Below are 288,358 nucleotides of genomic sequence, written 5' to 3'. Positions count from 1 at the left end.
TTGTGCTGCCCCCTTTGGGCCTGGTGTCCTAAGCACGTGTTTAGTCTGCTTAATGGTTAATACACCACTGGGCCTTCTGCAATCAAAACATCATCCCTCCAGAGATTAGGCTGGCCCCAGCCTTGCTGGCTTCCTGTAGGGTCCTGAAGACCTGGTTCTGTGCTAGATCCTATGCTCCAGATGTGCAATGGGGTATGTTTCCTGGCTTAAGGGCTTTTTAATGATTTGTGGGCCTTATTCCTTGCTTGTTTTGTATCAAATGGGTGGCTATGTAAATAGATTTAATAAATAAATAATAAATGCAGTGTTTACTTCTGCTATTGTCATGGAAAGCACTCTAAATACTTTCAGAAAGTTTCCTCCAACACAAAAGGCTAAAAAAAAATCCCACTCAAATGAGCCAAGAACTTACGGCATCAAAAACAAATTATGGTAGCTTTGTTCAAGTGTTCTCCTTGTCAGAAATGCACCTATGATTCACACATATTTTATATGTCCAACGTTTCTGTTGTTTTCACTTTGGTGGTACTTACTAAGAAAATCTACTCGTGTTATGATTTCATCCCGGCAGTGTTTTTGGCAGGTTTGGTTATCAGCCAACCTTCCTGAGTTGAACAGGATACACTCAATGCAGTCCCTGGGAAGGAAGAATCGTTAATAAATATATCTTCAAGTCACATTTAAAACATGATAATGAGGCTTCTCTGGAAAATAAAATCTTTTTTGGTATAGACTACATTTTAGTGCATTCGCAGATTAACTTACCCCTGTGACTGTTACAACATGCAAAGAGAAGAATGAACTTCAAATATTCCAAACCAAAATAGGTTTTTCTTACAATTGTATCAATATTACATATTCGGGTGAACATTCCCTTCAATTCAACATCTAACAAAGGGGTCTCCAACTTGGCAATTTTAAGACTTGTGGACTTCAACTCCCAGAATTCCTCAGCCATCCATGGAGGCTGGGGAATTCTGAGGGTTGAAGTCTATATTAAAGCTGCCATGTTTAGAAAGATGTAATCTAACACATGATGGTCATAAAAGGAGAAATGAGTCTTGATATTCTAACTATAGCACCAGAACTCTGAATGACTCCCTTCTTTAAAGCGGCAATGGCCCTGACATAATACAAACTATTGCTCTAGAACAGGGGTGGAGAACTATGGTCCTTTTATGACTTGTGGACTTAAACTCCCAGAATTCCTGAGCCAGCAAATCAGGAATTTGGGGAGTTGAAATCCACAAGTCATAAGGGGCCACAGCTCCCCATTGCTGCTCTAGAATTGGTTCAAATTTGGATTCAGCTTTTTGACAGGACTCTGTTTCCACAGAAGACCTACCAGATTGTAACATTTGTGTTCTTTTGAACATCTTCCATTGGATAAAACAGACCAAGTGCTGATGTGTGAGTCAAGGACCTTCTTAACATATAATAAAATGTGTACCACAATATTATCTCAAACAAAGCTGTTTTGATGTTTTTATTCCTATTTAATCTACATAAATTATGCATCATTTGACTGTTAAATCTTTCCAGGAAATGATTTCAGCTTGGTTAGCCTCCCTATAAGAATATTCATAAAGGCACTTCAAAGAGAAATCATTCAAGAGAGGACTTGCTTTAGGGAACAATTCCTTGAACTAGTCCCAAAGGGTTGTTGTTTGTTGCTGGGTTTTTTTTTTAAATAATTTGAGGCTGAATTAAATTGGAACTAAGGACAGAAATACAGAGTGGGGGTTGCATTAAGAAAAACAGAACATAGTATACTAGTGACTTATCATATCTTCATACATCATTTGGTTTTCTCAACTATCCAGAGCTAAACAAACTGGGATTTCTGACAAGCTTCAATGTATGAACACTATGCTGTTTCCAACTTGGGTAAAGGGTCACAGATCTGAAGCAAGGTTAGTAAAATGGCTACACTTATGTCAATTTTCGGGCTTGAAAGTCAATCAGATTCCATTACATGGATCTTGAACTATTGGAGCAGAATAAGAGAAGATAAGCAAATCACTAACATATGAGTCCCAGGGAAAGTTCTATTCCATGTTCCATTATTAAGAGTTTTTTTAATTCAAAAGCCAAGCCCCAATTTTCACGCTACGAAGCACTTTAGAAACAATCTCCTTTACAGCAACCTCTGTCAAACTTTAATAATCACCACATTTTTTTTTTGTATTTGCAGAAGGTAGTCCTCACCTTATGACTACAATTGAGCACAACATTTCCATTGCTAAGTAAAACATTTGTTAAGTGAGTTTTGGTCCATTTTACGACCTATCCTGCCACATTTGTTAGTGAATCGCTGCAGTTGTTAAGTGAATTTGTCTTCCCTATTGATTTTGCTCGTCAGAAGGTCACAAAAGGTGATCCCATGACCCCGGGACACTGCAACAGTCACAAATGAGCCAGGTGCCAACTTCCAAATTCTAATCACGTGACCATGGTCATAAGTGTGCAATGGTCATAAGTGTGAAAATGGTCATAAGTCAGGTTTTTTAGCGTCTTTGTAACTTCAAACAAATAATTGTAAATTGAGGATTACCTGTGTTCAGGTTTGCAAGGACAACAACGCAGCCAAGAAATCGAAAAGAAAACCATGTGATGAGCTTGCTCTTTGAGGGGTTTTGGACCACAATATTGGCACATACCTCTTAGTACTGCAGACACCCGGGCAGGTGGGACACTTCTCGCAAGTCTCCCCAAAAGCTCCAGGTTCAGTGCACTGGCATTTCCCACAGATGCAGTTGCCTCGGCCACTGCACATTTGGCCATCCTTAGAAAGACACCGGCCTGTGTCCGTTGAGCAGTTGCAGTTGTCCCCAATATAGCCATCATGGCACTTACATTCCCCACAGTGGCATTCTCCATGGCCTAAATACAAGTTACACAAAGGAAAAACAAATCATTTGCGTTGCCAATGCCATGGATGGTAGTTCCAGATGCTCTCTTAAAATCTGATTCAGAAACAGAACGAGACATATTCAATCATCACCATAACCCCTCATCCAATGATCTTGTATCTGTATTGGCTTAAAGTTCATTTAATTGTTACGAAATTATTCGGTGGTTTCAGGCACACCTTACTACTTCATCTATACTTTCTTCTAAGATCATTAGTGGCCTAACTTCTAAGATAAAAAAAGACATAATATACTTTATAAATTCACGTTGTTTAAATAGTAGTAGTAGTAGCAGCAGCACTGAGAGCCAATTTGGTTTAGTAGTTAAGACACCTGGCTAAAAATCAGGAGATTGTGAGTTCTAGTTGTGCCTGAGGCCCAAAGTCAACTGGTTGACTTTGGACCAGTCTCTCTCTTTCTCACTGTCTCAGCTTTAGAACAGAGGTAAGGGGAAAGTACTTCTGAAAATGTTGCCAAGAAAACTGCATAGAGTTATCCAGTTGGTTACTAGGAGACAAGACTGACTCAAAGATACACACAAAAAGAAAAAAAGAAAGAAAAGAAAAATAGTGGTGGCAGCAGAAGACATTAACTGGGTTAGAAACAGAGTTGACTAAGCCCAAAACTGAGCATGAAAACAAACTGAAAGCAACTAAAGAAGAACGGTGTTTACATTTCACGACAGACAGACCTGTTTCTCCACTATTGCTTCAGGTTGCAGAGGATGGTCAATTATTTTATTAAATCTTTCCCTCAGAAACAAGAAAATAACATGCCCCCAGAAGGATCCAGGTAGAGCATTTTTAAATCATATGTAGTATCTCCAGTGTTTTAAAAAGTTGATGGTAGTTTTTAGGTTTCCAAACCAAGAAATTACTTGAATAATCAGAATGTGGTTGTAGACTGTAGAAAGAAAGTCTACAGTGCAATGGTCTTCTGTTTCAAATAATACAATTCTATCTAAATCTACCCAGAACTCCCACTGAATTCAGTGTGAATGCACTCCAAAACTATAGGCCTAGAACAATGTAAAAGAACTTACCCAACATAAACCTTTGGAAGAAGACAATGGGCCAACTCATCGTGTTTTCAGCCCTGAGGAAAAGGCTTATCTACTAAAAGTGTATAGAACATCTTTTCTTTCAGGATTGGTGTGTAGAGAGAGACATTCCATTTAAGCTGGAAGGATATAAATTGCTCAAAGACCACCCAGTGAATGTTTAGGCCAAGCTGCTTTTAACCAAAGCTTTACTGGTTCAAATCCAAATCCAGTTTCATATGGGTCATTGGAGAAGTCTCTTTGGCATCCTAGGCTAGGGTTGATATTAGGACTGCCTTTTCCGATATCCCTTTGATGAAAAAGGGAGAAATCTTTTCAAATGGTTAACATCTTACACATAAAGCTCATATGGAAAGCGTAAGCGCTACTTTTGCAAGAACAAGGAATTATAACGGAGTTAAATGCAATATCAAAACAGAACATAAGTTTCTTAGTTGTTCTGGTCTTGACAGAAAAAAAATAACCAAATGTTTTCTTTTCGGTTCTGGAGTGTTTTCTGATGCTGCCAAAGTCTGTTTATAGTCAAATCAGAGCAGTACCAATGTCTTGTACGATGCCTTCTTTCTTGCATTAACAAATACTTCATGCTAAATCTTTTCATCTCTAGTATCTTTTTGTTGGTTGGAAAGAAATTTTGCTTTCTGCCAAAAAGAACAGAAAGTAAATAGCTACTGCAAAAATTGCAGGGTTGCCACTAACAACATTTTGCAACAATTTATCCCCAGAGGAATTACTTCCTAGAGCTTTGTAATACAAGCCATGCGCTGAAGGCTGTAGCTTGATATCTAGGGCACTTGGAAGCAACAGAGTCTTTAAAATGGTGCGACCAAATAGTTCTTGTCAAACTACTTGATGTGATGGAACATGTTTTCAGAGTAAAGGTCATCTATTCCCTTTACTTATATTTGCAGAAAAAGCTGCAGTCAACTCTACATGGTTAGTCAGCAAGGCTCCATCTAAAACGAACAGTAGAAAATATAAAGGATTTAATCGAATTAATTTCTTCCTAACCTTTCCCTAAGACACAGATTTTTTTTAATAAACTACTTATACCATATTTTATTCTCAAAACAAGTTTTATCAGGAGTTTTAAGCCAAAATGAGCCACCCATAATTGGCGAAAGCCAAGTCTTGCATCCTGTTTCTCCTGTACAAACCTCCTGTAGCTATTACCTGTCTTCCTAAGGTTGCACACCAAGCTTGGTCTTTTGGGTGTGGTGAGGTATTGCCTTGGATTCAGTTTTGATTCCTGGACAAGTTCCCGAAGTTTTCCTGGCAAGATTTCCGAAGTAATTTGCCCTTGCCTTCTTTGTAGAGCTGAGAGCGTGTGACTTGATGCAAAGTCACCCAGCTGACTTCATGTCTAAAGTAGGACTAGAAACCAGGGGTGGGATTCTACCGGTTTGGACCGGTTCTATAGAACCAGTTGTTATGATTCTGCGCAAATTGTGCCCCTGGCTGGCCCCACCCCTCTCCACCCTCCCCTCCCAATCAGTCCTTATCAGGCATGCGCAACTTTGCGCACATGCCTGACAATGCTGACTGTGTTCTTTCCTGCCCAGTCACTCCTTAAGGCAGGGGTGTCCAACCTTGGCAACTTTAAGACTTGTGGACTTCAACTCCCCCCCCCCCGGGAGGCTTCCCTGAGGCCCAGAAAGCCCCAAAACAGAGCACAGGGGGGTTCTGCGCGCCCCCCATGCTCAGTTTTTTTCTTTCCTGAGCCCCAGAGAAGCCTTCTGGGACCAAAAAAATGCCCCCTCAGGAGGCTCCCCTGAGCCACAGGAGGCCCAAAAAATGGGAGGGGGTGCTGCAAAAAAAATAAGAAACCACACCCACCCAGTCACATGGCTATGCCCACCTAGCCCCACCCACAGAACCGGTTGTTACAAAATATGAATCCCACCCCTGACTAGAACTCACTGTTTCCCACTTTCTAGCCTGGTGCTTTCACCACTATGCCAGACCGACTCCCTGGCTTTCTTTAATGCAGTCTAATTTCAAAAATTATCATGGGTGTGATTTCCTATTCATTAAATGTATTTATTTGTATCATCACCATCCCACTATCTCACACAAGTGACTGGCAACTCACTAGGATTTCTATTTTCCTCAATTCTCTATTGTTCGGATATGTTTCAGACCAGGGGTGGGTTTCTACTGGTTCTGTCCACCTCTGTAGAACCGGTAGCTCTGAAGAGCAGCAGACACAGAACCGGTTCTATGTCTGCTGATGTTTTGGTTCACCCGCCCACCCGGGCTCTTACCTGATCTTTATTTCCTGATTTTTCAACTTCAGCTGCCAAACGAGGCACAGCTGCAGTTAAAAAAGCAGGAAAAGAGGGCTGTTTCAAAGGCTGCTTCTCTGCACGCAGCATGCTGATGACGATTTTCAGGCGTGTGCTCGGAGCGTGCAGGGAAGCTCATAAATCCCGAACCAGTAGTTAACCCTGTCGTATCCCACCCCTGTTTGAGACCAAAGTTATCAAGTCATAAGAGCACAAATCCAACATATCTGGAACATAGGAATAAATGAACAAAAATCTGCTGTGATAATTAATAACTAATGAACTGATCAATCCAAATTAAATTATCTTTAAAAAGCTTAAAGTTTAATCAATAATGGCAAAATCTGCTTGAAAAGGTTGGGGAAGTATACCATGGTGATTTCCACTCAGATTCTTTTTATTTTCATTATATGCAAGCACAAAACTTTTTCACATAAGTTTAGGCTAGAATTGCTATGCTTCGTATGAAATAATTATACTCACTTTATGCATGCCGCAAGATCTGTGTTCATTAGAGTCTAATATAGGCTAAAGCTCCTATTATCTTCTGATATGTTACTAATATGAACAACTTTTAGAATTCAAGGAAGGCAGGAATTCCCAAACCTAGGTAATATTGCTAGGTAATATTCTTAAGAATCAATAGGCCTTTTGCATTTATATGATGCTTTCAAGCACTCAAAAGTAAATTATGTTAGCATTATTCAGTTGGAACAGGAAATAAAGCACACTGTAGACTCTCCCCTCCCCCTCCCCCCCCCCCAATATTAAATGAAGGTTTTCAAAATGAGGATCAGTTAGCATGGATTCTAGTTCTATAACATAACAACACGTTTCAAAAATTTGGATTTATCACAAAAGCAGCTCCTTTCTATTCTTAATTAAAGCAACCCCAAACCCGTTTTTTCTCATTATGAATATGAAAAAGGTGCATCACTTTAAGAGCTAAATTAACTTTAATTAGCAGATCTGGATCATATATAAGAATAACTTCTTTCTGCCAGCTTCACATAGAAAGCTGAAAAAGACCAGGCTGTTTAATGAACACCAGAGAAATATCACCCTCACACCAAATACAAAACAGTTCTCTCCAATCATTTAAGTGCATGCAGCCCTATTACTAATGATATCCCAAACAGTTTCCAAAACTGCTATTTGGGTTTTGGATCATATTTACTAAATGATGTTTGGTGGAGATTTCATTCACTTTCCAACATCATTACAAAATTGCTTCTTCTATTTGTTGGAATAGATATTTGGAATATTCCAACAAAACAGTAATTATTTCTAGCTGTTTGACTACAAAGAGACAACCTCATCATTTGCTTAAAAGCAACCATTTATTTTATTACATTCTTATTTAAATTCAAGTTGTTACATGTTCTACACCCAGACAGTATTTCCAGAAGCCCTTTGATAGATGAGCTTTATGCTTTATTGATGGCTGGCAGGTATCAAAGAAATCCCAACAAGTAATTTCTAATTGCTCTGATTTAGAAAGGGCTAAGCAGATAGAGAAATAGGCAATTATTTATATTACAGAATGCAGACTAACAAACTTGGAAGGGACCTTGGAGGTCATCTAGTCCAAGCCCTTGCTCAAGCAGGAACCCCCTATACAAATCTCAACAAATGGCTGTCCAATCTCTTCTTAAAAACCTCCAGTGATAGAGCGCCCCTAAAACTTCTGGAGGCATGCTGGTTCTCACTGTCAGGAAATTTCTATTTATAAAGGAGAATATATGTAGCTCAGGGTTGACATGAAAGGTCCTTGATGCTCTCTGAGCTTCCTTATTTTCTTGCAGATGTTTCACTACCCAAACATCAGTGCTAGTAAGGAGTGCAAACTGAGATATATGAACTATGAGAAATGTGCTTGGCTTAAGGAAGCACAGACTACAATCCAGGGGTGGGATTCTACCAGTTCGCACCTATTCACTAGAACCAGTTGTTAACATTCTAAGCAGTTCGGAGAACCGGTTGTTAGAAGAAATTACTGGCCTAATCCTGTAAGGAAGGCAGGAAAGAAACATTCTGGTGTTGCTGACAGAAACTGCCTCTCCATTAACCCTTATTACGTTCTTGGAAGGACTAGACTTCCTGTCTCAGGAACGTCTCTGGAGTTTTTCCCCCCTCCTTTGCTGGTACTTTGTTTGTGTGGAGTGACCATTCAAAGTTACAATGGCACTGAAAAAAGTGACTTATGACCATTTTTCACACTTACGACTGTTGCAGCATTCCCACAGGCGAGGAGATGCGTGTCTCGATGTGAGTGATATTGAGTTGGCCATGCCCAGCCAATAACATGACCACCAAGCCATGTCCACCCAGTCACATGACCACCAAGCCATGCCCACCACCCAAGCCACACCCACAGAACCGGTTGATAAAAATTTGAATCCCACCCCTGCCGCAATCATTACACCGAACAGCTCAGCAGCACAGCCATTTGTCTGACATGGTATAGGGTTTCCTTCTTGAACAGGGGTTGGACTAGAAGACCTCCAAGGTCTTTTCAACTCTCTATGAAGTCTTTTACTGTCGGCTTTATTCAAGAGTGACACTGTCACTCTTATTATTCAAGACAGACAGACAGACAGACAGACATCCCAATTTATATTTGCAATGAATTATTTAGGAGGGAAGGGACGCGGTGGGTCAGTGGCTAAAATACTGAGCTTGTCAATCAGAAAGGTCAGCAGTTTGGTGGTTCGAATCCCTAGCACCACGTAACCGAGTGAGCTCCTGTTACTTGTCTCAGCTTCTGCCAACCTAGCAGTTTGAAAGCACGTAAAAATGCAAGTAGAAAAATAGGGACCACTTTGGTGGGAAGGTAACAGTGTTCTATGTGCCTTCGACATTTAGTCATGCCGGCCACATGACCACGGAGACGTCTTCAAACAGCGCTGGCTCTTCGGCTTTGTAACCGAGATGAGCACGGCCCCCTAGAGCGAGAAATGACTGGCACGTATGTGTGAGGGGAACCTTTACCTTTATTTAGGAAGGAATTCAATTATTAGATGGTGCTTGCTGAATCTGTCATACTACACACAACAGGAAAGAACAGTAACCAATTAGGCAAGCTCACAAGAACCTAAGCAAGACTTAGCAAAAATCTACGGGCACCTGTTAACTAATTCTTTTTTTTTTTTTGAAAAGTTAAAAAGCCTTAATTAGGAATTGGTGACTATTGTGCATCAAGAATAAAACAATGTTCACATTCTTTTCTAACTTTTTCTCATTCTGACACTATGTAATGGAGGAGCAGCTATGGGGAGCTGAGCATAAAATGGTTGGATGGACCATCTTTCTAACAAAGATGCTGCAAGCACAAGTACAAAAAATTACAGTGGGGAAAAAGGTGGAGGACTCAGAAGCTGTCAAGTAGAAAAAGCTTAGAGAAGATCAGAAGGAAATAAAGTTCAGATATCTTAGGGGGAAAAAGTCTTGCATTTATCAAAATTACACCCTGCCTCTGCTAAACTAAATCAGACATCCAAATTCTCAGCTTTGATGCCGGCAGTCTGCTACTGTGAACGCCAGCAAAGAGCAAACAGAAACTGGAAATATATTATCCTGCCTTGTTGTCCTTCAAGAGCCTGGCAGGATATTGTCTTGGCCTCCTGTGCCCCTTTTATGCACTCATGCTTATTAAAATGCACAAAGCACCACAAAAAGGCCCACTCCCTTCATCTCCTCCAACTCTGGCTAAGTCCCAACAACGTCAAATGTACAATTCAAATTAAGAGATTTGGCACAGAGCTAAGATGGCAACCTTCATGCTGCGGTTTTCTGCAATTTGTTCACACGGGCACACACTGTTGGCATCTTAATTTAAATTTTGTTTAAACTATCAGATAGTAAATATTTTTCTTACATATTGCACAGAGCAACAACTACAAAAGTAACCCATTCTGTTTGTATACAGATTTAATATTCTCACCTCGCTCTATGACTAGTTTACTAATTGACGTAAATATGCTCATTAGCCATTCAATTATATAACATATATCAATGACTGTAGAACATCAACAATACATAAGTGTTATAAAGTGAACCCTAATACATATATATGTACAGTCACCCTTTTGTTAAAAAAAAATGTGATATGGATAGATAACAGATCATTTGTTATATGATCATTGAATAGTTATACTCAATATACTCTTAAACATTAAAATTGTAATAAGGGAAGGTTGCTTTCATTATTGGTACCATCATATAGGAAATCAAGAATGAGAACACATGGCAACTTCTGATGAAAAGTCAAAACTTTGGCTCAAAATACTACAGGTAGTCCGCGACTTACGACCACATTTGAGTCCAGCATTTCTGTTGCTAAGTGAGACATTTGTTAAGTGACATTTTGTCCCATTTTATGACCTTTCTTGCAACAACCGTTAAGTGAATCACTGCAGTTATTAAGTTAGTAACATCATTGTTAAGTGAATCAGGTTTCCCCACTAACTTTGCTTGTCAGAAGGTAGCAAAAGGGGAATCACATGACCCTGGTACCCTCATAAATGTGAACCAACTGCCAGGCATCCAAATTTTGATCACATGACCCCAGGGATGCTGCAATGGTCGTAAGTGTGAAAAATGGTCATAAGTCACTTTTTTCTGTGCTGTTCTGACTTCAAACTGTCACTAAATGACCTGTTGTTAAGTCAAGGACTACCTGTAGAATTTAATTCATAGAAAGATGGTCAGACTTTTTTTTAACCGTACATTCAAGCACTATTGAAGGCCTAAATAATCTTCATGCAAATTAACCTTTGTCCAGCCTGGTGCTTTAAATGTAATCGGGTATTTGGCATTCAAACACAAAAATAATTTTAAAAAGAAAATTTTAAGTTTTCTTAAATTTTGAAGGTAAGAAAAAAGCTTGGCCTTGAATGGTGGGGTTTCTATTCTTCAGATGAAACATGGATATGTCCCTAATCCTAACCCTGGCAAAGATTCAGCACGAAGGCTTTCAGGGGTAGGGTAAATCAGTTTTTTTCTGCAAGGACAAATAATCAATGTTCTCAAATATTTGGTCAAAAGTTAAAAAATATTCTGACATTTCTATTTCTCAGTTTCTATTTTGGCCTTACTTCACAATAGAAGTGCTATTTAAGAATTACTTATTATATTTATGTTTAAACATCAGGTTATCTGGAGGCAAGGATGACATTTCACTTCTCATTTCACCATGTCAATTGAATTCAACAAGGCGTGCTTCTGTCTCAATCCAGCATATAAACTCATCTTTTTCCACTTCATCTCATATTAAAGGATCATTGATTTCAAATATTGCTATACTTGCATTAACAATACATTTAAACTGTTATAAAAAAGCACAAAAGCATCAATGTATTTGCCTTCTTCTTTCATTACCTCTGGAGTGAGTTCAAAGGTTCCAGAATAAGCATACTGGAGAACGATTAAAAAAATTATCATTAACTGGAAAAAGAAACTCACATTTTCCTCAGTTCTCTCCCTCGCATCTACACCTACACACTCTTCCACTTCATTATTTTCCATCTCCAGCACAAACAATACAATGGAAAAATACAAAAACAGAAACATAGGGCCCCTTCGTTATATAGATTTGACCCAGAAGAAATAGTGAAAAGTTGATTCACCCATTTCTTTGTTCAATTACAACTTGATCACAGAATTATCCATACTTTGCACGCGTTGTGCTATGAGGCTGACTGCGCCTTGTCAGAACTGGAACACATGAGCATGCCAATATTGCATCAGGATTGCAGAAATCCTTATATGCTGAGAACGCCAAAGAAATAGGTGGACATTTATTTATTAAGAGCACTTTTTTTTTTCTTTGTAAAGAAAACAAGCCTGCCGGGTCCTCTAGAACAGACTGCTCGAATCCCCTCAAAGGTTCAGAGCATGGTAGCCATTGCATAAACAGATAAAAATGGCCGATCCTGTGGTAATTTTAAGTACTAAAATCTATCGTCTAGTCCAGGGGTCTCCAACCTTGGCAACTTTAAGACTTGTAGACTTCAACTCCCAGAATTCCTCAGCCAGCAAAGGAATTTTGGGAGTTGAAGTCCAAAAGTCTTAAAGTTGCCAAGGTTGGAGATCCCTGGTCTAATCTGCTTATGCAAAACAGGGTTGAAAAAGAAGTTGGAATAAAGAAGATAGTCATCAGCCCTTGCAAATTCCAGGGCCTTAAGAATGTCCTTTTCCCACCTCGCACATTCTTGGATCTGAAATTGGATAAGCCAACAACAGCCATGTTGTCTGCCCAGGAAGATAAGAGTTTAGTACCCCTTGCAATAACACTGAGACTTATTAAACAATCAGAGGTGAAGGTAGAAGGCATAGCTAAGAGACTCAGAATATCAGCTTTTGACACTTGGCTAAGTAATGTAGTCACAGGGAAGGGTCATTTACTTCAAATGTAGTATAACTGTACATGATCCTCAGTGATGAAGAATTTATCCATGTCACTTTGCCTGCAAAATTAAGTGAAAGGATGCTACGATGTCTAGCAGAAAATTTCACTTTGTCATACTTACTGCTCAACCATCATCAATATTCCAGTTGCTTTTTTCCCCTGTTCCAGGAGAAATCAGCAAAGAGGAGGGACCCGGTAGCTTTCCAAAGATTGCTGGGCTCACCCATCAGTCTTGGCTAGTCTAGCCAATGCTCAGGGACAATAGCCAACAAACATCTGGAGGCCATATGTTGCTCACTTTTCTTTGGAGAGCTGTACAACCTTGGCCCAGAGTTCCAAATTCTTGTGCCTTGGCCTTACCAGTAGAAGTCATGCCCAAAACTAAGGAGAAATCAGCCAACAAAGCGCAGAGAATCATCTTGGGTTATCTTTCTGCTTAACCTGAATGCTCATCATATATCCCATGCTTCTTAATTTCATAAATTTGCACATGAGAATGGGGATTAAGAGTGATGCTGATATTCTTGTGAGAAATCAGCATATCTGTGGGAAGGCAAAAATGATGGGCGGTGAATCTTGGTGAATTTTTGTTGCCTTATATAACTCAAGAATTAACTCAATTGCCTGGCAAGCTGCATGCCGTGTATTGGCTGACTGGGTTTAAATAAGCCAAAGTAGATGAATAAATTGGAAGTATCACATAATGAGTTGAGATAATAACCTTGGAAGACAAGAAGCCACAGCTGAGACAACAGTCTAATAAATAAAATCTGAATCCAAAGGAGAGAGGGATGGGGGTCAAGGAAACAGTCTCAAAAGAGACCCTCCCTAGTTCCCACAAAGTAAAGGCAGGGGAGGCTTGCAGGGCTCCATTACTGCAACCTTACAATAACGGTTGTGTTAGTACTCGTGGTTTTGTATTCTGACTGAACTACCTTGAAAAGCTGACACATCATGAACTGAAGCAGAAGGTGCCTTTGTAATTGCCATCTCCTTCTGGAGCCTCGTCTGAGAAGCAGCTGCAGGATCAATTGTGTCATGATTTTCCCAGGAAGGATTTTTTCTCTCTCTTGGGATTGGATCCAGAGGTGGGTATTCAGCAGGTTCTGACCAGTTCTGGAGAACCCTTTGAGTAGTTCGGAGAACCAGCAAATACCACCTCTGACTGGAGATTTTACTGCATCCAAGCTTCACATGTACAAAACTCATACCACTTCTTGGAAATGATCAAAGTTCTACACGTAGAACAAGAAGATCTGCTTGTAAGTTTCGATGTGGCTTCACTATTCACTCAAGTCCCGATAAAAAGAAACTCTTGAAATCATCAAAAATAAATACCAACCAGCTAAACACCTCATGGAACTAGCAGAACACTGCTTAACCAACACATATTTCATATACAAAGGACAAAGATACAAGCAAATTGAAGGAGCCCCTATGGGATCACCACTGTCACCCATCATTGCAAACCTGTTCATGGAAGAATTCGAATCCAGAGCCCTAGCTAATGCCACCCACAAACCCAAACTATGGTTAAGATACATCGATGACACATTTGTGATTTGGCCCCATGGAAAAGAAAACCTAAACAATTTCCTAACACACCTAAACAGCACACACCCCAAAATCAAGTTTACTATGGAAACGGAAATGAACAAACAACTACCATTCTTAGATGTACTAATCTACAAAAAAAGAGATGGCACACTAGGACACACCATATACCAGAAGCAAACACACACCAACCGCTACCTCAACGCCTAATCCCACCACCACCCAGCACAGATAAATTCCGTGGCCAAAACACTAATCACCGGAACCAAACGCCTGGCAGACAAGACACACATAAAGACTGAACTATGCACCCTGACTAAAGTACTGACAGCTAACGGCTTCCACAAAAGCAAAATCACCGGCTTGATCCACAAAAACACACTGAGACATAATGGAGACCTAGAAGATGAACAGACCTATGGAACAGCTGTCCTGCCCTACATAAGAGGTACTACAGACAAAATCAGTAAGTTACTACACAGGCATCACATCAAGACTGCCTTCAAAACAGACAGAAAAATAGCAGCCATCCTAAGAAACCCCAAAGATAAAATTGACCTGGAAAACCAAGGCATATATGAAGTCCCCTGTGCATCATGCCCTGCCACATACATTGGACAGACCAATAAGTACCCGCCTGGATGAACACAAAAATGCAGTAAAAAAGCTGGAACACACTTCCTCACTAGTCCAACACATGAAAGCCACAGGTCATAGAATCGACTTCAGTGGCACCAAAACCCTAGCCACTATAGAAAACCCCAGCCACAGAATTATCAGAGAAGCCATAGAGATTGAAAAAAGACCTGAAAGCATGAATAGAAGAGATGATTCCACCAGACTGTTAATTATTTGGAAGCCTGCACTCACAAACAAAAAAATCTCCACACAACAAGCCAGGCAAACACCTGGGCACAAACAGATCCCCCCTGATACCTCCAGCTCAAACACACCCCAACCAGGCACCCAGATGAAGCTTCCTAATAAATGATAGCCGTCCATTTACTTGGAGCCAAGCTGCACTAAAAGCCTCCAATACAGGAAACACAATGTTGCCAGCCAATCGAGACAAAAAAAAGCTACAAAACAGACAGAAGATTTTAGAAACATCAATCAAGCAGAACACAGCAAATTCCAAGACCAATAAACACAGACCAAGACTCCCAACCAATCAGGATGAAGAAAAAAACATTCTGGTACAGCAGTAGGCTAGCACCAATATTTTTTAACTGAAACGGCTGTGAAAGTCTGACTCACAGACAAACACAATACAGAAGCCTGATGATGGCAGATGAGATTCTGACGAAACGTTGCTACAACTTTAAAAGCACAACTATAATGACGTGGGAAAATACCCGAACAAAACTGAATACCATACATGTAAGTACCCGCGAAAACTTAAGAAAACAAATACACACACACACACACACACACACAACTCATGCGTGATGTTGACAGATTCATCCAGATGCTATACAGTTGCTTCCCCTTTGAAAATGAGCCCTTGGTTTCCTGGATGCTGCTTTGGTACCTTTTTCATTTAAAAATAAAATAACATTAAAAAAATTAAATCTTTCAAAGATTTAATTCTTCCTGGTATATTCATGCTAGCTTCAATTAGATTCCTTCCCATACAACAAATGGGGAAATACTTCTCTGCTATTTTTATCACTCTTTACAAACAGACCTACGATGAAGAGTAAACATTATTGTATTTAGCTTAGAACGCATCCAGCATATTTTTAACACATTTTTTAAAACAGTGAATTTAAAGAAAAGGTTTCTGAAAAGTTATGGTAACACTACAGAAAATGTTAATTTGATGGTTTTTATTTTTTATTTTGCAGCAAAACAGAATAAATCTATTGAGAACCCTTTGGCCAGTGAAGCTTGTGTAAAATGCAGTATTAATAAGGAAAAGATTTATCAGCTTCAACCATGACAATATCACAAAACACGCCTTAAATTCATAGGTATGCAAGTGTCAAAGCTCTTTATTATACTGTATATGTCAAGTTTGACAGGTATAGAAATACAAGTTGCATTTCTGATTGATACAAATACAGTGTTTGTTTTAAGGGGAAATATTCCCAAGTTTCCACAAAGTGGAAAATTCTGAATTTTGCATAACCCAGATCTGATGAAATCAGACATGCCCTCAGTGTTCCTGGAGTTTTGTGGGCATGATATCCATCAACATGATGACTTTCTGGGCAGGAAAATATGAGAAGGGTTTACAAAGCAGGAGGTTTCTGCACTGAGGGAAGAAGGAGAATCCCAAAGGGCTGCATAGTAACTTATTTTTTTTATTATTAAGCAAGGGGCAAGAAAGATAGGCAAAAGAAAAGAGACAAGAAAAACAAAAATAAAACTTGAAATCAAGAGACAGGGAATTTATCAGCATCATAGAATTAGGGTTTTTTTCCAGCGTTTTATTAATTGGTTTTAAAGAGAGCTTTAACAGGCTACTTTAGGGCAGAGATAAATCCAGACAGTTCTCTTCTCTGTTCTTCATCCTGAAGATTACAGGGAGAAGTAGTGAGATATGAGAGTCAGCAACCTCATATCTCAAGAGAGATTTGCCGGACTGGGATGCTAACAAATTGTTTGCAAGAGACAAATCACACTGACAACTTCAAAATACACACACAGAGAGAGAACATTATATTTTTTAAAAAGCCATAACCCAACAATATTGAGACTCCAAGCATGGTAGCATCCCTTCAATCTAATGCATACTATAATAGCCTTCTCGCTAGAAGTAAAAACCAAAAAGAGGACGCCACTTCCTGCTGCTTATGTCAATGCTCATTATAACTCAGGGGTCTAAACCTTCTCCTCATATTTCACGATGTTAACCCCCTTCACAATATGAATAGAAGTACAGCACACCATGCCTAACCCTTTTTCAGGACCCCGTGAAGTGGAGTTATGTTAAAACAGACTAACATACCCCACTTTTCTCACAGTTTTTACATAGGTCCACAGAAATCATAGTTTACCGGAAGTGTCATGAGTTAGAAACATCCCCAAACAATAAGAGAGAATTCGTAATTTGTTAGCTCTATAAATATTTACAAAGAGATTGTTTTTCTAATAAGCCAATAAAAATAGTTATATATTTCCCTGTATTTCCTTCTTATAACATTGCTGGAATACTTGAAATGAAGCTATTCACAGATCAAGACAGGGACTTAAAACTATTACCTGGTTTCATTGATTCAGAAATGCAAAAACTAAAATCAGTATGGACCTATGCAAGAACAAATTTACAAATTTATTTAGTTATTATCAAACCGCAGAATCAATTCAGCAGATAATTTAACTAAGTTATATTCAACTCTGTAATCCCTATTCAGGGTAGGGTCGGGGTAACTGTATGGAGCTGAGCATTTTATTGGGCAAATATCCTTCCTGACGCCTACACGGAGTTCACAGCAGGTATTTTTCTCTTTGCGTCCTGGGAGAGAAACATCTGCCACTACATAGGATAGAACTCAAGAGCTTCTGAGTGAGAGGCGAGTGTCTTCATCACCAGGCCACCATGACATTCAATTTAACTGATTTCTATCGTTGAATAAAATGTTCAGAATCGGAATTTTTAATTGCCACTGATGGCTGCATGGCTGCATGGCTGCATGGACAAATAGAGGTGCTTGCTGTCTCAATGTGCTTTAGTGACTATCTATCTGTAGCTCTTCCAGGGACATTCATGAAATCTCTCTGGTTCCATTCAACCAATTTATCCATTATCTTCCTCCCCTACTTGCCACACAGAGTCATTTGTAATAATCTATCACCCACTGGCATTGCATACCCAAAGTAGGGGAATTTCTGCTTGCTCACCATCCCTTTCAAAGTAGGAGTCAGTGCTTATTTGGTCCATGATTATTGGGTTCCTTTTGCAATCCACAGCATTCTTTGTAACCAACTCCAGATCTATACTTTGAAGGAATCTTGTCAGTCTTTCTCAGTGTCCAGTATTCCCCACCATACATCATGATTAAACACTCTAATCCTTGTTGTCATTGAAATTGCACGATGGTACCTAAATCTGTCATTGCTTTCCTTCCTACAATGAATCTCGCTGTAATTAATATCTTCTTTAGTTCTCCTTCTTTACTCATTTTGAATCTCAGAAAACAAAGCTTACTACCTTGTATTCTTCACTGTTAACCATAGGACAACAAGGATATTGCCTTTAACCTTGTTAATATTTAACACTTACAAGGATTTTTCATTTTCTATTTTACTTTCTGAATATGTTCTTGTAGATTTCTTTATTGCTGGCTACAGTAAGTACATAATCCTGGCTATGTATGTCCAACTGTTGTCACTTCAACATTGTATTTTGATTCCATCTATCATCACTTCCAATTCTGCTGTTGTTATGGTTGTTGTCCAGGAAAAAAACCTGCACCCTTATTTTCACTCCTTTTCCTATTCTGAATCATTCTGTATCAATTCGATTTTCATTATAGATTCTTGTTCATTGTGCTGGTTCTTCCGAAGAGTAATCAGGTGTTTTTGTGTGCTTATGAACTTTAATATATTCCACATTCCATGATAACCAACATGATCAAAGGCCACAATACAGTATAAATAACAATAATAAAGCAAAGCTAACTCTCCTGTTTACATTCTCCATAGCTATCTGGTTTTGCATTTAGCTGAGGCTATGTGGGGGGGGGGGAGGGGGCAGAGAGAAAGAGAGAAAAAGAGAGAGGGAGGGAGAGAGAAATGATTGAAATAGGATGGTAAATTGCACATTCCCTGACATCTCTATAGACTGATCTTTTTTTTTTTCAGTCTCTAGACTGTACTGCTTTGTTCACTATATGTTGACGCTTTATCGTCTCTCCAACAACTTTATACAGTTTAATGTTTACTTCATTTGCACCTGATGCTTTCCTATCTGATAGCTGGCCTACTGCTGTCATGCCTCCTCATTTGTGTTTATTGTGTCTCTTCTGGGATTATTCCTGAGTATTCCAAGCTTAAGACCCAGCCTGGTATAGTTAGTTAAGTATCTGGTTAGAAAGCAGGTGAATGTGAGTTCTAGTCCCACCTTAGACACAAAGCCAGGAGGGTAACCTTGGGCCAGTCATTCTTTCTCAGCCCTAGGAAGGAGGCAAGCCAAACGACTTCTGAAAAACCTTGCCAAGAAAACTTCAGTGACTTGTCCAGGCAATCTCCAAATTGGACATGATTGAATGGCCAAAAACAAAATCCAAGTTTAACTGTAATATTTTTTCACCCCTGTGGTTTCTTTGAACCTCTTAAAAAGGCCTCTCATTTTTATTGTCTTGTTATTTATCTCTGTGGATCTCCTTGATTAAGCCATCTTTCCTAGAGCCCTCTTGTTTCAAATTAAAAACTGGTGTTCATTGTGCATTTTTTGTTGCACAGTGCTTTCATTTTCTGCCTTTATTTATGATATTATTTTGTGCAAACCACTGGATCTTCTCCTCCATGAATTTATGAAACTATTCTTTCTTGCTCTCTTTTCTAAATATCCCTAATCTCTTCTTACAATTTCTCAGTTTCTCTTCTGAATAATTTAATCCATTCCTTATAAAGGCCTATACTTTAATTGTATGTCTTCCAGGTCAATTCTTGCTGACACAGGTACTTCTTAATTTAACTAAGTTTAATCTGTCTATTTCGCACCTGTAATTTATGGTCTATTTTATAGGTAGATTTAATTTATGTTGACATAATACCTACAGAATTCCCTGGAGTATAAAATATGGGTAAAATTTGTTGTGGATATTATTATTATTATTATTATTATTATTATCTTGTAATGGCACTGGTAGTAGAGTTCAATAGCATCTAGTACTCCCTTCAAATGCTAACATTTGCAATGCGTAAAATGCTTCAACTTCTCCCATTTTTGTTGCTTCCCCCAATGATCTTCACTTTTTCTACTCAGTGTATGAATATTCTTACTTTATTCGCATGACTAAATATGCCATGTGTTGCAGGATTTATTCTACCCATGTAGACTGGTTTCTTCTATAAACCACAAGGTCTCATGTTGTCTTGCATGGCATTTGAAGTTCCACTGAATCACTCTGGGAATGTTTCCAGACAGCCAAGTCATCAAACTATAAAACATATTTTTCCCCAAAGCAAAAAGCAAAAAAACAAACAAACCCACCCTTAAACAATACTGTACAATGTACAGTCCAAATCTCCTGACAAGAACCTACAAGCTTCTACCATCAAGTACTGAGGGAGACTTTTTTATTGTTTTTTAAATTATTATTGTTGTTGTTGTTTGCAGAACAATGAACTCATTACCATGTTCTCTTCATTGTGTCTAATTATTTCTACTGCTTCACTGTTACTGATTGCTTTTACAAACCCTCTGTCTGCATTTTCCTCAGGGAATTCTTGTTTTTCCTGTGTTTGAATGCCACCAAATGTAATCAGAGCCAGATTTGATGCTTTTAAAACTAAGAGGATTTGATCAACTTCATCTGCCATTTGTAAAATAAATAAATAAATAAATAAAAGGAGAAGCACAGGAAAAGGAAGGATTCTTAACATGTAGCTCTCTAGATGTCCTATGATGGCGAGGTATAGTGAAACCTTCTTATCCAACTAATTTGGAGAAGCTTAGTTGAATAAGTTGGCTTTAAATTACAGTCTAATCAGTGTAGAACTGTTGCTTCATTCCTTTCCCTACTTTGACAATTTACTTCTCTTATTCCCCATTCTAGTTTAAAGTATGCTATTATTTCCATGTTTATTTGAGAACAGAGTGTGGTGACAGCAAGCCAAGCTTTCAAGAAACGAAACAAACCAACAAACCAACAAATGGTGATCCTTCCTATCAAACAAGGCTTTGTTGTCTTAAGAACATCTATTCCTGTACAGTCTATCTCACATTCAACAGGACACTTTTTATGGGGTTTAAGAGATATGTCTGATACGAGTAAGTGTTTCTTATGCTAGAGTTACTGGAACTGAAACAAGTTTTTTTCTTTTCTACTTGTTAGAAAGAGGCTCACCACATAATTATTTAAGAAGCCTTTAAAGCAGAGGTTTCTAACCTTGGCAACTATAAGACTTCAACTCCCAGAATTCCCCAGCCAGCTATGTCTTAAAGTTGCCAATATTGGACACCCATGCTTAAGGACTACTGACTGTTTGAACTTTTGTGTTCTCTCTCTCTCTCCTTCTTTCCCAACCTCCTCAGTAGGAATTCTTGAAAATACATCTAAGCTTTCACTGTAAACAAAGGTTATCATTCCATATGATCATCTGAATGAGGATGGTGGGGGGGAGGGGGGAGAGGAAGCCGAGTCATGAAAGAATGATTTTTGCATTTCCTCTCAATTTTTTCTGCCGCCATTGATGCAATTTTCAAATCTTTTTTTTTTTTTCATTTAAACTTTGGACAGTGTTTTTACAGGAATCATGTGTTTCCAACATGACTCAGGGTCAGCTGATGATAGAAATCTATTTTTGTTCAGTTCATTAAAAAAAAAGTGTCTCGTTTTGCAAGTCCACTTTCCTGTATGATATTTTGTTCTTTGACCTTAATAGTCAGCAAGATTAAATAAAGCCCCAACAGCCCTACAGTCAGGGTGGAATCAGGCCACTACATCTTACTGAAATTCAAAGAAGCCATTCCAAACCTGTCCCTTTTCATGTGCATCGTTCCTGGGAATTTTCATGTCCCAGGACTGTAGACACAACATCCTCTGTAGAATATTTCCATGCATTTCACACAAACAAGTGTCTTTGCCAAAGGAAAGCTAATTCATAAAATCTGCAGCTAGCATTCCCTTCTTGCGTATAAAGCCAATCTAAGACTATAACCTCAGGCAAGCGAAGCACTTGTATACAGCATTCTCCCTCATATTATTTTGTGGGCTCCCCTTTCACTTTTATTTACTTCTTAATCTCATTACCTACCGGTATTAATTATTACCAGGGAAGGAAAAACTATCTAATTTCTCCTTGATTAATGATAATTTTCTCTCTAGCTGGAAAATATTACACTTATTTGATGTAGTGAACACTGAATTTAAGTAAGATTCTACCTGATGACAATATACTGTATGTGCCAATGTAGTAATGTAAAATTACATTAAACTTATAGCTTTAGGAAACAATTCCATGTTGTGTGGCTCCCAAATGAATATACATTTAATATAGCTATTAAGAGAAAGGATAAGAGAAAAGTAAAGTCTTAATCTTTTATTCTTATGCCAAACTAGCAACTTTCATAAGATTTATTGAATGGTGGTGAGTAAATCGACTAAATTAGTACAATGAATTTTAAGGGGGGTGGGGCTGCCCTTGAAGACCATTCAGAAACAGTCCAAAATGCAATGGCTCAAAAACTAATGGAATCACCTTCATTTGTAACACTTCGATTAAGATAATACCTCCATTGAGAGAAGTAGGCTTCCAATACAATTCAAGGTGATCTTATTAGGCCTTTTACAGCTTAGGATCTAGGCATCTTTGAGACTGCCAAATGGGAATGGTACCATTATGGACCTTGAGGATTACTCTTCTCTATAGCTGACTCCCATACTCTAGAACAGCCTACTTAGTCCTATATATAAGAATATCTCTATCCCTTTCTAGTGTCTTTCTAGAGGGGCTTTGGAAAGAACTTGTACAGCTGGATGACACATCCCCTAGTGATTCCTAATAATTGCATGTGCTTATTATGATTGATTGTTGTTATGGTATCTATTGTAATCCTGTTGCCATGCCATGCCATGCCATGCTATACTACACTACACTATGAAGTATAAGATGCTCAAAGTCATTCTGAATTGCAGCAGCATTAGCAAGCAAGCAAGCAAATAAAAAAAAAATTGAGGTGCCGTCCCCCGCTTACTCAAATGAACTCTGAGATAATTTAACACATACCTGAGCACAGAATGCCTTTATATCTTGGACAGGAGAAGTCATCACACTCACAAAAGAGCCCGTAGATCCTCCCAAATTCACTTTTATAGCACACACATCGGTGACAGGAGCACTCCCCACGGCCACTGCAGATACGTTTCCCTTCAGCTTCTCGGCACATGTTGTGGTACATGGCCCCACTTTCTCCTTCCTCGCATTCACACTTGGCTCCTACATGGCCTGGGTTACAGTCACATAATCCGCACACGTGGGTGCCATTTCCACTACATTTACTGCTGTTCTGCTCTATCTGTTTGGTACATCCACATGTGCAGTTGTAAGAAACGGTGACCTCTACAGTGTCCCGAAACCAATCTGGTTTGATAGTGAAGGTGTGTGAGATGCTCTCAGCTGGGCACGTCTGAGCCTCTACTGATATCTCAAAGGAAACCTAAATAAGAATAGTAAGAAGTAAGAGTGAAAAGGCATCAGAAACCTGAAAAGTTACTTATATATAGATAGCGTCAAAGAATAGAATAGAATAGAATTCTTTATTGGCCAAGTGTGGTTGGACACACAAGGAATTTGTCTTGGTGTAAATGCTCTCGGTGTACATAAAAGAAAAGATACATTCATCAAGAGTCAAGAATCATAAGGTACAACACTTAATAGTCATAGGGTACTATAAGCAATCAAATCATACTAGGAAACAGTCAATATAAATTGTAAGGATACAAGCGACAAAATTACAATCATACAGTCACAAGTGGGAGGGGATGGGTGATAAGGAGTGATGAGAAGATTAATAGTAATAGTCGTGCAGACTTTGTAATAGTTGAACAGTGTTGAGGGAATTATTTGTTTTCCAGAGTGATGGCTTTCGGGGAAAAACTGTTCCTGTGTCTAGTTGTTCTGGTGTGCAGTGCTCTATAGCATTATTGGCACAATTGTAAGCACCCATAATTCTGGTTAATAGTGCAAAGTAAATGTTTGTATACAATACACACACATACACACACTAATCTAGAAGCCAGCATGCTAAGGAATATGTTGAACTTAAAAGTGTTTTTTTATTTCCATATTATATAAAGAATTATTTAGAATGTTGCTCTTTAAAACAAAAATTAAAGACACAATCCTATATATTCAGTGCCATCCTCAGACTTTTAAAATATTTTATTAACTGAGAAAAATACATATGGTCTTTTATAAGTGCGTAGCTGCTTAGTTTTGTAATTGTTAAATGGATTGTTCTACCAACAATATTTAGCTCAATACTGTTTAGAGAAGTAAAGACCCCTGGCTTAGACTACAAATAAGTGCTGCCTTTTCTCTTTTTTTCCTACATGGATACAAATTTGCAAGCTGCCTAGAGAATGCAGAACAGATGTTAGAAAAAAATAAGTGAGAAGCTTGGTGAAAAAAAACACACACCATCTACTGTCATTGTCCAATAGAATGAAGGAACAGGTTCTAGCAACTGAAAAGAAAGTGCTTTATGCATGTGGGTATAAGCACTGCCCCAAAAACCTGTTTCTGTGCTTTATGCATGTGGGTATAAGCACTGTTAAAAAAAACTGTTTCTGTGGCATCTCAAAATGGTCTTTGTTTGAAAAAGATGGGGGCAAGGGAGATATCACTGTTCTTTTGGAGCCCTTGTGATTCGGTGCTTTTCTGGACGGTAGCCTGCTCTATTTCCCTGTGCCAAATGGCAACATACAGATGGCACTTGCAGCATATTCTGCTACAAATAATACCAACCACGCCATTCCCTGATTTAAAAAAAGAATACAGAATCAGCCCCCATAACTAGAGAGTAGAAGGGATTCCTCCAAATAATTTAATACTCATTATTAAATATTTGCAATACTATTAACAATGCTAAACAATGTGGCCCAGGCTGGCTCGAATCGGTAACCCCCACCCACAATTCCTTGAGATCTTGAGACAACCTTAGAAGACATCAGAGGAGTAATTTCCCACTTGAACAGAGGGAAAAAAATATGTATCAAAAAGTCATAGAGAAAAAGACCGTCAAAAAAATTACAACTGACAAGAGATTCCCTATCACCACCATCATTGAATTACAATAAAATAATGTTACAATGACCAGCTGTGCTGCTTCTTTAAAGGAAAGATCATTGAAAATACCCAACTTTCCCCAAACTGACAAATGGAGGTAGAGCAAACTCACCGTGTCTCCTATCTGAAGATCTCCACACTTCCTCACTCCAGGATATGATGAACCATCTTGACATGTGGCTGTGAAAGCCAGGTTAATGTCATCAGGACTATCCCAGACAGTTAACTCTACTTTTGATCTAATACTCTAAATAAATAAAAAAAGATTAATTCATTGAATTGATTTTTAAAGCACATCTATCTTTTTATAAACATAACGCTGTTTCTATTACTTATTCATGATTAAGTAAAAACATATGAACATTGTAAATGAACAAAGAAGCTTTTCTCTTTCTAATTAAAACAGATGAGCTGTTTTCTGAGAATTTATTTTGGGAAGAGAATATAGATTCCAGCTATTCAGAAGCTTCCTCAGTATGAAAATATTAGCCACTTTTTTTCTTCATGAAGGCACCACATCCACATACCAGGGAAAGTTGCAATGTTTAACGTAATTTTCATAAAATGTAAAGCAAGTTCTATTTTCAATATTATGCAGCTTCTATGAAGCATCTCCTCCACATAACTTCCACACAAACTTAATCAAAATAAATTGAATACATCTACTATGATAAAGATCTCCTAAAATTGCCTTCTGGATTCCTTTCATCCTTCTGAGGTGGGTAAAATGAGGACCTAAATTGTTGGAGGCGATATGCTGACTCTGTAAACTGCTTATAGAGGCCTGTAAAGCACTATAAAGTGGTATATAAGTCTAAGTGCTGTTGCTATTTGGCTAATAACAGCTGCCAGAATGGATTGGCTAATTAATACAAATTAAATTAATTCTTATTAATGGTAGGGCCATATGTTTGTCATTTACAGGAAGCTATTTAAGGGGAAAAGTAATAAACCAATCAATTAATTTATTCACTCTCCCTTTTTGCCAGTGCTCCTTTCCTGAGTAAAGTCCCAAAACGTACATCAGCAAATCAATTCAAGGTTTCTTGCATAATGTAGTTATTTGAATCTACTACATATAGATATGATTCTGTAGCAGAAATCATTGAAGAAAGGCATCTTGATAGAAGCTGTATAAGTATGATCCAATTTTTTTTTTTCTGGACTCTCTTCTGACCTTTCATAGCATTACCCATGTATCAGATAACCAGATCCACACATGAAAAGTTCGAGTTGACTATTTTACTGTATTGTACCTATAGTATAAGAATCACCTCTGACTGCTTGCCTTTTCTTGGAAAGAGATAAAGTTCCATGGAACTGGGGGGAGGGATAGCTGCCAGGGATTCGTTTATGCGTTTGTTTGTTTCCCATTTCTGAACTGCCCATCTCCCTTAAAGAGGGACTCTGAGCAATGTACAATAAAGTATGACTAAAGCAGCTATGCAAGGATTCAAGGCTAGTTCCCTGCTTGACCCCGCTTCCCTGCCTAGCGTGGAACTTTCCAACACCATGGAATTATTCTGGGACATTCGCTTTTTAGATCTGAGAGCCATATTCTAATCCTATTGGACTGAAAATGTTACTCTCTTTATTGGTCAATTGTCAACTCATAAACATTTCTATGCCTGCTTTAGTAGTTGCCATAAAAAAGGGGGGAAAGCGAAAGTACATTCCAACTTTTATCTTTAAAAGATTGTAACTAAAATACCAGAGTTTTTGCCCGCGAATATATTTAATTGGAGAACGTGAATAATAATAGCCAGCCTGTGAACGTGCTCAATTGGAGAATCTGGCTTATGAGACACCCAGGGGGGAGGGGGAAACAGGGTCACAGATGATTGTAAATTATGTATGCCAGAGTTGGCTTCATACAGGGCAGTACCAGTATGTTGCCTCTAATGAATCCTTTGAAGTTTTTTGAAGCTTGGCTCGAGAATCATGATTTAATTAGAGTGATTGCTGGAATCCTGACATCATTTTCTACAATACATATATTGGTCTTATTGCTATTGCTGCTGTTGCTCTATCAAGATGAGATAACTTTGGCTTCCCAAGCCATAGCAGCTGCAGAGCTTTAGATTTTAACTGTATGAAAACTCAGTACTGCTATTCTGGCATTCATGAATGGAAAGGAAGTAATAAACTTTCTGGCATAACACTTATCTGTTTTAAAACAATATAGAGAAAGCATTCCAAAACAAGTCAAGCAATGAGCAAACAGTAAAAATTCAAACCTAACCATACAATCACCCCTGCTACTGTAGTAGGTTATTCCAATATATATTCAGCACTCTAATGTCATAAAATAGTACTCCTATCATCAAATTAAAAAAAAAAGAATTCAAAGCATCATGACTATGATAGATACAATTAATGCAACAGGTACAAGCTATTACGACCACAAATGGTATAATAGTGTTATTTGTCATCCCTGTTTTCTGATCTGAGTCCTTCCAAAATAAAGCATTCAAATAGTTGATTTAGCAGCACCACACAATGTTTGAGAACACACAAGGTTTGTATCTCTTACACAAGTGAAATGTTGGATGAAATCATAAAAACTTTGAATTATTGAATGAAGCGGGAATTGTTTTGTTGAATAGCAGAGAGATACACTCATCTTTTCTTAGGAAAACTGAATGGGGGTGCAGCCAAGAACGAGCAGCTCCAAGTTAATGAAGAATGTGTGAAGTATGAAGAAACAAATGGTGTGTCCAGAGGAATTGCATACAAAATAGAGAGAATCAGTAGTAGCAGGAATTATAAGTGTTTTTTCCCCACCCATAGTCTCTCATTGTCTAGTTTCTTACCATCTGGATGACATTCTCAAATTGTTTAGTCTTTTTTCATTATTAGAACCTTAGCTGCTAATTCAAAAATTGTCATAATAATTGTTTCACACTAATTTCTACCTAGTTGAAAACTGCTGTTTGTGGTTATGATTGCCACCCAAACCAGTTTATGCAAAATTGGACTTTTAAAATAAATATAATTAAACTAATCTAGCATCAACACAGAATTGTGGGAACCTTCCTGTAACTGTTGCATACACATATACTTAAAGGAAGGCAAAAACAGAGGTAACTTGTTTGGTACCTTTTAACAAGTTGAGAATGAAAAAGCCCAATTTGGTGCCAACAACTGCCTCACAGTATGTTGTTATGTATCATGGAAGTTTACTAAAAACATAGATTGCTTTGTGATGTACATATGGTAATTACAGTCTTTGAATGAATACTAGTAAAATTCTCATGTCTGTTTGTAACCTCTTTAGTTGGGCAAAATTGGGAGGTATATAGGGTCACAATTATTGAACTAAGGTAACTTACAAAAATGTCAAGCAATGAAAGCCATTTCAAAAGGTCTAGACTGTGGACAATGATACAAAATGATACTAGAACACATTTAGTCAGTATTATAAGCAAGCACCAGGTAAAAAAAACCAAAGAAAAAATAGAGCTCAATTATTTATTTATCTCTAAATTCTTTAATATTTCACTTGGGATGTTTATGATTCTATATTTTAAATAATGTAAACATCTCACTTGGATCTTTGGGATCTGGGTAGCCATAAATGACTTTATATGCTAATAGTGGGCAACTATACAATCTGAGAATTTAAGAGAAAAGATACACAAGAGAAAATGCGTAAGAGGTTTCTAGAAAAATTTTGTTCAGAAAAAAAATCTGCCACTGGCTATATTCCAATACTAATGACTTGGTTATGATGAGAAAATACTATCAGGTTTGAAAGACTGAATTTTTAAAAAGTAGCAGATTAAAAGAATCCCTTCAAAAGTGTAATGGACAAGAACAAATAAAAGAAATATAACATACCCCATGCAGAAAGCTGATTAACTTCACTCTCTCTCAAAAGTAATAGGTGATGTCACACTCATACACTCAAATTAATCCCACAAATCAAGTTTGAAAAAGAAATGCAAATGAAGAATATACAAATGGTAAAAAATGAAATATAATCTTGCTAAGTATGCGTCACATTGATCATTCACAGTTGAATTGAAAAGTATGAAACTTACATTGTAGGCTTTGACTATAAGCTGGATGATATTTCGGGAATCTTGATACAAAATCTCTACTGTTGTTCCAGGAATTAGGGCCGTGAGATTCTTTTTAAAACAGAGCATACAAGAAAATTGAAATCTGAACCAAAAAAACCCTCCAAGTGCTCAAACATCCATTTTAATAGTTATTTCAGTCCTTTTCATGTTAATTGTGATGAGAATAATGGGTAATAAAAGGGAATAATGCCACTAAGAAATTACTTTGCAGACATTATCTTTCATGTAATATAATTAAGTAATAGATTGAGTTATACAGATACAGATTGAGTTATACAGAGTCCAGAAGGATTAAACACACCACTATTTTTGGTGCTATTGTGATCAATATTTTTCCATTTGCTTTAGAAAACTTAAGTTCTTTGAAGGAAAGCTTCAGCCTGAAATTAATTAAAGAATCAAATAGAAATGAAGGGGCTATACGAGCACTTAAATTTCACCCAGTTAGTTCTGGTTGTAAAATCCAATCATAAACTATATTCTCAAATACTTTTTTAATTCAAAGCTGCCATTTCTCTCAAAAACTAGCCTTTTCACACTTTCAGAAAAAAAATTCTGGCACCTTGACAAATGTAAACAAGATATTGATTTATCTTTTTTTCCCCCCTAGCATTTACCTTATACAGCATATAGTGGGTTTTGGTCACTGCAAAAATTACATGAATGTTGTTCTCAGCTAATTTTTCTCCAAGAAGTGCAAGTGAAGGATAATCCTAAAAGGGAAAAGGAAAGCAAAGTGATAATGTAAAATTATTTATTATGCAGTTTTTAGCCCACAAATCTGTAGATTATCTTTATTACATTGAACTGAATGAGATTTACTTATGAATAGACTTTAAAAGCCTTCCACTGTATGCAATTATTCATTTGCCAAATGCCTGAACTCAACTATGAATATGAACCAAAATATGTTCTCTTCTATCAGCAAAGGATCTATCATCATCTGTGAAATTATGGCACTTCATAGGACTGTTGGAATAGGTGACAAATATACTTCTATTTATTATCTGTCAAAGTAGCTAGGTTATTTTATCTACATTAATTTGTGCTTACAATATTGGGCCAGTCACTGCATCTCAGCCCACCTCACCTCACGGGGTTGTTGTTGTGGAGAAAATAGGAGGATGAAGGAGCATTAGATACGTTCACCACCTTGAGTTGTTTATAATAATAATAATAATAAATCAGGGATATAAATAAACAAACGTACTGCAATATTGCAAGAGTTTGGCTGGAATATTTTGGAACAGACATTCCAAGCATTGTAGTGCTAAATGATGAAAGGGTTTATATACTGCAGTAACACCATATTTTGAACTGCATTTGGCAATGAACAGTGACATGGTAATAATGCCCAGCTGCAATCTTGCTGCCTATTTTTTTCTGAACTAAAATTCCCAAGCTAGATTTTCTTCTAAAAGCAGATTCATATAGAATTGTAGCAACCTTATAGGAACCTATAAAACAAACATGGTATTCGGGCATAGATAATTAAAGCTAGGCCATCTTTATTCAGGTGGGGACATATAAACCCAAGTCGGTAGAAAGGTGTTCTACATTGTGGAGGACAAAAGCATTTCAGTGTACGTAAGAATGTATCTCTTTAGGGAGAAACCAACTGCTAAATAACTATCATTCTCTACATGCTAACATTTCTCTAGCAATTTTTCAGAGAAGTTTATTCGTATCTTTCTTTGGAAAGCAAACTTTGGAAAGCAAACTTAAGTTTTGCCTGCCATGCTCTCAGGCACCAGCTTTTCACTGCATTTCCAGGCTAGTATATTAATTCCGCAATGGTCAACCAAGATGTATATTTGTTTTGTTTACTTGGGAAACAAAAGATGGTTCTGTTCAAGGGCTCCAGGCGGCTGTCATAGGACAACCACTCAGGAAAGCTTTTCAGCAGGGGAGGAGGGGCACACCACAGGCTCATTAAAGGGCCAAAAAATAAGTTTGAGTTGGCATTTTGTTTGGCTTGTAGAAAGAAGGCCGCAGTTATGGAAAACAAAGCAGAGCTTCATTCTGAAAGCTGAAGCACTCTCTGTTGATGGTTCTTTTAGGTTAAGCATCAGGAGCTATTTTTTCCTTTGATATTATTATTACTAATTTTTCAATGAGAATATTTATATTGTCAGGACCTGAGATAACTGAGGCTGATATTAAGCTATGCGTAATTAAACCAGGTTAATTTAGAAATCAAAATTCCTCTCAGTCAAGCTTGATTTTGGGTAACTAGCCAGAACTACCCACATTGCTGGCTAGGGAATTTTGGGAATTAAAGTCCATGCATCCTAATGTTGCTGAGATTGAGAAACGTTGGTCTAATTATAACCATGGATCTCCTAGTAAGTCTTTCATCCAAGCACTGCTGAGAGGCCTCAACTTCACTTAGCTTTTCTGAGATCAGTCCAGATTGGAAATGTGATTTTGCATCTAAAGCAGACATATTAACTTGCATTAATCATGAAGTAATAAGCACTGTTCAGAGTGTCATAATATCCTTTCCAACACCCCTCCTCCCCAAAAAAAGTATTGCAGGAAATACAGGAATCCAGTATGCACCATGGATTTATTTTACGTCCATAAGGACCGAAGCGTTTTTGTAAAATTCAGATATTTAAAATATCAATGCAAGACAATTTTCTTACCCCCCCCTTTTTTTTAAAGCACTACATTTTAGAGAGTATATAACTAGGTAGACAGAAACATATTTTGGGTCTTGAATATGTGTCCAAGGTCTGCAATGGACAAATGCATACAGAAGTAAACTGCAATTCTGAAACATCTTAGTAGAAGGGGAAAAGAAAGAATATTCAGCTGTGCAATCTCACCAGCTGATTGGATGCTGTGTATTCGTTGGCCTCATTCAAGTGACACAGCCCATCATGTGGCTGCACCAAACCACCCAGCTTTCCATCCAGCGCAATGTGTGGGACATCATCAGTAGTGAAGACCAGCAAGTGCGAAGCCTCCTTCCGCCACCCAATCTCTTTCTGCATGAAAGTCAAGGTAAGAAACAGAAGTTCTGTCACACTCTTTAAAAGCCTGTGCAGAAAAGGAAACGTAAGTAGACAAACCCCTCCTCCTCCACAGCAAGAATAAAATAGGTTATTTTTCTGACCCACGCCCTTTTCCAACAAATCAAACACAATACAAAAGGAACAGACACCTTGTAATGCTTTTACAAAATAATTAGCTGTGATAAGCACAAGTCTTGCCAAACTGTGCAAGACTTGCCAAAAGATGAGACAAGAAATAATTTGCAAAATAAGAATCTTCAAATATAAACTCAGGATACTGGAATGTCCATGAGGCTGGAGTTTCAAAACGTCTTTGCCTTCTGCAAAGTACGTTCATTTCACAGCGGGCTTTTATCTTCTTGAAGGAGGGGCCATTACTTTGCAGCCTTACTCCCGAGTTGCCCGTGCTGTTGTAACTGCTCTTTCCTCCGAGCAATCCTGCGCGTACGCGCACTTAGCACAGGCTCCTCGGGAACCTCCTCATCACTGCTACCACCGCCCACAGTCCACTCCCTAATGGTCCTGGCCCCTCATCTGAGTCCTCGGTCTCCTCAACTGCCCGAACCTGCTGCTGGCTAACCACAACAGTTATATACCCAAGTCTTTAAATTCTGCAACCAGATAATCTACACCAAAATAAAAAGGGACATTACAAAACAAGTAAATTCATTGGCGGGACATAATTTTGAAACACCTTTGAAAGGACCAATACCTCAATCTAATGATACCCAGCGTACCATTGCTACAAAAGAGGTCAACTATATTCCAAGAATTCAATTCAGTGAAACCATGAATGGTCTTCTTTTTTTTCTTAGACCAGGGGGTCTCCCAACTTGGAAACTTTAAGACTTGTGGACTTCAACTCCCAGAATTCCCCATCCCAGCATGAGGAATTCTGGGAGTTGAAGTCCACAAGTCTTAAAGCTGCCAAGTTTGGAGACCCCTGTCTTAGACATTATCAGAGCAGCATGCCCAATGTCTGCACAGTGGGAATAATCCATGGTGAGATTTTTATCCTATATTAGCAGAGCAGAGCAATTCTTTTTAACAGCCAAATGTCTCTTCTAAATAAATGTTCATCAAACAAAATGTCATCAATGGACTGAAACTGACAGAAAAAAAGTGGAGCATGGTACGTAAGAATTAGCCAACAGTATTGTGTTGACACAGGATAGAGAATAATGCCTGTCCCAATGTTGTTAAACGACACCTCTCAGCACTTCATCTAAGATGGGAAGAAATAAAGAATGCTGGGAACTGTAGTTTAGCAATAATTGGTGAACCAAAGTTCCTACCCTGGAATAGAACAAAACAGTCTGAGATAACCACTGGCCAGCATTTTTCAAGGGGACTGTTGATTCAGAGCCAAAATGTTTATTTTGAAGTTAATATGGGCTGAACATACGGGAAATAAATGCTCAGTCTATATTTTCATTGGCTACTTGCAAACTGAAACCGCGGTAGATGTTAAACTATTACCGATCCCACCCAGCTCTGGAACGAAAACCAAGTATTTTATAATCTACACTTGGCAATTTTCTGGAGTGCGATATAAATGTGAAGAGAGTATCAAAAAGAGACATGAAAAACATTATTAGTAGAAAGTGCCAAAACAGAGTTTAGTCTTCAGTTTCTCCTAAAAAAAATCATGCACTTTCTAAGAAAGTGATAGATAGATATTATCATTTGATTTCACAAGCAGCAGTTTAAACCTTAAGGGTCATTTTGCCAGCCAAGAAATCTCTGCCGAGCCAGCTAACAAGAGACAACTGTTCCTGAGCATTTCAGAAGCAGACCGTTTTGGTCAGCGCAGAGGGTTTTAAAAAACAAGAAGGGACAGCAGGCAATAGAAACAAAAGCACAGTCAGAGGCATCCAACATTACAACAGGTCCCTCACAGTTAAGTCCTAATGCTACACAGCTCAGCAAAATGCAAAGGCAAAAAGAATGCACATTTTATCAAAGCCCTTGTGTAAATTGCAACCACTGTTTGAAGAAAGAAGCACGAAGAGTAACTGGTACCCTGTGCATTTTGCTTTCCTTTCATTTATTCATTTGATTAATTGATTGGTGTAGATGCACAACTCACATAAATGACTCTAGGCAGCATACAGTGAAATAGATAAAAACAACAGAATTCGTAATATGAGATAAAGAATTAAAAACGTAGGAGCAGAGCTTCATAAATGACATGGTCTGTATCACACTTCTGGTGCCCCAAGCCCCAAACCAAATTTTTAGGGCCTTACAAAAGGCCAATAGAGTTGGGTCTACCCTAATCCCAGATGGAATTATCTTCCATATGGTGGGTGATGTGGCAGAAAAATTCCTTCTCCCGGGCCCTGCCAGCCATCACTCCTTAGCTGACAGCACTTGGAGCATGTCCCTCCTGCAAGATGGGATGGGTAAAAACAATTGTATTTCAAATAGCGATAGATATTTATGTAGAAGGGAAACCAGCAATACAGAGGGAAAAAGATATTTCCTCATACTGTACAACCAAAATGACATGGAAAGCAACCTAGTGCATCTATCCCTTATTAAGATGTACTTATACCGTAACACAAATATAATAAGAATTCTTGCACCAATTTCTAAAACAAAACCATCTCCATGTATCATTTTCCATTGCTAATAGTGCTGGCAATCAGCATGCCATGCAAAATTGCATTCAATTATTATTCCCACAGAGGCCTAAACTACTTACTTCGCACACAGCAGCTTGCAAGATTGCATCTAAGCCACCCTCTGGAGCATCTCTGTTGCGGGAAACCTTCTGTTTCTGAACTTCTTCATTGAATCTATCTATTTCATCCGTGAGGGATAAAAGATGGCGGAACCCAAAGGATGGTACACAATTTGGGAATAACTTATATCTAAAAAGGAAAGAAAGCATACACATTGTTTTTGATGTTAGTACAAAAACATCATCACATCTAATACATCCCTCATCAAAGCTGCTGAAAAACAGAAAAATTAAATACACTGCTCAAAAAAATAAAGGGAACACTTAAACAACACAATGTAACTCTAAGTCAATCACATTTATGTGAAATCAAACTGTCTACTTAGGTAGCAACACTGATTGACAATCAATTTCACATGCTGTTGTGCAAATGGAATAGACAACAGGTGGAAAGCATAGGCAAGACATCCCCAATAAAGGAGTGGTTCTGCAGGTGGTGACCACAGACCACTTCTCAATTCCTATGCTTTCTGGCTGATGGTTTGGTCACTTTTGAATGCTGGCGGTGCTTTCACTCTAGTGGTAGCATGAGACGGAGTCTACAACCCACACAAGTGGCTCAGGTAGTGCAGCTCATCCAGGATGGCACATCAATGTGAGCTGTGGCAAGAAGGTTTGCTGTGTCTTTCAGCATAGTGTCTAGAGCATGGAGGCACTACCAGGAGACAGGCCAGTACATCAGGAGATGTGGAGGAGGCTGTAGGAGGGCAACAACCCAGCATCAGGACCACTACCTCCGCCTTTGTGCAAGGACGGACAGGAGGAGCACTGCCAGAGCCCTGCAAAATGACCTCCAGTGGGCCACAAATGTGCATGTGCCTGCTCAAACGGTCAGAAACAGACTCCATGAGGGTGGTATGAGGGCCCGAGGTCCACAGGTGGGGGTTGTGCTTACAGCCCAGCACTGTGCAGGACGTTTGGCATTTGCCAGAGAACACCAAGATTGGCAAATTCGCCACTGGCACCCTGTGCTCTTCACAGATGAAAGCAGGTTCACACTGAACACATGTGACAGACATGACAGGGTCTGGAGACGCCATGGAGAACGTTCTGCTGCCTGCAACATCCTCCAGCATGACCGGTTTGGCAGTGGGTCAGTAATGGTGCGGGGTGGCATTTCTTTAGGGGGCTGCACAGCCCTCCATGTGCTCGCCAGAGGTAGCCTGACTGCCATTAGGTACCAAGATGAGATCCTCAGACCCCTTGTGAGACCATATGCTGGTGCGGTTGGCCCTGGGTTCCTCCTAATGCAAGACAATGCTAGACCTCATGTGGCTGGAGTGTGTCAGCAGTTCCTGCAAGACGAAGGCATTGATGCTGTGGACTGGCCCGCCCGTTCCCCAGACCTGAATCCAATTGAGCACATCTGAGACATCATGTCTCGCTCCATCCACCAATGCCACGTTGCACCACAGACTGTCCAGGAGTTGGGGGATCCTTTAGTCCAGGTGTGGGAGGAGATCCCTCAGGAGACCATCCGCCACCTCATCAGGAGCATGCCCAGGCATTGTAGGGAGGTCATACAGGCACGTGGAGGCCACACACACTACTGAGCCTCATTTTGACTTGTTTTAAGGACATTACATCAGAGTTGGATCAGCCTGTAGTGTTTTTTTTCCACTTTAATTTTGAGTGTAACTCCAAATCCAGACCTCCATGAGTTGCTAAATTTGATTTCTATTGATAAATTTTGTGTGATTTTGTTGACAGCACATTCAACTATGTAATGAACAAAGTATTTCATAAGAATATTTCATTCATTCAGATCTAGGATGTCTTATTTTTGTGTTCCCTTTATTTTTTTGAGCAGTGTATATCTTAGTCTTTTAAACAATACAGATTCTGACTCATGGGGAGCAGAATCATTTTGAGAATTGTTCAACATTACGGATGGATGAGAACTTCAGTACATGAGGACGTTTCTAAAGATAAAATAACTCATGCAAAGAGAACCCCTAAAATGAAACAATATTCTCCAAAACTAAAAAAGCAATCAGACAGAGCTAGCAACACCTAGAAAAAAAGAAAGAAATTTTAACACCATTTTATGGCTAGACCGGTTACCCATTCCTACCAAAATAGTAATTTCACAAAAGAAAAGTTCCTCTATTTTGTTAATCTCAACTTCCTGCAGCTTTTTGCAGAAGTCTACTTTAGTTAGAGGCAGCCGCAGAGAATGAGAACACCGTCCTTTATTTTTAAAAGAACCACATTGTTCCTGTCTCCATCAGAGGATGGAGCTGTGGTCATCCGATTGTGTATGTTCCCAAACGTCCTGCCTCACTTGTGGATATAGACGGATTCTGACAGAGTTCAGGGATGAAATATCTTAGATCATCCCAGCTGGCAAAGGAACCATATTAACAACAACAACAGATATTAAAAATCTAGCTTAGGAATTTAACAGTTTCTAATGCTATATGAGGAATAGTGTGATTGACTATTGAATTAAATAATTACTCGGAACAAAAACTTCAACCTAAATAGGCCCAGAAGATTGATGCAGCATTTCAGTGAATAAAATTAAATGAACTTGTCTTTTGAAATCTTATATGAATTACTGTCCCCAGCCTCTATATGAATGCAATATATCCAATGAAAATAGCTTGCTTTTTATGTATGCTCACAATGTATTTGCTAACAAGATTCCAACCTTCCTTCTTTGTGATGATCAGAATAATATAAATGTTGTGAATAGATTACAAGGTTCAGGATCATTAGCCGGATCATTACAGAAAGCAATGTTTGAGTCATCTTCTTTTACATAAAGCTTTACAATTTGAAATGCTGAGGTCTACTAATAGTAGTATGAGTGAACCTAGTTTTCCATTTGGAAAACAAAACCAAAAAATAATGATGGTTTAAAAAAAATGAAAAATGAAAAAAATATTTTTTTGCATTAATCTTCCTTTCTCTTACAAGTAGGCACAGGAGTCCTCAGACATTCCAGAAGACTGTAATTCTGAATCTTAGCACAGAATCTGCATAAGAAAAGCTGGCAACTCTAAGCAATACAGAACCCGTTTGAGTGCTGAACTAATAATATAATATGAAGGTGCTGATTCAGCCAGTTAAGCAAGATTTCACCATAAGGAAACAGTGACTTGCTTTTCAAAGCATGCTAGATGCCAGTCCCCACCCACCCAAGCATATAGAGTCACATCAGAGTCACATGGACCCCTCAGTCTTTTAAAACATTTGTTCGAGCATTACTTCTCATGATGCATTGTAGGAGATAACACAAAACATTGATTTTTTTTCTTCCAGCTAATCTAACCCAGGGATGTAAAATTCGATTTCATTGAATCAGGGTTGCATCAGGGTTGTGTCTGACCTTGGGGGGAGGCATGGCCAGCTCGACATCTCTCATGTTGGGGTCACCTGTGGTGGCCAAGTGCTAAGGTAAGACTTCCCTCAGACCCGCCCACACTCTCGTTATAATCTCCTTCCTTCCCTCCCTCCCTTCTTTTTCCTTCCTTCTTCGTCCTCCTTTCTTCTTCCTTCCCCTCTTTTTCCTTACTTTTCCTTCCTTGCTTTCTTCCCATCTTCCCTTCTTTGTCTTTGTCTTTTCTCTTTCCCTTTTTCCTTTCCTGTCCATTCTTGAATGCTCAAATGCAAAGGGGGAAACATTTCTTCTTTTGTTTTGTTTTTAGTTTGTTTTGCTAGCCCTCCGCCAATGAAACGGAGCTTGGGGGGTCCAACGCAGCTCCCCGAGATCCATTTTCACTGACAGAGGGCTGCAGGAGGCCATCACAGCCAAAACGGAGCCCTGAGGGCTGTGTGTGCCCTTCCTGAGCTTTGCGTTCACTGGCAGCGGCTGTTTCCAAGGTGGCCCCATGGGCCAGATCTAAGTACCCCACAGGCCGTATTCGGCCTGCAGGCCATGAGTTTGACACTGATTTAACCCAAGACATTTAAAGCTCCAGGTAAAGCAAGAAATCTTTCTTTGCACCTATCAAAAACAGAGGTAGAAAGTGATACATGAAATCATGGAAGACATTTCAGAACAAGAGACAGAATACTTCCCAGGCAACTAAACACTAGAACAAGGAGGAATAATTTCACCACGCTCAATACCTGTTACTTAAGGCAAGGGTCATCCATGGGTAGGGCCAGTCATGCCTTGAATTATGACAGAGGGCTCCAGTCAAAACACCAGGATTAATTGTGATCTCCTACAGACTGCTAAGGGTGCTATTGTTATTAAAGTACACCAAAACACATTGTTCAAAGAAATACATTGCATGTTGTTTTGATGAGTTCATGGCTTTCTGACTTTTTTCTTTTTTTAAGAGCTGGCTAGCCACTGTAGAAACAGATCCCAGGTAGGCTTTTATTGAACTTTCAATTTGCAAACTAAAGTATTAGGTTGTTCCATCTGGCACAGGAGGAGAGAATATCATAAGACAGTGTTTCGCAACCTTGGCAACATGGGAGATGTGTGGACTTCAACTCCCAGAATTTCCCACCCAGTTGGCTGGGGAATTCTGGGATTTGAAGTCCATACATCTTCAAGTTGCCACGGCTGAGAAACATTCTCATAAGGGAAGGTTGGAATCTGGGAGATACATACTATAGTTTCACATGTTTTCTATTTATTATTTTGGTGTTGTCAATTCTGTTTATTGGGTGGAATTGTTATTTGACTTTAAAATGCAAAGGTTTTTAATCTCAGAGCAGATCATCTTAGAAATTTATTTCAGCCCCTAAAATTCTATGGTGTTCTGCTACTGTTTCAGATTATTTTAGATTTGACAGAAGATTCCCTAAGAGCAAGGAAAACAAACAGGCATACTGTATTGCTCTTCAATGATGCTGACTCAAAGAAATTGTATCATCTGGTTTCCCCTATAGCTGTGTGCATCAGAGTTCAAAGAGGATGAGCAGTACTTAATAACTACTGATTTGAGTGACACAAAGCAATCTTCCGTGTGAAAAGCTTTATTTCTAGAGCCAAGTATTCATTTGTTGCCCATTTAATGTCAGCAATGAGGCAGTGTCCCTTATGCCCAACCTTATTTAAAAGTGGATAAAACCTCTTTGTTATAAATAGTAAGAGTCCCTGGCAAGTGAATGCTTCAAAAATGCAGCAGAACTGATTCATGGGCCTACAACTAATGTTGAAGTCTTAAACATGCTTTCTTAAGTATAAATCTTTTCGAATATACTAAGCTTACATTGCAGGACTGAGAAATTATTTCTTAACTGGCTGCAGATTCTGAAAGCAACTATTTCCTGCCGATGATATAAGAATCTTTAAAGAGACATATAATGAATCTTTAAAGAGAGAGAGCTACAATTTTAAAGATTACATTAAAAAGACATACAGACATCTTAGTGAACCATTTCTGTTTAAGTTGATGAATTCAGGGTTATTTTTCTTTTTCTTCTCAAACATTTCCTTCTTCAGAACCAACACTGCTGTAGAAATTCAGTTTTGAATGTGGAGTAGATAAATGATAGGTTTGCAAAATAAATGAATAGACATTAAGTAATTAACAGCAAAAGTAAGGTATTGTGGACATATCTATAAGAAGGTATCCTTCCACCAATGGGTTTGGCCAATGTCTTCATCGAAGACAATAATGGAGTACATAAGGTACTGGTAGAGACATGAGGCATAATTCTGTTATACAAAAGCAAGATGAGTGACAGCAGTTTGGAGGATGTGACCAATTTTGCATGTCCTTATAGTAATCTTCCTTTAATATCAACAGCTTTGCCTGTTGTCCCACTAATATTAGAATACTAGTGTTCACGGATCAAAGGACCTAGGAGATATGTGACATAGTCTTCAACTTACAACCAAAATTGAATTCAAAATTTCCATTGCTAAACAAGACAGTTGTTCAGTAAGTTTTGCCCCATTTTATGACCTTTCATAATCACTGCAGTTGTTAAGTTAGTTAAGTTAGTAACACAGTTGTCAAGTGAATCTGGCTTCTCCACTGACTTTGTCAGCAAGTTGCAAAATGTGATCACATGACCCCAGGATACTACAACTGTCACAAATACATATCAATGGCCAAACATCTGGATTGTGATCATGTGACCATAGGAACGCTGCAATGGTCATGTGAAAAATGATCATAAGTCACTTTTTTCAGTGCTGTTGTACCTTTGAATGATTGTAAGTCAAGTATCTATATATTTTTTTAAAAACCCCACATGATTTCCAAAAAAGATTTGTTCCATAATTAGAAATCAATTCATATAGAAATTGAGATTCAAATAGAATCTATGCATACATAATTCATACAGAAATATAGATCCCTGTTAGTATCCCATACAGTTTTTAAGAGTTATTTTCTCTTCCAGGTTTCAAGCAAATGATCTCATTAGAAATATTTAACTGGCCAGGTTCCAAAGATCCATCCTTTCCTTCCCATGGATCTATATAAGAGCACAGCAAAATAACATTTTTAAGAACACTATGGATCTGATTTCCACTCCCCGACATTTATTTACATTAATGTAATTTTAAAAAGTGAGCTCAGTCCGGGAAAGAAAAAAAATATTAATGCCAATATCAATATTCTGAATGGAAAAAAAAAAATCCTAGAATTACCACAAATATTTATGTGTTATGCTTACTTGGAAACAATTTTGAATACCGATGAACAAAGTTGACCAGCTGTTGCTCAATGGGATACATATATTTGGCATTTCTTGTGAAAACAACCCCAAGGCTGTTGCTTACCCAGTGCAGGGGTTATTCTGGTATCTTGGGGCCGTGTAGGAGAAGGGAGAAATGTTCTTGTCTACAAAAGACCCAAAACCAAGCCGGAAATTGCTGGTGAGCTTTCCCATTTCTTCAGCTAGCTTAGTTCCCAAGTTCCGAATGGTGTCCAGATCATCCTTCATGGAGAGGGAAAGATCCATCAGATAGTACAGATCTACGGGATAATCCTCTACCTGTCGAACCTGCACGTGGAAAGAGGCTGGGTCACCTGTGGAGGCAGCAGATCATTGGCAAGTTAATAAGCAAAAGGAACAGGTTTTATTTGGGATTCGGTTTGGGCGCAGCCCTTAAAACATCCTCTTAGCTTCCCCATGGCCAGAAATAGCCACAGTGCCCTGGCTAAAATATGAACACTTCTGCACAAAGTTTCCTGTTGCAGCAGGGACATGGCTAAAGTCTCGACCACATTCTTTCTTTTATATGAATCTCATGTAAGTCATTCCTCCAGTTAAGGCTGCCAAAAGGGCAACTTTCAAATGGTGGGAAAATCAGAATAAAGAATGAAAGACAGAAGACATTCCTCATGCATTGTTGCTGAGCACTTCTGCAGCTGTGCTGTGGTAGACCTAGGCAGCAATTCTTTATCTAAGGTTCACACAGATAAGGAAGCGGTGACAATCCTCTGGAATGATAGCATGTTAAAATGCAGCCAGTCTCCTACACATTTATATGCAGAGAGCACCAACCTCTCCGGGAAGATGTTCACAGAGAAGCCTCTACTCCTTTGCTATCACTGATTGAATAAAGATACACACAAAGGCCTCTTTCTGACAAATGTTCAGACTCTCTATATGGAGGCTGAGGGCAGAGATTATATATAAATACATTAGGGCTGCTCCAACTGATGGGTGTGTTATGGACCAGGAAGGGAAATAACTGAGGATAACTGAAGTTTGCTTTGCAATGGCCTTGTCCAAAGGTTCAAACCGGTGGATGGGGAATTATATCAACATAACAATATGTATTAGTCATGTTAAAGACCATACTTGAGTAAAACTTTAATGCAACAATACAGCCTGGGATTTAAGACAGCAGACAACTCCCTAAGACATGAATTTTGCTGCTGAATTGCAATTTTTAGTATAATCAAATGAAAAAAATTACAGAGACACTGACCACTAAACTTACTTTAAAACTGAATTCATATCCATCCCTGATAATATTTTCTATCCCAGGATGCCACTGAAAGGCCAAAATTACCCCTTGCCCCAAATAAGACTATGAACTCCTCCTAAATCAAAAGCATTTTCAAAAGCAAACAATTCCCATCCACACCCACAGCCTAATTAGTCATCTATTTCGGGGGTGGGAGTGTTATTCAGAATAGTAAGGCGTAAGTCAACATCCTTACACTGTAATGCATATTCTGCTGGCTTTGTAAAATATGACTTATATTAAGAGCTGTTTCTTAACGGGAACTTGGCCTGGAAACTTCAGTTCCATCCTATTGCAGCTTGTATTATAAAGCCCAGGAATAAAGATGTAACAGTAAAAAATAATTTTGTCTAAGTAACAGCTGCACAACCAAGCATGTAACTCTGAGATTATGGTGTTTACAACTGTAATCCTCCTTCTGTTCAGAAACCAGGACAAAGAGCTTTCATGTATATGGGATGACATTTTTTCAGAATTTTCCATTAATCAATAGTTATGGAGTTTCAAGGCCCTCCCAGACAAAACAAAATAAAACAAACAAAACAGGAAAAGCAATTCCATAACTAAAGCCATCTCTGATAGCTCTAGCAGAACTGTTCTCTCCTTAAAGTATGCAAAGCTTTTGTAAATAAGATTCAAAACGACGGAAATATTTCAGTTATACCATGCACAGTTAAGACAGCAGGATACAAAGTGTTTCTTCCATGCATACATATTTCCAGTTAATGATGACACTGGAAGAAAGGTGAGGATGGGAGAGAAAGAGAAAAAGACCACAAAATGTTTAATTTTAAAATAATTGTGGAATTGTTAGTCCAGTAACTAGGGCCAACTAAGGTTCTACGGACAGGGTTTGAAAGGGAAGGAGAAAACAGAAGGAATGGGACTAAAGAAAAGATATGGGTGAAGCATTCATAGAAGGAACGGATAAAGAAGGTCAAGGAAAGGAAGGAGAGAACCGCAAAGAAGAAGGTTATAAGGTCAGGGGAAATAGGGGTTACTTTAGGGTTGAAGTGATGTTTCCTTATGAATGCACTTAGTTTTCCATAAGCCAGTGTAAGGTTTGATCACGGTTTCTCATTAGCACAAGCAGCAAATTAGTCACTGCAAGATTTAGGTGGGCGCAGAACGTGAAGTGTTTCTGTAGCTATACTTTCCCTAAATTCCACATTTTGCGACTTCTGCTTTTAAAGCTATTTTGATTCCACTGGGTTCTCTGCTAGGAACGTAATCCTCTAATTCTGCCCGTATAAGAATTTCACTTGCTGCCTAAAGAATCAGGGAGCTGAAATGATTGATGTGACAGGGAGTTCAGCTGAACAAAAAAGCTGTTTTCTCCCATTTGGCTCCGTGAATTTGTTCCCGTTGGACAATTATTTTGTCTTTGCAAATGCATTCTCCAGGAAAATCAGCATGCGTCACGCAGAGGCTGATTCCAATTGGGCCAATTCACTGTGAATCAAATGTGAATCCCTATTAATTAATAGAGAGCTATAAAATATGGTTTTAAATCTAGCTTGACTATTTTACGTGTATATTATGAACCCTTTTGTTGTCACATCTTCTTTAGAAGCATCCTTATTCAGATGATGAACAGGGAAAAATAACTGATCATAACAACTTATAATTTTTGAAAAACATGTAACCATAATTCAGAAGTATAGTTCTGGAATGTACAAATTTAGACAAATGAGATGACATAAACTAGTCACCTCTAATGTAATAGGTTTTTTTACTAAATGGCTGCAAAAGAACTCAGCTAAAATCTTGGGGAAGTTCCTGCCATTCGATGGGTTTCTGAGATTCAGTTTGGTATAAATGCATAAGGATGTTACATGTGAAAAAGCAGTTTACAGATAATCCTTGATGTATGACCGCAATTGAGCCCAAAATTCCTGTTGCCAAGCAAGACAGTTGTTAAGTGAGTTTTCCCTCAGTTTACGACCTTTCTTGCCACAGCTGTTAAGCTGAATCACTGCAGTTGTTAGTAAAACGGCTGTTGAGTTGAGTTTGCTTGTCAGAAGGTTGCAGGAAGTGATCACATTCACATAAACTGGCATAAATACATGCCAGTTGCCAAGCGTCCAAATTTTGACCACATGACCATGAAGATGTTGCAATAGTCTTATGCAGGGGTGGGATTCAAATTTTTAACAATCGGTTCTGTGGGCGTGGCTTAGGTGGTGGGCATGGCTTGGTGGTCATGTGATTGAGTGGACATGGCTTGGTGGTCACGTTATTGGCTGGACGTGGCCAACTCAATATCACTCACATCGAGGCACGCATCTCCTCGCCTGGCCTCTCATGACTGTGGGGATGCCGCAACAGTCGTAATTGTGAAAAATGGTCATAAGTCACTTTTTTCATTGCCATTGTAACTTTGAATGGTCACTCCACACAAGCAAAGTACCAGCAAAGGAGGGGAAAAAAACTCCAGAGACGTTCCTGAAGTCTAGTCCTGCCAAGAATGTAATAAGGGTTGACGGAGAGGCAGTTTCTGTAAGCAACACCAGAATGTTTCCTTCCTGCCTTCCTTACAGGATTAGGCCAGTAATTTCTTCTAACAACTGGTTCTCCGAACTGCTTAGAATGTTAACAACTGGTTCTAGCGAATAGGTGCAAACTGGTAGAATCCCACCCCTGGTCTTATGTGTGAAAAGCAATCATGAGTTACTTTATTCAGTGCAGTTGTAATTTCAAACAGTCGTTAAATTGTAAATTGATGACTACCTGTATTTTTTTTTTCATCTATTGCAAAGGTGGGCAAAGGATGTCCTTCCAGATTTAATGGAAAGATAAGCTCCCCTTGACTCTGAACTGTTTGGCTACTAGTGAAGGCTGATGGGGGTTGCAATCCAGCAATATCCGGAGGCCTTCACATTGCCCACCCTTGATAGAGTTGGAGCTGAAAGAGTTAAAACGCTATCTTTATTAATAGAGCTATGAATAAATGCATGAAAGATAAAATTGCCTACCACTGCCCAGAAAGCTTTTTAAAGCCTGATATAAAATTATTGTATTGATGTGAAAATCCAAGGCATTTATACTTGTAGTGCGAAAGAGAAAAAAAAAACCTCAAAGGGCTTTGTGAGTTTATGCTAGGTTTAACCCTGTTAAAGTTCTTGATAGATACGCACAGAGGGGCATCTTATGAACTTGAACTAGAAAAGTAACAAATGGCTCATCCCTTAACACATGCTTAGTTGCAAAAAGAGAGGAATGTAAGGCAGGAAAAAAAAAACCTATTCTGTCTCTCATTTGATTGAATTGTTCTGCAACAAGCATTCCGTACAAAACTGTTCAATGAATTCAAATTTTATTTTGACCTTTCACTACATTACAAAGTGCTTTTGAGAAAGTATGAAAATGGAAGGGCAAATATCTTTAGGCCAGTGTTGAAAAATCAACCCAAGGGGTCTCTTTTCTGCAAATTAATTCCACAGTAAAATCTCCAACTTTTGTATTCTAATTTCCACCTTGGCAGACAACTAATAACAGGGAGGTCTCTAGTTTCTAGATCAGAACTTCACGGTTCATTATCGCAAAACAATCAAAACACTTTTGTTCTTTGGAGCAGTACAGGGAAGGGGGAGATATTTCTCATGATTGGAGGGTGGGAATCCACAATTTCTGGAAGTGAATGAGTTTATGAACTGTAGGTTTCTTCAAATTTTGATCTCACGTATTCAAAGTTCAAAAAGCAAGTTTAATAACACTATAAAACAGTTGTCTCACCATAGTCTCTATTCATTTATTTAGTTATTTATGACAGAGATTTGTATGCTGTCTACTGGTGGTCTGCCAGAAAATAAGCTTGGAGTGAGGAAATTTGTCAAGACAACTCTGTCTTTACAGTGGCTTACAAGAAATTTAAATTAATTGGCCTAACTTGGATTGGATCTTTTTAGCTATGCAAATATTATCAATTTGCTCCACAATGGTTGGAAAGCCAATACAGGTATTCAACTTATGACTGGTCATTTAGCAACCATTCAAAGTTACAATAGACCCATCTTGGGACTACTTGGGACCCAGATTTGAAGTTCTGACGGTCACACAGCACCCCACAGTCACATGATGAAACATGGGGCGCTCAGCAACATGGCTGTATTTATGGCCATTTTGCAGCATCTCCCGTTTTGGGGCACCAACTGGATCCTAACTGAGAATCCTTCACTGGAAGCTTCAGAATTAAAACACAAACTGGGCTTGCCGAATACCAGCACTAGACTATGTCACTAGAACAAGAATGAGGAGCACATGCAAGGCAGAATTTGCTCACTTAATGCCAAACTGCCTGACATTCTTCCCTCATCTCAAAAGAGTGGAGAACCTGGGCTTCCAGATGTTGCTAAACTTTAACTCCTAGTCTAAACTTAAACTAAAGGATGAGAAACACCCAGTAACACTCACCGGGCCGCAGATTCAGGGAGATCTTTTGAGGCATTATTTGGATCACATCAGGATTAGTCCCAGTAGAGCTCTTGCTGCTCAGTGGAAGGTTTTTTACTATATTAACACTGCTTTTTGTACTCTCAAAATGCCCTGCACAACCATTGGCGATGAGATTCTCAATGAAGTCACACCTTGAAGTGATGGATTTTTTGTTGCCAAATTCCTGTAAGAGAAGAGAAGAATGGAGAAAATGTACATCCGTTTGCCCAAGGACTATCTTAATGCAAAGGAGAGTTAGCAAGGAAGTTGTTTCTTTCTTGCATATTTCAGTGTGATTGTTTTACAAGGGGATCATATCAGGAATCTTTTCAACATATTCCCTATTCACCTTACAGATCAGAGCGAAATACAGTGACTAGCTTGGTTGGGGATTGCAATAGCAATAGCTCTTAGACTTATATATTGCTTCATATTGCTTTACAGCACTCTCTCGGCAGTTTACAAAGTCAGCATATTGCCCCCAACAATCTGGCTCCTCATTTTACTGACCTCAGAAGGATGGAAGGCTGAGTCAACCATGAGCCAGTCAGAATCAAACTGCTGGCAGTTGGCAGAATTAGTCTGCAATACTGCATTTTAACCACTGTGCCACCACAGCTCATTGGGACAGGGTGGGATTAAAGAGCAACTAGGAAGAAAAACAGTTCAGAATATAAATAAAAGACTCATGAAAGAATACAGTGAAAAATGAATTGAGTTGTTTTTAATCCTTTTTAATCCTTTCGCGTGTCCTTGTCCTTACTATCTCTTGGTATCTTCCCCCATCACCTACTTCATCTGGAACAACAACAAAAAAGAACTATGCACTTTCCTCAACAGTATTTTATGCATATAAATCATTAGGTAAGTTTCTGGCACAAAAACAGGAGAACCCAAATCGCAATCCACAAATGTGAGATTGCTTTTTGGGAGAGAAAGGCCAAGAGAAGCCAACAAGACCCTACTAGTAAGAGAAAAAAGACACTTTGGATGGAAGGCTGAGTCAATCTTGAGCCCTGTCAGGGTAGAAATCCAGACTGTGGGCAGAGTTTGCCTGCAACACCACACTTTAAACACTGTACCACCAGGACTCCAAATACAAATAAATCTCTCAAGATAATGGTCTTTATACTCTATAGTTATCAAATCCCTGGATTCAAGGATGGCTTGGGAAGGCACTCCACTGAGTTCTTCAGAGCCAGAGAAAAGTGAGCCAGAGAATGCTTCCCAGTGAAGCATTGACTATTGTCTAGTTTCAGTTTCTCACATTCATCATAGAAACTTGAAGGAGCTAAGAGAGGCATGGTTCAAACCTGCAGGTGGACAGCAACCATACTAGGGAACACTGTCCTTCATTAGAATCTGAAGTATTATGCATCATTGGCTCATTCTTTAATAAGTAGGACCAACCGATGGGGAGAAGGGGATGATCTGCTGTATTCTAACTTACAAGGCCAATAGGATTCATTTCTATGTAAATGCCCTGGAAGATGATGTCCATTAGTTAAGGTGATATCATCAGTATTCTAAAAATGCTCAGCTGTACATTCCACCCTAATGTCTATGGAGATTTTAAGTCATCCAGGTCATGGTTGTCCCAAAGGTGCTTTTTCAAGAGGCAACTGGACTTCCTTTGTTTTTCTTTGAAGACCTTTCGTTTCTCAATCAAGAAGCTTCTCCAGTCCAGTCCAGTTGAGACTGAGAATCTCCATAGGCATATTGGAGTTCTACAGCACTTTGGATTCCATCCCAAACAGGTGGTTTAAAGTAAGCAGGAGTGCAACAGAAGCATCTCTCTGCAGCTCTTTAAACCAGCTGTGATTTTGGCGGAGGTCATGCTAAACTCTGGAATCAGTTCTGAAGTGCTGCAAAGCTCTAGTTGTTATCTGATCATATTTAGCATGACATATAATCCTCACACACCTAATAATCACCTTGTTAAAATAGCAGATGAAGCAAAACAGTCCCAGTTGCCCTTTGAAAAAGCACCTTTGGGAATTCTACCCTGAGTTCAGACAATGACGCTGTAGACATCTTGGTTTGGTGTTTTGCTGAGGCATGGATAGGATGAACCATCTGAAAATGAACCTCAGCAAGATGAAATGCCATTTTCTGCAGAATGGCTCTCTTTCTGCTCTGGTGCTACCTATTGGATGAAGTGCCATTTCCTCTGAAAGAGCGGGGATTGGGGGTTTCCTAGATCAGAGGTATCAAACTCAATTTCATTGAGAAATTTCATCAGGGTTGTGTTTGACCTTGGGTGACCGGGGTGGGCATGGCCAGCATGACATCACTGGTGTTGGGGTGGGCACCTGTGATGACCCAAGCACTCTGCCAGTGAAAACGGGTTCCCAAGCTCCATTTTCAGCTGGGATGGCCTCCTGTAACTCCCTGCCAGAGAAAACGGAGCTTGCGAGGGCTGCCCACGACCCTCACGAGCTCCGTTTTTGCTGGCAGAGGCACTGCGGGCTGGTCCTTCGCTATTTCCAGGACAGCCCCGTGGACTAGATCCAAGCACCCCGTGGGCCAGTTCCGGCCCCCAGGCCTTGAATTTGACGTCCCTGTCCTAGATTCATGACATCTCTGTCCTAGATGGATCATAAGCAGCAGGTAGAATTTGTGACTGATGGTCACTCTTGCTTAGTTCTGGCTGCTTATTGCTTTTTGTGCTAGCTGTATTTTCTTTAGCTATCTTATTTTGATTTTATTGTCCTTGGGTATTGTTTTATGTTTTCTGTATAATGCACTGCCCGGGATCATTTGAAGTCTGGTAGTCTAAAAATACAGTTAGATGGGTAACTGAGTCATTGTGCAACACACCTTCATGCGATGCCTTCTCCAGAGCCCAGTTCAGCCTTGAAAAAGTGCAAACTACTGTATGTTTTAATTAAGAATATATAAATATCAGGCTGCCTGAAAATTTCCCACTGTAATTTTGACGTATATCTATTTTGCCAGCTTAGGAAAGGGTAGTTAAGAGAACCATCCACAGACACAATTCCTCATCTTTATTTTCCTGCTGACCCTGGAGGTACAGATTTGGTGGAGTTTTGAAGGTCACTGCACGTCGCCTTTTGATTTTAAACTTTCTGAGGCTCAATAACAAAGTGTTTTTAATTTCATTCGTATCAGAAGAGGCAGAATATTTTGCAATCTGAAGAACCATGAAAATAAAATAGCTCTACCAAATTTAGCTAATCCATAATATGAGCTAGAAGTGTACATTCTCTATTGATTTTTCCATCTATCTATAAATTACAAAGAGAGACAGGGCACCCATCAAACACTGAGTACTCCTTTCCATCTCTTCCAGTATAAAAAAAAATTAACACAATAAGCACTGCTTATAATCTCTACTCTTGAATTTTCTGATTTAGACTTTTGGGAAGTCTTATAATAAAAATAATCAGCTCTAAAATTACTTATTTACTTTAATTATTTTTCTTAGAATGTCATTCCTTTTTTCACATCTTAGCCTCAAGGGATACATATCCCAAAAGCATGTCATTGCCATATACCACATCTGTTTTTTGTCTGAAATCAGAAATATAAAGGAAGCTTTCATCTCTTAAAAAAAAAAAGGAAAAAAGGCCTCCAGAATCAAGGATCTCAGATGAAGCATGTTTTTCATCAAAATACCATCTAATTATTTCATGAAATACTGGTATAACCTGTTAGTGCCTAAGCTTCATAAGCTGATTAGCCTTTGTTGGAACTGGTTTGTTTTTTTAAATAGTCATATCATTAGATCAAAATTATATTGGTATAATTATATTGATAACTGGTAAATTGGTAAAATCATGTAAGAGAATTATATAATTATATTGGCAACCGTTCTTGAATAGCAACACCTAAAATTTCTTCTCTCTTTTTTCCTTTCTTCACAAAAAGTGTCCCTTCTGAATTGCAGATTAAAGAGCATAAAGAAATCTCTGCATGTGCAGTACAGGTAGTCCTCAACTTATGAGCACAATTGAGCCCAACATTTATGTTGCTAAGTGAGAAATTTGTTAAGTGAATTGTGCCCCATTTTGCAATCCTTCTTTGCCACATTTCTTAAGCGAATCACTGCAGTTGTTAAATCAGTCACGCAGTCATGAAGTGAATCTGGCTTCCCCATTGGCTTTGCTCGAAAGAAGGTTGCAAAAGGTGATCACATGGAGGTCTCAAGACACTGTGACTGTCATAAATGTGAATCAGTTGTCAAGAATCCAAATGTAAATCATGTGACCGTGGGGATGCTACAATGGTCGTTAAGTGTGAAAAATGGTCAGAAGTCATTTTTTTTCAGTGCCGTTGTAACTTCGGATGGTCACTAAATGAACTGTTGTAAGTCAAGAACTACCTGTATTATTAAACACCTAGCTTTTGAAACATATTCAGAAAATCATAAGCATGCCAAAAGGAGATTAGACTATGAGCCTCTTACAACTTCATAAATAGAATAGAATAGAATAGAATAGAATAGAATAGAATAGAATAGAATAGAACAAAATAATGATAGGGATAGGGACAGGGATAGGGTTAGGGTTAGCCGAATAGAATAGAATAGAATAGAATAGAATAGAATAGAATAGAATAGAATAGAACAGAACAGAACAGAACAGAATAGAATAGAATAGAATAGAATAATGATAGGGATAGGGACAGGGATAGGGTTAGGGTTAGCCGAATAGAATAGAATAGAATAGAATAGAATAGAATAGAATAGAATAGAATAGAATAGAATAGAATAGAATAGAATAGAATAGGTCATATATTCTGAAGTCATATATTCTGATGCCATCATTTCAAATGAAACTTTTTGGATAACAGGAGAAATGAAAATCCATTGCCCATTTCTCTCCTACAAATGAAAGGAAGATTAATTGATGCAGAATTTTGCCCCTGGGTGAGATATTTGCATTCAGTAACTTGGGGAAATTGTATCCAGAAACCTGGATGCTAGATGCAAATTTTAAAACCCAAACTTTATTCCACAGAAATCCAAACTTCGTGAGACATTTTTATGAATAAATGTATATAATTTTGTGGGATACAGTATTTTTCCCCCTCCATAATGAGTACTTGAGTTAAAATGAGGTGAAGAACATTTAGAATGTCTCCAACTGTTCATAGTATATAAGATAGTCAACTTTTCCAGCCTAGCTTAAAAGCCTTGTTATTATTGGCAGTGGCATCATTCAAAGAGGATGTTTAAATGAAAAATTACTGTAGGCTTCAGGAATTATTTCATATAAAACAGCCCTTTAACCTCTAGTCAGGTTTGAAAAATCTTCACAATTGATTTGACTATGCTTCATCATGAACTACTGATGACTGTCCCAAAAGAGCAGCCACAACAATCTCTGTATAAACATTTGTATTGGCACAGCTATTAAAAACACTTGTATTTTCGGTGCCAGGAAAATAACATAAATTCATTTTAATATGACTGCATCCTCACCAATATTTTCTGCCTTTTAGATGTCCCCACACCAGTGGCACACTTGTCTTAAACATTAGTTGCTTACAAGGAGGCTCCAAACCAAAGGTTTGGAGGAAGCCAATCTTCTCATAGGGCTAGGCTCTTGCTTTTGATAAAAAGCCCTGCAGATATCAACTCACTGTACATGCCCTTTAGTCTCAAATGTCTCGTTCTATATCTAAAGCAGAGGTCTCCAAACTTGGCAATTTTAAGACTTGTGGACTTCAACTCCCAGAATTCTTCAGCCAGCATAGAATTCTGGGAATTGAAGTCCACAAGTCTTAAAGTTGCCAAATTTGGGGACCCCTGATCTAAAGCCACAGCATATGAGGAATGTTCTAGCAGTTATTATGGCAAGTGTTCAGCTGAATTAAACATGTCCTTAAGAACCAATTTCATAATGGGGTGGTAGTTTTTGAGTTGCATAATAATCTTCTCCTAGCCAGAGCCAACATCTAAAAAGTCAGGCATCTTGAGGGTTCTCCAGATCCTCAGCAGCTTTGGGTGAGGAATCTGGGATGAGTCCACAGTTAAAGTGGGGGGAAAACCCTGATAAAAAGAGGTCTTAGCTTAAGGAACAAGATGTATCCACCCTAGAGTGTTTTTCTTTAAGGGTGAAAACTTGGCAAGGGAAAAAAACTAAGGTTAGAAATACCCAGGATGCTATTTGCTTTGTTAGGGAGAAAAAAAGGGGAACTTACCTCTTTAAAGCACCAAGCACACTTGGGATGAATGAGCAAGCATTCTTCACAGGAGGTAGCATTGCCACTTGAACAAACACTGAGACCTTTAAAGAAAACAAAGAAAAACTGAAAGAAAGCCCAAGGGAAAAAAATTGGAGATTTTAAATGTTCCTTCCCTAGAACAAACGTTATCGGTCCATATCAACGTCACATAAAAGTTTTGCTTCACCACGGAGAAGATAAATTTATCTTCTCCAAGGTTCAAGGTGGCTAATAACAGTAATAATAAGAAAAATAAAATAAAAGATATGTGGATGAAAACAGAATGGAAACGTTAAGAACATTACAGATAGTGCTTGACTTACAAGCACAAATGAGCCCAAAATTTGTGTTGCTAAGTGAAACCTTTGTTAAGTGAGTTTTGCCCCATTTTACAACCTTTCTTGCCACAGTCGTTAAGCAAAAACACTGCAGTTGTCAGTTAAGGGTTAGTTATCAGGGTTGTGAAGTGGATCTGGCTTCTCCATTGCTTGTGAGCAGGTCATAAAGGGGCTCACAGCAATCGTCGTAAATATGAGTCAGTTGCTAGATGTCTGAATTTTGATCATGTGACCATGGGGATGCTGCAACGGTCATAAGTGCGAAAAATGGTCATCGGTTACTTTTTTCAGTACTGTTGAAACTTCGGTCACTAAATTGTTAGTTGTAAGTCAAGGACTACCTGTATTTTACAAAATAAATAACATACAATGGCCTTTTCTATCCTCCAAGAATCTACCTGAATAAAAATGCCTATAAAATAAAGATCACGGAGAAAGATAAGCTTGAACTCATTAGGCAGGACATATCAAAGTCTAAGGACTAATTTCATTACATCCTTCAAGCAGGGATGGACAAAAGGAATATGAAGTCACTCAAATCTTCTTAGAGAGCTAACTCTTTTAGTGTCCACCAAGTTCTCTGTCCCATATGATTTAAGACATACTTTTTAACACCAGATGCAAAATAGAAAGCTGTATGTACCAAATTCTATTTATTCGTTTATCTATAGCAATTTCTTTGAGCTCTTTAAATATTCCATTGTGTTCATAGAGAACATGCTGGTTCACCTTCCGACAAATTGAATTTTTAATTAATTATGTCCAGCAAGACAGTCAATTTGTGCAAAGATTTGGTCAGCCTGCCCATCAAATCCTTAATATTCCAAATATATTCCTAAACCCTACAAGGAAGTCTATCTCTGGGTTGAAGCCTTGGCAGACTGATACAGGAGAAGTAGCCTTTCAAACATCTTGGGTTCAATGTAGCCATTCCAAGTCATTGTGCAATTTTTTGATACTTACAATAAATCCATCATATTCACAGTGTTGTTTCTATATTGTGGGCAACATACTAGATTCTAGCAAAAAACATTGTAATATATATAAAGTGTGTGTGTGTGTGTGTGTGTGTGTGTGTGTGTGTGTGTGTGTGTGTGTCAAAGACATACTCCGTTTAGAGCATTTCCTGATTTTGAGATTACTGGCCAATGATGCCTTATACATTTTTGTTATATTGTCTCCTTGATTATCCTTCCTTCTGAGCTGGAGGCTCCTACATTAGTCCTTTGACATGCAACACATGGATTTAAACTAGTAGCTTTAGCCATGTTGCAGCTAAAACCAAGGAAAATTCATATCCACCAATAGCTAAAACTTGTGAAATTTTATTATTTCCATTTTGGTTATGGAATACATGGTTCTGACAGAACAGCACATCGACAACTGAGATGCAAGATTTTTTTTCTCTCTCTTTCAGCAGTGAACTATTAGCATTACAGATCTTGGCAATTCCTAGCTAGACTCTGGATATATGCAAATATATATACATATTTGATGTCTTTTGAGTCAGTGTTGACTTCTTGTACCTGCCTGGACAAGCCCCCGCACAGCTTTTTTGCAAGATTTTGGAAGTGGTTTGCCCTTGTCTGCTTCCACCACCTGTGGGAAGCCCCCCTCTCCCAGAAGAATGAAATATTTTGGGAAATATTTAAAAAGGCAGAATATTATATTTCCCTAAAGGAGAAATGGAGAAACATGCTCTTAAAGACAGAAAGCATCCCCCAGTCTTTCTTAATAGCCCACAGCAGATGCCAGCACTTAAGGAGATAAAGAGCTTATTGAAAGAGGAAGCCAGCTATCTAGATGGCTCTATTCATAAGCAAAGCAAATACTACAGGCAGAAATCCCTTCAAGACAGGATATTTCGAAACTCCTTGAGCAAAACTAACAAAGGCAGAATGATAGGATTAGAAAGCAGCCCCTCACCCAAGATCCAACACAGGACGAAAGCCAGTAGCCACAATAGGAATTGCCCAACACAGGACCTCACAGGAAAGTAAACAGAGAAATAAAAAAGGGATTGACTTGTTTTCAACTGCATATAACGATGATTGCAGAAAAGGAAAAAAGCATTATGGGAAGGGAGCTACAGTTCTCACTGAATTCTCATTACTGTAAAGGAATCCAATGAATGACTCTGCATTCATGCTATGCAGTCTAAAGAGAAAATGACCTGAGGCTAGATTATAAACTGATTTCTTTTCTCTCATACCAAAGTGTCAGTGTAATAACTGCCTACACTAGAGGCGATTCCATTAAATCCTTCTTAAAAGATCAACAGAAGCATTAATTGGTTTGGCTCCAAAATTTCTCATCAGCAACCATAACCATAGCCATAAAAGAAATGGCAACACTGAATGGCAGGTTAGATGTAGCTCAAGCAGGTTTGCAATTTCATCTGGGTAGGAATTTCAATTTCCCTTCATAACACTTTTGTGTTGCTGTTCTTGTGCAGCATATGCTGATCTTTGAAAATGCAAAAAATGGGTGTTGTCTGCATGAGTCATTCACTTTGAGAATTGAAAATTCCACACCCCACAAACCACTTTGTTGAAAAAATAACAACCTGCTCCAGCAGCAGCAGCAGTTTTGTATCAAATGGTTTACAAAATTGTCAACTCTAATACATGTGGCCTTCAGCTACCAAAATTCTGGAAATTGAAGGTCCACACAATTTAAAATTGGCAAGGTTGGAAAACACCACTTAAAGGCAATTGGACTTTGTTTTTTGTTTTTATTTGAAGACGTTTCACTTCTCATCCAAGAAGCTTCATTGATTCTGGCAGGATAGTGGGGAACATGGAAGTCTCCTATCATCCTCCATCCTCCTGCCAGAATCGATGAAGCTTCTTGGATGAGAAGCAAAATGTCTTCAAATAAAAATAAAGGAAGTAAGTCAGGTTGCCTTTTGAAAAAGCACCTTTGAGATAATCATGACCTGGATGATTAAAGGCATGTTCAACCTGTTGAACGCTGTTCAACCTGTTAAACGCTGAATTCTCTAAACCAGGGGTCCCCAACCACCGGTCCACGGACCGGTACCGGTCCGCGGAAAAACTCCTACCGGGCCGCGGCTTGCTGGGCGCCGCCATCTTTTTTCATGAAAAAGTGCTTCCGGTGAGCTTTTCCGGGTAGAAAGCTCACCGGAAGCACGTTTTCATCAAAAAGATGGCGGCGCCAGCGCTTCGTGAGCTTTTCCGGTAGAAAGCCATTTCTACCCGGAAAAGCTCATCGAGCGCTGCCGCTATCTTTTGATGAAAACGCGCTTCCGTGAGGTCACCGAAGCACTTTTTCATCAAAAAAAGATGGCGGCGCCCAGCTGATGCCGGTACCGGGCCGTGGCGTCAAAAAGGTTGGGGATCACTGCTCTAAACCATTTGGGGTGTGGAATTTAAGATGTGTGGACTTCAACTCGCAGAATTTTGGTACTTGAAATCCATGTGTCTTAAAGTTAACAAGGTTGGGAAACACTACTCTAAAGGATGGTTTTTTAAAACTATGCATTGACTTGATCATAGAGATGAGTTTACAGAGGTTTTTGGGAAATAAAAGAATGAGAGAAAGGTGTGATATAAAAAGAAATCTCATATGCCTACTTTTCTCTCGATAGGGTTTTGATGGCAGCTATGGGGAGGAAGAAACAAGCAGATCTGCTTTCTTTTTGTAAATCTAGACAAGTGATATAGCTACAAGAAAAAAATAAATCACCTGCTGACTTTAAAATTTAGGAGAAGTGATGAAGAATATATGAAACTTCAGAGAAAGCAGAATTGATTTTCAGAAGAGAAAATTCCAGACACCAATTAAAAAAACATTTTAGGCAGTCAACCAACTTGGGCCAAATATTTCAAGTAGCAGCTTTCAAGCTATCTTAGCCTGCACGGATTCTTCATTCTTCAGCCTTCTTCATGCCATTTCTATTTTGCTCAATACTGACTCTTTGTTTCTTCTGTTCTGTCTCAGAGTTCCCCCAGAGAATGTTCTTCCATCTTGTTGGACCAAGTTATGGGAATGTCTTTCCCTACCCTAAGTTGGGCTACTGTCATAAGCAAATGAGGCCACTGTTCAACAAATCAGTTTTCAAAATCCAAGCTAAATGTTACATAGCAATGAAGTCTGCATTATTCTCCACAATTTCAAGCCATCCAATATGATCAAGAAGGGCAGATGAACTCTGGGCACCATCAATTCAAGAAAGTCAAGAAGAATCCAGAAAATGCACTTACTTTAATGCAGCATCTGATCTCTGGAACAATATTACCCCCTTTCCCTGAGATGTTTATAGCTCCTATCGTTATATAATTCAGGAAATAGTTGAACACTTGAGTATCTTCCCAAGTGCTGAGGATAGGGTGATGTGAGTATTTTTTTGGTTATGGTTGGTTCAAAAGGGCTCTTTGGTTCTTATAGACAGTTGTGTCCTTTTCGATCTGTAAGCTAACTAGAGTTGTCAAGGTGGCCTCAAAATTTGAAAATAAATAAAATCAATAAACAAATGTCATCTGGTTTGTGAAACATGATGGGAAACTCTATAAGGGAGAATTTGTGCCATGTCAACATTAGCAGTAAAAGGTTAAAACAAAATGTGAAATATTGATTACCTGCCATCACATTGGTGTCGATTCTTAAGAGGTGACATACACTTAAATGCAAAACGTACTTTATTTTCTATGCTGTATACAAAACAGCTCAAACATCTGTCTGCCTAAATCCATCTTTCTCTCATTTTATCATTTTTATTTTATGTGCAATGCTAGCATGTGAATTATTTCCGCAAATAATAATATTGACAAAATAAGATTGTGCTATGTAAGGACAATAAAGTATTTTTTTCAAAATAAAGATTATGAAAAAAGCATTCCACATATTTCCCATTCTTGTCCTGCATTTAAAGGCAGATAATTATATTCTTTATCTATATCACCATGACTATCATAACGTAAAGTCTCAGAATTTAATTCATTTATTTTTGTTACACAAAGCACACCTACACAATCCCTAGAAGGCCTTTTGACAGAATTCTTAATTCCATCATCTCATATTTAAGATGAACTATGTTGTGGGGGCAAATCCAGTATCAATTCTTATATTAACAGTTATGGAGGATGATTAGAACATGGTAGATCTGAAAGCTAGAAGGTGAAGTAGATGAAGGACAAGAAATAGAAAGCCACATTCATCAATTAGTTTGTTTTCATTAAGAATGAACAATTACATGGGTGGTTATTTGGATAGATTTTTGATCAAGTAATGGCATATGTCAAATGTTCAGCTTCTGTGTCAAATTTCAGACAGTGAGTTGTGAACTAATACTTAATGTGTTAATAGAGTGCACAGTATCATTCCGTTAATAGCATTCTGGAGAATACAATTGAAATATTAAGTTTACAACAGCATGCCAGTTTCTATCCTGACTTGATTTCATCACTCAGAAATGAATTAAATTTTGCCCAAATTTTGCTTGCATTTTACTTCCAGATGTCTTGGATTCAGTGCTTGTTATAACAATGTCTGGGAGGTTTTCACCGGGTTCTACAGTTTTTCAGTTCTTTGTCATAGGCTGCTTAATTTAGCAGATAGTTCGGTAACTGTGCTTCTTAAATTGTAACTATAAAGAAGGAAATCAATAAAACAGCTAAGAGCCCTCAGATCTACTTCTGCTTTTAAAAATGCAGTTATCACAATAAGAATATTTGGGGTTTGCATTTTCCAAAGTAGGGCTATGGTAACTCAAGTTTCTATCATAAGGGCATCTTATGTTTTTCACAGCAGTTTCTCCAGTATTTTTTTATTGCAGTAGTAAACATCTCAATTGCAGCAGCCTATGCTAGCTAGAATCATTTACCAGTTCACAGAATCCCACTGCATTATTATTTACCATAGTTATGAGAGGAGCATTTTCCCGGTTGTCCGTTGAACTTATTTTTTTTCATAAACATGCCTAGAACAGGGCTGGCAGGCTTAATTCAGCCAGAATTCTATTTGAGCCTTGAGTGAGCATTTGTCCACACACGTTCAAGAATTTCATCACCACCGCAAGGAATCATGTTTTCCTTTGTAAGTAAGACAAGGAATTAAAAGGCATGATATGCCCCCAAGAAAGATGGATAATATGCTTTTCCAATCTTAGTCTTCTAGCCTCAGACCATCCTCCAGTTCTGCTTCCACACAAAGTTAGAAAACAACTTCAAACCAAACTACATTCTTCATCCCATGCTACATTCCAGAGTTGGACATTTTTCAATTTCACGGTGCTTCAAGAAAAGATGTATGAAGCTTAAAAGTGCAGGAATGCTGAATTATGGCAGCAGCTGTTATCAACTAAAGTACCGAAGGATTTTTTCCTACAAGAAAAATAACCAAATCAAATCCCCTTGTAAAGAAGGAAAAGGATATTAAGATTTACCACCTCAGCCATTAACCTCCAATTATGGGTATTTTTAAAAAATAGGTTCCACAATGTGAGAATTGGTATATTCTGTCTTTGGATAACTATGGAGAGGAAATCACTGAGCTGCTTTTCTGAAATATAGATCAGTCTACTCGAGGGGAAAAAACATCTGAGTGTACATACACACAAATGATGTGAGAAGTGGGTTTTAATTTAATAGTAAAATAGAAGGGTGCAAAGGCATTTTGAATGCAAATGTGCAAAGCTTCCAGGTTTTGAGTTTGACTTATTTTGCATCTTCTGGAAGAATTTCATGCTGAAAATGGGAAGCTTTAAAATGTTTTGAACTCAAAAGAGTTCAAATCAGGGGTGGGATTCTACCAGTTTGCACCTATTCGCTAGAACCGGTTGTTAACATTCTAAGCAGTTCGGAGAACCGGTTGTTAGAAGAAATTACGGCCTAATCCTGTAAGGAAGGCAGGAAGGAAACATTCTGGTGTTGCTGATAGAAACTGCCTCTCCGTTAACCCTTATTACATTCTTGGCAGGACTAGACTTCCTGTCTCAGGAACTTCTCTGGAGTTTTTTCCCCCTCCTTTGCTGGTATTTTGCTTGTGTGGAGTGACCATTCAAAGTTACAATGGCACTGAAAAAAGTGACTTATGACCATTTTTCACACTTATGACTGCAGCATCTCCACAGTCATGAGAGGCCAGGTGAGGAGATGCGTGCCTCGATGTGAGTGATATTGAGTTGGCCACACCCTGCCAATAACATGACCATCAAGCCATGTCTACCAAGTCACATGACCACTAAGCCATGCCCACCACCTAAGCCACGCCCACAGAACCGGTTGTTAAAAATTTGAATCCCACCCCTGGTTCAAATGGAAACATTTTGCACAGCTCTTGTAAAACAGAAACGAGAATCTACAATACTGATAAGTTAGATCTTTTGTCTACTTAGCTTAATATTACATAGACTGATTTATGACAGTTTTGCATAATTTGAGGCAGGAATCGTCTTCACTTTCCTGGGAAGTGCTGTGGCTCGAACACAAGAGTTTCTGAGGCAAAGCAGATGTCCCACCGTTAAGCTACAGTTTTGATATGATTTGCCCATAAGGGATTTTCCAATACCAAGGAGATGTCCACATGATTGGGAAGACATTAAATAATGCCAGAGTCAGCAAGGATAAATGTGGTCTTCTTTGCAATTTTTTTAAACTAAATTGCATTGTGTCAAATGGCAAATAGCCGAACCATCAGCAGTGTTTTAGGACAGAAGTCCCCAACATTTCCGGGTTTGTGGACCGGATAGAAGAGATGGTTCTGCACAAGTGGAACTTAAATGGAATGTGTGTGCGCTCACCAGCTGCTCACACAAGCAAGGATGCACGTTAATTGCACACACACTAGACACACTGTTTCTGTGGCCCAGTTGCAAACCCCTCACAGCCTACTAGTGGGCCACAGCCCACAGCCCACAGGTTGGGATCTCCTGTTTTAGGACATAGATGATCGATAACTATAGTTCTGGGTAGAAGTAAAAAGGGCTGCCATCTGGCATGGACCAAACAGAGATTCTGAGAACTTTAAAAATATGATCTCTTGAAGAAGCAATATTTATTAGTAGAAAAGGATGTCATGATCCAGGTTAGGATCAAGCAATGTAACAACAAGAAAGCAGCCTTGCATCTTTGTAGTTTTCGTGGATACCCGAAGTCTTGGCAAAATAGGAATCTGCTAGCCTTGTTAAAAAATCAACTTGGCGCTACCTCAAGTTTTAAAGAAAAGTTGCTCCAAGAGGAGGTTATTTTAATGCTAAAAAATGCTATGTATAGGCAGAGATCCGATCCTTTTAAAGGAGTGCAAAGATATGACCGGTCTATGTGAGGATTTACTGCTTCTATAAATGGAAGCCAGCTAGATCATTCAAGGAACTTGCCCAAGGAAAGCATGATAGCCTATTTCCTGTTGCAAAACCTCTTCATGGAATAGTCGGAGAACTATTCCAGTGAAATATGCAATGTGTTTTTCTACCAAGCAGCCCTTCTCTCTGTGTCTATTTTATTTATTCCCAGTTCTAATCTTCAATAAAATATTCAAGGCCAATCCTGACCAACACAAATTTAGCACTAGATATAACTGCACCTTTTATCTTGAGAAGGAGGACTTCATTCCTTCATCTCCCCCACCCCCATCATTAGATCTCTTCCTCAGACATTTCCTTGTAAAATTAAGTTTGTAGATCTTGAAACCTTAAAAATATTGAAACCAGCAGGGTGATTTTGAGCCAATCTCTCTCTGTCTCAGCCCTAGAAGAGAAGCCGACCACTTTCAAATGTTGCAAAAGCACGTGTATAGATGAACCGATCCATGTAGAGGCCCATAAGATGGGCATACAAGTAATAATAAGGAAAGATTTTGGAATTTTTCTTACCGCTAACCCAACTGCCTTTTACTTGTTGTAGACTTCCAGTTTGCATTTCTCCACATATTGAAATCTTCAGAGTGACAGAGTATAGTGGTACATCATGTGTCACAATGCGAGTTGTGCTCATATTTTAAGAAAGGTGGAAGGAAGGCAATTCAAAACAACACGTGCAAACATGACAATAACACACCTCCCCTCTTTGCTGCTATGTAGCTTTGCTTCTTCCTAATCATTTTCTCCTGAAACTTTCACTCCTTTTGAAGCATGCCCTGGAACAGCAATAAAGCTTCACCCAAAAGGACAAAAAAAAAAGAAAAAAGAAATATCTTTGGGATCAACTGCCATGTACAAGGGATGAGCAATCCCTTCTAAGTTACAATGCACTCAGGGATGCTATTCAGCAGGTTCTGACCAGCTCTGGAGAACCGGTAGCAGAAATTTTGAGTACTTCGGAGAACCATCAAATACCACCTCTGACTGGCTCCACCCCCATCTATTCTCTGCCTCCCAAGTCCCAGCTGATCAACTGGGTCTTCTTTTGTTGTCCTGAACAGGAGAACGGAGCTGGAAAGCAGGTTAGTGGGGTGGTGAGGGAATGGGGATTTTGCAGTATCCCTCCCCTGCCATGCCCACCAAGCCACGCTCACAGAACTGGTAGTAAAAAATGCTGAATCCCACCACTGAATGCATTCCATGTGAAAATGATTTATAGCTTGCTCTAAGATACATTATAGGGAATACAATACTTTCTACTGTTTAGTTAGCTGTTAACTTAGATCCCTGTTGCATTTGTTAAATGGGCAAAGCCGGCAAATTCAGTGTGATTTATTTACTCTCAGGTAAGTGCAAATAGAAATACAATGTTCCAGAAACATAACAGTCCCATGGTGCAAATGTCCGGTTTGTTGTCCCTCATATCCTGAAAACCTGCCTCGTAGAGTGTCAGAAGGGCTCCCCCAGTGGCTCAGTTGTGGCCTGGGTGGATAGAAACCTATACAGGGAGTCCTCGACTTACAACAGTTCATTTAGGGACTGTTTGAAGTTAACAACGCCCTGAAAAAAAGGTTACTTAAAAGGTGATTTTTTTTCCACGCTTACAACTGTTATAGCATGTAGGCATGTGATCAAAATTCTGCAACCTTGTGACAACCAAACCAGATTCACTTAACAACCATGGCAAGTAAGGGTGTAAAATGGAGCAAAACTCGGGTAACTAATGTTTCACTTAGCAACAGAAATTTTGGGCTCAATTGTGGTTGTTAAGTCAAGGACTATCTGTACTGGTCTTAAAACCTCGGTCCCCACTGCCAATTCCTACCCTGCCTTTTTTTTTAACCTGAGGCCAGATGGCTGTGTCCTAATTTCAGGGATGCCATCGGTTAAGCAAAGCCATAATTTAAAGACTCCAGCACCACTGCCTTCTCTCTGTGTTCACATCATCAGTCAGCAAGGAACCATCTGCCAGTCACAACACTGCTGTGTTTGGTGGATGGTTTTAACAACAGGCTCGTGCAGGCATGATGTTTTGAATGAATGCTGGGCCTATGGGGTGAGTTAAGTCCTGACGCTTCCTGAGCCTGTTGGACACATACAACAAAAGAGGTTGGTTTGAAAGAGATAGATAGATTTATAGAATTCTTTATTGGCCAAGTGTGATTGGACACACAAGGAATTTGTCTTGGTGCAAATGCTCTCAGTTTACATAAAAGAAAAGATACATTAGTCAAGAGTCAAGAATCATAAGGTACAACACTTAATAATAGTCATAGGGTACAATAAGCAATCAAATCCTCGGTTTTCCACTCCCAAAGAGAGTGGCCTTGCAGGAAAATGCCAAGAGATTAAAGAGGAAGATGCATGTCTGAATATGCCTGAAGTGGCCAGTCAGGCTTGCCTGATCCCAAATCTTTTGGCCACCTCACTGTCCCATCAAACAGATTTTGAGTCCCTTGAAAAACAATGCAGACATCTAATGGGCTATATGGGGTGGAAAAGACCACTTTGACTCAGGAACAGCAAAGGATGACCTCTATTATGGATTAGGAATGGGCTGAAGGGAGCATCACCAACATGCATTTATCCCAGGGCTTGGACCAAATGGGAACCTAGCGAATTGAACAAGGAGAGATTCAACCTGGAAATACGGAGAAACTTTCTGACAGTGAGAACAATCAACCAACGGAACAGCTTGCCCTCGGAAGTTGTTGGAGCGCCATCACTTGAGACTTTCAAGGAGAGACTGGACTGCCATCTGTCAGAAATGGTATAAGATCTCCTGCTTGGGTCGGGGTTGGACTAGATGACCTACAAGGTCCTGTTATCTGAGTAAAAAGTGGCTTTTGTCAGAAGTGAAAGCTGGGTATAACTTCAACAGGGGTGCAAACTGCTGTTTTAAAACATCCCAAGATACACGAATTGTTTTAAAAAAAAACTAATTATGGAATTGAAGCTTATTTTTCAAATTGAAAGGTGAAAAAGATCCTTGGCCTCAAATATACAAGGAGAGGCATCATTGCAGTCTCTCTTACATCTTCTGCTATTCAATACTGCTGATGGAAGTGATACAGGGCAACCATACTCTGTATAGTGTTGTTGTTTTTTCTCTGCTGAGTAATCTACTTCTGCAACAAGCGTTAGGAATGGAACTAGCATTTAAAGACTACCCTATTTCCAATCTAAGGTAAAGAGAGGGCAAGCAAAGAATAAGGAGCTAGTAACAAGCGTATTTCCAAAGATACAGAAGAGCTAATAAGCACATTTGGGGAGTTGATATGAAAGAGAAGTCTTCTTCACTTTGGATTGCCCGCATGTTATTAGCAGCCTAGACATCTATGGAAATGTTGCCCAACCTGGCACAATGTTGCACATCTTGCAAGCTGCATTCTCAAGGAGCCACACTGGGAAGGCTGAGCTACAGCTATTTCAAAATCACTAACTGCCTTATAAACACTTTTAAAAATGCTATATCAGCAAACCAAGACCATAAACACTCCTATGACACCCACGTCTGCTTGTCTCAGTTGTGGGTGGGGGGGGACACTAGACATCCTTCTCTCATATTGCAGAAGTAAGTTGGTGATGCACAGCTTTTCTGGAAGAATAAGAAGTGGGATATAAACCGCACAGAAGTCACACTTTGCTATAATGAAAGGCTTCATGAATGCATATAGATCGATCATATTTTCATGTTTGGTTTTCTGCAAAGAAGTTTAGGAAAATTGTGCACCATTTACAGTTTCAGGGTACTGTAAAATGTGGGTATCGCTAATGAAAAGAAGGACTAAGGGTGACATGATAGCAGTGTTCCAATATCTCAGGGACTGTCACAATGAAGAGGGAGTCAAGCTATTCTCCAAAGCACCTGAGGGAAGGGCAAGAAGCAATGGGTGGAAACTAATAAAGGAGAGAAGCAACTTAGAACTAAAGAGACATTTCCTGACAGTTAGAACAATTAATCAGTGGAACAATTTGCCTCCAGAAGTTGTGAATGCTCCAACACTGGAAGTTTTTAAGAAGAGATTGGACAACCATTTGTCTGAAATAATATAGGGCTTCCTGCCCAAGCAGGGGGTTGGACTAGAAGACCTCCAAGGTCCCTTTTCCAACTCTTGTCATTCTGTTCTGTTAAAAGCTTGGCATGTTTATTCTCCAGGCACCGCTACCAATTCAGGTTCTATTTCTTCAGCTTTTATTTCCCGCGGCATCAATCCGAAAGACTTTGGCAAACTTTAATCAATCCATTTAGCCACTTCTTCATTGCAGCCCTCACTAGAGCCAAAGCAAGCGGGCTTCCTCCAAAATCTCTTGGCCGCCGGTTCCATCCTGTGCAAGTGCAGTTGAAGGAACCCAGACCATACAGCTGGAGGGAAAGGGGTGTGTATTGAATAATCGTCCATCTATTTACTGACTTTCTGGGCTGCTGCTGCTGCTATCGAAACCCTGGTATGTTTACAGGGAGTTCTTACACGTGCTACGTTTACTGTTTTCCATTAACCCCTTCTCTTCCCCTCTCCCCAAACCCTGCCTGCCGCGAAAAGCAGCATCAAGATTCCCAAAAATAAATAAAAAATAAAAAAAAGTTATCCTTTACCTCGGACTGTAAATTGGGCGGCCGTTTGACACATCTGCCCCCACGCAAGATTTACACAACTATGACACCTTGTCACCACCACCACCCATCATCCCCGGAGAGAAATAAAATATATTCCCAAAGTCCCCTTTGATTTCCACTCACCTGTCACGCCGGGGCAAAAGGAGGAGAGGACCCAAAGGCAGGCGGCGGCGGCGTACGGCGGGAACCCCCTCCCCAGGGCCATGGCGACGATCGCCGCCGGCAGACGCGGAGGCTAAAAAAGCTTTCGGGAAAAGCCCGGCGTTTAACAAAGGCCACCGCTGCCACGGCAGGAGGCACGGATCGGGTGGGCGGCTGGATCGGGCGCGATCCTAAGCATTACTGTCTCTACGGCCGCCGAGTCCAAGCCAGCCAACCAGCCAGCCAGCCAGCCAGGAGGAAACTAAGGCAAAAGAAGATCGGCGCTGGCTGCTTCTTCACATCGTCCGGCTGTTTCCGTCCTGGGCGAATCTGTCCGGTCGCTCTCCAGGGAATCCAAAGTTGCGGGACGGCCTGAAAACAGGCAGATCTCCCAGGCCCTTGAAAGCAGCAACTGCCTCCTTCTCTGCCGCCTGGATCGTTTTGGGATGGCGTTTTTGTCTTTGGGCTGCGTTTGTTTCTCCTCAACCTGCCTCCCCTCCCCCTCCCCCTCCTTTCCTAGAGGACTCTCTGGCTGGGACTCTCTTCCCAAACTCCTGAACTTTCTTGCTGCCCGGGCTCTGAATGGTAAAATCTCCGCCCAGCCCGCCCAATCGGCGTCCAGCAGCGATTAACTCTCTGCAGCCCTGACGCGAGGCCTCTCCCCGCCTTTTTTTTTTTGTTTGTTTTTAAAGTGGGGTCAGAATGGATGGGAATTGCATGGCGGCCGCAGGAAAGGCAGTGCTGAATGTAGAACTAACGGAGTCGGAAGGGACCTGGGAGGTCTTGTAGTCCAACCCCCTCCCCCGCGCCTCCCCCACCCTCAAGCAGGAGGCCTTATATACCATTTGGGGCAAATGCCTGTCCAATCTCTTTTTAAAAACCTCCAGTGTTGGAGGAGCCACAATGTCTGGAGCACGGATTGTCCTCGACTTACAACCATTTGTTTAGTGACCATGAGCCGTGGTGGCGCAGTGGTTAGAATGCAGTATTGCAGGCTACTTCTGCTGCCTGCAGTTTGGCAGTTCGAGTCTCCCCAGGCTCAAGGTTGACTCAGCTTTCCATCCTTCTGAGGTGGGTAAAATGAGGAGCCAGATTGTTGGGGGAAGTAGGCTGACTCTGTAAAATGCTTAGAGAGGGGCTGTGAAAGCCCTGTGAAGTGCTATTGCTGCTCAAAGTTAAAACGGCACTGGAAAAAAGTGATTTATAACTGTTTTTCACATGACCATCCCTGTAGTCATGTGATCCAAGAGTGGGATTCTATCGGTTCTGTCCTCCAACTCCGGTTGGTAGTTCTGAAGAGCAGCAGACAGAGAGCATACATAGAACCGGTTCTATGTCTGCTGCTGTTTTGGCCCGCCCGCCTGCCCGGGCTCTCACCTGACCTTTATTTCCTGCTTTTTCAACCACAGCTGCTTTGCGCGACACAGCTGCGGTTGAAAAAGCAGGAAAAAAAGGGTTTTTCCAACGGTTGCGCACTTGCACGCAGCGCTGCTCAGCTGTCCGGGCAGCTCAGCAGGTTGTAAATTGGACTCACGCGACTCACGCATGCACGCACGACACAGAGCGACAGAACTGGTAGTTATACCGGTCGGATCCTATCCCTGATGTGATCCAAATTCAAACGCTGGGCAACTGGTTCGTATTTACCACGGTTGCCATATCCCAGAGTCATGTGATCGTTTTTTGTGACCTCCTGGCCAGCAAAGTCAATGGGGAATCCAGATTCACTTCCACTGTGGCAAGTAAAGGCCGTAAAATGGGGCAAAATTTAATTAATAGCTGTCTTGCTTAGCAATGGAAATGTTGGGCTCAATTGTGGTTGTAAGTCGAGGACTATGTGTACTGTAACTACATTAAGAAATGGTGTTTTCTTATCTGAGGCTCAGAATTTCTGCCTATGGAGCAGTGGTGGGATTTAATTTTTTTTACTACTGGTTCTGTGGGCGTGGCTTGGTGGGCGTGGTAGGGGAAGGATACTATAAAATCTCCAGTCAGAGGTGGTATTTGCCGGTTCTCCGAACTACTCAAAATTTCCGCTACCGGTTCTCCAGAACTGGTCAGAACCTGCTGAATACCACCCCTGACTTCCCCCCATGTCCACATAAACAGCAAAAATGGCTGCCAAGGAGCCAGGAGGGCTTTTGTGTGTGGGTGTACACCATATGCATAAGCTCAACCAATAAAATGGTAGCCCTGAATTACAGACATTCTAGCTTTCTTCGAAGGCTCACCTGGAAAACTGTACACACCAAAAGCCTCTGCTCTCTGGACATTTATTACATATGCCTGGGCAGTGGTGGGATTCAAAATTTTTTACTACTGGTTCTGTGGGCGTGGCTTGGTGGGTGTAGCAGGGGGAGGATACTGTAAAATATCCAGTATTTGCCGGTTCTCCGAACTACTCAAAATTTCCACTACCGGTTCTCCAGAACTGCTCAGAACCTGCTGAATACCACCTCTGCTGTGGAGCCAATTTGTAGCTTTGTTTGAACTGTAAAAATACTTAAAGCATGACATTAGAATATTCTGAAACACTGGAGTAATTCTAATATTCTGCAATAGAGGAAAGCAACCTACTATATATCTGTAGGTGGGGTTTATTGATAGAACATCCCTAGAAGAAGTATTAAAAATTACTAATAAACTTTTTTAATCATTCAAAACTCTTGCCAGCTTCGGGTACAGTTTTGGGGCAGCAGCCATCTAGACAACAATTTCAGAAGCATTCCTGATGATGGTGGGTGGCTTTGTGCGTAACAAGTAGTTAACATTTATTTTCTCATCATGCAAGCTGTAAAACGCTTGTATCAGTGCTGGAATCGATGCTTCTTCCTACACTGGTAGGCCCTTCTTGGGGAACCTCAGGCTCAAATCACCTCCTGATTAAACCATTGCAATACTCTGTTTATGGAGCTGCCCTTCGAGAACATTTGGAAGCTACAGATAATTTGGGACAAATAATTTGGTATATCAGATAACACCTCTGCTTCACAAAGCTGTGTTGGTCCCAATAAGCTGTCAGTCTCCTATGAAGACCTTATTGGCAGAGGACCATGTTATGTATGGGGCTGCCTTCTATCTGCTCATTCCACCAGATGTGGCAAAGTGTGTATGCTTTGGGTCTCTTCTCTGAAACACAGCCATCTAGTGGCATTGTGGAAGTGTGCCTCCTGATGCTGCCCTTTAGAAGGACATCTTGCTTGAGGTCCAGATGGCCCAAACCCCTGCTTAGCAATGAAGGCGTTGTGGTCTTTCCTCCAAGCACTGGGTCAGATTATTAGCAGATCATGCTGTATGTGTGGTGCAACTGGGTTAAAATTTTCAGGGGCCTCAGCTTTTCTGTAATATGATTTTTATTATATATATTTTTTATTTTTTATTTATTTGATTTGCCAATTGTTTACAAGATAATAAGTATAAGTGTATACATAGTTGTGAATACATGAAATGGGTACATATAAGAAAAATAAAAGAAGAATAAGAAACAATAGGACAGGGACGGTAGGCACGTTGGTGCGCTTATGCACGCCCCTTACAGACCTCTTAGGAAAGGGGTGAGGTCAGGGTTTTCTTTTTACGTATTGCATTGTGAACTACCTTACGTCTTAAGACTGACATGGGCAGCTCTCTAGATTCTATAAATAATGCAAGGGAAGTTTGCAGATGATGTCTCCATATATCCATTAGGTTTGTATAAAGAGAGCACAGTTGACTTTCGTGCATCATGTTTAGAGCATTGGAGGCAACGCTTGGGAATCAAAGAGGGTATCACCGTCATAAGCATCAACTCTATGAGGCTGGGCTGAACTATGTCAACCAGCTGCTTTGCATTGTGCTAGCCATATTCACAAGACAACTGAAGGAAAATTTTGCTCAGTTCTAATATACATTGTATTTATTTTGCTTATATGAATAAGAATATTGGATAGGTGGGTAAATGGATGGATGGGTGGGGTGGACAGATTGTGATTTATAATATGATGTAGAAAACTACTGTTTGTGTTTAGTTTGTTGAATCACACTCTCTGTAAAGCATGAGATATGCTAGATGTACAATATAGTCATATAATATAGATATAGAAACTCTGTCTAAAACGTAAGATATCTAATTGTTTCCAATAGTTATTTAAATCACACTCATGACATTTTACCCCATACTAGGAACCTTATTTATTTTTTTTCTCTGTTCCTTTTCTCCCAGTAATCTGTTTCCTGGTTTAACCATTTTTTTTTTTTTTCTAATAATCTTCTAATCTTTCTTAAGCATTGGAATGCATTTAAACTGCAATCAATCCTGTATTAAAATATAAATTATACTGTACTGATTTTTATGTGTTTAAATGCTTTAGGCCATCTGTAGGAGGGGAATGTAGGTGACCCATAATTGTTCCACCCCAGACCTTTCTCTGTTTAGCTGCATCGATCCCCTCCCCTTCCCTCACCCAGCCTTGTAAAGAGATTAACTTGGTCTCACCAGCACAACACAATGGAACGAAAACCGTTGGGCCTCCCTCTTCAACCAAGCGAGCTAGAAAGTTGCCTGTTTCCATAGGAATGATGTAGTTCTGAAGACCCACCTGAGGCTCCATTTATTACCCCAAGGACTCACAGTTTCATGAGTTGCTGGTCATTAAAGTCAAATATCAAAACTCTGTGAGGCATCTAGGTATTGTTGAATGTGTATAGATTCCTGGCTTTAAGCCAGGCTGTTGACTTAACATAATCAGGAACAGTTTAATAACTCTGCTTGCCAAGAAAAATACAGACTAATATCATCACTTGCTTGTCATGCTGGCTTCCTTACCTGGTGTTTCAAATTTATGAGTCATTGCCAAGTGTCTGAATTTTGATCATGTGACCATGGGGATGCTGCCAGTGTTGTAAGTGTGAAAAACTGTCATAAGTCACTTTTTTAAGTGTCTTTGTAAGTTTGAAAGGTCACTAAATGAACTGTTGTAAGTCGAGGGCTCTCTCATAGTATGTAGATGATAGATACTGTAGATCAGGGGTTCCCAACCTGGGGTGCGAGATGATATTCCAGGGGGTGCGAGAAAAGTCCAGGTAAATAATAGGATATTGGCTATATGTTGGCATTTTTATTTATTTATTTCAGGAGGTGCGAGGTTCGAGTGAAATTTCTTTAGGGGTGCGGGGCGAAAAAAAGGTTGGGAACCACTGCCAGATAGATAGATAGATAGATAGATAGATAGATAGATAGATAGATAGATAGAGATGATAGAAAGATAGAGAGATAGAGAGATAGATATTAATAAATATGAGATAGATGATAGATAGATAGATAGATAGATAGATAGATAGATAGATAGATAGATAGATAGATAGACAGATAGATAGATATGCAGGGATAGATAGATATTGATAGAGAGAGAGGGGGATAGATAGATAGATAGATAGATAGATAGATAGATAGATAGATAGATAGATAGATAGATAGATAGATAGATAGAGATAGATGATAGATAGATAGATAGATAGATAGATAGATATTGATAGAGATTGATAGATGATAGATAGATAGATAGATAGATAGATAGATAGATGATAGATAGATAGATATTGATAGAGATAGATAGATAGATAGATAGATAGATAGACAGATAGATAGATAGATGATAGATAGATATTGATAGAGATAGATAGATAGATAGATAGATAGATAGATAGATTGATTAGATAGATTAGATAGATAGATAGATAGATAGATAGATAGATAGATAGATATTGATAAATATGAGATAGATGATAGATAGATAGATAGATAGATAGATAGATATTGATAGAGATTGATAGATGATAGATAGATAGATAGATAGATGATAGATAGATAGATATTGATAGAGATAGATAGATAGATAGATAGATAGATAGATAGATATTGATAGAGATAGATAGATTAGATAGATTAGATAGATAGATAGATAGATAGATAGATAGATAGATAGATAGGAGATATTAGATAGGTAGGTAGGTAGGTAGGTAGATGATAGAAACATAGAGATGAAATATAGAGAAATATAGAGATGAAATAGAGAAATATAGAGAAATGTATAGATATTACTCTTTGCAGGAGGAGGCGTGGGAGTCAGGGTCAGCATCAAAGAGCTCCCAGGTGGAAGAGGGAATGTAGCTGTCGGGGGCAGAGACTGCGCCATCCGTCAGCCCTCAGTTGGAAAGTCAACAACCCCCAGGTCTGGAGGTGGCTGATGAGGAAGAGGAGGAACAGCTGGGTCCAGTGCCTGATGAGTGGATCTGCAGAAGAGAGGAGAGCAGTGGAAATCTGTGGGCCGATCCTTGGGACGGAAGAGCCACAGCTGCTAGCAAGGCCCCACCCTAGCTCTGGGGATAAAAGGCAGGGGGCGGAGATGAATGGATGTGGCAGACAACTATTCATCTCCCAGCCAGGCTGAAAACAGACTCTTGAGAGTCCCTTGGACTGTTAGATCAAATCAGTCAATGCCAGATCAATCCTGATTGTCCTTTTAGAAGGACAGATACTGAAGCTGAAGCTGAAATACTGTGGCCACCCAAAGGACAAGAGAAAAGAGCCAGATATTGGGAAATAACTATAAAAAAGATCTAGAAAAAGTACAGGGAAGACCAACCAGGATGATTAGGGGACTGGAGACTAAAACATATGAAGAATGGTTATAGGAACTGGGCTTGGCTAGTCTAGTGAAGAGAAGGACCAGGGGAGACATGATAGCAGTCTTCTAATATTTGAGGGGCTGCCACAGAGAGGAAGGGGTCAAGCTATTTTCTAAAGCACCCGAAGGCCAGACAAGGAATAATGAATGGAAACTGAACAAGGAGAGATTTAACCTGGAAATAAGGAGAAACTTTCTGACAGTGAGAACAATCAACCAATGGAACACCTTAGCCTTGGAAGTTGTGGGAGCGCCATCACTTGAGACCTTCAAGAAGAGATTGGACTGCCATTTGTCAGAAATGGTGTAGGGTCTCCTGCTTGGGCAGGGGATTGGACTAGATGACCTACAAGGTCCCTTCCAACTCTGATTATCTGTTATCTGTTAAGATGGAAAGCAAAAGGAGAAGGGGATGGCAGAGGATGAGATGGTTAGATAGTGTCATTGATGGAATGAACATGAATTGGGGCAAACTCTGGGAGATAGTGGATCGGGGTGCCTGCTGTGCTCTGGTCCACGGGGTCACAAAGAGACAGACACAACTTAGCGACTGAACAACAAAATGCAATACATAGTTGATGGTTGGAAGGGGTGTGCATGGGTGAATGTTTCAGTATTATATACATCAATGGTCAAATATGAATTAGTCTGACGTGATTGGTTTATTATCTGCATTTTCTAGCTTCACGTCCTTTTCTGTCTTAGTAAAGAAAGGCAGTTTATCAAGTGACTGAATTAAATTAGAAAAAGAAGGTGAGCTTTTTCCCCCAAATTGATCAGGTCTCTTGTTCATGTGAAATATGGATGGGGACGAGCGGGAGATTTTCCGTTCCCCAGGAAGAGGTTGTTCAATGTCTGGCTCCAGTTTTCTTCTTCTAAAGGGGGCTACTAAGCCTAAGTAGCCTTGAAGAACATGATGTTAGTCCAAGTCCCCACATATATTTTTATTTTAATCAATGAAAGCCATGCTAGGGCTTAAGGAGTAATAAGACAGCACCTAATCAGAGGAGGCCTGCCTATCAACACGAATAATCATTAACCTGCTAGCAGATAAACTGAAGGAAGAGGCATAAAACTGGAACAAAGATAAAGGCCTGCAATTTAGCAAAGCAGCATGGAAAAAAATAAAATAAAAGGCCTCTGAAACACTGGGTGATGTTGTTTTCCAGTTTTATCCTACGTTTTACTTTTCTGTGGCTTTGGGGCACAAGGTCCGAGTTTCAGGTCCAATCAGGAAACTCTGCCTTTGCTGTTTTCAGGAACTGCTTCTTTCTCCAGCTTGCAGGGGGCCGAGAAGGGAATGAAACTGCTCCAAACTTGATTGCAGAAAATACGACTTCAGCAACAGAGTGGTCAACGCCTGGAATGCGCTACCTGACTCTGTTGTTACATCCTCAAACCCCCACTCCTTTAACCTCAAACTATCCACTATTGACCTCACCCCATTCCTAAGAGGTCTGTAAGGGGTGTGCATAATGCACCATTGTGCCTCCCATCCCTGTCCAAATGTCTCCTTTTATTCGTACCTATTTCCTGTATTCTTACTCATGTTTATACTTATACCTATTATCCTGTAAGTGATTGACAAATCAAATCAATCGATCAATAAAAATAAAATAAATAATAAATAAAATAAACCCAGGGGTATCCCTCTGAGTCTGGGTCCCATCATTCTCCCCCCCCCCCCCAAAAGAGGACAATCTCTCGATCCACTGCAGCTAGACCAGTGGTCGCCAACCGGGGACCACTGTTGGTCCACGAGAAAATTTTGGTGGTCTGCAGAGAAATGTCACCCCCAAAGCACCCCCCAAAGCAATCAATCCAGGCTGCACGGGAACACAAGGCTGTGCCACCCACATGGCCCACGGGAACACAAGTCTTGCATCGCATTGCGAACAACACGAGGTAGTGAGGGGAGCGGGGGAAGGGGGGAGGGGGAAAACTTGTCCCACATGCCTCATGTACTTGGCCTGGCCACCGGGCTGCTTCTTTCTGCTTCTTTCTTCTGCTTTTGGCTGCATACAAGGAAAGCAGCAAAGTCTTTCTCTCCCCCCAATTCCTCCAGAAATTAGTCTTTGGGACCCTGCAAGGCATCCTGGTCCAAGAGGTTGCACTGGTGCAACAAAGACTCATTTCTGGAGGAGTTTGGGGGAGAGAAAGAAAGACTTCTGCTGCTTCTGCTGCTTTCCTTGCATGAAGCCAAAAGTTTCTCTCTCCCCCCCACCCCCCTTGAGAACAGAGCTGGAGAAGGTATCGTGCGATCCCAAATAAAGAATGATCGATCGGTAGGAAAACAGGGCGGGGAATTTTCCTGCAGACTTTTTGGGGGATTTTCCCAGGGTCTCTGGTCTGCGGGATTTAAAATTATGAGTTAGGTGGTCCCTGAGGTCCAAACGGTTGGCAACCCCTGAGCTAGAGCACAATCTTCCCAATTAGTCATAGGGTAAATGGATATTTGGGCCCAAACTGAACCTATGAGGCAGTTGCTTTATGAATAAGCAGGCGTATCTCAGGTCTAGGATAACTCACCGTGGCCAACTTGCTGTAGTCATCTTGCCACAGTCAACTCGGCACCGCCATCTTACCATGGCCATCTCGTTGTGCCAGCTTGCCACGAGTCAACTTGCTTTGGGACAATTGCACATGGCATAACCCAATACAATTCAAATTTTGGAAATAACGTTGAAGAAATAGTAGTAGATAATATTTATTGCAGGTTGGCCACAGCAAAGTGACCACAGTGAGTTGTGCCATTTTGTGCCTCTCTGCGATGGCCATTTTGTGAGGATGCATGTGGCCAACCATGCTCATTGACCTAAAAGTTTGTCTTATTCCTGAGACAGAGCATATGGACTTTTCAAAAAAAACTGGAATGTTATTGTACAAAGCACTTCTTCCTGAAAGACAGTTTTAAAATATTCCTCCTATTCATTTTCCCCTTAAAATGATGCTTGTCCTGCCCTGCAAAGTATTAGAAATAGACAGCAGACTCTGACAGCACAAGTAGATGGGCACCTCATAGAGTAGGATTCCAGAATCAGGTAGAAAGTAATATGAAAAGAGGTCATGGTGATGTTTTGTAATGACACAAGCAATCAAAGACCATAGGCCAATTAATCTGAAGTGGTATAATGAATCAGAAATAAAACCAGCACAAACACCTTGATATATTCCATATAAATATCAACCAGCCCTAAATAAAGCAAGCTAATTCTTTAAATTGAATCACAAACTTAGATTGTAGAAATTGCAAGATCTTTTTAGATATTTGTATCTTAGGAATTATTTTGTTTCATACAAAACAGAACACTGCTGTGTAAGGGATTTTATAAATCAGGGAAGCAGAGTTTAGTCTGTAGGCTAAAATTGTAGCCAAACGTTGGGGCACCATCTTGTGGATATAACTTACCTAGCAGCTTTTTCAAAGCCACGCTGATTTTCCGTGCATTTTAACCACAATGATGTTTTCTTCTAGGGCTATAGGGCAAATAGTTTGAAAGAGGAACACACACACACACCAGTGAATTAAAGGGGCTGTCCATGAACACACACACAGAGGCAGCAGGGAACAGTTCCCAAAGCAGCCACATATTCCTGGGAGAAAAAAACAAGGTTGCCTTAATAGTCTGAAAAAAGGCACTTCATACATGCTTTTCTAAAGGATTTCTTTTGAAGAATTTGCACAACTGTAATAGCTGAGGTTACCAGAAGAGGAACTGTTGAACAAGTGAGAAGACTGAATGTCTTCCACACAAAAGAGTTGTGACATAGAGTGGTTAATTTGATGGGTAGAAGAGGGGAAGAAAACAGGTCATTTTTTTTCTTTTCTCACTCAGAAATTGTTTTATGAGATAGCCTCTAGAATTCTAAGAAGGCTGTAATACCAGTTATATCTATTTCCATTCACCAGCTCTATAATGAAACAAAGTGTAAGAACAGTCTATTTTTAAAGATGTATTTCTCTCTCTGACACTCCATGTGCATTTCATTCAAAAAATGGGACTGAAATGCCAAATTCTGACAAAAAAAGATGCCTAAGTCCTGGGAAAATAGGTAACCTGCAAGAAAAATTGTAAGAAAGTAGGAAAATTGGGAAACTAACTGCACAGCTAGATGGTGGTTCCCTGGTGGTTCACAAAATTAAAAGTCCACAGTACAGAAATTCACAAACCTCTGCAAACAATTCATTGTTGACTAGAATACCATACCAATAAGCAGTGCCAGCATACCATACCAGCAGGTTTAACAGGGTGCAAACAAGCAGTGATTTCCAACCATCTACATGACATTTAAACCCCCAGTACACACATACACACAGAGCATGTACTTCAAAAGTGTTTGAAAGTGGAAATTGGGATGGACAAGGGACTTTGATTGAATGCAACATGGGCCTTGAAAGTGAGAAAAATGAAAGTGCGTGTTTTATGCAGGGGAGTAGGTGAAGAAAAAGAAACTAGCAAAACTAGCAAAACATTTCAAAAAATGAAAAACAATCAAACTCCAGTTAAGAAACTCTCTGGGTTAAAGGGAGCTATTCTTCTTTCCCCTCTTCCCGACTGCCTCTTCTTTTGTGATGACACATAGGTGATAGAAGATATGCTAAAGCCATGACAGCTTGTAGGGTTGCAGCACATTCCATATCTTTCTTCCTGCCCCCCCCGCCCCCCCACTCATTTAAGGAAGACAGCAAGTAGAGCTGAAGTTCCATTAACCGGCAGGTCTAGAGTACTTTACAAAAGGTAGCTGTAAAGTCCTTCTGAGATATTAGCTCTCTTAGTGCAAAAGTGATTGGAGAATTCAGAAGCATTGCATTTTGATTCCATGGCAGCGCCCATGTTGACCAGATGTTCTTATTTTTCCTTGCTCTTCAGCTGGACTCAGTATCTGGAGGGCATGTCTAGCCACTGGTTGTTTAGAAATGAACAATAAAACAAGGGAAATATAATTTAGCCAAGGGGACATGTGCTGAACTTTTTAATTATTATTACTACTACAAATTCTTGACTCCCCCCCCCAAAAAAAATCATATATCTTAATCCTTTGAAAATAATTCACTAAACTGAACTATCACTCTTCAAAGAAATTTTAGACAGAATTATGCAAAGTTGTACTGCAGCATTATTTAAAAACTAATATCATCTGCATTTCATGATCCAGTGCTGCTGGTTCTCTAAATTTCAGGGATAAATATTCCTTGTTAAGACTAGCCATAGCTCATGAGGAAGTATTCTAATAGGGCTGCCTATTTTTGAAGAGAAAAAGGAAAACTGACTTTAGACTTTGAGTGCCATGCTAGGACTCACATTGAACAAGTAAACAGCCCTGGACAAAAATTTACACTGTAATTTAATTTAGTTGGGTCAAAATTAAAAGAATGCAGCAGTAGTTAATTTAAAATAAAACTACTATGGTGGTCATGGGTTCCTGTGATAGACAAGGAATTTAGATTAGAACAGTGCTTCACAACCATGATGATTTTAATATGTGTGGACTTCAACTCCCAAAATTCCCCAGCCAAATAGTTGTGATAGGATCTCCATGTTTTTTCCCCAAGTTATACATTCAATGATGCTATCAATAGAATAAATAGTCCCCCGTTATTTAATTACAATTCCTATTTGTAGATTTGTGGGATGGGAACTAAATCCTCCTGCAAACCAAAGGTCTCAAGCTGTGCATCTCTGCAATACAAAAAGGCAGGGGTCAGTAACCTTAAACACTCAAAGAGCCACAAAGATCCCCCCCATTCAATTCTGGAGCAGACCTGACTCTATGGCGGTTCCCCCACCATAGTCTCCTCCTAGCGCAGTGTCCATTTTCCTCTACCCATCCTAACTAAAAGCCCTATCCATTGTGGAGCCAACCAGCAACAGGGAGACTCAGCAGAGAGATGAAAGAGCCACATGCGGCTCCAGAGCCACAGGTTGCTGACCCCTGCAATAAGCCAACCAGAGAATTTGGTTGCAGCAAGGAAACCAGACATTTAACATCTAGGATGTTGATTTCCAAATACAGATGCTGTCCCTGTTCCAGGCATTCAGAGAAGAAGTTTCATGATGCTTTCTAGCTACTGAACACAACATAAATCCAAATGAGGGTTTTTAGTTACTGTTCAGAGCCCTGGGACTGCCCTGTCAGTGGTAGCTCAACAGATCAAGGATACAGGAATGTGTGACAAACAGAAAGTGCAGGGAGACTGGCCAAAGTGGCTATCTTCTAAAATAAACATACTTTCCATTTACTGGAAAGGTTGGAATCTGCTTTATCTCACCATGCAGATTTTCATGCCACTGCAAAGATAGGAACCTAAACGGCCACTCACGTTATCGTTGCTATAATCTTGCTCAGGAACGTAGCCTCTATTTGCAGCTCCTTCTTTGTAGAAATTGGTTGGGTTCTCAGCAGTGGCTTTGCTCAATGGTGCGTCATTCGTAGCTCGGATTCTGGGGAACATTCTCCCACTTTCAGCAAAGTTTGTGGCAGGAGGAACGCCATAAGGATTGCCCGAGGTTGAATACTCATGGCTTACCAATTGTTGCTCTTCCGTTTTAGGCTTCCGTTTTCTTTTATACAAAAAGAAAGGGCGATCATAATGACATTCAAAATCTGTCTTTTTGTGCTCATCTTGGCTTTTTCTTCTTAACAAAGCTCCCTAGGAGTTGTGCAAAGTTTTGTGACAGAGGTGACGATGAAGCTAACTATTCATATCAATTCAATTTACAAATACGTGTAAAAGGGAATTTAGGATCTCAATCATTTTAGTAAAGGAAATTTCATAAACCCAAGTAATCATGACCACTTTTGATTGCCATTTTTAAACTCTTTTTCCAACTCTGCAATATTCTTTTTGAGTCAAGTTTATCAGATTCCTAGGTTCATCAAGATACTAGTTGTTACAATGGTATTATTGATTATTTCATTATTTGTCTTCATATCAGCCTTGAAGTGCACAAGACAGCTAAATTTCTACAATAAAATGAAAACACACTTAAGTTCTTTTTACTCTAAATAATAATGAGGGGGACCTTTCCTAATGATCCCCAGTTTAAAATTCACTTTTTCACAACCGCTCTGCCCTCTCTTACAATGCCTTGCCTGCCATAGTCTAATTTCTGTTCTATCACCAGAAGTTTTAGTGTATCTGTGGTTACAAATGTTTGTGCCAATCTAGTTCAGTGTATGCTGTTGAACTTAACTTGCCATTTTAATGCTCATTCTCTTTCAATTTGGACAATCCTTTTGTTTCTCTTTGTTATCCTTTTTTTGTCTGTAGACACTCATGCGTTGGCAAATCTGGCAACTTTACTGCTCAGCTCTAACCCCCTTTGTGAACAATTGAGAAGGATTAGTTCCAATTAAGAGCCCCGGAAGAGCCCTCTGTTTTCCTCCTTTCCATGGAAGAAGTGATTGTTTCTAATCTACTTTTTTTTATTTTTCATCGGTAACTGTTCAATAGAATAACGTCTTTTCTTATCCCACGATTAGTGTACTGTACAACTGGGAGTGTTGGAAAGAGTAACTCGACAACTAGTGGAAACTCGGGGAAAATGTAGGCCTTTTTAAAATGCTAGCTATAACTAATTTTTGCATGTTTTCAATATTTTATGTCAGGGGTCTCCAAACTTGGCAACTTTAAGACTTGTGGACTCCAATTCCCAGAATTCATGGCTGGTTGAAGAATTCTGGGAGTTGAAGTCCTACAGGTCTTAAAGTCACCAAATTTGGAGAGCCTTGTTTTATGTGACAGTTTCTTTGTGTTGTGCTTTAATCCAGGTGGACAATGAACACCTCTCCCATTTTTGTGACTTATGAACCCGTCCCTGAAAGTGCACCACTAAAAAGTGTATTGAAATTGTTATTTTGTGTGTCACAATATTTTGTTCCTTTTCACAGTGAGGCTTAAAAATTGGTGAGTTAAGGTTAGTTTGATCTTAATACTGACCTTTGCTTAATTTGTTTGAAAGGACCTGGGTGTCTCCCATGCATATGTAGTAAGAGTAAGTTACAGGTAGTCCTTAACATACAACACAATTGAGCCCCAAATTTCCACTGCTAAGTGACCTAGTTAAATGAATTTTGTCCCATTTTACCACTATTTTGCCACAGTTGTTAAAACGAATCACTGCAGTTGTTAAGTGAATCATATGGTCATTAAATGAAACTGGCTTCCTCCATTGACTTTGCTTGTCAGAAGCCGGCTGGGAAGATTACAAATGATGATCATGTGACCCCAGGACAGTGCAACTGTCATAAATACATGCCAGTTGCCAAGCACCCAAATTTTGATCACCTGATCATGGGGTGCTGCAACGGTCATAAATGTGAAAAACAGTCATACTTCACTTTTTAAAAATAACTTTGAACGGTCACTAAATGAATGGCTGTAAGTCAAGGACTACCTGTATTTATACAGAAGCTGAATCTGTGACAAGATTGACATACACATTTAATCAGCCAGTCCATTCATGCATCACCTAATGGCTTTGAATTCCAAACTAAACTATGAAATTCAGAATCGCCTCATGTCACAAACTTTTTAATAGCGTATATTCATATGCCCCCAAAAGCAGGGGTGGTATTCAGCTGATTTGGACTGGTTCAGGCGAACTGAATGTTAAATTTACATCTGGTTTGCCAAACCAGTAGTTGAACTGACTGGCTGGCCCCGTTTACCCCACTCCATCCCTCCAAGGAGTCTCCACACAGCCTGTTTTGGATGCAGATAAGTTCTGGGTCTGCACAGAGGCTCGGGGGAAACAGGCCTCCTGGCAGTTCCAGAAGTCCAGAAATGGGCCTGTTTCTGGCTTCTGGAGGGCCTCCGGAGCCAGGGAGGTGTTTTCGCCCTCCCAGCGGCCTGAGGAAAGCCTCCAGAGCCTGGGGAGAGCAAAAAACGGGCCTCCCAGAAGTTCTGGTAGGCCACACCCGCAATGGCCATGCCCACCCAGCAACTGGGCAGAGAACCGGTTGCTGGGATTTTGAATGCCATCCCTTCCCAAAAATCATTTGTACCTGACCAAGACGTTTGAAACCCAAGCACCGTATAATGGAGCTCCCATTACTTGTCCCAGCTTCTGCCAACCTAGCAGTTCGAAAGCATGTACAAATGCAAGTAGAAAAATAGGGACCACTTTGGTGGGAAGGTAACAGTGTTCCGTGCGCCATCGGAGTTTAGTCATGCCAGCCACATGACCATGGAGACGTCTTTGGACAGCGCTGGCTCTTCGGCTTTGTAATAGAGATGAGCACCGTCCCCTAGAGCTGGAAACGATTAGCACGTATGTGCGAGGGGAAACTTTACCTTAAGATGCAAATGGTTACGCCAATTAAAGCCACCAGAAGAACGCCGCACAAGGTAGATATTCCTATGATGATGGCCATGTAACCTGAGAAGAGATTTCAAAATTACCATGGCTACCATATCTTTTATGAGATCTTCTAATACCTTTATTTTTGCATTGTTACATATAAAGGAAAATAGAATTTAATTTTTTCTGTCACCTATGGGTCTATTATTTCTTGTTCTGTTTTTTCTAACCTCTCCCCACCTTTTTTAAAAAAAGTTATTCTTCTTTTCCATTCTAGATTGTCTCTGCATAGAGAGATCTCTCACTTTGGATGGAATAGGGAGAAAGTAACAGAGATTCCCCTATGTTTATCAAATCACATCTTGACAGGAAGACAATTAAAGGTCACTGATTGCTTGATTTTATCCGAGTTGATTTAATTGTTCCTCATCCCTAGGAATTTTTGATTCTTCTTTTTCCTTTGGAAAAAGTGAATGGGAAGGAAATGAAGAAATAAATCATTTCTGAGATACAATATAAGTGAAAAAAATATCAATTTGAAGATGAATGGAAGGAGAAGGAAATTCAAATATTTTATCATGCTGATAGGCATAATCACCTAGGTAACTTTGTTAGGAATATAAGTCACCTAACAGGTATTTGGGTTAGAAATATATAAGCCAGGATAGACATTTTAGTATTATATCTTTAAGAAAATGCAAAACTGTAGCTGGGTGTGGTTTTTCAAACGGCCATAAGATGGAGCCAGAAACCTGGGTTGTTTTAGTCTTAGTCTCAGAAGAGAGTGTGTCTGAGTGAGTCTCTCTGTTTCCTTCTGTTGGAAAGTATTGCCGGTCCTCCATTTTTCCTAATTGACTGATATTTCTGGATTTAATGTAAGTCTGATACTGAACTGTTTTTGACACTGGAATTTGTTATTGAATTATCCCTGGATTGAAAACTGACCTATTTACCTGTGAATGATTTTGGATTGCTCGTTTGGACTTTGCTTAACGTTTCTGGAAGTAAAAACCTACATTTACTGTACAGTGTATCTGTGTGCTCTGTGTGCATTATTCCAACACTACTCCCTATACGTCTCCCTGTATGCGCTCATTCTCCTAACGGGAAATTACCTCAACAAACTTCATAGAAAGATTTCTTTGAGGCTTTCTTTCATTGGCAAGCAGTAGCCTCTTGGGGTTCAGAGGGTTTTTGGGGAGAAAGAAAGAGGGGGGAATTTAATTGAAAGTGAACCAAATGTAAAGTGCCAACAAAAGTGGGGGAAAGCAGAGCCTTGTGTTAAAGTCTAAAGTGTGAGTGACAAATTATGCGACTGAACCCGACCACATAAAATTGGCTGCGTTCTATGATATGACTTTTATAACATACATTCACGATGCTGAAGTGAAATAATACCCTGTTTATAACACTTCATATCCCCAACTCTGTGAGGAAAACAAATTTTAAAACAAAGTTAAAGCAAGAAATGAACAAAACCTTTTGGTTTTGTGGAAAGAGTTTCCACAGGACAACATTGTGTTATGATCATCTTAGGCAACATAAGTCACGTTATTACATTTTGGTAGCAGGATTCTTTTTCGGAAGGCTTAGAATATCCGAGTCCCTTGGTTTTGACATTGCTAAACTTCAGCTGCGGCAACTGGGTATGCTTCAAGAATTTATTTGGTCCTGAGCAAATCATAACTAGCGACTATCTCTTTGAAGTTCTTCATAATATATATTTATGAGATATTGCAACAGAGATGTTCTACAAAGGTACTTGAAATGGTACAGTGCAACAGAGGGGTGTCCACAGAAGTTTGCTGCTTTCATTAGAAAGATGAGAAGCAGTGATATTGTACTGCAAGGTGTGTGGCTCTTTTGTACATCAACATGGCATCAGAAGGCTCGTACAAATGTACTCCCCTACGGTCACATCCACCTCAAATTATGCTTATGGAAAATATAACCTTAAAAATAGCAGTTTTCAGTGAGGGTGTGGTCCAGAAATGGTTCTAAATGTATGTCTGTATGTGGTATTTCTCCTTATGTTTTCTCAATGAATAGAAGTTTCATTTTGGGGCTTTTCTGATATAATTTATATTATAGATGGTCTACCGTATTTCCCCCCCTAGAAATAGTTTTCAGTTTTAAATAAAATATTCTCCTTGTAATACATACTATCTTGGCAGCCTTCTCCAGAAAATCCAATGCTGCACCTAAAAGCAAACACAAAATATCATCGTGTGAGTGATTGAATAAAATATACCAATGATGTATCAAGATTTCTCCCATGTGGGTAGTCCTTGACTTACAACCGGTTGTTTTGTGACCACTCAAAGTGTGATGACCTGGGGCGTGGATATTTTTAATCTAATGATTGATATTTAGGGCAGCTTTTTGCAAGCAAAGAAGCCTTTTGTATTTTTGTACAGATAATCCTTGACTTACAACAGTTCATTTAGTGACCATTCAAAGTTACAATGGTACTGAAAAAAGTGACTTATGACCATTTTTCACACTTATGACCGTTGCAGCATCCCCAATGTCATGAGAGGCCAGGCGAGGAGAAGCACCCCTTGCATGAGTGATGTCGAGTTGGCCACGCCTACCCAGTCACATGACCACCAAGCCACACCCACCAACTAAGTCACACCCACAGAACTGGTTGTTAAAAAAACTGAATCCCACCCCTGGAAATAGTGTTGTAAAATTAGATCAATCGTGTGGGTGCTTTGAGTTACGAGTATCAGGACATACATTCCTGGCTCCGTTATGGTTGTAAGTCGAGGACTACCTGTAGAAGGATTGTTTTATTTATAGTGGGAGAACATATTGTGTGTAACTTAGGAGCATATGTTTTTCTATGTCTTAGATGAGCTTCTTTTTTTTCTTATGATGCATATTATCATGATATGACTAAACTGGCTCCCACATCTCTCTCTGCAGTTAATGTCTGCTTAGAAAAGACTAGCAGACTGCAAATCATCCTATGAAATCATATCATTTTGGCGCAGCAGTCAAACTCTGGTCAGCACAAGAGGCTAGGCATCCTTGGTCATTCTTGGAAAACAAAGAAGCCTAAATCGCTCTCTCAGGAGGCCAAAAGAGGAATGCCAGTCTACAAAGGAAGTCAGGGGAAAAAGGTAACGACAAACTGCTTCCATTTTGTTTTTCACAAAAACAACATGGGCAGGTCCACCCATTCACAAGGGATGAAGATACATTGGAGGAGGACGGCTTTCTTAATCACATACTTACGCTTCACATTCTGCATCCTTTTTCTCGAAATTTGGCAGACATCGGCATTCGGGGACGAGATTTGCTTTCAGGAAACAGAATTCATTTTTTTCTGCAGAACAGCCTTGACAAGCTGCACTCAGGAGGGGAGGAACAGATAATAATTTAGGATTAGCAAAGCATTGACTGAAAATATGAGAACCAAAGCAAGGCAATGGCAGTCCTGTGGTTCCTTTAAACCTTTAGATCCAGCTCCCAGAGGCTCCCTTTTGGCCTGCAACAGGCCGAGGAGGCCCCCAGGTGCTCCATTTCAGCCAGCAATAGGGCAGGGGAGGCCCACGGAGAGATGAACAGAGTGTCAGAGGGATTCGTCCCTCAGAATCTTCATTTTGGCCAGCAACCTGTGGGCGAGGCCCGCGGAGGCTCAAACAAAGGGGTGCATGCAGAGGCTGGAGAGGAGAGTGCTTGCTAGATCTTCACAAGGTAAGTGACCTGGCTCGGCAGATTGGGGGAAACAATTGTGGGGAGCATGAAGTATTTCAGTGGGTCAGTGAGGCCTTGGATAGTCTTAAGTAGGTTACCTTTTCCATCACTTGGCCCCCCCATGGCCTTCCCCACCCTGAAATACCTCATGTGCACTTAACGAGCGAATGCGTGGGCAAAAGGAAGGAATGATCCCACTCAAGGTACGAGATTCACTCCCACAAATCCTTGGGTTACGAATGGAATGTGCAGGCTCCATTACATTCATAACTTGAGGACTACTTGTATGCAACCTTTGAGGATATATTGCATAAATAAACTGAGCAGAGATTCGCTGATTATATTCTTACTTCAAATCATTTCTTAAATTAGTACTTTCTTCTGCTAGATGTATTCCTTAGAACCTAATTTTAAATGCACTTTCTCAAAAAGTACTTTTTCAGAAATAAGAAGTATGGGAACTATATGTATGTAGACAATTCCCAGTCTCCCAGAGTTACAGTGGGAACAGGGGTGGGATTCAAATTTTTTAACAACCAGTTCTGTAGGCGTGGCCTAATTTGTGGGTGTGGCTCGGTGGTCATGTGACTGGCTGGGTGTGGCTTGTATATAAATATTATAAATATTTATATAAGTATTTAATTTTTTATAATTAAAAAAGCAACTTTTACCCAAAATCAGTCAAAGCAGGCAGGCATATTGAGTTGCTTGCAGAAGCACAGATTCACTCAGAGATCTATCTTTCTGCAATCTGCTAGCTGAGTCTGTCACATAAAATTTGCTTGCAAGCAAACTCATAAAATTTGCTAGCAAGCAAAGTCACAAAGTTAACTCACAACACACCATGTATATAAATATTGAATTTTTTTATTTAAAAAAGAGCAACTTTTACCCAAAATCAGGCAAAGCAGGCAGGCAGATTGAGTTGCTCACAGAATCACAGATTCATTCAAAGGTCTATCTTTCTGGAATCTGCTACCTGAGTCTGCACTGAAAAATAGAAGCTTCAGTCCTAAGGAAGGTTCAGCTCTGTTTTTAGATTAGCTAGAAAGCAAGAAATCCAACGATTTCCTGCTTTCTAGCTAATCTAAATCTCCCTGCACAGCAGAACAGCTGATGGTCAGGGGGAAAAAAAGGAAAAATAGCAACTTAGCAGCAAGTTTGATGGCGCGCATACCAGGTAAGAAGTGAGTGGGCGGGGCAGGGCCAGCCAGTGGTGCAATTTGCCGGGTCCCTGAACTGTGCAGGATTGTAACAACTGGTTCTATAGAACTGGTCCGACTAGGTAGAATCCCACCCCTGAGTGGGAAGCTCCAAAATTTAGGATTCCATTTGTGGCTCTCATTATTTTATTAATGCCTATTTCTAGAATAATGTTTCTAACATGTAACACACATGCATATATGTGTGCACATGCACACATAGATTGATTCAGTGAGTGGTATCATTTCACTTTTTTAAAAAAAATAGATATATCTTCTGCCATAAAAGGTTATGGATTCGCAAAACCATATTTAATAAGAAACTCTGGTTTATGCTAAACAGCTAACCACATTTATCTCAGAAAATTGCCTTCAAAGTCTTACCTCGACAAGCTTTGTCTTCTAAGTAATTCTTAGCCATGCCTGGTTTACATTCACATGTTGGAATACTGCCCTCAACATCCTTGCAGTCTGTAGTGTCGTTATCACAGAGGACAATATCACAACCTGATATACCTAATAAAATGTAGAACAGCATGGATAAGTAGCTGGAGAGGAAACAATATCTCCCTCAATAGTAGACATTCAAGGACTTCTACTCAGTGGTGGAGTCCATGATTTTGCGTGCAAAAGGCCCCAGGTTCTGCTCCTGACATTTCCAGATAGAGCTGAAAAAATAATAAAATCCTAGGGAATTGGTGCCGGTGAGTGTGACTGGATTGTAACTGAATTTCACTTCAGTTTCTAATGGCACAAGCGGAGGTTTTTGGAAGGAATGTGTTTTTTCGCTCTATGTCTTTTGAAATCAACTAAATACCTGAACTGGACATGTCAAAATCTGGTACAGTGGTTAAATATTTAAATATATAAATTCCTATTGAGTTACGATCCTTAGACAACTAATGCTGCTGGTTGATTAAGTTATACAGTGGTATTTATTTTATTTAAATACTAAGTTAAAGGCCTCACAAATACAGAATTTAAGTCATACATTTCCAGGACTTTGAATTGTAATTCTTCCAAACCTCCAAATACCTATGCAAGGGTCCTCTTTGTAGATTTCAGTTCAGCATTCAATACCATCATTCCAGATATTCTTCTAAGTAAATTAAACCAACTAGTGGTACCTGAACACACTTGTAAGTGGATCATAAGCTACCTAACAGACAGGAAGCAGCAGGTGAAGCTAGGCAGAATCACATCTGATACCTGTACAATCAGCACAGGGTCCCCCCAAGACTGTGTGCTTTCTCCACTTCTCTTCTCCTTAAATACCAATGACTGCATCTCAAACAATTCATCTGTTAAAATACTGAAGTTTGCTGATGACACAACAGTGATTGGTCTCATTCGAGACAACAACGAATCCCCATACAGACAGGAGGTTATACAACTGTTACCGGAACAATCTGGAACTGAACACAAACCATAGAAATGGTGATAGACTTTAGAAGAAACCCTCCCATACTACCACCTCTTACAATACTAGACAACACAGTATCTAGAGATCTTCAAATTTCTAGGTTCTACTATATCACATGACCTAAAATGGACACCTAACATCAAAAACATCATCAAAAAAGCACAACAAAGAATATTCTTTCTGCGCCAACTCAGAAAGCTCAAACTGCCCAAGGAGCTGCTGATACAGTTCTACAGAGGAATTATTGAGTCTGTCATCTGCACCTCTATAACTGTCTGGTTTGGTTCTGCAACCCAACAGGACAGACACAGACTTCAGAGGATAATTAGGATTGCAGAAAAAACAATTACTACCAACCTGCCTTCAACCGAGGACCTGTATACTGCACTAATCAAAAAGAGGGCTGTGAAAATATTTACAGACCTCTCACATCCTGGACATAAACTGTTTCAACTCCTTCCCTCAAAACAACGCTATAGAGCTCTGCACACCAGAACAACTAGACATAAGAACGCCATCACTCTGCTAAACAAATAATTCCCTCAACACTGTTCAACTATTACAAAGTCTGCACTACTATTACTGTTAATCTTCTCATCACTCCTTATCACCCATCCCCTCCCGCTTGTGACTGTATGATTGTAACTTTGTCGTTTGTATCCTTACGATTTATATTGACTATTTCCTAGTATGATTTGATTGCTTATTGTACCCTATGACTATCATTGTGGTTGATTCTCGACTCTTGACGAATGTATCTTTTCTTTTATGTATACTGAGAGTATTTACACCAAGACAAATTCCTTGTATGTCCAATCAAACTTTGCTAATAAAGTCTTCTCTTCTCTTCTCTTCTCTTCTCTTCTCTTCTCTTCTCTTCTCTTCTCTTCTCTTCTATTCTCTTCTATTCTATTCTATTCTATTCTATTCTATTCTAACCTGTAGCTGTGGAAATCCCAAAGATGCTTTTTTCAAGAGGCAACTGGGCTTTCTTGTTTTCCTTTGAAGATGTTTCGCTTCTCATCCAAGAAGCTTCTCCAACTCTGATTGGACGGTGGGGAATGGACGGATTTGGCAGACATATCCTTCAGTGGTGGGATTCAAAAAATTTTACTACTGGTTCTGTGGGTGTGGCTTGGTGGGCGTGGAGTGGCAGGGAAAGAATACTGTAAAATCTTCATTCCCACCTCACTCCGGGGGAAGGATACTATAAAATCCCCCTTCTCTCCCCACCCCATTAACCTGCTTTCCAGCTCCATTCTCCCATGCAGGGCAACAAAAGAAGACCCAGCTGATCAGCTGGGACTTGGGAGGCAGAGAATAGATGGGGGCAGGGCCAGTCAGAGGTGGTATTCTGAACTACTCAAAATTTTCGGTACTGGTTCTCCAGAACTGGTCAGAACCTGATGAATACCACTTCTGCTTCCATTCCCCACCAGGTCAGAACTGAAGAAGCTTATTGGATGAAACTGGAATGTCTACAATAAAGTCTATTTGCCTCTTGAAAAAAGCATCTTTGGGACAACCATGATCTGGATGACTGAGAATTGCTATAGACATGTAGCTGTGGAAGTTTATTGCCTCCTTTCTAGACACGATATCTACCTAATCTGGTGACTGATTTCATATTTCATTAATAATTATACCAATTGACCTCTGACTCTTGCCTGCCTGCACTTGAACAACAATTCAGTTACATCTGCTACCTGTTTTAAGCAAGAATCAGGAAATGCAGCAATGTGCAACATTTAAAAAACCTAATCTGCATCACTCTCACTCAATAGGATATATGTGATGATATATGGGATGATATATGTGATGACCCAAGGTGGGATACAAAAGCAACAAAGTCACAAAAACCAGCAAAGTCCCTTTAATTCCTTCAACTTGGCTTGAAAAGTCCAATTATCATTGACTGGAGAAAAAAACTCCCCCACAAACAGTTGCGCAAAAGGAAGAACCTCCGTTCAAACTCAAAATACATATAAATTATAAATAGAAAAAACAACACAAACTACACTGAAGCAATTAAGGAGACAAGGCAGGATAAGGGCTTGAAGATGTCCACAGATATCAAAATACACACACTGGGAAGGACGCCAGAACTCAGATAAGAACGGACAGACTACAAATATTTTCACGCTTTGCTTCCAGCACTGGCCCATGCGCAGTTTGTCCTTTTAAACAGCTGCAGCCCATGAAGAGGATCAAGGCCCTTTCCTCCCCCGTAGACCACGCCATTCACGTTTCTCCCTGATCCGTTCCACCCTGCGTGCCCTAGGATGAAGAAGGGGTGGCCTGGGTCTTCTTCTGAATGCCCAGCCAACCTGTGCCCTTCCCCAGTTTCGTCCACAACCTCTGGAACCACACACCCCACCCACTCCCTGTCGGTTGTTCTTCCTCTCCCTCGGAGTCAGATTCTAACAGGGGCATGACAATATGCATCACATTAAGATGTCATTGTTTAGTTAATGTTTTGTTGAGCATAGCTTGGTATATATGTTGCCCCAAGCCATAATTTACTGACCACAATGACCTGGATTCACACTTCACGCAAAACCAAAAATATATAAGTCATGTTGTGGCTTAGCTTGATGTGTGATACAACCTTTGAATCTGAAAAAAGAGTAAAGGAGCTGTGTCAGCTGACTACTGCTTTTCATTGCCCTACCTAGTAGATAAAAGAATTGAACTTAGATGATTCCAAGCTAAGTTGTACTAAGTCATCTGAAGATGTATAGGTGCAGTCCATTGATTGTGTATGTGATATAGTTGTTAAAATCATGGCCTAATCCAGTGTATAATAGAATAACAAAATTGGAAAGGAAGGAGGTCTTCTAATCCAACCCCTTGCTAAACCAGAACTTCTAAAGGCCAACCATTCCACTGATTAATAGTTGTCAGGAAATTTCTCCTTAGTTCTAGGTTGGTTCTCTGATTAATTGCTTCTTGTCCTGCCTTTGGATGCTTTGGAGAATAGGTTGACTCCCCTCTTCCTTGGGGCATATGAACCAAGCGACAGTCCAATTGATCAGAACAACTCTCTTCAAAGTAAAGTATCTGTGACTGGTTGGTTGACATGTCAGCCATGTGACATGTGTAATCCCACACATTTGGAGTCAGCACTTTGCGGAATCTATAGTAGTTTTAAAAAGACAGGATTGAATCAACCTTTTTAATATATACATACATGCAAATGATACGTTATTGAAGTCATCCTTAAAAGAAGAATTATTTACAGCCTCTTCCAATTTCTGAATTGTCATATTTGCGTTTTCATCAAATGCAGTGATGAGTGTAACTGTAGTCGTAGTTTTGTTTCCTGCCTTATTCACCCTTTGAGAAATTCCTCGAGGTAATCTGAAAGAGTAATTTCACAAATGTTAAGAAAGGTATGTTAAGAAAGGTGGCTATTAATTCCAGTATTTTAAGTTCACTAAAACTTTTAAGTTTATTATGGTTAAAACCAAAGCAGCCATTACAAAGAAAATCTGCAAACTTTGATACAACCAACCAGATGTCAGCTGACTACTGCTTTTCATTGCCCTACCTAGTAGATAAAAGAATTGAACTTAGATGATTCCAAGCTAAGTTGTACTAAGTCATCTGAAGATGTATAGGTGCAGTCCATTGATTGTGTATGTGATATGTGATTTACACTATAAACTCACTCGCCAAAACCAACACCAACCACAAAAACCTCCGTTGCCGCCCTGACTTAACCATACAGCAACGTGCCCGCTCCCGTGCACTCCGCATCGAACTCAAAACCCGTCTAGACAATGGAGAGAAGGACCTGTACATTGACTACCATGCTGACTGCATCAAAAGTAAGACACGCAACCCAATACCCAACTTTTACCCTCAACCACTACCCTACCTCAACCACCTACCACCACCCACCATCACCCAAAACTACCCACCACCCACCACCACCCAAGACTAGGCACGCACGCCCCCAACTACCTCAATCCCAACTGCTGCCGGACTTAAATGCAAACTACTCAATGCAAGAAGCCTCGTGAATAAAATACCTGAATTTCTCATCCTCTTAAATATGGCTAACTTGACATTATATTTGTCTGTGAAACATGGCTCAATGCATCTCTCCCGACTCCATTACCACAGTAAGAGACTATCATGTTTACCGATCAGATCGTGAAAATCGTCGAGGAGGTGGTGTTGCTATATTCTACAAAAAATCCTTACATCTAAAAAATATCCAAGTTACCCAGGAGCTTGTCCTTCCTGAAACCATCATCTGTGAACTATCCTTAAATATCACAATTCGATTCTTACTATGTTACAGAGCACCTGATTATGACATCGAACATATAAACAAGCTAAATACACTACTAACATGGGCTACATCCTGCCCATACCCTTTTATCTTCCTTGGAGATTTCAATCTACCTCATATTGACTGGACCCTAAATAATTGTACAACTGAAATCATACACACAACCTTCTTCAATGCTATTACAAATCTAGGTCTTGAACAACTAGTAACCAACAACACTAGACTGAACAACTGCCTCGATCTCATCTTCTGCAATAGTTTGAATTTAATTTACCGAATACAAACCAAAGAACCCTTTTCCAGTAGTGATCACAATATGATTGACTTTTGTCTCAACATACGTCCACGCAAAAATCACCACAACGATGTCATCCCTAGTTGTAACTTCAAAAAAGGCAATTATGATCTTATAGATAACGATCTCTCATCCCTCGATTGGCAATCTCTATTCACTGGATGCAATACTGTTGAAGATCATTACAACATATTTTTACTTGAAGTCAAAAGAGTCATCAAACTATATGTTCCAACAACAACTCCAAAAACAAAACAAAAAAGCAGATTACCCATATCAATAAGGAAACTTCAATCCAAAAAGAGATCACTCTGGCGGAAAAACAAATCTGGTCACGTTGCTAATTTCAAAAACCGATATAAAAATTTATGCCACCAGATAAAGACCGAATGCACCAATTACCACATTAAACAAGAGGAAAACCTTCTAAGCACCAATTCCACCCGTGCTTTTTACAATTTTGTAAACAACAAACTAAAAGACTCAAGGTCCATCCCACCCTTGATAGGACCTGATGGTAAAGACTGCAGCGACGACACCATTAAAGCCAACATCTTTAACACATTCTTTGGCTCAGTGTTTGTAAACAGTAATGGATCATGCCCAATGTTTCCTAGCCGTACCACAGACAACAATAATGATCTAATACATATCGATTTTACAGTAGACAACGTTGAAAAAGCACTACGCAACCTAAAACCATCTCTATCTATTGGACCGGATGGAATATGTGCCTACTTCTTAAGAAAACTATCCGCTGCCATAGCCAAACCTCTAAGCATAATCTTTGAAAAATCTTTCAGAACCAGCTCCTTGCCCAACCTATGGTTACAAGCCACAGTCATTCCCATCTTCAAAAAGGAGACCCAAGCCTAGTTGAAAATTACAGACCAATCTCCTTATGCTGCGTCACCTGTAAAGTCATGGAATCAATTATTAACCAATCCATCATCCTCCATTTAGAGACAAACAACCTACTCTCCAATAAACAATTTGGTTTCAGAAAAAAACTATCCTGTAATCTGCAACTCTTACACTGCAAAAACATATGGACTACTCAACTCGACCAGGGCAAAGCAATAGACGCAATCTACATAGACTTCTGCAAAGCCTTTGATTCAGTGGTACACGACAAACTACTCCTAAAAATAAAATCTTATGGTATCTCTGGACAACTGAATAACTGGATAGAAGCATTCCTGTCAAACAGACAACAAATGGTCAAAATTGGGAACGCCCTATCAAATCCAGTACCTGTCAATAGTGGTGTTCCCCAAGGCAGTGTTCTAGGACCAACTCTCTTCATAATCTACATAAACGACCTTTGTGATCATATCAAGAGCAATTGCGTTCTCTTCGCTGATGATGTAAAGCTGTTCAATACCACAGACAATACTACTACCCTTCAAAAAGATCTAGACTATGTATCTGAATGGTCTAACATATGGCAACTCCAAATCTCAACAAATAAATGCTCTGTCTTACATATTGGTAAAAAAATCAGAAAATAAAATACAAGCTGAATAGTCAAGATCTTGTTGATGACCCAAGCTCTGTAAAGGACCTGGGAATACTCACCTCTAATGATCTAAGTGCTAGAGCTCACTGCAACTACATAGCCAAAAAGGCATTAAGAGTTGTTAACCTAATCCTACGTTGCTTTTCTCTGGTAATATCTCACTACTAACCAGAGCATACAAAACATTTGCTAGACCAATACTCGAATACAGTTCATCAGTCTGGAATCCTTATCACGTATGTGATATTAACACAATTGAGAAAGTCCAGAAGTATTTCACAAGAAGAGTTCTCCACTCTTCTACCCGTTATAGAATACCTTACGCCACCAGACTCGAAATTCTAAAACTAGAAAACCTCGAATTACGCCGTCTTCGGTCCGACTTAAGCATGGTATATAAAATCATACATTGCAATGTCCTACCTGTCAATGAATACTTCAGCTTTAACCATAACAACACAAGAGCACACAACAGATACAAACTCAAAGTAAACCGCACCAAACTTGATTGCAGGAAATACGACTTCAGCAATAGAGTGGTCAATGTCTGGAATACTCTACCCGACTCTGTAGTCTCTTCCCCAAACCCCAAAAACTTTAACCTTAGACTGTCTACTATTGACCTCACCCCTTTCCTAAGAGGTCTGTAGGGGGCGTGCATAAAGCGCACCAACGTGCCTACACGTCCCTGTCCTATTGTTTCTCTTATTCTTTTATTTTTCTTATATGTACCCATTTCATATATTCACAACTATGTATACACTTGTACTTATTATCTTGTAAACAATTGACAAATCAAATAAATAAAATAAATAAATAAATAAATATAGTTGTTAAAATCATGGCCTAATCCAGTGTATAATAGAATAACAAAATTGGAAAGGAAGGAGGTCTTCTAATCCAACCCCTTGCTAAACCAGAACTTCTAAAGGCCAACCATTCCACTGATTAATAGTTGTCAGGAAATTTCTCCTTAGTTCTAGGTTGGTTCTCTGATTAATTGCTTCTTGTCCTGCCTTTGGATGCTTTGGAGAATAGGTTGACTCCCCTCTTCCTTGGGGCATATGAACCAAGCGATAGTCCAATTGATCAGAACAACTCTCTTCAAAGTAAAGTATCTGTGACTGGTTGGTTGACATGTCAGCCATGTGACACGTGTAATCCCACACATTTGGAGTCAGCACTTTGCGGAATCTATAGTAGTTTTAAAAAGACAGGATTGAATCAACCTTTTTAATATATACATACGTGCAAATGATATGATATTGAAGTCATGCTTAAAAGAAGAATTATTTACAGCCTCTTCCAATTTCTGAATTGTCATATTTGCGTTTTCATCAAATGCAGTGATGAGTGTAACTGTAGTCGTAGTTTTGTTTCCTGTCTTATTCACCCTTTGAGAAATTCCTCGAGGTAATCTGAAAGAGTAATTTCACAAATGTTAAGAAAGGTATGTTAAGAAAGGTGGCTATTAATTCCAGTATTTTAAGTTCACTAAAACTTTTAAGTTTATTATGGTTAAAACCAAAGCAGCCATTACAAAGAAAATCTGCAAACTTTGATACCCAACCAGAAAGAGCTGAGTTGCAAAGGGATATAAAGATGGAACAGATACAGAATAACAGAGTTGGAAGGGACCTTGGAGGTCTTTTAGTCCAGGGGTAGGGAAACTTGGCTCTTTTAACAACTCCCAGACTTCAACTCCCAGAATTCCTGAGTGAGCCATAAAAGCTTCCCCAACCCTGGCCTACTGGTTTTTCAGTTGTGGGGGAAATCAATTTTTGACTTGAATGGGAGTGTTTAATATACAAATGTAGGACATATGTCCTGTTCTAGTCCAACCCGCTGCTCAAGCTGGAGATCCTATATCAGTGGTGGCTAATCTTTTTGGGATCCTATGCCAAAAATTGTGTGCATGCTTGCACGCTTGCACTTGTGTGCCGGGACCCAGAAGGCAATGCGCCTCCCCCCCACATCCCCTACGTATTCGCGCACAATCCTACCCACCCACCCTCGCAGCCCCCTTACCTGTATTGCACCTCACAACTGATTTTCGGCCTGTTTGAGGCCCTTTTCGGCCTCCCAAAGGCTTAGGAAGGTTTCTTCAGGCTTCTACAAGCTTTGTAGGCCGAAATCTAGCTCTGTTTTGTCACTAGATTTCGGCCTACAAAGCTTGTAGAAACCTACAGAAGCCTTCCTCAAGCCTTTGGGCGGCTGAAAAAGGCCTCAAACGGGCTGAAAATCAGCTGTGAGGCGTGCACATGCGCAGTGAGGTAAGTTTGCCTGCATCTCGCATGCCAGCACAAATGGCTCTGTGTGCCACCTTGGCACGCGTGCCATAGGTTCGCCATCATGGCCCTATACCATTTCAGACAAGTGGCTGTCCACAGTCCCTTCTTCAAAGCCTCCAATGATGGAACACCCAAGCCTGAGCTTTCTGAGTAGAAAAAAATGGTGCTTTATGCAAATAGCCAAGGCAACACAGATATACATTTAAAAAACAAACAAACATATTTATAAAATATAACTGAAGGGAGGCTTCCAAATCAAGACTCATAAGGACTTGGGATGCTCGCTCAGAACACAAACTGGTTGGAGCTTTGGAAGCAGTAATAAGGATTGGAAGGACCATCCTGAAAAATGGCAGGCTGCAACTCTTCACAGAGATCTTTTACAGGTAATCCTCGCTTACCGACCACTTGTTCAGTGACCATTCAAGTTCTCATAGCTTTGAATAATGAGACTGATGGCCAGCCCTCAGAGTTGTGGCTGTCACAGTACCCCTGCGATAACGTGATTGTGATTCAAGCCCTTGGCAACTGATGCACAGTTCCAGTGGCATAGCAGCATCCTGTGGTCACGTGATCGCCACTTGCAACCTTCCCAGCCAGCTCCTGGCAAGCAAAGTCAATGGGGAAACTGGCAGAAAGTCTTCAGTCACAGTCACATGATTTGCTTAGCAATGGCAATTGAAGCTGACAGGCACAGTCATGTGGTATTTCACTTTACAACTCCTTCTCTTACCGATGGAGATGACAGTCCTAATTCAGGTGGGTAAGTGAGAATATATATATGTTTGTGTGTGTGTTTGTGTGTGTGTGTGTGTGTGTATGTACGTATGTACACAGGGGTGGGATTCAAATTTCTTAACAGCCGGTTCTGTAGGCGTGGCCTAATTTGTGGGTGTGGCTTGGTGGTCATGTGACTGGGTAGGCGTGGTTTGCTGACTGGGCATGGTTTGTTAGTCATGTGACTGGGTGGGTGTGGCTAGGTGGTCATGTGACTGGGTGGGCGTGTCTTGGCCATGTGACTGGGTGGGCATGGCTTGTTGGTCATGTGACTGGGGTAGGCATGGCTAGGTGCCCATGTGACTAGCAAACCAAATATAAGTGGTCCTCGCTTAATGGTCAGTTGCTTTGCAAGTGTTCTAATTTATGACTGACCTCCCTAGAGCTACTTCACCTGTTTTTGGTGTTTTGACAGCCATGTGCACACACACGCGCGCACACACACACACACTTATGATCAGTTACAACATCCCACACAGTCTTGTGACTGAGGTTTTCTATGTTTTTTGCCAGTTTCCAACAATTTCTTCTGGTTTCTGGTTAAAAATGCCCATTGGGGAAAATGGACTTGTTTAACAACCACCGTGTTTGCTTAATGATCACAAGGTTCACTTAATGACCATGTTGTTTGCCTAACCCGGGGTCTGAAACATGAAACACTCAAAGAGCCATTTTTCTATTTTCTTTTAAACATCTCTCTCTCTCTCTCTCCCTTTTTCTCATCTCTTTTTCTTTCTCCCTTTTTCTTTCTTTCTCTCTCTCATCTCTCTGTCTCTTGTCTCTCTCTCTCTTTCCCTCCCTCCCTGTCTCTCTCTCTGTGTCTTCTCTCTCTCTGTCTTCTCTCTCTTTTTCCCTCCCTCCCTCTCTTTCTTTCTCTCTATCTGTATGTGTCTCTTTTCTCTCGTTCCCCCCTCTCTTTCTGTCTCTTGTCTCTCTTCCCCTCTCTCTCTTTCTGTCTCTCTCTCTCTGTGTTGTCTCTCTCTCTCTCCCCCCTTTCTCTCTGTCTCTTGTCTCTCTCTTTCCCTCCCCGCCTCTCTCTGTGTGTCTCTCTAGGTCTCTCTCTTTCCCTTCCTTCCTCTGACTCTCTCTCTCTCTCTCTGTTCATGGGGGGCGGGGGGGAATATAGTCATTTTTTTCATTGCTGTTGTAACTTTAAATGGAGGCTAAACAAATAGTTGTAAGTCAAAGAGTATCTGTATCTGCGGGTTTAACCTTCCAATTAGCATCTAACTAAATTTCAGCTGCATCTCTGCACCAGGCACATAGGATAATTTCCTTATTCCCAAAATGCAGGAAAATAACCCAGGCTCACAAGAAGTTGTATTTCTGATGTTTTTCAAGCTTAGCAACTTGAAGACATGCGGACTTCAATTCCCAGAATTCCCCAGGCAGCACGAGACCTGACCATTTGATTACTCCCAAGTCAGTAACATGAAAGAATTACCAACTTTAAAGATACTGAGCATTGTATCTCTGTATGAATTGATTTAGTAAGATCTCATACTTACCACGCTCCTGTCTCTGCTTGGACAGAATCATCAAGGCACTTCTACTGGATAGCCCCTGTACCGAGGCTCTGATTTAATATTGCTTCTGCCGCCTCCTCCTCCTCCTCACTAAATGCATGGATTGACCTCAAATGGATCATGTTACCTATTTTCTACTGGTGGATTAATCTATAAAATGTAATATAAACTGCCCCTTCATCACAAGGACACAGCTTTCAAGATATTAAAGGGAGACTTACTGCAGGCTACTTTAAAATGCTTTAAAGCCCAGTTCAGCTCCAACAACACTTTCTGGAACTTCTCCTTGTAGCACTGAGCTCCTTGGCTTTTATTTTGAAATCCAGCACTCTTGGGCTTCAGCGCTGGATTTTAAAAGGCAAACAGCTACTCTGTGCTACAAGAATTGGTGGGAAGCCAATGGATTAGTCAATTAAATAATACTTTTAAATTACTTTCTCTCCCAGCAATCTGGGCTGAAGTAGAATTAAACAATATCTGCTCCTTTGTTTTCTGAATGGATTTTATAGGAAGGAGGCTTAAATTCACACGCACGCACACACCAGCCACTTCCCACTCGATCTATCTCATTTGGGAAGCATGGAGGACGTCGTCAGCAACACAAAACTCAATGTCTTTCCAATAGGATAGGGGTGTGGGGGGGGGGAGAGAAAGGGATTCTTGCTCCAGGCTTAAAGCCCGGCAGCTCCAGCAACTTATCTTCAGCCTCATCAGAGACAAGCGGCCGGGAGGGGAAGGGGTGGGGCCAGCCAGGGGCATGATTTGCCGGTTCTCCAAACTGAGCAGAATCATAACATCCGGTTCCATAGAACCAGAGGGAACCGGTAGAATCCCACTCCTGTATGTACGTATATACGTATATATGTGTGTCAGTGGTGGGATTCAATTTTTTTTACTACCGGTTCTGTGGGTGTGGTTTGGTGGGCATGGCAGGGGAAGGATACTGTAAAATCTCCAGTCAGAGGTGGCCTTTGCTGGTTCTCCGAACTACTCAAAATTTCTGCTACCGGTTCTCTAGAACTGGTCCAAACCTGCTGAATATCACTTCTAATGTGTGTGTGTATATATATGTGTGTGTATGTACACACACACACACACACACCGTGTTTCCCCGACCAACTCAGAAAGTAAGTCCTAGCTTGATTTTTACATGTATGCCCAAAATAAGCCCTACCCCCCCCAAATAAGCCCTAATTAAGACCCCGCCCACTCCAGGGTGCATGAATAAAAATTAAGCTAGGGTGGGGATGGAGTGGTGGTGGAGCTGCCCTGCTGCTTAACTTCGCATAGCTGCAACCAGGCCTCGCACACCTCAGCCCATTTCTTCTGCAGCCAGCAAGGCTTTCATGAAGGCCTCAAGCTGATAATTGGCTACAGAGGCCTTCAGAAAAGCCTTGCTGGCTGCAGAAGAAATGGGCTGTGGTGTGCGAGACTTGGCTGCAGCTATCTGAAGCTGGAGAAGTTCCTGATGCACGCAACTGAGGTGAGTCAGTGGATGACATTCCCCCATCCTGAAAATAAGACCTGGTGCTCTTTTCGTGTATACACACACATACACATATAATCATATCATATATCAAAATGTATACGGTATACATGTCAACAAAGCCATCACACTTACTTCACGCTAAGAATGTTTATGCTCCGAAAACCCCGTGGATCTGGAAATGTCTTGTCAAACTGCAAAAGTTTAATACAACGCAAGTAAGAATCGAGCTGAGAATTGGGAATTTTTTTAAAAAAAATGAATGGGGACGGGAATACCTCAACAGATAGAGATCCAAAGGTGAATTACAGTAGTTTAACAAAGGAGATGTGTATAAACATGGGTATGAGTTTGGATTCATCTCTTAAACTAAAACATGGTTTAACATTAAGAGGAAACGTTTCACTCTAGAGAGGAGTTTTGCTCTGTTGTAGTCCAGCCACACCTTCTCATGATGTCCAAATCTAGCCAAACTAGGATTAGTGGACCTAACTTCAAACTATGACTTGGGCAACTGGTTTCGTTCCACTATCCATATTTAAGAGTAATCATAGTCTAAGATTTGGACATAAGATTCTTCAGATTGCCTTTGCAATTCTTCCAAAGAAGGAGAGGAGAGAGAAATCATAGAGGCCAAAGCTAATAAAAGCAGTTCTCAGCTTACAACAGTTACAAAGTTACAACAGTACTGAAAAATGTGACTTATGGCCGTTTTTCACACTTACAGCATCCCCTTGGTCACCTGATCAAAATTCAGAAGTTGGGCAACTGACTCATATTTATGACAGTTGTAGTGTCCCATGGTCATGAGATCATCTTTTACAAACTTCTGACCAACAAAATCAATGGGGAAGCCAGATTCAGTTAACAACTATGGCAAGAAAGGTCATAAAATGGGGCAAAACTCAATTAACATGTTTCACTTAGCAACTTAAATTTTTGGCTCAATTGTGGTCATAAATCAAGGACTACCTGTAAGAGGTTGTCTGCATAACACTAGAATTTAGTCTGGGCAAAACTGGATTATTCCAAGATATTAAACCATTGATCTAAAAGAATAATCCATTTTAAAACAATTCCAACTAAATATGTGAATAGATATAGATGGATATTGAGAGAGAAAGAGAGCAGATAGATAGATAGATAGATAGATAGATAGATAGATAGATAATAGATAGATAGATGCATACATACATAGATGATAGATAGATATAAAGATAAGGGACAGACAGACAGACAGACATGGAGGCATTTTCATAAAGCTCTGAATTGGTCCTCTTTTGAATAATTTTTATACCAGGTTTAGATTATCTGGCATTCTGCAAGAAGTAATATTTCTGCAGGTTTTCTTTTCCACTTAGATCAATCCATTTCTTGTTCTAGATAATTGCTTGCTTTAACTGCATACTAAAATGTTTGAAAATTATTTATATTGCACAGAAATGTATTATTACTTTACAAATTTAATACATGTATTATTTTTAATATTATAGTAATTTTTATATTAGTTTTTTGAATGTTGTATGCATTAAATAAACTGATGATATGGGATCTCAAATATTTAATATCATTGGAAAGTTAAATTTCAATCAATGAAGATATTAAAATAGAAATTCTGGGTGTAATGAGTATGACGAACACCATAATCAGAACATTTTTTTCTCTGTATTATTTGGAGGTAGTTATAAATGGGTACAAGAGAGAGAGAGAGAGAGAGAGAGAGAGAGGGAAATGTATGTATACACACACACATACACTGTATCTGCATCTATTTTGAGAGTAAAAAAGAAGTCAGAAAAAAGTAAACTTACAAAAGTTGTGAGATTATCATATAATTGTTCATAACTTTCGCTTGCTTGGTTTTTCATAGACTCATTATACGGGATACCCAGAATCATCTCTCCTGGGAATACTTTCCCTGAAATTACAATAGGAATCACAGATAGTTATACAATATCAGGACAATCAGATGTTAAAAGTAAAAAAAAAATCATTATATAACCATATGCTTTGTTTTTCCCAGCAGTAGACAAGAAATGGAAAACAGCAAAATGTACACATTCAGATCTTCCAGGATTCCCTAGAAAGAGCATTGTGTTCGAATTAGGATTTACAAATAAAACCACAATAGGTCAAACCTGAATTAAAGACATATTTTCAGGTTTTTTTTTAAAATGAAGTTATTCTATGGTTCACAGTAGATGTCATCAAAAAGACACAACTGACATTCCTTGTCCATCAGGCAGAGTGATTCCTTCTTTGCAGCAAGACCTACCCCAATCCAAGCTTTCTTACTGTTTAAAATGACCAGTTGAATCACTCTCAGATTCAACAGTCTGAAAACAAGGCTGTTAACTATGGGGTGTGGCACTTTATGCCAGATGTGATAGTCTAGTGGTCCCCAACCTTTCCACCTCTGTGGACTGGTCGCGGCAGTGATGGGGCAAAGGGGGGCAGGAGGTGGGAAGAGGGGATGTGTTGTAGCCCGCCAACTGCCAGGGGAGCTGGTGGCAGACTCGGACGATGAGGAGGTTGGGGAAGAACTTGAGCCAGTTCTGGAGCCTGGGGAAGGCTCTGATTGATGCTCAGCATTGGACACAGAGATAGAGCCAGGGTCGTCGGGCATTCCCCAGCCAGAGAGGCAGCTGCCTTTGGAGTCAAGAGATGAGTGAGGAGGAGGAGGAACAGCTGGGGCCTATTCCAGATGCGCGTATGTGCAGAGCAGATAGGAGAGGTGAACAACGTAAGACAGTGAGCTGGCTCTGGAAGCAAAACAAATGTGGATGCTGAATGGCTCCTCCCTGGCTGGGGAGGAAAGGAAAGCGGAGTGGTTTGGTTGTCGCAGACAACCATTCACATTTCTGGAAAATTTGTTCCTTGTGTGTTTCATGCGACAAAGATTGCCTTGCCAGAACTGAGGTTTGTCTATTTCTCTGTTTGAACTGACTTAATTTGCAGCCTCCTGACTGGGACCTAATGGCCTTGCATTTATCATAATGAGCTGATAAGGACTACAGTTTCAGTTAACTTCTTGCAGGACTCTTGCCTGGACTTTCTGTTGGTGAATGATGGTTTTGAGTGAATACTACTTGCATAGATGCAGTTTTGCCTGCTGCTTGTGTGGCCGGTTCCCAGCAGGTCGTGGCCCAGGTTGTGGCCCAGTACAGGCTCATGGACAGGATTTGGGGACCCCTGTGATAGTCAATGCATTTTGAATGACTCAGTTATATGGAATCTTAATGAAGAATTCAGCTTTGATGGTAATATGAAGGACTATTTTGTCATGGGTTCACATACATAATCAAAGAAATCTGTCTCTTAGAGTCGGCCTGTGTTCTTACAGCCCTTGTTGCTGTCTTATTCGGGTTAGGAACTAGTGTGGGGGTTAGAGTTTATTGCTGAAAGATTAGGGTTAGGAGTTAGGGTTGGGGTTTATTGTTGACTGATTAGGGCTAGGTATCTCCTCCACCAAAAAGGCTTCCATTGGCCTTGACTCAAGTTGAATTTTATCCCAAAGTATAAACGAGACCTCTGGAGCTAGGAAAGAAATAGGAAACATTTGAAAATATTATTAATGATGGGCAGATGGATATTCCAGGTCACCTTTCCCTGAAAATAAGACCGGATTTTATTTTCTTTTGGACTGGAAAATAAGCACTAGGGCTTATTTTCAGGGGGTGTCATATTTTTTTCCATGTCCACTTCTTCTGTTTGCTCGTGGCAGGGCAGGAGGCAGCATGGTGTGTCTGTGCTGCCACCAAGAGGTGGGGAGGTGGACCTGCCCCATGTGCCCTGCACTGGCTTACCTCAGGGCCCCCACAGCCAGGCCATCCACACCCTGACTCCTGCCTCGCTTTGTGGCTGCAGCAACAACACACCACTTGGCCTCCTACTCCATTGAAGCCACAAGCAAGCAGAAGAAATGGGCCAGCAGCTATGTGGGCTCCTGCTGCACATGACTGTTGGTGTTGCCGCCATGAGACACATGTCAGGGCATTGGTGGCCTGGCTGCGGGAGTCCTGAGGTAAGTCAGTGCGGGCGTATGGGACAGCTGCACCATCACCTTGCTTCGCCTCAAAGCCATGGCACCATGAACAACCAGACTAGGGCTAGATCTTATTTTCAGGGAAACAGGGTAGTATTTCATTCTTGGCCTACCATTCTGAAAGCAAGCTTCCTGATATTCCTAATGATTTTACTAATAAAGATTATAATTTTGGCTTATTAACTTTCTAGGATTTTATATGCTAATCCTACATCAGTAATCCTTGACTTACAACATTTTGTTTAGTGACCGTTCGAAATTATAATGGCGCTGAAAAAAAGTGACTTATGACTGTTTTTTACATTTAAAATCAAACTTATGACCACTGCTCACCTAGCATACAAGTGAAATTATTATAGTAGAACCCATAAGGACACTGGTAGATAACCTGGCTGTAGAGCTGGAGACACGTAGCACCATAAGTAGTCTTCTTATCAAGACAGGATTCTAAAGGAAAAACAAAATTAAAATAAATGTATTAATAAGGTTCATCATTATCTGCCTGATCAAGTTGGTTCGCTCAGGCCTTGTACTGACTCTGCTGAACAGGAGAACCAGTAGAACTTCTCCTGGATAGCAAGAACTAAAAGTTTCAGTTTAGCTTTGCTTAAGCAACCATCATGTCTGCATGCTGGCTTTTGCTACTTATTTTACTTCTTTCATTGTATTTCCTCTTTATTCCTGCCTCCTACTTTCACTCCGCCTCTCTCTCTATTAACCCCAGAGATATGCTCTGTGACTTCATTTTATATTTTTGTCCTCTAAAGAACTTGGCAAACTAGCAACCAAAGTGGTGTGCAATGATTTTATTCTTTTAAAGTTGCAGTCAAGTTTTGGAAAATAAAGAAAGATGCTGGGGGCTTTTAAAAAATCCTTTCCTGTTCTCTCACATAAAACCTGCACATTTTGTTCATACTAAGTCTAGTTCTAACTTCAAATAACATATCCAAACTTTGAGCTATACTTCTTCAGTTGTCAGAAGAAGAATTCACATGCCTTGACTAAAAACATGGCAGTCTTTGTTAAAGGCTCTTAAACATTATAATAAAAAAGTCAATTCTCAGAAGGGAGAGCAAGTGCACTTACACATTTTTCGGAATCCCCCCTGAATTATGCAAATCTATTTGAAAATGAATGTTTTTGGGGAAGGAGGGGTAAAGCAATTTTATAGCTAGTAGATTCATTCAGTAGGCAACAAAATTATGCAGGCCCCAGACAATTAAATCTTACTTACCAGCACCAGCTAAATAGTCAATCATGGTTTGGGAGGATGGCCTTACATACCCTGATAAGAAAAGATAAGGTATAGATATACTTCTGAGTGTTGAAAACAAAGAAATGAATAAGAAGTACTGTTGTTGTTCAGTCGCTAAGTCATATCCAACCCTTTGTGACCCCGTCCTGGACATGCCCAAATTCATGTTCATTGCATTGATGACACTATCTAACCATCTCATTCTCTGCTGTCCCTTTTTTCTTTCACTTTCCATCTTTCCCAACATCAGGGTCTTTTCCAAGGAGTCCTCTCCACTCATTAAGTTGGCCAAAGTATTTCAGCTTCAGCTTCGGTATATCTGTCCTTACAAAGAGCAATCAGGGCAGGGGTGGGATTCTACCAGTTCGCACCTATTCGCTAGAACCGGTTGTTAACATTCTAAGCAGTTCGGAGAACCAGTTGTTAGAAGAAATTACTGGCCTAATCCTGTAAGGAAGGCAGGAAGGAAACATTCTGGTGTTGCTGACAGAAACTGCCTCTCCGTTAACCCTTATTACATTCTTGGCAGGACTAGACTTCCTGTCTCAGGAACTTCTCTGGAGTTTTTTTCCCCTCCTTTGCTGGTACTTTGCTTGTGTGGAGTGACCATTCAAAGTTAGAATGGCACTGAAAAAAGTGACTTATGACCATTTTTCACACTTATGACTGTTGCAGCATCCCCACAGTCATGAGAGGCCAGGCAAAGAGTTGCGTGTCTCAATGTGAGTGATATTGAGTTGGCCATGCCCAGCCAATAACATGACCACCAAGCCACATCCACCCAGTCACATGACCACCAAGCCACGCCTACCAACAAAGCCACACCCACAGAACCGGTTGTTAAAAAATTTGAATCCCACCCCTGAATCAGGGTTGACTTCCTTTAGGATTTACTATTTTGATCTCCTTGCAAATGGCGGCAAAAAGAGTGTGTTTTTGAAATTTAAGCTAAAAATTAGCTGTTGCTTAAGAAGGGGGCCAGTGAATTTAACTCTTTTATAGCACCAAAACATAATTGTCTTTCTTTGTTCAGTTATCTCTGTTTGCTGTCTCATCTCCTCTGGATTTTGCTTCTTCTTTGCTTCTCTTTCTTTCCCTTCTCTGAGTAGCTCTTTCATTTCCTGTAGGTTCCATCTCGGTTAATTTCCTGCCTTAGCCGAAAAGTAGGATGAAAACATGTATAGTAGGATGTGCCCATATGTGACTGAAATCTTGTTTGTGGAAAAGAGAATGATAGCTACATGTGGATAGGAATAGATTAATTTTGAAAACGGAGGGTGTAATTTCACGGGCGATTGTTTTAATTAATTATAATCAATATAAATTTGTTTTTTGTCTGGCCCCTGCCTCTTTTTTCTGGCTAGAATATACATTGGATATACATATGTAAAGCTATATCACATATTTATTGGAGTGGGAACTTATTGACATTGATTTCAGCTAAAGTTGGCCATCTAAATTTTAATGTGAAAGCTGAATATTGTAGCTGCATCTGTGTTTATTGATTTATTTCCGACTACAATAGTCTTTTATTAAGGGGATAATTTAAAAACAAGATTGTCTTCTTTCAAATAAACATAATAGTCCAAAACTTAACCAAATCGCTGAAAATTCACTGAGAATTCACTGCTGAGAATTCTGGAAATTGTCAGGGAAACAGATTTAGGCTGCAGTATCTATACTACCTAAATGTATTAAAATCAACATGAGCAATTTCAGCCTATGATATGGCTGCTTTTGTGTATAGCTAGTTCTTGATTTACAACCATTTATTTATGACAATGCAAAGTTGCAATGGCCTTGAAAAAAATGACTTATGACCAACCTTCACACCTATAACAATTACAGTGCCCACGGCCATGTGATTGTGATTCAAGTGCTTAGCAATTGAGATATATTTATGACAGTTGCAGCATCCCAGGTCCCTTGATAAATTTTTATGACTTTCCTAGCTGGCTTCCCGTAAGCAAACTCAATGGGGCAAGCCAGATTCACTGAACAACTCTGGTTTTTTTAAAGGCCTTGGGGAAAAAAGTCATAAAATTGGGTGTGACCCACTTAACAACCATGTTGCTTAGTGCCAATTAAGAATAATTAGCTTTGCCCCATTTTACGACCTTTTTTGCCACAGTTGTTAAGTGAACTGTTGTATTTGTTAAGTGAATAATATGGTTGTTAAGTGAATCTGGCTTTCCCAAGAAAGAAAAAGAAGAAATACATAAAGCACTGACTTCAAACCTTTATAACAATAGATAAAATAAATAAATTCAGTGACTCTTCACCACCTTAAAGTTTATAAACATCTGTTTATCCCATATTCCATCTCTTATCTATGAACAAATCCATAAAACCTCATCTTTTTCATCTTTATGTCAACAGAAAATCCAAAATGGGTAGCCAGAAGCAACAACATACTTATTTTAACACTGATCAAATAACCCAATTTTATAAACCTTCCTTTTACTTCTAACGTTCTTAATCTTTAGATCATTCAAATATTGCTGTAAGACTTGATTTCTTTTCATTTCTTCTCTATTCAATCACACGGGGTTCTTTGAGGTTTTAATAAGCCTCATTTGTAAATCCAGTAGGAAAAAAATATTCTCAGAAAAATTTCTTCAGGTTGCCATACTTACCCCAGGAGCCCCATTATTGGCATATTACTTGATTTCATTTTATGAATTTTAATGTTATATTATGTATTTCTAGCATATTTTTATTGTCATTGTATTGTATGGCTATGGTTTACTAGCAGACAGCTGCAAATGGCGACAGATATAAATTTGAATACGTAAAGAACTAAAACCAATTTGTAATTTAAATATATTTTATGGATAACTAACTCTTGGTAATACTCATATATTTTGTAGTTGCTATTTAACAGAATAGAGCCATTAAAATCACTTAATCCAAACTCATGTTTATGTTTATTTTCTGCCATATTTATTAATGTCTTGGTGGAAAATTATTGTATTGAAAATGGCCAGGATAAGAGTGTTGGTATACAAAGTGTTGATATAACATTGTACACATTATCAAATTATGAATTACAACATCTAATAAAGTATTACTAGACAACCAATGATATCACTTGCAAAGTGGCTTATTATGAGATATCTTAGTTGTACTTTGAATATTTTCAAGTTGTATCCTCCTTTCCTTCGAGATTATTACATTTTAAAAATCAATCATTATTAAAAACTTCAGCATTTTAATTTCTTATTAAATCTTAAACCATTCTAATTTACTATTTCAAATATAAATGTTACAATACCATCTTCTGTACCTTAGCAGAATCTTTCTTACAGAAATTTATATTTCATCCTTTGTCTCTAAAAAAATCCCTCTTCTCCCATCCAATTTTAAAGCTTGAGGCTTTTTCTCCGCCTTTCCCCTTTCTTTCTTCCCCACCAAATCTTCCTACCCCCTTCTTCTTCTAACCTCTGCCTTGCTGGGATCCCTTCTCTGTTGTGTTCCCTTTTTCTCTTGTTTGTTATCATTATATTTACTTTGCATCATATTTTTCTCTTTCTCAAATGTTTTTAAATCTTAAGTCCTTCATTTTCCTTGCTCTCTTCCTTCCTTCTTCCTTAGATAAGTTTTGGGATTCAATGAAGATGGCGTCTTCGTCTCTTCCTTGTTGTTCTTCTTCCGTTTCCATCTGTTCCATTGTCTGTTGGTAATTGACCAGCGCCATTTCTAGAAATAGAAAAGCTTTTTCCATGCCATCTTTGCAGGCTGCTTTTGTTTGCTCATATTCATCCCTCAGGTCTTCAAAAGGAAAGCCATTATAAATAAATCTTTTCTTTTCTTAATTCCTCTTTCTTCTTACACCAACCAAATATTCCGAGAGAAAGGCAAAACAATCCCAAAATCCACAATCCTCAATAAATCCAAGCAAGCCAAAATTCCCCCTTCCTCTTCCAGGGGTGGTATCAAACAAATAAAAAAAAGAATCCAAATCTATATTTTAAAGCCTTATTAAGATTATATTTCTGTCCTCAAGTCTTCAAGGCATCTCCTCCAACAAGATCCAAATTTATATATTTTCTTTATCCTCTCCCTTCCGGCTTAATTCCGTCGGGAGGAGAGTAAACTTTCCCTTCAGCACCTCAAAATAGCCGCTTTTTTTTTTTTCTCTTGTGGAAGAAATCATCAGAAAACCATCTTTTCCAGGAATTAAATTAGATAAATCTCAAAGCCCTGGGTCGACCAAGAAGAACTTTCACTTTCAATAACTTTCTTCTTCCTCCTGCGCATACTTGCCCGGCTGTCAACTTCTTTGTGGCGGCCATTGCGGACCGCCGCTGCACCGTCCTGGTAACAGGGGTTCTGCCGGCCAGGGAGGGGTCTGCAACACCCCCAAACCCTTCCTCCGGATCCCCTTACCTTCAGCTACCCCTGCAGGGCAGCCTTGCTCCGCACCCGTCCGGTCGGAGCCCCAAAACGGCTAGCGGCAGGGATCGCGCAGCTCGCGAATCCCTACCGCTCGCGAAGCCGACAAACCGAAACCCTCTATTTCTAGCATATTTTTATTGTCATTGTATTGTATGGCTATGGTTTACTAGCAGACAGCTGCAAATGGCGACAGATATAAATTTGAATACGTAAAGAACTAAAACCAATTTGTAATTTAAATATATTTTATGGATAACTAACTCTTGGTAATACTCATATATTTTGTAGTTGCTATTTAACAGAATAGAGCCATTAAAATCACTTAATCCAGACTCATGTTTATGTTTATTTTCTGCCATATTTATTAATGTCTTGGTGGAAAATTATTGTATTGAAAATGGCCAGGATAAGAGTGTTGGTATACAAAGTGTTGATATAACATTGTACAGATTATCAAATTATGAATTACAACATCTAATAAAGTATTACTAGACAACCAATGATATCACTTGCAAAGTGGCTTATTATGAGATATCTTAGTTGTACTTTGAATATTTTCAAGAGATTTAATACGTCTTAGGAAAGGGGACATTAGCTATGGTATTATTTAGTTAGAAATTTTGATATTCTCAAGAAAGCTGTATATGCAACACTGGAATTACATATATGATTAAAACAACAGATTTTTTTGCAGGACTGGGCAAATTCATATAAAAGTTTGAAAAATATCCCCCCAATGTTGAACTATGGAAAAGCAATTACCAGTAGCAGAATAGATTTCAATTACTTCAAAATCATCCATCATTATCTTACTCAGACAAGTCATGAAAATCTTCTAAGCTAAAACCTTTTGCTTTGCTTTCTTACAGCTTTTGCTGTTGTGAAAAATGTTTTTAAAATGGAGCTATACCCCACCCCAACCCCAACACCATCAAATGTAAGAAAGCATTTGGTCCATCAGCTATTGTGGGATTAAAACATATTGTGACTTAGATAAATTGTTGAGCGAGCAAAGATATTTGGGCAAAAATTAGAATTTTAACAATGCTAAGCTGGAAAAGATCTACGTTTACACTTGACCTTAGTCAAAAAGCTAAGTTTAGTTCAGGTTGGATCGAAAGATGCCCTTTCCATTGTTTTGGATTCTTTTAATGAGGAAAAGGATGTTTTTCTTGTTCTGGAAAGTATTTTCCTAAGGGAAAGATAGGTTTGGATTAAGGCCTTTCTTTGAAAAACAAGAGAATCATTTTTAAAGTAACACTAAGCCAAACTAAAGACAGTTGGTTTGTCATGTTCAAGAAGCTATATTCAATTAGTTGTTATTCCCATAGTTATTCCCACTACTGTGAGTACAGAAAACAGGGGTGGGCCATGCGCTTCCTGGAGCCTCCTTTTTCAGAATTCCTGAAGATTGTGCCATCAAAATTCAGGAATAAACTTCCAAATAGCACAGAGACAATTTTCCCCTTTCCCTCCTACATAGATTTAGGCTCTGCTTGTGAAAAACAGTTTACAAGAAATCTCCGACATCATGAAACTGTTGTATTTGTTAAGTGAATAATATGGTTGTTAAGTGAATCTGGCTTTCCCAAGAAAGAAAAAGAAGAAATACATAAAGCACTGACTTCAAACCTTTATAACAATAGATAAAATAAATAAATTCAGTGACTCTTCACTACCTTAAAGTTTATAAACATCTGTTTATCCCATATTCCATCTCTTATCTATGAACAAATCCATAAAACCTCATCTTTTTCATCTTTATGTCAACAGAAAATCCAAAATGGGTAGCCAGAAGCAACAACATATTTATTTTAACACTGATCAAATAACCCAATTTTATAAACCTTCCTTTTACTTCTAACGTTCTTAATCTTTAGATCATTCAAATATTGCTGTAAGACTTGATTTCTTTTCATTTCTTCTCTATTCAATCACACGGGGTTCTTTGAGGTTTTAATAAGCCTCATTTGTAAATCCAGTAGGAAAAAAATATTCTCAGAAAAATTTCTTCAGGTTGCCATACTTACCCCAGGAGCCCCATTATTGGCATATTACTTGATTTCATTTTATGAATTTTAATGTCATATTATGTATTTCTAGCATATTTTTATTGTCATTGTATTGTATGGCTATGGTTTACTAGCAGACAGCTGCAAATGGCGACAGATATAAATTTGAATACGTAAAGAACTAAAACCAATTTGTAATTTAAATATATTTTATGGATAACTAACTCTTGGTAATACTCATATATTTTGTAGTTGCTATTTAACAGAATAGAGCCATTAAAATCACTTAATCCAGACTCATGTTTATGTTTATTTTCTGCCATATTTATTAATGTCTTGGTGGAAAATTATTGTATTGAAAATGGCCAGGATAAGAGTGTTGGTATACAAAGTGTTGATATAACATTGTACACATTATCAAATTATGAATTACAACATCTAATAAAGTATTACTAGACAACCAATGATATCACTTGCAAAGTGGCTTATTATGAGATATCTTAGTTGTACTTTGAATATTTTCAAGAGATTTAATACGTCTTAGGAAAGGGGACATTAGCTATGGTATTATTTAGTTAGTAATTTTGATATTCTCAAGAAAGCTGTATATGCAACACTGGAATTACATATATGATATAAACAGCAATGGATCATGCCCAGTATTTCCTAGCCGTACCACAGATAACAACAATGATCTAATACATATCGATTTCACAGAAGACAATGTTAAAAAATCACTACGCAATCTAAAACCATCTCTATCTATTGGACCGGATGGAATATGTGCCTACTTCTTAAGAAAGCTATCCACTGCCATAGCCAAACCTCTAAGCATAATCTTTGAAAAATCTTTCAGGACCAGCTCCTTGCCTAACCTATGGTCACAAGCCACAGTCATCCCCATCTTCAAAAAGGAGACCCAAGCCTAGTTGAAAATTACAGGCCAATCTCCTTATGCTCGTCACCTGTAAAGTCATGGAATCAATTATTAACCAATCCATCATCCTCCACTTAGAGACAAACAACCTACTCTCCAATAAACAATTTGGTTTCAGAAAAAAACTATCCTGTAATCTGCAACTCTTACACTGCAAAAACATATGGACGACACAACTCGACCAAGGCAAAGCAATAGACGCAATCTACATAGACTTCTGTAAAGCCTTTGATTCAGTGGTACACGACAAACTACTCCTAAAAATAAAATCCTATGGTATCTCTGGACAACTGAATAACTGGATAGAAGCATTCCTGTCAAACAGACAACAAATGGTCAAAATCGGGAGCGTCCTATCAAATCCAGTACCTGTCAATAGTGGTGTCCCCCCAGGGCAGTGTTCTAGGACCAACTCTCTTCATACTCTACATAAACGACCTCTGTGATCATATTAAGAGCAATTGCGTTCTCTTCGCTGATGATGTAAAGCTGTTCAATACCACAGACAATACTGCTACCCTACAAAAAGATCTTGACTATGTATCTGAATGGTCAAACAAATGGCAACTTCAAATCTCAACAAATAAATGCTCTGTCCTACATATTGGCAAAAAAAAATCAGAAAATAAAATACAAGCTGAATAGCCAAGATCTTGTTGATGACCCAAGCTCTGTAAAGGACCTTGGAATACTCACCTCTAATGATCTAAGTGCTAGAGCCCACTGCAACTACATAGCCAAAAAGGCATTAAGAGTTGTTAACCTAATCCTACGTAGCTTTTTCTCTGGTAATATCACACTACTAACCAGAGCATACAAAACATTTGCTAGACCAATACTCGAATACAGTTCATCAGTCTGGAACCCTCATTACGTATCTGATATTAACACAATTGAGAAAGTCCAGAAATATTTCACAAGAAGAGTTCTCCACTCTTCTACTCGTTGTAGAATACCTTATGCCACCAGACTTGAAATTCTAGAACTAGAAAACCTTGAATTACCGCCGTCTTCGGTCTGACTTAAACATGGTATATAAAATCATACATTGCAATGTCCTACCTGTCAATGAATACTTCAGCTTCAACCATAACAACACAAGAGCACACAATAGATACAAACTCAAAGTAAACCGCACCAAACTTGATTGCAGGAAATACGACTTCAGCAATAGAGTGGTCAATGTCTGGAATACTCTACCCGACTCTGTAGTCTCTTCCCCAAACCCCAAAAACTTTAACCTTAGACTGTCTACTATTGACCTCACCCCTTTCCTAAGAGGTCTGTAGGGGGCGTGCATAAAGCGCACCAACGTGCCTACCGTCCCTGTCCTATTGTTTCTCTTATTCTTTTATTTTTCTTATATGTACCCATTTCATGTATTCACAACTATGTATACACTTATACTTATTATCTTGTAAACAATTGGCAAATCAAATAAATAAATAAATAAATAAATAAATAAATAAATAAATAAATAAATGATTAAAACAACAGATTTTTTTGCAGGACTGGGCAAATTCATATAAAAGTTTGAAAAATATCCCCCCCCCCCAATGTTGAACTATGGAAAGGCAATTACCAGTAGCAGAATAGATTTCAATTACTTCAAAATCATCCATCATTATCTTACTCAGACAAGTCATAAAAATCTTCTAAGCTAAAACCTTTTGCTTTGCTTTCTTACAGCTTTTGCTGTTGTGAAAACTGTTTTTAAAATGGAGCTATACCCCACCCCAACCCCAATACCATCAAATGTAAGAAAGCATTTGGTCCATCAGCTATTGTGGGATTAAAACATATTGTGACTTAGATAAATTGTTGAGCGAGCAAAGATATTTGGGCAAAAATTAGAATTTTAACAATGCTAAGCTGGAAAAGATCTACGTTTACACTTGACCTTAGTCAAAAAGCTAAGTTTAGTTCAGGTTGTATTGAAAGATGCCCTTTCCATTGTTTTGGATTCTTTTAATGAGGAAAAGGATGTTTTTCTTGTTCTGGAAAGTATTTTCCTAAGGGAAAGATTGGTTTGGATTGAAGCCTTTCTTTGAAAAACAAGAGAATCAGTTTTTTAAAGTAACACTAAGCCAAACTAAAGACAGTTGGTTTGTCATGTTCAAGAAGCTATATTCAATTAGTTGTTATTCCCATAGTTATTCCCACTACTGTGAGTACAGAAAACAGGGGTGGGCCATGCGCTTCCTGGAGCCTCCTTTTTCAGAATTCCTGAAGATTGTGCCATCAAAATTCAGGAATAAACTTCCAAATAGCACAGAGACAATTTTCCCCTTTCCCTCCTACATAGATTTAGGCTCTGCTTGTGAAAAACAGTTTACAAGAAATCTCCGACATCATGAAATCCCAGAAAGAAAATCCAAAAAATCTAATCATAGGCAGTTAGATGACTTCTCAATCAGTCTCCATAGGCTCTGGCTTCCGAGAAAATAACTTTAAACTTCTGAACTGTCAAAAACTCGATACATCCATGGTTTAAACTATCTAGAAAGCCCTGTCTATGTCTGTTTGCCACTGGCTGTGCCTACCAAGATCTTTGTTTTGCCACTCCCAAATCAGAAACCAAGCACAAGCCTTGACTTCTATTTTCCATTGTTATCCGACAAGTGATCCTGGTTCAGCCATAATGCTGATGAAAGAAGCAAGATGAAACAGGAGCAGTTCAACATTATTGGCAATTAGAGATCATGATGTCTGCCCAATGTAGATCAATGGCTAGTCGGAGATGGATCGCTCTATATTGAATCATTGGGCTAATAATACAGTTTTAATTTAGCTTTTATAAATGAAGTAGGGGATATTAAACAGGATTTCCAGAAAAGGTTGCTACTTACCAAGGGCGAGCCATAGAACACCGACAAATACAAAGCTTTTCATAGCTGCAGTGTCTCCTTGCTAATCCTACAAGGAAATGCTTCGCCCCTTAAATTAGCGTCCTTTAGATCACTAGGCTGAGGACAGAGTTCACGTTTTAATTGACGTCAGAGTTACAGGTGGATCATACCAGTTAATATATGGCCAAAGAAGCCAATGTAAACCTTGCAGTACAGTAGATAATATATTTCTCGATTTGATCCAAGCATCTGCTTCAATAGATAATTCAAATTTAATTGACCTCACCCCATTCCTAAGAGGTCTGTAAGGGGCGTGCATAAGTGCACCATTGTGCCTCCTGTCCCTCTCCTATGGTCCCCATTTAATCGTACCTATCTTCTGTATTCTTACTCATGTTTATACTTATACCTATTATTTTGTAAGTGATTGACAAATCAAATAAATCAAATAAATAAATAAATAGATTCTAAACACAAGAATGTCAGTTAAGGAGTAGACTATGCTAATCCTGTTGTTTGTTGCTAACAAATTGATTGCTGACCAGAAGAAACACAAGGCTGTTTCTTGGGTCCCGGTTCTACTTCTGTACTTAGACCCTCCTCTCCTAATATGCTCACAAATGCTGTGGGATGCATTTAAGGTCACCAGAAGTTCAATGGCCCAGTTACCTCACTCGTATGGATGTTCAAATGCCCCTTGGCATTAATAAAGGGGCAAGCTTTAGGTTTCCCCTTCCTCTGGAAAGAATTAATGGAAAGGGGAATTGTTTCTAGTCCAACTTTTGCTTCAAAGGGGCTGAGGTGGTTCCAGAAGTGCAAAAGTTACAAAACTTCACTTATCCTAGATGTGGAAGTCTGGATTTTGAAAGGGTAGGAATCGAAACAAATCTAACCAAAGAGTCTTTTTCTCTACTCTAAGTAACTGCAACCACCAAACATTCAGTTAAGTAGTGATTAAGTCTCCATGAATTGAGGAAAACACCACAGGAGTTACTTTTGATTAATTTTTTCAAATACAATGTGGAGACTCTGAATGCCATCTAAAAGACGACACAACCTACTTTTATTATTCCCAGGAGGCATAGGAGTTTTGTTTTTTTGCAAGTTCTCCTTTCTTCAGGTGAAAAGGAAAATCGATCCTTGAAAAAAGATGTTCTCTTCTAGAAGTCTTCTTCCAGATGCTGCTGAAAAGTTCATCCAACAACTTGGACCTTCATAATAAAATCCTCTCTGGAAATGGTGAAGGTTGTCATTTCAGTAACAGAGTAGAAGGGTCCCAATGCCCTCCAGTGTTTTATTGTTTCACTGCTGTGCTAAATGTACCATCCTATTTTCTTCCTTTCACCCAATATGAACAGTCTCTGGACTCAAGTCTTTTTCTATCTTTACTGCTTCCTCTTGATGTCCTCCTTGGATTGCTCTCTTAGGATGGTTTAGATGTTGCTAATATTACTTAGGCTACCTGTTTCTCTTTCTTTCTCTCCCCATTATTTATAGAAAATAGTATGTGAAAAGAGGAACGGATTAATTTTCTTTATTCCTACACCTATTTGAGGAAAGGAAAAATAGTGGTGACTGAATGCATCAGTGGGTGTCCTCCGTTAATTACTGAAGTAGATTTTAAGTGTTATTTTAAAGGGTAGTACTTATTTTCTGTTTTATAGGATAGCTAATGTTAGAGATACTATTAGGTTTTGGAAATTGCAAATTAAAATTCTTATTACATTATAAAAAAAATCAACATAAAACGTTGTACCTAACCTCTTGGCTGCATTTTTTAAAAGAAAAATGGAAGAGAATTTGGATCAGCACTAATAATTGTCTAATATTTTTCTTGTATTGTAGGCATAAAAGATTAATACACCCTGATTTCCATGACATCCTACACCCCACCACTCCTATTCTCAGTTCTCCCTTATCTCTCCATATTCAAGTTCTGATGTTCAAAAGGGAAAAACAGAGAAGTATTCCTAGGTACAGAGAGGGGAAATTCAGTGTTAGATTGACATGTTCAGAACTCAAAAGCTTTTTCTTCAGTTCCAAAAAGAGAACTGTGAAACTTCCCATATCCCTAGGATTTCCTCCCAAGGACAATTAGATCGAAGTCTAATGGGATGCTTTTAATTCTCTTGTTATATGATCTTATTTGCTTTTATGCAGTGATTTCATTTGATGGATACCATGAACAGTTATTTTAAAATATATATTACCCACATCAACATAATTATGAAGTGTTTATGCATCTCAATGCCTTTTTAGCTGAGGGATGAACTTATGAATATAAATGGAAGGTGATTTTATTCTTTTTATGCTTTGATCACACCAATTTTCCCATCGTTTCTCCTTGGCCTTTAAGCAAGTAACATAAGAGGTTTAGTCTTCCAAGCATTCGGACATGTGCTGGGAGGCATCTTCAGGGAACTTCTCTCTAGTACTCTAATTTCTCATTACAATAGAGAGAATTCCCTGAGGATGGGTTCCAGCACGAGTTCAAAGCTTGGGAGACAAAGCCTCTGATTCTGGTAACTGACCCAGATTGGATCCTATACAATTACTTGTGATATAAGTTTGTTCATCTAAGTTCATGATCCCAGTATAAATCATTATCAGAAGTGAAATGATCAAGTGGGAACCAAAGGTGAAGAAAGAGCAGAAACCAATAAATCCTTCAACCTCCTTCAACTAAATTCACAGTTTGAATTAAAAAGCAACGTTTTTACCAAGAATCTAGATGATTGATAAGTAGCTAAACAGAAACGTGTGACACATTAATTCAGAGAAAGTGAGATCCTGAAGATTCGATCATTAATTCTCTACATAAAAGTTGCATTTGTGGGAAATGATGATCAATTACGTAACAGATCTGGTCTATAAGAGAAGCAGGTTTTTCAACCTTTCTGCCTTGCTGTAAGACAAATTCCTTAGTTCGTTGCTCATTAATTGCACATAGTCTACCATGAATTTCAGTATATATATATGTATATATATCACATCTGTATATGAAGTTCTTTAAAATAGATGAAATAATAGATGCATGCACACAGTCCACCTGTTCAGTTGGGTGGACTCAAGCTGAAGCCATATGTTGAAAAAAGCCAGAAGATGATTGAAAATGCATAAAAATAACCAGACTCCAAAGAAATGCTGTGTAAATCTGAAACATATTTAATAAGAGGGAACCCATATTTAAGAGGGAACCCAGTTCCATATGTAAGTATACCTTAAGAAGTATATCTAAGGTATACCTAAAATACACTTGGTACTGAGTTTATATATATTATAGAAATTATTTCCTTGCCTTAACATTCAATATATTTATTTCCGGGACTGTATTTCACAATCTGGTGCAACTTTTATTACCCCGAGCAGTACTATTTTAAGCCACTAATGGATGATTAATTGATGCCTATTTTAGTTAGGACCTTGAACTTTATGGATTGTTGTAAACAGGTGTTCCAGTTCACTGATTATTGTCATATATGTTTTAGACCTGCGCTTATACTCTTATATTTTATATTATAGAGCTTTGGGTAGTAAGATTTAGATAGATGATAGAGATAGATAGATAGATAGATAGATGATGATAGATAGATAGATAGATAGATAGATAGATGATAGATAGATAGATAGATAGATAGATAGATAGATAGACAGACAGACAGACAGACAGACAGACTCATTGATAGATGATAAATAATGACAGATTTATAGAGATATATTAGAGGGGAGGGAGGGAGGGAGGGAGGGAGGGAGGGAGAGAGAGAGAGAGAGAGAGAGAGAGAGAGAGAGAGAGAGAGAGAGAATATGAATCTGCTATTGCTTCCCCACTGGAGAGCTAAGTAATTTTAAGTGAGTGTTGGATTGTCTTTTGAAGTAAATATCTATGGAATATTTTTAATACAAATTTTATCTTATTAGTACAGGTCAAATTATCATAATAAGCTTGTTATCCGCTTCCTTAACATAGAGTTGTTTGGATTTTCCCTTTAGGATTGGGGGAAGTGTTTCAACCTTGGGGAAAAATGCATAACAGATTCTTTTTCTTCCTTTCTTCCTTCTCAGCATTCACAGCCTCTTCTTCTTTTTCTGATGTTACAAAGAAAGGTTTGCTGTGTGGAGCAAGCGCAGGGTACGAGTTTTTGGATCCAAAGCCTTTAAAGGGTCTGGTGGTAGTTAATCAACTGAGATAAGACTCCAGCTCCACCCCAGGTACATTTTGCTCCCTTCCTTCCCAACTTCGATAATTTGTAGTTAATTTTAATGTTAATATTATTTTAATATTTTAAAGTTTTATCTTGTTTTTACTTCATTGTAAGCTACCTAGAGCCTCTTCTTGGTGAGATGGGCAGCGTACAAATTTAATGAATAAATAATAGAAAGTTCTTCTTGCCTGAAGGGAAATTTAAACCAAGTTAACTTAGGACCTCAAAGCCTATTTTTGCTTCTGCTGTACAAAAGTAGAATTAAGAACAGCCTCTCTGCTTGACCTCTGTGCAATGGTGGGATTCAAAAAATTTTTTACTAACGGTTCTGTGGGTGTGGCTTGGTGGGCATGGCAGGGGAAGGCTACTGCAAAATCTCCAGTCAGAGGTGGGATTTGCCGGTTCTCTGAACTACTCAAAATTTCCGCTACCGGTTCTCCAGAACTGCTCAGAACCTGCTGAATACCACCTCTGCCTCTGTGCATTTGTCCATTACCAGTTCCCATGGATTCAAAATAATAAACTTATATTTAGAACATAATCACATGCAACCATTTTTTTTAAAGTCAGAAGTTTACTGGTTATGAACAAATTATATACAGTGTGGAATCAGGTTCTGGCCTTAATAGGTATCCTGTATGGAATGAAGTCTTCTACAGATGTACCAAGTTGACCAGGATTCTCTGGACAACTCCTCAAATTCAGCACTTTGGTGCAAAAATGAACTTATGGAATCAAGCAAACCGAACCTTAGTTCGAAGTCTCTAGACAAGATAAAGTTAATGTTGATCTATGATAGGTCTATTCTGCTAAATGATTTCCAGCTTGTTCTAGACAAGGGATAAATTAAAGAATTGTATAGTAAGTATTTATGTTAAATACTGAGATGGCATTACAGGTAGTCGACTTACGATCACAATTGAGCCCAAGATTTCTGTTGCTGAGACATCTGTTAAGTGAGTTTTGCCCCATTTTGTAAACTTTCTCGCCACAGTTGTTAAGTGAATCACTGCAGTTGATAAGTTAGTAACATGGTTGTTAAATGAATCTGGCTTCCCCATTCACTTTGCTTGTCAGGTCGTAAAAGGGGATCACATGATCTTGGGACACTGCAATGGTGATAAGTGTCAGCCATTTTAGTTAGTCTTAGTATATATTATTTTTCATACTTTCTCTGTGGTAGTCATGTGAGGAAGGTTTTCGGGCTTGACACATTCCTAAGTGGGGAGGAGTGGAGATAAAGAGAGATGTTTTGGCTAGGTGATCTTTCTTCCCGTGGGAAATGAGCTATCCTTGCTGGGGCCCCTTGAGGTTGAGATTTATGACATCAAGTAACGTTGAATTACTTCTATTAGAGAATGTGACTTTTGGGGGTTGTTTCTAACTTGTAATATTGTGGGGTAATTCAGGGTTGTGTCAGATCCGGAATTACCATGGACTTTGCCAATTTGATGCTTTCCTAAATAAATCTTTTTAGAAGATGGACTTTGTACTTTTCTTCTTAAATGGATTTCATCACTTGGAAACCTGACAATAAGTATGAACCAGGTGCCAAGCCTCTGAATTTTGATCATGGGGATGCTGCAAAGGTCATAACTGTGAAAAATTGTCATATTTTTTTTCAGTGCCGTTGTAACTTTGAACAGTGGCTAAATGAACTGTTGTAAGTTGAGTACTACCTGTATTTTCACTTTTCTCAAACTAAAGCATTGAGACTACAGTTGACTCACAGGATGAGAAAGGAGACTTTGTCCCTTAAAACCTTTTATTTTTTACAATTGATGGTGGCAATTATATCAACTTAAAAAGGGACAACTTGCCATGGCCAACTTGTTTTGGCCAACTCACCATGGCCAACTCAATGTGAGACAACTTGCCATGGTCAATTCACTGTGAGACAACTCACCATAGGACAATTCAACAAATATAAAAGTTAAATTAATTTCAGTGGAACCGTGGCCAATATTAATAAAATAAAGTCAATCCAGATATACAAGAATTACACTGTCAACAAAAGTCTGGTCAGGAATAATAAAAGTAATTGATTGAAACAATTAATACATTTAATTGTCCCACAGCGAGTTGGCTGTGTTGAGTAATCCATGTTGAGTTGGTCACAGCGTGTTGTCCTAGATCCATATCAACTACACCTTACCCAGACAGATGTAGCTTGACTGCAACTACCCATCCTCTGGTAATCTCCTACTTAGCTATTGCAATGCAGAGTAGAAAGGACTGTCTTTAAAAATGGTTCTAAAATATGACTGACCCTAACTAGGCACTGCAGGTAACAGTACCTCACTGATCTTGGATGGTCTGAAAAGTTAAGCAGGGTCAGCTTGGTTAGCACGTAGATGAGAGATATCTAAGAAATATTAGCTAGACTGGGATGTCCAAAGTCAAGCTCAGTTTGAAGAAGCCTTTATCATATACTACATATAATATAGTAAACATATATTATATAGATGTAAATGCACACTCCCAAAGCCCATACATATACATAAAAAAATGTTATTCATTCATGGGTGTTTATTAAACCTAGGTTTAACTAACTGCAATTACATTTGGTTTATTACCAGACACAATTTTGCACTAGTTTTAACCTTAAATAAGAAATGAATGATCTGCAGCCCTAGTCCTATCTTGCTTTGCCCATACCATTGAATATTGGCAGTGTTGGTGCACTTTTCCCTTCTCTTCCCTTTGTATTGGGAAAGCGTAAAATATAGCATGAACTTTAAATTTTACTTAATTATATATACAGAAAGGGAGAGACAAAGTCCTGGCCTCATCTACATGTTTATCCTTGGTAAACTGGTTTGCATAATTGGCTTGCCAGCCCACTCCTTCTTTTAAATATTAAACAACTTGGGACAAGGTTACATCATAAGCTACCTTCTTCCATATACACATTCTATATATTCTTGAGAAGAGCCTCCAATACTTTGCTTTGCCCCCATCAGTAAGGTTACTGCTTAGGAGAAAATCTTTATGGTAATGATATTCCAGTTATTGTCCCAAAGGTGCTTTTTCAAGAGGCAACTGGACTTTCTGGTTTTTCTTTGAAGACCAGAGCTGAAGAAGTTTCTTGGATGAGAAATGAAACGTCTTCAAAGAAAAACCAGAAACTCCGGTTGCCTCTTGAAAAAGCATCTTTGGGACAATTGAGAATCTCCATAGATATTCCAGCTATTGAACAACTCCCAGGAAAGTCTGCTTCATGCTGCCTTTATACTCTTTTTCAAAATCAAATGAAGGCCATTGTGTACAAATTCAATAAATGCACACATCTCAATGTATCTGCTAAGATTTCTCAACTGTCCCAGGATTCTAGAATTAATGTTACTTTTATACACGATGATCCATGGCCATAATTATATGTCTACAGGAAGAATTAAGTAATTCTTCTATATGGAAGCATAGCTTTGATTAACACCAATTGTTCCAATAAAAATGCATGTTGAGAATATTATTAATACTTTTATTGTAGCCTTTTTTTTTTAACATACTGACTAGAACGCCAGAGTTCAGATAAGTTGGATGCTGGTATAAAAATAATCCAATTTTTAGAAATTATACTTTAGAAACTACATTACTGTATAATTAGTGAAGATTGCAAATAAGATACGTTTTTAAATAACAGTGTGGGGAAATTAAAATAACCAAAACAAGTCAGAAGATATGTTCACAAATATGCAAAGTTGAACAATGTACAATACAATAATTACAACTCATTGATGGTCAGTAATTCAGAGTCATCATGGAGAAAAACACAAGGCATGATTTATCTTTGACGGCATCATATGCAGCTTTGAGCATGGCCTAATAAAAATGACAAATGTAAATTTTATAACAAAACAAAAAGACATAGAAGATTTCATGTAAAATTAACATTAGGTTCAAACTTTTCACATACTCGCGAGTTAAAATTTTAACAAGTGATATAAGATATTACACGCTTCTCTGGAGAACTTTCTGTGAAGCAAACTAATTTCATAGAAATCAGTGCTTATTATTTTCTTGCAAAAATATCTAATTTATATATTTCACAAAGAAAAGCAAGACTAGGCAGTTTTTAATGCAACTGAAATAAGGAAGGTCAGCATAGTTGATCACCCCTGAATTAATGTGCCCATACTTATAGATATTTATGTTATCATAGGAAGGAAGGCCTCCGGGGGGGAAAATGTTTGGTCTGGTAGAAATTATTTCACGTAAGTACATATATTCATAACAAATATTTTCTCAAAATAGTCAAGCTTGCCCTTCGTAAAAAGTAAATAAATAAAAACCCAATTAAGATTTTTAAAATATCAGTTTCAGCATGCTGATATTAAACAATGATGATTCAAGACAATCACCTGGAAAGATCCAATTATTTCATCTAAATAAATTAATAACTACTTTGGCTCCCCTTTATGCAAGGAAGGGGTGTTTTTTTGTTGCTTGGCAACAAAATTAAATTCCACAGAGCTTTCACTGTTATCATCTGAATACATCTGCTGTGGAAATGTGTGCCTATTTATGACAAGTTAAGAAATTGTGATGGTTGCCCCCAAGGAAATACTGAGAATGATGGTTGGCCAAAATTTTAAGAATTCACTATATGAAACCTGTCCAATCTAGTACAAAACCTCATTCTCCAGGATATCTAATGGCAGGATTCAATAGGCTGAGGGATATAATTGATAGGATTAAATTAAGGAATTAGATATTTTGTTTAAACTTGTGGTTTAAATTGATGGTGTAAGAAACAGTTCAGTTGTTGGAAAGTGAACATAAACCACAGTTGTTTTTTTGCTGTCTAAAAACAAAGGCCTACTTGAGACATTTTGACCCGCCATTTTGTTTGTGCACCTATTAAATAGATGGTTAGTAAGGGCAGTGTTGCTAGCTCATGGCAGGTAGTACTGACCGTCTCTTTGGGTGTATATGTGCAATCTTGATGCCGCACAAATACAATTTGACTGCATGCTGGAAGCTCCCCACCCCACTCCTTCGGCCCCAAGTTATTTTGTGTTGGATCTAGGAGTTCACATTTATACTTCCTCATTTATACTCCTTATCAAGCAGGATCAGAATAACAGTGTTGGAAGGGACCTTGGAGGTCTTCTAGTCCAATCAGCTTTGGGGGGAAAAATCTTCACATAATGGAGGGCTTTCTACAGTCTTACGTTCATCACCCAGGAAATCCCAATATAGAAGGCAACAATCTGAACAGCAGAGTAGTTAAATATCGTTAACAGCTGTTATCACATTGTTCCTACATCATTTCATAAATGGAGAAGTTACAGACTGAAACAAAATGGAAGAGACTGCTTAGTACAGTTTTTCCCAACCTGGTGTGTTCCAGGTGTTTTAAGAAAATAACCTTCTATTATAGTCTCTGCATAGGTTGGGGAAAAACTACTTCATTCACTGATTGCATATATGCTATCAAGTCAGTGCTAATCCTTAGTGACCTTGTAGATTAGAATTTCTCCAAGATGAACTGTCCCTAACTTAGTCCTTCAAGTCTTCCAGTAGTGCACCCATTCCTGACTCCATCTACCTTGCTATAGGTTGCCCTCTTCTCTTTCCTTCCACCTTTCCCATCATTAGAACCTGCTTAGTCTATAAATAGAAGAGGGCCAATATATGTTTAGAAGCACAGATGTGGCTGCTTTAGTTTTATCTTAGCCTCTTGAAATGATCAATTTCCCCAGAAATACCTTGGATAATTGTTATAATTTCTGGATTTCCAACATTATGGCCAGAAACAACATTGTACATTTTGATGCCCACGAAGCTTTCTTCCCTATTTTTTTTTCCTTCTGGATTTGAGTTTGAAACAATGACTGTAAAGCTAGTCTGCTCTAAAGCAAAGTAGCACTCTACAAAACCTATATTTCTGACAATGTGTCAGATGCCAGAGGCATTCTTAATAAACAAATTGGTGAACGGAAGTACCTCATTGCCTTGCCTTTTGTCTAAATGAGTATTTTATTACTAGGCACTTGCTATTTCGTGGGTGCCATAGTACACCCCAAAATATCAGCACTGCTCAACTGTCTGTTCCTCTGATTACAGAATTAGGTATAACCATAGAGGATAGTTCCAGGCACTTCAGAGTTTATTCTATTTTGAATAGCCAATCCTGGAGGCAAACTGGATGTGGCAGCCTCTATCATGCATGTTTTCTTCTGCATCATTGCATATCTTTGTGTACCATTTTGTGCAGTGTTTCAGATAGGCAGGGGTGGGATACGACAGGGTTAACTACCAGTTCGGGATTTACGAGCTTCCCTGCCCGCTGTGAGCTGCGCGCCTGTTAATCGTCATTAGCAGCCTTTGAAACAGCCCTCTTTTCTTGTTTTTTTAACTGCAGCTGTGCCTCCTTCGGCAGCTGAAGTTGAAAGACATAAGACATAAGACATAAGAATTTATTTGTCATTACACTCGCTAGCGGGTGCAACGAAATGAGGTGCTCTTCCACAAAGTAAAACTGGACAAACACCACTAAAAGAAAAAAAAATTGAACTAAACACAATCAGGAAATAAAGACCAGGTAAGAGCCCGGGTAGGTGGGTGGGCAAAAACATCAGCAGACATAGTACCGGTTCTATGTCTGCTGCTCTTCAAAGCTAACGGTTCTACAGAGGTGGACAGAACTGGTAGAAATCCACCCCTGCAGATAGGGAACTACTGTACAAGGTAAGCACAGTCTGCTGCATTGTGACTCTGAAGGGCCAAGATTGAATTGATCACATGGTCTTCGGTTCCATTCGCTCACATTCTGTACTCTTCTAATACAAATGAATAATCTGCGCATTCGGTCCTTCGCCATTCATGAACTTTCATGATTAAGCTCAAATTCCACTCAAACATACCTATCAACTTGCCACACCTGGACAAAGATCACTTTTCAGAATAGCACTTATTTAGAACAAATAGCAAAGTTCCCCAAAGTTTTTTTTTTTAAATAAATAAATAAGGAAATGTTACAAAGAAGTCTAGGACCAATTAAGTAATACACAGTATGAGATTAAGCTGCCTTGCGTTATTTCTGCTTGTACATTTTGTGCATTTACTATTGTCAAATGATGTAGGAGCAACTTTGCATACCTGGAAAACCTTCACCAGAATCTGGACAATGTAATCTATTAGAGAAGATTGCATTACATGCAGATGACCTATACCCTCATCCCAAAAATGCTTTTTCTAAAAAGCAACTGGACTTTCTTGGGTTTTTTTCTTTGAAAACATTTCGCTTCTGATCCAAGAAGCTTCTTCAGTTCTAACTGAAGTTAGAACTTCTTCGGTTAGAATTGAAGAAGCTTCGTGGATGAGAAGTGAAAGGTTTTCAAAGAAAAAACCAAGGAAGTCCAGTTGCCTTTTGGAAAAAGCACCTTTGGGACAACTATGACCTGGATAATTGAGAATCTCCATAGACAGCCTTATACCCTCAATACCTTTAGACAGAAAGGAGGGAAAAAATCCACAGAACATAATTAAACGTAACTTTTTTGCATCTGGTCTGAAGCACATAGGAAAAAATGAATAAGGCAGGGGTCTGTAACCTTAAACACTCAAAGAGCCATTTGGACCTGTTTCCCACACAAAAGAAAACACCGGGAGCCAATAATTTAACCACCGGTGTGACTGGGTGGGCGTGGCCAACTCGATGTCACTCACTTCCACCCAGTCAACTCCTGCTCTGGAATATGGAGCAAGTCTCCATCTCCCGCCACCACCCTTACCTTCTCAGGCCAGGCGAGAAGTAATGGGGAGGGGAGGGGCCAGCCAGTGGTGGGATCAGCCGATAGGGAGCTTCAGCAGAGGGCTGAAAGAGCCGCAGGTGGCTCCAGAGCTGCAGGTTGCAGACCCCTGGAATAAGGGCAAAGAGTCAAGTATCACTACTACCTAGGCCATAACTAAATAACAGGACAGATCATGGGGGAATCACTTTTTTTTTCCTTTTTGGAGAGGGATAAAACCCCACCTTGGATTCTGCATAGGATCCCTATATTGCTAGGCCATGTTCCCGTACCCATCTCCACCACTCGGTGAGCAACATGCTGTGAGTACCTCCTAGTAGACACCTGGCCACAGAGCAAGGGTTCGTTCCATAACATTCATAACATTCAAGCCAGCTTTGCATAAAAAAAACATGGGCAACACAAACCTGGCACACTAGATACTATCTGTAAACACAACACACCCTAATGGCATCAGATTTAGCGTGTCATCCACAGTGTTTTGTTAGTTTTGCTTTCACGATCTATTATTACGTTCACATTATGTGACACAGTTAGTGGTGAGAAAAATATGCAGAATGAGCTTCTTTCTTGTCTTTCCAACAACCAGACGTATGGAACTTGCTTTCCACACCTGCCTTCTTTTCGCTGCTCAGCAAGAGCTGGAGATGGCTCCTTGTGCGCAGCTCCTTCTGAGGTTTTCCACAGGTTCAAAGTCCCCTTCTGTACACAGTTGTGACCGAGTTGTTGCCTGACGACTGCATACTCGAGAACACGCTGCATACAAAGGTCCCATTTGTCACCCAACTGCCTTTTTTCACCTGCGTTAAAAATAATCTCTTCTTCTGCTATCATCACTAATGAAGGATGGGTTATATTGTCCAGGGTATATACAGGAGTGTCGAGATCCCGGAAGACCTGTGTAAGGCGGATAGATTCCATTTCTTTCTAGTTCAGGATTCCTTAGATTAGTTGGCTAAAGGAGAGAGATTTACACAGAAAAGAAGGAAAGAATAATTCAACACTTGCCAGTTTTTTACATGGACAGAGCTAAATATTGCACAAATGGGAGTTTCTCTGGCAGGCACTTTTCTCCCCAAGCCTTTCCTTAACTTTCGGCTTCACATACTGCTAGAAACAGAGGGGATTATACCTCTTCACCATTCTTCTATTGGAAGCCATTCAATGATAATGAAGATTGCATTCCAATCCCATAGGATTTAAATATTAATATACAGTAAGAGGAAAACATCATAGTGTCCAAAACAAAAGAGGATAAAGTGGTTAAAGAAACAAGATAAATCCATGCATATGAAATCAATACGATAGTATTCTTTTCTTTATTATCTAACTTAGTTAAACGCCTTTGGGAATTCAATAACGCAAAAGAAATACATTCCCAATCAATTATCAACAACTTCGCAACTCATTTAGAAGTATTTTATAATACTTTAAACAAAGTATTTTAAAATAAGTATTTTCTTCTGGTATTTTCATATAAAGAAGTGAATTCTAATAGATTTTAGACAGAAGCAGTGGGTTCCTACAGCCTGAAAATACAGGTAGTCCTTGACTTATTGCTGAGCAAGGCAGGTGAGTTTTGCCCCACTGTATGACTTTTTTTCTTTGCCACAGTTGTTAAGCGAATCATTTCAGTTGCTAAGTGAGTGATGCAATCATTAAGTGAGCCTGGCTTCCCCCATTGATTTTGTTTATCAGAAATTGCCTGGGAAGTTTATACATGGTGATCACATGAACCCTGGCAGAGTGCAACTGTCATAGCACCCAAATGTTGATCACATGACCATGGGGAAGTTGCACCAGTCTTAAGGGGGAATACCACTCATAAGTCACTTTTTTTCAGTTCTGTTGTAACTTCGAATGGACACTAAATGAATGGTTGTTAAGTCGAGGACAACCTATATTTGAACATTATTGAAGAAGTTATCATAGCCACCAATCCAAGGGAGTTATGAAATACTGTAATATGAACAATCTCATAGCCTTCATTTTATTCATTGCTCAGTGACCGTTTGCTGAATTTTCATTTTGTGTTAAACAATTGATAAGAGAATCCTGCTTTTTTATTCTTACGCCTCTCTGAATGATTGCAAAGTGCCTATCTTTCCTAGACATTCATTCAATGTAGGAAAATATACCATATAGTAAACATCCGTCATCTGTAATAGGTTTTTAGTACTCCCGTTCTCTTGCATTTCAATGGTTTCTCTGCTCCAGTCCTGAACACGAGGGTTTTTGGGATATTCTGCATATGGTGACATTTGGAAGTCACCGCTTTTGAAGATGAGTTTGCTTATATCATTTTTATTCTTTCTGAAAAGAAAAATACATTTATCTGCAGGCTAAATAGTGTGAAGTGAAAAACGTGCCAACTTAAACATACATTGGTAGAGCTGTGGAGGCACAGTGTTTAGAATGCAGTATTGCAGGCTGACTCTGCTGACTGCCAGTAGTTCGATCCTGACTGGCTCATGGTTGATTCAGCCTTCCATCCTTCTGAAGTGGGTAAAATGAGGACCCAGATTGTTGAGGCCAATATGCTACTCTGTAAATCGCTTAGGGTGGGCTGTAAAAGCACTGTGAAGCAGTATATAAGGCTAAGTACTATGCTAGAGGATTATGAATGATTATTTTCTCTTAGCCTAATCTACCAATCATGGAATTGTGGCTAGCATATAAATACATTGTTTGGACAGAAGGCAGGAAAACAAGAATATCCAACTCTCTTCTTTAACAACATGAAATAAATAATCTCAAAAAATATTTTCCTCTACTCAGTATTGGAACATCTGCTTGTTATCGCCTGCACAAGCTTCACAACATGGCTGAAACTGTCTTCTGTCAGCTTGGACCTTCCTGATGTTTGCAAAGCTAACTATTGTTTAAGCAGGCAAAACAAATTGATCAATAAAGATATAATCCATAGGAATCTTTTCAAAAATTAAAAACTGCTTTTATTTCTCATTAATGTTATTTAAATAGTTTAAAAATGTCAAAGGATGAGACATTTATGGTACTTACTGGCAGCATGTGACTATGAGAGCTATTCCCATGATAAGCAGAAGTCCTCCTCCAGCTGCTGCAATCACAATGGTGATAAGCTGGTATGCTAAAACAAAGAAGAGGCCATTTTAAGCACCATTGATTTTTTTTTTTCTAGAATGACTAGCAATAAAGTGGCTGCCAGTTTCCTGTTCTCTGCAAAAAGACCCTTAGCTGGAAAGTCTGACCTATGTTGTCTCAAAGGTGCTTTTTCAACAGGTAACTGGACTTTCTGGTTTTTCTTTGAAGATGTTTCACTTTTCATCAAAAAAGCTTATTCAGCTCTTGGATGAGAAGGATCTTGAAGAAGCTTCTTGGATGAGAAGCAAAACATCTTCAAAGAAAAACCAGAAAATCCAGTTGCCTCTGGAAAAAGCACCTTTGGGACAAGCATGACCTGGTTGACTGAGAATTGCCATAGACATCTGACCTAAGTTGCAGTCATGGAATGTTTATCTCCATCCAATGTCAGAAGGAAAGATTCAACCAACTCAGATCTTGGAGGGAACCGAACAAAAACCAGCTTGGCTGTGAGGCAATGCTCAAATTGATGAAGCTTTAGGACATGTTAATAAAGAATAATTCAAATATTAGATTATTATATTGCTGTCTTTTCAAACTTCTCTTCAAGACAGTCCAAAACTTTGGCTAGTTCAAAAGGCTGTAAGGCATGGATACTCGATCACGACATAGGTCCTACGTAGCTTTTTCTCTGGTAATATCACACTACTAACCAGAGCATACAAAACATTTGCTAGACCAATACTCGAATACAGTTCATCAGTCTGGAATCCACATTACGTATCTGATATTAGCACAATTGAGAAAGTCCAGAAATATTTCACAAGAAGAGTTCTCCACTCCTCTACTCGTTGTAGAATACCTTATGCCACCAGACTTGAAATTCTAGAACTAGAAAACCTTGAATTACGCCGTCTTCGGTCTGACTTAAGCATGGTATATAAAATCATACATTGCAATGTCCTACCTGTCAGTGAATACTTCAGCTTCAACCATAACAACACAAGAGCACACAATAGATACAAACTCAAAGTAAACCGCACCAAACTTGATTGCAGGAAATACGACTTCAGCAATAGAGTGGTCAATGTCTGGAATACTCTACCTGACTCTGTAGTTTCTTCCCCAAACCCCAAAAACTTTAACCTTAGACTGTCTACTATTGACCTCACCCCTTTCCTAAGAGGTCTGTAGGGGCGACCCATTTCATGTATTCACAACTATGTATACTCTTATACTTATTATCTTGTAAACAATTGGCAAATCAAATAAATAAATAAATAAATAAATAAATGTGACATTGTGCGATGTATCATGACATTTTTTGTCTTTGTGGAGCTGGGGTGGGCATGGCCTGTGCGTGATGCATCTGGCCTGTGGGATGCCAGTTTGACACCCCTGCGGTAAAGCAATAAGGTTTGGGAGTCACATTATTTCAAAACTCCTGCAAAGGCAGACATTCAATCTCTGATCTCTAGTAAATCTTTTAGAATATGAACCAGGAGTGACCATAATCGTTAATCTATCTGAATCCTCCAATTTAAGATATACTTGAAGCTATCATTTAACTTAGGGAGCACTAAAGAAAGGATTTTGAAATGCTATTGGATTAGAATCCCATATTATGTTCTACCATCTTTCTAGAGTTCTGCTGAATTTCTTTTTTTAAAACTGTGAACTCAGTAATTGCAACGCTCCACCTCAGTGAGACACTTGAGAGCAACACCATATCCCTCAGCAAAGCATTTTGTTTCAACTTGAAGGAATTCTGCATCTGTACATCTGCTTATTTTCTCCACCACACTGAAAGGATGGCACCAGTTCTCCAATCAGAAATGAGTATGAATTTTGTGTCAAATAAATCTATTTGCATAAGCCTTTCACAAAATGAAAAGATCCACTTCCCCAAGTCAGTTGGAGTCAGGTGGCATCCAAATTGTATGAGCAAATAAATAAATGCAGAAAGGGAGATAGAATATTTTATAAAGTTATACATATATTAAACACAATATGGTATATATTAAAGTGTATTTGTCAACTATAAAATGTGTATAGAAAATGGGTTAATTGGGGTAACTGCCGGAATCTTGACAGAATTAACATATACTATATTAAAGAGTAACCAAACCTGGAAATATTGTAAATTTTGAATGCATATTCAATTTAATTATTTTTATATAGATAAATATATGTTTGTATATTATATTTAAATTATCTATTAAGATACTTTTGAGGTAACTACTTTCTAAATTGATTGGTTTTATATGCTTATCAGTGATAATCTACAATGGAAGGGAACATTAAAATTAAGAAATGCAAATAAAACTAGATAGAACAGGTAAGGACATTGGACTGGATACATACGATTCCTGCAGTTGAATCCCCCTAATCCAAATGGACAACTGAAAAGAAAACAGTGGAGATATAGTTTTAGTCTCTTATGTATAAACCCACAATTTCTTCAGCAGGAATCCATTCATCCACAATGAATGAAGTAAAAAAGACCCCTCTCTTGTAAATTCTAATGCTAACACTCTGCCTCCTCCCATGGACTGGTTCATCTGAGAACTATTACCACCTTGGGATCCTGGTTCATTCCTCTAAGAGCAACAAACATTGTATAGTTTTTAAAATGGATTTATTTGTATCCCACTGTTCATATTTTCACAAATAACTCAAGGTAATGAGCATATCCAATACACATTCCCCCTTCTATTTTCCCCAACCTAAGGTGAGTTGGGCTGAGAGAGAGTGACTGGCCCAAAGTCATCCAGCTGGCTTTCATGGCTAAGGCAGAGCTTGAACTCACAGTCTCCCCCTTCTAAGCTGGTCTTTAACAACTAGACCAAAGGGGCAGACAACCACCTCATTTCTTCCCTAACCTCCTTGTTCCTCCACACAATGGGAATGGGCAGCTGAGGACACCTAGGCCTACATTCACACAGTGTATTGAAAAGAAAGAAAGAAAAATAGCTCCTTATTTTTCATACCTCACACAAGTGTCATTTTCGAGTTTATACCCATCTTCACAGGCTAAAAATCAAGAAAAGAATGTTGATGAATAAAATGCCAATGGCTGAACAAAATATAATGGTTGAGATTCCAAGGGTTATTTTTGCTGTACAATGTAAAGGCTTGCTTTTTAAGAAGCTGTAGTATATTGTACAACAGTTTCTCTGAAAAGCAGTTTCAAATTGGATTTGCTATGAGACAATTGCAGATTTTTTTTATGGGTTCATAAAAAATAGAATCAACTGTGTCAATCTTTTAATTCCCAACAGTGACATTCAGAGAATACAATGTAAGGGCTGTTTAAGATTATTAAGAGGGTAAAAAAGGTGATGGACTGATTTTTTTTTTACAAATCAATATCTGTCTAGGATAAGTTTTATATATGTAAATAAACATCAGTTGGTAGTTAAATGTATTTAAACCAGTAGAGGTCAGTATTATTCCACATAGTGGCTGTGATTGAAGACTCAGTATAGGAAAATACATTACAAGTCAACAGAAGTTCAGCTCAACTCCAAACTTCATATGAGGGGAGGGAGAAAGGGGTTTGAAGACATAAAACCTCTATTTTTTTCCTTTGCAGGGAGAAAAGCAGCTGGTAGGAAATAAACATAGATAAAATAGATACATGGCCCCGACTCATATCTTTGCTCAGTCTTTCAATGGTAAAAATGTCACCTGAGATACAGGCACCTATTAGAATGGCCAACATTTGAGAAGGAAACCTGGAATCCTGCACTAGGGCAGATTAAAATCAATCAATGAGGAGAACAGCATCTACTCAGATAATTATTACAACATTTCCCAATGAAGCAGTTAAGTACAGTATGACTATGTCGGCTTTGGTGCTCTCTCAGCATGGTTGCTTTCTTGCAGATGTTTCATTAACAATGCACTGATGGTGTTACCTAGTTTGGATAATGAAACATCTGCAAGAAAAACAGCCAGGCTCAAAGAGCACCAAAGACCCCTCATTTCAACCCTGAGCTACAGTTATTCTCGGTACTATGTGACTAAGCAGACGCTTTCCATTTCAATTGTTCTTTTTTCTTCTGATCATTCCAAACACTGATGGTGAAATTAGGTAATGGAATGTGCGCAAGCAAAAAAACAAGCTCAGTTTAGACGTGAACGATTGTTCTCTTTTATTGGTACTGATGGCGAAATTCATTTGGCTCCTATAAGATATTCCCTTTGAGTCATTATCATTGGTTCCTGCTTCTCCATACAGTAGAGTCATTCCTTGGAGAAATTACCACAACCCACAGGAGGAAGAGACCCATATTAGTCTATGACAGGGCTGTCAAATTCCCGGCCCATGGGCCGGATGTGTCACGTGCTGGCCATTCCCATGCCTGGTTTAGTGAAGGGGGGAAAAGTCCCGATACATCACATGACACTGCCATGATGATGTGAGTTTGACATCCCTGGTCTATGATAACGGACCAATTAAGAGGACTCTGGTAGCACGCTTTCAAACTAACAACTTTTTCTAGCCTTTCTGCTACCTATAGCTCACAAAAGCTCATGCTTTTTAATGATATTTGCAAAATCCTATCCGCAGCATCATGACCAAGTTGGCAGAATTATTCATTGTAAACTTTGTCAGAGGTTTGGATCTGAATGCAGTAACACCTACTGGGACCACCAAGTTGATAAGGTTTTGGAAAATGAGTGAGTTAAGGTCTTATGGGAATTTAAGATCCAAACACACAGGCTTCTTGTTCATAACATGCCTTATAGAACAGTCACTGAAAAGAAGAAAATCTGGTTCATTGATGTTGCTATACTAGGTGATGCTAGGATTGAGGATTGGAAATTGGAAAAAAATATGAAATATTGGGACTGGAAGATCAAAGTTGAACACATATAGAAAATGAAATCTATTATTATATCAATTGTGATTGGAGCCTCAGAAGCTCAATACTTAAAAGTCTACCTGGAAATATTGAATTTTTCAGACATGAACGCCCTGATTTTCCAAACAAAACAAAACCCTACCTTGCTTGGAATCCCTATATTTTTAAACACTACCTCAATATTTTTTTAGAATCTGGGTTAGGACTTGAATTATTAAGTTTCCACCAGTCTTAGACTGTGAATCTAACAGTAGATTAGCCAATTATAGTTTATTTAACAAATCATACTTATAAAAACCTCACTTTTCTTGATTTGTATACCCAATCAAAATCTACAAACTAGATTGTGTTTCTCAAGCTTGGTAACTTTAAGATGTGTGGATTCCAACTCCCAGAATTCCCTGGCCAGCATGAAGGCTGGCTAGGGAATTCTGGGAGTTGGAGTCCATACATCTTAAAGTCACCAAGCTTGAGTAACACTGATCTAGAATATTTATTTTAGATTGTATTTCTGTGAGTGTTTATGTGAGTAATCTATGAGTTCTACAAAGTATTCTTGGAACCCATAAAAGTATTTTTATGGAGCCCATAAAAATGTTTTTCCTAACAGACTGGATTAGATCCAATTTCATTGCAATATCTCACAAATATGCATTTTTCCTGATTTTCTGTTTTTGTTCAAAATTCAGATTAATAGAAGAGATTGCTATGGCTACAATTGCAAATAAAAAATGGGGTCACATTATTGAAATTTAGATAACATTTGAAAATTTATCTATGTTATGATTCAGTCGGCGTAGAATTGAATGTCCCTGAAGATGCACAGAGGATAAAATTTTGTTTTGCAGCAAATGAAACTTATTCTGATAGAACCTTCAGTAAATGGCATTGGCTCCAATTGTGGATTATCCACTTTGGGGGACGAAAACAATGCATACTTTTCAGACAACGTAAACAGCTGAGCATAAAGATCCATTAATTTTTTTCCACTTCCTTAGGAAATCAGACAAAACGAAGACAGAAATAACTGCACAATGTAATCACTAAAAATTTAATTTTCATCACAGGCGTAGCGGACTCCTCCCTGGCCTGCTCTCTTTTATTTTTTTTATTTTTCTGGCTGTGCAAGAAGATAATATTATTGCTTCACAGAGAGTGGGCAGAAGACAATACCCCCAATATCTCCACTCTAGTCAAATAAAAGACCGAAAAACCCAGTAAGCTCTTAATACTTATTCAGAGAGCAGAGTTCCTTAGCATGCATAGAAAGGCAAGGAATTGTGTTGATCTGCATAAAATCCTTTGAACTGGAATCAAAAGATTAAAAAGACTAGTCCCAGCCACCTAGCTGTGTAAAGCACAATACCTCTGCATGAATGATCCAGTTTGTTATATTTGAAATACCCAGGTTTGCATTGGCAAACAGCAATGCCATCCAAGTCTACACACACAGAAGTCCCTTTGTCACATTCCGGATCTTTATGTTTACATAGACCACCAGCTAAAAAGAGAGAAAGAGAGAGGGGTGGGGGATACATTTACAGTGTTATAACTTTGATTTGGAAAGCGGGGGTGGGGGAAGCATCTTTACTGTATTCTTGCTTTGCAAATTACAACTTTTACTTGTACTTAGCTTTCCTTCTGAGATGTCAACATAAAGGACCAAGGAAAATTATGCTTGTTCACCTCTCAAAGAAGAAAAAAATAAAAAGAAAATAAATACAAGATAAATAAATATCTTGTTTTCTTTAGAGTTATACCAATAAAACTAAAATCACAGCTGGGAGCACAGAATTTTTGATATCCCAAAGCGCCCTCTTGTCTTTAAACTGTACATAACTAAGAATCCCATCCAAATAAAAGCAACTGTAAGAATATACTGACTCTGCTGCCAAGCAAAATAGGCATTAAAATAAGGAGTTTAACTGAAATGAACTTCTTCTCTATTAACACTTTCCCTGAGGATGAGTTCCCTGAGTTGCTGAATTTCTGGGTGAGATTTAGCACACAATGCTGGCTAGGCTACTTTTTAGAGATAGGAAATGTTATGCCTCTCTGCTTTCTTTTATTATTATATTATATACATCCCATGAGAAAAAACTCAGGCTAAAGATGTGGGATTTACATCTATTTACCTTGGCAATTTTCTACATTGGTATTTCGGTTTTTGTTTTTCTGACTTGTGTGTTTTCTCTGCGTGTCTTTCATGAAGTGCCAAGCAGACTAATCTTTTTCATAAAGTATCTCAAGTGCAATTGTGTGATTACAGTAGTGCTTTAACAGACTGCAGATCTCCACCAATAGATTAACACTCTTGAAAAATCTAAGTAATCGCAATGTCTTTGTAACCGCTGTCTCTTTTTTTTTTTTTAGTGTATCCTCCCCGTTATTTGATTCTCAGAACTGAGCTCAGGTCACTTGGACAAGTTCAAATGTTGTATCTCTGAGATGAAAAGCCTCACATGCAATGACAACTGCCTTCCCTTCTATAGAGCCTTTTTAATGAAACAAATTACACATGTCGGAACAGATTTGATCTTTGCATTCCAGCCTCTAGAACAGGGCTGTCAAACTCACGGCCCGTGGGCTGGATGCATCACATGCTGGCCAGGCCCATGCCCAGTTTAGCAAAGGGGAAAAAAGTCACAATACATCACATGACACCGCCATGACGACGCGAGTTTGACACCTCTGCTCTAGACATTTTGAGACATCTCCAACTTCAATGAAGATGGCTATGAAGAAAATGTTCTTGTTTGTTGTAAATAAAATTATTTCAAAACACTTTTTCGGGGGAGGTTTAGAAACTCTGGAATATTTACCTCTATAGAGCTGGGTCAAATTAGAGATGAACTGGCAGGGTGGGGTGGGAGCTTTGCAGGCTCGGATCCGACTTTGCACTGTGCCGATTACTTCAGAAAAGGTGACGTTGGAAGCCATAGAAAAGGTGCTCTGGATGGATATTTGAACAGTATCTTCTTGCCTGAAGAGCGAGGGATTGTGGAAGCATAACAGAAAATTTTAACTCAGACCATTGGAATGTTGTGCCTTAAGAAACAAGTCTTTTTTCTGTAGGCACAACATTCCATACATACATACATACACATATTTATATACATATACACACACATATACATATATACAATACACACATATATGTATATAAATATATATATATATGTGTGTGTGTGTGTGTGTATGTATAGATAGATAGATAGATAGATAGATAGATAGATAGATAGATAGATAGATAGAGATAGAGAGATATAGAGATAGATATAGAGATATATATTATACATTACAAACTATTCTAAAAATACGAGTTCCAGGCATACTTGTAAGAGAAGAAGCAGACATCTTGCGATTTCTGGAACTAAAATTATATTTATTACTACCATTACAGAAATCCATGCCTTTATATATCATTAATCAATTTAGCCCTTGCATGGGTAATAGGCCCTTCCAACCGCCTCCCACCTGTAATTAACTCTGTTGTTTTTGCTTCAGTCATGTTGGTCGATGGAGGTTTAATTCCTGTTGCTTCCTCCCTTACTAGACACAGCTTGGTTTGCTTATCTCTAAGAAGTGATGTTAACCTGTCAGCTATTGCAATTTGCTGCTTTGCCTTGTGGTTGGCCCGGCTCATTCTTCATTATATATTATACATATATATCGTGTTTCCCCAAAATAAGACCCAACTAGAAAATGAGCCCTAGTTATATATATGTATGTATGTATGTATGATGTATGTATGTATGCATGCATTCATGCATGTATATATATAATATCAACCATATCAAGAAGGGAGGAAGAGATCAAATTATACCCCAGCTCTTTCACTATGATATGCTCCTTACCTTGTGGCTTTAACAGTTGAAGTATAATAACCAGGAAATGTTGAAAGGGATTCATTCAGCTGAAAACAAGGGGGAAAAAAAGTTCAACCAAGAATTCTAAGTTCGGCAATTATGCCTTGAACCCAGGACTTACCCAGGATACAATACAGCCACACAACTGCCAATGGCATAAAGTTGCCCTCTTACAGCTTGTCCATTTCTTCCCTTTCTCTCTGAAGACTGAGAGCATCAGGAGGTTTTATTAAAATTTCCAAAAATGGCCTCACAAGATGCTTTTATGAAAACAAATATTTAAAGGAGAATTATTACACTTACCAGGTTTATGATAACTCCTTCAATTTGATGTAGTTCTGCGTATGCCCCTCCAGTTGTGTTAAATGTTAGTGGAAAGTGACCAACAAAGGTCCTTACTGTGGATGAGAGGACACCTTGTTAGCTAATACCAAGACTAGATTCCACCTCCCCTTTCTCTCATGTATACAGACATATATGTTCTTATGTCTTTTCTTTGCACAATGAAGTAGAAATGTGACTTTTGATATGTAAGTCAGGACTTTGAGTTTACAGACTAAGCTGCATTTTGTACAAAAGATGCAAAGACATAGAAATCATCTATAGAAGGATACAACCAAGAGTGGGTATCATCCTCATTATTTTGACTTCTAGTCTGCCTTATGGGCAGCTATTACCTTTCCCTTCTAATGGTATGTTTCTCCTTTGCAAAATTCCCAGCTGCCTTCCCAACAGCAAAAAAGATATTTTCAAAGCCACAAGAGAGAAAAAAAGCCACCAGTATGGATTTTTTTTAAAAAAATATTCCAGGGGCTAGTGGAAGGACATTAAGGACAAGAGCAGCCTGATGCAACCTGGGTGACGTACAAGGATGTGGATTTCAACTGCTAAAATCCCCCCAAATTCTAGGAATTGAAATTTTGGGAAGGCGCTCCAGTCCAGGAAGGTTGCTAAAGAGGCCAAATAACTAAAGTTGGTCAGATTATCAGCATTGGGGGAGTGGGGGAGAGGAAGCTGTTAATCTATGGGGTAAGGAATGAAGGGAAGCTAGAAAAAGAACTTGGCTAAGAATTGTGGGGGTTTTGAGATAGAATGATTTTGCTATAAATACATGGAGAGGTCTAGAATCAGCAAATAATTAAAATCCATAGTTGTGGTAATATATTTTATTAATCATTTTATCATTTTCTGTAAGGCCTTTGTATAACTAGCAGTAAGTCTAGGAAGATGTGGGCATTCTTGGTGGGGGTAGGAGTATCTTTGCTCAGAGTGCCTCATTCTGTTTTGATTCTGCCAGTTTAGAAGGAATAGGAAAATGGGTGAAAGTTCAAGGTACAAGATACACAGTTGTGCTTTCTCATGGGACTTTCCAAACTTTCCCATGAGACTTTCCGTGGCTGCATGATCTCATCCTAGCAAGGTAACATCTGGGACTTTCCAAGATTGTGTGTTCTCATGCTGGTGAAGTAATCTCCTGTTGAGGTCATTGTTTTCTGAATATGCATACTGTATATTTTGCTTGTGTTTTTCTCAATAAATACTGCTACCTGAGTTCTCTCAGGGTTGGCATTTTTCTCAGAGACAGTTCCCTGTGTCTCATTTCAATGTCAAACCACCATAAATGGTGACCCCGACGTGATAGCTTGGAAGGCTATACGCTTCCCGCATCCTATACTCATCGTCGCGGACGTCGACTGGGCCCTCATCTTCTTCGCTGGACGAAGATAGATTCTTTCGTGAGTATGGGGGAGATCTCTCGAAGGCTCAGAAAGAGCACATCAGGGAATTGAGAGGATCATTGGGAATAGTTTTGGGTTTGGAATTGGCAGTAGGGGTTGTGCTGTAGGAAAGAAAGAAATTGAGGACTTACTACAGTATGTTTGGAAAAATATTAAGTCATATCCGGAGGGAGGTAGTATTAAAGTAGAGTCCTGGAAAAAGATAGGGAAATTTTTGCACGAGGAACCCCGTGCCCCTTCTTCAATTTTGTTAACCTGGAGGGTGATAATGGATGCATTAGCTACTTATGAACAACCGCTCCTATCACCCCCGAAGAAGGTTTGCCGCTTTACCATGCGGTACGTTTGTTGCCGCCGACGGCACCTCCAGATAAATCTGGGGGACTGTCTGGCGCTAGCAATACTTTGTCAGAAGATAAGAGTTTACCTTTAAGGGTTCAGGTGGATGCAGTTACTGCAGCTATTCAAGAAGCAAAGAATAGAGGGGAATTATCAGGAGATGATTTGGTGGAGTTTGGAGTAGAAGTTCAACTTAATCCAGTGGAAATTGTCATGGATGCTGCATTAAATCCGCAGCGGGAGTGGAAGCCTCTTTACAGCTCAGAATTTTGAGGGAAGTTAAGCAAGCAGCAAAAGAATATGGTGTTAGAACGCCATATACTCAGGCATTGTTAGAAGCAGTTGGTTATGGAAATAAAATGATTCCGGCTGACTGGAAAGCTCTGTTGAATATGATTTTAACTCCAGCTCAATATTTGGTGTTAGATCAGAAATGGAGACAGCTGGCAGTCCAGAGGGGAACAGCAAATGTTACCCCAGATCAGCTTTACGGAGCTGGTAATTTTACAACAGTGGAACAACAGAGAGATGGTATGCCTGAGGAAGGGTTCATTCTTCTCCCACAAATAATTTTTCAAGCCGTAGGGGCTCTCCCTGACGGCGAAGGTGGTGAGAAGACCTTTACTAACATCAAACAAGGGAACAATGAACCCTATGAAAATTTCATTAGCAGACTGAAATTGGCTATTGAAAGACAAATTGATAATCAATTCGCCCAGAAAGAGTTGCTTTTTAAGTTAGCAGTAGAACAAGCTAACACAGATTGCAAAAAGATTTTAAATCCACTGGTAGCAAGTGGGGAGCGAGAAATCGCAGATTTGATTAATGCATGTAGAAAGGTAGGAAGTCAGTCTTTTAACATGGAAACTTTAGCTCTGGCTTTACAAACAGGACATGCTCAAAAGGGGAATTGTTTCAATTGTGGGAAGCCTGGACATTTTAAAGCGCAATGTCGGGCTCCTGGAGGAGGTCAAAGTCAGCAGAATAAGAGATCAATGGGACAGGGTGTTCGTCCTAAATCAGTGTGCCCGAAATGTAAGAAAGGATACCATTGGGCATATCAGATGCTCCTACAGTTTTTACTGATGGAGGGAAAGTTTTTGGTGCTTGTGTTTGGAAAGATAAATCTGGAATTTGGCATACAAAAGTGACTTCAGAGCAGAAGTCTGCCCAGCAGGCAGAACTTGCTGCTGTAGTTTTGGCTTTTCAAAATTTTCACAATCAGGATTTTAATTTAATAGTGGATTCATTGTATGTGTATAATTTGTTACCCTTTGTAGCAGGTTCTTATTTGTCTCCTGGAATATCACCTGATATTTTAAGATTGCTTTTGTTGTTACAAGGATGTTTGGAGCAGCGTGTGAATGTGTGTTTTGTTGCTCATATTCGTAGTCATAGTAATTTGCCTGGAATTTTATCACAAGGTAATGCCAAAGCTGACAGTGCTGTAACTTCAGTCCTCACTGTCCAGCCATGGGATAGTCATAGTTATTTTCATCAAAATGCTAAAGCATTGGCACAGCAATTTAAACTTACCACTGCAGAAGCTGCTGCCATAATTCAACAATGTCCAACTTGTTCAAAGCAGGCACGAATATCCCTATGGGAGTTAACCCCAGAGGGTTGAAACCTTCAATGATTTGGCAAATGGATGTTACTCAATATCCACCATTTGCGCCCTGGAAATATATACATGTGACTGTGGATACTTACTCAGGATTTTTAATGGCTACCCCTCAAAGAGGTGAGATGGTTAAACATGTCATCAATCATTGCATTAAGACTTTTTCAGTTGCTGGAACACCTAAAACTTTAAAAACTGATAATGGTGCGGCTTATCGGAGCACCGGTTTTGATCAGTTTTGCAAACAATGGTCTGTGGAACATAAATTTGGGATTCCATACAATTCTACTGGGCAGGCTATTGTAGAACGTCATAATTCCACGCTCAAGACCATGTTGACTAAATTAAATAAAAAGGAGGGAAGCTCCTGGGGCTTCCGGCGATTCAAGATCAATTAAATCTAGCTTTGTATACTTTAAATTTTTTAAATTTGTCTGGTAACCCCCTGCGGCGCGGCCAGCAGGCATTTTCTTCTCCTTCTACAGATGCGGTGAGACCTCGGGTGTTGGTGCGGTTCCTTCCAGATCCGGCATGGGTTCCTGCTGAGCTGATAACGTGGGGACGTGGTTATGCAGCAGTTGAACATCTTGGTCAAATTCGTTGGGTTCCTGGTCGGTGTGTTCGGCCTGATCATTCGCAGGCACCTGTGAAGGAAGTTTCGGAACAGCAGGATGGCGCATCTGTGGTTCCTGATCCTGTTGATTCTGCCTAATCTGTCCTGGGCTGCTCGGGTGCGGAGAGAGCAGCGACAGCATGTTCAGCGTGCGGAGATTTGGGCGATGATTTGTGGACCGATAATAATTACATTAAAGATTTGCGCACAACTGCCAAAAACTTGAACATCACCAATTGTTGGTTGTGTATGCACCTTCCTGGGAGAGTGGGAGAAGGACTAACATTGCATGGAGTGCCTTTTGAGGAAAAAGATTTAATAAAGAATGCAACCTGGAGAAAACAGTTGTCTTGTGCTACAACAGAGCAATTCCAGATGTTCAAAAAGAAAAAATGCACACATTATAATCGGAATGTGACGGCTAAGGTCAAGGTGTCTTTAAAGGGAAGGGCGTATGTATGCTTCACCCGAAATGACTTTGGAGGAACTTTCCTAGGGAATTGGTCCAGGTGTAATGTCACTTTTCAAATGCCAACCATCTGTTATAATAGCAGTGTGCAGAACTATACCTGTCTCCCTCAGTTCAATTCTCCTCAGTGCTATATGTGTCAATATCTTGAGAAGATGAAGAATGGTTCTGAGGTAGCCCGGGGGGAGCCTTGGGCTATGGGGAATGATGTGTGGTTCCTATGTGGGGAGTATGGGTATCGAGAGGTTCCTGGGAATTGGTCTGGGATATGCACATTGGGGTATGTAATACCTGTAATTTATAAACTGGATCAGTTGCCGGAAGGCAGAATCCGCAACAAGCGTGAGCTGGAATCAGGTCTAACCATGGGAGGTAATCTATGGACACAAATTTCTCGAGGTCTTATCCCGCCTTTGGGAATTGCTATGAACTATAGAGATATTCATATTTTAAATAATTTTACTGTTGCTATGTTTAATGATACTATAAAGAATATTAAGATGATTAATGTAGAAATGTCTGAAATTGTACAGTTACTTTGCAAAATCGATATGCTTTAGATATTATGTTAGCTGCTCAAGGAGGAGTTTGTGCTTTAATTCATTCACATTGTTGTGTTTTTATACATAATTATGAGCCAAACATTACAAAGACTGTTCAGGACATGGAAGATCGTATTGCTCAGCATCAATCTGGAGCCGATGGGTTTAATGCATCATTCTGGGACAGTCTGTGGTCCTGGCTTCCTGATGGATCATGGTTTCGCTCCTTATTGCAAGGGGTTGTTATTATTATTGCTATATGTATCTTATTATGTTGTTTTATTCAATGTATTCCTAATCTATTACAAATGTGTACCTCAGTCTTCCGGCGTGAGGGATCAGGTCATGAGGAACTGTGTACTATGCCACTAAAACACCCCCTATCTTTGAATAAATAAAAAAGGAGGGAATGTGGTAATATATTTTATTAATCATTTTATCATTTTCTGTAAGGCCTTTGTATAACTAGCAGTAAGTCTAGGAAGATGTGGGCATTCTTGGTGGGGTAGGAGTATCTTTGCTCAGAGTGCCTCATTCTGTTTTGATTCTGCCAGTTTAGAAGGAATAGGAAAATGGGTGAAAGTTCAAGGTACAAGATACACAGTTGTGCTTTCTCATGGGACTTTCCAAACTTTCCCATGAGACTTTCCGTGGCTGCATGATCTCATCCTAGCAAGGTAACATCTGGGACTTTCCAAGATTGTGTGTTCTCATGCTGGTGAAGTAATCTCCTGTTGAGGTCATTGTTTTCTGAATATGCATACTGTATATTTTGCTTGTGTTTTTTCTCAATAAATACTGCTACCTGAGTTCTCTCAGGGTTGGCATTTTTCTCAGAGACAGTTCCCTGTGTCTCATTTCAATGTCAAACCACCATACATAGTCTGTGGCCACGATCATTTGCATTCCCAACCTATTACAGAGCTTAGATTGACTCAGAAGGTTCTTATCCCCAAGGGAGGGTATCACCAGGTGAACTCCCATGCTGCCTTGATAGGGATAGTCATCCGTAGCAAGAAGAGTGATGAGCTAAAGTACAACCTTAAGAGTCCATGGAGATTCTCAGCCATCCAGGTCATGGTTGTTCCAAAGGTGCTTTTTTTTTTCCAAAAAAAACCTGTCTGGACTGTCTGTTTTTTCTTTGAATACATTTTGCTTCTCATCCAAGAAACTTCTCCAGCTCTGAACCGGATGGTGGGAAATGGAAGGATTTATACTCCTTAAAAGAATGCAAATGATTCTCTGCCTGCAAGGAATATAAATCCTTCCATTCTCCACCATCCAGTCAGAGCTGAAGAAGCTTCTTGGATGAGAAGCAAAACATCTTCAAAGAAAAATGAGACAGTCCACTTGCCTCTTGAAAAAAAGCACCTTTGGGACAACCTAAAGAGCTTTATTTGAGTTTTCACACACATTCGCCTTTTCAGGACCGTTGATTTCAGTGGAGAAAATTGGAGAAAACTATGACTCAGGATGCAGTGAGAAGAGTAGGGAGACTCAAATGAATATTTTAACCTGAAATTGTCAGTCTTTTAAAAAAAAACTTAGTTTAAACCATATGAATAATGTCTAATGCTGGAGCAGGTACCACCTGAATTGGATTCGTGTGTGTATGCTTTAACAATGGCAGTTGAGCCAGTCATCAAATCAGTGTTTAAGACACGTGCTATTCATATATATCTATATATGAATCCCATACCTGTCAGTAACTTGAATGTAATCATCTTGCCCAAAAGTTAGGCTTAGTTGATTGTTATTGTACCCTATGACTATTATTAAGTGTTGTACCTTATGATTCTTGACTCTTGATGAATGTATCTTTTCTTTTATGTATACTGAGAGTATTTCACCAAGACAAATTCCTTGTGTGTCCAATCACGCTTGGCCAATAAAGAATTATATTCTATTCTAGTTCTGAAGTTCAAAGTCAACTGTACTGCCAAGAATTCTCCTAACTGACTATTATATAATCAAGCTGACAATATCAGAACTCTAATATATACAGTAATGTAATACAATATACAGTGTCAACTTAAGGTCACTAATCAGCAAAATGAAGTTAAATACATTTTTGGTTTAAAAATTTTTTTTTACAATGACAATATTTTAGCTATTATTATTTTGCTTCTTGGCTCTTACCTAAGTTGCATTTTCCTTTTCCCATCTGATAGCCCAAGGAACAAATGCATTGGAATGAACCTTGTACATGAGTGCATGTAGACATAGGTGGACAAGGATTAGGCAGGCATTCATCTACATCAGAAACAGAAGAAAGAAAAGGAGGAAAATGGCCACTGTAGAATGATGTATGTCTTCAATAGAAAGCACTCTGTTCCAGGGTGAACAGAGAAACAGTTGATTTATGACAAAGTGAGTGACTCGACATCCATCCATCCATCCAGATGCTAATGTTATGGCGGTCATTGAATGTCTGTGGCACAATCTAAGGAATGAGAGTCTGGCAGAACCTAATGAGATATAAGTTACTTACTTGGAGCTATAGCAAAAGGCCAGCTGAGGATTCAGCCATCTTCCAGCTCCAGATAGAAAATAAAACTTTAGCGGGATTAATCACTTTAGCAAAAAAAAAATCTTTATGCCAATAGGCCAGAGAGGATAAAATTAAACTTTACATCATTTATAGACGAAAGGATTAGGCCTGTTTGCAGGCTTGTACAATTATCAAATCATTTCCTTGCTGGTTAGGGCACTACTTTCAGCTTCTCAGATACTGGGATACCAAGTACTTGGTATAATACACATTTATCGTCTGGAAGATAGCCTATGACACCTATTAATAATATTGACTACTTGATGTTAAAGACAAAGTTTCTCTTCTCAAACAGTTGACCTGAAATAGACCTCAAGTACTCAAAATTGTGATTTCAGATTACATGGTGATTACATGAATTCTGTAATTGTGAATGACCATTGCAAACATTTATTATGAGACTTGAGCACTCTGGAATGGTAGATAATTAAAGAAAAGAGACCCTGTGGATTTTACTCTGCTAGTTGTTCATGAATTAATGGGGTAGTGCTCATCTTTGTTTCAAGGCCATTGAGCTAGCATTGTCCAAAGACATTTCCACAGTCATGTGGGCCAGTACGATGTCAGAGTGCTGATATCTTCCCACCTATTTATCTACTCACATTTGTAAACTGCTAGGTTGGCAGAAGCTGAGGCAAGGATGGGAGCTCACCCCGTCGTGCTGCGCTCAGGTCTCGAACCTGGAATGTTGGCTTTCCAACAAGCCCAGGTTCTTAACTGCTGAGCCACTGTGCCACAGAATGGTAGATAATATACATTGAGATTTCTTTTCACCTTCTTCCACTTAATTAAATTGCATATGCTCTTGTGATTATAGAAAAGATCAACATTTCCACCATTACTTAGCAGTATGTTTAAGTGTTTCTTTGCGCGTTTGCTGCTATTTGTTTTTAAGAAACTGACTTACAAATAATTATTTTTGTCTGGCCTTTTCATAGTATAAAGATGTTCCTTTCCCATTTTTAAATAACTTTTAACTCTATATGGCATATTTACATCTTACTCTGATCTCCATGAAATTCAAATACTTTTTTTTTTAATCTAGGCAAAGTGCTCCTATTCCAGTATGCAATTATCTACCACAAGTTAAATTCATTTTTCAGGCCAATATTGTTTCCAATATTTGCAAACAAAGGTACCTTTTCTATAGACAGTTGAAGATATCTTTGAGCTTCCTAAACTCGCAGTTGTGGTTGGTCTGGAAGGAATCGGTGAAGCAGGAAAAGACTGAACAGTGCTTTTGTGAGAAGTTAAGGTATAGGGAGAAGTGGTAATAACAATCCTGGGCGCTGTGGTTTTCACAGTAGTTGTACTGTTCTTTTCCATCATTTTTGTGGGAATTCCAGGGGAAGAAGATATTTCAGTAGGAGAGGGCAATGGAACCTTTTGAAGCTTTGTAGTGAACAAATAATTCATGGTTGATGCTGAAGTAGGCAATCTTCCAGGTGTGTGTGTTATTTCTGTAGTTTTTTTGCCCATGGTTACTGTTGATGAAGGGAAAGTATCCTTTTGAGGGATTGTATGCAACGGTATAGCCGTAGTTGCTTTTGCTGGCTCAGAAGTAGTGGTCATTTCCTGGAAATAGGGTGAAGAGGTACTTGTAATGGGTTCATTCTCAGTATTGATTCCTGGGAGACTAAGTGTCCATCCCTTCGTTTCCTCTTGGGAAGTGGTTCTTGGTGAAGAACGGTTGGCAGGCTGTTCAGTAATTTCCATCAGAAGAGAAGTCCCAGTTGCCATCAAAATAGTGTTGTTCACCAATGGATATGCCATAGTCGGATGGTTATATTCGCCATGGGAGCTTCTTGTTGTGTGTAGTTCTGCTCCAGTTGTTCCTTCAGGCTCAGTCATAGAAACACTGGTTTCAAGACTTTCGCTAGGCTGTAACAACGAAGGTGTTGAAGAAAGTGAAGGCAACACAGAGGGAAAGAAAGGCAATGGGGGTGGTTTTGTGGATGAGAACATGGGCGAAAATGTCATTAGAGATGTGGGTGGAGATGACGATAATGGTAACGGGAAAGTAGAAAAAGAGGATGGGGCAGAAGACTTGGCTGAGGAAAACAAAGTGGATGGGTGAACTGGTGGAAGTGAATCCTGCTCTGACAGACTTGTAGGGGAAGATGAAAATGACAAGCTGCCAGTGGAGGCAGATTCTGATTCTGAGTAATACTGAGTTGTGTTTGGTTCACTCATTGTAGACGAATTCTCTGGTGTTTTCAGGGAATGGACTGCCAAAGGTTCTGTTGAATTTTCAGAAAAATCCATTTCACTTGAAAAGAAAGACTGAACTGACTCCGAAGCACTGGATATTTCTGCAGAGTAAGTGGAACTTCCTGAGGAATCAGCTGATGTGCTGTTGTTTGGAAGAGACAGCAATGTCCTTTCTCCACCCTTGGCAAAGGTAGTTAAAGTGTATGTGCTGTCAGTATGAGAAGCAGAGGTCTGATTCCCAAAATCAGTCCCACTTATTGGTTGGTATTCTGTTCCAGTATCTAAAAAAGAAACAAATCACAATTAACTATTGAGACAAACTTTCTATTCGTAAGAGAAAAATGAAAGAGATAACGGTCTAAGGTACATTTCAAAATAAATGCTAGAATCCTGGAACTTCTACTTTCCAGTTTACTGGCTCAGAGCATTCCAAACCAAGGAATGGATGATCTTATTACACGGCCTACTTTCTGTGGTTTCTTTGGCAGGTTCTTTGTCCCACAGTCTTCTTAGATAGGGACTTCTGAGATCTGGTCAGACAGAAGGTGTATGTTTTGGGAGTCACTTTTATACCAGAGGACATATAATAGCAAGGATGAGCTAGGATATGGCTAGACTTTACCATTTCACAGGATGTGAAATGTCAAGGTATACTGATCATCATCAGTCTTTCTGCAATGGTTTTGCCTTGTCAAATACTATGGCACGCTGTTCTTCTGAATCCTCTCATACATTCTGGGACTCAAGTGAATGCTTTCCAACTCTATTACAATAAATAATAAGACTAATAATGTATAAATAAGAGTAGAACGACTGTAATCAACGAAGGCAAAGATAATAACCAATAGTAATAGGTGCCTTGGATGCAATCCCAAAACAACTGAAGCACCACTGGCACACCATCAGCATTGGCAAAATTACCACCGATCAATTGCAAAAGGCAGCTTGACTTGGAACAGCTTACATCCTGTGACAGTGCCTTTAACACCATCATCAACAATATCTGCCTATCCCAGGTCCTTGGGATAGTGAACAAAAACGACAAATCCAGTCTAAACATCTGGCTGACTCTACATAACAGTAGAATTCCTGATGTCTCCCACAAAATAGTCTGACTTTCAGAATAGGTGAAAATTCTGGAGACAATCAATGGGTCAATGGATTGTGGAAGTTGTATTTCTTGGAATAGCTGTGGCTGGTTGAAGTCTCAGATAGCATTTTTCATCTGCTTTGACCCATTTCCTAAGGAAAAAACCAGGATCTCATGTTGGAAACTTATTCATACAAAACATATCCTAAGAAGCTATGGAACGGGTTATCCCACAAAGAAAAGGCCCTTTCCTTCAGGTTACATGAGCTACTTAAAGGAGTCACAAATTAAAACATAAAGAAGTATTAAATATTAGATATAACCAACATGGAACTCAGTGCCTATTATGCCCGTCAATTACTAATGGAATAATACATGTCAGATTCAGAGAACATTTAATGTTACTTGATCTGGAAGTAAAAAAAAAAAAAAAAGAACCATGAATATATTCAAGTGCTTTACTGATACACTTTTAGAAACATCAAATAAAATATTCTCCAAGAAAAGCACAATTCGTTTACATACTAAGAAAAAAAAACCCAGACAGGAATTGGCTTTGATGCTGGCAAAAGAATATAATAGAAAACTAACCTGAAAGTTCACTTTTGGAAGAAGAATCAGTTGATGAACTAAGAATTTGGAAAGCCTCAGTTGAAGATGGAGAGATATCCAAATCTTTTAGAGATAAATGTGTCATTCTAGAGTATGTCTTGGATGAGGAAGGTTTTGATCTTGTGCTGTCAAAATTTTCCATATATGATGAGACACTTTCAGTCTCTTCCATCACTGTAGTGTTAATTGTAGGTTGTGTATTTTGCTGTTCCCCTTCACTGAAGGGGGCTGAACTACCAGTGCTGATTGTGGGAGAATGCAAAACTCTTGGCCCACTAGTTGAATTATCAGTGCTTCCAATAGCTGAAATAATAATTTGGACACATATGTTTAAAATGGCAGATAATTAAGTATCGGAAGTCATATTATTTATAATATTAAGCACTGTGAATTAGAAATGTAGCCTTGCATTTTGAAATGGAGTACTGCCCTGGAAGTAATTATATTTGATTGGCTCAGAATGTATTGTGGTTGCCCTTTAGATCATACACATTTACTTCTGCACAAACTAAATCCAAACAAATTATATATTTCATCATAAATACAGTATTTTGATTCTGCATACTGGATATGTCTACAGAAACAGACATTCATGCCCATTTATATATGCTGAATGTCTGTATGCTATACGTACATATACACGCATTTACCATGTTGGACATACACAATACAAACCATACTGATTTTAGCCCACATTTTCCTTTGTTCTTTGCAAACTTACTTGCTGAATCATTTGGTGACAAGGCTGTAGGAACTCCAGAGGAATATTCTGTTGAATACTCAGTAGAAGGCCCAATAGATTGCACTTCACTTAGTGAGGCATTATGTGTTTCTGTTTCAGGCTCTGAAGACAAAGTCAAGCTTTCCCCTGAAGATTTGGAAGTTTGGGAATTGTAAGAGTTGCTGTCTGCTGCATCATCAGACGTGCTGTTATCTGGCAGGGATCTTAAAGTCCTTTCTGCCCCATGTACAAATGTGGTTGATAGATAGACGCTGTCTGTTGAAGCAATCGAAAATCTTCTTCCCACCTCAGATCCCTTAATGGTTTGAAAATGGTCTGTAGAGCCTTAATTAAGATTAAAAATTCAGATTTCATAAGCACCACTTGTGCAATGTGTTCCAACATTACAAGTCAAATTGAGGGGCACAATAAAAGAACTGACTCTCAACGATTTAAAGTTAACTCAACACAGCATGATTATTCTCTGTCCAGAGAGACATGCTGTGAATTAAACTTCTAGGCATAATCCCTATATCCTTGTTATAAGACTTTGATTTTTTTTAAAAACAAAACAAAACCATTTTTATTGTGACTTTGTGCTAATCTTATTACAGCTTAGTAGAAAAGGTGAGGTTCAGTTCATCTGTCTTTTACTAGGTAAAGTTTATAAACAGGGGTTTATATTGTTTGTGTTTGTACCTCTGGGTGGATATTTTTTGTGTGGTTTCAAGGCATTGTTGACTATCAACTGGACTAGCCCTTGAATTTTTTTGGAAGTGGTTTACCCTTACCTGCATCCTAGGGCTGAGAGAGTGTCACAGGCTCAAGGTCACACAGTTACTTTTGTACCTCAGGTAGGATTAGAATTCACAGTCCCCTGATTTTTGGTCCAGTGCCTTAAACACTACTCTAAACTGTCTGAGTGCATTACAAAGTTATTTTTGCTTCTCATTTCTATCACTATTTTCAATTAGTATGTAGTTGCATATAAAGAGATGACTTTTTTTAATAAAATGGAATCTTATGGAGAACATAGCTACCAATAACTAACAAGTATTTGAATTTTTTCCAGCATTGCCATAAAATCAGAATTGACTCAAATTTCACTTATCACAGTTAATAACATTTTATGCTATAGGTAATACAGTATCTATACTATAAGGTTAAATATTAGTGCCACTTTATAAAACCTTAGTAAGACCACACCTGGAATATTGCATCCAGTTTTGGTCACCACATTACAGAAGAGATGTTGAGACTTTGGAAAAAGTGCAGAGAAGAGCAACTGAGATGATTAAGGGCCTGGAGACAAAATGGAGACATATGAAGAACAGTTGCATGATTTGGGTATGGCTAATCTAGAGAAAAGAAGGACTAGGGGTGACCTGATAGCAGTATTCCAGTATTTGATGGGTACAAAGAAGAGGGGTTATTTATTCTCCAAAGCACCAGGGGGCAGGACAAGAAACAATGGATGGAAACTAATCAAAGAGAGAAGCAACTTGTAATTAAGGAGAAACTTTCTAACAGTGAGATCAATTAATCAGTGGAACAGCTTGCCTTCTGAAGTTGTGGGTACTTCATCACTGGAAGTTTTTAAGAAGAGACTGGATAGACAGCCACTTATCTGAAATGGTATAGGGTCTCCTGCTTGGGCAGGGGGTTGGACTAGAACACCTCCAAGATCCCTTCCGGCTCTATTCTGAATTGAAATAGTCCTCGAGTTACAGCCTTAATGGAGACTGCCCATTGCATTCATAAGTCATAACAGTTGTAAAATCAGTCAATCATGTGAGTCACCTGATTTTATGTTTTTTTATCGTTATTGTTAAGCAAATCACCACTATACAAATGCCATGGTCGTTAAATGAGCCAATAGTTTGCTATGTATGCTGTTTTGTTGCAAAACCATCATACAATGCAGACACGTGACTATGGGGAAGGGCCAACCATTATAACTTCAGATCTGGGTCCTAAGTCCCCTTTTTGGGGTCTGTTGTAACTTTGAATGGTCATTAAGTGACAGGTTGTAAGTTGAGGAATACTTGCATTATGCATTTTCATCTTAAATCATCTCAATGAATGAATATTCCAAGGGGCTATAGAAGGAAGGTATACGTTTGGCCAGTTGAAAAATGGCCTTGTCTTTAACCAGAGCTGCTTCTAAATACATCATTTTACATCACAACCTTGCTTTCCACATATATTTAGAAGAGTCCTCACATCCTTGTATTTGTGCAAAATAAATATAATTATCACATAGTTTCAATGGACGCTTAATAATGCTACAATAAATAAAGAATACTTGAACATTTTTGTCAGATAAAAGTGTGAGACCTAAGAGAAAAGATAAGGTGACCAACTCTCCTTTTGTAAGTTCTGTCCTCTCTCGAAAAGTGTCCTCCTACATGTCCTCCTTTTTGATATTTGAAGACTAATCTGTAAATCTCCATATTTGATCAATGCCAATCTGATCCATTGTGTGTGATGTGATGTATTTGTATTTGACATGGCGATTCATCAAGGCTCGGTACAGTGCGGCGAGACACGATTGTGAGATGCATGCGCTCCACACAGGAGAATTGTTTTGAGAGAGTGTGCTATGCGCAAGAGTATACTGTGCGCAAGAGTGCACCATGTGCAAGAATGTGCTGCACCCAAGAGTGCGCCACGCACAAGTGGCTTTGTTTTTTTTCTTCTTTATTTGTGTCCTCCTTCTCATTGTAAAAAAGTTGGTCACCTTAGAAAAAGTCTACCATTTGCAAGCTTCATTCCTGCAGTTGTATGGGTCAGTGAAAATAGACTTTATTTTTTTAAAAAAAATGTAAATAGGAAGTGGGGGGAGAGAGCAATTTGGAAGGCCTACAAGGGAATGAATTGACAACCTGGTCTCTGATGGATTTATAACTATAACCATAACAAGAAAAAAAACTCACTTGAAAAATCTTTCATAGAAGATGAATAACTTGACGCTTTTGATGAAGTAGTATCTGAAGACTGTTCTAGGGATTCTGTGAAATCCATTTCAGTAGAGGCGGAATTTTCTTTACTACTTCGCAATGTGGCAGACGACATCTGGATCATCACAGAAGAACCAGCATTTTTTGTATCAATCCGTGACAATTCCGTTGTGTCTATGGATCTGCTCTGATTAGTTAAAGATCCAAAGGTCTCATCTTGGATCACAGTAGAAGAGAACATACTCTCAGTCTGAGTGGCCTTCTTTTCTACATTGAAGTGGCTCAAGGCATGTGGCCTACTTTTGGTGTCTGTAAGAGAAGAGGCAATCATTAGATATTTCTATATATTAGAGCAGGAGTGTCAAACTGGCAGCCTGCCGTCTGGATGCGTCACGCACAGGCCACACCCACCCCAGCTTCACAAAGGGGGAAAACATCACAAAACATCATGGGACACCAAAGGGACACCGCATATTTGAGACCTGTGCATTAGAGCTTCTGACTACTAGAATACATACTGTATAAGTTAGCATAAGAATCATTGTTTGTTGAGAAGTTCCCGGGCATTCAAGGGAGTATACTTTATGTTGTAGTCTAATTTTATTTATATTATTACTACACTTTTCAATAGAGTGGTGCAGGGGCCTAGAGGTAGAACTCTTGCCTCACAATCAGGAGGTTGTGAGCAGAGATGGGATTCAAATTTTTTAACAACCGGTTCTGTGGGCGTGGCTTAGTTGGTGGGCATGGCTTGGTGGTCATGTTATTGGCAGGGTGTGGCCAACTCAATATCACTCACATCGAGGCACGCATCTCCTCGCCCGGCCTTTCATGACTGTGGGGATGCTGCAACAGTCGTAAGTGTGAAAAATGGTCATAAGTCACTTTTTTCAGTGCCATTCTAACTTTGAATGGTCACTCCACACAAGCAAAGTACCAGCAAAGGAGAGGAAAAAAACTCCAGAGAAGTTCCTGAGACAGGAAGTCTAGTCCTGCCAAGAATGTAATAAGGGTTAACGGAGAGGCAGTTTCTGTAAGCAACACCAGAATGTTTCCTTCCTGCCTTCCTTACAGGATTAGGCCAGTAATTTCTTCTAACAACCGGTTCTCCGAACTGCTTAGGATGTTAACAACTGGTTCTAGCGAATAGGTGCGAACTGGTAGAATCCCACCCCTGGTTGTGAGTTTGATCCTAGATCAGTGGTGGCAAACCTTTTTGGCTCCTGTGCTGATAATTGCATCCAGAAGGTAATGTGTGCTGCCCCCCGTGCATGCATGCACAATCCCCCAACAGTGCGCTGCGTGTCTACGCATGTGTGCGCAATCTCCTTGCCACGTGCCGTGCATCTCTGTGTAGATTCCCCCACCGCATGCCATGCATCTCTGCATCTACGCATGTGATTCCACCACATGCAGCATGTCTCTGCACGTGCGATTCCCCCGCCGTGCACCATGCATCTGCGCATGCACGTGCAATCACCCCCCACGCACCGTGCATCCCTGCACATGCGCGCGCAATCACCCCTGCCGCCATCCATCTGCACATGCAGGCACAATCCCTCCACGCACCATGCATCTCTGCACATGTACATGCAACCCCCAGCACACGCTGCATGTCTCTGTGCATGTGTACGTGTCTCCTGCACACCCCTGCATCCCTGCGCATGCACGCCAGATACCCGACATTCAGCTGTAGGGTGGCGGCCACACGCGCACATGTGCAGTGGGGCTCTTCCGGGCGAGCTCTTGTGTGCCAGAGGAAATGGCTCTGCATGCCACTTCCAGCACGCGTTCCATAGATTTGCCATCACGGTCCTAGATAGTGGCAGATATTTCTCTCTCTGTGCACAATGAGTAATTATCTGCTGCAAACTCTGCATTGGTGACAGGAAGGGCATTCAGCTGCCCAGACTCCACCTCGGGAAGGGATTACAGGGTCATTAAAAGGCAAAAAAAAAAAAAAAAAATACTACGCTTTTCAATACAATTGTCATGTCAGTCTCCATTCAAATAGAACTTAAAAAATTAAAACCTAGATGATGCAGCTGATCAAATATTGATCACGTGACGATGGGGATGTTGTGACATCCTATCCAACTCTATGGACCATTTAAAATTGAAAATTAATGTTTCATTTTCTGTATTACTGTGTACCAAATTATTGAAAGTTTTATTATTGCATTTCATATTAAATCTGGCTACTTTACACAGACATGTCATAATTAAACTAATTAATTTGCTAATAATAGATTCATTTTTAGATTTCATTATGTTAAAGAGCTCCATGTCCCACTTCTCATGTAAGGGCAGAAAATATCCTTCGGGTATTCTGATAAATGATTGTTCTAAAGTACCTGGAGATTATCAGATTAGGAAAAATTGTCCTGTAAAATTGATGTAACATTTGACATGGCTTTGAACGTATGCTAGAAAACAATCAGAATAGAGAATGTAAAATTTGGAAAAGAGAATGTAAGAAAAGGGCCAAAGCATTTTTGTTCATAAATTACTTATGAACAAAGTTCCCATTGTGAAAAGTGTTTAATAACAACAAACCCCATTATTGGATTCTTAGAAAAGAAGCTGATATTCTGATTCTTTTTTCCACAGGAATCTGATTTACATCAACCAACTTAAAAATTACTCTGAAATCTGACATAACAAGATATTCCTCTCATTTACCTGTTGTTTCTGATGGAGCCTCAGAATATGTAAATGCTTCTTCAGTGAAATCATTATTCCCAGATGATGAATTCGTTTCTGTGGTGTGTCTTGGTGTCATTGTATAAGAAGAATCAGCAACATTTGAGCTAGTGATGTTATCGTTCTTAGAACTGGATGTTTGGGTTATATTAAAAACATTATTGACTTCTCTTAAAGTTGATGGTGTGATCTCATCCCCTCTGTCTGATGAACCTGAAACAGATGCACTGTCCTGATCAGAATGGGAAAATCTGGTCTCTATATCCGAGCTGCTGTTTGGTGGATCACTGCTTTCTACACCTGAAATATAATAGTCAAATATTAGAGGCATTATGTTCATATGCTAAAGGAACACCACAAATATGCTTCCACAACTACACTCATGCAGCTCTAATAGAAAACATTAACTTTTCAGGGAATAACTACTGTCTTATCAAAGAAATGAACAATCAACCTAGAACACTGAAACTAAAGGAAGTTATTTTTTTTTCATTTATAGCTCATTTTTATGTTCAGCTATCATATGGCAGAATGAAATTAATTTAAAGCATTTAAATATCAACATTTTTGACTCTTATCTTTTATTTGAGGCAATCTTCTTTAAAACAACTTTCCCTATATTTTTTTAAGTGAGATCTTTCACCATTGAAGATCTCTTCAGAACTACTCAGAAATAATTGCATTGGAAGAAAAAAGTCTTTCCTTCTGGAATACACTTTATCTAAATGTATGTTAATGCTCCAAGAAAATGTTATTACTAACCAACAACTTTCAAGAACTTTATTGATATGGTCTAGAACTGGAGCTGTTTTTATAAATTAAGTGATTTTCTTTTTTGAAATGAATTGCCTTTACTAACTGAGCTGTGAAATATAACTTGGGAATTTTCTACACAAGAAAGCAAAAATACATTAAAACAATTATATAAATATCATCTTTAAAGAAACTAGTATCCCAACTTTCACAAATATCTATAGCCATATTCTTAACCATTTACCCTAATCCAAATCTGAAAATCAGCCCAATTTTTCATAACATTCAAATCATATTCCCACCAGATCCCATGCCATGAGGAATTCTCCTCCTATGTTTTTGATAACATATTTCCACATAGTTGTGGCTAATTCAAAATAATACTTTTTTAATGATTTGAATGCAAGGAATTATAAGCATGATTCATTTTTGTCTTAGTTTCACTGTAAATGACACTAGAACTGCACTGTAATCTCAGAACTGCTACATCTACTGTATTTTACCATGTACAACTGATAGAGGATAAAAACACTTGCCTATTAAACTACAAAGAAAGGAGATTCTGAATTATGACTCTAATATATGATCCATTAAAACAAGTGGAATGAAATCCACCTTACTACTAGGAAAAAAGGCGAGCTTGTTTTCTCACCTTGAATTCCTAGTGGCCTTTAGCCATGATTTCTTTTCTACCCATTGCTATGATAAGCTTACAATGGCAGGATGAAAGAAGGAATATGCATTTGACATTTCCTCTAATATTGCAAAACCAACTGAATGGTCCTAAGTCAAATGTTTGGAAAAGAACTATGTGTGAGGAGAGGCTGTGACAAGAGACGAGATTGATGGGCACTAATACTGTAGCAATATCAAGCAAGGGATCTATGGCAGATCATGTGACCAGCAAAAGCCCAACCAATAGAGATCCTGTCCAAGGTTAATGACTTTGACTGTGGTTTCCCAGTTTGGTACTGAATTATTTTCTAGAAGCAGGAAAGAGGCTTATCGCTAACACATGACGTAATTAGCATGTGGATAAGGAAGGGAGAAGTAAGGGAACTGATGAGAAGTAAGAGAACCTACGTGGCTTTTTCTAGGAAAAAAGATTCAAGACAGTGGCAAATATTGTATATTGTACAATATTAAGCTCCATGAAGAAGAGCGGACAAGTGCCAAGCAAAATACAGGTAGCCTTCGACTTAACAGTTCATTTAGTGACTGTTTAAAGTTACAACAGCACTGAAAAAAAGTGTCTTATGACAGTTTTTCACACTTACGACCATTGTAACATCACCATGGTCACATAATCAAAATTCAAACGATTGGCAACTGGTTCGCATTTATGATGGTTGCAGTGTCCCGGAGTTAAGCGATCATCCTTTGCGACTTTCTGAGAAGCAAAGTCAACAGGGAAGCCAGATTTGCTTAACAACCTTGTTATTAACTTAACAACCGCAGTGATTCACTTAACAACTGTGGCAAGAAAGGTCATAAAATCGAGCAAAATTCACTTATCAACTGTCTCACTTAGCAACCAGAACTTGGGGCTCAATTGTGCTCATGAGTCGAGGTTTTCCTGTAGTGTTCTGAAAACTGAAACCAGATATCTTTCATTTTTACCCATTTTTTCTGAAGAAGCTTGAGAATGTGTGCTTGTTCCTTCAGTGAAATCAGTGGTCTGAGGAGTTAAATCTGTTTCTACTGGAGTTAACAGGTAAGAAGAACTGGTGAGGCCTGAAGAACTAGAGGTTTCATTGTGCCAGGCTATGGATCCTTGTGTTACATTGTGAGCATTACTGACATCTCTCGGGGTTCGTAATGTCCTCTCCCCATTTAAGCTAGATAGAACTGAAATGGAGGTGCTGTTCAGGTGATAAGTGGAGAAAATGCCGTCTGTACTTGAGCTGCGGCTGCTGTGTGACTGACCATTCTCTTCAACTGAAACAGAAGAGGAAGGAATTAATGTTAGTCCTGATTTTCTCGTAACCATGTACATGAAAACCTTCTATCAATTTTGAAATTAAAAAGTTGCTCTTCACAGCTGCATGAATTTGTATGCACCACTGATCGCGCTGCCTGGTTCCAAATAGGCCATGGCCCGGTAGTGGGCCACAGCCTGGGGATTGGGGACCCCTGGTCTTGTGGTTAAGGTACCAGACTAGAAAGTGGGAGACTGGGAGTTCAAGTCCTGCCTTAGCCATGAAGGCATTCTCTTTCAGCCCAACTCAGGATTGTTGTTGTGGGGAAAACAGGAAGCGGAAGAGGTGTTGAGTTCTTTGTAATTAAGTGGGATACAAATAAATAAAAATAAAAAATAGAGTAGAACTGTAGGATGAATACATAACCTTGTTATACATCATTCCATGACAAAAAGGATTGGAAGGTATTGCCATGCACACAGTAATTTTCACGTTGCTATGCTTTGTTTCCAGGGACATAACACTTTGCTTTCTTCTTTATTTGCATTGGGCAGTTTAAGTTCCTAACCAACTTCCACTGACATCAGCATTAATTGGCTCTCAATTTCTGGGATCACTGGATTGCTTATGATAAACTCTTATCACCATAATGAAACAGTATTTTCTCTCACAACAGACCAACGCTTGTCCAAATCTGTAAGCAATCACACTTATTTCCAATTAAATTGGTACCATTCATTTTCACCTTAATTACACTATACTTTGGCAGTGGACTGTTCTATAAAAACTAGCAGCATCTATATACCACTAAAACTCTTTGTGTTGGTTTGTCACCTTCAATTGGGTGAAATTGAAAGGTATTGGGTAACAAGATAACCAAGATAGCTCAAATGGATTAACAATCCATGACTTCCGTGGGAATGAAATTTGGAAAACCTGTGGCCGCTACAGTACCACTGTGTCTTCCAACTATATTTCTCAGAAATCCTGTAGATTGCATAGTACAAGGAAAGATGGGAGGGCCATATCCCTTCCCTCTTTTCTGCCTTCCTCTGGCTCCAACATTCAACTGGTTGGTAGTATAGCACAATAGGAGAGCAGCAATTGGTCGCTTTGGGACTGGGGATGAAATGTAATTCTTAATGGCAGTGAGCAGTAAGGAAAGGATTAGGGGGTGACTCAGATGCCTCCTGGCAAGATGGGGCTCAGCGGGGACCACGGATGGTTGATGGGTGAGCCCTCTTTGTCCCTGAAGGGAGAAGGGCCTTGGGGATATGCCAAGATGAGGAGCAAGAATGCAATTTTCTCGTGGTGCACAGCTCCTTTTGTTTCCCTCCTCCCTCCCAGAAAAGTAGCAAGCAGTTCCACAGGTCAGCCGAGGAAGAGAAGCAGTGATTTCAAACCTCCCTGCCAACTTCTCACAAACAAAATCAATGGAGAAGCTGGCAGGAAGCCAGAAATTGCTCCCACCCCCCCTGCTTTTTGCCCACCTGTGGTCATTCCATTATTCCCCCACCCACCCAGAACTGTGGGATTCAAAAAAAATTTTTACTAATGGTTCTGTGGGCATGGCTTGGTGAGCATGGTAGGGGAAGACGACTGTAAAATCTCCATTCAGAGGTGGTATTTGCCGCTTCTCCGAACTACTCAAAATTTCCACTAGAACTGGCCAGAACCAGCCAGAACCTGCTGAATACCACCTCTGGCCAGGTAGTGCTGCTAAAGAAACAAGGAATTTGATAAAAATCAAACTACTTTACTGTTTATACTATAATCTAAACAAATTCATCATTAAAAAGTGTTTTTAATTTCTTTCACGTATTAATTATAGGAATTAAACAAATCCATCTTTATTATGGTCTGTAGATTAACAAAAATATATGAACCCATAAGATCTCAAAATGCATAGAAATCTCAGCAATTGATGTTTCTGTGAGAGTTTTATCTTATTCTATCACGTTTGTATTATCTCTTACACAAACCCAAAACAAATAATTTAGGGGTGAAGGTAATTTGCCTTTGAGTTATTATATTCTTCACTGCTGGCAACCACCTGGACAAGTCCTTCACTTTTTGCTTGGCAAGGTTTGTTTTTGGAAGTGATTTGCCCTTATCTGTCTTCTAAGATTGAGAGGAAGGCCCAGGCCCAACTGGCTTCATGTCTAAGCTGGACTAGAACTCAACACCTGTGTTTCTAGTCTGGTGCCTCAACCACTACACCAAACTGGCTCTTCAAAATAATAAAAATAAATTCAGTCTTCTGAAAACTTTATCCTTTACCTGTTGTTTTTGAAGGAGCCTGAGAAGATATAAGCATTCCTTCAGTAAAATCAGCGTCTTCAGGTAACAAACCTGGGCTGATCTCTTCTGGAGTTTTTATATGAAAAGAATGAGCAAAATCTGAATTGCTGGAGATGGTAGCATTGGCAACAGTGGACGTTTGTGTGTCACTTTCAAAACTGCTGACATCCCTTACAGTTTGTAGTGTACTTCTTTCATCTCTTTTTGATAGACTTGAAACATCTCTCTGAAAAGTGGAAATTTTCTCTTTAGAAGAACTGCTCCTCAAATGGCTACCTTCTGCAGCTGAAAAGCAACAGTAAATATTTAGATACACCACCTGCCAGCAATGAATGAAGACCATGTTTTGGTAAAAACCAAACTATTGGTAAAAATTAATTTCAAATGGGAGAATATCTTTAGCCTGAAAAATAAATTTTAAACATTATTATGACAAGTAAATGTGTGTATGTGTGTGTGTCATAAGGTTTTAAACCATCCTGTCATTACATAAATAGAAAGTTAATAAATGTATTCAGGTCTTGTTATGTTTATTTCATAATATGCATATTATTAATTTTGAAAAAAAGTGTTTTCCCATGAATCACTTTTGCAACTGGATGCATCTCATGACTTAATAGCGCGAGTTCCTAACCTTCGAGAAGAAATTTGGGGATTGTGATGTAGTGATGAAGGAGGAGAGAGAATCTGATCCACTGGTTTCAGATGATGGACATATTTACCTCAGAAGTTTATTTTAATTGTTGTGTGGAGCAGATTAGCACATTAAAACATCTGTATAGCCCATACAATATGTAATAGTACATGCCCTATTTCCACACATATTTGCAAGCACTCAGAACTTTATTAACATTTTAATTCAATTTATCGTATGTTCAGATTCACCTTCAAATAACCCTAATATTTTTACTAATTTTATACCAAGATTAAATGATTAGATATAAGCATCCTAAAATGTTTTAAGATTACTGTATCAGTTCAAACCAGTTCTAAAGACAAAATTGTCAAGGAGATTAATAGTATCATTCATTTTAGCCCTAATTTCACCTTAGAGAGAAAGAAAGAAAAAACGCTGAGTACCCTTTGACATTAAAAAACTCAGTTTACACTTTTTTTGGAATTATATTTTATTCATAAAGCAGGTATAATAAGATACCATCAGCAACTGTTCCATGACAAGGAAAGGAGAAGAATCTAAATTATTACCACAGTGAAATTCCATCATTAAAATAGAGTATAAGATAAGTACATTCCAATGCTAGAATGTCAGGAAAAATAGCATGATCCATTGATTTACAAATGTGCTTGAGCCTAATGTTCTACAACAGATGGAGTTAAATCTAGGTGTGGATAATGCTAGGGACCTCTGGCCTCCAAGGTACTTGATTTCCCTGATTCCTATAACCCACAGCAGTTTCCAGTCCTATGATTTTATGATTCCTCACAAGGACTGGATTCAATGAAGTATAGGATAGGGTACACAGAAGATACATTACAGTATAATATAACGAAAATGGCAATCATCTAGATTTCCCAGTCTGAATTAAAATTATTTGATACAATGAAATCTATTTGGGATATATGTTTTCTCTACATCTCTTCTAGTTATTTATCTTCAGGTCTATGGTACTTTGATAGATAGATAGATAGATAGATAGATAGATAGATAGATAGATAGATAGATAGATAGATAGATAGATACCCTGTTTCTCCAACAATATGGCCTCCCCAATAGGAGTCCCAGCATGTTTTATAGGCATGATAGCCCCCAAATTAAGGCCTATATTAAAACATAGAAATGGGGGGAATGGTGGGGGCTTGATAGAAGTCTTTGTTGCACACCGGATATGGTGCTGCCTGCGTTGACCCCATATGAAGTGCCCACCAACGCCAGTCAACATCCAAGATCGCTGCCGCCGCCCGAAGATGCAAGGGGGAATTAAGTCACCCCAAAAGCGCCAGCCATCAGAAAAAATAAGACCCGGCCTTATTATATGAGAAACACGGTAGATAGATAGATAGATAGATAGATAGATAGATAGATAGATTGATAGATAGATAGACAGACAGACAGACATAGACATAGACATAGACATAGACATAGACATAGAGATATGTATCTATCTCTTTGTGTGTGCAAGAGTCATTTAGGAGTCAAACTGATGGACTATTGGACTACTGCAAGGCAGGTTACATGAAGCTGCCCTTAAAGAGCATCTGGAAGCTGCAGCTGGTACAGAATGCAGTGCTCCAAGCAGTCATATATGCCTCACCATCATGTTACACCTCTGCTCTATGAACAGGGTGCCTGTATGCTTCCAGGTTCAACTGGTTGTATGGTATGAAGGATTTTGAATGCAATTTCCTGCATCTTTGTTTATATTAATAGCTATTTGTTTTCCTGTTTTTTAATGGTTTTAATTGTTTTGCCAAACTATGTGTGCCACCTAGAGTCACAAATGTGAATAAATAAATAAAAATAAATTCAAAAGGCTGGGAATGACCTATACATTCCTTCATGGCATGAGACCAGATTATTTAAGGCCCCCGCGGGTCGGGCGGGGGCGGGGGTGGGAGGTGGTTGGGGGGGGGGTTTGTTTTTTTTTTTTTTTTTTTTTTTTTTGGTGGGGGGGTTGTAGGGGGTTGGGGGGGGGTGTGGCCGTTCGGGGGGGTTGGTCGCTCGGGGGCTGGCGGGTTTTTTTGTTTTGGGGGGTATTTAACACAAAAAGAAGAGGGGGGGGGGGGGGTGCTGCGGTGGGGGCGGGGCAAAAAAGGTGGGGGTTCGGTTTTAGGACCACCTCTTCCTAAAGATGTCTACCCATTCCATTTGGGTTGTCAGAAGACAACTGCTCTGAGTCCCCTTTGTTAAAGAAGGCCATTTGTCAATGATGGTCATTTTAATTGTTTTTTTTTAAACTTCAGCTACTAACTACATGTATGTTTTCATTACTGGTATATGCTACTGGTGTTTTAAACTCTTGTTGGCTGCACAGAATAGTGAATTCGAGATGGGTGGCCAAATAAATTGAAATTGCAAATAATAATAATTAAAAAAACCAGCATATGTTTAATGAACTTCACCTTCAAATGTCTTAGCTGCTTAGCTACTTCCAGTTAAACATCCCAACCTTTTTTTTCTCACTTAATGTGTAATTGTGACATTTTGTTTTTATCTTGATACTTGACAAGGTTCTGAAACTCAGCAAAAAAACCCTAATCTTTACCTGTTGCTTGTGAGGAATCCCAAGGATGTGTACTTTCTGCTTCCATGACATCGGTGAACCCAGGTGATAAATCTTTTTGTCTGGTTTGAACTGGAGTCAACACAGAAGAAGAATCAGTAAGAGCTGAACCGCTGGGTATTTCACTCTGAGAAGCTGTGGATATTGACTCTGGATGGTAAGAACTACTGGTGTACCCCAGAGTCTGTATTATCTTCTTCACACTTCTGTCAGTGTTCTCTGTGTAAAAGTTAGAAGCAATGCTCTCCATATCTGAGTTGCTCTGCTGCTGACCGTTCTGTTCTGAAATGCAGTAGAAAATTAATTGGGGAGGGGGGCATGATAGCAGCATTATACCGTGTTTCTCATATAATAAGGCCGGTTTTTTTTTTTTTTTGAACCCGAAAAAATGGCTAGGCCGTCTTTTCAGGGTGACTTAATTCCTCCCCCTTGCATCTTCGGGCGGGCGGCCGGCTTGGATGTTGACCTTGGTGTTGGTGGGGCACTTCGTATCGGGGTCAACGCAGGCAGCACCATATCCAGGTGTGCAACAAAAGTACTTCCTAACGGCAAGCCCCCCATTCCCCCATTTCGCATGTTTTAATATAGGCCTTAATTTGGGGAGGGCTTAATTTCATTTCATGCCTATAAAACATGCTGGGACTTCCTATTGGGGAGGCCATATTGTTGGAGAAACAGGGTAGTATTTGAGGGCTGCCACAAAAGAGGGGTCAAATTATTCTCCAAAGCATCAGAGGGCAGGACAAGAAACAATGGTTGGAAACTAACCAAAGAGAGGAGAACCTGGAAACTTCCTAACAGTGGGGACAATTAACCAGTGGAACAGCTTGCCTACAGAAATCATGGGCGCTTCATCACTGGATATTTTTAAGAAGAGTCTAGACAGTCACTTATCTAAAATGGTATAGGTGCTTGAGGAGGGGACTGGACTAGAAGACCTCCAAAGTCTATTCTGTTCTGTTCCGTTCTGTTCCATTCCATTCTATCCCTATCCCTATCCTATTCTAATCCATACAGTTGCAAAGAACCCAAGCAAGTTTTTATTTATTTTCTGGAAAGCCCACGAAAATGCCACTCATTAAAATCCACATAAAGAAACAATTTAAGGTCTCAAAGTTATGTGATATATAACAAAAGCAAAAAGGGATAGAATACCTATCCATACAAATATTACCTGTTCAATACCTCATCTTACTGCCAACCTCTTGTAAGTTCTTTGGTATTCTCTGTCTCTAATGCACTGGGCCTGGTAAATTTATCTATATAGTGTGCTTTCATGAGAATGCAACATGCCATTTTATGTTTGGTGGAAGTAAAATTTCCACCATGGTCTAAAAGTGTGGCTATCAGGATGATCACATTTGTCTTTTCAAATGTATTGTAAGATTGCATGAATGTCAAACTGGAGAACAACAGAACAGCTTAGGAAATCTATCAATGTTTTAAAAGGTATGTATAAAAAATTAGAACATGGTTCTAATCTGAAAATAGTTATTGTTGGGTATGGTAAATTAGCCCCAATTGTTTTGATCTTAATTTCATTATACCAACAGTACTAGCAACAATTAAAGATTTACATTTACATTATACAGTTTCTCTTTTTTTTTCAGAATAGCTTATTTTTAGTGAACAGTACTATTTTAATAATCAATGTTCAGGAGAATTTGACAAGATAAAAACATGTATCTTTTAAACCAATTTAAAATTAAAATGTGTCAACTTTTAAACACTTCTTTCATGATTTACTATAATCATATTTATTTAGAAGAATTAGTGAATGGATAATTTTATTACAAACAACTATCAATATTATTAGTACAGTTCTATGATCTATTACCGCAGGGGTCCCCAACCACCGGGCGCGGACCGTGCCGGGCCGTGGAGCACTCTTTACCGGGCCGCAAAGAAAAAAAATTTAAAAAATGGCGGCTTTCTTCGCCTTCGGTGAATGCTGCTGGGATCGGGATCAAGGACACAAATGAAAGAAGGGGAGGGAGGAAGCAACGAAGCCTGTCCTGCTCTCTGGCTCAGCTCTCTCAGTCGCTTTCTCGCTCCTCCACCAGCCCAGGAAGAAACTGCTTCAAAGAAGCCGGGCTTTCCTGTCGCCGCAGCTTCCCGAAGCGCCCGTTTCACCCCACCCCACCCGCCCGCCCGCCCGCTCGCTCAGCGGTTCAATCCACAGTGCTCCGTTCTGCCTGCCTGCCTGTCTGGTTGTTTGGGAGCAGCCGCTGAGAATAATAACTATTCACCTCTTTTTATCAGCCGAAGCTGCTCCGAAAGCGAAGAAGGCAGGCAGGCAGGCAGGTAGAACGGAGCACTGTGGATTGAACCGCGAGCGGGCGGGCAGGCGGGGTGGGGGTGAAATGGGCGCTCGGGAAGCTGTGGCGACAGGAAAAGCCACCCCACCCCCACCCCGGCTTCTTTGAAGCAGTTTCTTCCTGGGCTGCTGTAGGAGCGATAGAGTGACTGAGAGAGGGCGAGGCAGACACCTGAGGGAGGAGGAGACACCTGAGGGATGGGGCTGAGGAGGCAGGACCAAGGCGCTCCTGAACTTGGTGGTTTGCTGGCAGGCGTTTATTACCCGACTAGGTAACAACATCAGATGTTACCTAGTCAGGTAATGAAGCGTCTGCAAAGCAAACTACCAAAGTCGGATTCTCTCTCCTCCCTCCCCCGGTCCTTGAAAAAATGTTTCTGCTTGAAACCGGTCCCTGGTACAAAAAGGTTGGGGACCACTGTATTACCGTATTACAGGTGAAATGTTTTTCTCTAACCTTATAAACAGGACTTTGTTTCCTTACTGTCAATTATTACAGTTTTTCAGAAATTTTCCCAATAATCAGTGCCATCTCTTTCAAATTAAAACTTGTAATAGGAAATCTAATGTATGCATTAGTATTATCTTTAATGCTTTACAAAATAATAACTCAGTCTGCCCCCATGCTTTAAACTTTGTCATACATATTATTCTGGACTAGAACCAACTTCAAACTAGATTTTATTGTCCCATTAAAGAAGATGCAATTATTTCATTCATCTTCATCTCCTAGTGACTTCAGTTTATTGCATCTTTTTAAATAATCTGCTTGTTTTTTATCAGGTTTTCTTGTTTAATATCCACCCCAAATATTTTCATTTTATCTTTATCCCAGGTAGCCTTAGCAAGGCTTGAAATCCAGAAGAAACAAGAGGATTTTCTTTATTTACCTGTAGGAGCCTGAGAAAATGTAAATGCTTCTTTAGTGACAACAAAATTCCTGCGCGACAAATCCATTTTTTCAGTCTTTTCTGGTCTGGATGAAAGCCTTGAAGAGCTGGAAGCGTTAGCAGTGGTGAATGTTTGTGTTACATTCTTGGACTTCTCTTCATCTCTGACTAATACTTTTGAAACAGTCACACTGTCCAAGTGAGAACTAGATATTTTGCTCTCTGTATTTGATTTGCTGTTCATCTGTTTAGTCCCTTCCATGACTGAAATATATCAATGAAAAGATGGCATGAATTTCCAGGCTGAATTAACATAATGCTTTTTACCTAATGGATATTCATATATATTTGGTAGAAAACATTAGTTCTGTTGGGAATAGATGTTTTATTGTTTATGAAAAAGATCAATGAGAACTAAGACATAAAACTTATAATGATGACATTTAAATTTTCATTTACATAAGCTTCTCAGAATCAATTGATTATTGGAGCAGCATATAAACCTATGAAAAATATATAAACAAATAGATAAGGAATTATACATACATAAAGAAACCAATCCAATTCTATGTCTAGTAATTGTCACAACATACCAAATATTTATTTGTAATTAAATCTCTCAGGGTTTTTTCCACATCTGATGGAACATACAGTACATGTCTTTTCAAGAAAAGTTATTCCAGATTTTAATACATCATTTAATGTTTTGAGATTTTGCTTGTGTTAATTATCTGATATTTTTATCATATATAAGACCAACTCAAGTTATCTCTGATGAATATTAACTCGTGATATCTAATCTGCCTTAATTCCTTAAACTAAAAGGGGGGGGGATTTATTCTGTTTCTGATAATATTGAATTTAAAATTAGCTAACGTAGATAAATAGTGAGATTCAAGATATATTATATGCATAGCACACAGGTTTGGTTTATTTACGGTGCTAACCCAGTTGCTTAATCATTTATTGAATAGACCAGATTGGGTTCAACAGTATCCATAAAGCATTATTTAGTAAATTACATCAGCTGAGTTTATTCAAATCAATACAGGTAGTCCGCAACTTACAACAGTTCATTGAGTGAGCATTCAAAGTTACAATGGCACTGAAAAAAGTGACTCTTGATCTTTTTTTTACAGTTATGACCATTGCTGCATCTCCATGGCCAGATGCTTGGCAACTGACTCATACTTATGACCGTTGCAGTGTCCCTGGATCATGTGATCATCTTTTTCAATCTTCTTGCAAATGAAGTCAATGCAGAAGCCAGCTTCACTTAACAATTGTGTTACTGATTCAACAATTGCAGTGATTCACTTAACAATTGTGGCAAGTAAGATCATAACATTTGCCCAAACTCACTTAACAAATGTCTTGCTTAGCTACAGAAATTTTGGACTCAATTGTGGTCATAAATTGAGGACTATCTGTAAGCTCAAGCTAAAATTGAAACCTAGTATATCACTTTATGACCATAATTAAACAACAGAACACAGAATTCAATATGGTGATATGGAGTTGGCCATTACTGTAATTTGGATATCTTTAAAAGAGTGGTGAGAATTTAGGGACAGTTGATCTATTGATGGCTCCCCATCATGAATGCTATATATTACCTCTGGTATAAGTCTTGGGATGCCTCTCTATCTCAGTTGCATTAGAACATGAGCAGAAAGGTGTTTTGCACTTCTCTCTAGTATTTGGGCTTTCCACGGACATCCGATTGGTCACTGAGAAAGGATGAGAATACAGAATGTATGACACTTCTTGCATTTCATACACTTTTGACGGTAACATTTCCCACAACCTGGACACTTAGTTATTTTATTCAACATAGTGTAGTGTAGATCTTCCATATCTTAACTGCAAATATCGAGAAGCCACTAGAGGGCTGTCAAACTCCCAGCCCACGGGGCGGATGTGTCACGTGCTGGCCATGGCCACACCCAGTTTAGCGAAGGGGAAAAAAGTCCCAATAGGTCACATAGTGCCGCCCTGACAATGTGAGTTTGACACCCCTGCACTAGATGATGGTAATGAGGTCTAGAAAATGCTAACTGCATACTATCTGCATACTATCGGCTCTCTGTAATTCAACATAGAGTTAAAATCTAAAATCATTTTTAGTATCCATTTTAATGAAAAAGTGCTTTTTCTACAAAAGTATTCATATCCATAGCTTCTCAAATAGTTCATGGGAATTTTGCTCTAAAGTTTAAAGGTTGCTAATTTCAACAAATTGTTTTTCAATAAATGATATCATAAACAATGAACTTAACATTTATTGTAAAGGATATATTCAACCTGACCAAAAATTAGAAATATATTCCAAGGATTAGAAAAGTAAATATCTCTTTAAGATTGAAAAGAAAATACATAACCAATGGGCAGTTGCTAGTAACTATTCACTTTAGTCTTAATTGCATGGGAAACAAAAACCATAGGAATAATTAAATTAAAGAAAATTGTTTTGAAATTGTTTTGGGCATCTGTTATATATTTCGTATAATAAAGTTGAAAAGGAAACATCAGCAACTGCCTGCATGAAGTTCAGTTGTATCAGGTCTTTGCAGAGATTTGTTACACTTTTAAAATGTTGTTTTACAACTGTTCTAGAATTGTTCATTATTTAGACTCTGAATTTCATCAAGAGAAAAGGTGTCATACAAATGAAGCAGATTATTGTAATTATGAACATAATCATCATTCCTTTTTATTTCAATTTTATTTTGGAATGTAGTTCTTATAATTTCTCAGTATTACCTTCTCTGCATTAAGATAAAGCCAATGTTGGACATATCTAATTTTCTTAAGTGATTCCACCTATTATTAATATGATTTATTTGAATCCAATAAGATAAAAAGAAGATAATTTTGGTAGCCAAATTATCTTTAGTGCTGACATCACTCAATAAAGATGCAACCTTCTGCAACACCTTTACCCTTCCCCAGTATTTGAAGTGAAGATTTATTTAAAACAGTCATGTATACATACTGCTGCTCTTTTTCCCAAAATAACTTGTTTCCCTAGTGATAACTTATTTTTTCCTTTTCTCTTTCCTTTTTTCTGTTCATCTACCATAGAACATCTGGCTTTATCCCAACATGAATAAAAGACTACTCTAAAATCTTGATCAAATGTAAGATCCTTCTCCTCAGTTGTGGGATTCAAATTTTTTCACTACTGGTTCTGTGGGTGTGGCTTGGTGAGCGTGGCAGGGGAAGGATACAGGGAAAATCTCCAGTCAGAGGTGGTATTTGCTGGTTCTCTGAACTACTCAAAATTTCCGCTACCGGTTCTCCAGAACCGGTGAGAACCTGCTGAATGCCACCTCTGCTTCTCCTTTACCTGTAGTTGCTGAAGGAGACTGAGAACTTTCATCAGTGTCATGTGTTGACAGATCCACTTGTTGGGAATCTGCAGGCACTATCATGTAAGAAGAATCACTGGGGTCTGAAGAGCCAGACATTTCAAGGCTAGAGATTGTGGATACAGAACGTGGATTTTGAGAACTTCTGCTCTCTCTGTCAGTTCGTAGTATCTTCTCCCCATTGGTGGGCATTTCAAGGTTAGAGATTGTGAACACAGAATGTGGATTCTGAGAACCTCTGCTGTCTCTGAGAGTTCGTAGTATCTTCTCTCCATTGGTGGACATTTCAGGGTTAGAGACTGAAGATGTGGAATGTGGACCTTGAGAACTGCTGCTCAGTCTGACAGTTTGTAGTATCTTCTCCCCACTGGTGGATATTTCAAGGTTTGAGATAGCAGAAGCAGAAGGTGGACCTTGAGAACTGCTGATGTCTCTGAGAGTTTGTAGTATCTTCCTCCCATTAGTGGACATTTCAAGGTTTGAGATAGCAGATGCAGAATGTGGACCTTGAGAACTGCTGATGTCTCTGAGAGTTTGTAGTATCTTCCTCCCATTAGTGGACATTTCAAGGTTTGAGATAGCAGATGCAGAATGTGGACCTTGAGAACTGCTGATGTCTCTGAGAGTTCGTAGTATCTTTCCCCCATTAGTGGACATTTCAAGGTTTGAGATAGCAGATGCAGAATGTGGACCTTGAGAACTGCTGATGTCTCTGAGAGTTTGTAGTATCTTCCTCCCATTAGTGGACATTTCAAGGTTTGAGATAGCAGATGCAGAATGTGGATCTTGAGAACTGCTGATGTCTCTGAGAGTTCGTAGTATCTTTCCCCCATTAGTGGACATTTCAAGGTTTGAGATAGCAGATGCAGAATGTGGACCTTGAGAACTGCTGATGTCTCTGAGAGTTCGAAGTATCTTCCCTCCATTGGTGGACATTCCAAGGTTTGAGATAGCAGATGCAGAATGTGGACCTTGAGAACTGCTGGTGTCTCTGAGAGTTTGTAGTATCTTCCTCCCATTAGTGGACATTTCAAGGTTTGAGATAGCAGATGCAGAATGTGGATCTTGAGAACTGCTGATGTCTCTGAGAGTTCGTAGTATCTTTCCCCCATTAGTGGACATTTCAAGGTTTGAGATAGCAGATGCAGAATGTGGACCTTGAGAACTGCTGATGTCTCTGAGAGTTCGAAGTATCTTCCCTCCATTGGTGGACATTTCAAGGTTTGAGATAGCAGATGTGGAATGTGGACCTTGAGAACTGCTGAAGTCTCTTATAGTTTGAAATATCTTCTCCTCACTTCTGTTGGATATGTTCAGGATTTTCATATAATCCATATCAGGACTGGAAATTCTTTTCTCTGTGTTGGAGTTTCTGTTTAACTGATGAGTATCTTTCATAAATGAAACATAGAAAAAGAAATTAGACATGCAACCTACATATTGGACAGGATCTCTCAAAGTGTATTCATATAGTAATTATATTTCTGCAAATATAATTGAAGGCTGGTTAATTTCTCATGCTTCTAATCTGACAAAAATTTGAAACATCTGGGAAAGAAGCAATGATTCAGAGTGTTAATAAAAAACTTTAACCTTGAAACAGGTGCAAGTAAAACATTACTGTGAAATATCCCAAATGTAGTGGCATAAGAATGCAGAGAGAATGACAGGAAGACCCAAACACATTGTCCCTTGTCCATGTTGTAATTAATGTTAGAAAATTCTTATTGCTCTACTTCAACACAATGATATATCAAACAGAAGTGAGATTAACTTCTGACTAAATCTCTGCATGTTGAATTAAAGCTTCACATAATTAATGAGTTGAGTACAAAGCACACATAAATTAAGCTAAAATCAGGATATCAGGCAGAATAAGATCCACAATCTGCTTCACACATCATGTTTGTTATGACTCAGTGTGATATGTGACATTACCCTAAGAATAAAATCATAGTGGTTTTTCTTTCTACATGTTAGGATAATGCTCAGTTAGCTTGTCTGGAACGAGTCCATGTGATCACTCAATGGCCCAAATGCCCAACCCAAATCTCCAAATCTCAAATGATTTCAATGATCTCTCTATAAAGGTATCAATGTGTTTAATATTTTTGTTTCATGAAGGCTGCAGACATCCAGCCAGCGTTCTAGTGTTGGGGGGAGGGGGCACCATGTTGAATACTCCAGTATGACTGTTTATATTACTCGCTTTTCTTCTTTTTAAATGCAGAAATTGAAATATTCAAGAAATCAACATAAAGAAAGCCAGTAGAAATTAATAAACCCAGAGCAACACACCTTCAGGTTAGCTCTGCCCCACATGTCAGATTTGTGCCAAGCAGTGCTGGCAAAAACATTCTCATGGGGTGAACAAAGCTGGCATTGTTATTATAACCTTATCCATTTTAAGCTATAAAGTCCAGTCAGTGCAAGACTAATATGTTCTGCATGGTCTTAATGATCTCATTTAATGGGATGCAATACTCCAGCAGAAATTATTTGCTTGTTTGTGGATTTCATGTATGTCAAAAGAATCTATTTCTCTGAACTCAGCAAGCTGCGCACTCAGACTTTTACAGGTTGCCAAGCTACAACTCTAAAAATGTGAGAGAGATGGATTTGAATTATTTGACAACTGTGTGGAGTAACTGCAAGCAGAAAAACCTTCAAAATGCTTCGTTGAAGGCCTCTTTGAGTCCTGACAGTATTTCTCTCACATAAACTGGGGAAAACAAATAAAAGAAAAAGCAATCTTCCATAGAAAAGAGCAGCTGTAGAAATACCAATTTAAAAAGATACGATGCTTGCCAAATTGTGTTACTTGGCAGACTTATTCCTGATAATTTCATGCTCCATTTTGAAAAGAATAAGATACAGCAAGGAGAGCTACAAAAAGGGGGCAGATCCGAGGTATATATATTAAATGTTATTGTTATTATTATTGTTGTTGTTATTGTTATTATTCCCAGTGAAGGTTTCCAGACCTAGGGCCTTACACCCTAAATCAACAAAACGAAAGGCAAAACAGGAGCCTATCCACATATGAAAAAAGACAAACAGTTCTGCACTTTAAATGTATTTCATTTTGACATCTAGATTGAGAAAGTATTAATATTTTCCAGCGATTATTGAGACAAAGATGGGGATTTTTTACCTGATAATTATAGATTTTCCCCGGTTTAGTTTACTCATTTTATATTCCGTCCTACCCAGTCCATTTTATATCAACTGAAGTGTCAGGAGGACTGTCTTAAAAGAAATAGGTCTGCATCAAGAAGATTGTAGAAATTAATTTTGATCCAGAACAGATATGGGTAAGTATGACCATAGTTGAGCAACCCAGGACTGATGGCAACTGGCACAGTAAAGGCAACAGTGAAAAATGTTTCACACCACCAATTGCAGTTTGGAAATCTGCAACATGGAGGATTAAGGAGCATTTTAGACTGTGGGTTTACTCTTAAAGAGGAAATGCAGACCAAACTAGCACATTCTGAATCTCTGATTGCCTACTGAACAACAACACATTTGACTTAATGTGACATAATGATCCAGATTTAATGTCACCCTCTCACTTTCATCCAATCCATTACAGGTAGTCCTTGACTTACAACAGTCCATTTAGTGACCCTTCAAAGTTACAACGGCATTGAAAAAAGTGAGTTATTACTATTTTTCACTATTATGACCTTTGTACACGACCACCATGATCATGTGATCAAAATTCAGATGTTTGGCAGCTGGTTCACACTTATGACCGTTGCTGTGTCCCAGGGTTATGTGACCCCCTTTTTGCAACCTTCTGAGAAACAAAATCAATGGGGAAGCCAGATTCACTTAACAACCAGGTTACTAACTTATCAACTGCAATGATTCACCTAACAACTGTTGCAAAGAAAGGTCGTAAAATGGGGCAAAACTCATTTAACAAATATCTCCCATAACCACAGAAATTTTGGGCTCAATGTTGGTCATAACTCGAGCACTATCTGTACCAAATTGGAGCTATGTTCTAGAGCAGAATTTTGACAAGTACCCAGCCCTATTCTTTGTAGTCTTTTTTAAATTATGCTGTCAATTATAGGTGGTAGTCTACCATTGTTTTAAGGCAGATAACCCAAAGAAACCTTTATATGAATTCTAGAAAAACAGTTTAAGAAAAAAAAAGGGGGGGGAGGAAAACTCTTGCTCCAAAATAGGTGTCACACCTCCCTCCATTTGCATCCATATTGCTATTCTTGCAATCCAAGATTGCCATGAAATATAAAATGCAAACTCAAGGCCACCAAAAGTTTCCCCACCCTGCTGTATCCCCTGCTTTTTCTGACAGTAAGGAATAGAAAATATAGAAAGATACATACTGGTTTGTGGAGAAGTATAAGGCCAAGTAAGCACAATCCTTGTTAAAGAATCAGGCTGTTTGGCATTTGATGTCCTATTTTGGGGTATTGGAAATGTTACATGAGATGACCATTGGATTTGACCAGAAGATGTAGCAAGTTCTTTTTGAGTAGCTGGCCCTTTTCCAGTGAAGTTCTCTCTAAGAAAGCGGGAAGTCCTTTCTGAACTCTGACTGGGTGTTGCTGAACTGCCCATGTCTGGAATATGGAAACCGGACATTGTGCTGTCTTCAACCCAGGTATTAGCTGTATGGTAGTTGCTCCCAATGGCTAAAATAAGAAACAAGACTGTTTCATTATGTCCTTCATTGGTTTATGATTTAAATTTCGAGAGCTGGCCACTTATCAATTACTCTGAGTGGCTAACAAAAAACTTTTTTTACTTTTGAGTGCCATCCAGAGTCCACTGGAATTTGATTGCCAGTAAATTTAAACAAATAAATAATAATTTTTGAAATGAACAATGCATTGAAATCTGTAATAAAAGACAGTTATACTGAGGAAATAAAATCTTTTAAATGTAAATATAATAACAGTAGTAGTACAGTAACAGCGTACAGCAAGCTTTTCTATTTTACTTGTGTTTTTTAATGCAAAGCATTAAACAGTAAAACATTAATAAACTTTAATCCTGGGTAAGTTGAGGGGATGAGGAGAAATAGACTATTTTTATTCCAATATTTTTCTCATTAAAACATGCATTAATCTGCTCCTCACTGTCATGTCTCCACTCAGAAATGAAGCCTCTATATTTTTACCCATGCGTATACCTAGAGCAGGGGTATCCAACCTTGACAACTTTAAAATTTGTGGACTTCAGTTCCCAGAACTGATGGCTGGCTGAAGAATTCTGGGAGTTGAAGTCTGCAAGTCTTAAAAGTTGCCAAGTTTGGTGACCTCTGGACTAGAGTATAAGATTCTAAACATAAAGGGTACAAGAATGGAGATCTCGTCTGTTTCTTCCCATTTGGGCAGGAGAACATTTAAGTTCTTATTATTATGTTAAATTCAAGGAGAGAGATATGCTGTAACTGGATATTTGAATTTGGTACACACGTTTTTGATTGATTGATATTTTATATTTGATTTATTTTGTGGGTGGATCTTTATTTTGGGGGGCGGGGGTGTACTTCGGTACCATGTACCTTCTGGCATCATAGCATACAAATAAATAAATAAATAATGTTGTGCTATGCTTAATAATTAGCCATTTTATTTTTGAAAAGTGTGTTCAGTTATCGTATCCATATTATGAAAATATCCACAAACACATTTTCAAAACTAATGGTTGCCTAATCATGCAATACATTATATTGTTTCAGTGTCTCTCCCCCAACTCACCTGAATGTTTTTCCTCCAAAAATGGAGAATTTGCTGTCTTGAGAAAATGCTTCCTTGAAGTCACTGATTCAGATTCGGCAATACCTGCCATATTTCGTGAGGCACTTGCTTGCTTGGTTTGTATTATTTGAGATAACTGTGATGTCACATTCACAGATCTGATTATTTTGGCATTAGATGTGGTACTTCCTGTTGCAGCTACAGATGCTGAAGCTAAATTGGTCCACAACGTCCTTACTTTATTATTTCCAGATGTACTGGTTGCATCTAGACTTTGTATATAGGAAGTGGAAATCTTTGCTTCAGTGTTTGGACTTTCTACATCCTTTTGTCTGGTCATAATGGCTGATGATAAAATGAAGAAGAAGAGAACAGAAACAAGGCTTAGGTGAAATCTAATGACTCCAAGCAAGTATGTTTATTGATGGATGGCAGACATTTGCATTTGAATCTTAATATATGACTGTGCCAAAGGAAATTTGGCAGAAAAACCTGGATGGAAACTAATCAAGGAAAGAAGCAACCTGGAATTAAGGAGAAGCTTTCTAACAATGAGGACAATTAACCAGTGGAACAGCTTGCCTTCAGATGTTGTGGATGCTTCATCACTGAAGGATTTTAAGAAAAGATTGATTAGACACTTGCCTGAAATGGTATATAGCAGGGATCCCCAACCTTTTCGACGCCGCGGCCCGGTTCGGCGTCAGCTGGGCGCCGCGGCCCGGTTCGGCGTCAGCTGGCGCCGCCATCTTTTGGCGAAAAATCACTCCGGTGGCGTCACGGAAGTGATTTTTCAAATCAAATAGCGGCGCCAGCGCTTCTGGTGAGCTTTTTCGGGTAGAAATGGCTTTCTACCGGAAAAGCTCACCAACGCTGGCGCCGCCATCTTTTTGACGAAAAATTGCTTTTTACCAAAAAGATGGCGGCGCCAGCAACCAGCGCCCGGTAAGGCTTGTTCCGCGGCCCGGTACCGGTCCGCGGACCGGCGTTGGGGACCCCTGGTATATAGAGCTTCCTCCTTGAACACGGCATTGAACTATAAGACCTCTAAGGTCCCTTCCACCTCTATTCTGACTGATATAAGTTTGAGTGTATGCCTCTATATAGGACTAAGTATGGATAATAGGTTGCATATATGCTCATGAATGGTAAAAAGTAAGATCCATGTTGGTCATATGCATGTTGGTGGTATAGGATCTACTAAGTCCCATCTTATGCCTTCCTTGCCTTAGCCCTTGGAGTGTGAAGTTCGGTCTACAAACATCCCCCATTCATGGAAACAGTTTCTGAAGCTCACTTAGGTAGCAGACTAATATTCGTGGACTTTCTTGGACTTTCTTTTCCTGGCTCTGCTCCTGTCACTATGATCTCCTAAATCTTGACTTTGGTTATGGTCGAGCGCCTTCTTATTACCCTGTTTTTCTCCATGTTCTGGTTCTTTTGCAGCTGATTGCTGGCTGAAGTACTAAGCCCCTTAAACCAGATTATATGAACAATAGAAATGATTGTAAGTTCCTGTTTGTTTCATATTTCTCATTTCTAGAACATCCATAGGATTAAACAAGCAGAACATACAGGGCTTTAATTAAGTTGTTGTTTTTTTCATAACATACCAGCATCTGTGTTGTTTTTTTTCAAATAAACACATATCCCAACATCACCAGACCCTTTCGTTTTTGTATTTCCTCATTCTGTGAGAACCCTAACATTCATGAATGACATGAATGGAATTTATCTTGGTTTTCTAATATCACACATACACACACACACACACACACACACGAATTTAACCATTTTCCCCATCCATACAAAAGGGTGGTTAAAGAGCATTTGAGGGTAGTCACCAGAAATGGGCATGTTTTGGCAATACTGAGAATTAAAGGTTATCTGTATGGAAAATTGCTTTGACTTCAAACACAGAGGCAGGAAGGTGTGCATCCAAGCAACATATTCTCAGAGTCACGAATGTAAAACTCTGGGAATATGTTGCCTGAATGTGTTGTCTTCCTGCCTCGCCCTTTGAAGTCAAGGTAATTTTCCATCTGGACAACTTGGTATCATGGATTTCCCTCACAAGATGAAAGTCAGCCTTTTAGAAGGGGAGGGACACACAAAAACGATCTGCTTGCTTCTCAAAGTCAACATTCTGCAAAAACAATAAAATAGTTTTATTTTACTGCATGCTTGGCCCTTAAATTAAATAAGTTTAGTTTTAAAAGCACCTGATATATTATCAATGGCTGGGATGGTATTATATTTAGTTTCTTAGAGCTTTTTGTCTTTGTTGTAGCCAACCCAGAATCCTAGTACTACTAGCACTGATGACGTTACCTAGTTGGGGTAACAAAATGTCTTCAAGAAAACAACCAAGCTCAGAGAGAGCAACAAGGATCCTTCATTTCAACCCTGAGAACAAATATTCTCCTTTACTCAACCTGAAATCCATCAGGATTTGGGCGAGTTATAAATATTATTAAATAAGTACTTAACAAATAAAACATGTCCCCACTTAACAAACACTAGTTGGGACCAACAAACACTAATTGAACACTCAGCAATTTGTCTGATACCTGAACTCGGAGCTCAATATCTGATGTGCAGAGAAAACCACTTAAGCAGAATAAAGTAGCTATATGAGCACATGCAAAGGCAAACACACACACACACACCTTTCTCCCTTTGTTTTCAGAAAGGACCTTGATCTCAGTCTGCCTACTGGCAACATCCACAGTGCCTTGTCCCTTTGGCACAGTCGAATGTTACAACTACAATTTTTTGCTTTTACCCAACAGTACCAAAGAGAGTCGGAAGTTGGAACCATTTTATTTTTTTCCTCCTGTTACACTATATCCCTTCTTTTTCCTTTCCTCTCTTCTTACTTTTCCATGTTTTTTTTACTTTATATTTTATACTTCGATAAACTAATTAAAAAAAAAGTTAAAACAGAATGCCTTGTCCCAGCAAGTCTTAACAGTGTGGTTTCATTCATTTCATTTCATCAATTACACCCATCTAAGTGGTTCTTATGCCGTTCCGGTGGAGAGTACATCTAATTCAGTATTTGGTAAGGCTCCAGAATGCTAATGATATTATATACACCAGCAAATCTATGTACCTGTCATTTTGTAATGTAAAACATTACATTTCACAAAAAAGAGAAGGATAAAGCTGAGGAAATCCCCATTTTTCCAGAAGTATAAAAACAACAAGGTATCAACAGAAAGGAAGTCCCAAATCACCATCACCAACACCTAGTGAAGATGGTATGTGCTCAATAGCCACATAATGCTGATTAACTGTTGTGTAAGAATGGTAGGGTTTTTTAAAAAAGGATACGAAATGGAGTCTCCTTAAAAAAGGGCATGGCTGATTGACAAGAATCCTGAAGAGAAGCATTCCATAGGATGGTGTTTTGCTGCAAGGTCCAATTTGGCTTGCAAATGTATTTCAGATTTATATATACGTGTTTTATATGCATCTCTCTCTTTCCAAGCATAAGAACTGTAACCTATACAACTCTATATTCTCCCACAAATATTAGTTTTTCTTATCTTGGGATTACTTACTTTTATGTGTGCAGCTAAACCAATGGGAGAGTTGCAAGATTCAGCATTGGCCAATCATTTTGGAAATTTGCAAAAGCAAATTCCACATGAGTTTAATGATGCTTACGCTCAAGTTAGTGCTGGGAGATTTTAGCCTTAATTCAGGGATGTTCAACTCACAGGTTACATTTCCTCCCTGATAATGCCACTTTGATCGGAAAAGAGATACGTGGCCCACCATATAAGATCGGGAAGCTGAAACTGGAGAATGTGCTGCGGTGGCAAAACTGAAAGTACATATTCTAGAAGTTTAACCAAATTCAAGCAGGAAGGGCTGCCATTGTATACAATTATCATAGAGCAGGGCAGATTTAGACATCTGGAATATGGTCTTTAGGATTTAAATAGAAACCAACAACAATTACTGTTTGATGCAAAGTTTAAATGTTTAAACTGTGGCTAGTGGTTGGGAATACAAATGAAAGGGAAGACAGATTCCTAGAATGCAATTTATTTTCTCTTTTTTATGCTTTTAAAAATATAAATGTAGTAGGGTTTTTTTTGTTTTTGTTTTTTGCTTTATCTTGCTTTTTCCTACTTTCTTTGTACCTCAATATTTTAACAATAAAACATAGGGATTATTTAAAGACAAAGAAGAAGAAATTGCCACTCTGTGGGGCTTCCAAGCCCTTCACTGAGCATGCCAACAACCCTGCAAAACAACATTACTTCTCCTCTACTGGCATGCTAGTAAAGTAGATACCCACCAAAAAAGAGATTTCTCCAAGAGTAGAAAAATCCACTCGTAAGATCAAGCTTAATTCTAAATCAGTACATAGGATTCTTCAACATTATTTCAGAAAGGTCAACTACAAAAAAAACGTTCAAGCCTGATCTCCTACTTAACGCTCATAGAGAAATAAATAGACTCACACTTCAGATCCTGTTCCTTGTTAATCTGTTGGAAAAGCTCAAATTAACTTTAATAAGCAACATTCCCTAGAGTGGGATTACTGAATGGAGGCAATGGAATGTAGCAGTTGTTAAACAGAAACATCACAAATATTTGAAGAACGTTCAACCCCACTTTTTAAAAAAAGGTGGCTTACTTTTTTTTTTTTTTTAAAATGCAAGTATCTCATTATCAGTAAACTGCTCTTTAGTTTTGCAAACCTAGTAGCATCATTTTCAAAAGCCCTTCTGGCCTCTGTGGACCTCTATCACCTGTCTGCCTTTTGTGCAAACCATAAAAATATTTTCTTATTCTTTTTAGTTTTATTTATTACTCCTATTTACAGATCATCTTTGCTGCAAAGTTTCTTGCATGTTGCTTTCTGATATATAACAAAATTGCTGAGTTTCTCTGTTTTTGTTTTGATCATGTACACTGCTGAGTTACCCTAGAGTTTTCAAAGATAAATAATAAATGTGTTACATAAAGTGTTTCTATTACTGTTAGAATATTGTCTTTTTTTAAAAAAAATGTTACTAAGGCCAAAACATAAAACAGGTTTTTATTAGAAAAAAATATGAAATTCAATATGGAGCAAGGTATTAGGAAAGACAACCCATGCGATTTTAGCTAAAATAAATAACTGCAAATTTTAGTCACAATCTTCAAAGTTTGTATATGCTAATTGTCTTTAGCACGTATCCTTTAAAAATTAGTTAAGCATTTAAGGTCAACATAGAAACAAAATTGAGCAAGATTCCTTATGAGTTTTTTTTAAGAGTGTAGGAGGGCTTATGGAAGAGCAAGAACCATTTGCATACCTTTGTCCTTTCATAACTACTTTTCCATTCTAGAAAAAAATAAAAGCAAAACTGTTATGATACCATTATACATTTTTGCAAGTAGCAACGCATTTGGCCAAAAGGTAGAATTATATGGTCAAAGAACAAAAGCATCAATCTTCAACCCATCTATTATTTTACAGAGTTACATAAACATGAGGGCATAATTTTTTGGTGAGCACCACTGATGAAATATTCAGTAGGCTTATTTATCTGCCTCATTGCATCTTAAAAGTTCAAGATGCATTTAAAATATTTTTATTTAAAAAATATTTTTAAATACATCTTAAGAAATCAAATTAATGCTAAAGAGATCAAATTAATATGAAATAAACAAAACAACCCAAGCTGGAATAATAATTTTCTCAAGCTTAACTTCAGCCAAAAAAAGTAGGTGAAATCAGAACATGTTCTTAGAAGATTAGGAACTCTGAGAAAATCTGCAGAGGAGAGAACTGTCATTAACAGAGGGCTTCGGAAGAGATGTTTATTAATATATGATTTCCATATAAAGGAAAAACTTGAACCAATTTTCCTTATGTGCTCTCTATTTTTGCACATTAGTATCAGTAGAAGACAATCGCAAATGTCTACTGAATGTCTACTAGTGGGACATGGTTGGTGGGTATCTTGGTACTGAGAACTAAGAAAACCCATGTGATGTTTTACCTTTAAAATACAAAAGGGTTTATCTGAATCCTTTTATGTAGCCAGTTTCTCACTTAAATTACCACGCAGATGTCCACTATTTGATCACAAAATAGAATGTTAAGAAGATAGAAAAGCTGTGTGGCATGTATTTTATATCTCAGATGTGTGTTATGCTTGTCATTGAGAGAACATGCGTGGTAGACACCATTACAATGGCAAGTTCTATCATCTGGATCCTCACAAGGCATCCACACAAGCGGGTGTTATATCTATAGCCCTCAAGAAACTCAGAAATGGTATACTCTTTCAAAAATCCAAAAGGCTCTTCACATTTTATAGTCAAAAGATACATATTTAATTCTTAATATGTAATATATATTTAGACTGGCAACTGCTTCGTGACCTGGAACATGAGAAAGCATGCTCTGCAGCTGAGCCTCAAACTCTTAGGCCTTAAAAATATCTATTGAAAGAGATAGATGTCTGCCATGTGAGATAAAAATTAAGAAATATTGACATCTCATTTCCAACAGGAAGACATCTTTGAGTAATGAGAAGGCACATTACTCAACCTGTCAGAGAATCACTGAATTGTAAAGAGCTATTCGCCTGCTGAAGCTGGCTTTTTTTTTTTTTTTTTTGATTGCAAGATTCCGAATTACAGCGTTCCAGGCAAGATAGATGCTTTCCAGTCTCTATTCGAATACATTGAGGGCTGTTGCATTTGTTCTTTCCCTTTTTAAAAATCCATTTCATTTCTATCCCACGGTTTCTATCCCAGAGGAGCATGAATTACAATAGAACAGTAGCAACAGTTCTTGTTAGTCTTAAATAAAATCTATACAATGACCAAAAATAAAACCAGGAAACCTAACTACATTATCAAATTTAGCTATTAGTTACAGGCATTTCCTCTGCCCCGCCTTCCTACCTTCTCAGCCCCATGCGATCAATGCAAATACCCTTTAAGTGCCTATCTTTAAAAGAGGAGACTTCAGGGATGGGGGGTAGAGCAGGAAAGGAGGAGGGCTTGGATAAGTCACTTTCCACCTTCCCCATTGCACAGACTTCTCTGCCCTTCTAGATTCTGAAAAAGAGGGTGTGTCAGGTTTGCTGCAATGCTGTAAAATTGTTGCCCGAGTCTTTGAATTGGATCCTTTGAAAAGAATCCTTTTAATGTTGTAAGCCGCCCACAGTCTCCTCGCACTGAGATGGGCAGCAAACAAATTTAATAAATAAATACTTTCTCTGTGAACTGGCACCCTTTAGAACAAACATTTGAGCTGTTCTTTGTGTCACTAAAATAAATCTGGTTCGGTGAAAAGCTTTGTCTCAACCTGGGGAAAAAAAAGAACAAAAAAAAAAATCTCATGAGAAAAACAATTAAAACCTGAACGCTGCCCAGAGCATTTGCAATCTGGAAAATCTATCCCGGGGCTCAGCCCCTGAGAGAGTCCTAGAGGGAAATCTCGACCCCCTCATTCCTGAGTCTGTTCAGGAAGTCTTTAGGAGTAAGATTGAGGCTGAGAAAGAAGAATAACAAAAAGGGCTCAGCCTACCCTGCCTCACTGGTGTGAGGGCACAGTCAGCCGGGCTCCTTTATCAGCTACTAGGGAAGCGTCTCTGGGCTGTGTTTTTCAAACATTGCTGCGGATGTAATGATTATGGGTGGAGGCTGTTTGGGAGCCAAGGGAGTTTATCCGAACAAAAACTTCAGTCCTAAATCTGGACTGTTTCAGTTTCCTTCCTTGTTCTTTCCCTGAAAAAAGCAGCTCTGAGAAGGGGGAAAAAAATCCCTTCAGGGCAGAAAAGCAATTCTATAGGACTGTTAACATGTGGCTAATAATCCACTGTATTCATTAGAAACCAGGAAATAGAATTAAACCACCCCCCCTTTTTTTTTGTCAAATCGGCACCATGTTCAACTGGGCAAAACCCAAATAAAAGACAGACAGGGTATATACAAGTTTTTTTTATTTGCATGTAAGCTTCCCAATGTGGTCTCATGTCACACATCTGGCTTGCACACTTACGACCACAACATAGTTATTTTGTAGTAGTTGCCAAACTAGAATAAAGCTCAAGGTTTGAAATCCCCCAAATGTAATTAGTTGGACATCTGGGAGGCGGAGGCTAGGATGGTGAGCATTTCTTCAAAGAGCCATCAGGGGTCAACCCAACTCAATAATACCTTCCATTGAAAAAGTCCCCCAAGCCTCACCCTCAGACCATGCTGGTTTGATAGGGGTTTGATTATGACCAAGCTAACAGGCACATATATAGCCACATGGCCTGCTGCCATTTTCATAAGTCATGGTAACCGTCGCCAGAGCAACTTCCTTGATCATGGTCTCCTGAACTAAAGGCACAAGGCTGTGGATAGCACTCCTGGCATTTTTGTGTGGGCAACACTGCATCACTTAAATTAAGGGTAGTTGCAGATCCGTAACATACTTCCCGAATGATATTCATCTATAGCGTGATATGTCTTTCCTAGGAAGGCCATTCCATACCTGATCCATATTGTCTTCTACACTAGAAAAACCAGCAATGCAAAACACGCAAAAGCTAGACAGTCTCACACAAGTCACAACTATGAGAGGGTCTAAAAGCTAAATATTGATCACTGTAGAAAGGAAAAGAGAGCAGCTCCTTAATCAGTTTACCACGTCTTAATGAATGAATGAAGAGTTGCTACATGACAAGTATATTACTACAGGCCCTGGTTTATCTTCCATAGTTTCTGCTCAACTGATTCCTTCTAGTAGAGTGGGCATGTTCTCCACTATTAAGCAGTACTATCTGCTAGGACCCAGAAGGTAAATGTTCTCTTGTCAAAGCACTTTGCCCCTCAGAACAATGCTCTCTCTTTCATACACCCCCGATTCATTTGACCCAGATTCTTCCCCCAGGGCCTAGAATGGAGAAGGGGTTTGATAGTGTGATTGTTTATTTGCTTTTGGGATATTTGAGATATCCCATTTGTATTATCTGCATTTTGTTGGTATTTTTATTATGCACTGCCTTCCCCAAGTCTTCGTAAAATTTGGCAACTTTATAAATGTAATTTCTTGTCAGTATTGTCACATAAATGAATACTGTGTCACAAACTGGAGGTTGACTCCAGTGACTCGTGCCTTGTTCAAGGACCTAAAAGTCATGAAGGTACTACCACAAAATGTATGGTGTTCCAACAAAGAAAGTCTTTTGCAAAAATTCGTAGTGATGAGTGCAGGCCATTCAAAATTTCTAAGTATTTGGTGAATCCTTTTGATATTGCATCAAGAATTCCAATTACGATTGATATAACAACTGATTTTTTTTTACCTCCATAATCTTTCCACCTTGGTTTATAAATCACAATATTTTGTTGCTTTATCCAGTCACTTTTTGAATATCCCCAACTGAATAAATTAAAAACTGCCATGGTAGTCAATCTTTCACTGCCTCTTTGCAGCTTTCATTTGGTTTTAAAAGGACAGAGAGGTATTATGTTCCCACCTGAATCAATGCCTTCTTTCTTTGTTCCATACCAATCTCACAATCATCCAAGCCAGCCACGAATTTAGCTGTGCTTTTAACTCTTTTGTAAATAATTAAGGAGTGAAAAAGAGTCAAATTTTCTTGCCATCTGGGGAAAGGGCTTAATTTTGTCCCCCCTTATGGTCCCTACTGAAATCTTCCCCCACACATCTGCTGTTCCTACAGAGAGAAACATCAGTTCAAACTTTCTTGCTTTGCTATCAAAAATCCCATTTAAACAATTGCAGTGTTAACTTTATAATATGGGATAAGACGTAAGGGATGAATGCGGAGTGAGTGATGCAAGCTGTATTTTTCAAACCAGTGCTTTCAAGATAATTTGATCAGGAATTCTCTGGTCTCTCCAAATTCTCAGTTTGCCTGAGAACCCTGAGAGTGGGAGTTGCAACCCCTTATACAGTATATCATATCTGGAGAGACCAAAGTGAGCAGTGAAGTCTATCTGAAAGTAAAGGGGGAAAATACTCATACTGGTAAATATAGTTTCACTCATTTGTTCGAAGTCTTACCCACTGATTTATCCCTTTTTGGAAGTTTTCTGTAAACCTTTTGCTTCCTGGTGAAAAAAAGAGAGAGAACTGGTAATTTGGGGTGAGAAAGAGAGAGAGAGAGAGGGAGGAAGAGAGGGGGAGGGAGGAGAGAGAGAGAGAGAAAGAGGAGAGGGAGAGAGAGAGGGAGGGAGGGAGAGAGAGAGAGAGGGAGGGGAGGGAGAGGAGAGAGAGAGAGAGAGAGAGAGAGAGAGAGAGAGAGAGAGATGATGTGGGTGTGGCTGGGTGGAAATGGCTCTTGAAAAGGAGAGACCCTATTTTGTCCCAGCCTCAATTCCTGGTCTCTCTTGATGGCAGCCTGGTTGGAGTCTGTCAGACGGCTTGGAGAGGAAGTCAGAGTCCGCTAGTGCAGAGTTGCTAGGTCACTGGAACAATAAAAAAAGGCAAGAAAAAAAGACATCCTGGCTGCGACACAGACCAGCCGAAAGTATAACTCTCTGTGTGTGTGTGTGTGTGTGTGTGTGTCTATAAGTGTATGCAGAGGGAGGGTGCAGATAAGTTGGTGCTTTGATGGGTGCTTCATCACCGGAGGTTTTTAAGAGACTGGACAGTCATGTGTCTCAAATGGTATAGGGCAGGGGTGTCAAACTCGAGGCTCAGGGGCCGAATCTGGTTCAGAGGGTGCTTAGATCTGGCCCATGGGGCCACCCTAGAAACAAAAAGACCGCCCCGTGGTGCCTCCGCCAGCCAAAATGGAGCTCGGGAGGCCTGTGTGCAGCCCTCCCAGGCTCCGTATTTGGCTGCGATGGCCTCTTGCCACCCTCTGCCAGCAAAAATGGAGCTCGGGGAGTGTTCCCCCTTCGGCTCTGTTTTTGCTGGCAGAGGGCAGTAGCAGCCATTGCAGCCGAAAATGGAGCTTGGGAGCCCGTTTTTGCTGACAGCTTGGGCCACTGCAGACGCCCCTGACTCGAGTGATGTCGAGCTGGCCACACCAACCCTCGCCACGCCCACCCCAGCACATGAGGTCAAACACAACCTTGATGCAGCCCTCCATGAAATCAAGTTTGACACCCCTGGTATAGGGGTCTCCTGCTTGAGCAGGGGGGGTAGACTAGAAGCCCCCCCACCAAGGTCCCTTCCAGCTCTATTCTGATTGATTGAGGTTAAAAATAGTTCCCTGGGTGTGCAGGGAACAGGTTGACTGAAATGAGAAATACTTTCAGGCCTGAGTGACTAGAACACCGATGCCCTGTGATCTTGCAAGGCGAATTTGTACTGTGTCTGACTGGGATAACAATAAAAGAATATAGCAGAGGTGGGATTCAGCAGGTTCTGACCAGTTCTGGAGAACCACTAGCAGAAATTTTGAGTAGTTTAGACAACTGGTAAATACCATCTCTGGTTGGCCCCGCCTCCATCTATTCACTGCCTCCCAAGTCCCAGATGATTGGCTGGGTCTTCTTTTGTTGCCCTACACAGAAGAACAGAGCTGGAAAGCAGGTTAGTGGGGTGGGGAGGGAATGGGGATTTTGCAGTAATCTTCCCCCAGGAGTGGGGAGGGAATAGAGATTTTACAGTATCCTTCCCCTGCCACGCCCACCAAGCCACGCCCACAGAACCGGTAGTAAAAAAAATTGAGTCCCACCACTGGAATACAGGTAGACTTCAACTTACAACAGTTCATTTAGGGACCGTTCATTGAAAAAAGTGACTTTGAAAAAGTGACTTAGGACCACTTTTCACACTTATGACTGTTGCAGAATCCCCATGGTCAGGTGATTTACATGCGAATGCTTGACACCTGTTTCATATTTGTGAGGGTTGCAGTTCCCGAGGTTATGTGATCATTTTGGGTGACTTTCTGACAAGCAAAATCATTGGGGATGACAGATTCACTTAGCAATTGTGTTACTAATTTAACAACTGCAGTGATTAACTTCACAAGTGTGGCAAGGAAAGTCATAAAATGGGGCAAAACTCACTTAACTAATTTCTCACTAAGCAATAGAAATTCTGGGCTCAATTGTGGTTGTAAGTTGAGGACTACCTGTACACATCTGTCTAACATGTTCTTTGCCATGAGGCGACGCCTTTCAGAGGCATGCAGGGAAGCCTAAATGATTTTCCATAGATGAAGATTTCCACTATCATCCAAATTCCAATCATATCATACTATGCTGAGCCTGAGAGTCTGCTCAGGAAATGTCTACATTCTCATAATCTTTGATTGGCAGGAAAACTGTCATTAAACAAGAACAGTTCTGAACAATAACAGGGAGCAAACTCTGGCGAGAGGCTCCAGGATCAACCAGATGGCATGCCAAGCTATTCCAAAATTGGGTATTTCAGGGCTCACATTTGGCATGACAAGAGATTCCTGATTTGGATCAAAGATCTCTGTGCTACCATACTTGGTGAGAGTGAGATCCTCATTTAAATAGGAATTGAGCAAACTGAGGTGTTCCTATTCAGGGTCTTGGGTAATCATACCATTGTCCAGAATACTTCATTTTCTTTCCAGTGGTGGGATTCATTTTTTTTTTTACTACCAGTTCTGTGGGCATGGCTTGGTGGGTGTGGAGTGGTTTGGTGGGCATGGCAGAGGAAGGATACTGCAAATCCCCACTCCCTCCCACTCCAGGGGGAAGATTACTCCAAAATCCCATTCCCTCCCCACCCCACTAACCTGCTTTCCAGCTCCGTTCTCCTGTGCAGGGCAACAAAAGAAGACCCAGCCGATCAGCTGGGACTTGGGAGGCAGAGAATAGATGGGGCTGGGACCAGTCAGAGGTGGAATTTGCCAGTTTTCCAAACTACTCAAAATTTCCACTACCGGTTCTCCAGAACTGGTCAGAACCTGCTGAATGGCACCTCTGTTTCTTTCCCATCCCAGCCTCACTATCTCCACCCTTCCAGAGAATTTTACAATAAGAAAATGAAATACAGATTAGAAAGCATACAAACGCATTTCAAACTAGGGAAATAAATGTCTCCCCTCACTGACAATATGGTAACAAAGTTTGATGGCCAAGTTGGTCCAAGGAGGCCTGTGCAGCAATTCAAAAGCATCTGCTCGTTTTTCTCCCTGAACTAATCCTCTTTCTCCAGTGGTGGACCCCAGTAGACTTTGTGGGCCTGGAAGGAACCCTTTTCTCACTCTGCCAACAGACTCTTCAGCCTTGACTGCCACAGCTTGGCCTGCAAGGAGAATGATGGCTTGTCAAAGGAGCCATCCTAGCAAGGAGGAAATGGGCAAGCGTTCTGTTTGATTTTTTTTTTTTTTTACTGCTCTGCTACAGGAAGACCTGGGCGTGTAAAGCATTGGTTTGTATTTTAATTCTTTTATTTTTCTTGTCACAGAACTGGGAAGTAAGTTGAAGAACTTGGTTATCTTGGAGGATGAGAGTCAATGGCAATATTGAAAGGGGTTTTACAATGATTTCCATTTCTTATCATCTAAAAAGAACATATTTTGCAGGATCCAATCTGAGTCAGTCACTGGGACTCAAGGATTATTCTACCAAGCCTTTGTGGTTCCATCATCAGGGAACCACATCTCTTCTCTCCTCTCCCACTCTTGAGAGAAGTTCCCTGATGACAGGCTCCAGCCCGAAAGCTTGGAAGACTAAACCTTTGGTCCAGTGGTGGGTCTCCAATTGTTATGGTTCAGTGGGCATGGCTTGGTGGGTGCGTTTTGCAGAGGATTTCCTACTGATCTTCTCCTGCAATCCTGCACTCTCCCTTGTGTTCAACAGCCGACGCACGGGAAATCCACTGTGCCGCACGAAGCAGGAAATAAAGGTCAGTATAGAGCCAGGGCAGGCAGGCGGGCCCAGCAGCTGATCGTTGGAGCGAACAGGTTCTCTCCCAGATGATCCTTGGAGCTACCGATTTGGCTGAACTGGGCCGAATTAGTAGAATATCACCAATGCTTTGGTCCTGGTGACCGACTCAGATTGGATCCTTCAACATTATCTTGGGACATATATCTTTATCTTCATTCCAGAGAATACATTTTACTTAGAAGTCAACATCCCCTTCTTCCCCTGCTTCAGTTTCTATTGCACTCTTAAGCAGAGGTGGTATTCAGCAGGTAGCGGAAATTTTGAGTAGTTCGGAGAATCGGCCAATGCCACCTCTGACTGGCCCCACCCCCATCTATTCTCTGCCTCCCGAGTCCCAGCTGATCGGCTGAGTTTTCTTTTGTTGCCCTGCACAGGAGAACGAAGCTGGAAAGCAGGTTAGTGGGGTGGGGAGGGAATGGGATTTTGCAGTAACTTTCTCCTGCCACGCCCACCAAGCCACCCCATGCCCACCAAGCCACGTCCACAGAACCGGTAGTAAAAAATTTGAATCCCACCACTGTTCTCAAGCATAGTTTGAGAGAGAGGGGTTACAGAAAGCACACAATTATCAAAACACTTTCACAGATTTTGGTGGAGCCTTTAATTTAAAAAGTGATAACTTGGTGGCTTCATAGCTTTGACTTGTTACACACAATGATATATACAGAAAGCATGACTGGTGCAGAGAGATAGGCTGAAGCATATTGGCATTAAGTAATTAATTAATGTCCTACGGATGGAGCGTAGGCTTCTATAGGACAGGCAGTATCTTGGATTGGACGCTGATTAATCTGAAAGAATTCTCCTTCATCCTTTCTCTCATGTTCTGCAGCATGAGCTGAGAACAGAAAAAGAAAGGGAAGGAATTAACGGCTTTGTCACAAAACATGGCAAGTCACCCAATCTTTGAGGCTGCTCTCCAGTAAGATCTGATTTCTACTTCTACTGAAGATCTAAAAAATAATGCAGTTTTCCCAGTTTAATGCACTCCAGATATTACTGGCCATGCTGAGTGGGACTAATGGGAATTGTAATTCAATACAATTACGGTAGGAGCAAGGAGTATGTTGGATTCACACTCATTACACTTGCTCGATTAAAATCTGCACAACTTCAATCTTATTTCCCCAGTTTGAGATCCAGAGGTTGTTAAAGTTTGGCCACAGAGAAGCTGATGGTCAACAGGTTTTTGCTGACTTTACAAGAGGTTATTTTAACCAGAAAGTCAAAAGCAGAGCAAAAAACACTCTTCAGATCCCAGTCCTGCACTTTAAACTTTAATAGTGCCCTTATTCCACTTATTAAGCATCTGAAAAGCCATTTAACTTTAAAGCACAAGACAGAATATCACATATTTATCTCTTCTATTGTCTTCCTTTGATTCTCCTCCTTAGGGCAATATGCTGACTCTGTAAACTGCTTAGAGAAGGCTGTAAAGCACTGTGAAGCACAGTATATAAGTCTAAGTGCTATTGCTGTTAAGAAACTCAGGTCAGAAGAATTGCCCACACTGTATCCAGGCATTGCTCAAGACTGTTCTCCTGTTCTCACAAAGCGCAATTCTCACTGATTGCCTATCAATCTTCAGGAGCTTCAAACTTTTCTGGACTGTCCTTGCACTGCACATTATGCCATCTACACAATATAACTACTAATGTTTTCACTTTCCTTCTTCTGGCGTTTTGAAGGCTGTGTTTCCCGGTACCATTTTTACTGCAACTTTCCTTTCAAATGAGCATTGACAGCAATGGGCATATTTCACAGCCCAGCTGGAAAACTTGCCTGCGCTCTGTGAAATCAATTTCAAAGATCACCTGTAAGGAAAATCACATGCCACCATCACCCTCATCTTTCCAGCACACCACCTCCATAGGATACAGCTGCTTCAGCTGGAAGATGCCTTTGATAGTCAGCATCATATTATTTCCACCTCTCCTCCTTGCCATGAACCTTCCTGTCACCTGGCATAAGGGGCAAGGGAAAAGAGAGTCACATTTAGGACAGGCTCTTCCTGTGCTAATCAAAAACCCCAAGGGTTCTGTTCAATGGTGGGATTCAAATATTTTTGCCACCGGTTCGGTGGGCATGGCTTGGTGGGCACGCTTGGCGGGCAGGTGGACCCAACAGCAGAGTAGCGGAGAGAATCGTTTCAGTCTCTGCTGCTTACCGCTGCTACCGGCTCGCCAGAACCGGGCCGAACCAGTCGAACACCACCACTGGTTCTGTTTCAGTCCTGAATGCTAGCATGACAGGGCCAGCAGGCAGTAGATAGCAGAGGGCTAAAAATCCCCTGTGGTTTAAGAATAACAGAGTTGGAAGGGACCTTGGAGGTTTTCTAATCCAGCGGTCCCCAAGCTTTGCAGCTTGGCGGTCCAGCATGGAGGGGGGAAGAGGGGAACTGGGTATGCGAGTGATGGGCCGGTGTGCACACACATGAGCACGCAGCTCAACTTGTGCAATAGGCCACGGCCTGGTAGTAGGCCTGACCCAGGGGTTGGGGACAGGAGACCCTGTAGCATTCTGGACTAATGGCTGTTCAAATTCTTCTTAAAAACCTCCAGTGATGGAGCATCCCACAACTTCTGGAGCAAGCTATTCTACTGATTAATTGTTCTGTCAGGAATTTTCTCCTTAGTTCTAGGTTACTTCTCTCCATCCCTTGCTTCAGGTGATTTGGATAATAGGTTGGGCCTATTGGCAGCCCCTTAGATATTGGGAAGCTCTTAGCACGCCACCTCTAGTCCTTCTTTTCATTAGACTAGATCAGGGGTGTCAAACTTTCATTTCATTGAGGGCCATATTAGGGTTGTGTTTGTCTTCAGGGGGCCAGGATGGGTGTGGCCAGCTTGATGTCACTCATGTCAAGGGTGGCCTGAGTGCTCTGCCAGCGAACACAGGCTCCTGAACTCCGTTTTCAGCTGCAACGACCAGCAAAAACAGAGCTCGGGAGAGCCACCTGCAGCCCTCCTGAGCTCCATTTTTGCTGACAGAGGCACTGTGGGCCGGTCCTTCGCTGTTTTCAGGGCAGCCCCGTGGTCCAGATCTAAGAACCCTTTGGGCCGGATCTGGCCCACGGGCCTTGAGTCTGACACCCCTGACTAGACATACTCAAATCCTGGTTTTACTGCCACTCGTCGTCCCCAAAAAACCAAGTTGTTTTGGCTGGAGCAGGGGTATCACTTCACTCCAAGTGCAGTTGGAGGACTAGAACAGAGTTGCGTTCTGCAAAGCCTTGTCCCCCAATAATCCACACATTCCTGATTCTGCCAGGAATCCCTCTTCCCCTTTGACATACCCACCCTTGGCCTTCCAAAAGTTCTGCTGTCCTCCTGCCAAGCGCCACCTTTTCCCCATGTGCGTCATTATTGGTCCTCGTCTGCTTTGAAGATAACCACTTCCTCCAAAGATTGTGGATCTGTGCTTGTGTTCGTTTCTTCTTACGTTTATTTTAAAAGCTTGTATATTTATTTTATGGTACTGCTTTTCTCCCATGAACTGATATGCAGACTAGTTAATAATATATCAATACGACAGCCCAGAAAAAAAAAAACAAAGCAAACCTACCATTACAATGAACAGAAGCTTAAAAACAAAAACTAAGGCAGTTGTCCCCACCCAGGCATATTCCAGATGTGTTGGGAACACAGATGGAAGAATTTCAAGCCAAGAGAGCCGTCCAGCACTTGTTTGGTATTTTCTCTCCAAAGCAATGGAAAGTTATCATTAGTTTCTTTTACAGAAGTCATGCACTGTTTTCTTCCTGGGGCTGAGGGAAAGTGACCGGCTCAGGATCACCCAGTTGGTTTTATTAGTAAGGCAACACTAGAACTCACGGTCTACAGGTTTCTAGCCTGGTTCCTTCATCACTACACCAAGCTTATACAAGTGTATTGTATTAATACAGTGATAATACTAGTGTACTGTATTGCTTAGTGTACCTATGACTATTATTAAGTGTTGTACCTTATGATTCTTGACGAATGTATCTTTTCTTTTATGTACACTGAGAGCATTTACACCAAGACAAATTCCTTGTGTGTCCAAACACACTTGGCCAAGAAAGAATTCTATCTATTTATCTACAATCCCAGAAACTTCTGGGAACCACAAGCTTCTGGGATTGTTTGGTGGTTTATTTATAATGTGCATATTTATCAGACTTTTTAAGCAGAACAATAAGCTAACCTGACTCCCAATATCCCCTGATATTTTCCACCAATAACTCTTTGTTTATACATAATATGTATCCTAAGATAAATAACTTGATGCTTTGTTGATATCAACAAGCACAGGATCTATTCGCACAATAATTTTGATTGGGTTGGTGCAAGTCAACTAACCTGTGTAATTTTAAATTTAGCTTTAAACAGGCCTTGTAGGGTCACATATTCAATCGTGTTATGGGGACTTCTAAGCCAGTATTTCCCACTATTTCCATATTTTAGTTTATTTATCTTATTTTTTATTTTTACAAACAGTCCATATCTAACACATCTTCCTCCTCCTATTTTCTCCACAACAACGATCCTGTGAAGGGAGTTGGACTGAGATGTATGGAAAGTTTGGCTCCCATAATTCCCAGTTAAGGAATTTGGGGAAGTGACATCTCTATATCAGGAAGTTGTCAAGATTGGAAAACAGGGACCTAACCCCAGTCAACTGACACATTCTACTTACTTATCCAGATGTGAAGAGTATCTAGTTTCTAGGTTTCTTTTACAGAAGTCATAATATCTAACCCATAGATATTAATTTAAATTACTTCTAGGCTGGTCTATGACTGTAATAAAGATTTTTATTTAATTCCTGAAAAAGACCTCGGAGATCATGAACATGAGCTTTGACGCATAACTGAATGGAAGTCAATAACTATGAAAAAGTATCAGTTTCAGCTGCTACATTCCACTGGGGGAAAAATGTACAATTAAAAAAAAACGGCTTTTAATCATTCACCTCTTTACTAGTTTACATTTCCCATTTTTCTTCACAGCTATTCCAAGCTGAGATCATGTTGCTGCTTTTCAAATCAGTGGCTGAAAAGACCCTTTGTTGTTTGCCAATTTAGCTCCATATCACATCCCACACTGGATAAATGAAGAGATTGTATCACCAAGGACCAGAATTTAGCCATTTAAGCTGGGAACAAAAAAACGATGAAATTTTAAAGGCACCTTATAATACGGTTCTCATTCTACTGGGCAGGTTGTGGTGGGGGGGGGGTTGGGGTTGGCAGGGTGTGTGATGAAGCTTTCCACAATAGCCTGTCCTTCACCTTCGGGCTGGCAAGTGCATGAGCACAGGTGCAGCCAAGGGAAAGGGTTGCTATGTGGGCCTGGGGAAAGGTCTGTGTGTGTGGTTGCATGTCTGTGTTGTTTCTAGTAAATTTATTTCTTGGATAAGTGGTGGATGAGAGGGGTGAAAGAACCTCTTGGCCTGTCAGAGGCGAGCGAGGGATCAGAGAGGGATGGGGGAAGATGAGAGGCCAATCTGGAAACATGATGATAGACAAAGGGAAGGCAGGCTATTAGATCCTTGGTGGCCTTGGACACAGTGATCTGTGGCTGGGCCATGTAGTGGTGTCACCTTCCTAGAGTAAGGTGGTGATCCCTTTGGCATTGAAAGAGGCTAAGGAAAGGCAATGAAGAAGACCATTGGGCTTCAGCTCTAGAGAAGCTGAAGAAAGCAGATTATCTGGACCCATTTCAATCAGATTTCAGGCCAGGGTTTAGTACAGAGACATCATTGAGCATGTTTGTTGATGATTTGTGCCATAGTCTGGACTGGAACGATGCATCTACCTTGGTGCTCCTAGATATCTCAGTGGCTTTTAACACTCTCAACCATGATATGCCTTAGGACTGGCATTGGGGTCTGGAGATGGGATGTACCATTTTGTGTGGTTGGCTCTTTTCTATGAGTAGTTTCAATCTATGTTGACAAGTGGGGATATATCATGGCCCTCGCTCCTTACTTTGGAAGTAGTGCAAGGTTTGATGCTCATTCCCTGCTACATGAACCAGTGAGCGAGGTCATCTATCAGTTTGTAGTCACATATTTTAATGGGTATGTTAAGAAATGATCTGGAGAGTCAGGAGGAAGAATGGCTACCAAGGCAGTGGCCAAATGAACGAAATCTAAATCCAGAACAGAATTATAACCCAAGAAAGCATCTCAGACAAATTTCTAGTTCTAACAGATAACAGATAATCAGAGTTGGAAGGGACTTTATAGGTCATCTAGTCCAACCCCCCGCCCAAGCAGGAGATCCTACACCATTTCTGACAAATGGCAGTCCAATCTCTTCTTGAAAGTCTCAAGTGATGGTGCTCCCACAACTTCCAAGAGCAAGCTGTTCCATTGGTTGATTGTTCTCACTGTCAGAAAGTTTCTCCTTGTTTCCAGGTTAAATTTCTCCTTGTTCAGTTTCCATCCATTATTCCTTGTCTGGCCTACAGGCGCTTTAGAAAATAGCTTGACCCCTTCCTCCCTGTGGCAGCCCCTCAAATATTGGACGACCGCTATCATGTCTCCCCTGAGATAGAGAGCAGGGAAGATAGAGAGCAGGGAAGATAGAGAGCAGGGAAGCATATACAGACTTTTCAGATGTTGTTACTATAATCTTATAATAAAAATAATAATGTATTAGCCTGCAGCATTTTGATTTCCTAGTCTGGTCTACCTCAAAGATCAGCCATATATTATTAGTATGCTGATGATATCCAGATATACATCTCAACCCTTGGGCTGGCCAACCAACACGGTCAATATCCTAGCCCAGGGCCTAGAACTATGCAGGTGTGAATGGGCAAGAAGAGACTCAGTCTCTGTCTCATTCCATCTTTCCCAGCATTAGAGTCTTCTCTAAAGATTTGTATATTGTGTCCACAGAAGTATAATTTGAGCTTGGTCATTTGTGTCTTGAATTAAAACTCTAGGTTGATTTTATTTATTTACTTAGGTTTCCATGCAGCCAATTCCTGATGGCGCTAAACAGCTTATAGAATACCAAACAAAAGGTTCAAAATGTCATACCATCATACCATGACAGTTCTATCCCTGGGTAGACTAAATTTACACATCCCAAAAAGACTCACCGAGGAGCCTTCTTGGATTGTGGGTGGGGGGAAACCAAAATATCTGGGGATCAGCAATGTCTGGAATCAGCAATATGCATGGATTTAGTTAGAGTGGTGATAAGCACATTCTTGAAAGACTTGAACCATCATATCATGGAGAATAACTATCTACAGTATGTTGTCTCTAAGAATCATCAACGGCTTGATAGGTCATACAGGTAGTCCTTGACCAGTTGCTTAAAGACCAGTTGCTCAAAATTACGACAAGCCCAGAATAGGTACTTTATAATCGTGTTAAAATGTTGTGGTGCCCCCCCCCCCCATGCTTATGTGACCATGTCTGAGATATTGGCAATCAGTTTGCCTTATTTACCAATTGCAGCATCTCACAGTCACATGAACAGAATTTGCATTTTTTTTTTTGTCAAAGAATTTCCAGGAAAAAGCATATGCTTAGAAGAGTGTGTTTGAACCATTGGTATTTACTAAGCAACCACGGATTTGCTCAACCGGGTTAAATCCTCTTCACAACCGCCACCAAAAAAATGCTGTAAAATCAAGCCCACTAATTAAAGCGCCAAATTAAAACATCCATGCATTATGACTCTTGTGCAGAAAAAAAGTGTTTCTGGGATTTTCTGCCCCAATGGTAAAATAACTCACAGATGATGAACTATGACATTGAGGAGAAGGGCTTCGCTGTTGCTTCTGCTTGCTTGAACAGCTGCTTCAAGCGCTGTTACTTATGCTTGCTGCTTTTGGAGCAATATCACAGCCAGGATTTGAACAACTGATCAAAGTGAAGATCAAAAACTCCTCTGATTCAGGTGGCCAAAGGACTGAGATCCAAGGTGCCCCAGAAAAACTAGAGCTAGGCTTGTGTGGTTGAAATGGATGTTGTTTGGGACATGTGAGTATCCACCTTAAAATAATACATTCTCTATGAAACAAATTCCAATTATAAACTGCAGGACATGAAAGGTTCTTACACTCTCACCTGACAAAACTTGGACTTGGACATTTACAACAAGGCTTTGTCTTCTGTTTTAATACTGAGCAAGCAAGCCCCATGACATTTCAGAAGCCTGGATCTGAAGACAGATGGCAGCCAGAGAAGCAACAGCTATTTTAATGTCGAAGTGGAATGCTACAGCTTGAGAACTTCCTCACGGGAGATGCATTCTTCTAGGATTATATTATTTCTTGGGCTGACTGCCTCAAGACTACAGCCTCCCATTTCCCTTTTGGGTGGGAAAGTTTTTCTCCTTGTTAAGGGACTCTAATTCTAATTTCAGCCTGAATGGCTAAATCAGACATTCCAACAAGAATGTCTAGCTAGGACTTGTGTCAGATAAGAGGATGATACAGCGATAGGGCATTTCAGTTGCAATCATACATGCCAGGATCGTTTTGTTTGCATTTTCATACAATTTGTCTATCCACAGGTCTTTGCTTGAGGATCTGCTCCATTCCACAACCTGTAGTTGTAAACAACTATATATTTAATGGGTCACAACTCCAGCATCCTCTAACTTTTGCTCTGTTCTGATTACAGGCAGAAAACTCTGCTGCATTTAATGCTCACATCCTTTCTTCAAGAAGAGGTGGTCAAGTATATAAATAATGAACAAGTCACATGTATGGTATATCACAAAAAACACCCAAGGTAAAATTCTCCAAAGGAAGGAAAGATAAAGCTTATGGAAAGTGATGACATTACTCTAGATCAGGGCTGTCAAACTCACGGCCCGTGAGCCAGATGCATCATACACTGGCCATGCCCACGCTCCGTTTAGCGAAGGGGAGAAAAGTCCCGATACGTCATGTGACATTGCTGTGACTATGTGAGTTTGACACCCCTGCTCTAGATGGTAAGATTCAATACAAATAAAAAAAATGTACAAACCCAGAGAGAAACCACAAATCGTTACTAAAAAATATAAACATTACCATCCTTAGAGGCATCAGAAACCAGATTCGTTAATTTCTTATTCTGCTAATGCAACATTACTCCATAAAGATTAAACACAATTTGTTGAGCCTGTGTGATCATTTTTGTGATAGAGACGAGTCCGGTGGTTCTTAAATTGGAGGTAATTATCTCCAAAAGAGTAAATTGGGCATATCCTGGAGAAATGAAACAATTTGTAATTACTTGTTTGTGACTTGAGGTTCCAGTGTGAGACTGTTGCTGGTGAGACACTTCTGTAAAACAATGGAGTCTGTTTTTTTGTGTGTGTGTGGAGGTAATGACATTATTCGAGACTGCTGAAAGGGGTAATTGGCTTAAGAACCATTGGACTAATCCTTAAAAAGAAGAGCCAGTGAGCTTTAGCTCGCCACAATACTACAATGTTGCTAGGCAGGCATAAATCGGTGGCCATATGGGTGGGATCAGCTGTGCCCCATCCAGAAGGCCACTCCTGACCAATATGCCTTGGTTCCTGTTCCTTCTGCTATGTGTCTCTCATGTGGAACAGAGAGACACAACAGGTGAGAAAACAATTGTAAGCAATCTCTCCCCTCAAGTCTTTCCCTCTTCCTATATATAACGTTGTTGTTGTTAGTTGCAAAATTGTGTCCAACCCATCGCAACCCCATAAACAACGTTCCTCCAGGCCTTCTTGTCCTCTACCATCCCCCGGAGTCCATTTAAGCTTACACCAACTGCTTCAATGATTCCATCCAGCCACCTCATTCTCTGTCGTCCCCTTCTTCTATTGCCCCCAATCTTTCCCAGCATTAGGCTCTTCTCCAGTGAGTCCTTCCTTCTCATTAGGTGGCCAAAGTATTTGAGTTTCATCTTCAGGATCTGACCTTCTAAAGAGCAGTCAGGGTTGATCTCTAGGACTGATCGGTTTGATCGCCTTGAAGTCCAAGGGACTCGCAGGAGTCTTCTCCAGCACCAGAGTTCAAAGGCCTCAATTCTTAGGATTTGGCAAAGGTGAGTGAAGAAGTACTTGATGGCAATGACTTTTTCTTTCTGAGGTATGGGAGTGTGTGAGACAGTGGTGGAGGGAGCAGTGGTAATTGGGGAGGTGAAGAGTACCAATTCATCCTCCTGGTATTCTCAGTTCAATCCTAGCGTTTTTGATGTTTTTGATTGCACATCCTAACCAGGAATTCTTCAAACTCTGCTAGCCTCACATATTGTTTCATCTTTTATTGGCTGAGCAAACTAGAATACAGGAAGTCCTCAACTTACAAAAGTTTGTTTAGTGACTGATCATAGTTACAACGGTATTGAAAAAAGATGACTTATAATTTTCGATAAACAAATACCAAAAAAATCAAAGTATATTGTAATTCATATCTTAACCGCAGCCAGACTGGCATTCGCCCAGTGCTGGAAATTACCTTCCATTCCCACTGAACATATGGTTATTCAGAAAATTTTACAATGCGCCGAAATGGACAAACTAACCCAAGCATTAAAAAATAAAGAATCCTCATCCTATTACAACAATTGGAATCCTTTGTATAATTGGCTAAACCAAAGATAGATCACCTCCAGGAAAATTATGGCCGAGGGCCTCCGAAGCAGAGATAAAGAAAAGCACCGCCGACAATATTTTTGAAGAAGAAAGGATCTTACAGACAGTCACAAAATATGGTTTTATTTTAACTGTTTTCCCTACTCTACCCTTCCCCTCCCTTACTCTTCCCTTTTTCCTCTCTTAGGCTTTCCTCTCTTTCCCTCTTGGCCTATGCTAAGGCCTGTTTGTCTTTTTGTTGTACATAACTTGTAGTTGTGTTGTTCTTTTAAAGGTAAAACTAATAAAGTATTTTTCCAAAAAAAAAAAAAAAATGACTTATAATAACTGCTGCAGCATCCCTACGATCACATGATCAAAATTTGGACACTTGGCAAGTGGCATTTATTTATGACAGTTTTGTGTCCCAGGTCAGGGGATCACTTTTTGTGACCTTCTGGCAAGCAAAGTCAATGGAGAAGCCAGATTCCCTGAACAACCGTGTTGTTACTAACTTAACAACTGAAGTGATTCCCTTAACAACTGTGGCATGACCCATTCATTCATTTCTAAATCTCAAAGTACAGAAGCTGGAAGACTCTGCTAAAGTCTGAGACTAAACTGGATCTACACAATCCTTGCTGGTCAATAGAACGGTTGCTTCTAATATAACCACGTTTTGTTCTTTTTTATTTAATTCATTATATTTAATCTTGAAAGATGTGGCACATAGAGGATAAGAGCATTTGGTCCACCATCATGTCTTAAATAATGAGTAATGTTTGGCCATGTTTCCTTTTAACTTTTAACTTCATATTTTATTCATTTTTCTTCATATAAAAAATCATTATAGTCTTAGAAACAAATTGTATTTATATCCTGACAAATGAAATATGTCTTCTTGATCATTATGGATGTTTAGATCAGTAAATGATCATTTAATGATATAGTATAATACTTTAGTAGATTCCCAGGTTATTCAATTAATAACAATCTCTTTCTGTGGACTATAATATGCTTAGGGAAATTTTCAAAAATGAAAAGTTTGAATGCATTTAAATATATCTTCATTTGTGGATATTAGTATTTCAAATTGCTGGTCTCATTAATATTAAAAAATGAAGAAAAATAATGATTTTTATATGAAGAAAAATGAATAAAATATGAAAGTATAGGTGAGATATTTGTACTAATATGGATTCCTATATTAATGCTTTAAGCATATTGATAAATTATTAAGAAGGTTTTTATGGAATGATCTAAGTCCCAGAATTTCTATATCTAAGCTACATTTTTCATATGGTGATGGGGAATTTAATTCTCCTGATTTTCAGCTTAATTGTAGTTTTACTATTATTTCTTTATGGAATTCAAGTGTTTACATTCAAAAGCTATTATATGATCCTTTCAATATTATGGAAGTAAGTTGTTTGTCCTTTTAGTCAAAATTGTACTTCTAGCATTAAAGGCCACAAGACAAATTAGAAAAAAAAAGGTTACAATAGCTTTCTAATCTTGACCTTTGTTTTCATTAAAATTTTACATTATATAATCACCCCAATAGAGGAATGATACATAGCATTGGAAGGTTAAACCTTATTCAGAAGAAACAGGCTCCACAGAAAGGATGAGATAGTGTATAAAACAGAGTCATAATCAGGCATGGAAATTCTGTTGAAAGAATCTTTGTAAGTGATACCATGGGAGTTTATTGCTGACACTTGGCAGGCCGAAGATGCAGTTAAAACTTTCTGTGTTAAATAACTAATCTTTGAAAGAGGCATGCAACAGTAATAATGAAAGAAATCCATTTCGCTGGCATCTGTCAAAACTATTGACAGAATAGTTTTCTATTCTCTTGGTGATAACTCCATGTGTCAGCAGGCAGTAGAAAAACAAAAGATATGGTATCTTGTCCCCAATCCTAACCAATAGGATGGAATTAATTGAAGAAGTGAAGGTGACTGAAACCTTGGTGGATAGTGTTGATGTTATTCTTGATTTTGTGATATTCTCTTAAGGAAGAACTAAGAAGAGGCAGATCTGCAAACTGGACTTCAGAAGATTTTAATGAATTAAAAATTCATTAAAATTACAGGAAAGTAGATTGGACTCAGTAGCTTCAAAGGCTTAAGGAGGAAAGTATCCATGAGGATTCAGAAATCCTTTGAGATGTTCACAGCATAATTGCAAACAATTCTTACAACAAGGAATGATGGAATTTAAAAGGAAGATATGGACACACAAAGGGCTTTCTAACAAGCTGAAGTGGGGAAAAAGCCAAACGAGTATAGGAAATAAAATAGGGAAAACAAAATCAAAGAAAAACACAAGGTTATGCCCAGAAACTGTAGGGACAGGGACAGAAGGTGTTAGTGCTGTGGCTTGAAAGATGTAATAAAAATAACAAAAGAAAAACCTATTTTGGGAGGGATACACTGGGAATTAAAAGAAAAACAAAGAAGATGCAGACCCATGGTGGGGTAAAAATAAGGAATGATGGTTGATGGTGAATTATAATGAGAATAGAACTTCTTAACTTGAGACTTTAACTCTGTAATGGTGCACTAGCTGCTTATTATAATATCAGTGGGAAAAAAGGGAACTGAAGCTTAGGAGAGATAAGGAAAGACAAGAGAACTTTAAATGAACTTAAGTTCATTTAAAAAGTCAACTTAAGTCTTTTTAAATGAACTTAAGTCTCCAGGACCAGATGAATTTCACTGTAAAGGCTTGTCCCATTGTTGTCCCATTCTGTTATGATGTCCATACACTTCTTAATAACGTTTAGACAAATGGAGTTAAATATGTTGAACAATTCTATGCATTAAAAATGGAATTTATTTCTGTGTGAAGAATGTGAATTTGTTGAATTTGGTACAGGGGTAACAAAGAAGATCATTCTGTTGTGATGGAAAGATAGTGCCACCCCCATCTTAAGAGTGCTTGATAGATCATGTCTTTTGCTCTCTGCTTATAAATTGTTTTTGACGTAATGGAAATACTGACCAATATTATTTTAAGTGGTTAAGATAGAACGCTATCTTTCATAGTTCATAGTTTTAAATTTCTAGGAACTCAGATTTCCGACAACCTTACTTGGTCAGTCCACACTATGGCCACTGCAAAGAAGGCCCAACAGCGCCTGCACTTTCTGAGGTTGCTGAAAAAGAGTGGTCTGGGTGAGAAATTGCTGGTTACTTTTTACCAGTCTACCACCGAGAGCATTTTGGCATACTGTGTAATGGTGTGGTATGCGGGATGCTCTGCAGTGGATAAGAAGATGCTCCAGAGAGTTATAAACGCAGCACAAAAAATCATCGGTTGCTCTCTTTCTTCTTTGGAAGAGATTGCGAAGACCAGACTCCTCTCTAGAGCACTAAAAAATCTCCATAGACCGTTCTCATCCTGGATGTTCATATTTCGAACTGTTACCATTAGGGAGGCGTGATAGGTGTCTTAAAATGAGGACTAATAGATTGAGAAACAGTTTCGTTTCCAAGGCAGTAATTGTCTTGAATCAAACAGTGCATTTGTGATTTAGTCCTATTATTATTATAATTATTTTAATTTTTAAATACTCTGTAGTGTGATTGTGATGTGGTGTTTGGGGCACTGTGCTGGAGTAGCTTTCAAATTTCATTGTATTCGTAGGAATGCAATGACAATAAAAGTATTCTATTCTATTCTATTCTATTCAAACTTATAATACATTTGGTAATCAGTTATTTTTTTCCTTTCTCTTTCTGTTGGCTGCTGCTTTTCCAATATAACTTTTTCAAAGCATGAACATTTTTTTAAAGGGCATCAATCTTAAAGACCTGGATGCTCTTTTTCATTAATTTAATGGAAACCTAAGGACCAATTTTTCATAAGGAGTCCTACACTAGCTCCAAATTAATATTGTTCCACTCAGTCTTCCCCTAGAGATCATTGCCACTTTCTACATTCCTAATATGTAAAGGTGAGTAGAAGAGGGGAGGGCTGTGAGTGGAGTTAGCTTGTGCTACAAACTTATAAATTTTCTTTTAAAAATCACTGTTATTCAAATTGACGATATGCAAATTTGAGCAAAATTCAAATTAAGTGTCCTCAAATCTATCCATTGGTCCCATCCTGCATCACAGAGAAATACAGTATCCTTTTCTAGCCAAATCACATGCTACCTTTCTGCTCTTTCTACATTTAGGTAATTTTTGGTACTGAATTAGAGATAATTTACTACATACAGAGAAATCATGATTTCAGAGCCATAATCTTGGCAAAATTAAAGAAAATAAAAATTAATTGATTTCATAGCCTTCTTCTAGTGCACACTTGTCTGCTGATTTTAGCTTGAAACCCAAAGAATTAGTCAGAAGTAAGTCTCACTTAATTGATTGGATTTGACTCCCTCAGTCAAATCTATTGATGCCTACCAAATATGCCTCACCTATTGCAATTCAGCAGAACATTATCTGAGCTCAGCCAATATAGGACTGTAGTGGAAATCCAGAGGTTCCAACTACAAAGCTTGCTCTGCCAAAATGGGCATTTCCTTAGTTTTTGTTTTTCATGATACATCCCTCTGGTTTGGCTCTGTTTCAGTGCAGAGCAAGAATCTGGAAATGAAACTTTTATTTGCTTGCCATATTTTGGTATATTTGTATATCACAAATCCTTAAAAAAGCACTTTTGTTGAAGATACTTTGGTTATTATAAAGATATAATGATTGAAACAATAATGAATAAAGCTGTTCCAATAGTTTATAAATTCGCATTTTGGCATGCAAAATATGTAACAAAATTGTTTTCAGGTCATTGCCAGCATCAATTTTCATTCACTTAACCGCAGAGGCATTGATGAGAGGGAGATAATGAGAGAGAGAGAGAGAGAGAGAGAGAGAAAGAGAGAGAGAAGAGAGAGACGGAGGGAGGGAGAGAGAGGGAGGGACCGCTCTAATTCAGTGATAGAAAAAAAATTCCTAGAAAATTTTAGGCAGATTTACTCAGAAGCAAAGCTTTACCAGGTACCGTGGCATTTTCTCCAAGTGAAGGGTATAAGTAAACTTGAGTAAGTTGCTGTATGAGAGTAGATTTAGTTCTTTAGATCTCACATTAGCAACAGTGTTGGGCATATTCTCCCCAAGAATGTTCATACACTGAATATTATCTAATCATCTATCAAAAACACATCTAGAAATTCTTAAAATAAACAAACACCACCTTGCCTCTTTAAGCCATATGGAAAGTGACTATTTTACTGGAAACAAAATGATTTGTTTGATGTAATAGTAACATGAACAAGCCGGCTTGTTTTGATTACATGATCCTAATTAACCACAGCTTATTAACCAAACTAAAATCAGTTTCTACTGCACGGCCCTTCCTGGGAATCTGTCAGCGGACTGACTCTTCAGATCCTGTAAACAAATCCCCTCAAACCATTTTGCCAAGCGCATAATGCCACTAATCTAGACTTAGTCGCCCTCCCCCATCCTACCTATGCTCCTCTCTTAATACTTTGCAGAAGACAATTGGTGCTAAGAAAGTGACCTCTTCCCAGTAATCTCTCAGAGGAAAACCCCCTTTACATTGGCTTCCTTCCTAAGACCTACTGGAGAGGGAGATTTAATATTTCAAATGTGTGATTAAACTCTATTTACAAGTGTGTGTGTGTGTGTGTGTGTGTGTGTGTGTGTACAATCAGTGAAGATGTCCTTAATATTGTCAGCTTTCTTCTAAGCAGAAGCCTTGCTGGGACGGACTAGGGGGTTGGGAGGGCGGAGGGAGAGAGACAGGGAGGGAAGGAGGGAGGAGAGAGGAGGAGGGAGGGGGGAGAAAGAGAAGGAGAGAGGAACAGAGGGGGGAGGGAGGGGGAGAGGGGGAGGGAGGGAAAGGCAGACAGAAGGGGAGAGGGAGACTGACTTTCTATTGTGGGGAAACTGGTGGCAAAGGAAAGGACAGAGAAAGGGAGCGAGAGGGAGGGATGGGGGGAGAGAGAGAGGGAGGGAGGGGAGGGAGAGGGAGGGGGCAAGAGGGAGGGAGGGACAAGGAGAGGGAGGGAGAGGGAGCAAGAGGGAGGGGGAGGAGAGAGGGAGGGATAGGGAGAAAGAGAAGGAGAGAGGAACAGAGAGGGAGGTAGGAAGGGGAGGAGAGAGGAGAGGGAGGGAGGGGGGAGAGAGAGGGAGAGGGAGGGGGGGGGGGAGAGGGAGGGAAAGGGAGACAGAAGGGGAGAGAGAGACTGACTTTCTATTGTGGGGAAACTGGCTGCGAAGGAAAGGACAGAGAAGGGAGGGAGAGGGAGGGAGGGGGAGAGAGAGGGAGGGAGGGAGGGAGAGGGAGCAAGAGGGAGGGGACAAGGAGAGGGAGGGAGGGACAGGGAGAGGGAGGGAGAGGAGCAAGAGGGAGGGGAGAGAGAGGGAGGGATAGGGAGAAAGAGAAGGAGAGGGAATAGAGAGGGGGAGGAAGGGAAAGAGAGAGGGAGAGGAGGGAGGGAGGGAGGAGAGAGAGGGAGAGGGAGGGGAGAGGGAGGGAAAGGGAGACAGAAGGGAGAGAGAGACTGACTTTCTATTGTGGGGAAACTGGCTGCGAAAGAAAGGACAGAGAAAGGGAGGGAGAGGGAGGGATGGGGGAGAGAGAGAGAGAGGGAGGGAGGGAGAGGGAGCAAGAGGGAGGGGGACAAGGAGAGGGAGGGAAGGAGGGAGAGACTTTCTATTGTGGGGAAAGTGGCGAAGGAAGGGGAAGACGGGGACAGCTCTGTAGCCGTTCCTTTGGACAACCTGCAAGGAATCCCCAGTCCAAAATGGGACAAAATATGCTGCACCGGTGCACGGACGGGTGGGAAGATGAAGCAGAACATTCTGCAGCAGCTGCTGTTGTCTGTGCACCCTCTCTCTCCTCCAGATACACAAGAGTTTCCCTCCTTTCCCTCCACGCCCTTTCCCCCCTTGCTACCCTTTCACTCACCCGAGCTGTCGCTGCCGCCGCCTCGATCCGCCGTCCGATCCCAAACGCTGACAGATGCCGCGGAAGGCTGCGGGCTTCCTTTCTCCCTCGGAAGTAGCGAGGAGGAAGAAGCCGCAAGAAAAGCGGATCCCCCCTGGATGGACGCCGCTGTCCGAGGCCCCGCCGTAGCGACGGGGGGACGCTCGGAGGCAGAGCCCAGGGAGAAAGATCCCACAAAGAGATGCGGCCCCAGCAGCAGCAGGAGGAGGCTGAAGGGACGGAGCAGAAACAGGCGCGTTGCTGGCATGGTGCTTGGGATTTCACACGCCCGGCGTTGATGCTGAGCAGTGATCATAACAACCACCCCAAACATTACCACCACCACCACCATCATCATCGCCATGAAGCAGTTGCAGGCAGCGCCATGCCCGGCAGGCGGGAAGGGAGCGGGCGCCTCAGAGGAGCACAACCGCGGGCGCGCCCAAAGTTCCCCGGGTCAGCGGCGAAGCGGCCGGCCCCCGGGACGGCATGGTCGAGCGGGGCGGACGCGGCTCCGGCAGTGGCCGCTCGCGGTGGCGCGGAGCCTGAAAGTAAAAGCGCCCGCAAGGGCAGGCTCCACCTCGCGGCTGCTGACATCACACCCTGCCGAGGCTGCTCTCTTTCTCCTCAAGCGGCCGTCCCGCTCCCCTCCGCCCCTGCAGGCTGCTCCTCGGGGCATCCCCGAGTCGGGACTCGGTCCTATCTAGGGAGGGGCTGGGAACGGGCCATCGGGTAGAGAAGAGGGTAAGAGAGGAGCGCGCGAGGAGCCCAAAGGCGCGAGTCGAGACCCGAAGCGCGAGGGAGACCCTGGCGCGCCTGTTTTGAGAGGCCCGGAGGGAAGGTGTCAAGCGTGAAGTTTGCTGCCCGACTCAGATAACCAGAAAAGTGCCTGTTTGTAGGCGTGTGTGTGTGTGTGCGCGCGCGCGCGCGCGCGCGCATTCACACATCGCCGCTCTCTGCGGGAAGAATAATCCTTGAGGACTAGAAACCTGTCGGTCGTTTTGCTTCGTTCAGATGAACTAATGCCCAACAATGGATTTTTACCCTTTCCCTTTTCTCCCACACATAGACCGAGGCAACCAAATTGTGACTTGTGGGCTGTGGAGATTCTTAAATTAGAGCAGAGATTTTGGCTAGGAATATGAAAAGTGGAGCTATCAGAAATTTGGGTGCCTCTTGCATAGCTACAAACATCTCTTTGGTTATTTTCAAGAGTATCAATGCATCCCCCCCCCCCCATTTCCTACCTCTGTAATTCAAAACTATGCCATTTTATTTTCAAGCAATGGTGAAAGTACTATAAGTGATATGAAAAAAATAAAAAAGGCATCTCGTTGGTTTTTATTGAGGTAAGTGACTATGTAAAAACTAAAAACCTCAAAGAATTTCTGGCTGAACAAACACAATTTTTTTTTCAGAGATATGATGATGGTCTAGGATTATATTCAAAATCCCAGAAACAAAAAATGAATGCATTTACAAACTGCAACACTTGCATAAAAGCAAGTTAGTTTTGGGAAAAGTTTTTAAACATTGGTCTGATCTTCATCAAATGCACACTCTTTAATCCAGGAATAATAAATCATATTTATTTCTCTGAACAGTTATTTATCATCTGGTTTCTCTCATCACTTCAACATTGTTCTATTGTCTGCCTAACATTCACAAAACCGTGACTTAAAGATTGAAGCAGAGAAAAGAGAGGGAAAGGGTATGTGTGGTATTCATGCCAGGGGGTAGGAAAGAAAGGAGTAATGTGGATGTATTAATTATGGATAAATTAATGCAGAAAAGAATTTAAAACATGAAAACAGCAAGATAACCATTTTAGCAAAAACCAATGATTTGGAAAATGAACCTGTAAGTGGTCAGCAAAATAATACCTGCAAGCATTCATGCATCCATGATCCTAAAATGATATTCAACATAACAAAAGTAGAATGAGACTAAATTTGGAATCTCGTGAGATGAAAAACACCACATTTTGCAAGATTCTTGAAGGGAAATTACCAATGATTCAGCATTAGGACTATTATGTGAGATTATATTAGATGAGAAAGTGATTGATGCTACATTAAGATAAAGCCAATCTGCATTAATACATATTTTCTCAAAATTAAAATCATGTTGTGGAAGATAGCCAATACTTTCCATTCACTTCCCACTGATCACATCCTTCTTCTATCCTTGCAATGTGAATTCTTACCGAGAAGTATTGATGTGGATTTAAACTCATTGCAACAGCAATTTGATATAACATTAAAGACAATCACTTGCAAAGAAAAAAACCAGGCATAAATAATCGATGTTTGCAGCTTGTACCATTGCATTATCCTCAAAATATCCCACTGTAATATTTACTACTAAAAATGTTCTTAGTTTGTGCATACCGGTAGTTAGGAGGCTGGGATACTTTTATCCTTGATTCTTTCTTTTTATTTTTCCCATTTACTCTCCTCACTGCTACAGAAATTATCATGCGTATCCTTATTTTTCAGCTTTGAAAGAATTTATTTATTCATTCATTACATCTGTATAAACCATCAACATGTACAGTATAAGAATTATCTGTGATTCCTTCCGCAGTTGTAATTTCTGCATGAATTTAATGCAATTCCACACTAACAGTAACAATTGTGTTCAGTTGTGCTGCTGTTGGCTTACACCATTTCCATCCCGCTCTTTTTATCTCCAGAATTTTATTTCCCTTTCAATTTTATCCTTATGGTGGACTTATAAAGTGAGATATATACAGGTAGTCCTTCATTGAGCCAAGAATTTATGTTGCTAAGTGAGAAATTTGTTACGTGAGTTTTGCCCCATTTTATGACTTTTCATGTCACATTTGTTAAGAGAATCACTGCAGTTGTTAAAATTAGTAACGGTTATTAAATGAATTGGGCTTCCTGATTGGCTATTTGTCAGAATGTCGCAAAAGATGATCACATGACCCCAGGGCACCCCAGTTGCCAATCATCCAAATGTAAACCACGTGACCATGGAGCTGCTGCAATGGTCATAAGTATGAAAAATGGTCATAAGTCACTTTTTTCAGTGCTGTTGTAACTTCAAACGGTTACTAAATAAACTGCTACAAGTCGAGAATTACTTGTACTGAGATATAAGAGGGCTTTCGAGACTGGATGAGGTCCTTAATCAAATTGTCTTCCAGGCTCAACATGCCACAATGTTGGCTATGCATTACAGACTATGCAGCTGTCAAAGCCAAGATCTCAGTTATGGAATAAAATCAACTGTTCTTAAGTTTATTTTTCACGGGTAGAATCTGACACAAGAAATCACATTTTCAATAGAAGGAAATGAAGCAGCCAGCAATAAAAAGAGTGCTTTGGCTTTTCTGCATTTTTTTTCTTTCCTTTTTATATCTTGTCCCATATTTGATGTTCTCATTCCTTTCAGTTCTTTGCACAAGTAGGATAACCTGAATGCCTTAAATGTAATATTCTAAAGCCTGTAGTCATCACGCTTGAATTAGCAGGGTAATTCCTACATAAGGTTTAGGTATTGCATTCCTTCCTTCTGTCATAAACATTTTATTTTTGTGCCTCACGTACTGTGAAAAAGCAGCATTAACTTTCTTTAGGATCTAAGATGAAGGAAAAAAACAATTTTCACTCTCTCATTCTTTCATTCTATCACTCACACACACACACACACACAAATCCATACATAATTATCTTGCCATTTTGAGAAACCTTAAATGTTAAATCAAAATTACATATTTCTTCTTTCTCGGTCACAGAAACATACATAACCTAGTTTTGGTGATTAACAAGCATCAAATGCTTTTAATTATACAATTACCCATTTATCCAAATATGGAACAACAGATCATCAAACCAAGCAGTTCAAAGGAGCTCTTTAGACCATCAAGCTCAGCCATCTGGTTTGCTGTACAAATCTAAATTAAAGCATTCCTCACCATGGGCTATTAATCCTCTGCTTGATCATATTTAGAGAAATGAAATATACTTCTTAAAGTAATTGATTCCACTTCCATTCCACACTTATTTTTATTGCTGAGAAGTAGTTTGCCTTGTTTGCGTTGCACATTTCAAGCATTAGTATGTAAACAACAAAAAACAGGAATGTTATAAGCTATTTCCCCCCCTGGTTTTTCATTGCTTTAATAGGCCCCAATATAGTCAGCAGCCTACTTTTTTCTGCTGTATACACATACATTCTAATCTGAAGTCCTCACATATAATGGATTAACCCAGTGATTAATTTATTTAATAAGATCTTTTTAAAAAACCGAAAGAAATTAATTCAGTAAATAAAATTTAACATTTAGAAAATGAAATTTCAGAAATTAGAATCTGAACTTTAACTCCAGAAGAAATTGTAGAAATATTTGCATCCTTTGTAAAAAAAAAAAAAAATAATTGGCAAGAATTTGGTTTTTTCAAGCACAAAGTAAATGTGGATATATTTCACTTATGACAAAAATTTGAAAAGGATTAGCAGGACATCTTTTTTTTTCATAGAACATAAAACCAAATCATAGTTCTCTCAGGTTGTACTGTGCAGTCAAATAAGAAGTGCCATTTGCTATTTGTTTTAGCAACAATACTTATTATTAATCAAATAAAATAAAGGCAGAAAATAATGGAAAGAGATTGAGACAGCAAAAACAAAAAAGGGGAAATAGATAATGGTAAGTTTTGAAAACCTGGTATGTAAAGCTCTTAGATATATTATACTTAACAGTAGAATTATTGACTTTTATTACAAATTGTAAGTAAAAGAAAGGGAAAGAGAAATGAATAAGTAGCTTTTAATCTTTGTATAAATATGACAATTTATTAACCTTGAGGACTCTTACTACAAAACAAAACATGTTTCCATAGTGTTTCTAATTACTCAGAAATCAAATCTGGCAATGTTACTTTACTGGCATCAGATGCCAAGTCGCTTTACCAAGCGCATAAATTCTTGTCTCGATGCTTTTTCAAAAGGCAACTGGACTGATTTTTTTTCCCCCTGAGGAAGAGGACATTTCGTTTCTCATCCACTGGGCTCAATTGTGATCGTGACTGTCTCTACGGCATCCTGGGCAAGTCCTAGAAGGCATGGAAGTCTGAAGACTAAAGTGCAATTTAAGTTCTACGTCACAGCTAATTGTTTGTGCCTAACTTTTGAAATATAAATAAGGAAGCATCAGTATGAGTTTAAAGTATTGTTCAGGACAACTGCAAGATTCAGAAAAGTTTGATCCAATTCCAGCGAAGGTAGAAAACTTCTCTGTTCCACCCATAGTAAACACTTGCATTGATTGTCCATAATAGCTTTTCTCTCTTTATATTCTGTAACTCAGAATTCTTCTGTTCTTTGACCTCTTCATTAAGTTTTAGATTGCTCATCAATCCCCAAATATTTATTACATGAAAATAAACACTATTTTGATTAACAGTACTACAAATAGTAATATTAACAATAAAACCAATGGATAGTCCCATTGATCTTTGGCGCTCAATACCAACTACTTTGGAGAAGCTTGGGGTAATTCTAGATTTCAGAAGGACCTGCCTGAGGAATTGAATTTGTTCTCTAGCAAATACAGGTACCGTCGGTGTTACAAAACCACATTCTATTTTAGATTGATAGTTATTGCACAAAAATATCCGATGCCCTGGAATGAAAACCCAAACCCTCTTTTTTTTTTTTTAGACCGAGCAGGTTTTGAACTTGCCTGCCGCTCCTTCCCCCTAACTCCCCTTAATTGGAAGTTTCAGCATTCATTAAGATCAGTTGTGAAAAGGGAAAGCCTTTTAATCAGGTGGTATGTCTGTACTCAGCCTTTAATTGGCTGGTAAAGTGAATGGCACATAGCTCTCTCATTGGAACTGATGGACCAACTCTTCTCGGGTGATAAAAGAGGAATGATGGTAACGATCTCGGGAAGCAAAATCTGTATTCTCTTCAGTGAGTTGAGTGGTCTCCATGCCAACTGTTGCAAAGGTCGGTGTGACAACAAATCGCTCCTCCGGGGATGGCCTTCCCCTACAAAACAAAAGAACACAAAAACCTTCAGATGCCCCATTGTTTCCCAATAGATCTGCAGCTGCACTCTGAACTATGTAAATAAAACAAAGAAAGAAGAATGCATTCTGCGAAGCACCCCAAAACTCAACTCCAGAAAGGAATGCCAGCCTTTTTTCTTATGGCTCTCGCATTTGGCTGGAATTCTTTCTTACGCAACGGCTATTCTAAAAACATGCAAGTCAAAACTTTTTCTTTTCCACACATATTTACTTCTTCTCATTTATTGCCAAGTACTTTAGCTGCTCTGATCCATGCAATTAGAAGGTGGAGGTTTGTTCCTGTTACAATGTGTGCTTTATGGCAAAGGACCAACCTCTTAACATGATGCCTGCCACTTCCAAACATTCCTTGTTAGCAGGCAACTGTCCTGAGAAAAAAAGTGAGAGAGGGGAAAAAATGTAAAGCTCAGAAAGCTTATTGTGCACAATCTCCACAATAACCTCCATCTAATACAAATCCTGTTCTGAATAGAAATGTTAAATACACATGTGTAGACTTCCATATTTCTCTTTGATTTTCGAAGTCTATATTGTTTTTAATTTGACTTCTTCACACCTTAATAGTTTGATCTTCTGTTTCACTTCTTTTCTATTCTTTTAGAATAGTTAGTGTTTTGTTAATTCCCTATTAAATGAAACATTTTTGGGGTGGGGGGGAAACTGGCATAATGTTTAGTTACATTCACACATGTCTGACAGTAAAACAGCATTTTCCTTACTATACATCACTTGGTAGAACACAAAAAAAGCTGTAATTAGCCATGAAATCTACTTCAAAAGTTTAAAATGACACACATTCACATGTGGTCCTTAGACAATTTGTTTTAATAATATTAAACAAACACAGCTGCTGGAAACCTTCTTTCACTTGTCCCATTCCCCAAGTAATGCCATAGTAAGATAGTAATGTTTTCCTGGGTGTTCTCATATCACCAGCCATAGTCACCCATGGCTCAGTTTTGAGTGAAGAAAGCACTCCAGCTAAAGACTCAATGGGATGTCTCTAAACTAACTGCAGAAACCAAATTAACTCAGGATCTTTTTTACAGTTTGCTTTGAGTTAATATTCAGTAGTAAGGTGCTTCCATTTTGTTTTGTTTTTTAATGGGAAAATGGTTCACAAATGTTATAAGTAAGTAAGTAAATAAGCAAGTAAGTAAGTAAATAAGCAAGTAAGTAAATAAATAAATAGACCCCAATCCAATGCAAGCACATATAGATAAAATTAGGGATGGGTAAGGTAGGATAAGTTGTTCATTATCAATGTTCTGGGTTCATATTCAGGCAATGATTGTCCAGGGAACATATAGCTGCTCTATAGCTAAGAACTATATTTTTATAACCACAATACATTCTATTGTCATTTGGATGCTTACCTCCCGCATATATACACTTTCTGAAAGGGGAGATACCTAGTTTTCTATTTATGTATTGGTTCAACTTCTTGAGATACTTGGGTAATTAATAAGAAATCTCTTATTTATTCTTTGTAAACAATTAGTTGACTATAAATGCCTTAAAATATAGTTTCAGGACATACAAGAAACACACAATTAGTAGGATGATTATAGGCACTAGAAAATAACGCTTTAACATGTGAGGAGATAAGTGAATTGGCCGATGTCTCCAAAATGTTTTTAATATCTCTATAAAGCTACTGGAAGAAATAATAGAAAAGTGTGAGCCAAATGGTTATCCATACGTAGGTGATCTCTCGGTGTTCTTTTAAATTTACTTCCCTTGGGAAATTGTACAACTTTCCGGTGGAATAAAGTTTGTGTTGCATGAGAAGGAACAATGATGGAGCTTTGTAGCTGCTCAGAGTTGGCTTACATTGACCTACAAAATAAGTATGCAATTTAAGAGTTCTTCTGAATTCTAGTTTAATGGAGGGCTCTCAAGGGGTACCAGAAGCCTAGAGTGATTTTTTACCTTGGTTCAGTTATCCTCCATTTCTGTCACCCAGACCAGATTATTCTAGTGTGGCAGTGTCTTTAAAGATGATCTGGAACTTCAACTGATATGGCAGTCTGATTATTTGGTAGGATCACAGCAATCAGAACATGAGCACCTCTGTTGCGCTACTAGTAGTCCTCAATATACAACTATTCCATTTAGTGACCATTCAAAGTTACAACAGCAATGAAAAAAAGTGTGACTATTTTTCACACTTACAACCACTGCAGCATCCCCATGGTCACGTGATAAAAATTCAGATGCTTGGCCACTGGCCTGCATTTATGACAATTGGATTCTTTGGCAATCTTCTGATAAGCAAAGTCAATGGGGAAGTCAGATTGACTTAACAATTGTGTTACCAGGTTAACAACTGCAGTGATTCACTTAACAACTGTGGCAAAGAAGGTCATAAAATGGGCAAAATTCACTTAACAACTGACTTGCTTAGCTATGGAAATTTTGGGGCTCAATTGTGGTCATAAGTTGAGGACTACCTGCAACAAGTACTGTCCTGCACTAGACTTCTGAGCTCAGTGTAATGTTCAGTCCTTTAAACCAGGAGCCATAAGTTATTGGGTTTTTTTAAGTTTACAAAATTTACAAAATTCACAGAGAAAACAAATATGGAAATATGGAGAGTCTCAATAGGAGCAAGGTGCATCCAATAGGTCTTAGCATGTATCTAGTTAGTTCAGAAATGGCTTTAGCTGTTAAATAAGTGCATTAAGGGTTCACTAGGTGCTTTTATAGGACCAGAAAGCAAGACAAAAAGTCACAGTGCTGAACTTCAGTGATATGGTCCAGGGGCAGTCAAAGGGTTGTCAGTTTGCTACCCCTGACTAAATCATATATGGCTGAGCTGTTGAGAAGACAGCTTTTACTAATATTGCTTCATTTCTCTTTTGACAGTAACAGCTGAAGCCCTGCTCCAATGCCAGACTGACTCTGAAGGCACTGCCAAGGGATGACCCATGTTAGTTGTTGCTGACATAAGGCCCAAGAGATGAAGGCATTTTGAAGAAGTATTATGATCTTCCTTCCTTCCTTCCTTCCTTCCTTCCTTCCTTCCTTCCTTCCTTCCTTCCTTCCTTCCTTCCTCCCTCCCTCCCTCCCTCCCTCCCTCCCTCCCTCCCTCCCCTCTTTCTTTCTTTCTTTCTTTCTTTCTTTCTTTCTTTCTTTCTTTCTTTCTTTCTTTCTTTCTTTCTTTCTTAATCTTTTAAAGGAGTTTTAGAGCTAGGAATAGTTAATACTCAGTGTTCAATATTTTAGTAGTGCTTAGTAATAGGATTTTGAACCATACTCAATCACACATTTAATTTTTAGCTTATTTAGTAATGTTCCAAAATTTTTGTGGCTCAAACTTATTATTTCATAATTGAAAGTGAGTCCTGTAATTCACTAAGTGGGGTATTTTTTTACACAAGGACTTTAAACTACTATAGGTATTTTATTTTTCATTACAAAATTATTTGTGACTATCTAAAATCATGATTATCAGGGACTGATCCTAATTTCCATTAGACTCAACATCAGTTGTTTATCAGTTTTTCTTAGTCACCAAGACCAACCTGCAGGCATTAAGCAAAAGGAGTTTAATCCACTTGAAAAGGCTGAAATTAGCTGCCACACCTGTAGAAAAATGAAACAAATGCAGATGATTACAATTGTGCAAAATGTTAAAGAATTGTGCTAGGCAAAACATATTAGCACAGGAAAAAATTCTCTCTTCAAAGTATAAAAGCAGCTGTATATTTTGGAGAATTTGGACATCTGTTTTGTCCAAAGGGAACATCTCTGAAGGGAAGAATTACAAAATCAAGAGTCCTTCTTTAAGCCTTAACAATTAAAGTTAGTTTGAGCAAGTTCAAACATGTAACCATAATAGAAATGTAATTCTCTTTTAAAACTAAGTTTAATTAAACAATGCAGGATCTAAATATTATCTATATTAGGAGACTTTTTAACTTTTTCTCCATGATGCAATGCTATGTTTCTAAAGTTGAGAAAGGTTTAACCTTTATTTTGAATTGCAATGTTGAACAGCTGGAATAAATTTTTAGTATAATTCATTATACCTGCATAGAAAGCAGCAAAAAATAAAATTAATTGTCCCCAAATATTTTTTTAAAAGCCTTTAAAGATTCTGCTGTCAAATATTGTTTGCAAGCTAGCTGAAGCTGAAAAATGGAATCATTGTCAACACTTCTATTCACACCACTGCACTTGTAATTTATGGGGGACAAAATTAAGACTGATAGCTTTAGTTTGGTGATTCTTCAGGACTAGTGTCAGTTTTTATAAAAGACAGCCACTGAGGTTGTAACTGGAAAAATGGAAAAGATCCACAATCTTTTCAGGTGAAATGTGATCTTCCAACCTGCTGGTATTATACTGTGAATTCATGATACTTTTTCTAATCTGCAGTGCAGTAATTAATTTATATTAATATAAAAAGTATTCTAGAAATATTTATTTCTGGGCTGTTGGTTTGAGTTCCGAGCTTGGCAAAATTTGGTTGCAAGTGTTTTGTCACCCTTCAAGGAGACATTGTCAGTGCACTTTGAATTCAGAAAAATCTTGAATCAAGAAAAAGCTTGAATCAAGGGTGACAAAACATTTGCAACTAAATTTCGCCAAGCTCAGAGCTCAAACCAACAGCCCAACTACCCACCTGAGCTACTAATATTCAAACACATATTTAATTCTCTTTACTTTATATTTCAGTTTTTAACAGCCACCTCATTTTTAAAAACAGTTTATTGTCCTAAAACCAAATTGACAATGAAGAATAGGCAACTTCATTTTGATCTGTTCAAGCTTTATTCTACGTTCATTGAGTATTTGTAGGCTTAATTTTTACCATCATCAACGATTCGGAATAAGACAAATTTATAAGTGGAAGTAAAGACTTTAAAGGACTTAAATTTATCTAGCAAGTGAGATGAGAAGAAGGTCAAAGAATATGCAGGAAAAATCAAAAGAAGATGGAGAAGCAAGAGCCAGAACTTTGAGAAAATATATATATTTACCAGGTGGTAATCCTGGACTCACTTTGCCAATGTAGAAATACAAAATAATTGCTAGTCCCAAATTAATGAGAGTATAAATCCATTGAATAATGAACATAATCACTAATGAAACTATTGCCTGTAGGAAAGATGATATTTATGATTAAGTTGCGATATATTACATTTTGCTGTTTTTGTTATTAGAATGATAATTTCTGTGGGGAAAAAAGGTAAGAACTTTACATTCAAAGGTAGATAAGATGTCTTAGCATCTTCTATTTCTTGCCTCATTATTGGCAAGATTTCAAAGAATTTTTTATGCAAAAAAAATGAATTTAAAAATTATATAAGTGATTGGGTGAGTAAGCCTTGGGGACGTGAAATCTTTAACATCAGAGGCTATATATCTTTTAGAACCAATTCCTGTGAATTTGAACTTGTTATTAGCCTGTTTGAATTTCCAGAGTTGAACCATATGGGAAAGACAGCATCAGCTATCATATTTAATCTGTTTTATTTTGTGGACAGGAATGTAAAGATATGAAGCCAACAATGTTGCAACAGACTAAGGGTGCATTTAATCCAACTGATTCCAGAACTGACCAGCAGATGCTTCTTGGAAACATATCCTGCCAATTATGAAGATATTAGCTGTCACTCCTAGTAATTGGTATTTAGATGCAGAATGTTTCTAAAGATGAAATGTATAGATAGTTATTAAAAGTTAAATGCTATTGACAGAGTCCTCCATTATTTACCCACAGTACAATAATCATTTTAAGTTTTAGCATTTTAATGATGTTAAGATATCTCAACTGATAGCCATAGTCAATGCCAAGAAAATTAATCAAGTTACCCACAATCTGTGGTTATACATATGAACCTTTTCATCTTGACTTTTACATTCAATCATGATGCATCTCATCCAATCAATGGATAGACTTCTGATCTTAGTTATGCTTATGAAATGTATGCTTAGTTAGCCACACTATCTGGAATCATGTATGTTGCAATCCCAGATGCACAGGCAACATGAAATTAGAGAGATCTAGGACAGGCAACTTAATTTTCTAGTTTAAATTAATCAACTAGGTTACATCAGCTTCCTGATGTGAAGCATTGCACCATGTTGTGACTTATCCTAATTCTAGTTTTTTTTCTTTTTCACACTTTCCTAATCTAGGTTAGGAAAACAAACTGCTCCCATTTTTTCAGCTATGTGCCTCCTATCTAGAAACCCTAAATTTCTATGGAGATTCTCAGTTATCCAGGTCATGGTTGTCCCAAAGATGCTTTTTCAAGGGGCAACTGGACTTTCTGGTTTTTCTTTCAAGATCAGAGCTGAAGAAGCTTCTTGGATGAGAAGCAAAACATCTTCAAAGAAAAAACAGAAAGTCCAGTTGGCTCTTGAAAAAGCATGTTTGAATCTGGAAACCCTGTTTCTTTTTTATTATTATTATTTTATACTACTTTGGATTCAGAGGCAAAAAGATGTTTTGGAGCATGCGGAGTTGCAGATTTAGTACCTGTCTATAAGTCCTTAAAGACGATTCTTATAATCACCTGACTCTCTCCATAGTGGTTACAGACTCCTCAGAAAATATGTGTTCGTTTTGGTTAGGTTTGAAGAATTGCTCTGAAGCATCCTTTTATCTTTGAATCCAAAGAGCTGTTAAGTTCTATTCTATGGATAATGGTTTGAAGTCTACTACTGGATGAACAGTAATATTTATAACTTCTTGCCTACCATGTTACAAAGAGTTTTGCAATATTAGAAGGTGACTCACACCAAAAAGGGAAACCCGATGATCACAAAGCTTGGAATAGAAAGAAACTGGTATTTTCTGAATTTCTAATTCTTGTCTTTGTTGTTTTAGATTTAAATCTGCAGAATAAGAGAGAAAGGAAAGCTTTCAACAAATTATAAGATGGATACATTCAAAAGCAACATTTGTGTACTTCTAAAAGAAATCAAAATCCACTAGGGACTGAATACTTTGCCTGAATCAACAATAACCCAAAAAATCCATTCTACTTGTAATTGGGCACAATTTTACCTTCGATTCCCTTTTAGAAATTAAGAGTTGAAGAATTAAAACTCCTAGTTCCAAGTCACCCAACCCACTTATCTCTTTCAGAAAATCCTGCAGATCTGACTTTCTCCCTTTTCTAATCGGCAAAAAATCTGTGTGTCATGTATTCTGCTTTAAAAGAAACAGGGTTCATGAAGATTTGGGGAGGTGGCTCTGGAGAATAGTGTTCTATAGCTGCAAGCAAACATTTAGGCACTCCTGGTCAAATTGTATGTTCCTCAGTAAACAAAGACAGATACAACATTCCACAATATAGCAATAGCACTTATATAGATAGTGCTTTATAGCCTTATCTAAGTGGTTTACAGAGTTAGCATATTGCCCCCAACAATCTGGGTCCTCATTTTATCAACCTTGGAAGAATGGAAGGCTGAGTCAACCTTGAGCCTGGTGAGATTTGAACTGCCAAATTGCAGGCAGCTGGCAGTCAGCAGAAGTAGCCTGCAGTACTGCACTCTAACCACTGCACCACTGTGGCTCATGGCTTAATATGAAATTAAACGTGACATCTTTCTGCATATTGAGATGCACATTACTTTGTAATTCTCCCTTTGGAAATATTTCCAAATGTTTCCTGTAGTCAGCTATGAGTCTCTCAGTTCTTGCTTTTAGAATTTATTCCCACTTTTCCTTACAGAACTCTTCTAACTCGATGTTTTGATTAGGAGATATTTCACTTAACATAGTTACTGGGTGAAATTCTGCAAGCAAACTTCTGCCTATGCAGTAGTTCATCTCTTTCTATCCCCCTTGATAATCAGCTTCAGACAGGGAAGAAAATATGGAGCATATTTTGAAGAAATATAGAGGACCTCTTCTAGCTCTACTAATGAAAGAAATTCTAGCAATGGAAATACCCTAACTGGATTTCACCCAGAGAATGCCGCATGCCTCAGATTCTTTTTATACAATTCTATGCATGTTTCAGATATATATAAAAAACATCCAGCTATGCAATATAATAAATTCCATTTTAACTCAGAATTGTTTGGTGTAGAATACTACAGCCATTTGTTCTTACACACTTTGAATTAATGTTCTGAGTATTAACATTTGGAATGTATTGCCACCCATGTAAAGATTAAACATAAATGCATCTCACATTGCTGTATGGATGAGAGATGCATCTGTAGAGCACTGGAAAAAAGACAGTAAGCAATACATTATCTCGTAGTGAATTAACTCTGGGCCACTTTTCCATTGGCAAATTAAATCAGAACAGTCTCTGTGCTCAGTTGTAAAAAAACAACAACAGTTTGTCACAAGGGATAACAGCCTGAACACATATAAATGATCACTTCCCTTACTTAGAAAAGCAAATGAGCATTTTTCATTTTCAAATACATAACAATTTAATGCGCTCCAAATCTTCTTACCCTCCATCTGTGGACTGGAGGCTTTTTGCATTTCATCCAAATGTTGGTCTCCATCTTCCTCCTTCTGATTGTTTTCTCTAATAACAGATGGAGATGCATCATTTCCATCCACGTCTTGGCAATTTGGCTGTGAAAAATGCTGCACATTTTTGACACTGGATCTTAGGGAATCATTGCAACGCTCCTGAATATGAGCAATGTTGTTCTCAAGAGCCAAACAAAAGCTGTCTTCTAATGTTTGCTTGGCTGCCTTCTTTTGCTTTCTCTGCTTGATCACTTGGACGGCATCCACATTGTTTTCTTTTAGTTCAAGATCAATGCCTGGATCTTGACTGACAGGCTTAAAAAGATGGTTCATATCTTTGGTGAATTCCAGCAAAGTTCCATCTGACCTGCGCTCATCTGTTCCATTTGATCCGTAACAAGTCGATTTGCTGAGTATTAAAGGTTGAGAGCAACTTAGCACAGCCCTGGCATCCGCTTGCCGCATCCTTTTGGAGTTCTGCTTAAGATTGTAGCTCATGGAGACTGAGAAATAGGAATAATCCACAGCAATATATGTAAGCATGAAGTTGATTGTAACTATTGAAGCAAGAACATTCACTTGGCCAATGAAAATGAAAGCCATGGTGATGAGGCTTGTTAAGCAGATTGCAGCTATTGGAGTTTTGTTCGGCCCTTTCTGCATTAAGAACAAAGATCTAATCACATATGTTACATATGGACAATAATCTGTCATAAAATATTTCTGGATAACATTTAAATCATATATATATGTATGTGTGCCTCTCTCTCTCTCTCTCTCTGTGTGTGTGTGTGTGTGTGTGTGTGTGTGTGTAAATAAATTTGTTTTCTGAGGTTCTCGCGGGTATTTGTATGTGGATCTTTGGTTATTCGGGTTTTCTCCCGCGTAAGATTGGAAGTATCTAGGCAACGTTTCGATGAAGTCTCATTCATCATCTTCAGGCTTGTGTCTTCGGCTCTGTGCTTCTCAGTCATATGTATATATGACATTAAGATGATTGAGTGGGTTCAGAGCTATTTCTCAAGAAAAGCACTCTACTCCTCCACTCACCCTAGAATTCCCTATCCATCCAGGCTCAAAATTTTGGGCCTGGACAATCTAGAATTGCACCGCCTGCGGTCTGATCTGAGCATAGTACACAGAATTGTCTGTTACAATGTCTTACCTGTCAATGACTTCTTCAGCCTCAATCACAACAATACACAGGCAAACAATTGATACAAACTCAAGGTAAACCGCTCCAAACCCGATTGCAGAAAATACAACTTCAGCAACAGAGTGGTCAATGCCTGGAACACCCTACCTGACTCCATTGTTACAACCTCAACCCCTCACAGCTTCAACCTCAAACTGTCTACTGTGGACCTCACCCCATTCTTAAGAGGTCCTTAAAGGGGGCGTGCATAAGCGCACCAACATGCCTACCATCCCTGTCTTACTGTCCCCATTTATCTCTATTTACTTCCTTTGTTCATATTTATGTTCATACCTATACTTGTTATCTTGTACATGTTTGACAAACAAACGAATAAATAAATAAATCTGCTTGACTGGGATGTCCTCAGATAAATCCTTATCTAAGGAAGGACAACACAATGAGTTTGCTGATTGCCCTCCTGAAGAACCATGTGCCGAACAGAACTGACAGCAGCAGTGACTGTTGCTTCCTTTGACTCTTTGGATCCAGATTACAACATTAATGATATTCCCGAATAGCCTGCATTTTGTTTCAGGATAATTAGTATTTTGGGTCTTAGAAGAAAATTAAGAGCTCCCTATACAAAAGTCTTTGCAGACTTTTGAACATCAGCAACAAACTCATCTTGTATCCACTGAGCCATGAATGTAAATTTGGTAACAATTTTCTGACAAGTGACCTTTACGATTGCTTTGGTAATAACTTTTTACTCTATCCTTTGAACTTTTACTTCACCAGAATATAATGAATTCTGGATTGTGCCTTGAACATTTCTGTTGTACCATCAATGGTGAATAATTTGATAATTCAACCTTATTTGGATATTTATTCATATTTGTTTGTTTATCCATTCATTCATTCAATTTCTGTAGCCACCCATCTCGATCAATGGCTAAAAAAAATAGTCTGAAGTTTATTGCGCACCTGAAATAGGGCAGGATTGTTACAAGGCTTAGTGTGAAAAGGAGATGAGAGAGGGGTGCTTGCAAGTCAAAGGGTCATTATATCTACTTCTGTTAATGGGAAACCATAGTTGCCATTTACAGTATGAACTAAACTGAGCCACGCTAAAAAAAAAGTTTTTTATGTAAGACATTACTAATGTTTATTGATATCACACACTTTAAACAATATATTTAACTTATATTTGAAGACCAGAAGTTCTGGAAAAAAGATTGACTCTGCAAAGCAACGACATTCAGTAAAAGATCCTGGGAAAATATTACACAAAGAAGACAGTGTACGGCATCACAGTAGCTTGTTTGTTTTAAAAATTGAACAGAGATGTGCTGAATGGTATTAGCAGTGTGGAATGAAAGTCCATTCTAAATAAACTTCATGATTTGGAAATGTTTTTCAATATAATATCACAGCCTTTCTTATTCAGAATGACCAAAGGTCTAAATAATGCTTATTAGACAGCTGCTAAGGGAAATCTATCATGGATGACAGAATATCTGTACACAGAAAATAAACAGAAAATGCCTTCCTTGTTTACTAACTTCATGTCCAAGAAATGCAAGAAGAGGTATCACTTTTTCTTGAGCAATGCACTGAAGGATTCGGGGTGCTCCGTAGAGACCTCCCATACAAGATGCCAAGGATGAAATGTACAAACCAAGTAAGAATAAGAAGCCCACCAAGGATACCTAAGAAAAAGAGAGAGCAAAACAAATTTCTTGATTAATGGAAGACACATTTAATAAAAATCACTGTGGTTTACATGGATTATTGATATAATACAATGACTGAAAATATGAATCAGATAATCTGGTGCCCAAATCTCATCAACCATTAGTAGAAGCATAATATCCTTATATCAAATTGGGCCATCAGTCCATCTAGTTTAATACAGCACTGTCTACATTGATGATTGGTTAATTTTCTAGAGTTTTAGTCTGGATGTGTTCCCAGCCCTATCTTGAGATGATGAGTATTAAACTTGAGATAATCTGAACAGGAAGCAAAACCTACACTCACTAGCACTAATGATGGTACCTATTGGTAATTGGGTAATGAAACATCTGTAAGCAAACAAGCAGGCTTAGAGAAATTCAAGTACTCCAGAGTTCAGCCTTGAGCTACATATATTATCTTCTTTAGTCTGAATGCAAAGATACTGAACTAGAGCCCTTTCCTTAGTAGATTTCTCTCAGTCTCATTCCTCATCAGAAATAGGGAAGTGACCGCATGTTTTACAATGCTGGTATAAAGATTGTTCAGATAATGCATGTACAAAACTTGAAGAACTGTATTTAAAAAAAATGTCCTAATCAGCCACAAACCAGTGAGAAGCACTTTGCTGCAAGAAAAGATTGGTATTCTGTTGGTATTCTGTCCCTAATTAACAACACAAAAGAATATGCTTTAATTTGCTTTGCCCAGAGTAAAGCAATCCAATGGGAAAAGCTTAATTTAGCAGCAATTTCAGAAGAAACATGTACACCTTTACAGAAAAATAAAGGGAATAGCAGATATTTTATTTCATTTACATACCTGAACAGAGTTGCAGTCCAGGAAAATGTACTTATACAATTTCACATAGAGTAAATTTGGATAATATACCTTAATTAAATAACATGTTTTTCTATGACATGTTTCAAATGAGATCCTCCAGCAAATAATTTTGGACAGCAATCTAAAGAGGCAGTTACTTCTGGACCACTTCAGTGGGGCATGCAAATTGAATAATGGATTTTTGCCTTTACTTCCCTAATTTAAACCTACAAGATTTTTTCCCCTTAAAACAACAAAATCTAAGACTTTACAGTCCCATACTTTTAGCTGGTTGTAAATCTTATTGAGTTCATTGGGTGTTAATGCTAAGTAAGTGCACAAGTTTGCAGTGTTATCAAGATATTGTTTCCAGCTCTTGGCACCTTTGATTATAATCTTTCTAGGTAATTTGTGTGTGTTAACAAATAAAGCCTAATACACTACTCCCTCTTTCTCCTCCTATTCTGTTTTATCAGATCATTATTGAAGGCTTCACCTTGGCATCCTATTCTACATGATTAATTTTTCCTCCTAGACAGTAACGCCACAAATCCTGATGCAAAGGAAAGTAGGTTATGTGGAATAATGTCTGTTAGTTCAAAATAGCTAACACCAATCGTATTTGCCCTATTTTCCAGGGATGGTAAATTTGCCTTCAGTCTCTAGCTACAAATCTGTACTGAAAATGATTATACCAACCATAATTAGGAATGCCAAAACAGTAACTGAAAATTGTGGGCTATACTAACCTCTGAAGTTTTACTCAGAGGTAATAATCACTATGCTCTACACTACAGGACTTTAGTTGGTAAGTATTATAGCTAAATTTTGTTTCTGGTTAGGACAGCAGTCTGCAACAGAAGGGAGGAGTACTGGAAGTCATATAAGAGGTCAGAATTCATCAAATCCCACCAAACCAAGCCAACTTTATTTTTAAAAAAATAAAAAGTGTGTCACTAACACATACAAAGTACAGAGAAGAAGTGACGATAGGTGGGGAATATATGGAAAAGAATCAAATAGAAGTAATTTGAAAATGGCATGGTACTTTTTTGGTGCATTCGAAAATACTATGACTAGACCATGCTTTGTACATAATTGAAATGGCCTTATTCAAAGTGTTATGACATTCCACTCACACTTTTTGGGGAAAATGCCTTTTGCATTGAGACAGTCAAAAGTATATTTGCAGGTACAACTCCTAATGTATAGTGCTCACAATTCTTCACTATTGCAACTTAATCATATATTCCTTTCTTTATCTCTGGATCAGGCTGAAGGTAAACCCTGAAACTGAGCTGGTGTGGATATTTATGTTGCCACCAGAGTTTTTCCCTGACCAATAAGTCCATCAAAAGGAGGGGTCCTTTTAGATTTATGACTCCTGCTGGAACAGCAGGTAAGAACTGTTGCCAGAGGGCCTATCACCAACTCTTCTTGGTACATCAGCAGCAACCTACCTGGGGCTCTATAATAATTATTTTAACACTATCTCTTGAACTACTGTACTGTAATAAACTCTTTTTGGCTCTATCACTAAAGACAATTAGAAAACTACAGTTGATCCAAAATGCAGCAACACACAAACTCATGGCTATTACTGTTGGGAGCGAATAGCATTGCTTTTCTGCATTGGCTGCCAATTGATTTTTCAAGTACAATTCAAAAAGCTAGTTTAGTTTGTTTTTCTGCCTACAATATTGCCATCAGTACTTTACCTGACCAATTCGATTAAGTAAAGGGAAGTTTCTATTGATCCCATATTTTGGAGATATCTGGAGAGCTAAAACAAAGGAGGGGCTGGTTTTTTATTCCGTAGAAGAGTTTCCTCATTATGATTAAGCTTGCTTCCCCTTGCTAATATTTCAGAAAATTGTAAAGATCAAGTTATTAAGTACATCCTTCTCCTGGTTTTGTTAAGCTATTTATATTCTCTTTTTTATGGTCTGTATATTTTGGGGGGTGGGGTTGTTTCACTGTTTATGATTGCATTGATTTTTATCTGGTTTTATACTGCCTGTAAGTCACCAATAGTAGTGGGGTAGAAATGGGATTAATAAATAAATAAATAAATATCCAAATTGCATTTGAAAATAAAAGTCTCCCTAACAATAATGACATACATATCCTAATGTATTAATGTCTAGGTTTTGGGAGGGCGGAGCTGGCGTCGCGACGATATGGCATGCGATCTTGGAGGTCTGAGATCGCTGCCGATATCTTTGCTCCTGGACGGTCCTATCGGATCTAAACCATCCCGAAGAGACGGTGAAAGTGAAGAGCGCATCCTGTCGATCCCAGGGATACCGCAAAGTCCCTGGTAGATCCAGGAGAAGCTCTTCTTGCCAGCGGCAAAGAGGCAGCCATTAAAGCTGCTGAAGTTGGGACAGCTCCGAAACGGAAGAGAATAGAAAGAGAGAGTGTGCCGGTTTGGTGAGAACTTTTTTTTTATTCTAAGATCTGAAAGGACACCCTAAGGAAAAGAAAGAATCTGTAAAAGTTTTGACAGAAGTGATTAAGCGGCGATTTTAAACAGGAATATCAAAGTAATGGGTTTTTTTCCCTCATTGCTGGATTTTCTATACACGATCTTGTATTTTGAAACTGGACTGTTTTTTTCGTTTACATCTATTTTTTTCCTCTTTTTTGATTTTGTAATATTTTAGGCTAGAGGCTCCCTTTAGTTATTTCTTTTTTAAAAAAATATCTTTTTCTTTTTTTTAATTAATTCTTATTATATCTTGCTCGGAAAAGGAGAGGGAAAGTGAGAGCAAAGAAACTTTGTAACACTGCCAACTAGAGGCTTGAAAATATTCTATTTCCCTGTGACCAGACAAAGCTGAGAAAGAAACAACTGAGACTCTCTTTCAAGGACATCGCTATTTGATAAGATAGAGGGAAGAGCATGGGAGAGTATTATTGCAGGTGCTCTTCTGGGTTTCTATCAACAGCTGGAGTCTGGTGTTGAAACCTAGGGGGAAAAACGGTGATAAGTTTTTGGAGAAGAGAGCTATAATAAGAGCCTTGGATAATTAAACAAAGTGTAGTGTGCCCTTTTTACTTTTTCTAAGTTGTGCTATCCCTCCTCACCAGCTTTATTGTATTTCATTTTATCTTTTTTTTTCTTGTAATAACTATATGAGTTTTTGGCTTTCTTGGAGCTTGTCTTTGTTTTTTGTTTTTTTCTTTGGAAGTCCAATCTCTAGGTTTGCTTTTTATTTTAAAGGGAAAGCCTTAAAAGCCTTTTTTTTTTTCCTTTCCTGGTATTTTTGTTTTTTCATCTACCTTTCTGGTTTATTCTCATGCACTCTTTTCTATTTGAGACCTTTCAATTGGATTAAGGTGTTGAAGAACCTGAAGAATTTTTCCTTTTCCTTTTTTTTTCTTAAGCCTTTTTATTCATCTAACTATTGATTGGATTAAGGTATACAAGAACCTGAAGAAATTTTGTCCTTCCTTTTTTTTTCTTTTTTCTTTTAATCATTATTATTGGGCTTCTTTTTTCTACTATTTTTATTTTGAACTATAATTGGTTACTTCACAATTGGATTAAGGTTTAGAAGAACCTGAAGATTTTGAATTGCTTAAAATGAGTAGGAAATTTACAGCTCCTGGTTCTTCAACTTCTACTTCTTCCTCTCCACCATCCGGAGGACAACGTTCAATACAGACAATGTTAAAGCAAGAAAAAGAACAAGAAAAAGTGACTGCAGATGATTATGCAAGGAATTCAAAATATTCAAGCAAGATCAGAGAATATTGAAAAGAGAATAGAGAACATTGAACAAAGAACAGAGAACATTGAACAAAGAACAGAGAACATTGAACAAAGAACAGGGAAAACCAATGAAAAAGTGGAGAACATCCAACAAATGATGTTTAAGTATGATGAGAGATTCCAAAAAATTAAAGAAGAAGATAAACAAAGAGACAAGAAGATTGGAGATATTAATAATAGATTAACGGTGATTGAACAAGATAAAAGTGGTATGTTGAGATGGGAGATGGATAGATCAGAATTCTATCTTAGATTCCAAAACGTAGAGGAAGAAAAGGGACAAAACCTAGCTGAGATAATGATAGAAATACTGGCTGAAGCTTTGGAAATAACTCAAGAGAAGATGATGGATGGAACAGATGAGGTTTATCGAGTTTTCACAAGATATGCGATGAGAAATAGCTTACCAAGAGAAGTTCACATTAGATTTATAAAGAAAGCCATTAAAATGCAAATATTGCAAGTGGCAAAAGAGAAAACATTGAAATATAAAGACAAGGATATTGTGGTCTTGAAACAAATACCCAGAAGAGTGAGAGAGATAAGAAGAGAATACCGATTCCTGACTAAAATGCTACTTAAAAAAGAGGTGAATTATAGATGGCTGATTCCAGAAGGTTTAATGTTCACATGGCAAGAACAGAGACATAGAATTAACTCAATTGAGAAAGCGGAACTATTTTATACAGAATTTTTTGGAGGGAAAGAGGAAGAGGCAGAAAAAGAGATCTCACTAATTGAATTCCAAGAGGACTGCCAAATGGCGACTGAAAAAGAAGGTGCAGTAGATGGAAAGGTGGAAGCCAAAGAACAACGTGAACTAAGATCTACGAGAGCTGCTAAACCTAACTATAAAATATAACCATGGAAGAGAAAAAATTGATTACAATTAATATAACTGGACTTAACTCAGCCGTTAAAAGAAGGAAAACCTTTCACAAATTAGAGAAATTAAAATTTGATATAATTTGTCTACAAGAAGTACATATTAAAAAACAATATGAACAATTGTTGGTACAGCCAAAATTAGGGAAAATATTTACTTCCTTGACACAATGTAAGAAAAGAGGAGTGGTTTTATATATTAAAGAGATCACCCCAGCATGATGGAAGAATACTAATGGTGGAAATAATGGACAATAATACGAAAACACTCCTGATTGCAATTTATGCTCCGAATGGCAAACAAGAAGAATTCTACAAAAAATAATCGAACTGGACTATGCTAATATAGTTATGATGGGAGATTTTAATGGAATTGTCGACAATAAATTGGACTATACAGCACAGAAAACAATAAAGCAAAACAGAAAGACTCTCCCTAAATCTTTTTTTAAAATGGTAGATGAAATAAACTTAAAAGATACATGGAGAGAAAGAAATGCTAAAACTAAACAATACACCTTCTATTCAAATAGACACTTATCATGGTCCGGAATAGATATGATATAGATGTCAACAGAATTAATAACTAATATTCAAGAAATAAATATTGAAACAAGTACTTGGGCAGATCACAATCCAATGACAATTAAATGGAAAGGACAAAAAAGAAGATCTAGATGGATGTTAAATAATACTATTTTAAAGGAAAAAGACTTCACACAGTGGATGGAGAAAGAATTGGCTTTTTCTTTAGAGAAAACAAAAAAGAAGATACATCAATTCAGAATGTATGGGATACAATGAAGGCATATGTTAGAGGCTTGATAATAGACTATACAAGGAAAAGGAATACTATGAAAAGACTAGCCTCTAAGGCCTTAGAGGATGAGCATAAAAGACTTGAAAAAGAGCTACAGAAAATGCCACAGAAAAAGGACATTAAGCTAAAAATGGATTAATTAACATAAAATGGGTCAAATAGAAAAAGAAGAATTAGCACAGAAAATTAGAGGTGCTAAACAGAACTACTTTGAAGACGCAAACAAACCAGGTAGATGGTTAGCATACAAATTGAGAAAGGAGAAAGAATCAAGGAAAATATTGCAATTAATAGATGATCAAGGCCAAGTTTGCCATGGTAGTAAAGAGAAGAAGGAAATCATTCGAGACTTCTATGGGAAATTATATGTGCAAGAGAATATTGATGAGGAAAGAGTTAAACATTACTTACAGAATGCTAATTTACCTCAGATACCTAAAGAGACTGAAAAAATGTTAGAAAGCAATATAACGATGATGGAGTTAACTGAAGCACTCAAGAAGCAAAATAATGGAAAGGCACCAGGCCCAGATGGACTTCCGGCAGAATTTTATAAAACATTACAAGAATCGTTGAATCTTCCATTGCTAGAAGTTATGAATGAAGTTATGTTAAAGAAGAAGATACCTAAATCATGGTCAGAAGCCTATATTACACTTATTCCAAAAGAGGAGGCCGACCCATTACAAATTAAGAACTATAGACCCATTTCTTTACTAAATGCAGATTATAAAATTTTTGCTTCAATATTGGCAGAAAGACTTAAAAAATATTTAAATAATTTTATCCATCCTGATCAAAATGGATTTCTGCCAAAGAGACAAATTAAAGATAATATGAGAGTAATCTTGGACACCTTGGAATACTACGAGGCACATCCTGAAAAACAAATGGCTCTGATATTTCTAGATGCACAGAAGGCATTTGATAATGTGAATTGGCGATTCATGTTATTACTGTTGGAACAGATGGGTTTTGCTAGAAAATTTATTCAAGCAATAGAAGCTATATATTATAAGCAGACGGCAAAGGTAATGATAGAGGGAGAATTGACAGACTCTATTAATATAAGAAAAGGAACAAGACAAGGGTGCCCACTATCACCTTTGTTGTTTGTGTTAACTTTGGAAGTGCTAAACAGAAATATTAGAGATTAAAAGAATATAAAAGGAATGAAAATCAAAAAGGAAGAATTTAAGCTGCAAGCATTTGCAGATGATCTGGTTTTCATCTTAGAAGACCCTTTAGAAACAGCATCAAAATTGATAGAAAAGATAGAGGCATATGGAAAGGTGGCTGGTTTGAAAATAAATAAAGATAAGACAAAGATCTTGACAAAAAATATGCTATTAAGACAAAAGGAAGAACTGGCAGACCTATTGAAAATTCAGGTCACGAATAAGATCAAGTACTTGGGGATATATTTGACAGCAAGATGTAGTACATTAAAAGAGAATAATTATATCAAACTTAAACAGCAGATAGCGCTAGATCTGGCGAAATGGGAAAGTTTACAACTGTCACTAATAGGGAGAATCTCAACAATCAAGATGAATATATTATCCAGAATTTTATATTTGTTTCAAACAATTCCAATTAGGCTTGGAAAAGATTACTTTGAAGATCTAAATAAAATTGTGTTGAAATATATATGGCAAGGTAAGAAAGCAAGAATAAAGTTAAAACTTTTGCAAGATGCTAGAATTAGAGGAGGATTTGGTTTGCCTAATTGGGAGTTGTACTATCAAGCTACAAATTTGATGTGGGTTAAGGAATGGATAACACTAAGAAACAGTAGATTGTTGACATTAGAAGAACATGATCTGTTGTTGGGGTGGCATGCTTTTTATGATATAAAGGAACTAAAACACAGGGGTATTTTAGAAGACATTATATACGGGAATCTCTGTGGTTAAACTGGGAGAAGATTAAAAGACAATGTTATTTGAAAATTCCAGTCTGGTTATCGCCTATTGAAGCATTTTCTTATCCTATAATATACAAAAAGGAACAAACAGTTAGATATAGTGAAATATTGAATGAAAAGGGTGAACTCAAATCTATACAAAAACTAGAGGAACAAGGTATAAAGATGAATTGGTTTTCATATGCACAAATACATTCAAGGTATGAAAAGATTCTAAAATGGAAGGTTTCTATGATAAATTGACTGATTTAGATAAGATTTTGACTGATGAAAAGGTGATTAAAAACTGTATGGATATTTATTAGAAATTAAATTAGAAGAAGAACAAGTTAAAGAAACTATGGTTGCTTGGGGAAAGAATTTTGGATATGGGATTGATTTAGAGAAATGGCAAAAATTGTGGTCTCAAAATTATAAAATGACAATGTCAACAGCATATAAAGAAAATTTGTATAAGATGTTTTACAGGTGGCATTTTCCCCCGACAAGAATAGCAAGAAGTGTTCAAGAATAAATCCGAAAAATGTTGGAAATGTCATCAGACACCTGGCTCATATTACCATATGTGGTAGACTTGTGCAGATGCTAAAAAATACTGGACTAAAATCCAAATGTGGTTGGAAAAAATGATAAGAAAACATATAGATTTGAAACCAGAGATATTTTTATTGGGAATTTTACCTGAAATATATAGTAAAGACTTGAAATACCTGATTGTAAACGTGTTGACAGCGGCTAGGATTGTATTTGCTAAAAACTGGAAAAATTAGAAAATACCATCATAGGAGGAAATCATTAAGAAAATATTGGAATGTGCTGAAATGAGTAGATTGACATTTGAAATTAGAGAACAAGAGGATAAACAATTTTATAAAATTTGGGATCTTTTCTATCAATGGTTACAGTAATGAAATATGTAGACTTTTAGAAAATTATAAATATATAAAGATGTACTTCTTTCTTATTATATCTACAAAATGATTTTAGGATAGATTTGGGATGATAATATGAACTGTTATAAAATAAATAAATAAATCTTGTAAAACATGAATGAATTAAAGTATAGTCAAATGATTGATTAACAATGATACCAAGGTATTTAATTTTTGATTGAAAATATGAGATTATATGCAATGCAATTGTAATTGAAGACCACGAAATGAAAGCACAAAACAATTTGTAAACCAACCGGCACACTGTATGTACACATATGGAAGATAGCTTGATGTTTTTATGTTTTGTTTGTTTATGTTTGTTTTTAAAAACCAATAAAAATTAAAAAAGAAAAAAGAAATTGTTAAACATTTGCTTTCCCTGAAAGAAAAGTGTAGACTGACCTTGCATTTTGTCTGTATTCCCTGTTTATTTATTTAAAGTAACATCTATGCATATGTCTTCTTATATCTGTTAAATACACATTCTAACAAGGCTAGCTAACACACAGTATAATAGGTGATGAATTCTCAACTAGGACAAAGAATATAGCCTTTCCATATAAAGCAAGAGAAATCCATCAAGAGTAGCTTCTGCTTATAAACTGAACGCAGGACTACCCAAGCACACAATGTGATGTATTTCCTGGTTAGGTATGCAATTTATTGGATGAGTCAGACATTCTTTGTCAGCTTAATTTATTTTACAGAGTTGTTAAGACAAACATGAAACAACTCCACTCTTGTTGTTCTGAAAAACTGGCAAGAAAGGCAGGATCGCAACTATGGCAATAGTTGAGGAGATGAATCTTCGAGTCAAAATATTTTGCAGATGCCCGGAGCACAATCTGATATTCTCAAATACATATTTGAGAATTTGGTAGGCTGTTATAGAGTCCATAGGCCACAGATTAATAACCTATGATTTGAAATTAAATTTTTTATTATCTGTATGAGAAAGAATGTTTCATATCAAGCAACCCGTCTCTCTGTGTTCCAGCTTAATGTCATAAAATCTGATTTAAGGCTACAGTGAAAAATAAGGTTCAAAGCTCAGTTAATACAATGGTAAGAAAGTAAAAAGGCATTATATTATGCCTCATATCATATACACATATGCATATTAAGACAACCAAGTATACCTAAGTTTTTTAAAAGAAAGAATAAAAAGAAATTTCATTTTGAGAAAAAACAAAGGTTCATTCTTAGGTGGTAAGAATAATCTCTTTCCCATTGTATTATTTTGAGGAAGAGTTTTCAGTTAGAGTCTATTCTGGGTTACCTTACAAAACACAACAACGTGATTTGTTAATGGAGCAAAGTGGAAAAAAGTGAGGCTGATAAGATGATAGTAAGAGAAGGTTATCATTGAATACCACAGTATCATGAAGCAGAAAATGCCCTGAAATGCACATGATCAATTCTGTGGCAGGCTGTCACTCAAGGTGCTTCCCAACTATGTTGAACACATGGAGACAGAAATTAGTTCGGAGCATCTCTCCAAGTAGTAAAGGCTTTTTAAGTACCTCCCCACCTACCCAATAGACTTTATAACGACTTTTTGTTTAGCAGGCCTTACTTTGGCAACCAAGGTCTTTTAGTTTCTGACTCTAAGTCTAAACAGCCATCAGCAAACATATAGAGATAACCCCTATCTACATACTTTTTAAAAGCTAATGTCAAGAAAGGAAACAAACATCCTCTCTAGCAACCAAGTCAGATATGCAGGAAAAAACACTAGCTAAACAATCAGAGAAAAAGTAATACCCTAATCAAGATATTACCAAGAAAGAACCACATCCCAACCAAGTCTAGCAGGGCAAGCTACTATATACAAGTAGCCTGCAAACTTCATTCTCCCATTTAGCCAAAAATTTTGGTTGTAATATATAGATGGAACAATGGGAAAATAAGTGGCTGAAAGGATTGAGATTTACATTATGTTATATTCTTAATGAGAACTTTTATAAAATGATGTACCATTAGTATACATCATCGGAGAAATTGTTTAGAATGTATAAAAACATTTCCAAATGTATGTTGGAAATGTGAACAACACGAAGAGAAGTGTTTGGTGGATATGGAAAAAAAGCTAAAACATTCTAGATTCAACTACATACATTGATTCAGGGGTTTTAAAATATTAATATACAATGGAGACCAGATGATTTTATTTGGGATTGATGGACAGACATTTGAAAAAAGTCATGGAACTTTGTTTTCATACATGATAAATGCAGCAAAATTACTGTATGCATAAAGAAAACTAAGGTGTGAAAAGAGAATAAAAGCAGGGAAAATTTATTCACAAACTGTAGAATAAAATAATCATGATATGCTCCAGACACAGAGTGAAATCCAGTGTTGTGTGTAACTGGTTCTTTTTGTTTCCTTCTCCCTTTCTGGCTCTTTGATTCACAAACTCTACCCTAGAGATTCTCTCCTAACCATGGGAACAAATTTGGAGCATTTCCAAGGGGCTATAGGAGAGAGGATTGAGAGTAGATTTTGAGAAGCAATTTGGCCAATAAGTAAACATTATTACTCTTCATCAAGAAACCACATAATTTAATTCAGAATTAAAGGATTTGCCTTATATATTCAAAGTTACCTTTTCTGCTATCATAAAATTATAGCGGAGTGAGTCTCGGGTACAAATAGCTCCCAGTAAAAAAACAAAAACAATGTATAAAAACCACCTGCAAAGAAATAAAAAAAAAATAACAGCTTTTTTTTAAAAAAATAATGTCTTTAATAGCATGAGCTAGTTCAGTAAGCAGTAGTTTTCCTTTGCTCCAAAAAATATTTTAATCATTTAAGGTACATAGTGTGTCTCTTCTTTAACTGCCTTAAGATGTGTGGACTTCAACTCCCAGAATTCACCAGGCAGATGAGGAATTCTGGGAATTGAAGTCTACACATCTTAAAGTAGCCAAGGTTGAAAAACACTACACATTATGGATGCAACTGAAATAGAAACAAGTTTGAGTGCAAATGCTAGAGGAACATGATTTCAATTTCACTCTGCAAGAATGGAAAGGGAGGGCCCAACTATGAAATAGCAGATCCAAAGTTGGAAATTCTACAGTGGTACTTGACTATTTCACAAGTTGTCAAATTTGGTTTTTGATGCATTTTGATGTGAAAATATTGTCATAGTACTTGTTTGTTTGGTATTTGATGTGCTGCGATAGGAAAAAGTGGACGACTGCAGAGAACAGACAGGAAGTTGCCTGTGCTGGGAAGATCACTGCAAAAGAAAGTGGGGGACAGCCACAGGAGGCGGACAGAAAATTGGCCATGTTGGGAAAGTCGCTGACATAGAAAAGGGACAGACAGGAAGTCCTTTCTGGCTGAAACAAAGGGTCATGTGGTAAGTCACATGATTTGTTTGGCCCTTGTTGTTTTTAGTACTCATTACTCCTCCTAGAACCAATTAATGATGAGTACCGAGGTACCACTGTACAACGTAATCCCATTGAGGACAAAGGCCCAGTCTACCTTTTAATGGGCAGATGTACGACTATCAATTGTTCCTCTACCATCGAAATCTAACTCCTAGAACAGATCCTCAACTTATCAGTCTAGATCTATGTGCTTAGGACTAAGGATACATTGCTAAAACATTTTATGAATTATGTTTATTATAGTTTTTTCATGACTGTAACAAAAATGCCTAGGAACTGGATTCAAATTAAATTGATTTTTGAAAACAACGATGTTCTTCAAAACAATTAAATCAGAGTCAGAGAGCTAAGAAAGCTATTTGCATTTATATTTTATTCCGATTATTGTGAAAGAGACAATTATTGCCGTCATGCATGTACCAGAAGCTGAACTGAGCAGCCTAAACAAAAAGACAGGATATGCCCTCTCAAAGATGCAATATAAAAGTTGGAGTATTGAAAACAATTTTTTTTAAAAAAGAATGAGGAAAGGAAAAGGAATAAGAATAAGAGAACAGTAAGAAGGATTGTATCCACATATATATATATCAGACTAGCACTGACAGTATTATCTAGTTTGGGTAATAAAAAGTCTGCAAGCTCAGAGAGCACCAAGGGCTCCTCAGTTCAATCCTGAGCTACAAATATTCTCCTTTATTGGAATGTATTCAGGCCAATATTACACATTTTGCAACAACTGTAAATGATGATAAAGAGTCAAATCCTTATTTTAAAATATGGATAGCTAAAAAGTAGTTAAAGGAGAGAGGTGATGCCATATAATGAGGGGAGTTCCTACAAGTTTGTTTTCCTTTTTCTTCCTGAAACCATGCTCTGGCTTACGAATATATGATTAAGGCTGATAATCTTCTTTCCACGTTCACACATAGCATACCATTCAGCAGTTGGATCTAACTTCTCTAAGCCTCCAAATATTAGATCCTAATGTTTAACTGCTGTGTGGAAGTAGCTATCCAGCAAGGAATGAAATCAAGTCTTTAAGCCCTCTTACATTCTCTGACTACGACTGAAATAATTCACCCGTAAATGAAAATGAGAAAATATCATATAAACATAAAAGAATCCCATTTACTTTGTGGCGAGAATGGCAGCAAACAAATTTAATGAATTAATAATGAAACCACAGGTAATGGGCCTGCTTTATTTAAGAATTCTTCCTAAAAATTATTGTGCTGTAAAACGTATCTAGGGATTCGTAGGAGCATAAGAAAAGGCAGCCTACGCCTTGCATGGGATATTCCCTACCAGGAAGGAGAGCTATTTATTTATTTATTTATTTATTTTTATCAGTCCTATAATTATTCTGAAAAGATTCATGTTCCCTAAATTTGGAAAAGTGAAAAAGAGAGGAGGATATTAACTAATTTGTCTCTTTGTAATGTGTCCAGGGCAGAAAGTGATCAGGGATAAACAGCTGAACTTCAAACTTGATTGCAGGAAATACGACTTCAGCAACAGAGTGGTCAATGTCTGGAATACTCTACCTGACTCTGTGGTTTCTTCCCCAAACCCCAAAAACTTTAACCTTAGACTGTCTACTATTGACCTCACCCCTTTCCTAAGAGGTCTGTAGGGGGCGTGCATAAGCGCACCAACGTGCCTACCGTCCCTGTCCTATTGTTTCTTTTTTTTTTCTTATATGTATCCATTTCATATATTCATAATTATGTTTATACTTATACCTATTATCTTGTAAGTGATTGACAAATCAAATAAATAAATAAATAAATAAACAGCTGAATCCCTGCCAACTTTGATAAAGAAGAGAGAGAAAAGGAAAAGTTATTATAATAGGAAATGGATTGATTGCAGAACAGAGATGAGCAGAAAGTCAGTCTGAGCAGAAAATATTTTTTTTTTCCCCAAGGAGATGTTCCTCTTTATTTATAAGGACTTACGAAATGCCAATGGCAGATAGAGATCCTAGAGGGATATCCGTTGCGGGTTTCCTGAGATCTCCACTCATATTAAACCCAGCCATCACTCCTGCAATTTGAGCACACACAAAAATAAACACAACAGTGTTAGTGGGCTGTAAGATGATGACCTTTTTATTAGGAGGGGGGGAAATAAACCCAACCCCGGTGCACATACTGATATCAGTGCCATGTATACAGCTTCATGATTAAGCAACTAGGTATCCACTGGCAACAGGATGCTAACCACATACCCACAAAGAGATCCTTTGTTCTAAATTGGACAATGTACTAGAAGAAAGGCCCGGATTTAGACAAAAACAGCTTATCTGAAAACTATCACTTGAAAACAGTCCCTTTCCAAATGCCTGCTAGCACTGAACTTGGCAGACCTTTCAGCTAGGCTCCCCGTTACATGAGTGGTTATCTCCAGATACATGACAGATTCTGACACTTTCACAGGAAACTTTTGTTCCCTGTTTTTTAAAACAATAAGCTTTCAGATTGTTAATGTCTGAGGACGGCTGCCAACTCCTTACATGTTGGATAAAGTAGTTCTTTATATAAATAACTAAATTAATTTAAAAAAATAGTAATAAATTGAACTACAGGTAATCTTCTGTTTATGACCACAACTGAACCCCAACCGTATGTTGCTAAGCGAGGCAGTTGTTAATTGAATTTTGCCCGTTTTCCATTTTCCTTGCCACAATTTTTAATTGTATCACCACAGTTATTAAGTTAGTCACACAGTTGTTAAGTGAATCTGGCTTTCCCATTGACTTTGCCTCTCAGAAGGTCACAGAATGTGGTCACATGACCCCGGGACTCATCATAAATATGAGTCAGTTGCTAAGCATCTGAATTTTGATCAGGTGACCATGGGGAGGCTACAATGGTCATGTGAAAAACGGTCATAAGTCATTTTTTTCCATGCTGTTGTAACTTCAGTCACTAAATGAACTGTTGTAAGTTGAGGACTACCTGTATTCGAGAAGTCACACTCCCAGAATTAATATGAAATGGAAGTAATTATACAGCAACTCAAATACAATTTTATCTTCCAGTTAAAAGCCTATTGAACCATACTTCCAGCCCAAAGTCAATTAATAGGATCAATATCCACTATCCACTTAAGATCCATTGATCAGTTAGATGTGTCTTTGCTCAGATAGTGCTTTTCCTCTGTTTTAATTCACTCTAGTTCCAACCAGGAGATAAGCCACAAGTATTTGACATATTAAATATAGTTTGATGCTTTCTACATTCACCCTCTGTTAAAGCAGTTAAAACCTCCATAGGAATAATGACCATCAACTATAGTTTTATGAGTCTTTTTATTAATACTTAAGCTTTCACAGAACTAATTATATTTATATAGATCACTGAATTCAGTGGGCCTTATTTTAGAGTAATTAACCTTAGAATTGCTAAGCAAGTAAAATACTTCAGTCAAAAATCATCAGACAGAAGAAAATGTTCCACTTCCGCAAATAAATATATGATAAATATTTGTATACATCCAAACAACTTAACAGTACTTGAAAATCACCTATGGTTGTGACTGATCTAACTGAAAAATCAAGACCTACGAGTTTGCATACAACTCATTTAACAGTTTTATTACTTGAATGATTAAAAAAAGTCAGTTCTTAATTATCACATAACAAAATATTTGGGAAGAAAGCCAGAGGCTTCTGAAGTGCTTAAGTACTAAGTACCAATTTCTAAGAAATGAGCTGTTTTGTGTGATGGTCTTGCTTCTGTAACTTATATAATAACATAAAATTGTTATCCTTGTGTTACTGGGGCACATGGCAAACAAACATACAAACAAAATACAGAGGTATTCCAGGAAAAAACAATAACACTTCAGTTCCTAATAGTGCAATTATTTCCCTTCAAGAAAATTCCAAGCCTAGCTTAACATTGGAACATGGAGTAACTTAGTTCAGCGCTATGGATTAGCTTCAATGACACCAAATCGAGACCTTGAATTCTGGTACAGTGCAATGAGAGCTAGAGAATGCTTGGCCTGTGCAGCCAGAGATCAAATGGCTTCCGTCACACCACCAAATTTAGTTAAATTCTCATCCGTTTTTATAGAAAATGGCTCTCTTGCCTACATTACTCATGCTGCATTCTCCCTCCCAGGGCATAAGAGCAAATTTGTGTTTACATTTTTTTTTTCTAAAATGAAAAGAGACAAAGAAGCAGGCAACAAACTACAGGAACAAAATCTCCACCCCCCAAAAAACTTTTGCCGAACAGCAAGCACAGATCTATAGAACTGTGTTAGCAGAAGAAGGTGCTAAAAATAATATCAGTGCAGCTGTGGCTCCTGACACTGCCCTGTATATTCTTCTTCTTTTAATTAGTTTTCCACCTGTGCATATGAACATGAAGTAATTTTTATCCCTTGCATCTTTTACATTCATTATAGACCTTTTAAAAAATGGAATCATGTACTGACTACCAGTTATCTAGTAGAAGCAGAAATCGAAACATTTACTCTTTCTTTGGCCACTGCATATTCTTAAGTAGATTTCAATAACTCCAGCCCCACTCACTCCTATTGTCATTATTGTACCTTTGAGTCAGTATTTATTCCTGGCGACTGACTGACTGAACAAGTCCCTGCAGTTCTCAAAGTCGCTTCTCCTTGTCTCCTCCTTCCTGGGGCTGAGAGAGAGGGAGAGGGACTGGCCCAAGGTCACTTGGCTGGATTTGTGCCAAAGGCAAAGCTAAAACTCACAGGCCTCCCAGTTTATAGACAAACTGGTTCTTCTCACACTTCTAATCAATTTCAACATCTTCTGACTTTAACCACTGCAGAAACGCCTATCTTGATATCTACCAAAATGCATTGCAATGTGCATCGGGGAATAAGCAAACTATTTTATTTTGGAACTCAGTTATTTTTTAAGATAACCCTATAAGAAAAACACACAAGGCCATACATCTGAAATATTTTCTACTCAATGGTGTAAAAAAGCCATGACTCTTTTATCTTAAAAGCAGCTGGGGGCGGGGGGGGGGGATTCTAGAGAAAAAAAGTAAGGCAAGAGGATAAATCAGAACATGTTTTACATGCTCCATAAGCGAGGCAAGGAGTAGGGGTTTAGTCTTCCAAGCATTTGGACTCATTCCAAAGCCCATCCTTAGGGAACTTCTTTCTACCAGAATGGTCCTGGAATTCTAGCGTGGTTACGGGTTCCAGAATCAATACACAGAGACAATCTGTACCCCACAAAAGATAGGAAAAAATACTTAAGAGGAGGAAACTGACTTTCTACTAACAGCTCCCAAAAATGTGCTGGGTCTAGAATAGGAACAGGAATCTAAGAAGAAGGAAAGAGCTTGGTGGAGAAATACATGCAGGAGATTAAAGAGTTAGGAAAGAAAATAGTTCTTACATAGTTCAAGATTAAGTTGTGGAATTTCAATCAGCAATCTAAGTGATATAAGGTAATTTGGATACTTTTAAAGGGACATTGGATAATTTTATAGAAATGCTGGGTATGCCTACAGTATATGCTGAAACTTAAACTTTCTTTCACATGCTGCATCACAGAGACTCAACAGGGAGTTTTTTTTTTACTACATGGGTTCAACCTGAATATAATGAATGAATGAGAGGCAATTTATAGCATATTAAGTTGAATACAGGTAGTCCCATTTAATGACAGCCACAGACAGTGACTGTTTGGAGTTACAATGTTGATGACAAAGTAACTCTGCACCCAGTCCTTGTGTTTATGACCTTCACAGGTCTGCAAAGCAAAGGAAAGCTGAGGTAGTATTGTAAGCACAGTTTCACTTAATAACCACTTCACTAAACTATCTTCCGTCCCAACTGTGACTGCTAAACAAGGGCCACCTGTACTATGATATTGCATTTACGTGAGGCTCTCTCACTGTTCAGGAACTCTGTCCAGACGGAGCTGTTTACAAGACACAGTCTGAACACCTGAAAAGAATATGGCAAAATAAAACATCTATAAACAGCACCGAGGAAAAAGTGTTCCATTAAACTGATGCTAGTCCCTTGAGAAAAGGCACTTTCTTAGCTCTCATCTGATTGACACTGTGATACTTGGACAGACTTGACAGTTTTTAATATTCTTGTTCAGCCTCCAGAGAGCAAAGGTTTAACCTGCATTTAGCAAATTGTTCTCTTCCATACCTAGAGAGACAATACATGCTTTTCCTCTCTTCTTTAAATAACTAGAGAAAATTTTCTACTTGCAAGCTTAAAAGAGGATAAATAATATTTAGGGGGAAAAATGATTTCTGAGCAATACACCAGGGTTGCGTAAAGCTTTCAACAGATTCATGGGAAACATTCCTGCCATGCTGCTTTTTAAAGTAACTGATCCTTCTTGTGTCTACTTCTAAAAAACTAAGTGACCACACAACTTCACTCTATGTTTGTAAACAACCTGTTTATAAGTCACAAGAAATATGAGATGTTCAATCTGCTGAGTAATTAGGTCTACAAATTTGTTTTTCAAATGTTGACATTTTTTGGTCATTGTGGCTAGTAGTGGATGAAGACTGTTTCTAGTCTGGCCCTCAGCCTGCAGATCACTCACTGATTCATGCTGATATTAAAAAAAAACAAGAGGAAAAAAAGAACAAAGCCCTATGGGTATTAAACACACAAACTGGGGGTTTGTGGGGTGGGGTGGTGAACAGAAATCTTCCATTATCATTTTTCAGTGTGGTTCAGAATGGGAATTCGTGCTTAGGAGACTGGATATTCATGTATCACAGTGTTTGAATGCAGAATATTTTCCCTGAGTAAGCCTTTGTGGCAACCTTGTAAACTGAGCTTGCTTTAATATCCAGTAAACAGCACAATTTATCCACACATGCTTTGAAACAGGGGTGTCAACCTTAAGGCCCGTGGGCCGGATCCAGCCCGTGGGGTGCTTAGATCTGGCCTGCGGGGCCACCCCGGAAACAGCAAGGGACCAGCCCGTGATGCCTCTGCCAGCGAAAATGGAGCTCAGGAGGACTGCATGTGGCCCTCCCAAGCTCCATTTTCACTGGCAGAGGGTTGCAGGTGGAAACGGAGCTCAGGACCATTCTCTCACAGGTGCCCCTGACATAAGTGACGTCGAGCTGGCCATGACCATCCTACCACACACATCCCACCCCCCTGAGATCAAACACAACCCTGATGAGGCTCTCAATGAAATCAAGTTTGACACACCTACTTTAGAATATTCTTACACTGTTTCACACTGAAAGTGTCTTGCTACTGGATTTTCTGGAGAAGGCCATTGGAACAACATGAAACTTATAGAAGACAGGCCAACAATTTGTAAATAGATTTAGTAGATTAAAAAAATTGGGACTGCCCATTTCGTAAAGAGTAGGAACTAATGTTTTAGTAATCTACTGATCAGTATTCAGCTGATTAAGGGATATTATGTGTATATGTGTTGGGTGTTTTTTAATGCATTTTTAAAATTGTTTTGTGTTTTTTGTCTTTTGTGTTCTGTATTTTGTATTTTTACCTTGTTTTGAACAAAATAATATATATATATATTCGGGTATTTTCCGAAAACTTAAGAAAATATATATATTTTCTTAAGTTTTCAGAAAATACCCGAACAAAGCTGAATATCACACACACACACACACACACACACACACACACACACATATGGATCTTTTGTTATTCGGGTTTTCTCCCGCGTAAGATTGAAAGTATCTAGGCAACGTTTCGATGAAGTCTCATTCATCATCTTCAGGCTTGTGTCTTCAGCTCTGTGCTTCTCAGAGTGATGTGAGCTTGCAGCTGCTTCTTCCTTTTAACTGCTAGTGGGGGTGTGACTTGATTGGGTGGGGGCTTGGCTGTGTTCTGATTGGGTGGGGGTGTGTTCTCATTGGTTGGGGGTTTGGCTGTGTTCTGATTGGTTGGGGGGTTGGCCGTGTTCTGATTGGCTGGAGGTGTGTTCTGTTCCGGTGGGGGCTTGGTTGTGCTCAGGTTAGTCTTAGTTGCTGGGAGATTTGAGCTGGTGAGCTGTGATCTTGCTGTTTGGCTTCGAGTTCGTGGTCGTGCCGCATCTTCATGGTGGGGGTCAGTTCGCTTCATGTATGGCTCGGAGGGGTTTGAAGTGGGTAGTGATGCAGCTGCAGTGCGGCTTCTGGTCTGTGGTCGTGTCTCACCTTCTGTGTGTGTGTGAGTCTGCTTTTTACGTGGAAGTGTGGTGGTGGCATCTTGTGTGACCCTTTGGAAGCAGGGAGCTGTGCTGTTCCATGAAGCAATACAAAGGATGCTTTGTTTCAAAAACTAACAAAGCAAGGGCAGCCCTCTAAAAGTTTGTAAGCCAATATGTCTCTTGTAGAAAAGAGTGAGAAGGTTTAGGTATTGCATCAAGGTATAATTATGACTATTTGGTTTTAATCTAGCATATTTGGCAAACCCAACCACATTGAATTTGTTTAATAAATCAGTTAACTAATGTTAAGTGTACTATATGAATCCTGCTAGCAATTTGACTGATATCATGCAAGGCTTAACTGGGAGAGTTAGCATACGCTGGCCTCTCATGTATCAACTAATAAAAAGTTGGGAGCAGTACGTTTCCTGTCTCTTGTTAGTCTGATTTCACTAGTTAGAGAAGATATACAATCCCATTTCCTGATGAGAGAAGGCCAGGCCTGATCTATCCTGAAAGGATGAGAAGGGATCGGTTTGAGACTTAAAGCATCTAAGGCATTCTTGAATGCTCTGGGAGATTATCCAGCCTTAATGCATTCCAATTCTATTGAGGCCCTTGCCAAACGATAAGATAGGAAGGAGCACTTGGTTTGTTTGTTTAGCATATGGTAAGTAGCACTAATTCTAGGGCTCCTAAGAGCCCTCTTGGGTTATGGGAAGCCTGTAATGCCCACTATTTGCTGATGAATCTGGGCACTGAATCAAATGGTTTCAGTAAAGGTGTAGTAAATCTTGAGGAAAGTACAACCAAATACCCATTAGAGAACACACTGAATATATACCTCTTGAATAAATGTGGTGAAAACACTTTATTTTCATATCTGCCCCAAATTAGGTACAATGTTATTACAGAATCAATGTAGGTTTTAGTGGGATTATCTGGTTAGAGTTTGTTGGAAGAGTTTCAAATATTCTGGCCCCAGAAAGTAGAAAAGAAGATTGTGGGTTTAGCCTATTACTTATTCTCTCTTAGCTACTGGACCACCTCAGGAATGCTGCAGTCCAGAAGGGCAGAACATTCTAGCTTTCTCCAGAATATTCTGTTCTTGGAGAAGAAGGTATTGTACAAACCCAGTTATTGTCCCCAGCACCTTTCAGAATGTCCTAAATGCATTCTTTGCTCCTTGTAGGATAAATAATGCTAAACTAGATGGCCATATTCAGGTTCTTTCCAAATTTTGCAGTACATCCACTAAACCTCCCATCAAATTCCATGGTACCTGTGGCAGCTGGGAAGAAGACACCAAACACAGTGAAGAAAGATTCTCCTGGATTGTAGTCTGGCAGTGTGTTGTTTAATAACAGCTCCTCTGAATAGCCAATGAAGCCATTTTCTGTGGGTATGAAAATGGAGGGGAGAACAACATTAGCATCACAGAGTGTTGTAAATGTTTAATTCTCCTAAAAGCATATTCAAAAGGAAACTATTGTTATACACCAGTAGTTTGGAAATTAACAGGATATTCTGTACTTAGAAGATTGAAAAAAGTGAATAACTTAGAATTGCTAGTTTTTTTTAATGGTTTTCTTTTTCTTTTCCTTTTTTTCCTGTGTGTTGTGTATGTGTTTGTTTGACATTTTAGTTGTATAATCAATAAAGTTTGTTTTAAAAAGAAAGATTGAAAAAAGTGATTAAGAGTTCACTGAAAGATAAACTTTTTTTCTTTATATTATTTTTCTTACATATTATTCATGTACCAACTGTTTGAAGTTACAAAGCACTGAAAAAGGTGACTTATAACTGGTCCTCATCAGAGGTGGTATTCAGCAGGTTCTAACCAGTTCTGAAGAACCGGTAGTGGAAATTTTGAGTAGTCTGGAGAACCGGCAAATGCCACCTCTGACTGGCCCTGTCCCTATCTATTCTCTGCCTCCTGAGTCCCAGCTGATCGACTGGGTCTTCTTTTGTTGCCCTGCACATGAGAACGGAGCTGGAAAGTAGGTTAGTGAGGTGGGGTAGGGAGGGAATGGGGTTTTGGAGTATCCTTCCCCCTGGAATGGGATGGGAATGGAGATTTTACAGTATCCAAGCCATGCCCACCAAGCCACACCACACCCATCAAGCCACACCCACATAACCAGTAGTAAAAAAAATTTGAATCCCACCACTGGTCCTCATACTTATGACCATCAGAGCATCTCCAGCATCACTTGATCGAAATTTGGGGGCTGGGCAACCACCATGTATTTACAATGGTTGTAGTGTCCTGGGCTCACATGACCTTCCTTTGTGATTTTCCCAGCCATTCCCAACAAGCAAAATCAATGGGGAAACTGGATTATCTTAATGATCATGTGTTTCACTTAACAATTGCAATGATATGCTTAACTATCATGGCAAAAAGGTTGTAAAATTTGGCAAGAGTCACTTAACAACCACCTAGCTTAGCAATGGAAATTCTGGTCCCCATTGTGGTCTTAGATTAAGGACTACCCTGTATAAAACTGCAAAGAATTCAATTCTCTATAACTTGAAAAGATTTTATTATTGAGACTCCCATTCAGTGAACTATTTATAAATTCAGGTTGTACATAATATCTATACACTTATTGCTTCATGTTCTATTGATAAATAACCTGGTTTAGATGTAGGGGTTTTTAATTGTATGACACAGTGTGAAGATATATAAAGTCTACCTTTGTTCAGCACAAAAGAAATATACATTGTAGTTTTTATCTCTACTCTCTCTTCATTCCCTATGCCTGTTCTTGATTGTAGTCTTTACGGATCTTTGAAAGTGGCCCATTTTCCATAAGCTCAGTTGAAGTCAACAGCATCATTCCTAATCTTCAAGGAACATTACACTGAAATATAGGAGATCTACCAGGCTTCTGGAATGCAATGTTTTAGAGTAAGAAGAAAACTGTCTGACTTGGCTGAACAAACACTTCCAGTGGTTATTAACAAATAGCTCCCCATTGCCTTGGAAAATAGCACTCAGCTGATGCCACAGAGATTGCCCATAATGTCTTGGCCCTGATGCAATTTAACTTTTTTGTTAGTGACCTGCATGAAAAGACTGAAGGAATGTTTATCAAATCTGCAGCTGCCAAGGAACTAGGAGGAATAGGACAGGTTCTTCAGAAAAGAATGAGGAGATTCAACATGTTCTAAACAGGCTTGAATGATGGGCTGAAAGAAACAGGGTGAAATTTATCTGGGAGAAATGTCAAGTCCCACATTCCGGAGTAGGGGAAGGAAAGGTACATTTATTGAATGGGGCGGCGAGACACCACACTGTGTTGTGGTATTTGGAAAAGAGTGTGGTTATTCCAGTGTAGGGTTCCTTCTGCTGGGTTCCTCAAGGACTGGAATAGTTTCCTCAGAGTTATGAGGGCCAAAAACAAACTTATTGCAAGGGAATAAGACTGAATGGGGGAGGAGGGAGAAATCCTGGGCCTTGCAGAGATGTTTTTTTTTCTCCTCCCTTAGTTCCTTGAAAAGTTTCTAAGCTTTCTGATTTTTGCTACAGTAGAAAGGGAGTTGAAAATGACTTGATGATACCTAGTTAATCTATGTTTCACTTGCAGAAGACGACCTGGAATAATTATTAATAGTCTTCTGATATCTAAAGGATTGTCATATAGACAGGAGAGTGGACTTGTTTTCTGTTGTTCTGGAAGGTATGATCAACAGTTCTCTGTTGAAACTGCAAGGAAATAGAGTCAGGTTAGATCTTAGGAGCAATTTCCAAATGAAAGGCCTATCAACTGGACGAGCAGATTGTGTCCTTGAAATGATATTTTCACTGGAGAGCCTCAAATACAGGCTGGATATTGATCGGCCCAAAATGTTTTAGCAGATCCTACACTGAGCAGAGGGTTGCACCAAATGATCCTGAAATCTTTTTGATTTGTGTGATTAGATGAAACAGTTGGAAAGAAACCCACATGTACGACGCCAGGGATATTTAACACAATGTTTTAAACGAATAGCAGTAAACTTATATATTTAGAAAAGGGAAGTGGAGATTCTGGAGTTCAGATACTGCTGAAATAGAATTTCCAATCTTTATTACCCTGGGGAAAGTTCCTCTAATGGCAAAGATATGTGGGCGATACCATTACTTTCTTATCCAAGTAAAGTTGGCCTCAGTTGTCTGGGCCTTGTGACATCTGGCAGAGGTCAAGGGAATCACAGTGGTCATTTCTATCTCCATTGTTAGACATTGCAAAAAACAAAATTGTTCCCATTGTCTTGAATAATGATTACTGAGCCATGGAACCTGAGGCATGGTGACTATTATTCATTTGTGAAGTTCGAAGAAGGCAAACACAGTAAAACTTTATTTTTAGCTCCCTGGGCAAAATTATTAGGATCATGCCTCCTCCTCATAAAATATGCTGAACAACCATATTTTATTCCACAGATGTCATCACATCCCAGATCAAGAGCAGGGAGGGTGTCATTACAAAGAACTCAAGCAACAAGAAATAAACATCCATAATCCCCACTAGATTTCTTAAGTAAATAGAGAAACTTCCTATTTGTTCTCTAAATCTTACTGGAGGTGTTTGTTTTTGCACATATTTAAGAGCCTGTATGTGAGGAAACAAATGTTGTGTTTTAAAATTTTTAGAAATGTTTAGTATTTTGCAGAATATGTCAGATCTCCAAACTTTGGAAAAGTATGAAATTTCTTTCGTACTGATTTGAGAACTTGGTAAATAACTCAAGAGGTGAAATCCCTGCCAGTGAGCAATGGTTATATGGGGAGAGCTGTTATGTAACTGCAACGAAGATACCGTATCCACCACGGCAAGTTCTGTGAAACTTCACAGATTAGTCAAGTTTTGGGTCGAATTCAAGATAAAGCCGCTTCAAAAGTTAAAGCTTTGCAAATCTTGGCACTGGGGCCATAATGCAAAATCTAATAACACAACACTGAAAATATTCTGAAAGGATTATCGCCATGCCAAGCTGTTCTTATAATGGGGGGGCTGTTGGGTGGGGAGATGTTGAAACAAAAAAAAAAGGCTGTAAAGGAGCTTAAATCAAAATTCCATAGTCTGAAGAGAAATACCTGACTCAAGCTTTAAATGTTTTCAGATGCCAGGATGAAGGGATTTCAATTAAAACTGGCATGCAGTATGCATCATAATGGATTTATTTTGTGCTATTCAGCAGTATAATTTAAACTCTTTACAAATCAGCTCTGTAATACGTAAGATATTAGTAAATAGAAGCATACCTGTGTATGATGCCCACGTCTCTATAATTGAATATTTTGTTATCCTTTCAAGAGCAAGCAAAGGGTTTTTTTTATTATGGTTTTGAAAACTTTTTAGACCCTAAATTAATAATGCAATTTCTACACTTCTATGTTATTTTTTTTTATTTTACTTGATTTACTGTGTGTGTGTGAGAGAGAGAGAGAGACAGAGAAAGAGAGAGAGAAGCTGCTCTGGAGCTCTGGAGAATGTGTACAATATAAAAATAATTAGAATCCAGCACACATGAGCTTATAGCTATATCTCAGGAGACAAAGAACAACATTTCTACACAGCACACCTTAGAACCACTTTAAGTAACTCACAATAAAAAATACATAGTATAATCTATTTAGTTCTTGGACTGGAGAGAAAATCTTGGCTATTTTAACTGTTTTATTTCCATCTGGGATAAGGACATTCTTGCTATTAGTTTCAGATAAAAATATTTGCTAGCAAGTAGTTGCCCCATCACCAGGAATGGCCAGCAACCATTCTTTGATGATGTCACTCCTCACTCATCTCCCTCTGGTTGCAAATATTATCTATACACCCATTTCCCTGCTTGAGTTTTAAAGTACCAGTTTCTTATGATGCTTTGGGCAGCTCTATCCATTTTTGCTATTGCACTTTATTTCTTTACAAACTAGCCCTATCAGTTCATTGGATACTTTGCAGAGGAAAGAATGTGCCCCCCCCCCGCCCCCACCCAAGTCACTTTTTCCAAGAAAGTCTTTTGTTGCCTTTGTTACAAGTTGTCACTCTGCCACAACATTTAGAATGCTGGTTTCACATGCAGGATGCCCACAGTCATAAACATCCAGCAACAACTTTTTAAAAAAATACTATTTTTCTTTTCCTGATCTCATTATTTTCTCCTGAGCTTTTTTTTTTAAAAAATAAGTCCAAGGAAAATATATTTTTGCTTCATTTCAACTTAGGGCCATTTTGCATGAAAATCAAGTGTTGTGCCACTAACATAACATGGTAAGAAAGGAAGCAAAAAAAAAAAAAAAACCTGTCAAAAACTCTGAAAATGCAAAAAAAAAAAAAAAAAAGGCAATCTTATTTCAAAGATGGCTGTGCCTGCAAATATGTGTTTTATTTATTATTTGTATTTATTAGATTTTTATCCAATCTCTTTCTACTGTATACACACATACACACAATATTTCTGTGTATTAAAGTGTGTCTATATATTTATATGCAGTAAGACTTGCCTACAGAAAGGAAAATGAATGGTGAATGCTTTTTATTTATTTATTTTATTTATTTATTTGATTTGTCAATTGCTTACAAGATAATAGGTATAAGTATAAACATAGTTATGAATACATGAAATGGATACATATAAGAAAAGTAAAAAAGAAACAATAGGACAGGGACGGTAGGCACGTTGGTGTGCTTATGCACGCCCCTACAGACCTCTTAGGAAAGGGGTGAGTTTTCCAGGAAAACTGGCCTAGAACTATCCAGGTTACAATTAACCTTCAAAGAGTGGCAGGAAAGTAGCAAATTAAAATACAGGAAGGATATGCCCTACAATATTCATCATCATCACATATTTTCTGTAATTATGTTTATTTCATCAAAAAGAGGGCACAATGTAATTTCAAACAGTTGTGGTTAACATCCATGTTTTATTTATAAATAATAAACACCAACATTTTAAGAAGTTTGGGAATGAGTTGCCTTTGAGTTTGCAATTCTATGCCATGTTTTATACCGCAACATGTTCTTTTAAAAAAGGTTGGGGTATCAACAGTTTGGCATTCTTTAATTATGTCCATTGTCCCATTGCTGAATTTTAAACAGAAATTCCAAAAACTATATCTTACTGATCCTGGGCTGTAATATATTAATTAGTGTATATATTTGGTAATAATCTTTATAGTGAAATATTATAACCTTAACACCTCTAAATTCCAAATGAATGAATTTTTAAAATATAAGTCTGAAAATCAGTATACTGTGCTACTTTTGTGGTTTGGGACAAATCTTCAGGGAAAAGATGATACATAAAAGCACAATCAATGGATCAAACCAAGGCTCATCTTAGTCTTTTTCCTGTTCTACATCTCCAACCAGATGTTTCTGGGGTACTTATAAGCAGAAAATGATCATTACAGCATGGCACATTAAATATAAAACACGCATTGACAAGAATGCAAGATTGCCAGTTCTGTACACAGATACAGCGCTGTAATTAATTTGTTGTAAGTGGCAGAATTTTGAAAGAGAGTACAGAGTGAAGGCTTCACTTATTGTTCACTTACGTACAGTATTCAACCCAGTGAATTATTCAATTACTACAGTATTGATTCTAAATTCCAGAGGCCAAGCCGAGCAAAAGAAAATGAGCAGAATTTAGCTAAAATGGCTTATAACAATCCAACAAGGCCGAGCGGTGAGAATAGCAATTCAGCCTCCTTATCTATTGATGAGAAAGAATGCGCTCCCTCAGATGAATGATGTGTTTACCCAAAAGGAAATCTCCACCCTTCTGAAGTACTGACTATTTTTTCCTTCCAAGTTACTGTTTGCTGATTCTGACTGGATCTCCCAAGTCTTCCCATTTAAAGCCAACCTCCACCACCACCAGCAAAAAAATAAATAAATCCAGACAGTGGCTAGGTGCCCATAATCCCTAAAGCAGCATTTCAGGGGAAAGGTACTTCATGGCCATCCCAGCTTCTGTCAGTGTCGGGGAAAATGGGATACAGTTGGCTTTGGAGGTTGTCCTGCATTATTTATATCCAGAGAGGCAATTATTTGCAGCCTTCTCCAGAAGCATCTCAGCTCCAACTATGGCTTGCAGTTCAAAGAGAAAACAATCTCTGCACTGTACACAATCCCAGTAGAATAAAAATGAAACACAATGTTGCTGCATCTTAATTTAGTCCAGGCAATGTTGTGGATGTACCCTCCGCTTGTTAATGATTGTTTTTCACAAACACAAAAACAGAACTAAAGCATCCCAAGGAACATCAGACTGCAATCCTATATTCAATTTAGGCAGGCAAGGGAGTTGCAATTATGGTTTCCTTTAAAAGAAAGCAAAGTTAACCCTTAGGAGAAGGGACATCCTTCAGTGAGAGAGCATTTTGCTTACTTGCAAAAGCTCCAGAGCTAAATCCTAAGCATGTGTCTTCAGGCAAGGTAGGAAAGACATCTATGTTCTCAAGCTATTGCCACTTGATGGAGATTGGGGTTGCACGGTGCACAAAACTGTCATTTCTGTCCAACAACTTACTGTTCAATATATTGCCTTAAGTAATCAAACAGGCTTTACAAACCACAATGGCCAGGTTCATACTAAACCAAAAGCAACCAAGCCACATTACAATGTAGCATGTGTGAATCCAACTTGTGTTTGGCTGGAGTAGAATGGAGGTTTGTACATAACATGGTACATGTTATGAGTTACAGAATGCAGTATTTCCACAGTTCTGGATTTGGTATCAGCAAATTAATAATATTTCATTTATTTTAATTGGCTTATCCAACTAAATATTACATAAAACATATGGGTGCTCCAAAAGCAACATTTCTCCTGCATTTCTCCTCTATATACCTTGTTTATTTTTTAATGTTTAAAAAGTCATTTCATTCAACAGTTTCCCAAACCTCAGTCCATATCATTGAAGTTGCTTGTAAAGGGGAAAAAGAGGTGAAAATTCATCATAGAGTGAAAGAGGCTATGTTCCTATTATTGAGTTGCTTTGAACAGTGAGATAAGCAGCATATAAAGTATTGAGAAGAGTTAGCATCCAATATGTTCCATGCAAAGTAATCATCAGTTAAGAGATGGATGAAGCTATAAAGAGGGATGGATCCTGGGAATTGAGTATGGTTTTAAGGCAGATCTGCTGTTGCTATTATTAAGCTATGACAATATATGTGCATTATACCATAGGTTTCCAGTATAATAATGCTTTTAGAAAAACTGAAGAGAGCTTGTGGGCAAATCTGATCATGACCCACATGCTCTGGGCTGTTCCACCTTTCCTACATTGTATGTAGACCCCTTGAAATCACTCTACCTTCCTGGTGTGTGTGTGTGTGTGTGTGTGTGTGTGTGTGTGTGTGTGTGTGTATGTATATATATATGTATATGTATATGTATATGTATATGTATATGTATATGTATATGTGTATATTTGTTTTCTTAAGTTTTCGTGGGTACTTACATGTATGGTGTTCGGCTTGGTTGGTATATATATATATATATATATATATGTTTTCTTAAGTTTTGTGGTACTTACATGTATGGTGTTCGCTTGGTTCGGGTATTTTCCACGTCATTGTAGTTCTTTTAAAGTTGTAGCAACGTTTCAGCAGAATCTCATCTGCCATCATCAGGCTTCTGTATTGTGTCCGTCTGTAGGTCAGACTTTTACAGTGGTTTCAGATTTAAATTTGGGGCAGCCTATTGCTGTGCCAGAATGGTTTTTCTTTATATATATATATATGTATATGTATATGTATATGTATATGTATATGTATATGTATATGTATATGTATATGTATATATATATATATATATATATATATATATATATATATATATATATATATATATGGATCTTTGGTTATTCGGGTTTTCTCCCGCGTAAGATTCAAAGTATCTAGGCAACGGCGTTTCGGCGAGGTCCCACTCGCCATCTTCAGGCTGGTGCTTTCGGCTTGGTGCCAGTGCAAGCAGTGGTACCAAGCCAAAAGCACCAGCCTGAAGATGGCGAGTGGACCTCGCCAAACGCTGCTCTAGATACTTTGAATCTTACTGTGAGAAAACCAATAACCAAAGATCAACAATAATATATATATATATATATATATATATATATATATATATATATATATATATATATATATATATATATATATATGTTTTCTTAAGTTTTCGCGGTACTTACATGTATGGTGTTCGGCTTGGTTCGGGTATTTTCCCACGTCATTGCAGTTCTTTTAAAGTTGTAGCAGCGTTTCAGCAGAATCTCATCTGCCATCATCAGGCTTCTGTATTGTGTCCGTCAGAGTCAGACTTTTACAGTAGTTGCCTGGAACACACAAAATGCAGTCAAAAATCTGGAACACACTTCCTCACTAGTCCAACACATGGAAGCCACAGGTCATAGCATCAACTTCAATGGCACCAAAACCCTGGCCACTATAGAAAACCCTAATCACAGAATCATCAGAGAAGCCATAGAGATTGAAAAAGACCAGAAAGCATGAACAGAAGAGATGATTCCACCAGGCTGTCAATCATTTGGAAGCCTGCACTCACAAACAAAAAAATCTCCACACCACAAGCCAGGCAAACACCTGGGCACAAACAGATCCCCTGATACCTCCAGCTCAAAACACACCCCAACCAGGCACCCAGATGAAACCCAGCTTCCTAACTAATGATAGCCGCCCATTTACCCGAAGCCAAGCTGCACTAAAGGCCTCCATTAAAGCAACACAATGCTGCCAGCCAATCAAGATACAAAAAGAGCCAAAAACAGACAGAAGATATTAGAGACACCAATCAAGCAGAACACAGCAAACTCCGAGACCAATAAACACAGACCAAGACTCCCAACCAATCAGGATGAAGAAAAACCATTCTGGCACAGCAATAGGCTGCCCCAAATTCAAATCTGAAACTACTGTAAAAGTCTGACTCACAGACGGACACAATACAGAAGCCTGATGATGGCAGATGAGATTCTGCTGAAACGTTGCTACAACTTTAAAAGAACTGCAATGACGTGGGAAAATACTAACCAAGCCGAACACCATATATATATATATATATATATATATATATATATATATATATATATATATATATATATATATATATATATATATATATATATATATATATATATATATATATATATATATATATATATATATCGGCTTGGTAGAAGCCTGATGATGGCAGATGAGATTCTGCTGAAACGTTGCTACAACTTTAAAAGAACTACAATGACGTGGGAAAATACCCGAACCAAGCCGAACACCATACATGTAAGTACCATGAAAACTTAAGAATATAATATATATATATATATATATATATATATATATATATATATATATATATATATATATATATATATATATATATATATATATATATATATATGTCACACTCACAAGGGGGCTGGGGTACTATAGTGCTTTGAGTTGTAAATATGGTGGAAGCATGGAGCACATACATCTGAAGATGATGGCCAGGAATTAAGGAACTAAATGTTTCCACATCACTACTAGATTGTACTGTTTGTGTCATGCCTGTTCTTTTAAATTAGAGAAATCCATTCACAATTTTGTTGCACAGAATTTGCCAACTGGTCTGCTCTTCCCATGGCAGGAAGCATAAGCACACCACAACCAGTATCATACCACAAAGAGAACTGAACCACCAATACAGTTATGAAATAAGAGTTCACGCCTCTAGGTTTGTCTACATATTTCCTTGATTGAGTCAGGGGAAGCTATTCAGGCATTATTACATTTGGAATAAAATGCAGCTACTAGATGGATTCTAGAATAGCATCGCTATTACACAGATTTTGTGTTTCTTTTTGTGAAATTGCAAAGTGGTGGAGGGAGGAACATTGCATTGAAAAAAAATGTGGAGTTTGTCGTACTGACTTTGGAGGAGGGGAAAAGTTGGATGGGGAAATGCAGTAATGAAAAAGTGCAAAGAAGTAAAACCGGAAAGGAACAAAACTTTTTAAAGTCTAATCACAGGGCAGTACAGATGGAAAATTTCACAAATACAGAAAGAGATAAAAGTTTAATCAAAACACATTAAAGAAGACTTAAATGTCAGCTATTTGATCAGCATAATGTAGAAGGTCATAGCTTGAGAATGATAAGGAACTTTAAAGATATTGTTTGCCCAGCTTAGTTAACTGGACAACTCCCATCCTATGACCAAAGTCTTTTTTTCTCCTAATAGACTTAGCTATCTCTTTCCACATCCTTTGAACCTCCCAAATTATTCTGTTAGAGGACATTGAGTTCCCACTTTTCCATCAAGTCAAATCCCATTTCTATATGAAATGTATTTAGTGACATATTTTGGCACAAACTTACAATATTTGCCACTAAACATATATTTTTAGTATGATTTACAAAGGGAAACATAGACATTTAAACATATTGCATTGAGTAAATGATGTGATACTTAAGAAGTTTCTTCTAAATGAGGAGGTATAGCAAGCTATTATACATATATTTCACATATAATAATTATGCAAGCTTTGTACTAAAGAATGATGCAGCAGTGGGATTCATCTGTTGTACCCTAATCTGATTTAGTAATTCCTCCAGGCCATTCTGAGGAGCCTCTACACACTGCATGATAGTCTTCTGCCCTTCATTTACATTCCCATTCCCGTATTCCCATTCCCAAAAAGGAGACTGCAGAGCCATCTCCTTTTACCATCTCGTCGTGCAGATCCAGCAGGCCCTGGTTCAATTCTTTCGACAGAGTTCAAACTACAGGGAAACTCTGTAGGGCACACAAACTTACTAAACTCACCCTGATCCTTGAACATTCTCATATGTTATTTCTATATGTTATTTCATTAACTTCTCATTGAGCTTTGGTCCACACTTTTGGCTTTTTTTTTTCCAGGATGTCACTTGACATATGGCAACATTACTCTGAAGTGTTCCCCTCAAAATAACTTCATAAGCATATTTGAAATCAGAGCACTCCCTAGGCGCAAAGGCACAGCAGCATTGTGGAATATGTTCAAAATGAACCACAGATCTGTGCCTGGATGATATAATAAACTATGATTGATCCAAAGCAGAATCCTCTGTACCTGGTCCTAAAGGAAGACAGGGAAGTTACAGGAACATTATTTCTTGATTTATTTAAGACTTGTATGGCCTCCCATCCTTGAGCCATAATTCACAAAAATTTGTACAAAAAAATCATACAAAAAGTAAAAGCAAAATACAACAAAAACAGAAACAAGTCTGTTGCTTCCAGAGGCCAGCTAACCAGGGATTGGTGAGACTTCAGGAAATGAATTTAGAAGACATGGACAACCTAATGTTAGTCTTACTCCTTAGTTGTCCTTTTCTGATCCAGCTTTCCAATGTCTTCAAGCACAAGCTATACCAGCTTGTCAGTCTGAAGTGTATCCTATAAAGGTAAGGGTACGCATGGGCACTCAACTCATTGGTCTCTCCCAATGCACTTACCTTGTGTTCTCTTATCTAACCTATTGGTGATAAGAAAAATAGAGATAGGAAAAGAAGCATTCCCTCAAGAGCTTAGTCTGGTACTTTACAGTACGCATTTCTCTGGACCTCCCTTATTTTCCTTTTCTTCCCACCACAAGAATTTAACCCGGCTCCCTATTAAGTCCAGATCCCCATTTAAGTTTTAGATACTAGCATTTAAAGACCATGGTTACCCATTTCCACTCTCTGTCCCAGCCTCCTATCTTGGCACGATCCTTTTGTTCAACACAATCAATCACTGAGAAGTTGCTTTCATTCTGAATGAAAGAATGTATACATACAGAATGGAGCAATGTAGGAAGGGGGCTTTCCATGTTGCTCCATTCTATATGCATACATTTCAGAATTTGTGTCCCTGATTACGGAGTTCTCTTTCCACCTCTATTCCAGTTACACACAACTTTTGAGGACCCTGAAGAGAGAACTGAAAAACAGAAAGACGGAGAAAAGCAGTTGTGATGAAGGTTGAGGACAACAATTAGTAGGATAAGATGGAAGTGTAGTTTTGTGATGGATGGGGGAACAGCTTCGCTGGTGCCAGTTTTCTGATCTATCAAAGCACTCTTAGCAGAAAACTCACTTCCTTGCTATTCATGGCAACAGAAGCTAGAAGGAAGAGGAAAGTATCTCCTGATGGTGAGAGGAGGAACATTGAAAGATGTGCTAGGAATGGCTTCTTTGGTTCTAGTTCTCCCATCCATGGAGAACCAACAGCAGAAGACCTTCAGGCACCAAAGAAGGTCCCCATCCCCCTCTTCATCACCCCCACCTCTCTTGTCGTGCAGAGAGCAACTTTGCTTCTAGTGTATTTTCTGCTGGCTCCAGCACTCGCTGGATAAGAGCACTCCAGAGCTGCCAAGCAGAGAAGCATTATAGCCATTTGTACAAGCTTTGGGTAATCATAGATAATTTAAAGGGCTATTATACATTCAACTTATACAGTAGAAGTTCACTTAGGAGCACCAGTTTAATCCAGCAAGTTTTGCAAATTATGATTTGCCTTGATTTCCAATTATGCAGCCCATGAAATTTTCACAGACGCTGCAAATCCCATTTTTACTTTCGATCACAACTACTGTATAACAAGATCAAAAAGCAGCATGATAGACAAGGCTAATCAGTAGTAGTAATGAGAATGATACGTCAAATTTTAATATTTTGGCCAGCCAAAGAAATGGTACAGTATGATGCTGGTAAATTACACTCATTAATTTTCCACTTTCATCCCTGCTAACTCATAAATAGGTAATCAGGTTTAAAAAACAAAAACAAAATTCTTTGAACTACTTAGTATCTATTTCAGGCATTCTGCAGGTTTCTCTAGGCCCGTTGTTGTAAGCCCAACAATGTTATCATTAAAAAAAGGGGGAAAAATAATCTGCCTTACAAATCAGACTCCAGACTTATTGGCAGGTAACCAGTTAATAAATTTCTTAGCCAGACTGTTGAATAGACTGGACTATGGACAAGAGTGATGTCACATCAATTCAATGCACTATAATTGGAAAAATGTGGGTGGAAGCAAGCAGGGTGGGTTTTCATAAATAAAAGATCGCATTAGCAATCTCCTGATCTGTTCACCCATAGTGTCTACCTTGTACAGTAGTTAGGGTGGAAATTCTACTGCTGGTTGGGGTCGATAATTTTGTAGCACCCATTTCCAGATGCATTTAAGCATAATAGCAATAGCACTTAGACTTACATACTGCTCAATACTGCTCAATAGTGGTTTACAGCATTCTCTGAGCAGTTTACAACGTTAGCATTTATTACCCAATAACTGTCTATGGAGATTCTCAGTCATCAATGTCATGTTGCCCCAAAGGTGCTTTTTTCAAGAGGCAACTAGACTTTCTGGGTTTTCTTTGAAGATGTTTCGCTTCTCATCCAAGAAGCTTCTTCATTTGCATCATTTGCAAATGACCAGCTGTCTGCAAGGAGTATAAATCCTTCCATTCCCCACCATCCAGTCAGAGCTGAAGAAGCTTCTTTGTTAAGAAGCGATACGTCTTCAAAGAAAATCCAGAAAGTCCAGTTGTTCCTTGGGGGGAAAAAAAGCACCTTTGAGGTTTGCCCAATAACTGGGTCCTCATTTTACCTTGGAAGGGTGGAAGGCTGAGTCAACATTGAGCCGGTCAGGACTGAACTCATGGCTTTGGGCAGAGTTAGTCAGCAATGCTGCATTCTACCCACTGTGCCACAAGTACAAAGAAGAGCAAAGCCTGAGAAAAAAAGGAAAGTAACTCTCTTTCATATCAAATGCATACCTCTACAAAGAGAAAGGCAATCTTTCTGTGGTTTATCTTCCAAAACACCCCTTATGGACTAAATGAGCAGAAATGATTTTTTTTTTAAATATTTAAAACATTTTTTTAAAGTGTGCTAGTTCCACCCAAGCTCTATAGACATCAGCTAAAGATCTATTTCTTACTAAAGAAATAGTAACACACTCTAGTCTAGGCAGCAACAAAAGTAATAGATTAATAAATGGCAAAAATAAGAAAAGCACAGAAAAGCAAAGCATAAATAAATAAAGATTTAAGGCTCCAGCGTAAGTGTTTTCTCTGTGATGCACTGGACATGAAGGCAGTGGACATGAACACTTCTGGCTAACATGTATGGAATCACATTGTAAGTGAAATCACTGGCTTTATTTGCACCTTTCAGGGTGCAATGCAGGGGTGACTTTATTTAAAATGATGGATTACTTCTGCTGAACCTAAACCTAAAAAATAATGCAGGGTATTTGAGGTTTTTTGTTTTCAGATAATACACCTTATCTAATAAATAATGACAGGAATGTCATGTCAGCAATGAGACATACATGTAAAAATATTCCAGGTACAATAGTAAATGATAAATATTTTATAACCTGGGTATCAGAAAATAATGTTTTGATGAAATAATGCTCCTAAGAATTATAGAGCGGGAATTGAATTATACTGCTCTTTAAGGTATATTTCAAGATTCTTGTTCTTTCATATAATTCTTATACTTGCCTAAAGAGATATTACCCATACCTCATCCGATGCTTTGTGTTCTATAACTTTTGTGCTTTTTTTGGGCCATTTATTATTCTATTGCTTCATTGCTGTAGAACACTCATTATACCAGCTCTCCTTTTCTTCTTCCTACCACTAGAACTTTACTTTTACTTGTTGATTCCCAGGACAGTATTTATGCCTTTTGGGGCATATGCCAGTTTCAGACAGAAGGACATTCAGCCAATTATTACCTGAAGTTCCAAAAATGTCCTTCCAAATACTTGGCCAGTGACTGGATTCACATGTCACACTATGTTTGGTTTTTCATCGCAGTTAACTGAATAAATTACAATTAGATGTCTAAGTTAATCATACTTTCCAAATGACCATTCAGAATATTTAATTTTCACCCAATGTACTAAGATACAAACTAGCAATCGTGGTATGGCTTCATGCAATGCTAAACCAGATACATTTAAACCGAGAAGGAGATATTAATGTAACTCTAGCTATGAGCTGCTGAATACACCCAGGTGGGTGAGTTAACATGCAATCCACTAATCCTCAAGCCAACAGGAAAGTATGGTGGGAAAAAATTTGTGGCCCTGATTATCAATAACAGTAACAGTAACAAGGTAGTTTTAATGCAGGACAAGATACTGTATGGTGGATTCTCCTGAATTTGTTGCCTCTCCATTGATATTAGCCAGTGGGGAATAAACCATTTGATAGCTCTGGTTAACATGGGGCTTAAGCTAGACTCCGCAGGGGTGTCAAACTGGTGGCCTGTGGGCCAGATTCATCAGATCACACCTACCCCAAATCTGTGAAGGGGGAAAATGTCATGAAATGTCACATGACGGCAACATGACACCACAAGTTTGACACTCGTGAGCTAGAGGAAGAAGCCAGTTTGGGATCAGAGCTACACAACTGATTTGTGATAGATGTGAGCTACCTGATGAATACAGGAGTGGCAATCCTCCTTTAATAGGCAGACTCCACCTATCTCTGTGAAGAAGTCAAATTATGTCAAATTATGCGAACATCATGAGAAGGACATGGCATATAAAATGGTTTCCAGGAATGACAGGATCAACCTTAATTTTAAAAAAAGCCTTGTGTTCTTTTAAAAATACATGTGAAACAGTTTGCTTAGGACAGGGGTGTCAAACTCGGGTCGTCACATCATCACGTGACGTATTGTGACTTTTCCCCCTTTCACTAAAATGGGGATGGGCGTGGCCAGCGCATGACACATCCAGCCCACGGGCCGCGAGTTTGACACTCTTGGCTTAAGATGATCTAATATATAAAGCTATGCCAAATTATATAGAAGAGAAATTGCATCTATCTGTAAAGAATGTTGTTCCTTTTATATAGAATTCCTTCTTTTAGGCAGAAGAATTTAAACTTTGTTTTATCCCTATGACTTAAAATAAATTTCTTTTTTTAAAAACAGTATATGAGCCTAGCTTTATAAGGAACCTGGCTCAAATTCACTATACTGTTCTCTACAGAAGCTTTTCTACTTTTTATCTGTCTTCCTTTTCAAGTATAACCTTCAAAAAGCTTAACTGAACATTTGTTTCAACATTGTTGAAACAAATATCCTACAGTTGCTGTTTGCATAAATTCAATATTCTCCAGAAGTTCATTTAATCTGGGGAATGGGCTGATTTTTGCAGCTGCTGATAACTATTATAAGGTCATAACCACTGCTGGAAAAAACAGCCCTGGAGCTTTCAAAATATGCTTTCCCAGGTCCACCTCTTATTCACGGAAGTATCTGAATTCTTTCATTTATTTATTTTTTTGTCCCACTTCTGGCTGCTGCTTTTCCAAAACCAGACTACCTTACAGCTAAAAACATGAGGAAAGCTGTTAAAGCATCCAATAACAGAGTCTGCCCCTAAACATAGCCACAATAATAATCACAGCAGCTGACACAAAATACAAACAGCAAAACCAACAAAGTCTCTTTATGAGCACTTCACAACTACCCAATGCACCAAGGATGAACCTTTGATGGCTAACTGTTTCAGAGAGGCTTATGACATATTGAAAGTAAGGATCATAAAGTTATGTATTATGTATAAAAGTTCAAAATATTCTGCGGGAAGATAATAAAGAACTGTCTCCTAGGGGTTGTTACACCACTCATTCAGGATTATGATCAGAACTAAACTTGTGTTCTTTTGCTCCTGCAATCCTGAACCCACTGAAAAAAGAAGTAACAACGAGTGAAAGATGTTAATATTTAAAGCTTGGGACACAAAGTCTTCCTCCTGCAAAATGTTATCCAACAAGATCTGGAAGAATTCCCAGTACTTTTTGCGTGCAGTATATGGAAAAATGTACATATCCCAAGACATGATCCTGATTCCTTCCTATATATATTCTATGGAATATCCGTGCCATAGTTTCAAGATACAGCAGTCTATTACTAAACAGCAAATCATGACTTATAATCCACAACTATTGGGTTCACCTATCATGCTAAATGAAAATTAAAGCCAACCCAGTAGATCTTTTGTTTTGAAATGGACCAAGAAGGTAGCTGTGAGGAGATCTCTTTTTACGCTAACTTGCCTTACAACGAGAATCATTTAATTCTAGATCTATAAAGCTACAAAGTTTTGAGACTGAGGAACTTTTATAGGGAGCCAGGGAGACCCCATCAGAGAATAATCCTACAATGAAAAATATGTGCTTGACTTCAACTTCTAAAAATAAAATCAGCAAAGGGAAGGAAGTGACTGAATCTGGGATAATACTGATGTGTGTGTGTCTGTGTGTGTGTGTTGTGTTTGGGGAAATGGGAGTGATACAGCTAGGAAACTCCACCCAAGCCTAATCACGTAGCGAATTTCATTTGAGTTCTATAAGGAGGATATGCACAAGTTTGTGTGCTTTTTTTACCTATGAAGATTAAAGGGGGGGGGACTCTAATACTACCACATGATTGTCTTACAGTGAATAATTTTAATCTACCACATTTCTTTGTGCCTTAAGTATAACCTGATTATCAGTTACAGCTATAGAGGGTTTTATCTTTCTAAAGAACACTGCAATTAATTAATTAATTAATAACACTTCTTAACCACCCACCTTCCTCCCTTAATACTTTTTATTACTAAGCCACAATGCAATGTTTTTTTCTTAAAACAAGTATTATTGATCAATTATATTCATATAATATGCCTAATTACATCTTCAAGGTTCTCAGAAGAAATTTTCCTCCTTAAAAAACAATAGAAAACTACTGCAAAGAATTAAAGCCAAGTAGAACAACATGGAGAGAGAGGACAAAATTTTACTGCGTTATAACAATCATTCAAACTGTATATCATAAACTTTTCTCTTGCATTGGCTTCTTTTATCAAACTTTTCTCTTGCATTGGCATTTTATCATTTCTTGCACATTTGTAAAAAGTGATCAAGATCTTTAAAAAAAAATATAAGTTTAATACCTTTGACATTCATACGACAGAGAGAGAAAAAGTAAGGTCACCCTTTCATAAATATGCATGTAACTCCAATTTCCTAAGAATGTTTTCAAATACCCATGAAGAGTATTTATGAGGTATCTGAAAATCAATACCTAGATACCACATAGAGGATGTTTGTGGTATTTCAGGACTTCCCAAATCATAGTTTAGGAACAGTAGAGAAAGAATACTTTGAATGGGAAGGAAGGAAGGATCTATGAATTAAAAAAGAATCTCATGTTTTAAAAAATGAAATATTAAACGATCAGTCAAAGTAAACACTGCCTACATTCTGATCAAAGGCAAATTAAAAGGCTTTTTTAGTCCATGAAATTATGTGAAAAGGATCATAAGCATCTTCTTGTTTACAGTGGCTTAACACACTAGAAATCTTTATCACAGTCACTTTTGATGGTGCTATATTGCCAATTTTCAAAAATGTAAACGTTGCATAAGGATGTTCCTGCTTTGTTCTATTGTATTACTTACTTACGCTTTGGCTTAATTTCAGTTTACAATGCATGTGGCATTCTTAGTTTTTGGTTTAAGGATGCTTCTCAGAATTATTTTTTTAAGAGAATGCTTTTAACTATCATACCAAATCATAGCAGTAATAGTTGTAACAGTAGAAGAAATCAGCATTTTCCATTTTTCAATTCTTCAGCCAAATGGAACTGAGGCTCAAATTCCTTGAACTTACAAGTCTTTTCTATTACATTCCAGGTACATCATACCCAGTGGAGGGGTTCTGAACCAACTTAAAACAACTTGGTGCAGTCCTCTGGGCATCCTTCCTGTAATCTACCATTTAGGACTAAATCCTGTACAGAGCATAACGATAATCAAGACTTATTAAAAATTCTAATTACAATCTGAGATGCACAAGAAATAACCAAATGTATTTAGCTAGGAAACAAAAAGCAAGCAAGCAAGAACAAAATGGATCCTGTGGGAACATACTGCAGTATTTTGGTTTGGCGCTATTTTCAAAAGTTCTAGGGTGAAAATTGGTTGCAGATATGTATTCTGAGTTTAAATTCTGTAAATTGAGCAATAAATGATCTTAGGGGATGTCTAGTCAATATTAAATGAACTTACACTTGCAAAGAGACTTCAGTTATGCTCTCACAGGAGAACATAATCTTTATTTATCCAGAAATAAGTCTAACTGTGCTCATTGGGCCTTATTCATTAAAAATCTTTAAGGTTACTACTTAAGGAAGCAAAAACCTCAGCTGCCTTTTACAAACTGTAAACAAGTGTTAGGTAATTCTAAACTATGCATTCCAGGCTACGATGCCATTGAGATTTTCTCCTGAGTTGAATCATAACATATGCATTATTAAAAATTCTCTCCAGATAAGGAGATTAGAATATTTGCAGGTGACTCATCTTCCTGTCCTAGTTTTTAGATTTTTATATCATTGTAGATAATACATGAATGCAAAGCCAAGAAAGAAAGAAAATCTCAACATTAAAAAGCTGAGGTAAAAGAATTTGAAGATAAAGTGACACCTTCTGCTTAGTTGTGTAACTACATTTACTTTTACATGTTTGAGTTTAATAACTAAAAACTGTAGGTATATTTGTAATATGTTTTACAGAATATGCCCTGTTAAATATACAAATGTTCCCTCTTTATTTTGCTTGTTCATGATAAAAGAAATAAATTCCAACTGCATAAGTGGAACTGGTATTATTAGAAATATAATAAATTGTCACATAAGTATGAACAAATTTGTAGCAATGAATCTGATCCTAAAAGCAATCACTGTCTTTCATGGCCTATATACATTTACTGAGGATTATATTCTATTTTGGGGGATTTACCTAGGAGGAAGTTCTCTGAATCTGGACAACAGATTTTCAAGTTGGTAAACACTGCCATGGATCATAACCTCATTTGCAGCAGCTTAATTAAAGGCTGAAAAACAATGCTCTGCTTTTTGAATAGTGAGGAATAGCCAGTTTTGGATCTACTAAGTCAAATGCTAGCTTCCAGAACAGCCCAAGCTGAGCCTAGAAACAATGCCAGTCTAGCTCTGGTATATTGCATCAATAGTGATATGTTTAACGTTCCAATAGAATATAATATGCATTGAACTTTAGAGTCCTTGGTGCTCTGTAACCTTGATTGCTTGCTTGCAGATGTTTCATTATCTGACTATCATCATCAGTGCTAATGAGTGTGAGTTTTGCTTGCTATCTATATAGTGTAGCTTGCCCTAGCAGTGGTGAAAGTAGTTCCTTGATTAGAGTATTGTTTTCTGCTCAATTATTTGTCTGGTGTTAATCCCAGCTTATCTGGGTGTAGGATGCTGGAGAGCATGTGTTCAGGTCATTCTGTTTCCTTTGTAGCTTTTTTTATTGTTTCTTTTAAATGGTGTGTTTATGAACTGAAAACATGTGTTGGCCCAATTACCATCATTAAGAGAGAACTTCAGTTGATACAATTCCAAATTATATTTCCATTCTTTACAGTCACATATTGCTACCTCACATTCAGTTTGCAATCAATTACTATTCTGTGATCTTTTAGAAGCTACATATCTTTCTCTGATACTTGTGTACTTGATCTTATCAAACAATCATATTTACCCTGTCTACCTTATTTTTCTTATACAAAACTCCTCAGCTTCATATTCCCAGCCAACAAAAATACCATGCGGCTTCCTTTAGTTTTTCATAAGTAGAACTTACAACACTATGATTCTTAAACATACAGTGCTCAACAATGCTTGGAAAGGCTATGAAAAAAACCCAGTTGGGAAGTGACCTTTTTGGGGGGGAAAGAGCCAAGAAGACAGGTTGCAATATGCACCAGGTATTCTGTAAGTGAAGCAGTTAATCGATTGACCTGATGAAGTGTCTGGATAGATCCAGCACTGAGTTTCATGATTAGGCCAAAACAGCTGTAGATGGGTGTATCTGTTTAAATAACCTTTTGAGTCATTCTGTTTTATAATTTTCTTTAGCTCTAAATTTCTCAAGCACCCAATGAAACTCATAATAATTTATGAATATTTAGACAATAATTTCATCTAAAATTGCTAGGAGGGGGGGTTAGTCTTCAATTGGTTGTTTTCTTCCATTACTTAATTGCATAGCCACTTCAATGCAAGTGAATTCATTTTGATTTCTTTCTGAATAGTAATACATCAGATTAAATTGTAAAATACTTCAAAGATTACAAAAATTCTATCTACCAGCACATTTTAAGCATCACTTTCAATCAGTTCTTATTTTTAAAAAACCTAAATATGGTAAACATATTTACCTAATATACTATTTATTATTACGTAATACAGTAAAACATATGTACCTAATGCATAGGAAGAACTTCTGTTGTAAAGGTGTTCCTTTGTGAATGTGAGAGAGAGACCATAAATGTGTGCCCCCCCTCTCTCTCAGACAGAGAGAAAGAGAGAGGGAGGGAGGGAGAGAAACTATAAAAAAGATATGCCTCGTGTAAACATAAAAAAGAAAGACTGTGGCTTTAGAAATGCTTTTTCATATTAGCATATTTAATCAACAAATAAATGGATAAAAACTTATTCATCCATTAAGATGGTTATCTTGATTTGAAAAAGTCAGAAAAATGTTACCTGGACTGAGGTGTGTGAAAGATCCAATGACAAAATCCAGTGTGGAAACAGCCAGTAGAAAGAGAAGTAGCAGCTGAAGTCGTATTATCCATTTCACCCCAGCCAGGTTAATTCCAAGCAAGGCCAGCAGAACTACCAAGGAGATGCCTCTGATTGCCCAAATGCTAGTGAAGTTCAGGAGGCCAGAGATGGATTCAGCAAATCCAGTAATATACATAGCACCTGCAACACACTGAAGAACATTTTCACCTGTGAAGAGGCTAAGCTGTTTGAACTGAAGGATAATGAACGTGTCATTTATTTATTTTTTATCTTTAAAAAAATCATTATTTGGAAGCTCTGTCACTCAGACTTCATTAGGAACAGAAAACTCAGAGAAGGATACAAGATTCTCAGGGAAGTTTAATGGCCTGATGTAGGCTCTATTAATAACAACACTGAGAAAGAGTAATAAATTAGGCCAGTGTTAACAGGACAAGTCAACTGAATCTGAGTTTCTGTTCATTTGCTTTTTCCATTAGGAAAGAGACTTGTGCCTTGGGCATTATTAACAAGTACAAAGGTTCATTCCAACTACAAAGGGTATTATTAACAACTACAAAGGCCCTTCTATCAACTGCATAACCCAAGAAATCAAATGGATTTCTTACCCTCATCCCACTGCTGGAGGGTATCCAAAAGATTACTGTTTGTACAGCAGAAAGAAGAGGAAGTCCTTTAGCACAAGCAAACAATAAGTACTGATAGTTTTTAATAATCATCATTTGGTACATAGAAGATTATTTTAAAAAATAGTGGTGCTCCTGGAGAACATGGTATACTTGGTCTGAAAGTTGACTCTGGCTAAACACTGAAACAAACTGAGGGAAAATATTTCTCTCCCTGAATATCATTCATAACATTGTATGTTGTAAACAAAGACATCTAGTGGGGATGAACTACCAAAGGCTAATCAGAAACCCATTTTAAACAAATAAAAATCTGAAAAACCCATCCCTTATTAGTTTCCTAGGTGTAATAATGTTTGACAGATGTTGATGAGTCAAGTTGATTCGTTTTCAAAACCAGGAAGTACCAATTAATATATTAGAATGCCTTAGAATACCTTAATTATATCTATGCATAAAATATTATGATGCTATGAAGAACAGCTCTTTTTCTTGGCTACTGCAGTACAATTTTATTAAATTATAGCACTAGAATATTTTGCTAAAATTCAATTGATTCCTAAACTCTATAAATCTTGTTCCCAATGACATTTTAAGATAAATACAGCAGTGTACACATGAACAATATTCTAGTAAAGAGTCACAGATTGCATAAAGGTTTGTCATATTTTAAATTGTTAGTTATATAGGAATCAATGATAGATTTCTCTAATAAGAACTATTTCTGCATTTAAATATTTTGACATGTATTAATTTGGTGCTGAACATAATTAAGGCCTCAGAATAAATTGGAATAAATAGACTAAACCAGCTGAAACTAAACTGGTCTGGTTCTCATCCGTGGTATGAATGGGAAACCAGAGTAAAAATGTATCCTCATTTAAGTTTTTTGATAGAAGAAAGATGAAGTATTAGATTACTATGAGGCTGTCTACTACAAATTTTTTGAGTGGGTGGTTACATTTGGTGTTTAAAGAGCATGCTATGGCAATGGCTACCATAGAAGGATTGCTTATCCTCAAAAAGGCTGCCATGATGGGTGAGGCAAGTTACAATATTAAAAATTTACCAAAAGGCAAACTAGTGAGACCATGTCCTAGCTCAGGGGCCTACAAACTTGACAGCTTTAAAACTTGTGGACTTCAACTCCCAGAATTCCTCTTCCAGTCATGTTAGCTCAGGAATTCTGGGAGTTGAAGTCCACAAGTCTTAAACTTGCCAAATTTGAAGACCCTTGTCCTAGCTTGACCCGAGCACTCAGATGAAGCAAGCTAATGACTGGTAGCGTATTCAGAGAAAGGGAGAGTCATCAACAAGCTTCAACAACAACAAAACATGGCCAGGACCCTGGAGAGCTCACTGCAGGAAGTTAAAAGCTAGGTGAACGCAATTGCTTCATACATTGCCAATGTTTAAACTGAAGGATTAGGTAGGCTGGAAGGGCCATCCTTTGCTTGCTAACTTAAAGAGCTTGTGGCTCTATGTGACACCTGAGAAACGCGCACATCAAGTGAATCAGTGTAGAAATTTGGAGCTTCTTCTGAATTGAGCTGACATGGAATTCATCATCATACTTAGTAGCTTCTTAAGAATCTTGCTGAGAACCTGATTTTGGGGCTGCTGCAGATTATTCCTTTAAGCTCTGGATATACTGTACATTACCAATGAATGTTGAATTATAGTTGCTCACTGTTTTTATTTTTAAAAAACTGAATCTAAATAAAAATGAGAAATAAAAATTATTGTAAATAAAAATCATGTAAATAAAAATTAGACTGAAGGTTGATGCTTTGCAACATGCTAGCTTCCTATTTTTCTTTAATTGAATTTTTTTTAAAAATCAAAGTAGAAAGAAGCTGGAAGTGCCAAGGAAAATGTATACAAATATATATTAAATAACACTGTACTAAATAAAAATGTTGATGAAATAGATTCTGTTTTTAAGCAGATCACCAACAATTAGAATTCTTGGGTGAAAAATTATTGTAAAATCAAGTTATGGGGATACAGTCTAATATTTAAACATCTTAATTTGGATGTGCTTCGTTTCATTTGAGTTTTAATGGTTGCATTTATTTAAATTTCATTTTGTGAAAACTTTGGGATTTAGCAGATAATGTGATATACTTTTAAGTTTTTTAAATGTTCCTTTGGGACATTTCTTTGAACAATACCTGGTATCCAAGGCTTGGAGTAAGAATAATCTTAAATTGAAAAGCATTGCATGCATAGAATCATATGCAAATCCCCATTTTACTTTCCTGGCTATCACATAATTTTCAAAGAGAAGATAGCATTTTATTCATAGGCATCCAGACAATGAAGGAAAACTGTATCTTAGAAAGGCACATTTAAGCAACATTATCTTTCATCACTTCCCAGAGTTTTCAACCAGTACTCTTTTTCAACACAACAGAATTTGCCAAGTTTGGATATTATTGCCCTGAACATAAAGGGTAAAATTAATGGGGGGAAATTATATATATATATAAATAATATATAATTATATATATTCATATATATTCAGAAAATAGCATTCTTACCTGACCAAAAATATAAAGTAGGCCAATGGTCCCTCCAACCTGACCTCCAAGGACAGTAGAAATCATCGAATAGACTCCTCCGTTTCCAATGCTACATCGTTCACAAACCCCAATGCCAGACAAGATGGTTACTAAGGCGACCACAATGACAAAGGACACCAAAAACATGCCCATTAGAATTCCAGTGTTCCCCTGAAATGGAAGGAGAGGGTTGAAGCAAAAAAGAATACGATGTATAAATTAATAACTACACTAGGAGCACATTGGGGGAAGATGGCCGATATATAATCCATGTGAATTCACTGAAGTTACTTCAAACAGAAAGACTAGTTTGTTATCAATTAATTAAGACTTAAGATTGGCTTGTGCACTGATACCATACCATTTCTACCTGTACTTTCATAATGAATTGGGATGTTTAAAATGGTAGGGATTCTTTTAAGACTAATTGAAAAATATGTCCTTTGCTGAAACTATCTATAAAGGTTAGCTTTCTTGAGCAAAGGAAGAAAGGTCAAGTGAGAAGGGTTTTTAACATGCAACATTTAATTCTCCTGAAAACCATTCTTATGACCAAAACAGCCATACAGGAATATGGGATATGCTTAGTTTTTCAGAAATAATCAGATACAACAAGACTCTCCCTGCGTCTGCATCTTTCACAGGCATCTACTTATAAAATGAAGCACAGCAGATAGAGTTTTACATCATGATTTTTGGATAAGGAAAGAACAAGTTCCTGTGTTCTTATATTTCCACATTTTTATCCTCAGAGGGACTTCCAACTATTGCCAGCGTGTAGATGTAAATAAAGAAGTGATCTCTTAAACTTTTCCTCTGAGCTTTAGAGATCCCTATTGTGAACAAATCCAAGCCTTTTGCTTCCTTCAGCTCTTCTTCAAAGCGCTCTCTGTGTTACTCTTATCCAGCAGGCGTGGTGTTCCTTCCTGTAGCAGCTCTCCAGAAGGGGAAGTGATTTTAAGCTTTCTGGCTAATTGTTGCTTTGTGCAGAGTATGTTAGACTATACTTATACCATCAACATATTTAAGTAGCACTCTAGGTTCATTGCCCATTTGAAATATATATCCAGTACACATAACTTAAAAAAAACATGATGCAAGCTGCAACAATGCTTTCCTTTTCAAAAATAGCCCTTTAGGGAGGGAGTATAAAAGGACTAGATGCCGGCAGATGTGAACATGCTGAGTCCTGGCTCCAGTTCTCCTTGATCTTCTACAGCTGTCATCTAACACAGTGGGGGCAAGAAATTGAAATAGAATTTCATGAATGCAGCTGCATTCTGAGTAGACACTGGTTAGCAAAAAAGATGCGGAAAAATAAGACGGGATTCAGCAACAGAAGTAATAACATTGAATGGAGGCTTATCAGAAAATCAGAAAAATGACTTTTGTAACAATGAACAAATGGACCTATGCATTTGCTAAGCAATGGTTGATTAACTATGGTTCATATATACCACAATTAGTTGGATGTAGAAAACACAGAAAGCCACAGGGTAAAGAAAAATAGTAAGACCATCCAAGCTGGAAATATTTCAGCTAAGGATGAACCTAGTCCATCTCAGCTTCTGCCACTTGCAGTGAAAAATTTGTGACCTGTTTTTAGAGTCCAACGTATAAACTCACATATTCTTGGAAATAGGAGTCTTATATGAGTTTATTTATTAATTTCTATATAAATTTATTTTGCACAGCAGCCAATTATTTGTAGAATTTTGGAAATGCAATTACCACCAACAATAGTGCTGAATTAATACAAACCCTAGTTTATACTGGGTTACATGGCATCCATTAATTTCAACAAGTTGGCCTACTTATCAAACTCTTATGAATGTTTCAACTTTTGAATGTGACACACAGGTACCAATAATTCTGACAAAATATTTAATAAAATCAGGAAAAATGTTGCAAAAGAAATATATTTGATATATTTTTAAAAAATGAGTTGGATTACTATTTTACAGCCATTACCTGAGATGATACCAAATTCTTTAATGTTTGGAAGAATATGTTTCTATGGCAACATGTTTCACCTGAACAGTTATTTTTAATCAGCTTTATTACAACTATTCCAAGATATTTTATTGCTATTTTTACATTCATAGAAAAACAGGAGAAAACAAAGTATCAACACAGCTATAAGAACTGTTATCATATTTTAATTGTCAGTGTTTAAATATTGAGAAAAATGGACATTTCAGTTTTATCTCTAAACTTTTGTAAATGGCTATTGGAGCTGCAATATTATGCAGCTTATTCTGAACTCGTTTTGAATTATTTCAGCAGGATTAATTTTTTAGAAAACCTGGGAAAGAGAACTAAAAGAAGGCCAGGGATGGATGCTGTAGCAAAGTCTGATGATTTTATAAGATGATGCAGACCAATAACTGGGTTGTTGAAAATACACGGTTTACTGATCTGGGTACCATCATCACCTTGGCAGTTGTTTGCTCTCCAGTCTTGTTTCGATTTAGCTTCTGAACATTTTGTCACCACACTAGGTAACATCACCAGCAGGATCTTCCTATTCTCCTTAGCTTATAAATGTCTTTTGTGCCAGTTTGGTCAGTTGTTCAACAATTGGTTGATTGTTCATTTGGAGCTATATTTAAATTCTGAGAAGCTGATTGGGTTGCTTGTTGGTTGGTCGTTCGAATGGTGGCATTAAGAATTATTTTCTGACACACCAGGCAAAAGCCATTTTGTTACCCACATCTATTATAGCTGTATCAGTGATAGAAATATATTCTGCCAAAGTATCAACCTAGTTGCTACTAAATATTGAGAATTTAGCAAGCTGTTACTACCAAATGAACTCAACATTTGGTAATATCAGGGCTGGGGTGTTTTGGGACAATAGAGTTTTGCCATTTTCAACACATGAAATGCTGCTGTAGTTAAGTCAGCACAAACCCCTCTTGGCTTTAACACAATGAGCACAATTCATTATGTAAGAGATATATCAAAAGGATATATATTCCATGCATCTTGTTGACAAGCTGGATTGTTCTTTCAGCTACTCCAACATATAAATCCTTGACATTCACATTATATCACAGCACAGTCCAACCAAAGATTAAGTAAATAAAATAAAAGACATGTAGAGCACATATTATGTCGGGGATCCTTGGGGGCGGGGGGGGGGGAGAGGAACAATCCTAATTACCTCCAGGGTAAAACCTTGATGCTCACAGCACACTGATCTACAATTATCTGATTCTAAGGCAAAAGCAATAGGGAAAAATGTTAATCACACAGCTCATTGCTTTAACAGTCTTCCCCCCTCCATTGCATTCTTAATTTGGTTGTAGGATGAGCTGTTTGCCAGGATTCTAATGATGTATCTCTCTTCTTCATTATGCATTGGTTAACAAGCTGTTTAAAAAGCTAACAATAACTGCCAGTGGAGCAGCTGGTAATAGTTCTGCAGAGCAACATGCATTCGATGCTTTAAAAAAAAGTCTGAGAAAAGATGCCCCTTGTTTCTGCAATTTGCTTTTTTTTAGGGAAGCAATTTTTATACAAGTAGCCTTCCCCTTTACGACCACAATGGGGTTCAAAATTTCCACCGCTAAACCAGGGGGCGCACAATTTTATGATCTTTTTTGCTGTGTTTTTTTTAAAAGTGAATCAGTGCAGTTGTTAAGTGAATCATGTGGTCATTAAGCAAATACGGCTTTTCCTATTGGCTTCGCTTGTTAGAAGCCAGTTAGGAAGGTTGCAAATGGTGATCATGTAACCATGGGATGCTCAAATGCACACTGATTTCCAAGCTCCTGAATTTTAATCACATGACTACGGGGTTGCTCCAACTGTCATAAGTGCAAGGACTGCTTGTAAGCCACTGTTTTCAATGTGTTGTAACTTTGAATGGTCACTAAATGAATGGTTGTAAGTCAAGGACAAGTGCACACATTGTTTTTAAAAGAGCGGCAAAAATGAAAACACATAGCGCAATAACCCCTATGAGTTATTGCTTAATCCCATATACTTACAACCAGCCAGCCTGTCCGTAGAAAGAGAACTACTCCAAAGATGTTAATCATACAGGAAGTAAAGACTCCATCCCATGTTCCAAAAAGCACTGGCTCCCAAACAAAAAGTTGTATTTTCCACCAAGGTTTGTTAGGTGTCTGATAACCCTGAATAGAAAAAAAAACTTTCAAGTTACTTTTAATTTGTCAGCTTCCTAAATATGACACCAAAGCAGTAGAAAAATCCATACATGCCAAATACCTTGTACCAGAACATACACATCAAAGCTTTTTATATCTAAGTTTGCACATCATAAGTTAGGGTTTAATCATGGCTTATTGAACACTCAATAGTGACTGGAGCCACACTAGGTCTATGCAAAGTATTTGAATGAGACATTTGCAATATACGGAATCAGAGAGGGACATCCTCTTTTTGAAGCATTGAAGCACCTCTGGTTTTTACACGGTTCCCGTGTCTTGTGAAACAATTCATACAAATGTTTTGCACAGTTTTCAATCACAAAATCTGTATTAGATGTAACCATTATGCAGGTAGTCCTCAAGTTACGACTGTATTAGAGCCTGCCCATCATGATTGTAATTTGTCATGGTTGTAAATAGGGTTACCCATGAAGCTGATCTGATTTTGTCTTTTTTATGATGGCTGTTAAGTGAACAGTATGGTCATTAAACAAATCCATGGTTTGCTATGGGCCATTTTTGTCAAAAACCAGTAGTAAATGCTGCTTTTGGGCCAAACCATCATAAAATGCAGTAATGTCACTGTGGGATTCTACAAACAACTACAATATAGCCTGGCTGCCAAACACTGAACTGTGGTCATGTGACCAGGGGTATGGGGACAATATTGACCATTAAGCAGACTAAGCACATGCTTAGGGCACCAGGCCCAAAGGGGGCACCACAAAATTGAGGGGGGAAAAAACAATGAAGATTTGTAAAAAAATCTTGTATGTACAAAGGAGAAGGGCACCAAGATTTGTCAGTGCTTAGGGCACCAGTGAGCCTTAATCCTCCACTATAAATATCCCCAAGTAGGTCCATTTTAACTTCATTCAATAAGGAACCAGTCAGAAGTCAAGGGCGACCTGTCATTTAGTACCATCTGTGAATCCACTCTATTTCGATAAATATTCTGGATAAATGATATTGAAAGTTTTTATGGATGGTTATTGCACCGGAATTCTGTCACAAACACAAGATGACTCCCTTGAGAGATTTAGTTTTCCACATTTTGTTCAGCATTTACACTTGCCACACTACGTGAGAGCAGACTACTCTCTTGGTCTTAAAAGAAGGAAAATAAAATATTGTACAATTAATCTCTTAGGAGTGATTGGTGGCAACCTTTTTTTTAATTCTTAAATTGATGATCTAATTATTTTGTAAAAAGCTAGGAATGAGCATGGGCCAATTTCATAGTATATAAAAAAAACTGATATGAAAAAAAGGGGAAAAAATCTTTATAGAATAGAATAGAATACTTTATTGGCCAAGTGTGATTGGACACACATTTATAGTTAGTCCTTGACTTACAACCAGTCGTTTAGCAAACAAAGTTACAACCTATCTGAAAAAGGGGACTTACAACTCATATCTGAAGTGCTGATACAGTTATGTGACTGCTCTTCAGAAACTTGGCAACACAAACACATTCATAGCTATTTTCAGCATCCTGCAATCACGATTGCTTTTTGCAATGGTTTTGCTGAAAACTGCCGGTTCTGGTTGACAGTAAACCAAGTGTTCTTAGTGAACAATGGATTTGTACTTACGACTGTGACGTTCATACAACAACCATGGCGTTCACTTAACAACCATTGAAAAATCAAGCCAGTCATATGACCAACACATTTTATGCAAAAGACCATAAGGAGCAGGCTGTCTTATAGTTGTATTATGTTTAGGTCTAGCTGTATTCCATTATGCTCTTAGTCCTGCAAGGTCTCAGAAGGCAGAACTCGGTTGATATATAAAATAACATACCTGTTTCTTAACATACCTGTTTGGCTTCTTCAAGAAAAAGTTCTTGCACATGCCCATCACTTTTCATGCTGGTCCTGACATGGGGCAGAAATGTTCTGCTTTTCACATTGGATGGTTCTGCCATGACAAAGATAAGCCACTGCAGGGAGAGCTCCAGGTCAACTATCATGCCCAGATGAATCCCTGTAGGAGTAAGATGTGCCCAGCAGATGTTTCATGGCTTTATGTCAGCCAGGCTTGGCAGAAACTCAGGTTACTGTCCCCTTAACACATATTGACACAACCAGGTTTCACTGAAGTGAAAGAATAAAACTGGAAATAAAAATAGCATATTATAAATTGTTTGTATGATATGATAGCCTGAAAAAGACATTAAGGCTTATTATGCACCTATGTGAAGGCTAGATCTGGTTTTACTTCTCTCCACTGTGCTGACTTGCTTCCCTAATGCTTCACAGTGCACCAGCATGAAAAATAAATACCGGTATATCTTCAAGTCAAGCTTGATGGCCATTAAGTATTCTTGGCAGCAGTGTGGGTTTGCCATATGCACTTTTTTCCAGGATGTTTTTCAACTTCCCAGTCTTGTCAATAGCTCTGAATTTCCTATGGGAAACCAGGGAATTGATCTATGCAAGAATTAACCAGGTCTAGCCCTACTTAGCTTCCAACCCCATAGAAAGTCAGGTAGAAGTTGCTACATGCGGAGACACCCAAAAGAAAGTGATAAAGAAAAACACTGCCCATAAGTTAGCAGATGGAAGGAATGTAAAACTAAACATTCTTAGTTTTAGGAAAGAAGATGGAAAGACTTTGTTGAGCATATAGTAGAAGAGCAATGATTTTATTTACTCTTTTCTTGCACCTGGAAAAGGAGCTTATGATTTCCAGATATTATCTAGAACTGCCAGTATCCCTATCCAGATTATTTGGAGTTGATCATCGCTGTAGTTTTGCAACAACCTGATTATCAACTTGAAGCTCAAATCTTGCCATCTTGCCTTCTAATTGGGGCAATATTTCTCCTTATCCTTTCTGTCTTATAGCTGCTTGTTGCCCCCTGAGTTTATCTAGTGCACTAAACTGTGTTGGGAAACTGGGTTCACAAATCATATTGGCTGACAAACTTCCTGTGAAGCTGAATTGAAGCAGTTAAAGTTCATTGATTTCCCAGTGCTTATTCCCCTCCAGTGGAAAGAAAGAATCTTTGCCAGCCACCACCACCCTTGCTGTTTTTTTCAGTGTTACTGTGGCTTCACACAGGGAAGAGAGCAGCAGGGAGTGATGAACTTACAACACAAAGGAAAAAATTTTATGCAAATCAGTAAGGAAAGTAAAATGTCAGGCTGCTTTCAAAAAGAATCCAACAGAAAGCTGTAAGTAGAAATTTTTAATTTTGCAAAAGCTTCTCCATTATTTCCAACATTCATTTGACATGGTAAAATGCTTCCAAGAAAAAGCAAGAATCAAATGAATATTTATAGGCACATCCATTGGAATGCTTTAGGTTCCCAAGGGATCTGTTTACTGTAATGATGTGGCATTCAGGGAAAAAAAAGTCAAGTAACACATGAAGAGAAATGCATATACAGAAAGCAATTGTTCTAGCATTCTGAAAAATATGAAAATTGATACCAACTAATTTTCAAAGGATGGCTGAGAAGCCCAAAGTGATGGATGAAACTCATTCTCCTTTAACATTCACTTTAATATCTGACTTCTTTTTCTTTCTCTCTTTCTCTCCCCATCTGTTTCTAGCTGCCAGGGAACAGATATACAATTATTAAAGGTGTAACATGATTGCGTGCAGAGGTCTTTTGATCTCAGAGCAAGAACTGTCTGTGAGCCAGTTTTGTTTTTATGCCTAGCCTTTCTTTAACAGGATATGCACATGACATCCATATGAATTTAGTCTGAAACAGGATTTTTTCAGAAAAATTAGCTGCCTGACTTCATATGTATTATGTAAAAATCCTATAAAACTTGGAGCTGGTTCACATATTACACTAAATTAAGCTGTACTATGTGGTGGATTTTCTGTGTTTTGAATCACTTGTGTGAGATGGGTGTTTCTATAAATCATATAAATAAATAAATGAGCTATATCTAATAATGGTTTACAAATAAGTTATAAATGGCTGGTTCTGCTGTACTGAAGCAGTATGGGTTACTGTGATATACAGTGAGCCTTCCTCTTAAATGAGAGTGTATTCAACTGAATTTGACTGTGTCTTTACTTATTATCAATAAACTTTTGGAAATCTTTCAATACATCTGTGGAGCTCTCATTGAATTGCTGATAACTTTGCAAATGTTCTCTTTTTAGTAAGGTTCTATTTTCCTTGGGACTTCATCAGACAATAGTTTTACACAGCTGTATTAAAACTTTTCTTTGTTCAAACAACTGTTACTGTAACTTCAGTCTTGTATTATTTGGTTTATTTTTTTGTGTGGGTTCAGCCACCAATTTGGAAATGTTGCTGAGATTTTTATTTGAAGGGCATTTTTCCTGATTTTATGTATATGTGATCATTCATCATTGCTGTCCCATTCATATATACAAATAAAAAATATACACATCTGCATTTAGCTTTATTATAGTGTTCCACTAAAGTCCCAGAGCAAACCACTAGCTGGTAAAGACCAGATTGTTCTGAACAATTGATGGGGAATGTGAGGCTGGATATTCATTTTTGGCAGCCTCTTTTCATATTCATCCTTAATAACTTTTTAAAGTTTGTCCCATAGCTTCTCTGTCTATCAAAAAGATTCAGGATGTCAAAACAATTCCTGCATCTGCAGTTTAAACATACCTATCTCTTTAACTGTTATTCAAATAACTTGGTTTCTGATCTTCTCACCATCTTGCACCCCTCCTCCGAACTTACAGTTTGCCACTGTCCTTTCTGAACTACAATACACAGAATTAAACACTAGGGTCTGATCAAGGCAAAGCACAGTGGCATAATTGCTTCTTGTGATCTGGATTCTGTTTCCATTAATACCTCCTAAAAAAGTAAGTGCATCACACTGTTGAGTTCATGCTTACCATGTGATCTCCTAGAACATCCAGATTCTATTCATTACTTTGCCAAGCCAGATCTTCTCCCCCCATCTGTACTTGTACCTTTTTTTTCCTCATCACATGCAAGATTTTATATTTATCTGTGTTAAATTTAATCCTGTTTGCTTCAGCCCACTGTTCAAACCTGTCTAGAATTTTTAAAATCTTCTCCTTCACTTCTAAAGCATCATCCACTTCTAGTTTTAGATCAGCTGCATATTTGGTAATCATTTACTCAACCGCTTCATCCAGGTTTTTAATAAATCATTGAATAGCACAGAGCCCAGGGCTGAATCCTGTTGCATTCAACACAGTAGAACTTTCCAATGTCAAGCTATTTGTAAGTATTTCTGAATGCAATCATTCAGCCAAGTACGAATCCATTAAGAATTCTATCGAGACCGTATTCTACCATTGTATTAATGTCAAATGCTTTGATGGGATCAAGATATGCTTTGTCCACAGCACTTTCCCCAATCTAATAAGATAATATGTCAATCAAAAAAGAAGATAAGGTTAACGTGGCATGACTGTGCAAAATCCTTGCAGGCTCTTGTTAATTGTTGCATTACTCTCCAAGTGCTTATAAATATGTTTTTAAGAGTCTATTCAAGGACCTTGTCTACAATGGATTTTATATTAATTTCTCTGACCTATTTACAAAGGTGGGAGCCTGGTAAGGTTAGGTCTGTCTTGGTTTCTCTATTGCTTCTCTGCTGCTGAGAAGCAAGCACAATCTTGATATGCTACTTTATCATAATCTGGTCTATATAGTTATTAGATCTATTGCTTAGGCACGACCAAAAATAGTACGCCTGTTTATTACCCAATGCTAGGGCTATCACCTGGCCTGAAAGATGAATGTCTCTGCTGCTATCTAATGATCTTAGTCTGAATATGGTAGCTGTATCAGAGACAGCCAGGTTGTCAATATTTAATTTATATTAAACAAGCAACTGGATCAAAATTTGCAATTCTAGAAACATGTATTTTAAAGACTACTTGTGCAATGAAAAGTTCAGGTAATATAAAAGCTGAATTAAATTAATGAAAAAAACTGACCAATCTCCAATGTGAAAATAGTTTCACATCCATATAGTGACAAAAGAGAATGGCCTTAGAACAAGATACAGTAACCCGTGGCCTTTCCAATTTGAGCTCCAAGGTGCCTGTTGGAAGCACACCACAATAACAAAGGGGATTTTAACTACCTTGACATCAACTGGGAAACAAACTCTGAATCAAGTGGAAGATCAAAATAATTCCTGACAAACCTAGCAGATAACTTTGTCTCCCAAAAGATAGAGAAGGCAACAAGAGGGTCAACCATACTGGACTTATCACTAACAAAATTCTAACAGAAATGAAATTATGGAAGGGGTTGAAAATTACAGGAACCTTGGGAGTGAGTGATCATGCAATATTGGAATTCAGCATAATGTAAGCACATGGGAATAGGAAAAAGTCAAACTTTAAGAACTCCTGTAGAGATGATCCATGTAGGCAGTACTGAGCCTAACAGATCCATGCTTGTATGGATCAGAGCTTGGTCCTGATTATAGAAACCTGGGGACCCTGTCCAATAAATTTGCCAAAATAATGAAGATGTTAATACTGCTAAAAATAAAAAAATCCTAAATCTTATGTGCTGTGTTTGCTTGTAGTATATGATCATAGGCAAAAGTAGGCATATGTGTCATTCCTACATATGAATGGTCAAGTCTGTTATAGCCAGTGTATGGGAATCATGTTCTACTCACTTACAGTCACAATGCACCCTCCCCCTCCAAAAAAATCCTATGGAGCTCTAAGTTCCCAGCTTACAGGGCTGCCTGCAGCCTTGTTCAATTTAAGGCACTTAAATAATAAAATCTTTAATAAAATCTTCCTAAGACATGGTTACTGCGCCTATTCAACTGCTTGGACTGCAGCTTGAAGACGTGTGGACTTCAACTCCCAGAATTCCTCAAGCTAGCTGTGCTGTACTGGAGAATTCTGGGAGCTGAAGTCCACACGTCTTCAAGCTGCCAAGGTTGAGAAACTCTGGTTTTTCCACTGTAACAAAATACCGGCTATTTTTCTAAGTGGGCGTTTGACAGGGAGATTTTTAAACTGCGCGCTGGGAAGAGGCGGGCGAGAGGTTCGCGCGACCCGTCCTCACCCACGCAGTCAACTGCAGTCGCGGAGAGGGCAGCCTTTCCCGTGTGGGGTGGAGGCCACTTTGGGCGGGCTTGGCTCCTATGGACCGTGATGAGGCAGTCTGCCAAGAAAGAGACCCAACCCACGCTGCAACGTCGGGCGGCGGCGGTTTCCTGGATCCGGGAGCCACCTGTCCCAACTTTCCTCCCCTCCCGTTTCAGGCGGACCCATTCAGAGCCTGTCCTGAAATTAGGGATTTGGGAAATTAGGGAAAAGCGCCTCCCGCCTCCTCCTCCTCCGAAGCTTTGCTTGAGTCTTTCCCGCTCTTGCCCCTGAGACGCCGACTACCCTCCCTCTTCAGGCGGGCGCGAGGGGCGGCTCTCCCTCGCCGCCCCTTTGCTTGACCTGCTCGCACCTGCAATCCCGCCGCCCTGAACCATCCTAATTGGGGGTGGGGGCAGCACTCACCTGTCTTCTTTTGCGCCGGGTGCAGAAAAACCCGAGGCAGCCGCCTCGCCTCCTTTGCTGGGCAGTCTGGCTGCCACGTGGACTGACCTGTGGGTGGCTCTTTATGGGGCAGGAAGGGCGATTTCCAGGATGTTTGCTCTTATTTTGGCCCTCCTCTTTCTTTCTTTCTTTCTTTCTTTCTTTCTTTCTTTCTTTCTTTCTTTCTTTCTTTCTTTCTTTCTTTCTTTCTTTCTTTCTTTCTTTCTCCTTCCTTCCTTCCTTTCCTCCTTCCTTCCTCCTTCCTTTCTTTCCTTCCCCTCCCCTTCCTTCCTTCCTTTTTCTTTCTTTCTTTCTTTCTTCCTCTTCCCTTTCTTTCTTTCTTTCTTTCTTTCTTTCTTTCTTTCTTTCTTTCTTTCTTTTTCTTTCCTTCTTTCCTTCCTTTCCTTTCTTTCCTTCCTTCCTTCCTTTCCTTCCTTCCCTTTCTTTCTTTCTTTCCCTCCTTCCTTTCTTTCCTTTCCTTCCTTCCTTCCTTCCTTTCTTCCTTTCTTTCCTTCCCTCCTTCCCTTGCTTTCTTTCTTTCTTTCCCTCCTTCCTTCTTATACTTCAATTAATCTGCTTTAAATAAATAAATCATGTTATTAAACACTTTGCAATCATGTTCATTGGTGCATTATTAATGACTGAACAAGGGCACTGTGAATATTGAATATTTTCAAATCTGATTTTGTAAGTTTGTTTTGTTTTCAAGGGTGCATCTGGGGGTATATTCACAGCTATTGTTGTGTATGGAAAGAGAGGGGGAGACAAGGGAGGCCAAAGCAGATAAAATATGCAGTTATGTAGATTTCTTCTAGTAAATGACTTAATAGAAACTGGATTTTATATTTCAATTACAGGGAACCAAAAAACCCCAGGGAACCAAAAAACCCCAGAAAACCAACA

At 38.7% G+C, this 288,358-nt stretch overlaps 4 protein-coding genes across 9 annotated transcripts in view; all 4 read right to left on the bottom strand.

The window, feature by feature from the left end:
• Window positions 1-67,557, bottom strand: part of ITGB5 (integrin subunit beta 5) — a 77,616-nt gene extending 10,059 nt beyond the window's left edge. The window contains exons 1-12 of one of the 2 annotated variants that reach the window (XM_026665446.2): window positions 66,956-67,557; window positions 53,533-53,618; window positions 47,344-47,548; window positions 41,734-41,983; window positions 34,995-35,163; window positions 32,099-32,260; window positions 29,885-29,980; window positions 29,226-29,315; window positions 25,295-25,429; window positions 23,122-23,551; window positions 2,661-2,883; window positions 534-637 (exon numbers count right to left, since the gene is read on the bottom strand). In XM_026665446.2, coding sequence (XP_026521231.1) covers window positions 534-637; window positions 2,661-2,883; window positions 23,122-23,551; window positions 25,295-25,429; window positions 29,226-29,315; window positions 29,885-29,980; window positions 32,099-32,260; window positions 34,995-35,163; window positions 41,734-41,983; window positions 47,344-47,548; window positions 53,533-53,618; window positions 66,956-67,037 — 2,032 coding nt within the window. In that variant the 5' untranslated portion in view covers window positions 67,038-67,557. The remainder of the gene's footprint in view (window positions 1-533; window positions 638-2,660; window positions 2,884-23,121; window positions 23,552-25,294; window positions 25,430-29,225; window positions 29,316-29,884; window positions 29,981-32,098; window positions 32,261-34,994; window positions 35,164-41,733; window positions 41,984-47,343; window positions 47,549-53,532; window positions 53,619-66,955) is intronic. The other variant, XM_087950202.1, reaches the window with a different exon arrangement.
• A 9,362-nt stretch (window positions 67,558-76,919) lies between these two features.
• Window positions 76,920-100,162, bottom strand: MUC13 (mucin 13, cell surface associated). The gene is made up of 8 exons (XM_087953664.1): window positions 99,964-100,162; window positions 92,464-92,633; window positions 88,235-88,366; window positions 86,187-86,298; window positions 85,107-85,144; window positions 82,937-83,021; window positions 79,961-80,201; window positions 76,920-78,542 (listed from the first exon to the last, which is right to left on the bottom strand). The coding sequence occupies exons 2-8, from the start codon at window positions 92,537-92,539 to the stop codon at window positions 78,516-78,518; spliced, it is 711 nt and encodes a 236-aa protein (XP_087809790.1). The 5' UTR covers window positions 92,540-92,633; window positions 99,964-100,162; the 3' UTR covers window positions 76,920-78,515.
• Window positions 100,163-127,686: 27,524 nt separating this feature from the next.
• On the bottom strand, window positions 127,687-211,983 carry HEG1 (heart development protein with EGF like domains 1). Of its 4 annotated transcripts, XM_087950190.1 has the most exons (25): window positions 210,797-211,983; window positions 179,434-179,778; window positions 178,054-178,362; window positions 173,671-175,083; window positions 171,938-172,051; window positions 170,322-170,585; window positions 167,097-167,396; window positions 163,852-164,157; window positions 161,273-161,590; window positions 158,879-159,199; window positions 156,249-156,505; window positions 156,173-156,218; window positions 153,237-153,581; window positions 152,495-152,818; window positions 149,742-151,094; window positions 148,191-148,304; window positions 141,029-141,123; window positions 140,714-140,772; window positions 139,679-139,839; window positions 138,223-138,357; window positions 134,976-135,018; window positions 134,350-134,387; window positions 131,944-132,031; window positions 131,061-131,235; window positions 127,687-129,877 (listed from the first exon to the last, which is right to left on the bottom strand). In XM_087950190.1, the coding sequence occupies exons 1-25, from the start codon at window positions 211,176-211,178 to the stop codon at window positions 129,728-129,730; spliced, it is 7,455 nt and encodes a 2,484-aa protein (XP_087806316.1). In that variant the 5' UTR covers window positions 211,179-211,983; the 3' UTR covers window positions 127,687-129,727. The 4 variants fall into 4 exon arrangements, with proteins under 4 accessions (XP_087806316.1, XP_087806315.1, XP_087806317.1 ...); XM_087950189.1 differs by having other exon boundaries at window positions 156,173-156,505; XM_087950191.1 differs by lacking the exon at window positions 178,054-178,362.
• A 2,846-nt stretch (window positions 211,984-214,829) lies between these two features.
• Window positions 214,830-287,531, bottom strand: SLC12A8 (solute carrier family 12 member 8). 2 transcript variants are annotated; one of them, XM_026665442.2, is made up of 14 exons: window positions 287,438-287,531; window positions 281,783-282,078; window positions 279,778-279,924; window positions 275,762-275,953; window positions 272,551-272,782; window positions 250,215-250,328; window positions 242,742-242,829; window positions 239,988-240,075; window positions 228,041-228,187; window positions 225,316-225,997; window positions 223,634-223,731; window positions 221,868-221,985; window positions 220,407-220,467; window positions 214,830-216,838 (listed from the first exon to the last, which is right to left on the bottom strand). In XM_026665442.2, exons 2-14 carry the CDS (start codon window positions 281,933-281,935, stop codon window positions 216,673-216,675), a joined length of 2,286 nt encoding a protein of 761 aa, XP_026521227.2. In that variant the 5' UTR covers window positions 281,936-282,078; window positions 287,438-287,531; the 3' UTR covers window positions 214,830-216,672. The 2 variants fall into 2 exon arrangements, with proteins under 2 accessions (XP_026521227.2, XP_087806314.1); XM_087950188.1 differs by lacking the exon at window positions 221,868-221,985 and having other exon boundaries at window positions 215,795-216,838.
• Window positions 287,532-288,358: the final 827 nt, after the last annotated feature.

This window comes from Notechis scutatus, chromosome 1, assembly GCF_049901735.1.
Source record: "Notechis scutatus isolate UNSWTSFEM ecotype Mainland chromosome 1, rNotScu1.2, whole genome shotgun sequence".
NCBI lineage: Eukaryota > Metazoa > Chordata > Lepidosauria > Squamata > Elapidae > Notechis > Notechis scutatus.
This window is presented reverse-complemented; position numbering and strand designations above follow the sequence as displayed.

Bases quoted from the DNA above. Each gene is read 5' to 3' on its own strand.
- HEG1 (XM_087950189.1), bottom strand. From the start codon at position 211,178: ATGGCGATGATGATGGTGGTGGTGGTGGTAATGTTTGGGGTGGTTGTT. The intron at 156,506-158,878 runs GTAAATGAGAGG...CTTCTCTTACAG, and splicing joins GGCTCCATCAGAAACAACAG to ACACCAAAAGTAGGCCACAT. The intron at 139,840-140,713 runs GTAAGGAGCATA...CTCGCTCTTCAG, and splicing joins TCAACTGTTAAAGCCACAAG to GCAAGAAGATACTGTTCAAA.
- SLC12A8 (XM_026665442.2), bottom strand. From the start codon at position 281,935: ATGATAGTTGACCTGGAGCTCTCCCTGCAGTGGCTTATCTTTGTCATG. The intron at 275,954-279,777 runs GTAAGTATATGG...CTTCCATTTCAG, and splicing joins TACGGACAGGCTGGCTGGTT to GGGAACACTGGAATTCTAAT. The intron at 242,830-250,214 runs GTACCATGGAAT...CTCAAATTGCAG, and splicing joins CTTCTTCCCAGCTGCCACAG to GAGTGATGGCTGGGTTTAAT.
- MUC13 (XM_087953664.1), bottom strand. From the start codon at position 92,539: ATGACAATTCAGAAATTGGAAGAGGCTGTAAATAATTCTTCTTTTAAG. The intron at 83,022-85,106 runs GTATGTATTACA...ATCTCTTCTCAG, and splicing joins TGGAGAAGGCTGCCAAGATA to GTTACATGGCCATCATCATA. The intron at 78,543-79,960 runs GTGAGTGGCCGT...CTAAACAACCAG, and splicing joins AAGATTATAGCAACGATAAC to TGGCTAGACATGCCCTCCAG.